General features: G+C 35.1%; 2 protein-coding genes and 1 long non-coding RNA gene across 5 annotated transcripts; 1 reads left to right on the plus strand and 2 right to left on the minus strand.

The window, feature by feature from the left end:
- Nucleotides 1-9959: 9959 nt before the first annotated feature.
- CHODL (chondrolectin) lies at nt 9960-37585 on the plus strand. 3 transcript variants are annotated; one of them, XM_087895047.1, is made up of 8 exons: nt 10000-10500; nt 28279-28591; nt 29320-29477; nt 30278-30325; nt 30673-30759; nt 34230-34332; nt 35658-35736; nt 36994-37585. In XM_087895047.1, exons 1-8 carry the CDS (start codon nt 10401-10403, stop codon nt 36994-36996), a joined length of 891 nt encoding a protein of 296 aa, XP_087751173.1. In that variant the 5' UTR covers nt 10000-10400; the 3' UTR covers nt 36997-37585. The 3 variants fall into 3 exon arrangements, with proteins under 3 accessions (XP_034280080.1, XP_087751172.1, XP_087751173.1); XM_034424189.2 differs by lacking the exon at nt 35658-35736 and having other exon boundaries at nt 9960-10500; XM_087895046.1 differs by lacking the exon at nt 36994-37585 and having other exon boundaries at nt 9999-10500; nt 35658-35847.
- Nucleotides 37586-39709: 2124 nt separating this feature from the next.
- Nucleotides 39710-108070, minus strand: TMPRSS15 (transmembrane serine protease 15). Its single transcript, XM_034418667.2, has 27 exons — nt 108061-108070; nt 106919-107040; nt 104688-104755; nt 99539-99690; nt 97903-97944; nt 97752-97790; nt 96078-96191; nt 92675-92783; nt 89484-89593; nt 88096-88233; nt 86968-87117; nt 81982-82087; nt 80238-80388; nt 76806-76947; nt 67491-67580; nt 64413-64538; nt 63497-63637; nt 62395-62505; nt 59484-59616; nt 58011-58106; nt 51239-51288; nt 49314-49488; nt 45836-46017; nt 45516-45611; nt 44888-44890; nt 43200-43339; nt 39710-40286 (listed from the first exon to the last, which is right to left on the minus strand). Exons 1-27 carry the CDS (start codon nt 108068-108070, stop codon nt 40128-40130), a joined length of 2955 nt encoding a protein of 984 aa, XP_034274558.1. The 3' UTR covers nt 39710-40127.
- A 75891-nt stretch (nt 108071-183961) lies between these two features.
- On the minus strand, nt 183962-186400 carry LOC117656531 (uncharacterized). The gene is made up of 3 exons (XR_004588969.1): nt 186342-186400; nt 185385-185538; nt 183962-184142 (listed from the first exon to the last, which is right to left on the minus strand). It is a non-coding gene; the product is annotated as an uncharacterized LOC117656531 (long non-coding RNA).
- Between the last annotated feature and the right edge of the window lie 101958 nt (nt 186401-288358).

Below are 288358 nucleotides of genomic sequence, written 5' to 3' on the forward strand. Positions count from 1 at the left end.
AAATGACTACAGGTAGTCCTCAAATTATGACAATTGAGCCCAGAATTTTTATTATAAGCCATTGTGATTGTATATCTTGACTTGATTTTATGACCATTTTTACCACAGTTTTTACCATAGTTGTTATGTGAGTTACCACTGTTGTTAAACATAATGCATAAATCCAAATCCAATTTATCCAATGGGCATTTTTTTCTGGTTTTTGCCATATTATAAAACATGATCACATAACCAAGGGATGCTTGCTCAACTGGTTATAAATACGAGTCAGTTGCCACGTGAATGAAATGCAATCACATGGCTACAAGGTTGATGCAGCAGTCATAACTTCGAGGATGGGACAAAGTAGCTTTTTTGAGTCTGTTGTAAGTTTAAACCAATGTTACGTGACTGTTCATAAGCTGAGGACTACCTGTATTGGCCATTTTCCCATTATTTAATTTATATTAATAAAAATACCAAATGTGTTGCTTTTGCTTCCTTGTGGAAAAACCCCAGAAGCTTGGTGAATCTAAAGAGATATTTAGATTTGAGGGTAATCATAGTGAAGGCTTGTTATTATCTACCCATATAAATTAATCGAAAGCAGGCATTTAAAAAATATACAGTGAATTATTATACAACAGGACTTTAAAGACACGTTTTGAAAATCTAAGTTCTTATAAAAAGCAAGAATATTTAACTAATGCGTAGTATTTAAATCATTCACCTGCCAGAACCAAGACAACATCAAAATAAATGTTGTCCAAACAGAAGGCAAACCAACATTGAAAGTTTAGCTGAAATCAGACCTGAAATAACCAGCATATCAATGATATCAGGCTAATAGATATTAATCTAGATATTAATCTAATCTAAAAGCCATAATTGGTCAACATTTCAAGTTAACACGAATCACAAAGTTGTAAATTTTCTTGTTTCCCTGGGATCAAACAATTGAATCAAGTCAGAGCAAATTTGGTTTAGCAGTTATAGTTATAGTGCTAGACTAGATATGCAGAGTTCCAATCTTTTAGGCATAGAAATAATCTGGGTAACTTTAAAGCAGTCACTTTTTTCAGCCTAACTCATTTCAAAGACTAGGTTTTGTAGGGAGCATAGGTGGAAGCATTTATGTTTGCTTAAGTTATACAAAACATAGGATATAAATATAATAAATAAAATGACATGCTATTAATAATATTCAAGCTTGAACATACAAAAAAAAAGTTTCAAGTATTTTTAACATATGGAAGACAAAACAAAACTGGTGCATTCTTGAAAGTCAAAGGCTTTCACAAATGTCCAGGATTGCCTCTTCCATAAATTAGTAGCAAAATAATTTTCTCTAACTGCATGCTTATACTGTAAAGTGTTCCAGAAGAATGTAATTTTAAAAGTATCAAAAATTGATGAGATAGTCAGAAAGATCGGCAAGGATCAATTTCTTCATTCAATTCTATGCCTAGGTCATCTACCAGGCACATGAAAACTGAGTTCACATACCACACCATGACACAGGATTTTTTTTTTTAACCAGCCACAAATTTTGAGTTTAAACTACAACTATATACCATCCATACCACATTCTAGTTTGCCAGCAAAATGTATGAAGTCATCAACACTCAAAACATCAGAACTTTATATCTGACAATTGTCTACACATTTTTAAACAGCGAAATTTAAGATTAATTCTTGCCTTCTTTAAAGTTACACAAAGGATAATAATCCCTTGCTTCTCCTAGGGCAGTTTTTGCAAACTCTACCTGGTGAATTTTCCACTTCAGTCTTGAATCTTCACCTGAAATCTGGTTACTGCTTTTCAGTAACAGTAACAGAGTTGGAAGGGATCTTGGAGGTAATTTAGTCCAACCCCCTGCTCACACAGGAGACCTGTACTAGGGATTCGAACCGCTGAACTACCGACCTTTCTAATCGACAAGCTGTGTCTTAGCTGCCTGCCTATTTATAAGTTTTTATAAGTGTTTTATTGCTACAAAACAGTTACTAGAAGTAATTGTTCAGTAGCATTATCTCTAACAGCTTTTCAGAACTATATCTACCTTTTCCTGTATCGTCTACATTTCCCACAGCTATCACATTATTAGTTTAAGGATGTGAGGTCAAACAAAGCAATTACTGTATGCTAGTGAATTTTTCATATCTTTTCTTTACCAAGCTAATATGAACAAGCTGAGCTATTTGTTCCATACACTAAGGTATGCTTCCTTCTACATTGTTCTTTATGGAAAAGGCTACAGTTTTCAGCAGCAGGGTTAAAGATATAAGGCCAATGTTAACTTATCTCAGAAGTGCAGAATTTATTATTTGTTTTAGATTTTATTTCAGTATATAGAAAACTGCCAGAAGCCGTAAAACTAGATTTTATCTCAAACCTGATATTGAATTTTGAGACTATTAAAACTGGGAAATCAGCCTGGCAGACTCCCAAGCTGAAATTTGGAAGGTTAAGAATTTTCCATGTCTGTATTTTCATAAATCAACATTATAGTTTAACATAGCTAGGATTTAACCATTCTAATGGTTTATTTAATTAATCTTAGTTCAAAGATATGCTGCTATAAATGGACACAATTGCTATGACTTCCTATTTGTTCTACAATTAAAAAAACCTATCAATCTTTGGTTCAAAATAATCCTAAAAAAGCATTCTTACCTCTTCATCTGAAACTAAGTAGCCAGAATCTTCCATTTCTGCCATGGTGCAAAATAAAACTCTGAGAAAGGAATACAAATTAAGATGAAAAAATAAATTTCAATTCAAAGTATAAATATAACATTCAGACATCTATTTTCCCATTCATGCTTGCTAAAACTTCCTAATGTAAGGTGGTATAAGAAAGACCTGAAATTAAAGTAGAATTTAGGAGGGAGAATTACAAAATTGTACAAAGTTACAGGTTATTTATTGATAAAAATATATCTTCCTATTTTTACTTAGCCTGTTCGACCATATGACTACCAAAGTACAGTTCCCCACTTAGCACTAATATAAATTTACTGCTCTAGGGCTGGCAAATTTTACCATCAGAAACCAAGCCAAATAAACCCTAGTAAATCATACTTTAGCCACCTCCCCAAGAAATATAATTTCCTACTGGCTTGTAGCTATTTTACATGTTTAATTCTTGCAGGTGAATCAAATAAAATAATCACCTACCAGTCATTCATCCCATTGAAACTTATAAATGATTCAAAACAACTGAGTTCCCTTAAGCAAGGCCATGTTTGTGTTAGCCATGGCTTTAATGAATAAATTGCAGTTCAAAATAGTTACTCAAACCTTTCGTTAGAGTAGTTCTTCTAATTCAACTAGACCAGAGGTCTCCAAACTTGGCAACTTTAAGACTTGAGGACTTCAACTCTCAAAATTCTTAGAACTCTGGGAGTTGAGTCCACAAGTCTTAAAGTTGCCAAGTTTGGAGACCCCTGAACTAGACTATTGTCAAAATATAATTATTTTATCAAAATATAATTATTTAAAAGACCCAGATGGCCTTTTGGTACTTCTTGCAGTATTTATAAGGGGGAAAATATTTCAAGTATTAACATTCTAATTTCTTTTAACTTCCAATGTGCAGATTGTTAATGTCAGATATTATGTTTAAGAGGGGTTTTTTTTTAATCTGCAGGAGAAACAGGTTATATTATATACCTAAATGTCCTAGATTTGGTATATGCACCTTGTTAGTCTTATTTAAAGACTATGGGGAAGCATTCATTGCAATATTCAGAGAAGATCATGGTAGCAAATGATTTAACCCCTCCCTTTACTTAAAAACATTCTATCCATAAACAGGTTAAAGGTGTTGCTTTCCTCCCCTATGGCCCAGATAGTGACACATAAATATCACATATAGACAAAAATATTTTCTCCAGCCTTTCCTTGATAAAAGCACATTGAAAGATGGGGGAAAAGTTCTGTTTGGAGAACCTTGGGTCACCTCAAGATGGGACTGGGGAAAAATAGGCACCCCCCCATGAGTCCCCCCACCCCCATTCTTGGTAAATAGCACTGTGTCCTGAGGCAAAACAGAAAGGGGGGGGGGAATGAGAAAGATATTGACAGAACAAGTGATTGAAATAAGCAGCTGCAGAAAATGAATGAAGCAGGCTAGAAAACCTGTACTTTTGGAGAAAGGCAAAGCTTGACAAAAAGTGGAGGGGAGTACTCCAGATTTATGGAAATGTAAGAGTTAAATTGCTTTCTATGGGAAATTGTGATAAGACATGAAACAAGTGCAGGACTAGAACTTGGAAACATAACCTTTCTAGATAGGACGATTATGTTAATTGCTCCTAAAAGACTATTACTCTATGGGAATAAGGTTGTTCCAAAGCCACCATTGAATCAAGGGCTGAAATCATATAAATTATATATATATAAATTATATATATATATTTACTCAAAACTAAAAGGAATGCATAAAGACAGAATTTTGTAATATTTCTAATTCAGGTCTTGCTTCTTAAAATAAGTAGTTTCGCTAAGTTTCCAAGCTTTTTTTTTAAGCATTAAAAACATTTAAACTCATCATTTAGATAGATAGAGATAAAAATAGGAAAATGTCTGACAGTTTGTGAATTGCATGGTAATCCAGAATTATGCCTAGGTCAGGAACATATAACAGTTTTTCAGAATCCAGCTCTGCATGGTTCACAGATATAATTGACTTATTTAATATATCACAACAAATAAATTGAATTTTGCAAGTTCAATGAAGCTTTAATATTGTGTGATCTTGCAGATTATCTGAAACATGATATTTTATAGCTGTATGTGTCAATTAGGAAGGATACTGGGAGATATACTGTATTGAACAGCCATGCTCCAAGCCATAGTTTCTGAATCTCAGCAACTTTAAGCTGTATAATCTTCAATTCCCAAAATTCCCCAGCCAAAATGCTGAAGACCCCATACATTAAAGCTGCTAAGGTTGAGTAATACTGCTTTAACTAAGCAGTAGTAGAGACTTAGAAATTCAGAAGAAATTACTGTCATGGAATAGAATATTTTCAGGAAAAAGGAGAGAAATAATTGTTTTCATTTTTTTCTTCTGTACTTCAAACTGTGGGAAAGAGGATATTGACCTAGAACAGTAGAACAACAATCTATATCACCCTTTTGCCCTTCTTATATATAAAATTGCAATTCTATATTTTCATTACTAACTTGGGCAGGCAACATTAGAGTTACTGTCCAGCATATCTGGGGGCTACAAAGTTGTTAAAAATAAATGAGTTGGGGTTTTCGTCTAAACCAAATTTTAGTCAAAGGTTAGCCCTTTTTGATATGCTCCCAGTTGACCTTTGAGTGATAGTTGGGACTACATTTTAAATATGTAGATGGTGCCAAAACCCTAAAAAAAGAAAGATGAAGTTAGGACGAAAACTATATTGAAATCCAAAGCACATTTTCCTACAATTAAACCTGAACAAATAGCTCTGCATATTGTTAACTATTTCCATTTTCCATTATATTACAGATTATACAACTTTTGGTGGTGTCTGTAAGACTGCACCAAAACTTTGTGGGAACTTCATGATACTGTGAACCATCAGGCTATACATCCTTGGTGTAATTCTTTTAGCCACTTCTTATGTTTCACCTACCTGTAAAACTGTAGACTCATGAGGGAGATAAATTTATATTGGGGCTCATGTGCTTACAGAGCTTTTGCTTTGCTTTTTTTCTTTTCTTTTTTAGGCTGCCTACTCTATCCTCTCTGTCATAAGAGGAGCTGTTTTTGGAAAATAGAGTAGAAATGTAGTACTTTGTTTCCAGATTGTTAATCATACAATGAGTGCCAAAGAGCCAGCAGCTTCCTTTTAATTACTTGGTTGGATTCTTGCTTTATCTTGAAAGCACCATCCTGGGTATTCAGACATGGCAATGAGGTTGATGAAGATTTCATTCTCCAAATGGTTTGATTAGTTCTGTTGATTTTCTATAGCTGCTCATTATCTCAATCTACCCATGGAACTATAAAGAACAAGCTAGCATTTAATTTTTTTTCCCCAAAGTATTTTTTGAAAGATTGTTAATATGAATTTGAGATAGAAAATGTATCTGAACTGTGCAAATTATACTCATATGTTGAACAATTCGGTTTGTTGCTTCAGTCCCATTTAGTTTGGTTATATTTTTGTTGTTCTTGGCTGTATAAATCAGGGGTGTCAAACTCACATCATCATGTTGTTGTCATGTGACATATTGTGATTCCCCCCCCCCTTTGCTAAACCAGGCATGGGTGAGGACAGCATGTGATGCATCCGGCCTGTGGGCCATGAGTTTAACACCCCTGATATAAATTTTATTAAACTTTATGAGCTTGTCCCCTGTGCTATCTTTCATTCAAATCCAGAGATGAAATTCAATGAACATGTGTATATGAACATGGGAAGAAAGAACTCCCTGAGAACTTGTGGCACATACATCAGATTCATTATACTGTAATTCACTTAGATGCTCACACAGCTATTTTGCCATTTTCCTCTTGGAGCAGTAGGAAATCAAGATCTTTCAAATCTGGCTGCTCAGCCAGTGTGCCTTACTGTACACGTGGAACAGTGTGCATATGTTTCTGCTCATACAGCTTTAATGTAAGTGTCATGACTGGTGATTTCTTCTGCAAAAATTCCAGGTCCATCCAATATTGTCCTGTACAGGAAAACCCACCTCCAAATGGCACGAACAATGCTCTAGTTATTGTAGGCATCAGAACGATTTTTTTTCTTGTTCCACACATGATTGACTGATTGAACAGTTTATTTATTTTTCACATGTTTGAACTGGCCTCCCTCAAAAAATAACATTATTTTTATTCCTCCTGAAAACTATTGGTCAACCAGTCAACTATTCAAACTATCAGCCAACAGATGCTGTGAGATTTCTTGATTGCCATCTAGGCATCATCCAGAACTGTGCAGTCAAGATGAAGCCAGTGGATATGTGCTGCTAAGAGCTAGAGTTTGAAAAAGAGTGTCAGGCCTGAAAGCCATCTTTTGCATTGGGCCTTCAGGCCTGCCACATTTATTGCTGTGGGAAACTGGGAGGGGGGATTGTATGGAGCATGGGTGATATGTAGTCATAATAACATTCCTTTCTCAGAGAGTCAAGGACATCTTGCCCTGCACCTAGAGGGGTGTGACTCCGACGCATCTCCAGTTGGCACAGTGCTTTGATTGAACCATGTGATGGACATGTGAGTGCTGGGCTTTCTTTTGGGTGGGGAAAACCTGGAAGCTTTCAGATTCGGGTTTTCCCAGATGTGCCAATATTACATCTCTAATAAAATGGAACTTTGAGGAACTTCAACCCTCAGAGTCTTCTTTCATTGGAGGTGTTACTTGGAACCCTGACAAAGAGGTTTGCTGTAAACTAATAGAATCTATTTCAGATTCATCTAAACTATGAATCCCTACAGCCAACTCCTGCTGGAAGTAACAGGTACTGGGAGTGAATTTTCTATCAAGCAGACTGCCAAGTTCCTTTCAGTTACACTTTCAATTATGGCATACATGACCTGTTCACTTTCCTGGCTTTTACTTTCAGGGTTTATCACTGGATTAGTGAATCAATCAAGCCATTTTTAAGAAAAGCCATTGCAGAATTGGATTTCCTTTGCAGGCAGGAAAAGAACTAAAAGATGGGTGAAGAGATCAGGAAGCAGAGCAAAAGGTTTGTAGCCACAGGCAAGTGGCTGAACAACTGGAACCAAAAGATTGCTGGCATGGAACATTGCTGGCATGGAACAGGCCAACTCCTCAATCCACTTCAACTCACTATATATTCCTAAACACAGCATTTATATCAGGATATTAGGGGAGAAAAGCCAACACTTAAAAATAGAGAATCTTAAACTGTCCGCAGACATCTCAGCCTGAGGGAGAATGTTGAATAATAGGTGGAAGCATGCAAACGTGCTTGCGAAATTGTTAGTAGGCCATTTTTGTGCTAGGCAAAAGAGATGATTTAGCCTTAGAAAGAAATAGATAATTCTAGATAATAATTAGATCAAACAACTGATTTTAAGAGTTAGATTTTTATGTAAAATTTCCAGTCTGCTATTACAGAAATCTGGATTCATATAGAATCCACCCTGCAATACTGATGTATTGCTGTTCTTAAGCACATGCCATTCTTACATACAATCCAGTGGTGAAATCTAAAATTTGTTACTACCAGTTCTATGGGCGTGGCTTGATGGGGGAGTAATGTGACTGGGTGGGCGTGGCCAATTTTTTTTTTTACTTTTAAAAGCATTTTTTCTACAACCTCTTCGGTGAAGAGGTTGTAAAAAAATGCTTTCAAACCGCTCTGACGATCCCAGCTAAATTGCCTGATCAGCAGAGGCTTTTTTTTCTTTTAAAAGACTTTGACGATCCCAGCTGAGCCACACGATCATCAAAGGCTTTTTTTTTTTTTTTTTACTTTTAAAAGCATTTTTTGGCCTAAGAGGTTGTAGAAAAAATGCTTTTAAAAGTTTTTTAAAAAAAGCCTCTGATGATTGTGCAGCTCAGCTGGGCATGGGGGGGGCAGGGATTTTTGCTACCGGTTCTCCGAACCACCCGCCTCCATCGCTACCGGATCGGGTGATCCGGTCTGAATTGAGAGCATTTCACCCCTGATACAATCACATCTAACCCAGGGGTGCTTCAGCAGGTTCTGATAGGTTCTAGAGAACCGGTAGTGGAAATTTTGAGTAGTTCAGAGAACCAGCAAATACCACCTCTGACTGACCCCAGAGTGGGGTGGGAATGGGGATTTTGCAGAATCCTTCCCCTGGAGTGGGGTGGGAATGGAGACTCTGCAGTATCCTTCCCCTGCCACGCCCACCAAGCCACATCCACCAAGGGGGGGATACTGCAACGGTCATAACTGTGAAAAACGGTCATAAGTCACTTTTCTCAGGACTATTATATAGTCCTATTATATATAAATCAAATTAAAAAAAACTATTGTAGCTTTGAACAGTCATTAAACAAACTGTTGTAAGTCAAGGACTATCTGTACTACATATAACGTAAGGGATTAAAATGCCCATTTAAAATAATATAATATAATCCCCAGCAGAAGACAGTATTGGCTGCCTCTGTACATTATGCAAGCCATAATGTGAAATTTGGGGATTTTGGCTTAACCTGAGGTGTGAATCCAACCATGGAGTGAGTCTTATACAGAAGGCAATAGTTCAAACAACCATGTCTTAGGGCAACGTGGGAATCCGATTTCTCACATTATACTCAGCCAGTTACCAATTACATGGCAGTTTAGTGTAACTTGCTTTTGATCTGCAACAGTAAAACTGACCTTTGTAACAAAATGTTGTAATATATGTGATCATTTATACTTTAAAAATGTAATGCAGTGTGTTGCCTTATAGTTCACCTGGGTCACTAATCTGACAAGATTCGTTATTTGACCCTTTGCCACTTGTGATTCAATGGGGTAAAAAGAAAGAGCTGCTTGCTCTAAATTACCTCACATTAAGGGGGGTGGGGTGGTGTTGTGCGCGCTGTATGTCTTTATTCACTCATTGCTATGGCACTCTGTGCATGCCCATTAATTAGTTTTTAAGCCTCAACACCAAATACGAAATTTGCAAACATATCTGGATTATGGTAGAGGTTGTCAGACTGAAATGTGTATGCAGATAAAAGAAGGGGAGTTTAACAACCCAGAAGAATAAAACCACATACTGTATGTTTTCTCAGAACAGAGCCCCACTTGGGAGGGGGGGCGGGCAGAGTGGGAGCCCTCAATGAAACCTGAACGCTAAGAAAGATCGATGATGACGGCTTGGCTTTGCCAGATGAATTTTGGCCACCGCTTTAATAGCCCCTGCAAAAACCAGCTCAGGAGAAGAGGGGGGGGGGGAAGAGAAGGGGGGCTGCTGAATTTGCTGTTTTTCGAGTGCCCCCACCTCCCTCCTCTGAAAGCTCCACTGCTTCAATTCAGACTAGAAATCAATAGGATGGGGGCGGCGAGGCTCCCGGTTGGCAAAAGGCCTATATAACCAGCAGAGAGTAGCTAAAGCTTTCCCACTCCCCGGCTTCCAGCATTAGCAGGCAGGGCAAAGCCGCTCTGGGGGGGCTCCGCAGCAAGCCTCTTCGTCCCTACGGACAAGTCTGCCTGGGGCTGGAGTTGACCAGCGAAGGCGTTGCGTTTCTTGGAGCAGGAGATGAGTGGAAGGGTCACAGCCAGACCGGAGGCGGGGTCTCGGGAAGCCTTGGCTGCTGCAGCTGCCGCGGCTTAGTGCTTTTACTACGCCCCCAGCGCAGAGACCCTTCGGTGACTTGTTCCCTGGGAGGTGTCGGCGCTGCTGCTGCTGCTGCTGCAGGCTGTCTTCTGCTATTCTTGAAGCTTTGGTAAGACGTTCCCTCAGCCGCTCGCTGCTATGCTCCCTTCCCAGGGTCGAGCTCCCATCCCGCTGCTGGTGGTAGCGGTCGCCTGGTTGCTGTGGGCGAAGAGCTGCTTCTCCCAGCGCCTCTTGAGCGGTGAGTAAAGGGAAGACGCGTCCAATTTATTCCAGTTTGGGAGAAAAGTTCATCCGTGGATTCAGCTGCTCCAGGACGTCCCGTTTTAATCTCTAGGGTTGTTCTTTTATTGTCCTCCTCTTGTTTCCTGCTGCAGCTGACCAAAAGCTGTTAGCGGTCCTTTGAACAATGGCTAAAAGTTTCTAAAGAGAAGATTCTCCGGAACTTCTCTTAATCCCACATTCATTGTAATTATTTAGTTATAAAATAGATGGGATCTTATTCTAAGGCTATCTAGAAGTAATCTGTGTCTAGTTTTGTACACCCCAGGAGATGAGCAATGCCCGTTGAAACAGTTTAGATGACATTATGTGAGAGAATTAAACGCTTAGATTTAGACGTGAACACTGCTGAGATGCTACATCTGTATCCTTCAGTCTTCTGATTTTTACGAGCATGTTTGCCTTCTCACTCTATCTCCTCCTATACTACTTACTTTGAAATATTTTTGCTTTTTCTGCTAATAATGGTACGTCCATTAAATATCACAATATGTTACCCTCACAGCGAAAAAATTATATAACAGTTATGATGGAATGACTCTCTTTAACAATACAACTAATAGTAATTTTGGTATAATGTAATGTATTTTCCAAATTTTTAGCTTATGTTCCAAGTAATTATTCTAATCTGTAGTTAGTCTTTTTGTTCCCAGAGCATCCACCAGACTTTAATTTCAATTAATGTCAAGAAAAGTATTCACCCTTCCTCCACCAAGGCTGTATAATATATTCTGCAATCATTTCCCCATCCTACTCTGCCCCCAGAGCACAAAAGAGTAAATTGTATGAAGCATCCTTTCAATACATCTAAGGTTTCAAATATGATTACAGCCTCTGATTGATAGTGTGGTTGAGAAAGCTCAGGTTTTGAGAACAGCTGTCAATTAGAGTCAGTGTCTCTATAAACAGAGTATAAGCCTTTCTTTTTATATTATGAATACCTAAAGGTAAATACACCAACAATTGACCAAATGAAGATGTTTTTCTATCCTGAAATATTCTCATATGTCCAAACCACATAATCTTTGAAGCAGACTGTATCACTATCAGAAGTTGTCTTACAACTATTTGCTACATATTACTAGTTACTTGTATGAAAATGGTTTGCTAAAATAGAAAATGGGCAACCAATTTCAAGTTAGTCATTTTGGAATATATCTTTAGAGAATAATAGCACTGGGGGTTGGCTTGGTTTACCTAAATATCTATTTCCTTGTAAACTAATGTCTAACAACATCATAGACTGTGTATTTGTTTATAAGAAAAGATATGTCCATATTTTCTAAGGATATTCGTTAAACCTTTAAAAACAAAACAAAAAACACCTCACTTTTTTTCAACAAGAAGTTCTTGTTACACATTTGAGTTACATTTTCTTTGTTATGCAATAAAGTTCAATCTACTGTCTCCATTAATGCTATAACTGGCCAGTTCTGGATACAGAATTGTTACAAAGTAGAGCAGGCATTTTTCTGATACCAATAAAGGAGAATATTTGTATCTCGGTTGAAATGAAGAGTCCTGATGATGTTACCTAGTTTGGATAATGAAACATTGCAAGAAAAGAGCACCAAGGATCCTACATTTTTCTGAGACATTACATAATGGATTTTCTCATCCATGTCATGCCACTGCAAATAATTATAATGGGGAAGCTCTTGGGAGGGCCAAGAATTCACAATAGAGATACTGAACTTGATGTGACTATGTGCTGCGTTCAACTTGAAAAAAAGTTTAAATCGAGTATAGTTGTATGTAAAGTTGCAGAGTACATAAGTAATCTCTTTCCCTCCAGTTGTTCCTTGTTGTCCCAGAAGATTGGGTTGGAACAAACTCAATATCAGGAAGGTCACAAGTATTTTATTCATGGCATATAGAAACAAATTAATGACATAAAAAAGACTAGGTTAGACAGGACAAATATGATTCACTATGTGGAAGTACTTTGTGTCACAGAAGCAACATGCTTCAGTCTATGAAGGCCAAGAATGTCATTTGTCTTTTGATGTGAATTTTGTGACAAAACATGACAATTTTAAACATGATATGGCATCCATCAGCAGGAATAGATATTAAAATCTAATATTCAAAGGAGACACATTTTACTTTTTTATGGATACTTGTTAGCAGAGAGGTAGTTCTTATACAGGAGAGCAAATTAGACAGCCCTTTAACAGCTGGTCCGATACATGAGAACCAGCTGTCTTTTTAAAGGGCTGCCAATTTTTAACACACCCTAGATATTGCTGTTGATTTACCTAATTATGTTCCCTCATCTTCCCTTACTGAAGGTACACAATGAAAGATGTTTACCATTAATAAGTACCCATGTGATTCCCTTGACTACAGAATATGCATAGCATACCTTTCTATTATAAATTTTATGACTGTAAATGCTCTGTGTTAGTTAGATCCCAATGAAAGGCCTGGCTGATCCAGATGATGAATGAAGACTGCCTGGTTCTTCTGGCAGACTGAATAGTCATTATTAACTACAGTGTTGCCAAATTTTCCCCATTAGTTATGAAGCTGAAGCAGCAAATATTATCCAATAAGGTGGAACCATGTTATACCTACAATTTTTAATCATCCTGTGTATCACTTTGTTATTCATGAATTATGATAGCTCTATGTTTCTTACTTCATAAATGGATGCCACCATTGAGAAAGCTCTGGTATGAATTCTGGGTGGATGGAACACTTTCAGAGATGGGATACTCAACAGGCCCTTTCCAAGTGAGCAGATTCATTCTGATAATCTCATAGTGAAAGAAGTATGCAGATACACACATCTTTGTCAGAGGAAAATACTCCTTGAAAGATTTGTTCAGCCTTGTTAAAGGTGAATACAATTTCTTTGACATCAGCCTTTATTTCACATACTGAAATATTATACTGAAATATATAGATATTTCCTTTTCCTATATTGAGAATACCTGTAGACTTACATTTAAACAGATGGTGAGAAGCACATTACATGGCTTCCAGTTCTAAGCAGTATGCTTTAATAGGCCTGTGCAAATTAGATCCAATCCATTTAAAATTGTTGATTCAATTTTGAAAAATTAAGTGAATTCAAAAAGCCATTATCACATTGTCCAACTGAGGTTATTGGATTAAGATGGTTAATTCATTAGGAAAAAAAAGGGGGGCTATGCAAATACCCATTAAGACATCCAGTTAATCGATGAAGATCTGATTTGATTTGATAATTGAATTAGAAAGTCAATTTATCTTCAAATCAATTGTACTGCCCCCATTTTTGGATTTAGTTCTCATGAGGTTACAGGTAAAAGAAAGGTTAAAAAACTGGATACAAGAAAAACACAAGAAAAAAAACATTTTAATGGATTCTGTTAGGTATGATACATCTCAACTGATATATAACAAACCCTTATCCCTTTCAACTACTGATGTGATGGAATGTTTCTATAGGAACTAGCACTTCTGATCAATCTACGTGTTATTTACTGCTGCCTTTTAATCTTCTGAATGAGAAGAAATGGCATTTCAATCTAGACAGAAGTGTTGGTTTTGTCATGAGCAGAAAAGAAATCAGTGGTCACGGTCATAGTGGAAAGGAAATACATTCACTTATGGAAAAGGGCTGAGGAAAACACTTTAGTCCCCAGATATCTCACAGTAGCTTGAACTAAACTTAACACAACTGAAACAGTAAAAAGAATTTCCTGGTGACATTTCTGCCAGAAAAGAATTGTTTCTGTGGAGGATTAATAAGGTAATCATAATTCATATTCCACATCCTCTTTTGTAAATGCAGATTGTTAAGGCATCATTTGTCCCTAATGTAAGGTTTTGAAATATTCCACAGAACTGAGACACTAGACAATGGTGGCATTAGTTGATTTATTATTGTATTGATCCATTAGTCTCTATGCCTACCTGTAGTTAATGTTGCTCCAATAAATGTGAAAGGGAAGAAATAGATCTTATTGGAGTGCAGGAGGTACAACCATGGAGTCTTGATTCTGTAAAAGCATTTCAAGAGACACAGATAAATAACAGTACTATTGGAAACTGATACATTGTCTGGACAAATACATGGCAATATCCTTTGGGTGAATAAGATGATTTCAAGATTTGGACAAGATATTATTCATGTTTGCTGACATCCATCTGTAGTCATTGCCATCTGATTTAGATGAATGGAATACTAAACTGATGTCTGGATTAGTAAATAACTAGATGAATGCCAACAAAATTCAATCCAGATAAGATGAAAATTCATTCTGCTTTTACCTTGTGGATCCAAAATGATCTACATAGCATTCAGATTTGTTAGATATGCTTGCTTTTGAAACATCTTGAAAACTCTGTTGTGCTGCTCATGGGTTAGATTTAGGAACATAGGTTGTCATTTATAAAAATATTAATTATCTCTCATTAATGTTTGGCTTTATTTGTGGTTTGGGATTGGGTACTTTATGTATCTTCTTTATCATAGTCTATCAAAAAACCACTGGCTCCCAGTCCTTACATTTTAGGAATACTAAACAAATGCCAAGGCAAACAACATAAACTGAAATGCATTTTTATCTATGATTCTGATTTTAAGTTAAAAAGTTAAAATTATATGAAACACAAAGACAAAGAGACAGATAGCATGGAAATGAGGTCCTCTTACTCTGTCAGCCACCTCCAGTGGTGACTGTCCCTCTGGCAAAGCAAGCCAACTGACAAAGACAAGTTTTAATACTGTTCTGGAAGACCAATGGGTTTGGAAGAATTCTCACCTCTGGTGGTAAAGTATTCCACATGGACAGAGCCACAGTGGAAAAGGCTCCTCTTGACCGCTCCTGCCAGAATTCCTTAGCAGCTGGGATTTGTAGTAGGTCTCGTCCATTGGCATGAATTGGTGAGCTAGTTTCATTGGAAAGAGATGGCTCCTTGGATATCTTGGTCTTAGCAATTACATATCACATTTCTATCCTATCTACCGGTAGTTTTTCTATTAGCAATCTAAAGGAATTCTTCCTATTATTATTGGTAATTATCTAGTGACTTCAGTAGTGTTATATCAGTAATCAGAGGTAGCAGAAATAACATCATTTTTTTTTAAAAAAAGTTATGGTTCCATAAAAGGCATAGCCCCTTAAGCAAATGCTAGCTTTTAATATTAATAGTTTGTCAATTCAGAGACAAAGTATGCTATTTAGGCCCACTTTATACAAAAGAGTTCTCTTTGGAAGAATGATCAGGGGATGGAACTCTAGATTCCTTATGCTTTAAAAGAAATTAAATCTATACACATTTAAAATGAAAGAACAGATCTATAACGGTTATTTGAAGGAAGAAGCAAGCAATATCACCCTGTATTCACTTTTACTAGATAAGTGATTTATGTATACAATAGTCAGTTGTGATTTTAACATATTGTTTTCTCATGTCATCTTGACTTCTCTGTTTGATGGAGTGCTTTACCTCCTTATACTGTGAATTTATAAGCAGGTCAGAAATTACTTGGTAGAGGAAGAAATGCAAGCAAAGCTGGGTCTATAGCTGCCCTTCCTCATCTCTAACCACTTTTAGAGCTTTTTTTTTTAAAAAAGAAACAAAAAACAAAGGACTGAAATTTTATTTATTTATTTATTTTATTAAACTTGTATGCCGCCCTCTCTCCCAAAGGACTCAGGGCGGCTCAGAACGATAAAAACACATAAAATTCAATATACAAATATAAAAACCAATAAAATCCCTTTAAAAAACCCTTCAGTCCAATCCGGCCAGGCCAAATAGCCATGTTTTGAGGTCACGGCGGAAAGAGCGAAGGTCAGGGGCCATCCGGAGCCCAGGGGGAGCTGATTCCACAAAGTAGGCGTGCCCACAGAGAAGGCCCACTCCCTGGGAGTCTCCAGTCGACACTGTCTGGACAACGGGGCCCCAAGGAGGCCCTCCCTGTGATAGCGCACCAGGCGATGGGGAGCTGTCGCTGGCTGCAGATGGTCCACCAAATAGAAGAGTTGCTATTACCTTCATTTAGCAAACTGAATATATTTGGTTTGAAATCTGGCAAAACATTTTTAATTAATACTTTTCTTTTCCTGAGCTACCTAATTTTTCTCCTAGGCTTTTCTACGGGAACTAAAAAAAAATGCCCTCAAGAGACTGGAAAATCAATGAAATGATGCATTCCTATTTCAATTCTACTTTGCCCTAGAAGACAGTAGAGTACAACAGGATGTCAAGAAAAGATTTTTCTTCTGAAAGATGGTCTTTATGTTTGAATAGATAGCAATATCTTGTAGACTTATATACCACTCCTTAGGGTTTTATAGCAGTCTCAGCATATTGCCACCAACAATCTGAGTTCTCGTTTTACTAATTGAAGAATGGAAGGGTGAATTAAGGTGAACGGGTCAGGATCAAACTCCTGACTGTGGGCAGAGTTTGTAGCTGAGGGTTGACATGTGGGGTCCTTGTTGCTCTCTGAGCTTGCTTGTTTTCTTGCAGACCTTTCATTACCCAAACTAGGTAACATCATCACTAGCACTGATGATGTTACCTAGTTTGGGTAATGAAAAATCTGCAAGAAAAAAAAGCAAGCTCAGAGAGAGTGAGCTTGCAATACTGCATTCTAACCATTGTGTCATCATGGGTCATATATATGCCTTAACTTTGTATATATAAATTTAATGGAACTTTGCAAGTGTTTTTATATACATATATTTCTCTGCATATATGTAATTTTTCTCTATAGGAAGAAAAATGATTGGCAGAAGTTTTCCAGGAAAAAGGAAGTTGGAGGGCACAGTAGCAAGGCAGTTGTCTAGTGGAGGAGGACATAGTAGCATGTAGTCACAACTCTTGCCAAACTGTCAAGCCAGGATTTTCTTATCTATGAGTACAGGAGAGGAGTAGATTAAGGGTTCAGTTTAGATGTGCACTCAATCTGATCTGAGTGGTTACTTTCCCCTCTTTCCCCTTTTTAAATACAATCAAACATTGAAGGCAAATTGTTTTGCATTATCAAAGACAATGGGCAATTCTATCATTTATTCAGTTTCACCTCTAAAATGAACTTCAAAAAAAGATACCTTGAGTTTTCAGAATTTTCATCATGAGTTTCATAAACTAGTCCTGATCTTTATTACTTAGTCCACCTCTTACTGTTCTGACTCTTTCATAACATGAAGTTTATTGAACTTTACAGGTTGTCCTGTTTTATCTCATCTGCTCCTAAGTGCCTTATGCCTATTTTCCACATTGCAGTGACGTTCTGAATCATGATTTGAAATAATACTGTTGTAAGCAGGGTATAGATTCATATAATTACCATATAATTATATTCATATAATTAGTGGTAATTAATTATTGTTTATGCTCTGTGCTTATTGTTAAAAACCCAATAGATTAGAATGTCTTCAGTTGGCAGAAGCGTTGGACTTTAAAAAGTTGTGATGACAAAGTCAGGAACATTTGCTGAGTGGTACATGACCCACACTATTGTTTCTATGACATCACATAGCACAAAATGATGATAATACAGTTTTCCAAAAATGCAATTACTTTAAGTAACTGCTGGGCAAGAGAGAAGAGAGTTAATCTTATTAGTTGCTACTTAACAACCAATATATTAATCAAAGCCATTATTCCTTAAGGACTGTTGTTTGCTGTCAGTTTATTTTTGTTTTTCATTTTGTTTTTATTGTAGATTTTTTTTCTGCAGTGTCAATGTACATGACTGCATTTACATACTGAAGTAGGAGAGTGGAATATTGAAATCTATTCAGTAATGAAACAGACATAAAATGAAGACAATTGATATTCAGTAACTGTACTAAAGAATGGCACAATCCAGGGCAGAATTTCAATAAAGCTAATAATGTTCAACTAATAAGTACACTTCTACATTATACAAGCAGAAAATAAAAGAGCATATATCAATCTATATCACAGGGAATTTAGAATACAGTAATAGTTATCTTCCTGCTCTGTCTGGAAACTAAACAATGCAATAATGCCTCTCTTCATATTATTTTAGCTTTGTGAGTTTTACTTTTCCATGAATGGCTACTATGAGGCCAGACATTCTGACACTGATATCACAGAAATTTCTAGAGAAGATAATAAGGACAGTGATATATAAGCCCCTGGAAAACAATGTGATAATTATCAGAAAGCAGCATAGTTTTATTATGAACAAATGTTGCCAGACTATCTCATTTTTTGATCAAGTAACTTCCAGAATAGATGTTGTAGCTTTAATATATTTTGAGTTCAGCCAAATATTTGACAGAATACCCTATGGCATGCTGATTAGCTAGCTAGCTGAATGTGGGCTGGGTAGCATGACAATTAAGTGGATATATAGCTGTCTTGAAGATTAGGCTCAAAGAGTACTCTTTAATAATCCTGCATCAATCAATCAACCTTTATTACGGTCAAAGAGCAGCATAAATCCTCCGTCATATTGGAGAGAGATTCAGAGGGATGCCACAAGGGTAAGACCTAGGTATTTTATTCCTCAATATTTTAATTAATACTTTAGTTATGAGTTGGTGAGAATGGCCACTATATTTGCAGATGCCACAAAACTGAATGAGGTAGTTAATACCTTAGAAGATAGAAATAGCATTTTGTTATTTATGTGTTTAAATGCGACGCCTCGAGGGGTTAGGAGTGGGAGGCACTGTTTTGTGGTGGTTCTCCTCTTACCTCTCGGGTCGTATGCAAGCGGTATTGATGGGGGGGCAAAGGTTGGCCATGAGGCTCCTCACTTGTGGGGTGCCCCAGGGGTTGGTCCTCTCACTTCTTCTGTTCAACATTTATATGAAGTCGCTGGGAGAGATCATCTGTGGTTTCGGGGTGAGGTATCATCAGTATGCTGATGATACCCAGCTTTTTATATCCACCCTGAACCAGCCCAGTGATGCCCTCGACGTGATGTCCCGGTGCCTGGAAGCGGTATGGGTCTGGATGAGGAGGAACAGGCTTTGGCTCAACCCTGCCAAGACTGAGTGGCTGTGGGTACCGGCATCCCGGTCTGATCAAGGGGTTCCATCTTTGGCTATAGGGGGCGAGGTGTTACCCCCTGTAGACAGGGCACGCAACTTGGGTGTCCTCCTGGACTCATGGTTGACCTTAGAAAATCATATAACAACTGTGACCAGGGGGGCGTTTGTCCAGGTTCGTCTGGTGCACCAGTTGTGCCCCTATTTGGACCGGGATGCCCTATGCACAGTTACTCATGCACTAGTCACCTCCCGTATTGACTATTGCAATGCTCTCTACTTGGGGCTGCCCTTGAGGATCACTCGGAGGCTTCAGCTGGTACAGAATGCGGCCGCGTGGGTTGTGATGGGAGGGTCCTGATACTCCCATGTTACACCTCTCCTGCGCGACTTGCATTGGCTGCTGGTTGCCCTCCGGGTGAGATTCAAGGTGAGATTCATAGTGATGACCTATAAAGCCCTACATGGCTTAGGCCCAGGATATCTGTCGGACCATCTGCAACCAGCAACAGCTTCCCATCGCCCGGTGTGTTCTCACAGGGAGGGCCTACTCAGGGTGCCTTCGGCTAGACACTGTTGGCTGGCGACCCCAGAGGTAGAGCTTTCTCTGTGGGCACAATCACCCTTTGAAATCAGCTCCCCCTGGGGCTCCGGTTGGCCCTGACCTTTGCACTTTCTGCTGCAAACTAAAAACATGGCTGTTCAAATTGCCCAGCCTGGACTGATGAGGTTTTGATTATTTTTAATGTGTTTTATGTGTTTAATATGTATTTTTAACATGGTTTTATTTGGATTGGGACTGTATTTCTTAATTGTTGTGAGCCGCCCTGAGTCCTATGGAGATAGGGCGGCATACAAATCAAATTAAATAAAAATAAATAAATAACATAAATGTTGTGGATAACATTTTAAATATTTTGATTAAGAGAAATAAACTGAAACAATTAAATTTAAGAATTCTGGCATCAATAGCTACTTCCAATGTGTATCACACACACACACACACACACACACACACACACACACACACACACACACACACACACAAATGATATAACATTGTGAAATCCCAGTAAGGCTACACATGCTTAGATGACATCTTTCATCATCATCATCATCATCAAAGATTTTTCAGAAGAGAGGCCTTGCAGTTGTGCTAAATGAATGGCACAGGTAGCCATCTGAGCTATACTTAAAATAATTAATTAAAGATGTGATCTGTGGTCTAATGGTCTTTGGGAAGATTTTCAATTTGAAATTAAAATTGAAACATGTTTATAATAAGCCAGCAAAGAATTGTTTTTCTTTTTTACAATCCTAAGTGCTGTCTGACCAAGTACTCAGTTGGATTTTATCCGACTTAACATTCCCCCTGTCTCTCTTCAAGATTTATTTGTTTATTTACTTAGTTTGTCAAACATGTACAAGATAACAGGAATAAGTATAAACATGGATATGATAGGAAATGGAAAACAACAACAATCACCTTTCAGCTGATTTCATTGCATGGTATATTACATCCACATTTTTTTGAAAGGTTCAGTTGAAAGTCAGACATTTCCCCAAGGCCACATAGTAACTTTTTACTAGAATATAGCTCAGTGTATCTGTCATACACTAAGTACTGTCTGTTGCTGTCAAATTTTAATTTGTTAGTTTTCTGAGGGATAAGCTGATATGGCTCAAATTCTTAAGGCAAAATAAGATTGGTGGTGTTAAATATGTTTATAAAATTATACATATGCAAAATGAGGGTTGCCAAACAAAGCAGTGCTTGCAATATTTCATGTCTTTTATGTGCTGTTTGAATCCCTTGAGAAGCTAAACAGTGTAATCTGAGTAACACTCTTAAGTCTTTGGCTAGAGTTGCATGATGTATTGAACCATAGATTAGGTAACCACATTGATACTACAATGTTATGTGAACCCAGTCAGTATAATTAGCTTATGGTTTAGTGCATTGTGCAAGTCTCAGAAATTAGGTAATCCCATAAAACCCATATTTTGGTCTATTGTTCAGCATTCAGATATAGTGTATTTCAATGTCTTCAGTTTAGATATTGCAGATAAAATTGATGAGTAAGACTAGGTTTTGTAAGATAAATATTTTTCAGCCTCCGTTTTCAAAATTGCACTGCTTCTGTCAACTGAAAATACCCGTTCCTTTGTGATTTCTCAAAGTAGTATTTTGGGTGTCCACCTCAGAGAAAATAATGCACATCTATACCCAGATAGCTCAATGGACATGGAGGCTACCATAGATCTCTGCAAGACACTGGTATTGTCATTTTGCGATGAGCAAACTCTTGGCGTATTCTTGAGAGATATCTTCACATTGGTTGCCAGCATAATTTAAAATTATTATTATTATTATTATTATTATTATTATTATTATTATTATTATTATTATTATTATTATTTAATTTGATTTATATGCTGCCCTTCTCCGGAGACTCAGGGCAGCTTACAATGCGCTAAGCAATAGCCTTCATTCTTTTGTATATTTATACAAAGTCAGCTTATTGTCCCCAGAACTGGGTCCACAATTTACCTACCTTAGAAAGGATGGAAGGCTGAGTCAACCTTGAGCCTTGGCGAGATTCGAACCTGCAGTAATTGCAGGGAGCTGGTCTTAATAACCAGCTTAGTAACAGGGTGCCTTAGACCACTGTACTATCAAGGCTCTTGGTTTAAAAACATAATTTAAATTACATTATTTAAAATTGAAGTTCTATATGGTCAAGGAATAGCAAAGAAGGCTTGGTTAGGTAAATAATAAATGTATTTCATCCTTTTGTTGTATATTGTCTTAAATTTATGGATGAGAACTAATGCCAATATTGATACATTTGCCACATATAGAAAATAGTAATACTGTTATAATTAATAATTTGGTGCACAAATGCCATCAGAAAATAATATACAGGTAGTCCTCAATGTACGACCACAATTGAGCCCAAAATTTATGTTGCTAAGTAAGAAATTTTAAAGTGAGTTTAACCCAATTTTATGACTTTTCTTGCTACATTTATTAAGTGAATCACCGCGGTTGTTAAATTAATATCATAGTTGTTCAATGAATCTGGTTTCTTTATTAACTTTGTTTGTCCAAAGGTTGCAAAAGGTGATTAAATGATCCCAGGACACTGCCACCATCATAAATGTGACTCAGTTGCCAAGCATCCAAATTTTGATCATATAATTATGGGGATGCAGCAATGGTCATAAGTGTGAAAAATGGTCATAAGTCACTTTTTTCAGTGCCATTGTAACTTTGAATGATCACTAAATGAACTATTGTAAGTGAAAGACTACCTGTATTTTCTGTTCTTAAGACATGTCTAAACATCTAAAAATAGTTTCACTTTCTGTCTTAAACATATTTATTTAGTAATTGAAAAAACATTTCCTTTGTATAACGAGACCTGTATATTTTTTGGAAATCTATGGATACTAAAACATTGCTGAGTAAGATATACATACAAATTTTGGTCTTACACATGCTCTTTCCACTTCAAAGGTGTATTATTGCAAATACAGAACAGTCCTTAATTATTCCATTCATAGTACATATTAAATATTTTAAACTACCCAGGACCCCTTAAGGGGTTTTTTTTGGATGGGTATATCCAGAATTTTTCATCACGATCAAGTTAAAATTACGATATTGCTTTACATTAAACCTAGTAAATGCATACAGTATACGGATGTACATCACTTGATTTCCATATATATGACTAGTGGTCATGTACCAGAAAGAATTGGGGAAATACCTGAAACATTACAAGCTACAAATAACAATACTTTTTAATATATCTCCACACAATCATCATCACAAACATCATATGTTATACTGATTCCTAAGCCACTTTTCAAAGGTCTTGGGTGATACATTTATTTAAAGGCCTTGTTCTTTGACAAGAAGCTATGAAAGTATTGACAGAGAAAATAGTGAAGTCATAAAAATGGAAAATGCTTCCAAAGCAACAGTAAGGTAAAAGAAAGTGGAACACTTCCATACCACTTCTTGTATCGACTCTAAGTGATATTGGAAGATCTATAGCCTCACCACCAAATGGTGGTGAGATAAGAAGTCTATGTGGGAAACTTTTTTGGGTGCAGTTACAGTGTCATCTAGAATCATAATACAATATTTTCCAGAATAAACAGGAATTGTTGTGAGATAAGAGGAGATTGGAGAAGAGGAAGATCTTTTTGATGGTTCTCTTGCACTATGGAATATACTGCTGGCCTCTCCATCCTAATTGCCCTTTAAGAAAGATAAGAGATCTTTATTTTTAAATAGATATTCAATATTTTTATCTTGGAATATTTGTTTTACTTGTGTTTTAATCTTTAATGTAATTAATTAGACAGCTCTTCTATTATTGCTGAACACTTATTTAGAATCACAAGGTATCAGTAACTAATGACTAGTTTTGTGGATTGTATTTATGAGAACCCGACATAAAATAACTTCTAAATAGAAAAATAAAAGATTACTTGGAATATTAAATCAGGAAAATGTGCTTTGCCAGCAAAAACAAGTACTTAAATTGTATATGTTTCTGTTTCTAATGATATACAGAGTACAGTTATGAAATTATGCCCCTGCAGCTGCTTTTGAAGCGTCATAATATAATATGATTCTATTTCTAATTAAGTTACACTGACAGTACAAAAGAAAACACTGCAGTAAAACATTTGTAATGCTTAATTTAATTAATCAACCAACACATTAACGTTCTTACAAAATGGTAAGATAGGATGATTGATAATCATATGATAGGTTATGGATGGACCACTCTTTGCTGTGATTCCAGGAGACCTAATTTAAGTGGTAAAATAATACGCCAAAGACCATATTAGAGGAGCAGATATATTACAAACTAAATAAATTACTGCAAATGAGAACAGGAGACATGAGAAATAATTTAAGAGAAAACAGGCATTATCTTGTGAGCCACCCACATTTATCTTTAAGATGGGTAGCCATACAAATATTTTAAATAAAAACTCCTTTTTATCCATGCAATAATCTTTTATCCTTATTCTTTCTTATTCTCTATAAACAATTGAATGGCAAGAATCTCGTGGTGACTTCCATGCTTTGTTAGTTACTTCCAATTTTAGTGTGAGAAAATTAATATGCCATAGAAAATTACTATGCTATGCTATTACTATGCCATACAAAGCTTTTGTGGAAAGCAGGCACATGAAATATTATTCTGAATTGGTGCTTGCATCTCCAATTTTCTATAAATTTATATAAATGCATGAAGATTGGAAATCATTCTAAATGCAATAAAATATAAAAGTACAAATTCATAACATCTGTAATTGGTGGCAATCTCAGTTTTGCTATGTTAATCAACACCTGTAGAGTAACTGAGAAGCATTTGTATTTATTCAAGCAAAAATGAATGGAATAAAGCCTTCATTAGTTCTGATTCATCTGGAGTTTCTCAATGAAATTTCTATTTTGGAGAATGTAACCTGGGGGTCAGCAATATACTATCTTTGAATATTGAAATATTTTGTCATTTCTTCCTGAATGTTGCAGTTCTTGGTATGAGATCAGTTGTTTGTTTATTTAGTTTTCTACATAGACTGATCTGCTTCTCCTCTGGAAAGGCAAAATAAACATTGGTTAGCTAGCATGTATTATGTTATAGGTTGAGAAGATAAATGAACAAGTTTAAAATATGTGGAATTAATTATTTTCATAGTGAATTAAATATTTTTAAAAACTAAATTAATAAAATAGCTTCAATGGGTCAGGTTCATTATGTTTCTTGTTATTCCTCAGTTTAAATTAGCTTTTAAGTCTACATTTTAGTCTGCATTTCCTTTTCAATTTCTTAGTTGATGAAGAAGAGATTAGAGATTAGATCCTAATCTTTTATGCCAATAGCCTACTACTATTCTGATTTCCAGGATATTTCCAAGATTAGTTGCTGAAGTTCTTCCAGGGACATTAATTCCTGGAAGTCTTCTGGACTTTGCTCCCTACTTGGATTTTCAGTAGAGTTGCACAATATGAAGAGCCAGTTCTATCATCAAGTTTGACCTTCAGGTATTTTCTAGGAGGTTGTTATGAAATACAAAGTCTTGGTCCTTCATCAAATCTTATTTCTTCACAATCAGTCATAACCTCTGATTTTTCTCCAACTGTTTGTTTGTTTGTTTGTTTGTCAAACGTGTACAAGATAACAGGTATGAATATGAACATGGATATGAACAAAGAAAATGAATACAAATAAATGGGGACAGTAGGACAGGGATGGTAGGCACCCTGATGCGTTTATGCACGCCCCCTTTATGGACCTCTTAGTAAAGTAGACTGATGGGATTAAGTCCTTGCTCGCAATGCCTACGTGTCTATGTGACATTGTGGAATGAGAGGATTGATGGGATTAAGCCTCCGCTCATGGTATACGTGATATCTCACCTGTGCTGAGCCATCCCGGCAGGACCAAGGAAGTGGTCATATCATACCCATATATGGTAATCATGTGTACATCCAGAAATGAATATACTGACTGAAAATAATATATAAACTTGTATGTAACAACCCTTTGGGGTTCAGACTTTGCTGAGCTATCGCTGCTGAACCTTGCGCAATAAACCTTTCCTTTTGATAAAGAGCTGGAGCTCTTTTCTGTAACATTAGGAATGGGGTGAGATCCACAGTAGACAGTTTAAGGTTGAAGCTGTGAGGGTTAGATGATGTAACAATGGAGTCAGATAGAACATTCCAGGCATTGACCACTCTGTTGCTGAAGTTGTATTTTCTGCAATCGAGTTTCGAGCGGTTTACCCTGAGTTTGTATCGATTGTTTGCCCGTGTATTATTGAGGTTGAAGCTGAAGAAGTTGTTGACAGGTAAGACATTGTAGCAGAAAATTTTGTGTACTATGTTTAGATCAAACCACAAGCGGCACAGTTCCAGATTGTCCAAGCCCAAAATTTCAAGCCTGATGGCATAAGGAATTCTATTGTGAGTAGAGGAGTGGAGTACTCTTCTTGTGAAATACCTCTGGAAGAGTTGTTGCCAGCTTGCTTCAGCATAACAGCCCCTCTTATGGCATTGGAAATTAAAGGCTTCACAGCACAGTAGTTAATAAGCAATTTGTCTCTGCCCATATCTAGTGAAATTATAACTTCATTGAGAGGTTATGCAAAGAAAAGAAATAAAATTCTTCTTTATAGAACATTTGATATTGTGTGTAATCATTGGTGTTTGATATAAATTGCAAAGAGAGAAAAAAGAAACATACAGCACAAATCAGTTATATGTGTATATGAGGCAGGAATAGATTATTTAATTTCTCTGGGCCTAGTATTGATTCAGTACTAGAGACCATTCAATCTTTAGAAACCATTGCTCTTTATTTTGCCTCATTTATTCACACCAGACTTTGATATCTATCTTAAGGTAGATAATTTTTAAGAGATAAAAGTTATTCCCAATTAACCAAGTACTCTAGACATTTAGGTGAGCTAGGCTTGTGTGGGAACAATTTAAAAATGGGTTATAAGTCATCGCTGCACATTCTGCTAGCTAGAATGCCTTTCCAGTCTTGCATTTCTACTATCTCACATAATAACTTATTAAATATCCACAAACAAAAAAACCTGTTTCTCCAGGAGATATCCATTCCCCCTGTTGAGACAGAAAGAAAGCCTTTAGAAGTAATGACATGTAACATATTCAGTGGTAGAGCAAGTATATTGAATGGTTCAAACCAAGATTTAAATTTGAATATTTTTGCTAGAAAAATTATGAAGTAAGCACAAACTCATGTTTTTGGCTACATTATAATCCAACCAGTAGTGGGTTCCATTTATCTTCGCTACCAGTTTGGACTCAGGAGCATGTGCGGGTGCACGGGGCGCTTCTGTGCATGTGCAGAACCTTCTGCGGCAGGGGTGGGTTCTACTTACCTTTACTACCGGTTCACAACAGGAGTGTGCGTGGATGCCTGCTTCGCTTGCGGGAGCACGTGTGCTTCTGCGCATGCGCAGATAATCAATTATGATGTCTGGGTGGGTGGGCGGAGCCTCCCGCCACTTTTATTACTGATTCTAAAGAACCAGATAGAACCAGGAGCAACCCAGCATTGTTTTGCACATGCGCAGGGCATCCATGATGACGTCCATGCAGTTGGGCAGAGCCTCCTGCTGCTGCCACTACCAGTTCACCCAAACTGGGGTGAACTGGTAGAAACCCACTACTGAACCCAACCCATGCTCAAATTGTAAGAATGAATAAGCTGAAACATTTCTAGAAAGCCACCTCCTGGAAATAAAACACCTTTTCATGTATGTTGTTTCAAGAACTTTCCATGACTACAAGGGAAATATATAATAGCTTTCCAACACAGCCCAAAATGGGCAATAATACAGTATGGAATGAAACTATAACATGTGAACAACATGCTAGCTTTTTTAGTGGATTCCTAATAGTTTAAATCTCATGTACGCAGAAAGAAGCAAGTGGACCTATGTTTTCTTTACCTTTTTCATGTCATATATGTTGGGTGAAATAAAAGTGTTTCCAAATGAATAATTCCAAACGTACCAAGTAAGTACATTATGCATGCATTGTGTCTTTCCTTTTAAAATTTTAATTGTAATAATAAAGCGGGGAAAGCAATATTGTCTGAGCATAAATGAGTTATAATATAATACAAGATGTGCTGAAATCTATGGATATGAATAAAAAATTTATTCAGTGTTATTTTGTGGGATTTTTTTTTTAGGTCAAAAGATATGCTACGGTGATTCAGCACATCTCTGCTACAAGATTGCCTATTTCCAAGACATGTCTCGGCGTGTGGGTTTTCAGGAGGCTCGCCAAGCTTGTGAAATGGGTGGTGGAGTACTTCTCAGTCTTGAAAGTGAAACAGAACAGAAACTGATAGAAAATATGCTGCAGAATCTCACAAAATCAGGTCCAGGGATTTCTGATGGAGACTTCTGGATTGGTCTATGGAGAAATGGAGAGGGACAAACCACATCCAGTGCCTGTCCCGATCTTTACAAATGGACAGATGGAAGCAGTTCCCTCTTCAGGTAAATGCTCTTAATATTTTATTCCAAAACTCCTAGCATTAGAAGACCAAGATGTATATGGAGCTAGTAGCAAAAAAATCCCCTCCAACTTGGAGATTGTGTTGAGAGGTCATGTGTTTTGTCATTCTTGCATCATCTTGGTTTTATTAGATAGTTGTGAGTTTCATACTGTATTTTTCTATTGCCTCCCCACATCAGTATGGATTTTTATCATTATTCTTGTACCATTCTTTTCCATTGTGCCTTGTTCAAATATAATTCATAACTGTGTTAGTGAGATGATAGGTAGTATCTACCAAGAATTGCCTGTCAAATATAATGGAATATGTCTTTTGGTCTCACTTGTTCCTGAATCTTGAAGAAAGAATATTTCTTTCTTCCCATATTCTGCACTGTTATTCAAAGACATATTTTTGACAAACATATTTTTACTGACCACTACATATAATAGTTTTTCCTTCCATTATGGGTTTGGATGCCAACAATGTCCATTTAGGGTTGTTGTGTTTTTTGTTTTTTTTGTATAACTTTAGTATAAATTCTGCAATAGATCTTTGCCCCAACTTATGCTTATTTGGCATGGGAAAATGTAATGAAGGAATTGCACAAAGCCCAACGTCTTAGCTAACTTGGAAATATGGGAAAACTGAAAGGAAGAAAAAACTATTTAACAGAATAATAAAGATTCAAAAGTTATATTTTGCATTTGTTATATTTCTGCTTTATAGAAATTGGTATACTGATGAGCCTTCCTGTGGGAGTGAAGCTTGTGTTGTGATGTATCACCAGCCAACAGCAAATCCAGGTTTAGGAGGGCCTTATCTTTATCAATGGAATGACGACAGATGTAACATGAAGCACAATTTCATCTGCAAGTATAAGTCAGGTAGGCCATGATAAACCAAGTTCTTGATGCAATCTTTTACTTTTGAAGCACAGATAAATCAGCAGTGGCACTTTTTGTAAACTAGACTCAGAAATAAGGAAGAAACGCCTGAATAATGTAGTTTACTGTTAAATAATGTTTCTGCCTTTGTGTTTGTCTTCTGAATTTTTCATACTGATGACATGTAGGCTGCTAAATCATTCAGTGCAATAGCAATCTAATAGATTTTATAGGTCTGATATTGAGCTATAGAAGCTCAGTTAAGCTCACCTAAGTAGTCTCATAACTAGGTCAGATAATGTGTTCAAAATAATAACCAAGTAAGATCAATGTGCTTCATAAAATAGTTGTGTAAAAGAATGTATTAGTTATGATCTGTTCTATTATATATAGTTCATATATACATCCTTCACTGTTTTTATTTTTGGATATTCTGTGAAAACAGGACAGATATATATCACATGATCTTTGAAATAAGAATGGGATAAAAATAGAATGTTTAAAAAAAGTTCTGGGCCTTGTTTTTTCCTAAATATCATTCCATGAAATACAGTGCTTCATATTCATGTTTCTATAAGTCTTCCACAATTTAGTGCCTCTTGAGGCTTGGAAGTTACAGCAACAAGTCCAATTCACTTGAAAAATGAACTGAATGAGTATTCAATTTGTTTTCCCAGATGAAAGTAGACTGGGGGAGGGTAGGTATAAAGGCTGAAAAATCTTATTAAAGTTATTTTTGATGTTGCGTACAAAACAGTAAAAATAATATACTTTTTAAATGTTTCTTATTGATTTAACAGAAGACCTTGTAGAAAAAGAATCAGGACACAAAACAGATTCACATCATGGTAAGAACATTTTGGACCGAATTGCGGTGTTGAGAAATAAAATCTGAATTATTTTTGAAATCGAAACAGATTAAAAAAGCAGGCTAAGTTGGAACATTTGAACTATCATAGCAATTCAGAAAAATATCCAACTGTGCGTTTTATAGCATATTTTGATAACTTTTATTCCAGATGTGATTCCAATGTTGCAATAAAACCTGTAGCCAGAATTTATCACCCACACTTGATTTTAAAAATGATTAGCTGTAGAATGTTGTTACCTTGTCTAAGTATAATCACCCAAGCAGATGCAGACATAGAAAACAATTTTACTGTTCTTTTCCCCCCAAAAACCTGTTTTTTTTCAGAAATTCAAGCAACAGTGCCAGCTGTGAAGCCTAATGATCCAAGCAAGTCAGAAGATGATTTTCCATTGGTCGTTACTGAAACTGGTGGTAATTGATATATTTAGTTTTTAGATCACATTTCAGAATGCTATTTCGAAAGTCCAATTAGATGCACTTAGCATTTTGAAGGAAAAATGATATAAATTTGGGATAGACATCCTGGGATTCAACAGAAAGTAAATTGCAGAAAGGAATTTCAAGTATAATTTTCTGGAAATGCCAATTGAACATAAATGAATGCAGGCAAAATGGACAGCAATAAAAACAAAATCCAATAAAATGTTGGCAAGTGAACAAATACTTGAAATTTGCATTTTTGAAATTAACATTTTTCTTAATTCAGTTTTTACAAATGGCAGGTCATGAAATAAAAAAAATAAAAAAATAAAGTGGTCCTATTGGCCATGACAACAAGAACATGCTGTTGTACCAAGTTTGCTCTTATACATGTGTGGAAACTTGGAAATCCCAAATCTAGCATCTTGGAAATATAGACAGTTGCAGATTAATCACATGATAACTTTTATGCTTTGTGCCATATGCTTGCATGGTGAATGTTTTGCTTCCCTAAATCCTATTGCATTTTCAAGGTCAATAAAGAAGTAGAAAGATGTTGTGTCCAGGAAGGCCTTAGTACAGCTCCAACCGGTATACCAGCTATATTTCTTTCTGGATAAGGAGCACAGACAATCATTCATGTGTTTATTATCTCAGGCTTGACTGTTGCCATATTTGCTCTTAAGTACTACTTGGAGCTTCAATTAGTCCAGAATGCAGTGGAAAGGACTGCTATAGGCATGCCTTGGTATGCCTATGTGATACTATGTGATACAATCAACAAGACTGAAGATTCAAGTTGCTGTTTATGACATATAAGTGTTGTTAGGATGAGGATAGCTCTAATCCTAGCTCCTGTAGTATGGGATGGGTTCAGGTTTTTGACCACTCTTCTTTAATATCTATGTGAAACTCCTGGAGGAGATCATTCATGCTGTGCAGCATCATCAGTATGCCAATAATATCATGTTATACATCTCTACTCTGGGTGATGTGCTGCAGTGACACAATGCATTGAAACTGAAGAAACTGGCTCCAATTTAATCCTGGCAAGATAGAATGGCTTTGGATTTTAAGCACTGCAGGTTCTGGTGACATATCATTTTTGGCTCTAGATAGAGTGGCACAGAGCAGGTGCACAGTTTGGGGGTCTTTCTAGACTCACAGCTCCTGTTGAAGGTGGGGGCCTTTGCACAGATTCGTCTTTTGTACCAATTGTTTCTGTTATTTCTACTATTGTTTCTGTTCTGGACTTGGAGGCTTTTCTTGGGTTGGAATTTTCATAAATCCTTCAATTAAAGTTTGTTATCTGTTAGGATGCAAGATCACATCTCTGTGATGGGATTTGCCATATGGATTAGGGTTTCTCCAATATTCATATGGCACCCATCCTGATAGCATTCCAGAAAGTCTTAAAACCCTGGCTGTTCACCCAGGCCTTAGGCTAGGGAAATCCTATTAGATATGTTTGGGAGCATGAATGTTATTAGTGGACTCACAATCTGTTCTTCTTCTATATTCATTTTCTTATCCCTTCTCATCCCTTCTTTTTTAAATAACATTTTTTATATTTTCTATTTCATTTGGTTTTATTGTATGTTGCCAGATTCAATTTGGATTTGGTTGGTGTCTAAATTGAATATATTGAATTAGATACATTGAATTCAGCTCCTTGTTTAATAGGCGCTACATAATGGAAGTCAATTCTGGCCCATTTCTAGTGAACTGCTTCACCAGTCTACTCCACCCATGTTAAAAAAGTTCAATTCAAATTCAATTCCCCTTCAAAATGAAGGGGAAATTTGCCTTACACTCTTATGTGTGTATTGTTTAAGAAAATAATGATAGACCTTTTGCTTTTCTTCTCCCTCTGTTGGAAATATGGAAGTCTGAAGGTGGTTTTTAGTTGTTTTAGTTGTCAGCAATGATCTTTCATTAAACTAAAGAGAGTAAAGTGATTATAAATTTTAAATGACGTTATGATAATTAACAGTGAGAAGACTTAGGAAACCTATAATGAATGAATTCTGTAGGTAAGGTAGTCAGAAGGAAGGAAATTATTTAGGACAGATGAAGATTTTAAATTTTGCATATAAATATATTCATGAATAAGTAAAGAAATAAGATATTTGGGAAATAAAGAGTCTTTCCAAGTTTGTTAATGTACGGAACATAGCATTTAAGGAATATTATTTAATAAACTGAATTCAGGTTGGCTCTGTTTGTAGCTGTACCATACATAACAATTAAAACTATAGATTGGTTTCTACACTATCTTTAAAATGTGTTCTCTGGCTGAAATGTTCAGATTAAAAAATATGAATTTTAATATACTGTACATTGAAACAAATTTCATGTAAACCTTGGAACTCTGTTCATTAAAAAATATATTGTTTCATATGTTCTAAAACAGGTGCGTCCAAGCAGCGGCCCATGGGCTGTATGTGGTCTGGACAGCTGTAATGTGGCCCCACAAAATTGTAAACCTTTAACAAGATTATGTAATCTATACACATTATTTCAAGGTTCTGAGTAATGAACCCAACCAATCCATCAATTATGAGACTTTCAGCCTTCTCAAATAACTGCTTTATTGAGAACATCATATCGACACTTTTGAAATGCAAAACCAGCTCTGGTTATTTCCCATGCTTTCAGTATAGTAAAATAATAGACAGCCCCTTCCCGCCTTGTCACAGGTCACATTGTTATATAGGTGCTCTGACATCTCCTTGGTAACTTCTTTCAGTCTCTGGCCAGCACCTATTGGAATGACCTTGGTTCCCACAAGATAGTAAGTTGTTGATGTCTGGTCTGACATTCCAGAGCTCCAGAAAATGGCTGCAACAGACCTGATCCGTTTCAAAGTTGACACATTAAATATATATTTTATATGTGGGCCAAGACAATTTCTCTTCACAATGAAGCCCAGGTAAACCAAAAAGTTGGACATCTGTACTCTGCTTTATTCAGATCTTTTGTTATACTTTTTGTATAACCAAAGGAGCCATAGTGGTGGAGTGCTTAGAATGCAGCTTTGCAGGCTAACTCTGTTCACTGTCAGGAGTTTGATCCTGACTGGGAGAAGGTTGATTCAGACTTCCATCCTTTTGAGGTTAGTAAAATGAGTGCCTAGGTTGTTGAGGGCAATATGAAGCGGTATATAAGTCTATGCTATTGCTATCCCATTGGTGGATAAATTACTAGAGTAAGCAACTTTAAAATACATTTTGAAACTTTCTCTTGGTTGTATATTATAGGGGAAAATTATTTTTGCCATTAGTGCTTTGAAGAAATTTCAGGATTAAAATATTTAGTTACCTTTAATCACTGTTTTCAGAGTCCTTGGTTTGCATGGTGTCAACACCAAGCAAAGTAAAATATTTATATATTTATTATTTTGCTATACAAATTAGTCCTCCTATATTTTAAAGTGTAATAACACTCTTTTTTTCTTGTAGGTCTAATTCCTAATTTAATTTATGTTGTTATACCAACCATACCACTGTTGTTGTTGATATTAGTGGCTTTTGGGACTTGCTGTTTCCAGATGCTGCATAAAAGGTAATTCAGTGTTTTATCAATCATAACAATTTGTATCTGTGATTTTGTGTACTTTGGAATATATGTTTACATCAGTCACTTACTCATATTCAAATCCAGTGTACATAAAATGCAAAACTAGTCATCCTGAATGACATCCATAATATTGCATGTATTGTAAAAGAAGAATGTGTTTAAAAATGTAGCCACCTACTCAAAGATAAAATGTGCAACGTAAATAGACGGAATTAGTTGTGGCCCTGTCATAGATCAAATAGTATTGTTAAACCAATATAGATTAGCTTGTTGCTTATGTATAACATCATTAGAAAAGTAGCATTTCAGTCTAACATCAAAATAAAGCATATTAGCTTTACAGTATGAATATTCTATTATATATTCTGCTTTAAGCAGAAGTAATTATGCTCAAAAGTATTTCCTGCTTTGGAAATATTCAAACGAAACATTTTCCAAAGATGGATCATTTCATTTTCCATCCCCTCTTAGAATATTATGGCCACTGTTCATTTTGTTTTGTGAAGTGGGAATGCTGTTGCATAAGAAAAGTTAAACAATGCTCCGGTGTGGAACTTTCTATCCACTTATTTTCATAATATTTAATATTTAATCTTACTTTAATGTATAATTTCCCAATTTTCTTGGCAATGCAAGACCTGTCAAATATAGTATAAGCGGCTGTGTCCTAAAAAAAACAAACAAACAAAAAATCAAGGCCATCTACTCAGTCCAAAGAACTCACAAGATGTCTTGTTAGAGCTTTCTTGCACAATCTTCTGAAGTATTTATGTAATCAATTTGCAAACTGTTTCCCAAAACTTCAATGGTGATTGGGAAGGATGCATGTAAATAACTATATGGCAATTATGACATTCGGTTTCCAACAAGGTAACAGGCTTACTCTCTGCCACTGAGCAGGGGTGTGTGACATACACTCAGAAACATGGGTAAGAAACACAGGAGGATTAATTAAATGTTTCAAGAGGAAAGAGTTGATACAAAGTTGCAATTTTAGTAGCAATTCCAAATATAAATATTTATATTTATGAGCTCCAGGGGAAAAAAAAGTTGGTTTTATTTTCTCCAGAAAATGCAGCAAATAATTTTTTTTTGCCTCCTAAACATGTGATATGTTAGTGAGGAATTATGGAAGTTAAATCTAATATTTAGAGAATGTAGGTTAGCAATACTGAATAAATATTTGGTTATAAAAAAGAAAACAATATTGGACATGCAGATATTAACCCATCATATTAGGAACCAAGCATTTCTCCTGTGCTTTATGGCAAATCATTCATGCTTAGAGGCTTTCCCTTTCTTTCTTCTAGGGAAGCAAGGAGAAACTGCTTCAATGATTCATCTCCATTATCATCTGAATCCCTTACAGAACATTTAGATTCTAACTTGGTACATTGCTCAGTTTCTAAGGTCATCTTTTGATTCTGTTTTGAAGGCAGAATGTCAGTGCCTAAGCTACCCAGTATTCTTCTAAAAAATTAAAAACGCTGATTACTTTGAGCTTTGACAATCTTGAAATTATGATAAACTCTTATAAACTCATGGAAAGTTAGCAGTGTTCCTACTGAACAATAGTTTGGGGAATATGTTCTTGCCACATTTGTTCAGAGGAAATCCTTTAAAATCAGCAGCAACATTAATAGCTTTATTTGGCTTCCTTCCATGCTGCTGTAATATTTAAAACAACCATTTTGAATGCCCTTTCAGAAGAAAAATGGGAAGCAAATCAAATGAATCATCATCACCACCATCGTCATCCAAAAGCTATATGATTGCAGCCTATCAAAAATTTTTGCCACTGAGTTGCAATTGTTAATGTGAAAGAAGTAAAAGTTTTCAAAATACAAAGAATAATAAAATGTTACTTTCTATCCTGCCCTCCTTTGGGGAACATAGTTCATGGCACAGCACTCCAAAAGCAGCCCTCGCTGTCCAACAGCTCACAATTTTTGTTCAGAAGTTGGCATTAAAAGAGTAATTTCATTCAATATGGACTGCTACATTGATATTGCCTTGTCTTACAGCAATATTACCCAAACTGGGTAATCACAACCAGGTGTATACATTTACACTCCCAAAATTCCCCAGCTAGCTTTAGGAGTAGAATTTCACAATCTGGAGAATTCTCCAAATTGGGAAACACTGTTCTATGCCAATAGAATTTGAAGCCACTGGCTACGAAGGTCTTCAAGTACTCACCTGGCCAGGTGCTTGTTTCACTGGAAGATTTCCCACATTTATATAATCATTAGCCTTTTCTTCAGATTTCCTCAGTTTTGTTGCGGTTTTCTTCTTGCTAATACTTTGCTTTATGCTTTAACTATACTAATGCAGAAGTTATTTATAAAAACTCAGTTGGCACTAAGTCATTGATAAGCTAATTGGTACAGGCCTTGTGTGTTAAATATTGCACAAGACCTATAGGCTGTTCAGATATCTTCCTTACGTCTAAGATTAGTTTTAAGCTATATGTATGTAGTGCTTTTGAACCAGGGTAAATGAAGCAATATTCCTAATACAAACATTCAGATATTTTTTTTATAATTTATTCCTTACCACCTTCCTTTATTGCAGAGTTCCTAGTTGAATATGTGAAATTATGTGAACCAAATGTATAGCCATGGATTTGTGTTTTTAATTTTCCAGTAAAGGAAGAACAAAAACCAGTCCTGATCAGTCAACACTGTGGATTTCTAAGAACCCAAGAAAGGACAGTAACCTGGAAGTATAGAAAACTGGCTGAAAAGAAAGCAGGAATGATACTTTTCAGGATTTCTTAGATTGTCTTGTTAAATATTAGTTTGGAATGGCTTGAAATTGCAACAGATCAACAGAATGAAGTGGAAGCTCCCCCTTGAAATGATTGCTTGGATCATTTTTTAATATATGATTTTTGGTTTTTAATCCCATAGCAAACATAGCCAGCTAAAAGAAAATAAGAATATGATTATTTTGCTAAAGAAAGTAATTTGGCTACGAATACTAATGAGATAGACCGAACATTTTGAATTCATTCCATGTGACAGTTGTAGTACAAATATTTCTAATTTAACCTTTAACATTTATTTCCATTATTAATTTCATATATATTGTATTGTTTCTCGCTAATGGATGGACTGTAATTCCAGCTAATATGAATTTACGATGTATTAAGATAATTTATCTTTGCATAAAAAATTCTACACTAGAATATGAGTTATTGTAATCTCATATATGTAAAAATATTTATCAGTGTTAATTTGAGTGATGAGATTCTTTTTTAAGGCAAAGAAAATGATGCACAGTACTTGATTATTCTTTGCTACCATCTATTTTTGATAATGCTTGTCCAATGTTAGCACAAATTATTCTACTCAGGTCATATTAATTAGTACAAAATAATACAATTAGTACATTCAATTCCCTGAAAACAAGCTGAAAGAGAAAGTAGCTTTTCCTATGTATGCTTTACTGTTGGAACAAGCAATGGCAGAAATGTATGGTTGACAACTTATTCCATACTGGTATCTTGTTCTGTTTTTGTTTTTGTTGTTTTGCTTTTAAATCATGAGAAAGAGAAATTGCCCTGATGCCACTTAGAAATGCTATCTTTTAATCACTTAAAAATCATGAAATGTACACACTGTCATGGAGTTTCCTTCCTTCCTTCCTTCCTTCCTTCCTTCCTTCCTTCCTTCCTTCCTTCCTTCCTTCCTCCTTCCTTCCTTCCTTCCTTCCTTCCATCCTTCCTTCCTTCCTCCCTCCCCCCCTCCCTCCCCCTCCCTCCTGTGTTCCTGTCCCTGACTGACAGAATTTGACACCCCTTATATAGAACATCACTTTATGCATACTTGAATATATAAAGAAGTTGTGTACAGTTTTTTTAATAGATTCAAGATGAGAAAACAATGAAAGTAGAATTCAAAGGCTAGAATATCTTTCTTGTAATATTTCCTTTGACACAAATAACAGTTTGCAAATATTTCCTGCAGACAGCTAAGAGTCTTTTTATTCTTTTGGAAATTTTGTTCCTATTTGCAAAAGTCTAGATTTGAAGACCAAGAAAAATATTTGTGAAACTGCCTTAGAACTGCTCAGATCTGCAAAATAGATCCTTAGTATGGCATTGTTTATATGACAGTGATAAGTATGAAAAGGTTGCTAGAGAATATATACAAAAGTGTGTTTGTGTATGTGTATACATACATACATACCAGTACATACACACTTTGTATTTGTAAATAACTGCACACAATTCTATATTAAGATTCTGTAAACAACTGTACACATTCAGGTTTGTTAAGATGCCATTTTCAACTTCCATCATACAGACGTTTTATCAATTTGATCTAATATGCCTCCCTTATGCATGTTGGGTTATTGAAAGATATTCCTTATCCTAATGATTGTGTTATATCAAAGACTTCCAGGAAATATCATGGCTGTAGGATAGACTTGGATGTAAACAAGTATGCCCTTGCCTCCCTTCTTCCCTCAAAAAATAAAAGACAATAACAATATTGCTTCCATATTGCTGCCAAGAAAATGACACAGTGATATCTATGAAATCACCAAAAGTTGAGTTTGATGCTATTGTGCTGGTCATTTCCTAAAAATAAGAAAATGATGCTGGGATTTTTCTGTCTCTTGGCCAACATGGAAGCATGTATTAATAGCAGTTGTACTTGTACATTAGCTGCAATGGAACTGAAGTTTGGCTCTTCTTTCTGAATTTGTAATATTTCTTATTTAAATTTAGATTAATGTTATTTCATTTAAAATACAGAAATGTCTTGAACACATTCTGACAGTATGATTTAAAACGAATGAAATATATGCATATGTGATTTCACAGAAATAGCATATCCCATTGATTTCAATAGAAAGCTGGTCTTTATAGCTATGAGTTATTTTTCAAAGATTTCCATCTTATAGTAAGTGCAGTAGTTGTTTGGTTATCCCATTATGCACTGCACGAAAAAATCTAATTTTTTTAAAAAAAATTGATTTATATGCTGCCCTTCTCTGGAGACTCAGGGTGGCTTACAATGCATTAAGCAATATTAAAATTTAAATTATTTAAAATTAATTAAATTGAGAATAAAAAATTATCTACTTGATTTGAATGATTAGATCCATAGTATTTTCTAGTTAATTTGACTAGACATGAGTATTTCATGAGTACTGCTAATCAATACTATATCCTGAATTTTTGCATAAACTATACATACACTTTGCATTGACTACTTTCTTAATAAACTGAGTTAATGGGAACTGATTGGAGAGGTATATCACTGAGGTTTTCTGATTGGAGCCTTAGTAATGACATATATACTGAAATATCATTACTGATTGAAAAAAGCAGTCATTTGTAAAACTCTTACAAAATAATTTTTTTTATTATTATTTAAATGTATTCACAGCCTATTGTCTTTTGCCTATCTGCAAAAGACTCTTATACAGAGTTTAATTCATGGTGTCATCAACTGCTCTTCTCAGTAAGTGTAAAGGCACAGTTTTACTGAGGGTTGTACTTTCAACAAATCAGTATGTTATCTGAGCTACCCTTCTCTTCTCTTGTTCAAGCATTAAGAGAGTAGCCGGAAGAAAAATATTGCAACTTGTGGATAAATGTCAGTGAAACTTTCAAGTACTTGTTCAGATCACTTCTAACACAAACTTGGCCATAATTTGAATTATTATTTTTTGCTTGATTCTGCCAAACTTTATTTGGCAGAATGTGATGCTCTAATCACATTCTTTTTCAATCCTATATTCTTTCTAGTTTTTTTTTTAAAGTGCTAATAATTAATGGTACGTTTTATCCAGTCTACAAATTTGAAAACGTTTACATAAATTCCAGGGCGATTTGGAAGTGCACACTTGTAGCCAAAGGATGTTACACCAGCTAGAAACCATTTTTTATTCTCTTGACACATCAGAGGCCCACCGGAATCTCCCTGAAATGACAAAGAAAAATTAAAATATTATTATTGTTGACAACACTATTACTATGAATGTAACTGTTTAATAAGACAACTGTCAGTTTTATGTAATAGTTCTGCAAGCTTCTCTGTAAGTCGTAAGTTTAAATGAAACATACTTGGCCTGTGTAAAAGTTATGTCATGATGCTCATATAAGTATTGAAGAAAGAAATGCCTTTCATAAAGATCCTTTACCCAACTTGTTAACCATGGGCAGGAAATGCTTCAGTGAGATAAATTCACTGAAATGAATTTATCTATCACCCTGATCCTGTCTTGGCATTGAGGCAACCTTCAACCATATTTTGATGCTCTGCTCCAAAAGTTATGTCTATTACTTGTGTCTATATGGACCTGGCCATGCTGTTTCTTTGCTGTTATGTCAACTCAATCTCTGCAATTTATGTATTTTTATGTAAGAACTGTGAAGGCAAAGTGGTTAGAATGCAATACTACAGGCTACTTCTGCTGACTGCCAGATGCCAGCAGTTTGGCAGTTTGGTCTCACCAGCTCAAGGTTGACTTAGCCTTCCATCCTTCTGAGGTCAGTAAAATGAGGACCCAGATTGTTGGGGGCAAAATGCTGACTCTGTAAACAGCTTAGAGAGAGCTGTAAAGCACTGTGAAATGGTATATAAGTCTAAGTGCTATTGCTATTTCTGTTAATTGCTTGCAGTCACTGTTACTGCTGTCTGTAGCTTTTTTGGGGGATTCTACATATGAGGAAAAGAACACATCCACAGAAGCCTTAATCCCTTGGTGCTTTATAATATTTTATAATGATAAAAACAGAGATTATATATATGATTTATTTTTCTGATAATTTCTGAAGTACTAATTATAGCTGGTCAAGGAGAACTAGTGATCTATTGGATTTCAATAGTTAGAATAGGCTTTTTTGAATAGGTTCTTTGATGGACTAGTGAAATTTTGAATGAAACTTCATTCCTTCTCTACCTCTTTCCCTTGTTAAGTTGATAATAGTATTACTATTTTTTTCCTTTCAGCCAAAATGGTAAGAAAAAAGGTAATATTTTTTTGCTGCCATACTTGGAGATATGCCAGATGTAAAAGACTTAAGCATAAGGAGGCAAGGGGAAAGGAATCAATGTAACAAGACTGATGCAAGAAGTCTACCAGTGAAAACTACATGACCTCAAAGATGCACCTCCCTGTCCCAAGGAAAGGAATGTGATGGCTTCCTTTCTAAAACATATGCAGAATGGGGAATCCATCAATTGATAACCATTAGCCAGAACACCTAGCCAGCAGCATTGCCAAGCTTGAATAATGGATTTGAATCTGGTCAGAAATAGCAATAGCACTTAGACTTATATACCGCTTCACAGTGCTCTATAGCCCTCTCTAAGAGGTTTACAGAGTCAGCATATTGCCCCCAACAGTCTGGGTCCTCATTTTACCGACCTCGGAAGGATGGAAGCAGTGGTGGGTTGCCCCCGGTTTGCACCGGTTCTATAGAACCGGTAGTAAAACCGGTAGGAAGCTCTGCCCACTGACCCTGACATCATCAAAACGCTTCTGTGCATGCGCACGAGCTTCTGCGCTTGTATAGAAGAGCGCGCATGCGCACAAAGCAAACATGCATGCACGGCCCCGTTGTGAACCGGTAGTAAAGGTAAGTAGAACCCACCCCTGGATGGAAGGCTGAGTCAACCTTGAACCTGGTGAGATTCGATTTGCCAGTGATTTATTTATTTATTTTATTTTATTTTTATTTTATTAGATTTATATACTGCCCTACTCCCGCAGGACTCAGGACGGTGAACAGCCAGATAAAACACACAAATTACAAAATTTAAAAACCATATAAAATCTGATTAAATAATTTGGCCCGTGACAATTTAAACAACCCCAATGTTTTTAAGACAAATTTAAAATTCATCATTAGAATTAAAAAGGAAAAGAAAAAGTTAGGCCAGGCCGGCCTGTTGAAATAGGAAAGTCTTGAGAGCACGGCGAAAGGTGCATAGATCCGGGATCCTCTGTATCTCTGGAGCTCATTCCAGATATCAGGTGCTCCCACAGAGAAGGGTCTCCCCCTAGGGGCCGCCAGTCAACACTGTTTGGCCGACAGCACCCGGAGGAGCCCCTCTCTATGAGAGCGTACTGGCCGGTGGGAGGCTATTGGTGTCAGCAGGCGGTCCCGTAAATAATCAGCAGAAGTAGCCTGCAATACTGCACTCTAACCACTGTGATACCGCAGCTATTAAATGTATTAAATGTATTAAACTAGCTTCATTTCCTAGTTTCAGTACAGGAGAAAATAGTTTATGATTGCCATGTGAAAAGCCTTTTGCTGAATGTAGTGCACAGTACACTGGCTTTGATAACAGTACATCACATGTAATAATAACAAGGATTATTTTATTATTTCCTTGATGGATGGAGTTCTAAATGTTCAAAATACTTTCTTCAAACTAATTCAAAGTAACAAAATGGTAAATGAAAGCAGAATGTAATAGCAGTGATGTAATTATGATAAAAGTAAAATTATAAGGGATTTTTTAAATCTCATTTTAATCTCATTTTAAAATTTATATAATGTAATATAAATTTTACATTATTTATTACTTTAAGAGCCATGGTGGCACAGTGGTTAGAATGCAAGATACTTCTGAGGACTGCTGGCTGACAGCAATTTGGCAGTTCGAATCTCATGAGGCTCAAGGTTGACTCAGCCTTCCATCCTTCCCAAGGGGGTAAAATGAGGACCCAAATTGTTTGGGGGCAATATGCTGACTCTGTAAACCACTTAGAGCTGTAAAAGCACTGTGAAGCAGTGCTTTTGCTATTATAAAAAAGAATCAGAAAAACTGATGAATTATTTATTGACTGTACAATGACTGCAAAACACTGTTACTATTTACCTTACAAGAATCAACTCCACCTTTGTCATACCCAGCACATATCATGTTTTCAGTAATATTGTACTCTGGCATCAGTTCCTTGCATTTCTGATGTGTTACAAGAGGGACTTCTGCTTCTTGCAATATACTTGAGATTGAATCTATTTGAAAACCAGAAATACATATATTGTTTAACTGATAAAATGATACATATCACGTAAGTCAAATAATATACAGTATTCAGTCATTCCTCTACTCTATGACTTATCTCCAGAGCAGGCCCATGCAAGCCCCATTGGAATTTCATTCCCCAAAAGCTACATCATGTAAGTAATGTAGCTCTCTTACCACTTTGATCTTCACCTTCCAGCTCAAGCTTCCATTTGCAAGAGATGGAAAAGGTTTCTGTGCAGTTCTCCATGTTGCACAGAAACCAGATGGAGCTTCTATTCATGCACAGCACAGTTGTAATACTGCAGTACACAATTCAGTACAAATGTAAACAAAATCCATAGTGGATTATAGGAGCAGATTAGTGCGAGCTCACAGAATGGCACAGATAAGAAGCTCTTACAGTTTTCTAGTTTTCAACTTGCTCTAGCAACTGCTCCTCCCTCCCTTATCTATTTTCACTTGTCAAGTTCAAAAAGTATTAGTTCTAAAAAAGTGCTTGATTAGGTGGTGTGACATTCCATCCCTGATTTACAGGGTTGACCTTTGGATTTGTAATTGCAGAGAATCGGGTGGGTTCTACTTACCTTTGCTACCGGTTCGCAACGGGGCCGCGCGGGTGTGCTCGCTTTGCTCCCGTGCGCGTGCACTCTTCTGTGCATGCACTGAAGCTTCTGTGCATGTGCAGAAGCATTCTGATGATGTCGGGGTCAGTGGGTGGAGCCTCCTGCCGGTTCTACTACCGGTTCTATAGAACCCGTGCGAACCGGGGGCAACCCACCACTGCAGAGAATCATAATATTAATACAATACATATAGAAGGCAGAAGTAAATATCTCTCACTTTTCACTTCTGCTTTTTTAATTCACTGTCATTCAGTGTTTCTGACATAAGTACACTCCAGCTGGAAGAATAAAATAGCTGATTGTTGTGGCATCTTAAAGTGAAACAGATTGATTATGGCATAGATACATTGTTTATTATTTTTATTCTCTGCACCCATGTGTGTAGTAACAATGGAGCACAACATTTCGTGCATCACTGTATTCCTTTAATGAGGTAGGCTTTAGTCCATTACCATTTATGCCATAATAAATCTGGTCTCGAAAGCGCTGCATGATGCTTGTTCTTTCCTTATTTATTAGTACCTTTAAATATTGTTCTGCAAAAGACATTTATTGTGCATGGTCAGCTTGAGGGCTTGGGACCTAGGTGACATTATGTGTATTTTTCATATTATGTTGTAGTTTGAGTTCATTGATCCCAATTTAGAAAAGTTTCTGTGCTTTGCAATTGCAAAATAAGTATATGCGTTATTAACTGCAAATCCTACTAGGGGGCCAAGGAATATGCTATAGGGAAGATCTATGCATAACTGAAAAACAACCATTCTGAGGCATTGCACTATTAAGCAAACTAGTTTTAGCTGTTTAGCTGCATTCTTTGTTAGATATTTTATTGGGGGGGGCTAAATTTAAAGCCACTTGGGGGTACCAAGGATCGCCTTTCTATATGTTTCTATGTTTCCTGCAATCTACTTGCTAATTTGAGGCCATATTCCATGTTCCTTGGCTATGTGTGGTATGAGTTGCAATTATGAATAATGAATAAGGACTTCTCAGTGGTGGCTTCCATTGTTTGAAATGTATTTCTAGTCTAAATCTAATTTATTGTCAATAATATGTATCCTTTATGTAGTTCACTTACTATCTGGTTATTCAAGATGCCTTTATTAAAATAAAATAAAAAATTTTCTATGGTAATATCTGTTTTAATCCTATTTATCTTTATTTCCTGTTTAATCATTAAAAATTGCTTTTGTGTGGGAATCTGTACCTCTTTATGATTAGTTTATCATTTTATATGAGAGGCCAACAATTTTAGTGGTTTCTTTTTCTACTTTTAATGTAACATCTACACAATATTTTTTAAAAAATCAAAGTTTGTTTGTTTTTGGGAAAAAAACACTTATGTACATTTTCCCAATCATTACTTTGGATGGAAAATTAATATAAAACTTCAACGGATCTGTTTCATAAAATGTAGTCTAATATTATGACAGTTGATACATCTGAAAGAGAAATGTTTTTATACTCTAAGTTATAGTGATTGCATCAGGAAAATATAATAAAATGAAGAAAAAGATTTAACACTACTACGACATACCTTCCTGTGTGGTTCTTCCCCAGCCAGCAATAGAGCACTTAGTGCCTGGCAAAAATTGTTTATTTTTTTCTGGTAAGCAAATGGGTTGAATATAATCTGTATAAAAGAAATGAACAATTATACCTGCACTCTCCAATCTTCAATAACGCATTGCACACATTGTTTCACTGAAAAATAAGCCTCAAAGAAATTTAGCTGGATTACCACTTTTATTATGTTGATTATTGGAAAATACAGTTAATTTTTAAAAATATCTCTTAGATTTAGACCTTAATCTGTTAATAACCCAAAGGCAAAGCTGCAGCAGAAAATCATTTTACCTGTGTAATTCACTCTAAATTGGAGATGCATCAAAGCAATATCACTGTCTTTTGTTCGCTTATTATAGTGAGGATTGATAATAATCTGATCAATCTCTCGGCTCACTGTTTGAGGATATGATAGATTGAGATTTGTGTGCAGGCCAAGGACTGCTTTCCACCGAGATGGTTTTAAATTCCTCCTAAGTCAAAATAACACATGCTTAAATTATGGCTTGAAATAGCTTGTGAGATGTAATTTTTGTATATTTTAACATTTGAACCACATTGACACAATATGTTCAAACACAACTTTTACTGATTTCAGTACTACTGGGAGTCAGGGATAGGCTTAAACCTCCAGATATTTTGGATACCAGTTCCACAAACTCTTTCCACTGGTCATGTATGTCGGGGATCAAACTTTTCAGAGTCCTCAAATTACTTATTCCTGTTTTACATCTGATGTTCCCAAATTTCTGGCAACTAAAGAATAGGTTTTTGTAAATGACTTAAAATTAGAAATTATTTTCGATCAGTTCTCACAAAAATGGGTGAGGAGCCTATCCTTTCAATTGTGTGAATATTATGTCCAATATTAGCAATATTCTATTTTATTTTCTCTTTTGTCAATTATCAATGTCACTAGTATAATATATTTAAGACAATATATATTGATCATAGGAATATAATATAATATGCATTAATATATTAAAATAGATATATGCTGACTCAATATTAAGAACAGCAGTTTATCAATATTGAATTCTATCCATTTCATATATTCCTTTTTATAAATGTTAAAATAGGCCAAACTCAAATTATATGTGGAATTGCTTAGACATGCTACCAACATTAGTAAGCCAAACACTCCTTTGAGTCAAGCTTCATTCCCAAAGATTTTATTGTCACTTCCATCTATATTACTTATCAGCAATATGGAAGTTCATGATTTTTTAAAATGTCTCAGTGTAGCCTATAACTCTTGAATTTCTTAAAGATCACTTCTCCATCTGTTTATTAGATCTGAACAATTTCTCAAATTAGCCAATGTTGCTTAGATGGTACTACTTTCTGTGAAATCAATATATTTACCACATTTAATAAAGGACTCACATTTTTACACAAAATCTATCATGTTTGTAATATACTGTAGAATTTAATAAAATATAGATTAAAGAACCCACATTAATTTGTCGGCATAGGCAACACAAATTTGAATATTGTTTCCAAATTTATTGCTTCATGTCCATGTATATTACTGTGTTGAATCACATTGCATCCTTAGGGAGATAATGTCTCACAATGTGGTGAGTAAGTATAAGATGAACTGTTTGATTATGAAAAATGTGTCTTGTGATTGAGCAATGATATGCCAGCAGTGATGTAGCTGAGACAGTGCAGAAATCTAATACATATGCAACAAGATAGCTCTGAAGAGAGAGGAGCTAATGGCCTTTATTAGGACAGGAGCAGCTCAGATTATGATAGAGAATCATACAGGCATCATAAAATATGCTAGCGCAAGCCTGAGTACCACTGTTACTGATAACAAATATTGCAAATTCTTATGAGACAAATATGAACATTATTCATATTTACTTAGATGTGTTTCATATGGATGGTTAAGATGCATTTCCTATAAGACATTCTTTAATCACATATCTGGCAAAACTTCAGAGGAATACAATTGATTGCATTTAAAATGGAAAACTTAGGCTAGTATAGCCTTTAAAATGCAGATAACTACATTAAATCATTCTTGATTTACTTATAACTGTATTGTAACTAATGAGATGTAAGGTTGAAAGTAATTGAAGAATCACCACCCTTGGATTCCATTTTTAGTAATGAAATGCTTTGAATGTCTTAGTAACATTACGAGAAAAAGTTCACATTTTAATATGCTATAAACAGCTTTTGCAATGCATAATGTGAACAGTGCTGATGGAGCCAGGAAAAATTTCCAACTAACTCCCAATTAATGTTTTAAAAGCATTAGGAGTAATAGTTCTTATAGCTCTTATAGCATTCCTTAAAATATGGGTATACATATTTTAATATTCAGAGGTGGGCCTCTTTTTTTTATTCAGAACCAGTTAATAAATTCTGTCCTGTTTGCCTTTCTATAAACCAAATATTTACAAGAAACTGCTTCTTCTTCTGGAATAAGAGTGTTCATTACATTCCTCTCAGGTATTTGCCATAGTTCATTGTCTCCTATGACAAATATTAGATATATGAAGATAAATAAGTTCCTTGAAACTGTTCTAATTTAGATATCTTGTTCTTATAAATTTTAAATATTCTATCAGTCCAACACATTCGCATGTACCAGAATTGATATAAGATAATCACATAGGGTTGTTACTGTGAGGAAAATAGAAGTAAGAAGAAGGAGTATGGTATGTGTTCACCACTTTGAGTTACCTATAAACAAGGGTGAAATGCTACCAGTTCGGACCGGTTCGCCTGAACAGGTAGTAATAAAAGCTACTGGTTTGGGCAAACTGGTAGTAAAAAAATGCTACCGGTTTGGGCGAATCGGTATTTCCAATGATCAGCTGTGCCGCACGATTTATCCTGCTTTCTAGCAAATCTAAAACACGCGGCACAGCTGTTCCCCCCCTCTCGCTGTTCTACTTAAGCTTCCTTTTTCAACACTGCGCGGTAATGCCTGCGGTGCACATGTGTGCAAAGCGCGCATTTGGCACGAACCTGCATATACACTCGCACCAAACCAGTAGCAAAGTGAACCGGTAGCAGACCTCAGAGCATTTCACCCCTTCCTATAAAGCAATAAAGGCAGGATGAAAATATAATTAATATAAGATTATACGATTGTTTTTATCAGAATCCAAGACCTGATAATTAGATTCAAGCAAATAAGGCCATTGGCTCAATTTGAAATGTGAGCTAGATTATTTAAGGAAAGGACTGGTGCAAATGTTCCATTTCATGTAGTGGTACCTCATCTAGTTTGCAAAAACCAGTACTATCAGATGACAGAAAAGAGATATATAATATTCCAATTCTTTCCTGTCTTTTTCATAGTGCTTCATATTTTTGCAGCCTAGTAATGGATTTTATTGAATGAGTATCACTCATAGTACTGGTGCTTTTCTTAAGCACTTTTTTAAGGTAAAAACTTTTTTATGAACGGTGTTTTTTATTCATTTTTGTATATTTTGGGAAAATTTTTATTACATTTATTAATAATTATAGTAAGTATTCAAGTGAACTCTATGCGGAATTGATTGATATAAGAAGTTTAAATTCTTGTGCATCCCTGTCGCTGATCTTCTCTTTACTGTAATATGAGATATGATGCTGTATTTATATTATTAGAAAGGCAAGGGCTATATGTACCTTGTCTCTACTTTATCTTTTACCTCTCCATGAAAGTCAGGTAAATAATGACATCCACATTTTTTTAAAAAAAGAAGAATACATGAAGATATAGAATGTAAGAACTGTTGAATTCTGGAAATAAAGTTACCCATAGACACAATGTGCAGCTGAGAGTATCCATTCATTGTTGATAAGAGAAGCTCCACAGGAGGGATTGTAATTGAAATACAGTGAGACTATCCAAGGCCAAGCACCTTCTTGAGCATCAGAACCACCAACAATTTTTGGTTGAGATTTCTGGGTAATCATCCTTTTCCCACAAGCTATGGGTAAGGAAAATAAAAAGTGAAAAGTATGCATTCTGAGAAATACAGAATTTTTCGCTCCATAAGACACACATTTTTTCCTCCCGAAAGTGGGTGAAAATATGAATATGGGTGACAGGTAGTAGCAGCGAACGGTGGCAGCGATACCTGCTGCCTGGAACATCTGATTGGCAGTATTCCGGGAAGCCGATCCAACCGCCGATCAGCTGCTCAGAGTCGAAGACTCCAGAGTTCCCTGGTGGAGGCAGCATACATGGAGGAGGCAGGCTGTTTGCTGTTTGCTGCAAGGATGCTAGCCAGATAAATATTGGATGGATCAGTGGTGAAATGTAAAATTTATTACTACCGGTTCTGTTGGGGTGGCTTGGTGGTGGTGGGAGGTAATGTGACTGGGTGGGCATGGCCAACTCTTTTTTTTTTACTTTTAAAAGCATTTTTTCTACAACCTCTTCAGCCAAAGACGTTGTAAAAAATGCTTTTAAAAGGCTCTGATGATCCCAGATGAGTTGCCTGATCGTCAGAGCCTTTTGTTTTCTTTTAAAAGCATTTTCTAAACAACTGCAGTGAATCACTTAACAACTGTGGGAAAAAAGGTTGAAAAATGGGGCAAAATTCACTTAACAAATGTCACACTTAACAATATAAATTTTGGGCTCGGTTGTCATAAATTGAGGACTATACAAAACTTTTTCTTAGATCAATATAGAAATATACGGAGATCTTAAACATATTTAAGCACTGATCCAGATATGTGTACACACATATCTGGATCAGTGGTGGGTTTCAACCTGTGTTACCACCGGTTCTCTTAGTGCACACACTTTGTGCACAATCGCTGCATGCATGCTCACTTCGCTTGCACGCACACCAAACTTGCACTTCACTCAAGTGCGTTAGGTTTCTGCCCAGCTGAGGTGGGCAATCCAATCTATCAGGTGGGCTAAAAACAAAGAAATAAAGGGAGGAATAAAGCGGGGGCAGGTGGGCCCAGCTCCCAATCACAGAGAATCGGTTTGGTGACATCACATCATCACCACTACCGGCACGGTCAAACTGGGTTGAACCGGGAACAACCCACCACTGATCTGGATAGATATAATGCTCAAAGTAACATTTTTATTAAATATTTATGACAGTTAATCCTTAATGTTGAAGGCTTCTCATAATTCAACATTATCATCTAATTTTTGGAAATATTTTAAGATGATATATTTACTGTGTATTATTTTTTGTGAAAACTATTACTGGGTAAATAATATTTTTGTTATAAATTGTTTCTGTTGTTATTGCAATTCCTATTCACTAATGGAAAAGGAATTGCTGTAGAAATTCAAGGTATTAGAAGTATTAGAAAAGTGAAAATTATCACGGTTAGGTGAAAAATTAGTATACTTTTTGTCTAATTGAGAAATGGCCAACTATTATAACAGCAACAGCAAAAAATACAACAAAATCTGTTTCGTTCTTCTTCTCCTGTCCCCTCCTGATGCTAAATGCTACCTGTATTTTTTTTATCATGTTAATACATTTAGAAATACATAAAGTGATGGAACAAAATAGTGAAAAAATATTATACTCTTAAAAACATAAATACATGAATGAATTCTAAAGGATCCTAAAAATGACATGAAAAATATTTTTTTGAGCATGAAAGAAGCCAACAATGTAAACAGAAAATGTAATGTATTGGGGAAAAACATAAACAATTACCCTTTTATGTTGAATTTTTGATTTTTCGTAAACTTACCTTTACCGCTGCATTGCAAATGAACCACCAAATTATTCAAACACTTTACTCTAGAAAGAGAGCATATTTAATACAAATCAGGTAATAAAGTCCAAGACATAGAGAATGTATATTTTTTTAAATCAAAGACAATATTGCATTTATCAACGGAAATTGTAAAGCTCTGTAAATACTCTAAAATATCATTTGACTTCTCTAGGCTGATGAATGACTATGTTTTTAAAAAGCCAATTATTTCCAATATAGTTATCCATAGTAATTAATCCTAGAAAAGGATAAATTTTAGAATTATCTGGCTGATAATTATCTATCACTTTATATGCTTGTTGCTATGACCCATTTTTTAAACAGCTTGATGGAAAACAATACTACTTTTACATATATAATATTCTCCATAAAAGTTCAAAAACTGACCAAAGGAAACACAATGTTGGGTGTAAAGAAAGGTAAAAATTAAAAGACACAGTAGGCCCGAGTGAATCAACTGACCTTTTACAATCACTACAAGCTTTCAAATATAGAATATTTCATCAGTCAAGAAGATTAAAGTCCAAGAGAGAAAGAAAAAGAGGGAGGACTAGCAGAGCTTTGAGCTAACTTCACCTATACTAGCTGGAGTTAGAACATGGTTATCAGTAGCAAACAACTATGTCAAAATGCTGACATATGCACAACTGCATAATGAGAATACGACAACTGACAAATGAATGTAAATTTCATGATTTGTGCTATGATGTCATGAGAGGCATTGCACTTTGCCTCGCCATAGATGTCATCTCATAGTAGAGAAATCAATCAGAAGCATTTAAATCAGGGGTGTCCAACCTTGGCAACCTTAAGACTTGTGAACTCCCAGAATTCCCAGCCGACATGAAAGTCTTAAAGTTGCCAAGACTGGACACCCATGATTTAGGTAATCCAGAGGAGGAAATCTTTCACCCTTTAGATCAGGTTTTCTCAACCACAGCAACTTTAAGATATGTGGACTTCAATTCAGTTGCAATATATGCTATGTTCTAGAGCAGCGGTTCTCAACCTGGGGGTCGCGACCCCTTTGGGGGTCGAATGGCCATTTCACAGGGGTCGCCAAAGCCCTCTCTTGCTCCCCCCCACGCCTTCACTCACCCTCACTCTCTGCTCTGTTGGATCGCCGGCCGTTTGCTTACCCTGCCCACTCCCAATCTATTGCTGCCTCCAGAGTCCCAGCTGATGGCTAGAGGAAAAAAACCTGTTCAAATTCTTGCCGCGGGGCTTCAAAGGGCCGCCCTATAGCCAATGGTGCAGCCGAACCATTTGTTAAATTGCTGGCTTGCCCCACCCCTCCGCACCAATATTTATTGCCAATAAATAGTGGTGGGTGAGGGGTGGGCGAACCAGCAATTTAACAAATGGTTCGGTGTTTTTTTGTAATTTTATTGGCCCGTGGAGCTTCAGCATAGGCTAATTAGCCCTTGATTAGATCGGCTCCCGACTCTCAGCTGATTTGCTCTCAGCTGTTTTGCTCAGGGCTCTGCTGCTTGCTCAAGCAGATTTTTTTTCCCCTAGCTATGCTGAAAAACGAAACTGAAACTGCTTTGCTGTTGCTGCAACGTTGGAAAATTAGGCAGGCAGAATTCTTTTCTTTTTCCTCACCAAAAAAGGTAGGTGCAAACAATGGGAAATTTAAGGAAAAAGAGGAGAGTTCAAGATTTTAAAACACGAAAGAAAAAAAGCTCTATTTAATTAGGGAATTGTAATAAGTGAGATACTATTAATTGTATATTTCTGAAAGCAGAAATGGTTAAGTTGTGGTTTGGAGGAATATATGGGGGAAATTATTTGGTTTATTATTATTGGTAAATATAATTAATTGATTTGTAAGAAATTGGATTGCATGGAAATAATTGGAATATTCATGTTCATATTGATTAATATACAAAAAAGGTAGTTATATAACTAATTGATTTATATTAAAATGTTGAATTTATATTAAACAACTGTAATATTACATAATTAACCAATGTGAGAATGGATATAAAAATAGATGACAATGGGAAGGGGTATAATATAGAATAGAAGGGAAAAATTGAATTTGATTAAGATTAGAGATGAGGATGAAGGGTAATATTGTTTTTTTACAAAAATAGATGAGGAATAAATATGGCAAATAGGAAATATAGAAATTGTAAATTTAATTGAAATGACTAAACACTGTTTAAATTTGTGAATCAGCCAAATACTCTGTTCAAAGAAAATACATTGTATGTTCATATGTGTGTTTCTAATTATTGTTATTTATTCATATTTGTTCTCTTTTATTCTTTAAAGTTTAACAATTCATTCTTTATTTTAATATCTTTATATTTGTTAGGGGTTGCCTTTCTTCCCTTTCATCTTTTTTATTGTACAGCAATCTTTCTCCTCAAACCTACCACCGCTCTCTTTTCTTTCCTTCTTACTTTCTCTTCCTCCCCCTCTTCTTCTCCTCCCTACTTCCTCTTCCTTTCTCCTTCTCCTCCTCTCTTCCTCCCTCTCTTACCCTCCCTCCTACCCTAATTTCCCTTCCCTTCCTTCATCCCTCTCTATTGCTGTATCCTTTTATGCATATGGACTACTCAGAGGGCTGAAAAAGTTATTTCTGACTGGTCCTCGCACTTTTGACCAGTCCTCGAACTTACGACTGTCCTCACATTTTACGTTTTTGCCCTATCTTGTCACCATGGTGAAGAGAAGCAGTTGTGAAATGAGTGACACGGTTGTTAAGAATGCTGCATGGCATAAATGTGAGGATGGTCATAAGTGTGAGGACCAGTCAAAAGTGCGAGGACCTGTCAGAAATGACTTTTTTCAGCCCTCTGAGTAGTCCCTATACACATAGCCATGGCCATCCGGTCACATGACCAGCTAGCCATGCCCACCCAGTCACATGACTTCCAAGCCATGCCCACAAAATAAGCCACGCCTACAGAACCGGTAGTAAAAAAATTTAGAACCCACCCCTTGTTGGGGCTCACCACAACATGAGGAACTGTATTAAAGGGTCGCGGCATTAGGAAGGTTGAGAACCACTGTTCTAGAGCTTGTTGGGATAAACAAACATGAAAATGATTATAAAAATATGACTTGGTAAGAAATACAGATCCCTTGGGTCAGACTGACTCCAGCATTCCTGAGATACAATTGCTTAAACAAAGATTTTTAAAAGAACTACAGAGACTCTGCTAACAATTAATACCTCATAGATTTGCTCTGTATCCTTGTATTCCATGGATAAAAAAAAATTCAGATCAAGTCCTTGTGTTGCATAGATGACTTCATGGATGTAATTTTTATGATTGCAATTCAAAATGGTTTGCCACTGTTCTTCTCTTGAGAAGGATTTTTTTTTTTTACTCTTTAATCTAGCCTAGGGTCCTGGCATCCTATTAAATTTCCCACCCATGTACTGATCAGGCACTGCACTTTTTAGCTTCTTGTTCAGTCAAGGTCAGTCACAGTGTCACTAAGACACCATATATTAACCTCAATTAGATATTAAGTTCATTTATTTTTTAACATATAAAGCTTTAATCCCAGGATATGTTCTATATGACCTTCTGTTATAGATACAATATTGCTATGATTAAGCAATGAGCTCCTATTGCAGGACTATGAATCGTGATCTCACAATTCTTGGGGATGGAACCTCCACGTTGGAATAATCTTCCACATTTAAGGGTCACCTACTGCTATACTATTTAGGCACCTAGGAACTATTGTTTTCACTGTTCCTGTGTAAACAATAGCTTTTTTTTACATCCAACCATTTTAATATGTTTTATATTAACTATTGTTGTTTTATTGTTCTTTTAAATTTGATTATAAGCAATATATGTTTTTAAACAAATAACATTCTTATACAGTAAATACAATGATTGAAATAAACACAGTTGCAAAATGAATTATTGATGTATATAATGTATTGTTTAATACAAGCACAAATGCGGCTAGCACTAACTTGTGCTCCTTTTCTTACAAGTAAAATATAAGTCTGTTTATTTCTTTATGAGATGTACTAACTTAATACTAAATATTAAGTTAGTACATCTCACTATCCAATCTTTAAGTCTGAGGCACCTTTAATTCACTTTTAACTGTTCAATACCAATAAACATGCCTAGCATCAAAACTTTTATTTTACCATATTGATTATAAAACTAATTTTTTTAGTTTCTATTAGATTTCTGGGATGACTAAAAGAACAAAAACAAAATAAAGTTGCATATAGGGACATACTGTAAAGGTAATCTGTAACAATTTTTTTCCCTTGAGTTTATCAAAATGATTTTTCTCTATGGGAATGAAATGAATTGGCAGTTCTATTGTTTGTAAGAAATGTCCTTGATTGAAATGCCTTTTCCAATCAAGTGCTATCTTCTTTTTCAAATATTCTCCCATTTTTTTTCCTTTCAAAATCTATATTGGATGGAAAATTGAAAAAAATATATATGCAAAGCTCTTTGATGAATTGAATTTTTTAAAAATATGCCCTACTACTATTGCTTTAATAACATAACAATTAAAAATTATACTCCTATATACTGTATACCAAATCCTATATTAGTACAACATAGAACAGTAGAGTTGAAGGTGATCTTGGAGGTCTTCTCCAGTCTTGCTCAACAAAAAACTTAAAGCTGGCAAGTCTTCATATGTTAAGATACATGGCAACACATAACTGATTTGGCTGACCTAAAAAATCTAAGCAGGATTTACTCTGGTAATGATTGTTAGGAAATGCAAGGGTTGGTGTTTAGATAGAGAATTGCGTATGGGGTAAACTAAAGCCTTTGCAGAAGAAGGAAAGTGGCAAACGGATTCCACATTGTTGCCATATCCATAGTTACTTGTTGTAAATTCTATTACAAAACTGATTATTAATATCAGAATATTAAGTGGTTACAAAAAATCATTATTTTGACTGATATCAGTTGATGTTAGTGAGGGGACTGTTTGTCCTAAATACTTCTACTTAAGAAGCTATTGCTGGACTCCACCTGGTTGGATAATTTCTGACCTGTCTCCAATCTTCCCTTTTTGGGGAAGGTTGTTGAGAAGGTGGTTGTGCGGCAGCTCCAGAAGTTTCTGGATGAAAAGGATTATCTCGACCTCTACCAGTCAGGATTCAGTCCTGGCTTTGGGACAGAAATGGCATTGGTCGCACTTTTGGATGATCTCTGGTGGGAACGGGATGGGGGTAGTCCATCCATCCTTGCTCTACTTGACCTCTCACTGGTTTTCAATACTCCAGTATTCTCCTGGGGTGGCTTTGGGGGATGGAAGTGGGAGGCCTTGTGCTATCCTGGTTCACTTCCTTCCTCTGCGGCTGCTCTCAGTCAGTTTTTATAGGAGGGGAGAGATCCAGCCCTCGTCCACTGCTTTATGGGGTTCCGCAGGGCTCAGTTCTCTCTGCTCCTATTCAACATTTATATGAAGCCACTGGATGAGATTATCCATCACCATGGACTGAGGAATTACCAATATGGTTATACTCGGCTGTATGTCTCGGCCCATGGTGATTTAAGTGATGCTGTGTCCTCTCTTTCACAGTGCCTAGAGGCTGTTAGGGGCTGGATGGGGAGCAACGGGTTGAAACTAAATCCTTGCAAGACCGAGTGGCTCTGGGTTTGGGGTTTGTTGGCTCAACGAGAATTGCCACCTTTGGTCTTGGATGGAGTGGCACTACCCCAAACAGATCCTGTCCATAATTTAGCGGTTTTCCTGGACTCATGACTCCTGCTCAAAGAGGAGGTGGTGGTCGTGGCCAGGAGGGCCCTTGTGCAACTGTGGGTTGTGCACCAGTTATGCCCTTTCCTGGACCAACAGTCCCTACTCACAGTCACTCATGCACTAGTCACTTCCTGTCTTGACTATTGCAATGAGCTCTACATGGGACTGCCCTTGAAGAGCATCCGGAAGCTCCACTTGGTGCAAAATGCAGCGGCCCACATGGTTTTGTGCAAACCCCGGTGTGCACATGTATCACCTCTCCTGCAGGAGCTGCATTGGTTGCCGATTTGCTTCTGGATGCAATTCAAGGTTCTCATTGTCACCTTTAAAGCTTTTCATGGCTTGGAACCAGGTTATCTGAGGGGCCATCTCTTGCCGGTCACATCTACCCAGCCCATCAGAGTGGGGAGGCAGGGAATATTGCGGGTCCCATTCCCAAGGGAGATACACATGGTGGGACCCAAAAGAAGGGCCTTCTCTCTGTGGTGGCTCCCTCTCATTCCTCCAAAGACTAGAATGCCCCCCCCCACTCTAATACTTTTCCGGAAGGCGCTGAAGACTTGGTTCTGCCAGTGGGCCTGGTGAACCCAGAGCAGGATGGAGCCCATTAAATGGCTCGTGTGATCTGCTGTCACCAGGGTGGGAGGTGTGGGGTGAGTTTGTTATATTGTACTATATTAATTTATCTGATTCTTTTTGTTAGTTTTTATTGTTTTAAATGTGGTCTTATATTCTGTAAGCTGCCTTGAGTCATCATGGATGAATAGGCAGCAATATAAATTCAATAAATAAATAAATAATAATCAAACAAACAAACAAACAAATAAATGTTATTTATTCTGTAAATGTTTGTTAGTTTGTATGGAAATCTCCATACCTTTTGACAATTTTTATTCATAAATAATAAGAGTATTAAGGAGCAAAAAAAGAAAAGGGAAAAAAATAGAAATTCCCACTTAGCATATTTTCAATGATTTACTTATACTTACTTTGCCATTTTTAACTGTCATTTATAAAACCTTACCTTGGTGTTAGTGTGAAGTTGCTGTTAGTTACTTTTTTAACTTCTACAAATGGACCTGGCCCAGTAAACACGACAGGAGATGACTCGTTCCCACTTCTAAAAGGAAAAGCTTTGCTTAAAAGATATCCTTTTAATTATAATAACAATATAGAAATTATTGTGCTGTATTATTTGTGGTTTAATAAGATAAAGAAATTACTTATTAAACATATTTTATAGCACATTTGGAAACGATTACTCTTATGAAGAAATATGCTAAACTGAACAATCAAAATATGCCAATACTTCTACCATCTACACAAGGAATTAGAAAGAGAAACCTGGCATTTACTTTGGACTTGGGCTACAAATTTCCCAAACTGATGGCCAAAATAGAGTTAGTTATTTGTTGATATTGTTCTCCCTATATCAAATTAAGAACTTGCATTTGTGAATCCATCTATTTGATCTAGACATGGAAATATTGTAGTCATTTAAATGTGATTAAGAAGTCTGCATAATAATAAAACTCTATATGTGTTTATAAGTGAACAAAAACATAATCTGCAGGCTGGGTTCCAATATAACAATGCTGGTATGGTGGTAGGGGAGAAAGTTATAGGAGAGAGAAGGTAAATTGTTACAATTTAGCTCTTCAGTTACCACTGTAATTATTCAATGTTAATATACAATGTTATAGTAGTACATAGAGAGCTTCATGTTTTACTCTTGCATATTGAGGAAATGAAAATATAGACTAAATTCTGTACTGAATGTCAGAATAAATTTAATAGAAGTCATTAAAAATTGATGAGATATACTGGGAACTAGATAAAGCAACTATGAAAATACTAATGGCTAATAAACCAGTATTTGGAAGCTATTAGTTTCCTTCTTTTTCCTTCTCTTATTTTCTACAGGGATTTTTTTTTTTGGGGGTGTATGAGTTTGTTCTTAAAAATATCATTGCTAGCATTATTGTCATTGTTGTTATTTTTAAAAGAGATCTTTTAAATAGTAGAAGGAAGGGAGATTTCTAAGTTTTCAAAGCTATTCTGGATTTGGCAGGTAAATTTCAATTATGTGTAATATACCTTCACTTATTATATAAAATCTGTATTTCCAGTGAATGGCAGTTATAGATTTAATATTAAAGGACTAACAAAAGAATAACTAAATGCATAATTTAATATATCTTATACTACTACAATAATAATAATAATATTCGGCATGTGCTGCTAAACATCTAAATTGTCTTCCATATAAACATTTTTTTCCTGACTAAAGTGTAATCAAATTGACATTAAGCAGACATGCCTTAGTCCTTGAAGAAAGTTTCTGCTGCTGAAAATGCCACTGGGAAAGCCAGGTACATTATACATTATGCAGAACATTAGAGCTTTATACCTGCTCTTTCTTCCAAACTTCCAAGCCAATATTATATCTGTCATATAAAGTATTAGTGGAAAAAATATAATCAAAAACTTTACTTACCCTAGTTTTAACCGATTGCAGATACTGGTTGATGATTCTTCTGTCCACTCATTAGCACAAGCTGTAAACCATAGTGTCTCAATTTTGAATTGGACTAGCCCATTGGAGCTGAGAGAACCATTGATCAAGCGCACTGTCATAAAAATAAGTTTTAATATTATAACACAGATGGAGGATTAGTTTTATTCATAGCAAACTACGTATGATCAAGTTCAAATTTAGCAGTTGTGAAAAGGTATGATTTGAACATGTTCCTGTTTTCCCCATCCAAATCGAAATCAAATGCTGTAATAAAACTAGATTTTGAAATGAACATTGTTTTTTAAAAAAGTGCACCATTTTCCTGGCTCACATTGATGTATTTAGTACTGATTGTTCCATAGTTGTTCTTCAATTACTTGGGATCCATATAAATAGTGTATTTACCAATTGAGGACCCATGGGCCTTTGGATGATAAACACCTTATATAGTACACTTAGAAACACTTAGATCAGGGGTGCCAAACTCAAGGCAGGATCTGGCTTGTAGAGTGCTGAGATCTGGCCCACAGGGCTGCAATGGAAACAGCAAAGGAACACCCCGTGGTGCCTCTGCCAGTGAAAACGCATTTTCTGAGGGCCACATGTGGCCCTCCCAGGCTCCCTTTTTGGCACAACTCCCTCCTACAACCCTCTGCCAGTGAAAACAGAGCTTAGGGAGGCAGCTTGCCTCCCTGAGCTGCAGGAGGTTGTTGCGGCTGAAAATGGAGCCTGGGAGGGCCATGTGTGGCCCTCTGAGTTTTATTTTTTCTGGCAGAGGGCTGCAGGAGGCCCATTGCGGCTGAAAACAGAGCTCACAAGGGCAGTACATGGCCTTCCCAAGTTCCGTTTTCACTGGCAGTGGGTTGCAGGAGACTGCCGCAACAGAAAACAGACCTTGAAAGCCTGTTTTCGCTGACAGAGTGCTCAGGCTATCATAGGAGCCTCCAACACAAGTGATGTCAAGATGGCTATGGCCGTGATCACCTTGCCCCCCCCCCAGATCAAACACAACCCTGAAGTGGCTCTCAATGAAATTGAGTTTGACACCCCTGACTTGGATAATCCATAGGAAGAAGTCTTTAGCCCTATAGATTAGTGCTTCTCAACCTCAGCAACTTTAAGTTATATGGACTTCAACTCCCACAATTCCTCAGTTAGCATGAGGTTAAGAAGCAATGCCCTAGATCAGGACTGTCAAACTCGCAGCCTGCGGGCCGGATGTATCATGTGCTGGCCACACGCACACACAGTTTAGCCAAGGGAAGAAAATTCTTGATATGTCATGTGACACTGCTGTGATGACCTAAGTTTGACACCCTTACTGTAGATGTTCCTAACCTATAATTTATGGTACCCCTGTAAGTATGGTGATATAGCCAGAAATTGCATTAAGTAACTTGCAGATATCCACAAATAGGACCAATAAGGAACACTTAGAAAAGCTTGCATGATTAGACATATGACCATATGTTTAAATGAGGATTATATCTTTAACTTGGGTCTGAATGTTAGAAACACTACTATTCAACCATAAGCCTATTGGATCTGTATTTACTCCATGTACTGCAATTCATGTACTTAACCTGCTAAGAAAATTTTGCAAAATGTTCCCATTTTTTATACAGCATATGCTTGGTGTGTTTTGATTAAGCATCTGTTATGAAAAGCAATAATAAAGTTTTCTCCCTCTTCAACAAACACAGTGGGAGACAAAATAACAAGTGAAGATAAGATACCTGACAAGAAATGTCTTAAGATTTTTATACTAAGACTTAAGATATATCCAATGTGAGGCAAAGAACTATGTCTACAAATTTAAGCATCTATTCACACAAACCATTGTCAGTTCTTACAGATGATTAACTGTTACTGCTATCACTTTTTTAAAAACCAGCCCTCAGCATCATTTTATCATTGGATCTGCATATAAAACGCTGTGGAGAGTCTATTATTTTTAGTTTATGTAAAGCAGAGCTGTGCACGGAACATTTAATATTGTAAATAACTACCTTCACAGATGGTGCTGTGACAACAGCTGTCATTGTTGTCAAAGTAACTTGCATCTGTGTTGTGAAACAGTTGAAATGTGGCTCGTCACAGCTGTTTTATACTCCTGTCAAGCACTTTTACTGGGCTTACATTTGGTCCTAAATTTCCTTGAAAAGAAGATTAAGGATGCTTTTTTGGACATGCTGAGCAGAATATGTATAAGTCTGCACTAGCAGAAGCACCCCTACTCTTATGTGCAAAAAGAGGCCCTAAAACAAAATAATTATATTTTGGTTTCAAAGTATCAGGCTGAAGTCCTCACTTACTAATACTTTCTATTTTCACTGCATGGAACAAGAGAGGGGTCCTTGGTGCTGATGATGTTACTTAGTTTGGATAACAAAATGTTTGCAAGAAAATAACCAAGCTCAGAGAGCACCAAGGACCCCACATTTCAACTGAGCTACAAATATTCTCCTTTATTAGAAAAGGAGAGGCACACAAGCAGGTGAAAGATAACTCTGTACAGATTTTTTTTTTTTTTTTTAGTGAGATGGTTGGGTTGGGTAGCCTCTTTTCTAAAAGAATAGGCTCCTCTCTAAAAGGGATAGGTGAAAAATCTGCCCAAGAATAGCAGCTTCCCAGTACCTGGTTGCTAGAATGTGTGGGTTTTTCTTTTTTTCTTTTACATTCCTATTCTTTTATTCAGAATTTCACCATTCATTCACATCAAAGAACATGTCTTCCTTTTCTTCTTTTACATACTGAACCCAAGGTACATTTGAGATTTTACTTTACTGTACAGCGGGCTTTAAAAGGGCTCCCTTTGAAAATAGTTACCTTCCCTGAATTTTGGATTAGAAATGTTTTTTTTTATTATTATTTATTTATAAATATTTACCACAATCTGCTTCATCAGAATTATCTTTACAGTGCTGGAATTGATCACAAATGTGAGCCTGGGGTATACATTCTCCACTTCCACACTGATAATAATTCAGTCCGCATGCAGCTGTTAATAAAGAAGACAAAGAGACTGTGGTCCATGAAAATTTGTTAATAAATCAGTAGTTTTAATGTTTTTTATAACACAGAGCACATTTCTCATTTCTCATGTACAAGGTAAAATATTTCACATATATTATATATTACTTCTGATACACAATAGCCAAGTAATTTCAAGAGATGAACACTGAGAATAAATATGAACTGCAATTAATATAGAAAGCTTTTAGAGGGACCAAGCTAAAGGCCAATAATATTTACAATAACCCCAAAGTTTAATGTCTTTGTTCTTCTTACTTCATAGTTAATTTGTAATGAAGAAAAGTAGCCAGAAAGATGTTTGAATTCCACCCTGCCCTCATGCTCTTTTGTCTTTGAAAAGCTACTTCCAAGAAATTTTGGAATTAGAAAAACACATTTATGAAGTAAAGATAGACAGACTTCTTCGATTGCTCTAAGCCATGATTCATTTAATCATGAAAAACTGAAAAACCATGACTGTCTCAATTGCACAATGCAGTACGCAGAATTGAAGAACTGTTCCACAGCTATTGCACAGCCTATTTCATGGAGGAATTTAGTGGGATCTAAAGCCAGGAAAGAAATTATTAATCTACTGCTTCCTGGTTGCTAATCATACTACTCCATAAAATAGTAGTGGGCTCCATATTTTTCATTGTTTTTAATAAGTTTATTTTGTACATAGCTTCTTTAAAATGTTTGGTATATTATTTTCTGCTTTCTCTTTTTAATTTATACAAATATGCTTTGATTAGAGAGGTATAATGTAGTAAAATCAACAAATTAATCAATAAGTAATCAAGATTATATTGCAGGTGAAAATTTATCACTGACCTAGACTGCTGATGTATAATTTATAATGTAAAACAAGAATGAATCAAAGAGAAGTCATAAGAATTGAACATATTGAATTGAATTGAATATATTTTCTCTCTGTTCTTGGTTCCCTATGCTTTTGTGTGGTATGGGATACTCACCTGGCATGCCAAGATGGTAACCTGTAGTAAAATTGGCTACAAATCCTTTTCTGGTTACAGATTTGTCCGAAATGAAGAGCACGGTCATTTGGTGAGTTGTAGAGAATATATCTGGCAATGGGGATTTTCCAGTATATACCGCTTCATAGCAAGGAAAAGTATATCATTACTCCAAAAACTAATATAATTTTGTTACACATCAGAATGATAGAAAATAAAACACATATAGGACAGAAAAAGGTCTACTTCTACTTTTTTCATCCATATTTAGATGGATGATCTTTGAAGCTTAATCTAGGAAAAACCCTGAATTTTCAAAATACTGATTAAGTCTTGAAATATTTTGACAAATGCTAAACCTTAAATGTTCTTTATTCATAGATGATATTGAATGTAGTGTAACTTAAAATATGCACTTCCTTTATAGTTTGGGATGGAAAATTTATCTGGACTAGATCCAGGCTGTATAATATATCAGAAAAATTGATTTTCTATTAGAGTTCTCTCTGCGAATTTATCACAACTTCCAGTAATCTTTGCCATATCATATGGCAAATGACACATTGATGCAACAATAGACGATAAAGAAAATATTCACACCAGAATCTTCTTAATTTCTCCAATACTCCAATTTTGTTAAATTAAATTATATTATATTAATCAACATAAAAGTTTAATTCTATGTATGAAAGTATATCACATTTTATCTGCAATACTACTGCTATTGAACATTTTTATGAATGAAAATGATATTGTCACATTCAACTCATGGAATTTACAGATTTCTGGAATTATTAAAAACACTGTATACTGTATATCTTTCACTGTGTACTCTTTTTAAAAGTACAGCATAATTAGAGAAGTATTTTAATTCAGTACAATTTTTCACACATATTGATATATTTTATATACTTGCCTAAAAATAAAGACTCAGCTCCTTTACCATCTCTGACTTCTACAACATCATTAATATCCTCTAAATTAAAATACTGGAAATGAAGTTGAATATTTTTTCCTTTTTCTGCATTCAAATAAAATACACCTAGAATTATAAAATTTAAGAAGGAAACAAAACCAAAAATACTGATTTGTCAATAGTTTCCATAAAAAAGCAGGTTGCATAGTTAGCCATCATCATCATTTTTTATTAAGATCAAATTTTAATATGTTAAAACACTTCCAATACAACCCCAAAGTATAATGGCATTACAATAGTTTAATACTTCTGTTAACAATTCTCAATATGACATGGCCTTATAGGTAAGGCACAGAACTTAGTATTTAAAAAGGGAATTTCAGGAAGATAACCATAATAATTTAACCATTGATGGGTGGTTGACCAATGAGTTAGTTGAGATTCTTCTTAGCATTTGCACCTTAAAAAACATATTCTGGGATTCCAAGTTCACCAGAGGCACAATGGCCGCAACTAGCCGAAGTTATTATCACTATTATTATGTTACTACTATTATTATTTCTCACTAGTGTTTATTCAAATCAGACTTCTTTAATATATTCTGATAATTATAAATTAACTTTTATTAATATATTATTAATACATTCTACAGGTTTTGAGCAAATTCAGGGGAGGTTGATTCATGTTAGGTGTGCAATAGGCTTCTTGAAAAACAAACAAACCAAATACCCCATTACACAGAAGTATAAAAGAATATATAACAAGTTCATAGAAAGAGACAAATTTGGATCACACTAAAGACTTATTTACTCCTTTCCTAGCTACCTTTCTTATATGTTTACTCTCAGATTTTCAGCCTCCTTCCCCACTCCAAGTTTTTAACTCTGCTACTGTGAAAACTAAAAGTATGGGATGAAATATGTGAGAATGAGAAATGAGAAGGACTGAGAGACTGTGTAGTACTTGATGATGCTTGATGGGAAAAGGATGCAGAATGATGTAATTTTGGTGAGCAGTCTGATAATCAAGGGACCAAGATTGGAGACAGGTGATACATGAGAGATGACACAGGTTGTTTTTCTGCTCACTAGTTTGGAATAGTTGTAGCTGTGTACCTGCTCTATACCAGAAACAATAAGTGAAGTGAACAGATTTTTAAAAAAGACTGGAAACTAGAGAAACCAGAAGCATTGCAGCAATACTGGTTGGGAAATAGCGATGCTCCATTGAGCTTCGTGAAAACCCAAACTGACAAACCACTGTTGGGGAGTCTTTGGACCGGATCCATCTTGTAGGAACGGGGGAGAGAGAAAGGTGCCTTGGAAGACCAAGAGGAACAGGCAAGTTCCTCAAAAGGTCGGAGGCAGCTCTTTGACCCAGCGGTGGGGCGGCAGCCATTGAAATGGCCATTACAAGCTGGGGCAACTGGACTAAGAATTGAGCAAGAGTGGTGATGAAATGGAGTATTGTTAACAAGTGAGTGATTGGCCAACTCACAGGTAAGAAGGAAATTTTTTAAAACTTTAAAAGAGATCCCAATCTGAATAAGTGGCTAATTGGCATTTGGGAATTCAAAGTGAAGGGGAAAAAAATAAAGAGAAACTTTAAAAATGAAAGCCTAAAAGGAGAACTAACCACCTGGATTTAGAATTGGACTTGGAAGAAATTAAGAATGATATAAGGAAAAGGAAATTAAGAGAAAGCATTTTTTAACAACAAAAGGAATTAATCGAAGAACAGGAAGTACTACTTTTGTGGATTTAGAATTGATACTTTTGCCTGGGAATTGGAGAGAGACATCTGCTGGTGGAAAATAAATATTGCACTCAAGCATGAGAAGCCTTTTAAGGCTTCTGAATCTTACTCCAACTGTTTGTTTAAACAGTTGGAGTAAGATTATAAAGAGAATTTGAAAGAATACAATTTCAAACTGGAAAGGCTCAAATGACTATATGAATTGGACACTACTTGGAAAGAAAAAGTAAGAAGAAGAAAAGACATCAAGTGGACTTGAATTGGAACTATATATAAGCCAAAAGAATAATAAATTTAAAAATTATTTCTTCTTAAATTGAAAATATGGAGAATTGGGAGCACAAGTATGAGGAGTTGAGGGAGATGTTGCAAAAGGTGCAAGAAGCTTTTAAGGGAAACAAAGAAGCAGAAGATTGGATAGAATACAAAAAAAAAGAAAGAAAGAGAAAAGATAAGTGAGATGCTGGAAAGAAAATAATTGAAGGAAAAATGTATGTATAATTCTAATCAACAATTTTTTTAAAAAAGAAGTAAGATCATATATGCTGCAGTAGAATATACAAAGTCTGATGAACCAAGATTGTAGTAGCAGTAAAGCTTTATAGGAGTGGTGTCCAATGGAGATTGACCAGTGGTTATTGATAGTTAGTGTTTGCATGATCGAATGAAGTAAACAGGAGTGGGATTCCAGTGGATTTCATGGTATAGGGTGGGGTTGTTGCTCCTACTGTGATTAGGTCAGAGGAGGGTATGGACTATGGAGTCTAATAAAACTATTGGCTGTAATTGCCAAGGAAATGGGTGGACTACCTAGAAAAAGGGGTACCTATAGTTCTGTAAGATTCTCTCCTGGTCGAATTGCCTCTTTCTGGAGCTAGATCACTGAATCATTTTGCTTTTTAATGCCAGATATGTGGATAAAAAGAGCACATCCATTTCCCATTTGTTGGTGGACATGATGAGCTGCCTGTATCATTGAATCCTAGTTAGATGAGAATGGGATCTAGATTTCTCCAAAGTTTGCTTTTTTAGGCTCTAGCTATTACAACAGCTACAACACCAGATCAGAAAATGAGACACAATGACATTTTTCTTACATTTTTACAATAGCATGTGTTCCCTTAAAAAGATAATAAAAAAGTATAATCTCTATTTTTTTTAAAAAAAAAAGTTTTATTAAAAATTTATTGAAGCTGAAGTCAAAAGCTTCTAATGAGCCTCAGTAAGATCTTCATTAATTCTGTTCATGGCCATACAGTGTGTCATATTTTCACACTTGTCTAAAGGTTTGAAGACATGTAACTTACAAGACATGTAACTTACAAAATGCTTTATTGGGGTAGTTGTTTGGGTAGTTCATTGAAGTAAATGAATTGTTTGGTTCCCACAAGGAATATGGACCTCCACAATCAGCTAGAAGAAACAAAGTATATCAGAGATGGCAAACCATTGATTTTTGGATAGCCAGAGATCTGCATAGGTCGGTTGCTTATTGAATTAAAAATTAAGAAGCAATGTTTTAACCCAAATCTGCATCCTCATATCTACATATATATTTCTTATCTCATCTTTTGAATGTTTCTAGTATAGGTAATAGCCGTTATGTATCATTTCACTATAGGTATTTAAAATGTATACACTCATGTTTATGAGGACTTTCCTGATTTTCTGTTAAATATTTCCAAATTCAACAATATATGAATTCTGTTTGAGGAGGTAATGAATCACCAGATCAGCTTGTTGGTATAAGATAAAGAAATAAAGGGAGACTAGTATAGATCTATTTCAAGCTATTTAGCTCTCATCAGCTAGCCATACACTTACTTGGATTTAAACTTGGGCTTTAATATATTAATATATTTAATATATTACTAATATTAGCATTTTAAAGTAGTTTTTATTCTTACTATGTTATTGATGATTATGCTGTTTTGGAATGCTTTTGCTTTTGATATCATTTGATGTTTCATGTCAAAAAAGAAATGAACTGATCTGTACACTGATGGTGGATGTATGAGAATGCAGAAACAAAGCATTAGATGAGAGACCAATTATCATTGTATTCTTTGTATGGCTATAAAGAAAAGCTTTGCTTCCTTATGGTTCCTTACACTTCCTTACGATTAAATCTTTTTCACAGCATTGGTAATATAGGTACCTTACTGGTATAGCTGGATATATACTAGGTTTCTAGTTTCATTTAATGTCTTTCACATGCCCATTATAACTGTAGCATAGTTTCAAATAAAATATTGCGAACTGTAAAATTAGACTTTCTGATTGCAGCTCCTTGCTTTTGAAGCTTGTATTTGCTCTTTGAAGGTACTATGATATGTTTTGATATGCAGCTGCTTTAGAACAGATAACCCTTCAACTTAGTAGACATTTTGTAATTAATTAAACATTTTGCTAAGGCATTTTGTAATTAATGCGTACAACATGCTTTATGAATTCGAAAAGTGTCCACATGTCCCAAAAAAATTGGAAATCCAAATTAAACAAATGAACAGTTTTATAGAAAGCATGATGACTGTTGACTGTTCATGGAAAAATAACAAATTAAAATTGGGTTTTTTAAAAAAAAAAACTAGGGAAAAAACTAGTATGTATAATGCTAAAAGGTTATTGTTAGCATTTCAGAATTCATAGCAACATGGAAGCATCAAATCACATCTTTTTAAAATATACAAGCAGAAACTGGGTTTCTGCAAAAGAAAGTTAGTTATCTTAAGAGGGTTAGAACGGTTCTAGAGAAAAAATGAACCAGGGTCACAACAGTAATGAGCCAAGCAAAATTACTAGACTTTCTGCTATCTATATACCAAATAGAATAGCTTATCATTATCTTAAAAATGAACTATGTTTTAAGATAATTTTAAAGTATAATTTTACATTAAACAGCTCACTGAGCATGGCATCTTTTTATTCTTGCTCTAACAAAATATATTAGCAGCAATTGAGATACAGATGGGCTGAAAGAAGTACTTACAGGATCTGTCATTACACTTATAATGCTGCCATTAAATCTAATGATAATTTGATGAGACCGGGTGGAAAAGATTTTCTGTTATAATAGTGCTTCGTACAGCCTGTTATATTCTTTTATTAGGCAATGTTGTCTCAGCTGCACAACATCATGTAATGAAGAAAGATTGAGAAGCAATTTGGGTATCCTTCTAGACTCACAGCTGAGATTGGAACAACATCTGACAGCTGTAGCTATGGGGACCTTTGCACAGGTTCATCTGATGCACCAATTGCGACCCTACTTGAATCAGGAGGCTCTCCTCACAGTCACTCATGCCCTTGTCACCTCACGGTTGGACTATTGCAACACGCTCTACATGGGGCTACCCTTGAAAAGTGTTCGGAGACTACAGTTGGTCCAGAATGCAGCCGTGCAAGTTATAGTGGGTGCACCTAGATACACCCACATTACACCAATTCTCCGCAAGCTGCACTGGCTCCCTATTGGTCTCCGGGCGCAATTCAAAGTGTTGGTTATTACCTTTAAAGCCATACATAGCTCAGGACCAGGCTATCTTCGAGACCGCTTTCTACCACATAGTTCCCAGCGACCGGTAAGATCCCACAGAGTCAGTCTCCTCCGGGTCCCATCAGCTAAACAATGTTGCTGGCGGGCCCGCGGGGGAGGGCCTTCTCTGTGGCTGCCCCGGCTGTCTGGAACCAATTACCTCGTGAAGTCCAGACCGCTCCCACCCTATTGGCCTTCCGGAAAGCGGTGAAGACCTGGCTCTTCCAGCAGGCCTGGGGCCGTTGATCTCGTTATAGTGATCTTGCAAGACCCGGCCACAAATTGGAGGGTATGCGTTTAACGTTTTAATGTTTTAATGTCTTTTTTTAACTTTTGTATGGGATATTGATGCATTGTTTTATTCTCTGTTGTAAGCTGCCCAGAGTTGGGCGGAATAGAAATATGACTGACTAACTAACTAACTAACTAACTAACTAACTAACTAACTAACTAAATAAATAAATAAATAAATAAATTGCTTATTCACTTCTACATTGAAGAGCATTCAGCTTTACAAACTCTGATGTGACAAGCCAGAAGTGGGTGGAAGAACTTCAAGTTTTAGTGCTTTTGGAGAAGGTGTTGTTTCTGTATGTCTCAAGGTAATTTGCTGATAGATGTGTATGTTATTAACATTTCAATTTTCTTTTTTTAAAAAAAACTGATTAAAAATAAAGAGTGACAAAGATATAATAATAATAATAATAATAATAATAATAATAATAATAATAATAATAATAATAATAATAATAATTTTATTTCTATACCGCCCTTCTCCCGAAGGACTCAGGGCGGTGTACAGCCTATTTAAAAACACAAGACAAAACATCGATTAAAAATTTAAAATAATTAAATAAATTTGGCTCAATTTAAAACCCCACAAATTTAAAATATCCCAATTTAAAATTATTATGTTGATAGCCCAGCCTGGTGGAACAACAGGGTCTCAACCCTTTTGAGTTCAAAATCAACCTTGTTCAATATCAACCTTGTTCAGTATTTTGTATTACAGATAACAAACGTGGTGTATCAAAGAATCGTCAGTTATAAGATATATTGTTTACATTGCAAAAGTCTTTATTTTTGTTTGGTTTTAGTTTGTGATCCTATACAAAGAACAGAGCAAGGATCATCATGCTTTTTTTGTTTGTTCTTCTATAATACTATTATTTTTACCTTCAAAAAATATCAACGTAATTAGTTACTAATATATATTTGAGATTCAGTTTGGTCTATTGAGTGAGGCATCAGACTAGAAACCAGGAACTCTGATTTCTAGTTCTTCCTAAGGCACAAACCAACTGGGTTACCTTGGGCCAGTCACTCTTTCTCAGGTCTAAGAAACAGAAAATGGCAAGCAACTTCTGAAAACTCTTGCCAAGAAACTGCAGAGTCTTGTCCAGGGAGGCACTAGAAATCAACACTGACTAGAAGGCGTGCAGACACAGAAATGCTATATGTATAAGAAAGAAATGGCCTCTGAACTCTTGGATACTGTGTAGTTTGGGAATTGTCACACTGCAAAAACAGAGACTAAGAGTATGACATGCTGCAAGGCAAAGCTGCATGTTCTAGCCTCATATTTTTGTACAAGGGGGGGGGGCACAAAGAAATATTTCTGAGGAATTAGTTTATTTTTCTAGAAACTGTAGATGAGACTGAATGCATCCACCTTAGCCATGGTGACCATACATGTTATGTTATAAAAGACAGTTCTTGTTCAGAAAGCTGTCCCTTAGTTTTATTTTTTGGTTTTGCTTCTGCAAAGCAGTTATAAACCATTTTTTTAAAAAAAAAACATTATTAACTTCCTTCAGATTTGACCTTTCTTAAATTCATCTTTTATTTTTTCCAAGAAAATATTGTTACTATCACCACAGCAGCCATTTTGTGAAGAAACATATTTCCTAATGAAGCTATTTTTTATATTTTATGTGATTGTTAGAACTTCTCTTTTTTCTCGTGTCTGTCTGTCTCTGTCTCTGTCTCTATCTCTATCTCTGTCTCTATCTCTATCATCTCTATCCACATCCACATCCACACCCACACCCATCCATCCATCCATCTATCCATCCATCCATCTATCTTACTATATCCAGACACCGAGCCAGTTTTTACGGCTAAAGGAGGCTTAGAGTATCCTGGTTTCTACTCCAGCACTATAACAACTGTAACAACTGACTTAAGTTCAACAAACTTAAAAGGAATAAATTATGAAAATATATCCATGAACTGAGTATTTCCATTTCATTTATATACTATTAACCTGTATTAAAAGCCAATAAAACTAAAATAGAAAGTGAAAAAGGACATAGTTTTGATGAATATTAATATTAATGTGCGGAAAAATATGGCAATTTTTTCAGATGCCTATATTACAAGATTAACACAAGTTAATTAAGTTTTTGGTAAGCAAGTATTGGCAGTTAGTAGATTACCATCAATATCTATTCAGGTAGTCTAGATTGAATTCAGATTGTTTTTATTGGCTGCTTTTATTGAGACAGACTTAATATCATCGCTTTATAAAATATGAGAAGTTAGTTATTCAGTTTAATGATACACTAGATTTCTAATATTTTAATATGAGAAAAATGTTTAGCTGCAGAAAGAAGATAATAAATCTAGATATAGTCAATCTTTGCAGCATATAAATTAGGGTTAGCAAAGAATATAAAGAAGTTGATCTGCTTCTGAACTTCATTAGCAGTTTCATGACCATACAGGCCTGAACTTTTGCCCTTTTGTGCTTTCTAACCTTACTCCTATTTGCCAATTGACTGTGCATTTATTAGATAAGTTTAATATCCTCTCCTAAGAGCCTTGGTACTACAGGGGTTTAAGGCACCCTGTTATTAAGCTGCTTAAGACCAGCTGCCTGCAATTACTGCAGGGTTCGAATCTCGCCAAGGCTCAAGGTTGACTCAGCCTTCCATCCTTTCTAAGGTAGGTGAAATGAGGACCCAGTTTGTGGGGGCAATAAGCTGACTTTGTATAAATATACAAAAGGATGAAGGCTATTGCTGAGCACATTGTAAGCCGCCCTGAGTCTCCGGAGAAGGGCGGCATATAAATCAAATTAAAAAAAAAAAAAAAAAAAAATTGATAGCATTAGATCTATGCATCATCGGCTATGTGTCTTTCAACATTAAGTACTGCAGTAGTCAAATCTGGAAATGAATGAATTTAATTAAAGCTCCTTAGTTCTTTGCTTAAATCATCTGCTGTGTGTCATAATATTTACATCAGTGATCTACATCTACAAAATAATGCAATATATGGATTTTTGTCAGTATGTATGTTAGTTGGGTATCTGAATATTAATAGCGCCGGTGGATTCAAGGCTTATTTAACATTTTATGAAATTGGGATAAGGACTATTGTGTTATGAATTGTTTTCTGGATAACTTAATTATTGTTTAGATGGAAGAATACTATTCATGGCCTGGGACATAAACTACAACTGCAAGAATTCCTATAAAAAACATCTAGCTGCTGCCACATATTGATGAAAAAATAGTTCTGACACCAAACTACTACTGACAGTAGCATAACATTTTGCATATCACCCTGAATGCAAAAAGATAGAATAAAGCAATACATTCAAAATATGAAATGAAGCTAAGCATTAAAACCTGGGCAAAAATATCATTCAAAATTTAGAGTCAAGAATACTTTTATAATCTTTAATATAAATGGCAACTGGTAATAAATAGTACAGATAGTCATCGACTGATGGCCAAAATTGGAATTGGAACTTTCATTGCTAAGCAGTGCAGTAATTGAGTAAGTAGTGCCTGATTTTACAATGCTTTTTGCCACAGCCATAAATTAAGATCGCCATAAAATTAGAATCACCATGATTGTTAGGCAGTTCATGCAGACATTAAGCAAATCTCGGCTCACCATTGATTTTGGTTTGAGGAAGCCCCCTGAACAAGTCATAAATAGAGATCATGCAACTCTGGGTCACTGCAACCATTGTAAATACAGTATATGCCAGTTGCCAAGTGCCCAAATTTTGATCACGTGACCACAGAAATGTTGCTAAGTGCAAACTTCATTATAACTTCAAATAATGTTAAATGGTAACTTATGTTACATACTTGTACCATACTTATGTTACCATACTGGTAATGCTAATGAGACTCATGTTTGCTTACTGATTAATAAAATGAATCATTTTCTTGTCACAAATATGAAAGACTCAAAACAGATTAGAATAGAATAGAATTTTTTATTGGCTAAGTGTGATTGGACACACAAGGAATTTGTCTTGGTGCATATGCTCTCAGTGTACATAAAGGAAAAGATACGTTCATCAAGAATCATAAGGTACAACACTTAATGATAGTCACAGGGTACAAAACAGAACAGGATAACATAGGAATATGTCCGGCATGCATATGTATGGCATGCTGGTCTGACAGTCATGGATAGAAAAACATTACAGAGGGTGGTGAGGACAGCATAAAACATTGTGGGCTGTCCCCTGATACCACTAGATGAGATTGCTAGGGCTCGTTGCCTTAGAAGAGTAAGGAAAATTCTCAGGGACGACTCTCACCATGGCCATCACTTCTTTACTCTCCTACCATCGGGGAGGAGATATAGAAGTATAGCCAGCTGCACAAATAGGCTGAAGAACAGTTTTTATCCGTGGGCTGTCAGACTCCTGAATGAGAAAAAACATCATAACTACGTAGTATGATGGACTTCAGTGCCTGCGCAATGTGTAACCTGTTCACACTGGTGCAATAGGACCAGGTGTTTTGTTAATATGATTTATTGGGTTAGAGATTTTCTTTCTTCACTGTGAGTTGTATTGTGTTGGGGGGAGCACTGAGGGAGCTCAACCAATCTCATTGTACATATGTTGTGCATTGACAAATATTTGAATATATGAAGAACAAATACTAAATGTTGCTTTTTCCCTTTACTGGAAGTCTGTTTATGCAGTAAGTGATTAGCCATTAGACTAGACTAGACTAGACTAGACTAGAGCAGAGCAGAGCAGAGCAGAGCAGAGCAGAGCAGAGCAGAGCAGAGCAGAGCAGAGCAGAGCAGAGCAGAATTCTTTATTGGCCAAGTGTGATTGGACACACAAGGAATTTGTCTTGGTGCATATGCTCTCAGTGTACATAAAGGAAAAGATACGTTCATCAAGAATCATAAGGTACAACACTTAATGATAGTCATAGGGTACAAAACAGAACAGGATAACATAGGAATATGTCCGGCATGCATATGTATGGCATGCTGGTCTGACAGTCATGGATAGAAAAACATTACAGAGGGTGGTGAGGACAGCACAAAACATTGTGGGCTGTCCCCTGATACCACTAGATGAGATTGCTAGGGCTCGTTGCCTTAGAAGAGTAAGGAAAATTCTCAGGGACGACTCTCACCATGGCCATCACTTCTTTACTCTCCTACCATCGGGGAGGAGATATAGAAGTATAGCCAGCTGCACAAATAGGCTGAAGAACAGTTTTTATCCGTGGGCTGTCAGACTCCTGAATGAGAAAAAACATCATAACTACGTAGTATGATGGACTTCAGTGCCTGCGCAATGTGTAACCTGTTCACACTGGTGCAATTGGACCAGGTGTTTTGTTAATATGATTTATTGGGTTAGAGATTTTCTTTCTTCACTGTGAGTTGTATTGTGTTGGGGGGAGCACTGAGGGAGCTCAACCAATCTCATTGTACATATGTTGTGCATTGACAAATATTTGAATATATGAAGAACAAATACTAAATGTTGCTTTTTCCCTTTACTGGAAGTCTGTTTATGCAGTAAGTGATTAGCCATTAGACTAGACTAGACTAGACTAGACTAGACTAGAGCAGAGCAGAGCAGAGCAGAGCAGAGCAGAGCAGAGCAGAGCAGAGCAGAGCAGAGCAGAGCAGAATTCTTTATTGGCCAAGTGTGATTGGACACACAAGGAATTTGTCTTGGTGCATATGCTCTCAGTGTACATAAAGGAAAAGATACGTTCATCAAGAATCATAAGGTACAACACTTAATGATAGTCATAGGGTACAAAACAGAACAGGATAACATAGGAATATGTCCGGCATGCATATGTATGGCATGCTGGTCTGACAGTCATGGATAGAAAAACATTACAGAGGGTGGTGAGGACAGCACAAAACATTGTGGGCTGTCCCCTGATACCACTAGATGAGATTGCTAGGGCTCGTTGCCTTAGAAGAGTAAGGAAAATTCTCAGGGACGACTCTCACCATGGCCATCACTTCTTTACTCTCCTACCATCGGGGAGGAGATATAGAAGTATAGCCAGCTGCACAAATAGGCTGAAGAACAGTTTTTATCCGTGGGCTGTCAGACTCCTGAATGAGAAAAAACATCATAACTACGTAGTATGATGGACTTCAGTGCCTGCGCAATGTGTAACCTGTTCACACTGGTGCAATTGGACCAGGTGTTTTGTTAATATGATTTATTGGGTTAAAGATTTTCTTTCTTCACTGTGAGTTGTATTGTGTTGGGGGGAGCACTGAGGGAGCTCAACCAATCTCATTGTACATATGTTGTGCATTGACAAATATTTGAATATATGAAGAACAAATACTAAATGTTGCTTTTTCCCTTTACTGGAAGTCTGTTTATGCAGTAAGTGATTAGCCATTAGACTAGACTAGACTAGACTAGACTAGACTAGACTAGAGAAGAGCAGAGCAGAGCAGAGCAGAGCAGAGCAGAGAAGAGCAGAGCAGAGCAGAGCAGAGCAGAATTCTTTATTGGCCAAGTGTGATTGGACACACAAGGAATTTGTCTTTGGTGCATATGCTGTCAGTGTATATAAAAATACATTCATCAAAAATCATAATATACAACACTTAGTGATATTCATAGAATACTAAATAAGCAATCAAATCATACTAGGAAACTAAATAAAACAAAATAAATCCTAAAGATACAAGCAACAAAGTTATAGTCATAAGTGGGAGGAGATAGGTAATAGGAAGGATAAGAAGAATAATAGTAATATTATTTTAGTAAATAGTTTGATAGGAATCTTAATGTTGACTTCAATATACATTGATAATATAATTAAGAAATAATAATGACTTACTTGGTAGCAAAGGTGTTGTAGGAATTGTAGGGACCAAAGTGGGTTCTGGATAAATGCTTTCAGCACAGGCTCCATTTAAAAGCCCTATATCATCAATGGCAATATCATACCAACCTGGTCTTTTAAAGGCTTCAAAAGCAACCTATAAACAAATGTTATGGAATGAGAAAACAATAATGAATGGATATTTTTATTATGGCCACTGACATTAAAAATCAAAATGAAGTAAAAAACAAAACAAGATAAAATATTACAATTGGTGGTGGGTTCATCAATGGATGAAAAAAAGCCTGCCTAATTTTCAGGCAGTGTAAAGAGATTGAATCATACTGATCTGTATGATTCTGTACAGGTGTTTCCCAAGTGTTTTACCAGGTGAGAAATTATAAGGCAAGCCCTTGATTCCTTAAATTGGGAAAAGTATAGCAGTATATGAGCCTCAATAGCATACTGAGTCTCAATAGCATCTTGTTCATAGGGCTAAAATTGCAACCCATAGGGATCTTTTAATATTGGCTTACCAAAACTGGTGTGTGGATTGCAGTGAAGTTTGATAAGTTAGTGCTCTTTGGAATTTAGAAACAGTTAAAAGGTAAAGGTAAAGGTTCCCCTTGCACATATGTGCTAGTTGTTCCCAACTCTAGGGGGCAGTGCTCATGTCCGTTTCAAAGCTGAAAAGCCAGTGCTGTCCAAAGACGTCTCCAAGGTCATGTGGCCGGCATGACTAAATGTCAAAGATACATGGAATGCTGTTACCTTCTCACCAAAAGTGGTTCCTATTTTTCTACTTGCATTTTTTATGTGCTTTCAAACTCCTAGGTTGGCAGAAACTGGAACAAGTAACGGGAACTCATCCTGTTATGTGGCACTAGAGATTTGAACTGCTGAACTGCCAACCTTTTGATTGACAAGCTCAGCGTCTTAGCCACTGAGCCACGGCATCCCTTTTTAGAAACAGTTAGGTGGTATAAATATTGGCTTATAAAAGGGGGCTTGACTACTGAGAAAAGCATTTGCTTGCTCTATTTTAAGTTTAGTGATAAATTCAGATACATAATTAGGAAGAAAATTGAGAGAAGCATTAATTAATCAAATTTGTATTACCGCCTATTTCATGATAAGTTCATCCAGTATCTTAATTAGACATATTTTTATTTTTTCAAGCATTTAAAAACATGTTTATAATTTATAGAAGTAATTATTTTATTAATATTATTAATATTAGCACTTTTAAATAGCTTTTATTTCTACTATGCTATCGATGATTATGCTGTTTTGGAATGCTTTTGCTATTGATATCATTTGATGTTTCATGTTGAAAAAGAAATGAAGTGATCTGTACACTATTTGGAACTGTTGGAGGATGTATGAGAATGCAGAAACAAAGCATTAATATCTATTGCCCATTGATTGATCCTGCATATTTTTATTCAGTTGCTATTTCAATATCAACTCAATCATGCTATGAAGGAGATTGATTCGATTCCTTTTCAATGATGGTTATTTTGTATAACTTATTTTCTAGGAAAAAAATCCATTTAAAAATGGCACATGGAAATATTTTGCACTTACCCATTTTTGGTGTTTTGAATTCATTTCCTAACCACTAAAATCTGAAATATTAAACCTATAAAAATGCATAACAAGAAAGAATAATTCTTTATATTTCTAACACCTTTTATGAGAAAGGGCACTTAGTTCAGCCCAATAGCTTTTTTAAAATCCAATATCCTGCATGATTAATGATGTGGGGAATAGAAGGTGGATTGAATATGTACATCCTACATTATCTGTAGATATCTGATATATGAATATCTCCTACGTTGTTTCATTATCTGTAGGTTTGCCCAGGAACATAGATCTTGATCTTTGTATATTTGCTGATCAGTGTTTTTTTCACTTATGCAAACATTTTGCGCTCTTATGATGATTTACACAATCTGCTAAATATTCTGCATCAAAACAGGTTTTGGGACTCTCGCCAGTCATGTATACTTTAAATATTCATGCTAGATGAGTTATGTGAAAAAGATTGAGATTATTAAGAAATAAATAATCATTCTATATTTTTGCAGCTATTAGAACAAGGTTGGGATTCTGTTTATTTAGAATCTACCTATTAAATGACAATGAAAACATGTCTTAAATTGGAATTAAGTATTATAAAGAGAATGGACTATTAATATTGCATTATTATTTTATATATGGAACCTAAGGTATCTTTGTAAAATATGAATGCATATAAGTAAAATTGATGGTGTATATTATGAGAGCATTACCAACTTATTTTTATTACTAAGCAACAATATTTTATATCAAGTAATATGTTTCACCGAATTCAAGAAAGCTTATGTTTGAATTAAGATATTTTAGATTATATTTCTAAATGAAATTCAGGTTTAGGCAATTTCTTATTTTATTTTAATTAAAATAAATGTGTTTGGCATATTATAAAACAGAATATCACCCTTTGTTGATATCTTAATTCTTTTATAAATAGACTTCTTAGCATTCATAGAAAATAAAGATGCTAGGTGATCAAAAATTCCTGATCTATATGAATTTTTTAAAAAAAAGATCAAAGAAAGAATGGGCAGAAAGTCTGAGTATGTGCCATTTTATCAACTCGCCAAAATGGATGTTTGCAACTGGTTCTTTGCACTCTGACTCCTATTATGTTGAATTATTTTGATATGGTTATAAAATTCTAATTATTGGGCCAGAACATTTGCCTTTCTGATACTAATGCAAATAGCCATAAGTTACTAATTTTAGAATTGCTTTGTAAGGGATTCTACTTCCCTTAAACAAATCTAATAAAAATTCAGATTCAGATATTATTTGGAATTATTTTTTTCTTGCTGACAGCACTGTTACCAGAAATGTTGGGAAGATGAGATACACGTTCTGAAAACATTTGAGCCAACTCAATTGTTCAGTACACAGAAGATGAAGAAAAAAAATTCTCCTGTAGAGGATTCTGATGATTTATCAGTCACATTTGGGCAATAATTTATAAACCACACATTCCCTTTAGAAGCCAAGTTTGACAAGGCAAGTATCAAGTGGTAGAAGTATTAGTTGGGGATATAAAATCCCTCTATGACACCAAAAACCTAGGAGGCAGAGGAAATTATTGAATGCACATCAAATTATTTTCAATTGTATGTTTATTTCATTACTCTGCTAATTACTCCACCTAATTCTCAATTAGTGAGACAACTGCCAAAGGCAGGAAAAAAACATTCCAATAATAATTTTAATTGCCCAAAATACAGCATAATATATATGCATGCTATCTGATATTGTTATTTCAGCACTATAACTGTGAATGCATGTTTGTGTATGAATGCTGAAAGAAGAAGAGAAATGATAACAAAATGAAGACAATCATAATTACAAACTCTACTGAACATGAATATATTAACATACTTTAAATTTAGATGTTTCATTTAATGTTATTTGTCCATAATTCCAATTATTTCCATAATTTCCTTCTTTGTGGAAGACGATCTTTTGACTGTTATCATCATATATAATTTTAATATTTAGACGGTACACCTTAATACCATACATGTGATACCTAAATGAAAAGCAAATTTCATAAATCATATAATATCTTATTAAAGTGAAGTCTACCCAGTGACTATTAGTCTAACTTCAGAAGAACATGCTCTATCAGTAGTAGATGGAATTGGGAAAAAATGGCTTTTATGAGTGAATTCATCTAGGCAGACATGATTTTCGTTCTAAATTGCACCCCAGTCTGGACAAATGGTAGAACACTTAATGTCCTTATTATATCTAGGTCTATCCTGCTTTCCTTGACCAAACCAGGCTCTTCCACCATTTATTTATTTAATTGGTTAGTTGGTCAGACCTTTTCTTATTTCCGCTTCAGATATTATTATTTTTTTTTTTTAATTTGATTTATATGCCGCCCTTCTCCGGAGACTCAGGGCGGCTTACAGTGCATTCAGCAATAGCCTTCATACTTTTGTATATTTATACAAAGTCAGCTTATTGCCCCCACAAACTGGGTCCTCATTTAACCTACCTTAGAAAGGATGGAAGGCTGAGTCAACCTTGAGCCTTGGAGAGATTCGAACCAGCAGTAAATTGCAGGCAGCTGTGTTAATAACAGGGTGCTTTAAACCACTGTAGTACCAAGGCTCTTGGTATATTAGATAGATATTAGAAAGATTTTTGCTCAGAAATGACTATTAGGGTTCTGTAAACTCTATCTTCAAACAAACAAACAAACTTTTGTTTACCTTGTCTCAGAAATGTTTAAGATTCTTTCATAATTTATTTATTTATTTATTTTATTTATTTATTTATTTAATTTTTTATACCGCCCTTCTCCCGAAGGACTCAGGGCAGTGAACAGTCAAAATAAACATATATATATAAAATGTGAATAGAAGCAATAAATAGTAATTAAGTCAATTTGGCTTATCAGTTAAGTTAAGATCTTCAGAATAAAATTTACACAATTAGGAAAAGGAAAGAAAAAAATAATTATAATGTAGAACTATAGCCACTACATGAGTCTTTATTCACATAATATAAAAAATGCTTGTATATTAAATTTAGGGATTGGTTTTCAAATACATCATTTTCTATAAGTAACCAAGTTGCACATCTTGTTTTCTAAAAGTTACCAAGATGCAGATACACAGGTAGTATTCAGCAGGTTCTGACAAGTTCTGGAGAACTGGTAGTGGAAATTTTGAGTAGTTCAGAGAACCAGTAAATATCACCTCTGACTGGCCCTGCCCCCATTTATTCTCTGACTCCCGAGTCCCAGCTGATCGGGAGGAAATGGGGATTTTGCAGTAACCTTCCCTTGAAATGGGGAGGGAATGGAGATTTTACAGTATCCTTCCCCTGCCATTCCCACCAAGCCATGCTATGCCCACCAAGCCATGCCCACAGAACCGGTAGTAAAAAAATTTGAATCCCACCACTGTGCAGATAGGATATTCTTGTTCAGCAATCCATCCATTTATTTAGGCAGGGATACTTCTTCCCCTTCCACAGAATCTTTCTATGGGCTTTGGGTATCCTCAGTACTCATTTGTAAAAACATTTTCTTCTTCCCCAAGCTTTAAATAATGTCTATTTCTACAAATCATAATAATTTATTATTATATAAACAAAATATTTACTATACCAGAAATTTAGGCAGTATGCATCTGAAATAGGGTCTAAGGGTAAGCTAAACATTTGAGCTCTCAATATTCTGCTTACACGAATTATTGGTGTCGAAATATAGTAGCCTGGGGAAAAAAAATCAAAGTAAAAATATATAAGTGTATATGCACTTATTGAGAGATATAGTATGGATTTCTGATTCTTTATGAGTTAAGAAAGCATCCTTTTAATTTAGACATGAGTCAGTGATGGTAATGCTGCTGCTGATTTTATTTTTATCCCACCTCTTTTTATATTCGGTCAGCTTATTTTTTAAGCCTACTGTTAACAGGAAGGAAAGCAATTAAATAAAGAGAGAAAGAAAGTGAGAAAGTATATGCATTTATAAATACACACATACACTTAAGCAATATCTTTATGAAGTACATGTTTGCCAGGATTGCTAGAGAAGTCACTATAGATAAATGTCAATTTTAAACAGCCTTTGCCAACAGGACCAAAGGTGAGAACTTTATTTTTATTTTTATTTTTTATTATTGTCAATTCAGTGTTGTTCTACTCTGAAATGGTTCCAAGCCTAAATATGTATTTATGTATTTAACCAATTTTTCATCCTGAATTATAGCCTAGTTCAGGATCCTATGCAACAAAATGTGGTCTAGAAAAATGTGTTGCAATAGAAATAAAGTGAGGAGGGAAAAATCCCAATTACCGTATTTTCCGGCGTATAAGACGACTTTTTAACACATGAAAATCTTCTCAAAAGTCGGGGGTCGTCTTATACGCCGGGTGTCGTTCTCCTGTAACCAGGCAGACCAGCCCGAAAAGCTCTGACGAGCCTTAAATGGCTCTGGCGATCCCAGCTCTGACGATCCCAGCTCTGACGATCCCAGCTGAGTTCCCTGAAACTCAGCTGGGATCGCCAGAAACCACGTAAAAGGAAAAAAGTTTTTTCCCTTTTACTCTGAGGATCCCAGCTCTGACGATCCCAGCTGAGTTCCCTGCAACTCAGCTGGGATTGCAGAACCATGGCTCTGATGGTCCCAGTTCTGACGGTCGATCCCATCCCAGCTGAGTTCCCTGCAACTCAGCTGGGATGGCCAGAGCCATGTAAAAGGGAAAAAGTTTTCCCCCTCCAGCTTGCTTACCTCAGCTGCTAGTCGCAACGCTTGCCTTGCTTTGCTTGCCTGAATCTATTCAGGCAAGCAAGCAACTCCCTGCCTGCAATCAAGCAAGGAGTTAGTTGTGGACTTCAACTCCCAGAATTCCTCAGCCAGCAAAGCAAAGCTGGCTGAGGAATTCTGGGAGTTGAAGTCTACAAGTCTTAAAGTTGCCAAGGTTGGAGACCCCTGTTCTATTGGGTAAGTTTTTCCCCCCTTTGGGAGCTTTAAAAAAAATAGTCAATTGGGGTTTTTTTAGTTGTTCTTTTTTAGACCTAGCCATTTAAAGTTTAGGAAGTTTTAAATTTAGCTTTCATATAAAAATAAAAATAAAATAAAATAAAACAATATTTGTGCAGCTTTCTGAGATTTAGTGTGTTTCTGTAGTGTTTCACTCCAACTACACAAACACACAAAATCTTACAAAGCTGTATGTGGAATTTTGTGTGTGTAAAGTGTGAAAGTTGGTTTTTTGGACTTTTTGTGGCTGTGTGAGGTTCCTGCTTGTTGCAGGGGCCATTTTGGGTCTAGCACAGCTGCTTTTACATTGTGGGTGAGCCAGTTGATGTTTTTTAATTTTTATTTGGTGTGCATTGGAAGAGGGGCAGTCTTATATGGCGAGTATAGCCCAAACCCTATATTTTAACAGGAAAAGTTGGGGGTCGTCTTATACGCCCAGTCGTCTTATACGCCGGAAAATACGGTAGTAATGGAATTGAAATGCTGAATGGTCAAACCATGAGAGGCTGTCAGGATGTAGCCTACAAGAGTCTGGATATTTTACAGTTGGAATACATCAAGCATCATTAAATTAAAACTATGCTTAATAAAAAAAATACCCATTCTGCAAAAGATGGATGGCCATACAAATTAAATCAAGTGAAATAAATAGCTATTACTGTATTTTTCGGAGTATAAGACGCAGCGGAGTATAAGAGTTTTTTGGGAGGAAAATAAGAAAAAAGGTGATTGGCGAGTGGATCGGCCTCCCGGAATACTCCCAATCAGCTGTTCCCAGGGGTGAATTTTAGCAACAGGTTCGTTGGTTTTGAGTTCTGTGCCTTGCTTTATTTTCAGCCTCTGAAACTTCTGAAACTCTGTTTCAGAAAAAACTTTTTTTCTGCCTCTCAAAGCCTACAAGACAGAGCTTCAGAAAAAAAAGCTTTTTTTTTCTGAAGCTCTGTTTTGGAGGCTTTTTTTCTGAAGCTTCTTTCAGAGGCTTTTTTTCTGAAGCTCTGTTTGGAGGTTTTTTTCCTGAAGCTTCTTTCAGAAGCTTTTTTTTCTGAAGCTTCTTTCAGAGGCTTTTTTCAGCCTCTGAAATCTCTGTTTGAGAGCCTGGGCGGGGCTATATTTGAAGTATATGTAGATTTTCACCCTCTTTTTTGAGGAAAAAAGGTGCGTTTTATACTCCAAAAAATATGGTAATTGAATAATTAGTGAATTTCTATACTGAATTTCTGTACTGAAATTTCTGTAAGAGACATGTGTTTTTCTAAACCTACCACAATAGTAATGGAAGACTTTGACCATGTCCTACTGGAATTCAATAAAATGCAAATACAAGCATAGAATATAATACAACTACTGTCTTAAATTTTAAAAGATCTGATTTTAACAAACTCAGAGAGAGCCTAAAACAAATCTCATGGATTAAAAATCCTAAAGGCCAAAACAACTCAAGAAGCATGGGAAACACTGAAAAATATGATCATAAAAGCCCAGTCCAACACAATACCACCAAAAAAAACCCCCAATAAATCCAAGAAGAAACAAGCATGGTTACATAAATATATCTCTGATACACTGAAAGACAAAAAGGATAAGAACAAAAAAGGGAAAGAGGGACACATAACTAAGACAGAATATCAGAAGATAGCCTGAATCTGCAAAGATGAAGTCAGGAAAGCAAAGACTCAGAATGAACATAGACTTGCAACAAAAGTCAAAGACAAAAATCAAAGACAAAAAGGTTTCTTTCAATATATAAATAACAAGAAAAAAGTCCAGGAAACAGTCAGTCCACTAAAGAGTGAAAATAGCAAGGAAGTAACAGGCAGTAGAACGAAAGCAGAACTGTTTAACTCATTATTTGCATCAGTCTTCACACAAAAGGAAACTATTGCCCAACCTACCAAAAACATAACTGTAAAAGACAGACTAGAAATAAAAATTAAAATAAGTAAGAAAATGGTAAGAGAACACCTGTCTGACTTTGATGAATATAAATCACTGGGACCTGATGGATTTCATCCTAGAGTTCTGAAAGAACTGGCAGATGTTATCTCAGAACCATTATATCATATCTTTAAAAAATCTTGGAGCACTGGGGAACTACCAGAGGACTGGAAAAGAGCTGATGTGGTTCCCATCCTCAAAAAAGGAAAAAACAAACAAACCCAGGAAGCTGCAGACAAATCAGCCTAACATCAATATCTGGGAAAATACTGAAAAAAATAAGCCAAAAATAGATCTGTGAACATCTAGAACAAATAAAGTTATAACTAGTAGCCAGCACAAGTTTGTTAAAAACAGATCATGTCAAGCCAATCTTATTTCATTCTTTGATAAAGTCACTAAATTAGTAGACCAGAGAAATGCTGTGGACATAGTATATTTAGACTTCAGCAAGGCATTTAACAAAGTAGACCACAACCTAGCTAAGCTAGAAAAATGTGGCATAGACAGCATCACCACCAGATGGATTTGTAACTGGCTGCCAAACCATATTCAATGAGTAGTCCTTAATGGTACCACATCCTCATGGAGGGAGGTAAGCAGTGGAGTACCACAAGGTTCTGCCTTAGGCCCAGTACTCTGCAATATCTTCATAAATGACTTAGATGTGGGAATACAAAAAGAACTCATCAAATTTTCAGATGACACTAAACTGGCAAGAACAGCCAACACACCAGAAGACAAGCTCAAGATCAAAAAAGATCTTGACAGACTTGAACAATGGGCCCTATCCAACAAAATGAAATTTAATGTGGAAAAATGCAAAGTTTTACACCTGGCAGAAAAATCCAAAGGTACAAGTACAGATTAGGTGAAACCTGGCTCTAAAACAGTAACTGTGAGAGGGACCTTGGAGTCTTAGTGGATCACTTAGACATGAGTCAGCAGTGTGCAGCAGCAACCAAAAAAGCTAAAACAATCCTTGGTTGTATAAACAGAAGCATATAATCAAAATCATGTAAAGTATTAGTACCACTTTATAAAGCCTTTGTAAGACCACACTGGAATACTGCATCCAGTTTTGGTCACCACATTACAAAAAGGATGTTGAGACTTTGGAAAAAGTGCAAAGACCAACTAAAATGATTAAAGGTCTGGAGGCTAAAACATATGAAAAACAGTTGGAGGATTTCGGTTTGGCTAGTCTAGAGAAAAGAAGGACGAGTAAGGACATAATAGCAGTATTTCAGTATTTGAGAGGCTGCCACAAACAAGAGGGGGTTAATTTATTTTCCAAAGCAGCAAAAGGCAGAACAAGAAACAATGGATGGAAACTAATCAAGGAGAAAAGCAACCTGGAATTGAGGAGAAACAGTGAGGACAATTAACTAATGGAACAGCTTGCCTTCAGACTTTGTGGGTGCTTCATCACTAGAGGTTTTAAAGAAGAGATTGGACAGTCACTTGACTGAAATGGTATAGGATCTCCTGCTTAAGCAGGGGGCTGGACTAGAAGACCTCTAAGGTTCCTTCCAGCTCTATTCTGATTCTGATTCTTTGATATGTTCAATTTAAGCAGAAGAAAGAATATAAAATACTTCTATTGTCTCCAAAATACATTAAAATGGAAACCAACAACAATAATTGCTTTTGCACACAGTATTTCTTACCTGATATATTGTTAAAGGTATGATCAATATCTGGACCAGTTGTAGTAGGAAAGTTAGGGCCCTTAGCTCTCTCCCATTCATTGTAATCCATTATATGTTGAATCCAGTAACAAAATCCATCTTCAAAAGTACAGTTGATTTTTTCATTGTCTTCAAACAAAGTTGGAGTAAAAATAATAAAGTAAACAAACTGAAATTCTATAATGCATATCCTAATTATACCCAGAATCAAGGGATTACAGCATCATAAAAAGAAAAAAAATCCTGATTATTATATTTTGATACTGTTCACAAAATAATTTTACTTATGGTGCTTTCTCTGTGAAAAGTCCCACTTTGAAATTAGTTTAAATGATATTTTGAAAAAAACAAAATTACTTGGATATACTATAGAAAACATATATGTATGATAAATTGTTAGGTTTCCATATCCATGGCATTTATGTAACAACTGGTACAGACAGAATGACAGCATTTAGTACCATTGTTACAATGAGTTGGACATCCTTCTGAAGCAATGGCTGTTCCACATAAAACAACTAGCCATGCACTCTGCCCTTGTAAGATGTGCATAGTGATATTTGCTTGTCTTATTTATTTACTTTTGTCACAGCCAACACTGCTGGAAAAAGACTTGTCAGGCGAACAAAAGACAGAGCGCTTAAGCCATGAAGTATAGCAAGCATCACATAAACTGCATGCATCTACAGCTGACTTTCCTCTCAGAAGTCAAGATGATGCATCTTTATTTTTTAAAGTAGCAACCCTGTGAGTCTGAGGCACATTAATAACTAGCCTAATTGCCCAATATATTACCTCATTGAAAGGAACATGATCCAGGACTCCAGAATACCATATTGGTTTTCATGTGATATTATCACCAATGAGCTGAAGCATTTGATTAAGAAGAAAATTACAGAAACCAGATAGCAATAAGAAAGTGATGGTAGAGATCTCAATGGGTAGTTGTATGGGATAAAAAAGGATCTGTTCCTTTGTAATTTTAAATTACACAGTTGACTAGCTGTTGCACACCAAGGAAGCTGTATGCTATAATTATATTTTTCAAACAGTAGCCATAGCTCTATTTTGCTGTAGTGCTGAAATATAAATTACAAGGATACTTACCAGTTAGCTCACTTGTATTGAATGCAGTGTAGATTGCATTAAAACCATTAAAGTTTTCATGTAAACTTGTGACAAATTCTACAGTAGCTTTATCAGAAAAAATATAAACTGTTACAGGATTAGAACCTGAGATGTGAGCTAAGAACAAAAAACATAATGGAAAAAAAATATCAGAATGGAATAATATTATACCGATTCAAGTAAAAGTGAATCAATTGATTTTGTTCTGTGGAAAGTTGATACAATACTATATTTCTTTCAATATATAAACATCCTTTCATTAATGCTCGTGCTTTTTAGTAACAATTTAAATCAAGCGTATCTGAACTTTCAATAGGATTCTAGTCACAACAGTCAATTGCAGCTAATTTAATGAATTTAAAAGTAAACAAATCATTATATAAATATAAGTAAACTCTGCCATCTTCACACAAAAGACTGAGGCCTTATTATGTCTACTGGTTTTCCATAGCTATCATTCCGTGCAAAGAAAATATTTCAGAAAGTGTGTGGGATGGATTTTGTCTATGAAGGTTTAGATGGTGTGATGGACTACAGTGAAGTATCATTTTTTAAGGACAGAGGGAGCAGAAGTGGGCAACACAGTGCTGGACTTGAGTCAGAGGAAGAGATTTAGGATAGTCACTCTCTAGAATTTTCCTAGGTGTATCTGTTAGGATAAGAGTGGTATAGGTTTCATCTGGCAAGATTTGGTCTACGGGGTGTAAGCAAATAAAGAATTGAAATTTGGTTGACTTGTTTTATGTCATTCTGTGCTGGGCCTGACAGTAATTATTATTTTTCTAAAAAAATCTTGAAATATGTAAAAAAAGAAAAAGAAAATGTTAAATCCCCCCCACCCCAAAAAACCCCTTATGCTTCAATACTTGCATTTGTCATATAGGGCAATAAAAACTGAATGTATTTTGTCCTACATTCAGTTGAATGGGTAAGTACACAAAAATCTTAGAAGAGTATAAACACATTGCAAAGCCTGAATGAACATCTGATTAATAATTATGTCCCATCAGTCAATGATAACATGGACGAAAAATTTTGGTGCACTTTTCTAATTAGTCCAGTGATCTTGATGCTGGTGATCCTACTCTATTTTCTTCCAAGGTTTCCATTATAAACTTTTCAGGAGAACTAGGTTTTCATATAATGTTGCCATAATATGATAGCTTAAGCCTAGCCATTTCTACTTTGATTAAGAACTCTGGATTGATCTTCCAATATTTGTTTTCTTGACTATTCATGATATTCTCAGACCTGACCAACACCAAATATTCTTTCTATCCCGCTTCTTCAAAGTCCTTAGAATACCTATTTCTATTCAAATCATAGGGTTCATTTATTTTTAACATTTAATTAAAAAGACATCTTACCTCTTAATATCTTTGTTGGACCTATACCTTCATAAATACTTAGAATATCCACAAACTCTTCTGTCTCAAAAGCAGTGAAGTTAATTTTGATAGATAGGTGCTTCTCCATACTAAAAGAAAAACATCATGAAAGATGCCATATTAATGATTAGAAAATCATAGCTGTATTGCAGACTTGCGACAATGTGAAGTGAAATTTTTGTTACTACTGGTCGTTTTTAGTTAGGTACCTGCAACAGAAAGTAGGGAAAAATCACTTTCCTGAAAAAAAATCTCACCACACATACTCAGCCCTATCTGAAAATGCTTCTGAAAGTCAGAGTGCTCTGCTGAATAGAACTGGTTAGGAAGCATGTCAACTAAGAAGGAAAAACCCTTTCCCTGTTCTTGTCTATCTATTCAGTCAAGTCCTTTAATTCTTCCTGGAACATTTTTAGAATGAATGGAGGAGGAATCATCATCATCATCATCATCATCATCATCATCATCATCATCATCATCAGGATCCAAATTGTTGAGGATAATATGCTGACTCTGTAAACTGCTTAGAGAGGGCTGTAAAGTACTGTAAAGCAGTATATAAGTCTAAGTGCTATTGCTATCAATTACCACACCACCACCAGTTTCAGATTGCTTCGTTAAGATTCAAAGGAAAAGGAAAAATTCCACAGCAATGGTTGGTGAAAGTAGGCATTGGTGCACAATTTGATTCAGAGCCTATTCAGTTTACATCAAATGTCTGTGCTAGGTTTAAATTTGAGAATAAGTATGTCATCATTAGGAACCCAGACAGTTGAATGATGCAGGTATTTGATGCAGGTATATTCAGGACTAGATGAATAGCTTCCAGATGTAATCATAAACATTTTAATTTTATATACTTGCTAAGTTTCTTGCTTGATACTGCTGTTTATGATACTTGGACAAACTTTTGTGTGGCTTATTTTGGGTAGTGAATTGATTACCATTCTCTAAACTTGGTTGTATATGACTACTGCTTCTGGATTTCCAGCCAGAATAGTATGTCACATCTAGAAATACACTCCAAGGAGACAGTCTCTTTTCCCCCAATTAACCAGTAATTTTGTAGGTTTGCTAAGGATTATTATATTCAGTGCAGCAATTACTTAGGAGGGATAGAAGCTTTTATCAGAATATAATAATGGTTCCAAATCCAAACAGTGGGGGTAGCAATAAGACCTGAATCTGATATAAATTTATATGAATTTCAGTGTGTGGTAAAAAGCTCTCTATATAACATTTTTGGGGTAATTTTCTAAGGTCATAGATTTCTAATTTTCAAAAGAACTATCTATGGTTATCTTCTATAGAAGGCAAAACATACTTCATATTTTCTTTATTTAGGCTCTGTCTAAGATAATTTGGACAAAGAAACAGAAATATTCTATAATTTTAGGACTTTACCCCTACCCCACAGACCATAGGATTGATCACAAACCATAATAATAATTGATCACAAACCATAATAATTATTAAACATTGCAGTTGCATTATATTACAAACAGAGCTTATTTACACTGCTATGTTATAGTTTCTGTTATACTGTATAAGCACAATGATTTTAAATACTCAGGAGGCAAGCATGAAAATGCGAAATCGCAAACTGTTTTAATTTTAGTAACAGTTACAGTTCCCAAAAGACATGAAAAATATATGTTTGACCACAATAATTTCAACATGCTTCTCAGAGTCAGTCTGAAAACAGATACAGAGCATTGATCTATGTGATCTATAATTTTTTCTGTTCATTCCTTCATAGTACTTATGCAGATTGGAAAATAATCTTAAAATTATATTTGACAAAAAAACCATAAGAAAACTTTGGAAAATGCAACTTAGTAAAGCACATTTGTTAAGTTTCATAATATGTCATTAGACAAAATAAGTCAAATTTTTATCAGTATATTAAAAGAATATTACATGGTTCAGAAAGAAATTTAAAATTTAATGAAGAAACAGTAATGTTCAAATGTTTAATGTTTAAATGTTTAAATGTTTAAATAATAAAAGCAATGTTAATATAAATAGCAAGGATATTTTTTTTCCTCAGCTTCAGCTGAAATGCTGGTTTGTTTTGTTTTGTTTTGTTATTTATTCCTCCAGAAGCAGATGATGATAATATTATGTGCAATTTGACATATTTGTTTATATCACCATGGGAGGACTGTAAAATACCAGTCCTCTCATGTATCGTTTGTGTATCGTTTGTACCAAACAATACAAAAATATTCAATTAATATTTCATTAATATCCACACAAGCATGTGGACAGTTTCTTACCAGATGAATTGGAATAATTTCTTTCTTATGCATTGGAATCTCAAGGCCATTAAAAGATATTCTGTTAAAATCTTTAGGCAATCAATTAATATTAAGAGCCGAGGTGGCGCAGTGGTTAGGGTGCAGTACTGCAGCTATTTCAGCTGACTGCTAGTTCAGCAGATCAGCAGATCAAATCTCACCGGCTCAAGGTTGACTCAGCCTTCCATCCTTCCGAGGTGGGTAAAATGAGGACCCAGATTGTTAGGGGGCAATATGCTATTTAGTATACTGTCTTTGATGTAAGCCGCCAAGAGTCCTCGGAGAGTGGGCGGCATAGAAATATGACTAATAAAATAAATAAATAAATAAATAAATAAATAAATAAATAAATAAATAAATAAATATGGACCAGGTAGACGAATAGATTAAAAAACTGCATAGCTTCAATCCTGTTGTCAAACCCTATGGTACATTGATTGGGACCCCACACTGATGTTAGTATTTTGTTCTTTGATCACATGTTGTGTATATAATAATAATAGATATTATCTCTGATGTTACTATTTTTCAATTTTTTTTGTTATATTTTTGCCTGTAATCATTTGGAAGTAGCTTAAAAATGAAATAATTAAATAAATAAGGAAATGGCTCACATGAGCTAGCTGGAAGGACTTTTAGGCAACAGCTACCAGGATAGGAGTTTAAAATTATAGTAGAGAATGGTTTGTTATGTCTTAAAATTAGATAGGCATTTCAATATTAGGAAAACATAGATTTATAAGGTGCATCGTAATAAATATTGATTAGATTGCATAAATTAAACAGTTAAAGTATTAATATAAGGGGAAAAGGTAATTTTGATTGCAGAAAGTGTCCAATTAAGATTTAGAATGTTATGAAGCGCCTTACTTTATTATCCATCGACAAACAAGATTTGAGCTATAGGGTTCTGGATAATGAATAGAATGGAAAGATCCAGAGAAGCCATCTAGAATGAATTTTCCATCACAGGGTGTAGCTGTAAATGCAGGATGATAAAAAATGATTTCAGCATATGATGAAAATAAAACAATCTGATTGTATTTCAAAGTATTTTGTTTTTGATTGAGTAAACATTGACAATGGTAAAAACATGTCCACTTAAAAAATAATGTCACTGATTAGAAAACAGAATTTAGGAGCTTTAATTTATTTGTATTATCTAAAGATAGATTCTGCATTGCTCACATGAAATCTTAAGCTTAAAAAAAACATTTAAAAATAACAAAAATTATTAAACAATTGTCATCATCAACAACAAAAAATACCATTCCAAAATAATACTTCAAAACAATACGTGAAACTACAAAGATTGTTCAAAGAGTTGAATCATTCTGAGCCAATATCTTTTTTTAAAAAAAAATTACACTCTATGCTTAAATAAATAAATAAAAGTATCTGCTTAATAAAATTATGTTCTACATAACATAGATACATAATACATAGATAGATACATAGATACATAACATAGAAACTGCTATTATTCATATTTCAGTACATCAGTAGTACTTACAGTATTTTGAAAGCTGAATTAAGATATTGAAGAGTTGCTTAATTTTATGAAAGGGCGGCTTCTTAGATTATTCATTATCTATATTTTAGCTGAGATGTGCACTGATTTATTGAAACTATTGAATTCATATCTTTCCTGTGTTGTGTCCTTTAAATAATTAATTAATTTGTATCTCACCGTTATTATTATTACAAATAACTCAAGGCAGCAAACATATATAAAACATCTTCTCCCTCCTATTTTCTCCACAACAATAATTCTGTGGGGTGGACTGAGCTGAGAGAGACTGCCTGGCCCAAATAACTAAGCTAGCTTTTATGATTAAGGTAGGACTTGAAATCATGGTCTCCTACTTTCTAGCCCGGTGCCTTAACCACTAAACCAAACTGGCTCCTGGCTTTATATCCATATCATATACTGAACTCTACTGATATATTATTTTGTGGGCAAAATATTAGTGCAATGTACTTAACTAATATACACACATCCATTCTGTACACAATTCCACGTGCTATAGAAGTGATTTTGTCATTTGGGGAATGGGAAAAAAAGTAACACCGAAAAGCTGCAAAATATAATGCACCATGATTTTGCAAATATCTTATTTCAGCTCTTTGTGAATTCTCTATATAGAGTTCTTCTAGGCCCTTCAATTTTTCTATTTATAGCTCTGAATATCATGAATAATAATCAAAACATTAAATTGCTTTCTTGCCAGAAATCTATCATCCTGCACTTTATGGACACTAAGTGGTATGAGAAAATGGAACTTAACATCTTGACTACATACAATTATTATTGGAACCTCAATATAAGGACATTAATGTTAACTGTATATTTAGTAATTGAAGTGATCTTCTCTAAGTAAGTAATAAGTTGTTCTTGGTAGAAATTTTTGAGTTAATTTAACTAGAAAAAAAATGAAGCCTGCAACTCATAGTTTGTTAAACAGACAATGAGAATAATCAGCTAAACGTAATTTCTCAGTTAGCTGGATTTTTCAGTGAGTCTCATTAGCGGATAAGTTAATGAATTTCGTGACTAGAAAACTGAAAAGAGGGACCTTTGTATCTCTCTAAAATATTTCTACAATTTGCATATATTCATTGTGGTTTCCTTGTTATTATCTGCTTGATGACCAGTGAAGAAGGACCACCGTCCCTTCTACTTTTTGTTTGAATGGCTTTAAATGTCACCAATAAGGTGGTTAAAAAAATATTTTATAGACAACCAGAAGACCACTTTCAAATATCTATAATTCTTTTGTTATACTAATATATTGAAACCTGAACTTTGAGATAACCTTAATTATAAGAAAATGATATTAAATTTTAAAAAATACTATGTTGTGTAGACAAATACTTGATGAACATAGAGTAAAATATGAATACAACGAAGGTGACAAATGCATTGCATATGCATGCACTCGTATAGCTACATTCTCTTTATATGTCTTTCTCAGGAAACTTTTCAGATCAAAAACTGCTTACATTTTCAGAGTGAGTGCAACCTTTCTGTCTTTTTTGCTAGATGGGAAAATGGAATTTTTCAAGGATAAGGGAGGTAAACAAAGGAAAAGTAATCAAAAACATATCATTTCCATTAATGAGAAAGGAAGATTTACACGAGCAAATAATAGATACAAACTCAAGGTAAATAGCTCCAAACTCGATTAAAGAAAATATGACTTCAGTAGCAGAGTGGTCAATGCCTGGAATGCACTACCTGATTCTGTAGTTTCTATCCCAAACCCCCAAAACTTTAACCTTAAACTGTCTACTGTTGACCTCACCCCATTCCTAAGAGGTCTGTAAGGGGCATGCATAAGTGCACCAGGGTGCCTACTGTTCCTGTCCTAATATTCCTTTTTTACTTACTCTTTTCATGTATTCAAATTATGTTTATAAACATAATTTGAATACATGAAAAGAGTACATGAAAAGGAGACAGGTACTTCCAATCTGGATCATGCATGGTCTTCATATCATCATAATCATAAGTTTATTTGTCATATATAAGATAACAGGTAAGAGTATAACCTGTTATCTTATATATGACAAATAAACTTATGATTATGATGATATGAAGACCATGCATGATCCAGATTGGAAGTACCTGTCTCCTTTTTATCACATGGGATTACGTAGAACGGAATATATTGACAGTAGCTTCAAATTATGCACAAAGTCTTCTAGAGGTTCAGTTCAGATTGCTTTTTATAAGCATTTCCTTTCACATGGGGGAACCAAAGAATCAGCTTGAAGACTCTCAATTTCGTTTAGGATTTAGCCAGATCCAGTGCATAAGTGTAAGTATTACCATAAACATAAGTGAAGGCAATATCAATATACATGTTGTTTAGCATAAAAGTTAAATATGTACATAATAATATAAGACTCCTTTGTAGTCTATAATTATTTTTATGGTGTGTGTGTGAGAAAGAAAGAGGCAGACAGAGACAGACAGAGACAGAGTGAGTGAGAGAGTGAGAGAGAGAGAGAGAGAGAGAGACAGACAGACAGACAGACAGACAGACAGACAGACAGACAGACAGACAGAGACAGAATGTCAGTCTCCTGGTGACTACCTGGACCAGTCTGTCCAGTTTTGTCCAATAAAAGTTTGAAGAATATATATCTGAAAAGTAAAACAAAACAAATGGCAATCCTGCTTGACTTAATTTATTTTTATATTTTAAACATTCATATTAAACATTCCTCTGGAAATTCAAAGGCTAATTTCAGACGTTTAAATTCTTACCACATTTGTTTTCATCCGAGCCATCTGGGCAGTGTGGTATTCCATCACAAAATAATTCCTTTCTGATGCAGCTTTCATCATCAGCACAAAGATCATCTGAAGGCAAACATTTACCTAACATATGTTTCAAAAAAACAAACAAACATAGAATACATGGTTAATTTTTCTGTTCCAGAATAGAAATCATTCCACCCATGGAATATAATCAAGAAGCTATCCAATTATCTTATATTCAAAAGACATATTTTCAGAAATAGTGAATTCAAGGGACTTCTTAAAATATAACAAAAAATTTCATAATTCATTTGTCTAAGAAAGTTCTATTTCACATTGACATATACTGTACTCTGTGAATACGCAATGAAGATTGATGTAATATAAAGTAAGACAGCTACTCATCTGAAATAAAACTTTGGAAGTGGCTTTAGATTGGATTCTCTCTCTGTTGTTATCTAGCTCCTGACTATAAAAACCGGCTTGTTTTCTAGTGTCTTTTTACTGAGATTTTTGTATTGAAGATGAATTATAAATGCACTCAGTAAACTGACATAAAGAATAATAATGTTAAATAATAGTGGAGGCATTACTATGAGCACAATAAATGTTTAGAATATTTAGAAATAGATAAAATAGCTGAGCTACACCTTTCTTTAACGGGGTGTTTTCACATTATTCTGGAAACTTAATTTTGCTATTAAGTTAAGTGAAAAAGTTCAGCCGTGATTATTTCTAATGGCAAAAAATATCAAACTCCAGAACAATTTTTTGCTGATGTCAACAACAGAGTTATTTCTTTATTTTATTTTCTTTATTTCTTATTTGTTCTTCTGAAAACTAAACAACAATGCCACCTACTGGAGAAGGAAAATGAACCCACTGGAAATGTTTTCTTTGGTCACTGATTTTCTTTCCAAGTTAGAGTGATACACATACACAAAGACACACACACACACACACACACACACAGGGGGAGGGAGGGAGAGAGAGAGAGAGAGAAACTTAAATGTAAATTTAAAAATGAGGCTTATTTATCTAAATATTTGCCAATTGTTATATGTTCCAATTATTAAAAGAGATGGAAATCAATTCACTATTAAAGAAAAAGAGTAATATTCTTGAATACAGTATTTGAATGTGATTCAAATAATTAAAATAAATTGTTTGTAATTACACGCAGAAATAGATATATTCTAGAAGAAACACAGATTATTTTTGTTATAAAAAATAGAAGAATATTGGTATACTTTAAACAAAATTAACCATGAATGTTTGAGTTGGAAAATTAAATAAAATACAATTTGTTTACCAAGAATTTTTAATGTGTTTTATTTTTTTATCATGTCACAATCCATATACCCTGTTTTCCCCAAAATAATACATCCCCTGATAATAAGCCCAATCGGCTTTTGAGCGCATGGCAATAAGGCCAAGTGCTTATTTCAGGGTTCAAAAAAATATAAGACAGGGTCTTATTTTCAGGGAAACATGGTATTAACTTAAATGAAATCAGAACTTGTATTTATTGTGCTTAGTCCTGGAAAGTGAAAATTTCAATTACAAAACTAAAATTAATATGAAAATTGTTTCACAAAGCAATTTTATTTTAAAAAGTTGGGGGATTCCATATACCGTATCTAAGTTTTTGTGTACTTAATCAAATATGTATTTACTAACCAGGTGTTGTTGAAATAGTTGTACTAGTTATTTCCAATCCTGGAAAGTGAATAAAAAAAAAATACAAAAAGTTAATTTTTTAAAAGCTGTTTTTATTAATTAATAGAATGAAAAGTTATTCTATGCAGTGATACATTCTATATTTACTAACCAGAAGTTGTTGAAGGACTGCTTGTACTAAATATTTCCAAATCTGCAAAATAAATCAAACAAAATAAAGAAAAAAAGGATAATTTTCTCAAGGGGGTTTCATTAATTAATAAAACAATAATATAAATTTTGTATTGACTAACTGGATGTTGTCGAAGAATTGCTTTTATAGGTATTCCCAAATCTGCAAAATGGACCAAACAGATATCTTCTCTCTCGGAAGAGAGAGAGAGAGAGAACCGAGCCAGAAAATAGACTGAGAGCTCAACAAGCAATCAGCGGTGTTGTGATGCCTACCAGAATCCTTCCTTCTTTGCAATTGACAGTTAGCAATAGGGAACCAGAGTAAGCTGGACCTTTAACACACAGTCAGGCTGCAGCTAGGATAATGAAGCAGGAGAAAAAACTGCTGCCCTCCAATCAGGACACAGAGTTGCAAGCTAACCAGCATACGTCAGCAGCAGAGAACATAGAAAAGTGACAACTCCGATCTCACATACCCACAGCTTCTAAACTGAAAGTAGGGGCCCGATGATGACAAGTTAGAGAGCTTGTCGAAATGTTGCCAAAAGAAAACTTTTAAAGTGTTGGTTAGGTTTTTAGTCAGAGTTTCAAAAAACCTTACAAAGTGTTTTGTTGGGAATTTGTAGGATTTTAAGCTGGGATTTTAGCCAAGATTTTAAGTATTTCAACTAACAGACTTTTAATGATGCAAGAAAACACCCAAGATTTTAACTTTTCACACATATATGTGTGTGTGTGTGTGTGTGTGTGTGTGTGTGTTTTCTGAGGTTTTCGTGGGTGTTTGTATGTAGGTCTTTGGTTGTTCGGGTTTTCTCCCACGTAAAATTGGAAGTGTCTTGGCGACGTTTCGAGGAAGTCTCATTCGTCATCTTCAGGCTGGAGTTTTTGGCTTGGTGCTTCTAGGAGCAATGTGTGATCGCAGCTGTTTCTTCCTTTTAACTGCCAGTGAGGGTGTGAACTGATTGGGTGGGAGCTTGGCTGTGTTCTGATTGGGTGGAGGTGTGTTCTGATTGGTTGGGGGCTTGGCTGTGCTCTGATTGGCTGGGGGTGTGTTCTGTTTGGGTGGGGGCTTGGTTGTGCTCAGCTTAGTCTGAGTTGCAGGGGGTTTTGAGCTGGTGAACTGTGTTGCTGTTGTTTGGCTTTGTGTTCGTGGTTGTGCCACATCTTCATGGTGGGTGTCAGTTTGCTTCATGTATGGGGTTTAAAGTAGCTAATGATGCAGCTATGGTCTGGCTTCTGGTTTGTGGTCATGCCTCATCATCGGTGTGGCTCAGAAGGTTATTCAACTGCCTAACATGCAAGAAATCCAAGTTTGAATCCGAGTAAGGGTATGGCTAGCTGATGAAAGCTAAAAAGTTTGAAATAGATCTATACTAGTCTCCCTTTATTTCTTTATCAGCAAAATATAAATTTGGTATAAAATGGTTTGTCGTGAATGCGACTGCTTGAAGGCTCCTGGATTGGAGCTGAAAGGTGAAAGGAAGCAGAATGCCCCTCCCACATGTTGGGGTTCTTGATAAATACAGTGATGAAGATACCAGTATCAAAGCAAGAATCATCAGAAAATAACCAATTAAATAACGCTTACCTGTATTTTAAAAAATGTTAATTACCTGTTATTTCTATGCTGTTCACATCAATGTTAAAAGTCTGTAAGAGTTCACTTGTATTCTCTTTGATGCCATAGACCAACGCACTCTTTATCTTTTCTTCAGACACCCACCGTACAAAGAAAAGTTTGAAGAGCACAATTACACTACCCTTTCTGGCCAGAGGTAAACAACAACAAAAATTAGTATGCAAACATACATTAATTTGTATTGAACAAAAGAAGAATAACCAGAATCTTGACACTAAACTAACTTGATTCTTAATGGCTTGAATTTTCTTCCTTTTTTATAACATCATAGACACCTAACTTTATAACACTGAAATTGTTTGTAAAAAATGTGAATATTTAAAGGCTAAAAAGGCAAAAAACAAAATAAAACACAAAACAAAACAAAACTAAACCGGGGAGGGGGGGTATTTTTATGTGAAATCTTAAAATATTTTATTGTTTAAAATATGCTTGCTTGCCACCCATTTTGATTAACTTGGACAGCCAGTTTGTATATAGGGCCCTTCCAATTGGCAAAGCCATGTTTTAATACTGTTCCAGAAGACTAAAATGATGGGAGTAGTCCTTGCTTCCAGTGATAGAGTATTCCACAGGCATGGGGTCACAACAGAAAAGGCTCTTCTCCTAGAACCCGCCTGCTGGAATTCCTCAGCAGACGGGACCCATAGCAAGCCTCTTCGGTTGGAATGAGTGAGGCGAGTTACTTCCAATTGGGAGATCTCAGGGAGATAAATAGGATAATGGGTCATATCAATATAATAGCTTCCTATTTTCTTAAATATATTAATTAAAAAGACATGAAATCAGACATCTGTTTTACATAGGTAGCAAATCATGTTTGCAATCAGACAATGATATTAATAAGTGGACTGATTAATATTGAAAAATATTGTAAGTTTAACAATTTGCTTAACCAGTTTAACACCAATGAGGAAATTATGATCATAAGTAAAAAAATAAATTTAAAATTTAGATACATCCACAGAATCCAGAATGATGATCAGTTATTACTTGCCCAGTTTCCTATATACATTCATGTAGAACTCAGTAAGGAATAAAGGAATACAAATTATAAATAATTGTAATGCAATGGTTGAAAGTAATTAACATGATATACTTTTTAAATTTAACTTTAAAATAATTTAAATCACACTTTACAATTTAAACTTGAATTTTAATTTTTTTAAAAATAAAATTTTAAAATTTATGTCCATTGATAAATTAACATTAACAAAATCAATTTTCCTAAAGATATGTGGGGTTTTAATGTAAGAATAATTAACTGCTCAATACCTCACCTTTATGAGAGGAGAGGGAGAGAGAGAAGAAAGGGAAAAGGAGAGGAAGAAAAGGGAAGGGAAAGAGAAGTAGGAAGAGAAGGTTAGAAGGGGGAGGAGAAGAGAGGAGTCGGGGAAGGGAAGGGGAAGTAGGAAAGAGAAGGAGAGGAAGAACGAAGAAAGTAGGAAGTGATAGAGGAAGGAAGGGAAGGGGAGGCGAAGAAGAAAGTTGTGGCAAAATAAAGAAGGGTAAATGGTAAAAGAGCAGCCCCGAACAATTAAAAATTAAAAATGAATGTTAAAAGATAAGATGAATGAAAAATGGTGGATACATAAACATATTTACATATGTTTATGTATCCACCATTTTTCATTCATCTTATTTTTGTTTCTCATAAACATATTTACATATGTTTATGAGAAACAAAAATAAAAACTTTTTTGAAAAAACAACAAAAAAAATACCTCACCTTTATTTTCATTGGAAATACATTTTCTGAAGGAGTTGTGCCATAGAACTATAAAATAACTTTTTTTAATCATGCTGCCACTCGACAGAAATTCATGAGAGCACCAGGTAAATTATATATGATATCCTTGAAGACTGTTACGTTAACATGCTATTTGTGACCACACATGGTTGGACTCTCCTGGCTTATAGCATTATCTTGACTATGTGGCATCGTTTTAAGTGAAATAAATTGTTTTGTATTTCATTTTATTGTATCTTATTAATCTTTAAAAATATTATCCAGTTCAGCCAAGAAATAAAACGGTCAAAGGATGCTTTTAAAATATGATTTATTGATGTTGCCAAAAGAGTTAATTATCCTGAGATAAATCCACTTAGTCTCTGAGAATCCAAAAAATATAGTAAATTTTATCTTAGTTTCTCTCCCTATATATTATTATTGATGTGACATAATTTTTTTCTTTCTTCTATCCTTTAACTGGAACATAGGCATTTTCCACAAATGAGGGGTCCTTGGTAACCTCTGAGCTTCGTTTTTTTCTTGCAGACTATCCAAATTATCTAGCATTTTGCAGATTATCTAAACTAGCTAACACCATCGCTGGACCCAACCCCTTTTCAACCTTGAGCTACAAATATTCTCCTTTAGTGATTTTCCACAGTGATTTTTGTTTTTATTCTATGGGAAATTTAGTTTGATTTTCTTATTGTCAGTTATTCTCTGTATCAATTTCTCTAGCAAGATTAGGACTGAGGATAGTGGTGACTATATAATTTTTTCTGTTGATGTAAAGAAACATTAGTTTTAGTTACAGAGCAAGTGACCTTTAGTCTTTTTAAAGACCTAGATCAGCATTTTGTCACTGAAGCAGCAATGACTAAGAGATGATTAATTCTTTTAAGGTCAAAGGGAAGGCTACAGTATATTCAAAGACTTTCCCTCTAATTTCTTAAATGATTCATATACTGTAATGCTTTAGGCAATTATTTTTATGCTATTTTTTTGACTTATCAGAATTTCAAATATGAAATCAGATTGCAACAAAGAACATTGTAATACATTGCATGTCTTTTATAGAAAAATTGCAAGGAAATGTTCTTTGAATTAAAAGGATACATGTTACTCTGCAGAAAAAAGCAATGAAATCAGTTTTACAAGTTGGGCAAGTTACTAGAAAGTGTAATTTTCTGTATTAAAATTAACTTGATTTTAGTACTTTGCTCTGTATCAGTGTTTACACATTTAATAAAGCTAAAATTGAAACCTGAACTAAACTACACAGAATTATATGTTAAGTATATGAGGGTACACTACTTTTTTTAAAATTTTATCACTTTTAAGTACTATGTATGAAGAAAGATTTCATAAATATCATAACTTGAGGGGTGAAAGATAAAAACCTCTACAAATTGTATGCATAATAGGATTTCTACTCTCATATTTAAAATCGTGTTTTTGGTCTATGATGAATTACATGGATTTAGAGCATTATCACAATAATCCATCTGTTAATTGAAATGAGGAATATAAAACCAGGCTGAGATTGTCTAACCTTAAAAGCTAAACAGACTTGAGAGTAGTTATGATTTGGACAAGATTCCATTAGAAATGCCAGCATTCTGGACTAGACTATGAATGCGAGCTTTGGAATATTAAAATGGAGATTGGTGTAGAGATGTTTGCCTGTATACAGTATATCTTCATTCTTATTCAAGTAAAAGATTTCCCCTCTTATTTAACTTTTTGTTAATATAATGTGGTAACTAATGCTATTGTATTCTAGAATGATGATCTTGGTTGGTGAAACATTAACAAATACACCTTTCATTTTTATTAAAGCCAAACATTTCGCCTCTTATTTAACTTATAGTATATGTAATATAACTTGACAGTTAAAACTACTGAACTTGAGAATGGTGATTCTATATTTCAATATCATTAGCAAAGGTATTCAACAATTGTTAACATTAATTTGAGGAAATCCATTTTATTTCTTAACAGATCTGATTAGGATATGGACTAAAGAAAATGATTCCTGGACCAATTCCTCCTCCATAGTTTTGCGATAGGTAAAAAGAGTGGTTATGAACTGAGATAACCAGTTCTCTGTTATGGAGGACAAAGCTGATTAGGTTGGGAGATTTGGGATCAGTCACTCTTTCTTTCGCCTCTAGAGTGGAAAGTAATAAAATATCTTTTTACCAAATTGTACCTGACCAGTATGGTTCTGTGGATAGTTCTTAAATTATGATCATTCATTCAATGACTGTTTGAAGTTACACCATGCTAAACATTGTCTTATGAGCACCTCCCATTTAGTTTAGTTTAGTTTAGTTTATTCAGACTTATATGCCGCCGTTCTCCCGAAAGACTCGGGGCGGCTCACAACAATAAAACAACAGAACAATAAAAATTAGCACTAAAATAATCCAATTAAAATCCCCAACAGATTAAAACTAGCAGATCCCAGCAGATCAGGAGATTTGTTGGAAAAGCCATGTCTTCAGGTCACCGCAGAAAGAGCGGATGTTGGGGGCCGTCCAGAGTCCAGTGGGTAATTCGTTCCAGAGGATCGGTGCGCCCACAGAGAACGCCCTCATCCTGGGCACCACCAGATGACATTGTCTGGCCGATGGCACTCGGAGGAGGGCAGTCCTATGTGAGCGCACTGGGCGGTGGGAGGCCGGTAGGACGTGGTCCTGCAAGTACCCCGGGCCCATGTCATTGCAAAAAATATGGTCATTGCACAAAATGCATGTGATCAAAATTTGGATGCTTGCAATTGGCATGTATTTATGATAGTTGCAGAGTCCCGTGGTCTCGTGATCACCATTGATGACCTTTCCAGAGGCTTCTGACAAGCAAATTCAAAGGCAGAAACTGCATTCATTTAATGATGACATAATTTATTTAATGAGTTAACAACCATGGCAAAATCATGGCATAAAATCAAGTGCATCTTAATGACCACATCACTTAGTGATGGAGTTCCAGTCTCAATTATAGGTTGAGGATCACTTGTATTATAGCCCATAATTTATAAGTATGCTTCATCCAGGACTGTATTACTTGGGCTGATAAATGGAAAGCAAAGGAATTTTCTCTGCACTTTTGATTTCTTTCCTTCATTTTCATTTAATTTTACTACTACTCTTTCATTAAGACCTTCAAGAAGGAAATTTTACTCCAATTTTCCTATAGAGCATAGAACAGGATCTATGCTGAAGATAAGATAGCCATGTAGGAATTTTAAAATTGTAGCGTTAGAAGCAGATGAAGAGGAATAAACATGTATAATTCTAGTGTGAAAAATCCTATGATTTCAGTAATATTTCAAGCATGAGTACATAATGTCCATCCTAATATTAATTTTTATTAAAAATTAACTTACCTAAACTGCGAAACTTTACTTCCCTTATATTCATTTTGAAGTTCACTTGCATGTAAGATATCATCTACCTAGATATATAAAGATGAACAATATAAAACATATGTAGAATATATTTTCTAATATAGAAAATGTAACAACTAGAACAACTAGACACAAGGATAGTTTTTCCCAAATGCCATCACTCTGTTAACAATTAATTCCCACAACACTGTCAAATAATTTACTAAGACTGTATTACTATTATTCTCTTTCTTACTAGTATCTATCGCCTCCCACTTATTACTATAACCATGTCTGCTTGTATCTTTCAATTATAGTGTTTTTATTTGTTTCCTAGTATGATTTGATAGCTTATTAGTAACCTTGACTATCACTAAATACATTCTTGATGAATGTATTTTATTCTCCTTATGTACACTGAGAGCATATACACCAAAGACAAATTCCTTGTGTGTCCAATCACACTTGGCCAATAAAGAATTCTATTCTAAAAAGTGATATCATCTGAAATAAAAAATCCTAAACCTTTTTTCCTATAAAGGAAAGAAATATTCAGTTTTTTTCTCTTACAAACTAATAACTTTTAAAATAATACCATGGCTTTTTTGATGTAGAGATATAGAAAGAGAAAAGAAAGCTGATCCGACAGACAGACAGACAAACTTCAGTTGATTCAGCAGTTACATCTTTCTGCTCAAAAATAATGACCACGAAGGAAAAGGATACACACACACAGATGCATACACAAACTGATTTACATCAATTGACTGTCAGGGGCAAAGAATCAGGACTATTTGTAAAGTTTCAACATAGAAGGTTTATTCAAGCCTATGTGTAAGAATCTATTCAATGGTCAGCACTAAACTGGCAGTAGATAAGCGTCAATGGAATTCAACAGGACTGGATTTGGATCTCTTGTGGCAATGCAATGATGTCCCTCATCGTGACTCTGTTTAAAAAAAATGTTTGAAAACCTGGCTTTCCCTTCAGGCATTGAATTAGGTGGGTGGAAAATCTCTTATAGGAATGTTCTTTGGTTAGCTCGCATGGTTTCCTTCTCTAGACAGACATGGCTATTTTCTACATTTTATTTGTTCTTAGCATTGTAATATTGTATAATATATAGTAGAGGAATGCAGTGGCTCGGTGGCTAAGATGCTGAGCTTGTCGATCGAAAGGTTGACAATTCAGAGGTTCGAATCCCTAGTGCCGCGTAATGGGGTGAGCTCTGATTACTTGTCCCAGCTTCTGCCAACTTAGCAGTTCTAAAGCACGTAAAAAATGCAAATAGAAAAATAGGGACCACCTTTGGTGGGAAGGTAACAGTGTTCCGTGCGCCTTTAGTCATGCCAGCCACATGACCACGACGACATCTTCAGACAGCGCTGGCTCTTCGGCTTTGAAACAGAGATGAGCACCGCCCCCTAGAGTCAGGAACGACTAGCACATATGTGCGAGGGGAACCTTTACCTTTACCTTTTAATAATGTATAGTATTTTTGAATTTTTTTTCTTTCTAAACTTCTCTATCTATACAGTAGTTCTGTGTAACTATTTAACATGCAGTATATTGCCATTCTCTTGTAGAGAGATTTTGAACTACTAAAAGAATTTAAAAATCAAAATATATAATAAAAAAATAAAATACATACCATGTCAGCAACATTATATATTTATATTTAAAGTGAGTTTATATGTCAATCTAATTCAATACCTATAGGAACATCTAGATATTTAAAACCTTTTTAAAAGATGTCATGTTTGCGTCCATGGGTGTGACATTGGGGGCAAATAGAGAAATTACTACAACAGGGAAGAGATTACCTTTAATTGATGGAATACAGAAAATGCCATTTCTTATGGACATACTTATGCATGCACATATATAACCACTGCATGGTGGCACAGTGGTTAGAATACACTATTGCAGGCTAATTATGCTGACTGTCAGCAGTTTGATTGTCATTGGCTCAAGGTTGACTCAGCTTTCCATTCTTCCGAGGTCAGTAAAATGAGGACCTAGATTGTTGGGGGCAATATGCTGACTCTGTAAACCTCTTAGAGAGGGCTGTAAAGCACTGTGAAGTGGTATATAAGTCTAAGTGCTATTGCTTTTATATTCTTCTCTCTCGCACACTCATTCACATATATTGATAGGAGATTGACTTGTTTAAGCAAAAAAGGGATTGTGGAAATACAGAAATAATGCAGTAAAAATCAATTTATCTTTACCATTTGCTGAACATCAAAGGCAAGAACTTTGAAGTCTACTGATGATTTATTTTGCAAAGCAGGGGTGAACAATGCTCCTGATTTTATTGTAAATATTCCCTTTGCTTCATGGTATTTTTCTCCTGATTAAAAAAAAAAAAAGTATAGAAGTGAGAAAGCAAATTGTTTCTCTCATTCTGTTGGTTTAGACTTTTTGCATTTTTTAAATCTATGAATATGGATTCATGTAAGTAGAGATGGAATAAATATTCAATTGTATATATTTTCATTATAAACAGTTTTCATTCTATTTCTAGCACTGAAGTAATGCAAGTGTACTTTTCCAAACTTGTATAGAAACTAAAAGCATGCCCATTGGAAGATGTAAGAGTTAAATGATGAGCCTTTAGAAAGAGTGAGAAAATCTAAGTCAGGGAAAGTTCATTGAATTAATAAACAATCACTGGAACAACTGTAAATAAAATCATTAAAAAAAAGCAGAGAACATAGGATCCTGGTTGGCCAGACTGAAATGGCGACACAGATTAATGATCAGCTACAGGAGGTAAGGGGACTTTGGCAAATGCTGTGGTCAATCAGATAGATTCTTGCTAGATCAAAACCCTATGCTTAAAAGGACTTAAGACAACATAGAACACAAAACAATTAAAAACAGCTGATAGGGAATGGCATCATATTTTTCTGTACTCAGGAAACAATGGATGGTTCATTTTGACAACAGGGCAAGCAGAAATTCCAGAACTATCCTTAGTTGAGACAGAACATAAATAACAACTGAACTATTCTGTATTAATGATGCTACAGTTGAAGAACAGATGTGGTTGTGGGGGAGTATGTATTTTTTTGAAAAGCAAGACTGATGTTTGGAACTTCACTTGGATTTGATACAAATTGGGAAAGCTTAGATCCACGTTTCTGGAAAATAGTGTTGTATTATCTTTTACAGATCTAAAGATATGGTCATCCAACCTTATTCACATACTGAGCCTTATATTTGTGCTTTATTGTAAAATAAAAGGCCTTCTTTATATTAGACTCCTTTATAATACAGTGCTGATGCATATATGATGTAAGTTATAATGAGTTATTAATTTAGATTTCATCAATCTTGCTCTATTGTTTTATTTTCTTTAATGAATTACGTAGACCCATCTTGGACCTAAGAAGAGGCTTAGAGTTGTTATTCAATTAGTTATTCAGACTAATAAAAACATAGAAAACTGATGTAATACTTATAAAAACAGATGTAGGTGGCTTTAGTCATAGAAATCAGTAGTTTCAAGTTGGATTAAAATTGCTGAGGTACTGAGTACTTAGTACTGCTGGTACTAAGAATACTTTCAGAGTATTATAAGAATAAAAGATTAATACTTCTCTTGAGCATGAAACAGTTTTCTTATAAATAGTTTTGGAAAAAGACTCTTGCAGTTCATCATCGATTGGTATACAGGGTCAACATTACAAAAACTGATAATTAGAACGTAGATTTAAAGTTTGTTTAAAATAAATTAAATGTAGCATTCATTTCTCAGGTATATAGTTAATAAATATCTCATGTTATAAATATATCATGCTATTACATAGTACTGTTTGATAACTTTTGGAATTCTATAATTGTGACAGCTGTGAAATTCAGGAATAATACTTTTGTTCTAAATTTAATCTACATTCCCCCCCCCATAGAACACTCTTCTAGATCAATGAGTTATTAGCAGAAATATAGAAATCCCCAATGGAATGACAGCCAAGACAAGTTTATGCATAAAGAACCATACTCATTATAATAAATGAGCAATAAAGGTAAAGCCAGTGTAATTATGCTCAATTTCTTATAGGAAAAAATAATAAATTCTAATCAGCCGTATTTCTTAATCAGCGTATATCTTTATATTTATATTGTATTGTTTTCCAAATATAAATAACCTTGACAACAATTTTTCAATAATAGAATTTTTACTTTATCCATTTAAGAATTTATGCGCACACTTTTCCAAAATGTATGACTGTTTACTTTTCGGCTCCAGAAACTGCATCAGAAAATTTGAAACTGTTTGAGTTACAAGAAATTATTGCATTTGTGGGGAAAGTTTTATTTTTATTGTCTTTATTAATTCCACCAAATTTCGGTAAGAAATTTTGGAAAATGTATAATGCAATAGTGTAGAGATCTTATAAATCTCATAACCATAGATTGTATCCATTGAATCATCTATTAATTGTCTGGACTTTTGAGTGAAGATTTGCTTTGTACTTTATTGTTAAAGTATAAAGAAAACAAAGGAAGAATACTTAGTAGTTTCCTGTATTTTTTAAAAAAATACATTTTTAATTCATGGAGCCACTATGACAAGGAAAAAATGAATTGTTTGGGTATATTTTAAAATAATGTAACCATGGAAAACTTTGTATAACCTTGCCAGCTAACTTTAAATAAAAATATACTTTTAAGAAGAAATAAAACAAAAGTAAAGTGACCAACAGCACAACATTGGGAAATGCTCACTCACAAAATAACTAAAATGAAAGAACCTATGCAAATTTAACATAAAAGAAATAATGTGCTACAATTCAATTCTGATGAAAAATTGTTTTACTTTCTTAAGAACTTTAATATCCATTTACACCACCAGTTCTCACAACAGTGAGAATATATCACAGCAATACTAATGGTGGGAGCAGTGAGTTCTTTTTATTTCTATTTGTCATTTCATTCTATGTAACAATAACATTTGATTACATGATTTGATTATAACAATTTCTCAAACATTTAAATGAAAGGAATTTTCACAAAGATACAAGAGTACAAAATCATTTTCACATAAACTTTCAATTGAGTCAGTTCCTTGCTGCCTTTATTTCATAGAACATATAGTTTAGAGACTAGAATGCTTCCAGGGTAGAATGTCTGCTTTTAAAAATGCATTTTTCCGCAAAGAAGCAGTAGTCATTACAACACTACAACATTGCAACACCAAACAAACCAAACAACACCAAACAAAACAAGCAATTAAATACTGTGTACTCAGCAATTTAAGACTGTTCAGTTTTAACAGTTTAACATAGAAGTAATTGCAAAGTTTGTAGTTTCTTACCTTGTTCAGTTGTCTGGTTGAACAGCCATAGAAATGTTAATAAAACAGTACAAATACATAGGGAGATTATAAATATAACAGTGAGCAAAAGTTCATAGCTGTTAAAAGGGATGTTTGTCTTCTTGAATCCTTTTTTTTTATTCATTTTGATCTGGGAACTGAAACTGCTGCCAGATCCCTGTAACTTTGAGAATAATAGTGATAATTTGAGCACAGGTATATAGTTGAGATGATTCTAGTTAATTATTTATTTTTATATACCGCTGGACTCAATAGAGGTTTTCATCATAAGACATAAAAAAAACCAAAAGGCTTTAATTATAATGCATTAATAATTTCATTTCTAGTCTCCATCATATAGTAGACTTTACACCCAAAGAAAAAGTACTAATGATAGGATTGTATACTCCTGTTCAGAAGGTAATATCTTTCAAGATAACATATGTACATATTCAACAACCAGGGCTGTAAATGTTAATCTTCAACTTCACATTATTTTTTGATGTGCTACTAGCGAAATTGCAATGATATTGCACGTTGATACTTTCAGTTGCTTGGTTTATAGTTACTTGCAAGTTCTGGAAATTATGGATCAATTTACCTTTGCATCTGACAAGAGTTAAATCAAAATGTAAATCTGCAATGGAGAATCTGCTGGACAAGAAACACACCTAACATATTTTGGGAGCCTGTGAGATGCAAAGTGGCTAGAGGACCTTCACACACGAGAACAAGGAAATTTTAAGGATAATTTATTATAAAGTTGGAATTTTTTTAGACATTTCTTTTTTTTTTTTTTTTTTTTTGCTTTAATTTATATGCCGCCCTTCTCCGGAGACTCAGGGCGGCTTACAATGAGTTAAGCAATAGCCTTCATACTTTTGTATATTTATACAAAGTCAGCTTATTGCCCCCACAATTTGGGTCCTCATTTCACCTACCTTTGAAAGGATGGAAGGCTGAGTCAACCTTGAGCCTGGTGAGATTTGAACTTGCAGTAATTGCAAGCAGCAGATGTTAATAACAGTGCATTAGTCCACTGTACTACAGGCTCTATGTGTAATGCAGTTATGTGTTTCACAACTCAAAATGGAATTAAAATAAGCTTTTATTTTAAAATTTTCAGTTTTTACAAATTATGATTGAAGTTCTAAGGTATGCAAAAGTAGAACTGAGGATCACCTGTTTCCATGAGGTGAAAACCTGCCCTTTTATGTAGCTGGAAAAAATGGCATTTAGACATGAAAAATGTACACGTAAGAGGGAACAGTGAATATGAATATACTATACTGGTTCATTACTATGTTTTTTCATAGTCAGTCCTACCAAAAAATACCTTAAGACAACTGCCTTAGCTGGCAAACTCTGGACGTTCATAGTGACTTTGACTGTTCCTTCTAAAGAGAGCTATAGTAGATACAGTATATCATATAACTTATTCTGATCATTAAAATCTTCTGCTGGTTTCAGGTGTAGCAGAAATGGTATTTCAACAATGTGGGAGATCACAGCTGCGATATAAGGATATCTGCAAGAGGGACCTAAAGGCCCTGGGAACGGACATTAACAACTGGGAAACCTTGACCTCTGATAGTTCAGCTTGGAGGCCAAAGACGCAGCATGGCCTTCTCCAATTCGAAGAGACACTTGTTTGGCAGGCTGAGGCAAAGAGGCAGCTCTGGAACCAGCGAAATCTGGGGGCTGGGCAAAGAGATTGCCACTCTAGAATTGGTCTTTTTAGTCACACTAGATGCTATTTTAGGACCTCTTTCCAGAGCATGATACCATAGTCTTTTGAGACTGAAGGATGCCAATGAATCTCAACAACAATATTAAAGACATATTTATATGTATTTCTGTATGAAGCATGAGGAATTAATGCCACATTATTTTTCATTGCGATCAAAAACATACTTGGAGAAACATCTCATTTTATTCCACAAGGTGTAAACAATAGTTTGCAACAGGGAGTCTTTTTACACTCCTATAGTTCCACATGTAGAGTCTTCAGTTGGCTGAAGAGATAAACACATAATGCCTCCTGCCTCACATATTTTTCCTACATTTTAGGGACAACAGCAAATATGGTGACAGAGGTTAGAACTAACACGCCATTCCATTTTGAAAAAGCTATAATAATATTACCAGTAAAACCACTCATCAACCCTAATAGGGCAGCACTATAGCATATGAAATAAACTGAGCATGCAGTTCTATAAAGTATAAATAAATCATGGGGAAGGTTGTTACTATTTGTCTTGCTTACACAGCAAAATGAAGTTTCAAACAGAAAATACAACCTGCCCTTTTGTTTCAACCATTTCTACATTATTTGCTTATTGAGAAATAACTTTTAAAAAAGAACACATTTTATTCTACATTTTCACCAAATTCTAGGGTGTGAACTTTTTCATGATGTGGGAAAATCATAACAACCAATATAATTGGAGCATTTCCTTTCTTTTCTAGAACTGCTGAGCATCTGCAAAGTAAAACTGTAAAGGGCTAAATTAGAAATCATGGTAAACTTTATAAAGTACATATATCAATCTAGGGGAACTTGAAAATCCAAAGTTATCTCCCTGTATTAAATTGTCAATATTCTGCATACTGTTTTCTCCAGATAGATAGATATAGAAATACTTTGCTATGTAGTGTACAAATGTTATATTTTATAATTAAAGGGAATATTTGTATAATTCAAAATAATTCAGTATATATTTAAAAATAAATTCAAATTGCTTTCAGAATTACTAAGTCAAGTATGTCAATCTTCTTTCATAAATGGAGAATGCCTCGTATGCCTCTTATACAAGTAGAATGGACAAATTCCTATAATTTGGTATAGCTCAACTGTGATCTATTGGAACTTAAGAACCATATAATAAAGTTTCTGGAAAACATATCCACAAGTAAAAAAAATATTTTTTTTTAATAGTCATGTCTATGTAGAATTTGTAGAGACTCATTAAGTGGATTGGTACAGCCTCAAAATAAAATTTTTGACTTACTAGGTAGACACCTGATATCAAACACTGAATTTATCCTCCCAGTGATAAAATAATAATTCCTCTTCTTTAGGGTTTGTATTTTACTGATCTCACATTTATTTCAGGTATATACTATTTTATTTAAAGATTTCTGATTTATTTTTAAAACATCCTGAAATGCAAAGGTGCTTTTTCCAAAAGGCAACTGGGATTTCTTGTTTTTTTTCTTTTGAAAACATTTTTTTTTAATTTGATTTATATGCCGCCCTTCTCCGAAGACTCAAGGTGGCTTACAATGTGCTCAGCAATAGCCTTCATCCTTTTGTATATTTATACAAAGTCAGCTTATTGCCCCCACAACTGGGTCCTCAATTTACCTACCTTAGAAAGGATGGAAGGCTGAGTCAACCTTGAGCCTTGGCGAGATTCGAACCCTGCAGTAATTGCAGGCAGCTGGTCTTAATAACCAGCTTAATAACAGGGTGCCTTAAACCCCTGTACTACCAAGGCTCTTTTGCTTCTCATCCAAGAAGCTTCTTCAGTTCTAACTGAGTCCAGTTAGACAGCTATGGGACCACCATGATCTGAATGAAAGAGAATAATTCTAGACATTCCAAAATGCAGTTTTCAATTACAGTAGTACCTCAGTACTCATTCCTAATTGGTTCGGGGAGGCACAACAATTGCAAAAAGGATGAGTACCAAACAAACTATATAACTTATCACTTGACCCTTTGTTTTGGCCAGGAAGAAATTCCTATCATAGGAATCTTTTCCTATGTTAACAACCTTCCTAGTTATGGGCAGAAAGGAAATCTCACTTTAACTTACTTTTCTTTAAATATAGTATTTTTATTTAACATTATCTAAATGTTTTCTCTAAGTATTAGCCAGGCCAGGGTGCTGATTTGCTTCTTTCCAAGGCACCAGTTTGATATCTGATGCAGTAACCCTGGAGATCTCTAGTGTAATGAAATAACTGCTATATCAGCACTATGTGCGGTTTTGCTGTGGTGTTTTTGGCTCATTGTGTTTGTATTTCTTTAAGAAGCATTCTAGGGTTAAATGGAAAAAAAGAAGGCAGGACTTGGCATTTTTCTAAGTTATTTGTGAGAAAATGATTTGGTTATGTGCACAGGATTGCCCTTCATTAGCAAGATGAAATCAGAGTCAGCTTTTCTGTGGCAGCTATGTTAAATAATTGGTCCATTCTGCAATGCTGGCTGCTGCAAAAGTAAGTGGATAAAGTACACTGACAGATCTGCAATAAAAACCTAGAAAAAGATGTTGCTGATGCTACATTAAGAGAAGCTATCCATATTTGGATCATTTATATGCAGGAAACCTGGAAAAAAAATGTTAGCACTTGACAACAACCTAAATCAGCATGATGTCCTGTTAAAATGTCAAAAGAGATATTCCTGGATTGTGATCGGATTTTACCCCTTATTTCTTTGTTACCTAATAATCATCTGAGTTTTGAACCCCTACTTCTTACCATGATCATCTCTTTCAGCAAAAATATGCAAACGATCAGTCAGCCTTCTGCTTGAAAGAATGCCTGACACAAATTCTCCAATATATAGTATTCCCTTCCATTACCCTTCTTTTGAATAAGACAATTGGATCAGCTAACATAGCTAGCTATCATCTTGTAGTGAGATGGGAAAGGCATGTTAAATTTAATAATTATAACACAATAAACAAATAAGTAGCATTGTCAAGATACTCTCCATAGTTTTATTTAGGAGTTTTCAAGTGCTACGTTGTGATGTTAATAATTGATCACTAAGCTTCCTATAGAGAACGCATAAATTATGAAGCAGAGTAGTTTCATTGTAATAACTTATAAAAATATATGGTGTAAACTCAAATGAAGAACAACATTCATGTTACAAAATAATTTGTAATTTAAAAACTGTACCAAGAGCCTTGGTAGTACAGTGGTCTAAGGCACCCTGTTATTAAGCTGGTTATTAAGACCAGCTGCCTGCAATTACTGCAGGTTCGAATCTCACCAAGGCTCAAGGTTGACTCAGCCTTCCATCCTTTTTAAGGTAGGTAAATTGAGGACCCAGTTGTGGGGGCAATAAGCTGACTTTGTATAAATATACAAAAGGATGAAGGCTATTGCTGAGCACATTGTAAGCCGCCCTGAGTCTCCGGAGAAGGGCGGCATATAAATCAAATAAAAAAAAAAATCAACTATAATTCAAATAAATTTTTGATGTATACTTTATGAGTTGTGTGATGTAAATAGCGGAGCTGGAGCATAAAGAGCTGTGGTGATTCAGAGATTAGAATGCAGTATTGCAGACTAACTCTGCCCACAGCCTGGAGTTTGATCCTGATGGGAGTCAAGGTTGAATCAGCCTTCAATCCTTCTGAGGTTGGTAAAATCAGGACTCAGATTACTGAGGGAAATATGTTGACATTATAAACTGTCCAGAAAGTGTTGTAAATCATTATGGGGTGGTATATAAGTCTAAGTGGTATTGCTATTAAAATGTCAAAGTTCAAAACACTTAGATTTTTCCCCCCAATTCATTTATATTTTAAAGATCATAAAAGAGAAGTTTAAGAATAGTTTGTAACATGAAAGAACATATGGATGTTAAGTCTTAGACATCCATATGTCAAGGTCATATAAACAAAAAAGAGCAGGGATGTGATAGCAACATTGCTCCCACTATTTTACAGATTTTTTTATCCTCACATATCTTTACTTAATTAATTAATCTTTAATTAATTATTTTGCTATGTATTTAATTCATTAATTTTCTTTGCTATAACTAGCGATTGTAATCTCCCATTCATAAAATATAAAAAGGAAAAATACTTTAGAATAGATATATGGTACCACACTTAATAAATCTGTTGTTGCTATATAAATAGCAAAGGTAGTTTCTTAATGTTATAATTATTAAAACATGATATTGGGGCAAGAAAAATGATACTGTTATCCTGTTAGACAGTATCCAATTCATCAATATTTTTTTTTTGAAAGATGGAATAGTAAAATATATTAAATATATAAATAATTGAATATATATAATTATAGTCTTTTGCCTGGAGTAGCACAAATATTACATTTTGACCAGTTTTCTATAATCTTTAGCTTGTTGTCATTTCTAAAATACAAATCACAGCATTGAAGATTACTTTGGCACTGTTCTTTTAGATAAATGAAATAGGGGCAGACATGGAGAATTAATGGCTTAATTTTAATTGTGTTGAGTTAAATTGTGTTTAGAAAATGAGTATCATATGTTGTATAACTATACATCAGATGTGCCAAAGTCCTTTCTGCCAAAGGTAAACTTTTGTGATACAACTGGAATTGGATCAGTTTTGTATCTGTACTGATAATATTAGTAGCAGCAAAGGCGAGCACTTCAGGAAAATAAAAAAGGCAGTGAAGTAACACTGGTGCCACTGTGCATGTTTATGAATAATGAGAAGATCAATGAGTTAATTATAAGTTGGTGATGGGCAAAGTCTTATACCTGCCATTAAAAAAAGATCACCTGCATTTTTTAACATATGTTTATGTCATTACGAAGTTTGCTCTATGTGCTGTATAATTAAAACACATTTAATGTATGTTAATAGGTATAATTATTAATAAGCTATTTATGTAACAGGTTAATATGTAAGCCACCTTAAGTATTTCTTGGGTAGAAACTGTATAATCAACTAAGTAATTAAGATAATACATAATACAGCACATAAGAAACATAAAAAATACATTTCATAAATATATTCACCAAAAGAGAACATTGATATAGCCTTTCCTCCAGAACAACATGATTCTTACCTTAAATATATTCTATTCTCAATTTCAACCAGCCGGATATTCCAATTTATTACTATTGTACCTATATAAAATGATGAAGTCTCCTCTCATTGCAGAATTAATGCCATGAATATTCCTTTTCCTTTAGAAAAGTATAGAGCTAAAGCTAAATGGATACATTGTTATTTGTATATGCTAGTTTTTAGTTTTAGTTTTCTTTTTTTTATAATATATCATTTATTTGTAAGAAGTTTGGTCTATTTTTAAGTGAAAGCTTTCTGGGTGGTATAAACTAAATTATAAAACAATGATACCCTGTACATAAAAGGTTACAAGAATATCACAGCAGAAACAGTAATTAAAGCAGTCATCAAATTCAGCCGAGCAAGTAAAACTAAACCCAAGGCAAATTAAATGACATGCTAAAATGCCTTGGCAAATAAAAAGTTATTCACTTGCTACAGAAATAACAAAGATTCTGTTGGATCAAATTCTCTGGGGTGATAGGCAACAGATAGTTTGCAGAAGCAACAAAAGTTCTTGCTGCCAGTGGCTGCTCATCAAACATCAGTTGTCGGGAAACATGGAGAAGAACTTTAGATGAAAACTTCACATCTCAGTTGTATTATTTGGTTCAAGGCAATGTTTCAGATATTATAGTCCCTTCAGGCTTTATAGATTACATTAGGTCTTTTTTTAAAGTTACATTTGTAATTGGCAGTAAGTGGTTCAGGGGAAGATAAATTTCATCTCTCTCTCTCTCTCTCTCTCTCTCTCTCTCTCTCTCTCTCTCTCTGTGTGTGTATATATAATCCTTTTTTATACACAATCAACAAGGAGAAAGGGAAAACAACTCTCATGAAAAAAAAATACAGTATGTTCTTCTTTACCTATTGATCTGTTACATTATTTTTTTTTACTGATGAATGGATAACAATATTGCTTACAAACTGTGTTATGTCCCTTGATAATTGAGTGAACAATTTTACAGAAGAAAATTTTTTGGATTCAAATTGCTCTATCACATTTACTATTTTCTTAATAATTTATTAATTATTAATTTATTATTTTCTTATTAAATCTATAGTCATCAGGGAAACAGTTGAAGGAAAGATACCTTTTAAGAATCTCATGGGAAATGGTATTCCAGATATACTTCCTTGATAATCCAATTAATTTCTTGCTCCTAATTAGCACTTCACAGTGCTATAATTGACAAGAGAAATGAGAAATAAATATGAAGAAAGGACTGGCACGATGAGTCTTTTGATCATAGGAAATTCTGAGTTTTCATGTTAATCAAATCATTGAGTTGCATTTAGAAAACTAGGTAAGAGAATTTCCCTAAAGTTACTACATGATGTATTTGTCTGCTCTTGCCAGAAGCAGCTAATGGTGAACCAGAGAGGGTTTTTTAAAAAAAATTAAGGCATATTGTAGAAAGTCAACGTCCTGCAGTAGAATGAAATATTTTGGGAAATATTAAAAAAAATAGAATATTATATTTCCATAAAGGAGAAATGGAGAAACATGTTTTAGAGGCAGGAAGCAGCCCACACTTTTTTTTAATAGCCCACAGTAGATGCCAGCAATTAAGGAAATAAAAAGCTTATTGAAAGAAGAAGCTGACTATCTAGATGGCTCTATTCATAAGCAAAGCAAATACTGCAGGTAGAAATCCATTCAAGACAGGATATTTCAAAACTGCTTGCGGTAAAGTTTGACACCTAACAAATGTCAAGTGATAGGATTAGCAGCAGTCCCTCACCCAAGAACCAACACAGGAAGAAAGCCATTAGGCACAATAGGAATTGCCCAACACCCTTTAGAACACAAGCCCATTCATTACACACACACCCCGAGCAGTCCAAACTTCAAACTTGCAGAAACCTGGGAGCTCAGATAAACAATAAGACAGAGGTTGATTAGCTCAGATTAGCTCAGACAAGCACCTAGAATGTGCATTTCTTCTTTTGCCTATAGTGCCAGCTATGACTCCTACATGACCCCTACATGACCCCATAGGAATCTGACAACAGCCAGTAGAATATTAAAAGACGTGTTCTTGCACAGGAACAGAAAGCTCAAAAACAAAGCCCAAAGAAGGTATAAAAACCCACCCACTCTCAACTCCATTTTGTCAGCTGCTCAGAATGTGGTTCTGCTTCATCAATAAACCATCTTTCCAATCAGCCTCCATGTTTTCAGTGTCTTTCTCCCAGCTTGGAATGAACTAGATGGATATTTCCTCCAACAATATACTAATGTGAAAATGTTATAGGGTAGAAAAGACAGTTGTTAATGCTGCTTAACTGCTTGTATCTATATACAGAACATGGGTAATGCATGCTTTTTAAAAAAGATTCTATGAGCTGAGAATGGTATTGGATTCTTTGTAGTTCAGAAGTTCTATTTATTAATGAACTATTAATAAACTACCCATTTATGTTCACATATCATAAATCTGAATCGAAAAACATTAAGTGGATTATTTGTTATATTTTATATGTTATATTTTACGGGACAAATCATAGCTACTTGACATTCTCTGATATTATAAGTCATTGCTTATCCCTCTAATATCTCTAGTTAATTAGACTGATAGATTCTAAAAGGAATTTGATATCAGTGGAATCAGAGTATTTCACTGTACTATATGCTAGTATGGCAAATTAAATCAACACACTGTAATTCATATTAATTCCTATTAGATCAAAACAAAATGAGATCAAAACAATGAGGTAAAGACAAAAACCAAAATAAGATATTATGCAAAAACAATTATAACTCTATATAATTAAAATACAAGGCAGACAGAGGCAGAAGATCTAAAATTTAGGGAGAATGAATCCCTATCTGTGAAACCACAGCAGCAGCAGCAGCAGCAGAATCTGTAGTGGGTAACAAAGAAGCAAAGAAACTGCAGTAAAAGCTGACGTGACATCATAATATATATGCCAACATATTGGCATTATCCTGGCTAGTAATAAATGCCTGTGATAAAGTACAGATAAAGCCTTGGTGTCTTTTATCATCCTCTGCACTATATATAGCAGGATACTTCAGATGAAATAAAAATGTGCATTTCATTTCCTTCTTCATTCAAAGCCAATAAATGTATTGAAATATTCATTATTTAGTATTTATCAAATTTTAAAAACCACCCATTTCCCTCACAGAGAGATTCCGGGAGAGTATACAAATAAAAATTAAAAACATAAAAACTGTATATTAATTTTAAATAAGAGACAAAGATGGTTAAAATTCAATGTTACAAGTTAATTTAAAGGCAAGGAAGGGACTTCAGGACACATAAGCCCCATGGCTGCGTGCTCCTTAGTGAACCCCAAGTAAAAGGCTGTAAACAGATATTTTTCCCACATAAAAATTGTTAATTGTTAATTTTTATTAAAATCCATTATGGCAAATAATTTTGAGCACGCAAGCCATTTGCAAACCTGAAAATGCAGTTCTTTTGTCTGATATATTTTAAGCAGAACACTCCTGTTTAATTCTAAAATACAGAAATCTGCTATTGCTGAACTGGGAAAGATAACCCAGGAAAATAAACCACTATAAATTTTTTACTGGCCTTTTCTGTTCTCTGTTCTTCTGAATTCTTTCAGAGTCTTAAATCAAACGATCTTTTACTATTTGTAAGTACTTGACTTTGGATAGTTGGAAAGTTTTACTTTGTACTTTATCTTTATGATTTTGACAAGGTCTAACGTTTGTGCCACAAAACCTTTTTAAATAATATTACACTATTATCCAAACCTTGAGCAGTTTCATAGAAGCTTGGGTGTTTAAAATAATGTCTCTTTCAAATGCCACAAGTTATATTGCCCTAATTATTATCACTAAATATTATTGCATACATGCAAGTTTCAAAAATGGCCCAGTAGATAGTCTGTGAAGGAAGCCTATCATGAATTCTCAACAGACTAGCTTACAACCCACTGTGATTTGCAAACCAAGTTTATGGCTGAGCAAACACCATAAAACACTATGAATTGCTCAACATAAATTATGGAGTCAGGAAATATAGGCTCTCTCCTATTTATTTAAAAATAAGTTGGTTTGCTGCAAGGAATACTTTTCATGTTGATTTGTCTGTCTACACCAAACTCCTCTGTAATTTATATAGTTTAGATAATTCTGCTGAAGTTTACAAACATTGTCATTAATTCAGGTTCTTGAAATGGTCATTATAATCAAGCATAATATCAGGTTTTTAAGAATGAAAAACACTTGCTTACTACTGCAGTTCAGAAGAATAGTAACGATCAGTCTATATTTTTAAGGAACATCTTTTTAAGGTATTCTGATACCTTTTACTGGCATGACCACTGGATGTGTTCTCCTATTTGGAAAGCTTAGTTGACTTAAGATTTCAACAATAAGCTTCTGGAAGCTAAAAAAAAGAAAAGAAAAAAAGACAACCAATGCTGCTCAGCAACAACAATAGAACAATGATTTCCCTTCTAGAAAGAAAATTTTCATTTCTGTTTTTGATCTCCAGCATTGCTTCATTGTGCTTGTCCTAGTTTTATGGTTCATGTTCAAGTATAATGCAGGAAAAAAGTTGCATTGTAAATGTTCAATTTAGGGTTATATTCTCTTTTGAATGCATAATTCCCATTAGTGCTAATGAGAATTATATGCACGCACCTAGGGAAGAGCCATATCCCTAAGCTATTTTAATAATGGAAAAAAGAAGTAAAGATAAAAGAACTGCAGTCATGCTGTTTAAAATCTTTGCTCTTGTGGCCTACTCTTTTACTTGAATTCCTGGGTGGCCAAGCCTTGCTGCATACCAATGACTATACTTTATTCCACAGCAGTGTCCTTTGGGGAAAAGGGGAATAATCATTTCAATTTGTTTACTGCAAAAAGAAATGTCTAAATCTTTTGCAGTATACAAGCTCCTTGATTTTTTTTTTTTGCCCTTTCTTCCTCTGATTCAGATTTGAATCAGCTTTATTTTACCTACTTATTATTTATAATATTGTTTAGTTAAATGACCGGAGGCAATTTGTACTATACCTGAATGAAAACACTATCAAAATCAATAGATTAAAACCTTAAAATTGTATTTCTTGTAGTGTTCGGTGAACGTCTCTCTCACCAAATTCCCTGAGGAAGTGGATTGCTTTTACCAACTTCCCAAAGGATAATGTGTGAGGACTAACCTGCCCTCAGGAGGCAAATATTCCAGAAGTAGCAGCAGAAAGCTATGCTATTGGCCCAACTTTTATAATTTTTCTAACAGTGGTGATGTCAGCTTCCTTTCCTGGCTTTTGAGTAATGTTCAGAACCTTCAGTGTGGCAAGCTTTCTTCTGGACTAAATCTTTTTCAACTTACAAACATGGCACTGAGTTTCCTAAATTTATATGACTCTTTTGGATGAGGCAGAGCCCCAAAATTAACCTACAAAATCCTCCATATAGCAGTGATCTGCTAGGGACTCTGGAGCAGGATTCTGAATTAGCTGGGTGACTTGTCCATAAGCTGTTTTGGAATTTAAATGAACAACAGCATTCACTTCTTAAACATCTTATTAGATTATGATCTTTACTAAGCTAAAAGAAGTTCTTTTCGTCACAGTGTTATTCCTTTTTGAAGTTCTGTGCGCTTATGAGGATATCATTATTTTTGAACAGCAAGGAGGAGAGTTGCTGGAGGTGGAGTTAAAATAAGGAAGTGTGGAGTATGGTTTTTTCCCTCCTAATTTTTTTGAAGAAACATAAATTTTCAATGTTGGGATTTTACTTTGTTAATTCCACAAATTTGCTATATTTATTTGATATTGGGAGTTATACCAGTAATTTGCTATTTGGATTGTTTGTTGTGAGAGGCTGAAATCTTCCAATTTTAATAGTATATACCAGCTGATTTACAAAAGGTTTATTTTTTTTTAAAAAAAAAAGTTACCACAAGAGAGCACTAAGAACAGAAGAAAATGAAAATGAAACAACATCCAAGGCATCCAAGCAAGACAGAGATTGCAAAAATTAGTTTGGGTAATATTTAAACAAAACAATTAATTTTATAGATCAACTATGTTCCAAAGATATCATGAAAGAGAGCAAAGTAAGAAAGTATTCAAGTAATTGGAGGAAAGATAAGTAAATCAGCGATGCAACCAAATGCAGACAATTGTCAAACCATTGAGGCTACTGCAGAAGTATTTGACATTGAGGCTACTACAGAAGTATTTGACAATACATAGGATTTAATTGTAATTTTGAAATATACAGTAAATCTGATATACACAATACTTATTACAAAGATGTTTTAATTACAAATGCTCCAGTGCAACTGAAAGAAGAGTTGCAAGTAAGTCTACAATCCTCAAGAGAGCAAATTTAGGATCACTACTTCAAAATTGAAATAAAAATTGACAATGTTGATGTATTTGTTCTAAAGAAACAAAATCAGGTGATCCTCAAGGGTCCATGCTCACAGAGAGTCTGCAGATGAAATCAGATCCAAGATCCCTATCACCTGCTCATTCCAAACAGTAATAAAAACATTGGTTGAGTTGTGAAACAAAGCTTCAGGAATGACTGCAAGTATCCTTTTGGCTGGGTCCCTCAGATACCTGGAGTGAACCAGTTTAATAGGTCCTTCCTCCCTGCAGTGAAGAGTTTACATGGAGAATTTCAAGGCTAACATGAGTTTTTTATCCATGACAAGGGACTGATCTGTTGACATCAGATCACTTCACCACTGTTCTGAAATAAAGAACAGAGCCTGCAATACTGCAGTCTAACTACTGTGCCACCCAGTTCATGAGCCTTTATCCTGACCACTGAGACATCCACAACCCTTTCCAACATACCACACTTATCAATTCTGGTTCTGCCAGCGGGCCTGAGGAACGCAGAATGGGATTGAGCCCATTAAATGGCTCATGTGATATGTTGCTGGGGCGGGGGGGGTGCGCGGGGGGTTATTTTATTATTTTATTATATTAATTTATTGTATTTTACAGTTTACATTCCAATTCCAAAGAAGGCAATGCCGAAGAATGTCCAAACTATCGCACCATTGCACTCATTTCACATGCTAGTAAAGTTATGCTTAAATCCTACAAGCTAGGCTCCAGCAGCATGTGGATTGAGAACTACCAGAAGTACAGGCAGGATTTCGAAGAGGCAGGGGAACTAGGGATCAAATTGCCAATGTATGCTGGATCATGGAGAAAGCTAGGGAGTTCCAGAAAAAACATTTACTTCTGCTTCATTGACTATGCTAAAGCCTTTGATTATGTGGATCACAACAAATTGTGGCAAGTTCTTAAAGAGATAGGAGTACCAGACTATCTTATTTGTCTCTTGAGAAACCTATATGTGGGTCAAGAAGCAACAGTGAGAACTGGACATGGAACCACTGATTGGTTCAAAATTGGGAAAGGAGTACGGCAAGGCTGTATACTGTCGCCCTGCCTATTTAACTTATATGCAGAGCACATCATGAGAAAGGCAGGGCTAGATAATCAAAAGTTGGAATTAAGTTGCCGGGAGAAATATCAACAATCTCAGATATGCAGATGATACCACTCTAATGGCAGAAAGCAAAGAGGAACGAACTAAAAAGCCTCTTGATGCGGGTGAAGGAGCACAGTGCAAAAGTTGGCTTGAAACTCAACATTAAGAAAACTAAGATCATGGCATCTGGCCCTCTCAATTCCTGGCAGATAGATGGGGAAGAAATGGAGGTAGTGACAGATTTGATTTTCTTGGGCTCCAAGATCACAGCAGATGGGGACTGCAGCCAAGAAATTAAAAGACGCTTGCTCCTGGGGAGGAAAGCTATGGCAAACCTAGACAGCATTCTAAAAAGCAGAGCATCACCCTCCCAACCAAAGTGTGTGTAGTAAAGGCTATTGTTTTCCCAATTGCAATATATGGCTGTGAAAGTTTGTCCTTAAGAAAGGCTGAGCGCCCAAGAATTGAGGCCTTTGAACTATGGTGCTGGAGAAGACTCCTGTGAGTCCCTTAGACTGCAAGGCAATCAAACCAGTCAATCCTAGAGGAGATCAACCCTGACTGCTCTTTAGGAGGCCAGATCCTGAAGATGAAACTCAAATACTTTGGCCACCTAATGAGAAGGAAGGACTCCCTGGAGAAGAGCCTAATGCTGGGAAAAATTGAGGGCAAAAGAAGAAGGGGACAATAGAGAATGAGGTGGCTGGATGGAGTCACTGAAGCAGTGGGCGTGAGCTTGAGTGGACTCCGGGGGATGGTAGAAGCCAGGAGAGCCTGGAGAAACACTGTCCATGGGGTCATGATGGATTGAATACGACTTTGCAACTAACAACAACAATTCATTTATTATTGAGTCTCTCTTTTATTAGTTTTATTGTTTTTATATTGTTTTTATATTTAATACAACACACACACACACACACACACACATTCTTGTAAACCGCCTTGAGTCGCCACGTGTGAATAGGCAGAAATATAAATTTCCAAAATAAAATAAGCTAAACTCCCAAGAACTCATTACCAGGAGTCTCAGCAATATTATGAAATCACCTTTGCTAGCGACCTGATGTTATTCAGTGTTACATTTTAATTTATTATCTTTAATACCATTCTCTGTTTTGGAACTTTGAGTATTATAAAATAACACACAATGACTTTTTGAAAATACAGCACATAAAACTGAACATCTTGAACAGCATGATCTCTTAATCAGCTTAGTCTAACTTTTATTTTATGCTATTCAATGACTCAACAGGTTAATTAGCAGTCACTTGTTACTGCTCATTAAGATCAGAAGGCCAGCTTCTTGCAACAATATTTTTCAATGTGTTGTTTATTATCATAGAATTGTTACTTTATTACACAGCTTCAAAGAGAAATCTGGTAAGAGCATATCTTTATTTAAGCTATATTGGTGGGTGGGAGGTGGGGTAAGAAAGGAAAAAGAACATTTTCTGGCTAGTGGCCTGAACAAAACATTATCATAACTAAACCTAGTTTATCTCCATGTGTCTAATGGATCATTTGGCAATCTTATAATAAACTTTAGGCAATTATCTGCCTGTCAATTATTCTGAATTTCATTTTCTTTCATAGAATCTGTACAATCAATACCCAATTTGTATTTTACAATGTATTAATTGAAATCCAACTATTAATATTATAGTAATAAATAAATAATAAAAATTTAGTCAGGCTTTGATTTCAAACTTTGCTTTTGTTTTAGGAAGCTTTTAATCTACCATATTGATAAATTTTTAAGACATTAATTCTAAATGGTAATTTTTTTATATTTAGTACAGTTTTTCTATATATGTATACATACAGAACAGTATCTTTCTCCCTCTCTCTCTCTCTCTCTCTCCCCCCTCCCCTTCTCTCTGTAGACAGACAGACAGACAGACAGACAGACAGACAGACAGACAGACAGACAGTTCAGTCAATGCAGACCAATGAAAAATATAGGAGGATCTATACCAGTTTGCTGGAAATAAGATATTTTTCCTGTGTGAAATAATTTTAATGTGTATTAATTTGAATGTCTTATTTAAATTAATAAATATACATTTATTAAAAAGCATATTAAACAGCTAAAGGTCATGCATCATAAATTTGAATAGTAACTGTTAAGCTGGTATTTACTGCATGCTTTTTATTCTTGAAGTGTATGAAGTTTTGATATTGGTACATAAATATATTTTACACTATAGAAGAAAAGTTACTGATGGATTTTCCATATGCTGAACAAATAAGTTATCTTTTAAACTGCAAAGCAAAACAAATTTAGAAAAATGCCAAATTCTTAAAATGAATAGGTAACTCACCACTGGGGTGCACTGCTGCTCTGCATCAAAAATTTTCTTTTTCTTTTTTTTCTGGATGCTTTGCTAAGAAGAAATATAAACATCTGCAGTCTTGTATTTCATCTTCTATAGCATAATATGCAGTGCCAATATTTTAATTTCTTCTACAATTCTGTTTAGGAAAGCTTAGAATAGTACTTGAAGTTAACAAGGAAAACATGCTTTGTTTAGGAATGGGTGAGTGTCTCAATTATGGTTTTCTGACTTTCTGTTTCTCAGTTCATTTCATCTTTGCATCTACAACAGTTATTTTTTAAAAAAATAAAATCAGCATGAAGGTTTATTTAAGGATTATTTAATAAATGAATTTTCCTTAATAGCGGTAACAATAAAGATAAAGTCTTCTGCATGTTAATTCCTGATGCTTTCATAGATGCAGTAGTTTTCTTGTCAGAAATACAGACAGAAAAATACAGTGTTTGTCATTACTCTTTACTTATTCCATAATGTCTTTTAGTCTCCCAGTTTGGTCCATAGCTCAGGTATTTTTTGGAAGTTTCCAAATATTAACTAGATCTGACCCTGCTTGGCTTTCAGTTCTGGACAAGGTTGGTTAAGTGCTCCTGTGAAGAGTATAGAGTTAAGTTAACCTTAGCAGAAAATGTAGATCCATTATCAAGGCATCAAAGAGATAAGGATGGCTTAAACCGATAGGCAAAAATAAATCCATGAAAAGGACTCCACAGTTCAACCATGAGCTACTTATTTTGGCTTCTATTAGAAAACATTTCAGGCAGATACACCACCACCACCCCTACTGAAGAAGCTTTTTGGATGAGATACAAAATATTTTCAAAGAAAAAAAAAACCCCAAGAAAGTTCACTTGCCTTTTGTAAAAAACACCTTTGGAACAACCATGACTTGGATGATTGAGAATCTCCATAGAAATCCCCCCCACTAATTCTCAAGAAGATAAAAGAGAGAAGAGGAGCAGATTTCCAAGATTCTTTGACTATTTGTTGTTGTTGTTAGTTGCGAAGTCATGTCCGGCCGATCCTAATCCCATGGACAATGTTCCTCCAGTCTTTCCTGTCCTCTACCATCCTCTGGAGTCCATTTAAGCTCACATCTACTGCTTCAGTGACTCCATCCAGCCACCTCATTCTCTGTCATCCCATTCTTCTTTTGCCCTCAATCTTTCCCAGCATTAGGCTCTTCTCCAGTGAGTCCTTCCTTCTCATTAGGTGGCCAAAGTATTTGAGTTTCTTTGACTATAGCCATTCTAATAAAAATAGTTTTAGACCTATATGGTGTCTGTTTCTTGGTTTGGTTGACCTTCTAGAGTTAACAGTTGTTACCTGTTAATGTAAAGACATAAAGGACAGATGTGTTATGGTAGATATTTTTGGAATAGTAAAAATAGGATGTCATATACTATAGGTGTCTATAAAGGTATGACAAAAAGTTACCTATGTCATCTTTCCTTTGAGTTACAAAGGAAACTTGGTAGCAAACTTCCAGGCTAGGTACCTCAATAACAACTAAGGGAAGTCCTCTAGCTTAGTCAGAAGAAAAGCTCTGTAGAAGGTAGGGCTAAAAAGAAATGAACAGTAATTGGTGAGGCTGGATTGAGTTAGTACTATAAAAACCCTCTGCAGTTTGATCTATGACTGATTGCATATTCCCACTCTACCCAAATATCTGTTTTATGCCCTTGTTAGCAACAAACAAACATAGAACAATAAACTTACATAAGGCTATTGTGCCAGATGGTTTCTTACTGCTGAACCAGAGATAATTTTTAATGTGAGGTCTCATAAAATGAAATTATACATTGATTAGTCAATATAATATCTAGAGTTCAATAGCATGTAGTTCTGGGTACACAGGTATGCTGTTAGGTTAAAGCTTAACCTTAATGAAACCCTAAGTTATGTGTCAAGAAACATCATAACTGATACTCATCTGAAGCTAATACAAGCAGGACTGTGATTTAAATTATTACATTTCTTTTGACCATCTTTATCATACAGATAATCACAATCTAATTAAAAGTAATAATTAATAGATAACCTAATAAGAAAGCAGAAAATTTGAAACCGAGGCATTTGATGCAAAAAGTATATGTGATACATGGGTCTGCATACACACACACACATTCTCTTATGGATATACCACAGACATGAATGCACAGAAATTCTGAATGCAGGTGAGAAAGGCCATGCTAAATCTATTTTAAATAAATGTAGTTAACAATGGGGTACTAAAATAAAAGAAGCAATTCAAACTAAAGATTTTAATTTTATGATGTGCTGTAATGAGTTATAATTGTAGCTTCATTCTTCCATTCTCTATCTTTATATATTTTGCTAATCAAATGATGTATGAGAGTTTAAAAATGCTCTTCTTTTCTCCACTATCTTCTTAGGATGGCCCATTTAATTCACAATTTACTCCCCATTCTCTAGAGTATTTTTTTTTTCCATAGAATTCTTAGGACCTTTGAGAATTTATTCTGAATTTTCAAATAGTTCTAGAAATTAAGTGCTTATTCTTATTACAAAGATGCTAAACTGATAAATTGTGTGTTACAACAGCATGACAAAAGTTCCATACTTTCATATTTGCATCATGATATTCCACACAAGTATTTCAGGCAAGGAATTTGTGCTATGACATCACAACACTATGGATATCAATGGAAAGTATTTTGTTAGAATTTATGTAAAACACAAAAAGTAAGCATACCAATTGCCACAATTTACAATATGTATTAAACAATATTATAATATGTTTGGTTTCTATGTTCCATGAAGCCAGTTGAACATGATGTATAACTATCCTACTAAATGGAAATTTAATCCACATAATTTTTAAAGTAAAGTAAAAATAAAGATGTTTACAATGGTTTTTTTTCCTGCCAGCTTCATAAATAGGTTAAAGATTTTGATAGAAAAGATTAAAACAATGAGTTGTGTGAAAAAAGAATATGGGAATATCTGGATAAGTTGAGCGAATCAAATAAATATATAATGTTAAAAAAGTAACAATGAAAAAGAGAGCCATTACCGTGTGAAGTGAATTTATTTACCCTACAAGTTCAGAACCATTGCCTACCTCTACTAATTGAATCAGTGGCATTTTTTAATGTATGTTCATGTCATTGTGCATTAATAGTAGCTTTTAGCGGTTTACGGGTCATGCCATTTCAGAAAGGTGTTGGTCAGAGTTTTGTCAGGAAGCTTAATTGTTTGTTCATACAAATGGTTGGTTTGAACCCACGTGTGCTATTTCTGTTCCTGATACACAATTCTAAGTTTGAGGAATGGAAGTAGGATTTACTGAAAGCCAAAAACCAGCAGGAAGGGGATTTAGCGTTCAATTGCAGTCAAAACTAATCTTTAATTGGAAGTCTGAAGAGACACTGACTATGGAAAAAAGTCTTTAGGACACACTGACATATTTGATATTCATCAGACTGCTTCCTGGGATTCATATGCAGAGCGGTTTCTCTTTTATCAAAAGGGAAACAAATTATCTAGCCCTGATCAGAAAAGAGTTAACATACTGACTATATGTGAGGTCCAGACAGTATTCACTGCTCCTGCCTTATCAGAGTCCAAATCATCTGATAAACTATGAGATTACTGAAATGTTATTTCTCACCTACCTCATCACTTATTGTACATATATTTAAATTTCTCAACTGAATCCAGCAACATGGGGAAGGCATGACTATTTACTGAAAATTTGAAATACAAGAATAAAATGAATATAAATTAAAATAAAGCAAAGAAGAAATGAGGAAAAGAGAAAAAATGAAAGAAAAAACTAAAGATCCAAAAAGAAAAAGAGTAAGAGAAAAATAGAAAAGAAAAAAAAGATGCAAAGAAGTAAATTCCAATCTTCTTTACAGCAGTTATAAAAACAATTATAAATATATCTCTTTCCATAAATTCACATCATGACCCTCTACTTTCTATAATCTATCCTATTTAATCACTAAAACCATACATCATAACTTCATGTTTTCTTTCTTTTTTACACAAAAAGTCCAAAAGAGAGAGGTGAATAATTTTTCTCAACATTGCAATTTTGGAGTTTGGAGTAACAAATCACCTTCAACATGAAGTTTATGAGGAAATGCTCCAATGGAGGCTCTTACCTGGATTGAAATTGACATTTACAGTAGATCAAATAAAGAGCATTATCCATTAAAAACTGCATTACTAGAAGTCACAGAAAAACCTTGAAGAGAGAACAACTAATGCAAATACCATTCAGACCAAAAAGCCTGAGAATTTTGAACACTTCAAACTAAGTAAATAAATTCTCTACAATGTCAGTATGCACTGTTGTATAATTTTTTGTTTAAGGTATCACAGATACCAATCACAGATATGGAGTACAGGCAGGGGTGAAATCCAGCAGGTTCTGACAGGTTCTGGAGAACCGGTAGCGGAAATTTTGAGCAGTTCGGAGAACCGGTAGCAGAAATTTTCAGTAGTTTGGAGAACTGGCAAATACCACCTCTGGCTGGCCCCAGGAATAGGGAGGGAATGGGGATTTTGCAGTATTCGTCCCTGGAGTGGGGTGAGAATGGAGATTTTGAAGTATTCTTCCCCTGCCACGTCCACCAAGCCATGCCCACAGAACCGGTAGTAAAAAAAATTGGATTTCACCACTGAGTACAGGTGTTGTACAAAAATGAGTGAGTATGTTGTTTAAATATGATTAGAATTAAATCAAGGAACTGTAAAACAGTCAAATCATCTAACTTCACATGAAAGTGACTGTTCATAAGATAACAGCATGATATAATGATATATATATATGTGCAGCTCTGAGTCTTCGGAGAGGGGCGGCATATAAATTTAATTAATTAAATTAATTAAATAACACTGCTAGTTAAGGTCAGGATTATGACATGGAATTAGGTTCCAGGTCTGGATCATCAATTGCATAACTTCATAGGAGTTTCTTCCCAAATAGTTTTTTCTCTGTTGCTCATTGATCATTGCTCAAGTATTCATTGCTAGTTAGAAAAATTGAAGTAAATATATTTCAGGAAAGAAGTGATGAATCATTATCCAAGGACAAAAAACCATTGATATTGGTCAACTAAAAAAGTAAACTAAGTAAAAACCATTGATATTGGTCAACTAAAAAAGTAAACTAAGTAATGAGTAAGATTTCCAGTTCAGCTGGGCAACATGGTAGCCAAGGCTTTTGGACTTTCCCACTGTGAAGCCATGGAGAAAATATTTTCAGCTTGAGACAGCCTGCCTGGTTTATTAAATGGTAAGCAGAATCTTATCTATACTATTTTAAATTAGTTTTTACAATTGAGGTATATTTTGGAAGTGAAATAATGTCTACTCCACATAAAAAGCAATTTGTTCAACTCTAATGCCCTCTCCTGTTGTCTTCCCCTATTGAAGATGAGAATTCACCTTAATAAAATCATTTTTGTAGAGATGATAGAAAAAACTATACACATCAGTATAATTATTGATGCTTCTGGAAAGGAAACTGCTGAGATTTTCTCCAGGTTTCTGCAGCTTGAGTTGATTAAAAAGGGTGATTTTAATTCTAGATAAGAAACCTACTGTTGTTGATAATTGAAGCTTCTCTACATGGTGGTGTTGCATATTGTTAAATGGTCCAGAGGCACTACTTGCTTCCTATTATAGGACAATATCTTCTATGAAAGGAACTAAACACCAGTTGACAAAGAGACCCTTGATATTATAACAGAGGAAACAAGTTACATAACTTTCTCTATGGCAATGTTTTTGAAATTATATTGAATGTGAGTTTATTTTTGGGGACAATTTTTATAATATGAAGTATATACTTTTTTCTCCTTTTTTTCTTTCTGCCTTCTCTATTGACTTTCTGTTTTGTTTTTATACAGCCAATATGAAGCTTTAATATCAGCTCTCTAAAAGTATACTGAAATTTCTTGTTTAATGCTTATGATACTTATGATGCTTGCTTATAAACCAGGATAAATAATAGCTGTTTTGGATGCTCTGATTTGTGTACCATATCAAACCATTTACTATCACATGAAATATTAATACTGGAAGCTTTTCCAGATCCATCCACTGAAATTGGATGTTGGTATCCCAAACTGGCATGCAAATAAAACTGATTATTGAAGGGAAGTCAGCTGACAGTTTTCTGGAAGAAGTTAAGACATTTAAGAGCTGCCAACGTGGAGAGCTCTTGTTATATAGAAATCTTATTTCTTCCCCCGCCTCCCCAGAAAGGAAATGTTGAATTATTTTAATAACATTGAATGAAGCATCTGCCAGAATAATTCACACAATAGCTCTGGCTAAAAGTTATGTTGGTAACTTGGGTGGAAGTACAGTCCAGGCTACTCAAAAGAAAACAATAACCTAAAAACTCTCAACAGCTTCTATGTCCTCCTGCAAAGTGACCAAGAAGCCATATTACCTGTACAGGACTTTATAGAACTTCCTGTTTTGGAATCTTGATCAAAATGGATGGAAATGATATCTACTGTCATGATAAGAGCAATGTGCCAATTATTCAAGCCATCACAATTGCCCCATATCTTTGGAATTATCTATGATCCAAGAATCAAGTAGGTCCCCTTAAATATTATTGAGAATTTGGAACCAGAGGCATCTCAATGTGAGATAGACCAGAATGTTATTACCTTTTTGTTCAAATGAAAATACATTCTTGTAGTGAGTTGACAACAACAAAAAATCATTGGAAGCAGTGTTTAAAAAGCATTGTGGAATGATATGCCTGCTATATACAATAAACAATACAATACAATACAATACAATACAATTCTTTATTGGTCAAGTGTGATTGGACACACAGGGAATTTGTCTTTGGTGCATATGCTCTCTGTGTACATAAAAAGAAAAGATATATTTGTTAAGAATCATAAGGTACAACCCTTAATGATAGTCATTGGATACAAATAAGCAATCAAATCCTACTAGGAAACAATCAATATAAATCATAAGGATACAGCGACAAGTTACAGTCATACAGTCATAAGTGGGAGGAGATGGGTGGTAGGAACGATGAGAAGATTAATAGTAATAGTAATGCAGACTTAGTGAATAGTTTGACAGTGTTGAGTGTTATTTGTTTAGCAGAGTGATGGCATTTGGAAAAAAACTGTTCTTGTGTCTAGTTGTTCTAGTGTGCAGTGCTCTATAGCATTGTTTTGAGGGTAGGAGTTGAAACTGTTTATGTCCAGGATGTGATGGGTCTATAGAAATTTTCACAGCCCTCTTTTTGACTTGTGCAGTATACAGGTCCTCAATGGAAAGCAGGTTGATAGCAATTGTTTTTTCTGCAGTTCAGTCATATCTTTTCAAGCAACAGAAGAAATTTTACTAATTGTTTTGCTGAGCAAGGAATCCAAAACTCCAAAACTTTTCCTAAAGATCCCACAGCCTGGTTTTACTGACCTTCTGAAATATAGAAGGCTTGGTGGATAATCTAATCTCCTGGTGCTCTTCCAGAGAAAGGAGCAAAAACAGAAAAGGCTTGCCTCCATGGTCCCACAGTGAGGATACTTGGAATAAGGAGCCAAAATGAGCACAGATTATACCAAAAGAGGGATTGTGGCAATGGATTGTCATGTATGCTAGGAATTTCTCCATGTTAGTAATAGATTTTGCTCCATATCTTCTTACATAGGATCAGACAGCTATAGCTATCAGATTGAGGATTGTCAGCAGAACTCAGGGTTTATTCATAAAAAATAGCTGGTTTGTGTGACTGCAGATTAGTTCAATTCTTCCTATTATAGCAGGATTGTCACTCTAAAACTTTGTTTTTAATGATTAAACAATTGTGAGAATGTAAGGGGAAAAAAGTATCTTTAGCAAAACATTTTCGACATGAGGAAAGTTATAGAATATGCTTTCAGTATTAGGAAGAACTCGGACTGGGTTTTTTTTTTTTTTTTTTTGGTGGCTTTTAGTCATGCACTTCTAAACAGAGCATATTACAAATAGCGCTGAATGTGGATGTTTTTTCCTGCTGGCATGCAGTCTGCTAATGGGATTTCAGAAAAGAGCATGAACTCTCATCATATTAATATTTAACCAGGCAATAAACATGACTTGCTCAAAAGCTCAAGGCTGACAGAACCTTCAGTGGCTATGTCCTCTCTTTTCAACTGACAGTGATTTTATGCTACGTACTGTTGGCTCAGGATGATGAGGTTGTATATCCGTGTATACATTCCTTGTGTGCAAGTGTGTGTATTAAATGTATGCCGAGGATATTTATAGCTGATTAAAATGCATAGAACCATTGTAATTGCCTCTCCTTGAATTTTCAATATTGTAAAATGCATTCAGTTGTGTCTATACCAAGCTATTGAAAACATATACTGGTACCACTTTTGCTCTTCAGCAAACTTGAGGAAGAGGGACGAGGAGGGGAAATGTAAGATACAAAGCATCTTGAAAAAAGGGTATATATTGCTAACATTTCACAGGGTTGAATGGGTTGTTGAAAACAATGCAAAGCTTCAGATATCTCATTACTGGAAACATGCCACGATTAGAAAAAGTTCACATCTTTTGTGTTTGTTGATGTCAGTTGTTGTAATGACTGGAGAAAAGTAGTATCATAGTTCAAGCAGTCAAGCAGAGCTGTTAACTTATCTGACACTCAGTCAGTCAAATGCTTCTTAAAAGACGCAGTTCATACCTTATTACTAAATTACTACTATTTACCAAATAGCAAGCTTCTGGCTGTCACAAGTAATATTTGTGCATATATGGCTAAACCTCTATATTACAAACCTTCTCAATATTGCATTTATTGACGAAAGAATCAATGTAGGCAATTAATGCACACTTCACTAGTTTAGCTGTTGTCATTTTAGAAATATTTTCAGGTTTTGTTTACTTTGCTTTATTCTGTCTCGAGTAGAAGAAAATAAAACATAAAAATATGAAGTTTAAAACATTTTTACATTTTCTTTATATCTGTTTTGCTTTTTTTTCCATTTTTCTTCTATCTCCTTTTTTCTTCTTGATGTTTAGTGTTATTTTTTGCACCATTTTTCTTTTTTCCTTTTTATGTTAGCTTGTATTATTTTTTACCTTTGTTTCTTACAATTTTAAATAAAAGTATATCAAATTAACTGTTTTGAATTTAATTTTGTTAAACACTAAATGATAAATCTGTGCCAATACAGATGAAACATGACATCTTGTTTTGCAACAAGCTGATAAAGACCATCATGATTTTGCATCACATTTCTGATTATACATGATATGAAATATATTAATGTAAAATATAAATAAATAAATATATTTAAATAAAGAATATGAATATTACTTGGTGAATTCCAGGTATGCAAATTATTCATGGCATAAGGTCACAATGAAACGGCTATTTCTTTTTGTAAAATATTTCACATATGTCAAAAACTCCAAAAGATGTATTATAATGCTGGCTCTTGAGTCTTGAGTCTCCATTTATTCTATTCTTCAATAGAATATTCTTCCAATTCTTCCAATTTTCATCTGCTGCATTTATGAATATAGTTTTATTGCAACATCCATTATTTTAAGTGTAGAAGACCTGACCTAAAGATCTCTTCCCATATGCTTGTTTATATTAATATCAAATCAATATTTTCTATAGTTTTTAAAAATATCCTGTGTGGGTAATTTATGAGATTACAAACAATGCAGGGTTTATACCAGTGGTGGGTTCCTCCCGGTTCCGCCTGGTTCCACCGAGCCGGTAGCAGTAATGATATGACATCACTGAACCAGTTCTGTCCCCCCGCCCCCCTGCCCCCCCTGCATTATTCTTACCTTTTATTTGGCCCCACTCCCAATCTATTGCTGCCTCCTGAGTCCCAGCTGATCAGCTAGAGGGAAAAAAACTGTTTAAACTATTGCCGCAGGACTTCAAAGGGCCGCCCTACAGCTGATCAGTGTTAAAAGAAAACAAATGAGTAGACCGGTGCCTGCAAAAATAAATGGGTAGACCAGTGCCTGCAAAAATTAATGAGTAGACCAGTGCCTCCAAAAACAAATGAGTAAACTGGTGCCTCCAAAAACAAATGGGTAGACCGGTGCCTCCAAAAACAAATGAGTAAACCGGTACAGCTCTGCAAGCAGTTAAAAGCCTGGTAGACCAGTATCTCTGCTAAATTCTAAAGAATTGTCACATGACCATCAAGCCATGCCCACAAAATAAGCCATGCCCACAGAACCAGTAGTAAAAAAATTTAGAACCCACCCCTAGTTTATACATAAATTGTTGTCTCATATCTAGAATATCATATCAATTTGGGACAAATTGCATCAGCTTTTTCAATCATTCAGTCCTGTCTGATTCTCGGCCATTCTATGGATCAGCCTTCTCCATGTGATATTTTTAGTGGTGTTGATCTAGGACTTCTTTGTTATTTTTGCAGTGCATGGGGTGCATAATAGTCAGTGGTGGGATTCAAAAAAAATTACTACCAGTTCTGTGGGCATGGCTTGGTGGACATGACTTGGTGGGTGTGACAGGGGAAGGACACTGTAAAATCTCCATTCCCTCCCAACTCCAGGGGAATGATACTGCAAAATCCCCATTTCCTCCCAATCATCTGGGACTTGGGAGGCAGAGAATAGATGAGGGCGGGGCTAGTCAGAGGTGGTATTTACTGGTTCTCTAAACTATTCAAAATTTCTGCTACCAGTTCTCCAGAACTGGTCAGAACCTGCTAAATACCACCTCTGATAATAATCATCACCAGCACCTTAGTTCAAAGGCATCCACCCTTCTCTTAATTGCCTCTTTCAGAGTCCAAATTTTGCAGCCAGAAGTACTAATTGGAAAACTATTTTGTTTACTAATCTGCATTTGGTTGGGAGGCCTATATCTTTACTCTTCCAGATGTAATTCATGCCAGACATTACAGTTCTTCCAAGATCTCAGGGCTGAAATCACCATGTTGGTCGATTTTGGAGTCCAGAAAGATAAAATCCTTTACTGTTTTGATGGTCTCATTATCAATCTGAACTTTAACCTTTGTGTCCTCAATTGCAGAATGTGCAAATATGCAAATTCAGGAGATTGGTTGTATATTTTACTTCCAAGCACACAATTAAGTAACAGGTCATTAGGTCTCTTTCAAGCTGCAGAAGAACCATGATATTGCTTGCGGCAGAAAAAGACTGTAAAATCTGTTCAGCCCAGATCAGAAGAAATATGTTGAAAATACTTTTTGCTGGTATTTCACTCCATTAAAGCTGAATTGCACCAGTAATTTAATGAAATGAGACCAGACTGCTGAAGAAAAATTAAAGGAAAAGATGGTATGACAGCAATATAAAATAGTAAAAAAGGCTTGATAGAAAGATTTTAACAAAGATACAAAATTTTAAGACACTATAGGTCTCCTGAGTCAATATTAACTATAGTTTTGGTATTTGATTTGTTCTGTAGAATGATACGCTTTCTAAAATATTTATCAGTTTCTTATCAGTAGCACCTATTTTAGATACATCCACATTTCAAGAAACAGTAAAGATAGGTGATAGATTATTGATAGATGATAGATAGATAGATAGATAGATAGATAGATAGATAGATAGATAGATGATAGATAGATAGATAGTATAGTGCTATCTTGGTATTCATAATTAATTGGTTTTGGGAATTGTGATGAATACAAAAAATGAAGAGTATTTTTCTCATAAGGAATAATGAAGTGAGTCACAAGGTAGCCAATACTGACAAGTCTACCTTGTGCATTGAGTACCAAACAAATGAGGAGCACTGGGACAAAATTTTTGTGTCAAAATAAGTTCAGTACCAAATTTGATGAGTTTCAAAGCAGTCAAATACCAAGGTACCATGGTACATTGATTTGTGAATAGTTTAAGTGCCTTTAAGTGTTCAGAATGAAAAAAGAGAGGTGATAATATAACAGCATTTCTGAATTGGCTAAGGTGCTCAAAGAGATTAAAGTAGTGAAACAAACCATGTCATAGCTATTGTTAAAATCTCCCAAAGGTGACTCAAGATGTTTTAGAGCTGATTGAATAGTTTTTTTCTTAGATATACTAGCATAATTATTATTTACCTGCATTCTCAGAAAGCTAAGAATAAGAAATATGGACCACTTTGAAAAATATATAAAATCTACATAGTTTATTAATGATTAGGGTAGAACAAAATTTCTAGTCATTAAGTACCACTATAGACTACCATATTTCATATAACCTGCTGAAATTCCAAAGATTACTTTGAAAGTTGTTTTCTATTTTGGAAATGATTTGTGAACTTCTTCTAGCTTAAAAAAAAAAGAGCCACACAATTATATCAAAGATTGGGAAGACAAAAAAAAAATAAAATAAATAAAAGTCATAAAATGCAGCATTCTCTCAGATCTCAGAAGCTATGAGTCTCCTGAAAGAAGCTAAATGAATAAAACTGTATTTTCAGAGTATCATTTAAAGAACCTGATTGATTATCTGTACTTCAACAGAAAGGGACACAAAAGAAGACATTTGAATTTATAGCAACTATATATAAAGCATTTCTTTTCTTTAAGAAAGATGAATCTTACTGGCATTGGGTGTCCACATTCATTTTAAAGATTCTGTCAACTATTTCAACCACAATTTCTACTTTTTAATTTTTTATAGTGATAGAACTCAATAGATAAGGGGCAGGTATCTGTATAGAATTAGCAATAAAGGGCTCAGGGTTAATCTTGATTTTATCCTTGATTTCAAATTATTTAAGCAATCAATATATCTAAGGACCAGTTCTAATACAAATAAGTAAAGAAGAGACAGGCTTGTATAATGGTTACAATGTTAGTTAAGGTGCCCAGAAACCAAACCACTGTAGGTTTTATTCCCACACCAGGCATGAAAAAAAATTGCCTGATTTTGGCTCAATCACCCTCTCTTAGCCCAACTCACCTCAAGGGCTGTTGTGGGGAAAATAGGAGGTGGAGGAAGTATCAATATGTTTGCCATGTTGAGTTGAGTATGAAAAAAAGCAGTATAAAAATATAAAACAAAAAAATCATGAAAATCACTTTGATACCACTCTTATGTACTTAATTCCCAAATGGTTAGTGTTTTGGCAAATTTTCACAAATTTGCTGGTGGTGGTGGAGAATTCTGGAAGTAGAGAAGAAATACATCTAGGGTTGCAAAACTGTTCAACTTCTTTGTTTTTTTCTCTCTTTCTATCCTCCCTTTCTTAAATGAAATTTTATAGTAAATTTTATCTCAAGGACTCTGTGCAATTTAAAGTAATGAAATACATAATACCCAAACACAATATTCTAAAAAAAACCCCTAGTTTTCTTCCTTTAAAAAAATAGTTCTTTTCTAGGGGAAGGTTTGGAGGGAAATTACTTAGAGGAAAATGAGATATAAATCTGAGAATGTTATGTTGAAGAATGATTTGATTTCACAATAAATGAGCTTCTAAAATGATTTATTTAAAAAGTCATTAGCTATTCTTTATTCCAAACTGGCAGCAATAAAACATTGAATCTCTTTCTCTCTTTTTCTCTCTCTCTGTCTCCCTCCCTCTCTCAGAGCAAGACCAGAATAAAAAGTAAGAGTGAGAGAGTCAGCATAATGTTTTCAGATTACATCACATAATTCAATTTCATTATAAAGTAAGTTTTCTTGTACAAATTTGTTAGCATCAGAAGTATTTTAAATCTTTAGAATGCCCTGTTGGTGGCACCACTGCTCTGTTATTAAAAATATGTATGCATGTATATATACATGTATACATGTGTGTGTGTGTGTGTATTTAAAATAACAACACCTACTTAAATTCTATTTGATGCAATCTTTAAAAATAAATTCAGAATTGGCAAGTACAAAAAAGGTTTTCCTCCCTCCTTCCCTTTTGTTCTGGCATTTATAACATGTTACCATTCAGAAGAATTACAAATCATTCATAAATACATACATTTTAATCACTCATGTATTGCATTTATATTAGATAAATGTAGCAATATTAGATATTATTTCAAAGAGATTAAAGACTCTTTCAAGGTGGGTTTGATTTTTGGTAATTTCTTGGACACATCCATGTAGCTTTCTTGGCGATAATACAAACTGATTTGCCATTGCCTTCTTCTATCTAATGACAGACAATTTCCATTGCAGTCTCTTAATAGAATGACAGATACTTGCTTGCATTATACAATGTCATTTAATAGTAACCATGGTTGCACAATGGTTAGAATGCAGTATTGCAGGCTAACTCTGCTCACAGCCTTCGGAGGTCTGTTAAATGAAGACCCAGATTGTTGGGGGTAATATGGTCACACTGTAAACCACTCAGCAGTAGTAAATAAGTCTATGTTCTATTGCTATTATTATTGCTAAAAACGTATCATATTTTCATTCCTATTTTTTACCATTTTATTAATATTTTCTTAATATAGAAGCTAAATTCCATTGAATATATGGAATACATGAAAGAATACAGAGACGAACATCATTGCTTGAGTATTTCTCTGGAATTTCAACATTTTGCCTGGATTTGTTTCACACTTTCTTGATTTGAAAAGCAGAAGAAAATGTATTCCTTTGCTTAGCAAGATGCTGAGAATAAGCAGTGTTTCAGAAATTATTCTCAATAATTCCTAAATATTTCTACAGCAACACACACTCTAAAACAAAAATCACTGCATGGTATCTGCATGGTTACCTCTTCTTTAATTCCTACAGAACTTGGTAAACAAATCAGTCCTGACAAATGATGGCTCTTAATTGTAATTGTGATACAGTGGGAAAAGAAACAGAAGATCCTCCCTTAACAGCTTTCACTGTTCCACAAGTAGTGAAGAAAGAGAGAATTGCTGCATTCCTAAGCAACTCCAGTGTTGATAAACAAAAACTGAGGCACCAGCAAAAGTAGGCAAATAGCTTTAAAGGTATGTTGTTCTGCACAGAATAAAAACTTCTATCTTTCCAGAAATGACCAAAAACAAACAGAGACAACAGGATTTCATTCTAGCTGAACTTGAAAAAAGAAAAAAGGTCAGTCAAGCTGATTTTAGTTGAATTTGTAAGGAAAGGCTCCCATCAGCAGACCTAAGCAAGATGCTAAGAACTTTGGAACTGTTGTCTAAAAGATTTCTGGTCAGATAATGAAATCTTCGATTTAATTGCATCTAATGGTAATGTGAATATATCACTGCTGCTAGACTTTACAAATGTTCATCATTAAATTATCTCAAAGGGCAGGCAATGAAAGGTTTGATTTTCCCTTCATGACCCTTGAGTTTTGCTTTGTTTTTTTGAAAAGGAGACAAAGATTATTAGCCTAGTAGTGCAAATAATTCACTCACATACAAACTTGCTAGCATCCCTGATAACAACAATCAGTTTAACAAAGAATTTCTACAAAGATTAGAAAAGAACCAAAATTGGAACAAGTAAATTTCTGTACATAGTAAAAACAATCTTCCCTTTGCAATCCATTGACACAGCAAAAGAATACATACAATAAAAATTGTTATTTCTAATAATCAAACATAGTGTGTGAATCTTGCATAATTTTTTTTTGATTGTTATACAAAAATGGGGAAAGTACATATGGTATTCACCAACTGAACACCCATTTAGTGAAAAATTGTTGGGTTTCAGTAGGTTATTTTCAGAAAAGTATGGTACACACAAAAATTATAATGTTCTAGTGAAGTCAAACTCTAATGACTAATAAGATAATAAAATAAATGACCACAGCCATTTGTTGCTACATCTGAATCAGGGGTGGGTTCTACTTACCTTTACTACTAGTTCATAACGGGATCACGCGCATGTGCTCGCTTCGCTCACACACACACCTTTCTTCTGCACACGCGCCTTACTTCTGCACATGCGCAGATCGCCAATGATGACATCCGGGGCAGTGGGCAGGCCTCCCACCAATTTTACTACCGGTTCTTGCGAACCAGTCCAAACCAGGGGCAATCCACCACTGATCTGAATGGTGAATTTTAATTTGTTGTATAAACCCAAACAACCATATACACCTTTGGAAACTACAGGCAAATAACATTTCTATTAATTTTATAAAAAAATCTAGAGAATTAAAGAAGCAATAAGAATGACAATCAGCATAATATAAGGAAGGTATAATATAAATCATTTTCAAAATTAGGATCTCAGATTCAGGCTACGAATATTTATATCAAGGTATCTATCAGAAAACTGCACTTATGTCTATTAATCAATTACCTTTGCTTCATGTATAAAATATTTTTAAAATAACTTGGTAGATAGAGCAATGATGAAATCCTACATTACACACAGTTGAACATTAAATGAGCCTAATGTACATTGTTTCCCCCCAATTCATAGATGCATTTCCCCAAAGGACACATATCTATTTATTCTGGCTTTCCTTTCTTTGAGAAAAATAATAATGTTGAGCAGAAATACGATTCAATCAAAAAATATATTAAATATTCCATAGTTAGGACTTTCGTATAAGTACTGTTCATTTTGAAAATGTATTATGGTTCATATATTTTTAATGTGATTTTCAATAATTTTTATTTTAGAATCAATTTAAATTCCTATTATCTATCTATCTATCATCTATCTATCTATTTCTACCGTCTTCTGCTTGTGTTCCCTTTATTTTTTTGAGCAGTATATATAGAAAGGTATCATGAAAGTATTCTTCAAATGGGCAATTTTAGATTAAGAAACATGAGCAGTTCTGGAGGTTTGAAACTCTTACTATAACCACAACAGATTATTCAGATATTTTTCTATATGAATTTATAAGCCTACACTGTAGCAAATCAGAACTTATTGACTCCATCCAGTGTTAATTCGACTTTTATATAGAAAACTGCAACCTGAAATACTTTCACTGGAGAAAACAATACTGCAATCATTGCTAGCTCTTTCCCCTGACTAAGATAACCCTCCTGTGATAAAGCAATTGAACCATGCATAATATTATGTATTTAATTTAGTTGTCTGAATGACCTCAGACTACCACCACCACCAAGAAAATGAATTGGATAAGGAACGTTTCATACTTAATAAGATATTTCCCCGAAATGATATAACTTTATTCTCATGATTATTGGAAATCTGGCACCATTCCTAATAAAATGAGCATTATAAGAAGAAAATTATGAACTACTATATCTATTTAAGTTGCCATGTCTCCAGGGAAACTAGTGCAGATTCTATAAAATAAAGTTAATGGAAATAATATATTTGGCCAAATAGAATGATGTGCATTTAAGCCCCTGTGACTGTGAAAATAATCTTTCAAAGAATAGAACTATGATTGAAATTGAGATGCAAGAAAATTGCTTCAGAGAATACATACTTCAAAATAAAAACATAATAATGGCTTTCAAACTGATAGATTATTTGTCTTATTCTTATAATGCAATTCTCTGCTGTGTATTGTGTAATCTAAGGGCCACCAAAATGGCCATGATTTTTATATACTTACACAGTCATGTCAATTGCCATCAAAAGGAGAGGTAAAATAGTGTTTTAAATATAGATGCAATTGTCCACTGTTTTCAGAACATTTATGTAAAGGAAGCATATGCACCACACAAACTCATAGGTATAAGGCTGGCTGAGCATATGATGAGAGAAATGCAAAGCATTTTTCTTTGCATTTTAATTTTCAGAAGCAGAAAAGATATAATAAACAATCTAGGAGATCATCAGTCTCAAATGTTTCAGGATAGCTCACCTGGAAAACAAAAGCAGATGGAAAATGGAAGCAATGTTTTAATGTCCATACACTTTTTATGAAGAATAAGAGTTGTGGCAGTTTTGGGAAGTTAGAAAAGACAACTGTAAAGCAATTTAGTGGGCTCAATAAAAGCAGTGAATGAGTAAAAAGAGGCAGTATTCACACAAAGCCGATTCTGGAAAGTAATAACACATAGAAAGTATCAAAGTTGGAGGAAGATAATTCTAATTAAGTCTGTCAGGAAGTCCATCATGGAACATGTGAAATCATTTTCTAAGGAAGATGGCAAACTACTTTTATGTTTAGAGCAGTTTTTTTCTTTTTTTCTTTGCTTTAATTTATATGCTGCCCTTCTCCGGAGACTCAGGGCGGCTTACAATGCGTTAAGCAATAGCCTTCATACTTTTGTATATTTATACAAACTCAGCTTATTGCCCCCACAATCTGGGTCCTCATTTCATCTACCTTTGAAAGGATGGAAGGCTGAATCAACCTTGAGCCTGGTAAGATTTGAACTTGCAGTAATTGCAAGCAGCAGATGTTAATCTGTTAATAACAGTGCTTTAGTCCACTGTACTACAGGCTCTTAAGTTGAGCCTGTAGTACAGTGTTTGGGCATTGAGTTGAACTCAATGCCCAAACACTGGAAAGAAGATGCTGAAAGTAGCAAAGAAGTGAATTTGGGAAGAAAGAGGGAGAATGATAGGAAGAGATAATAAAATGTGTCAGAGTTAAGTAGAACAACTGCAAAAGGATATAGAAAGAGTTTACAAGAAAAAGATAATAAAGAAAGAGTTAGAACAAAAGTGACTGGAGGAATTCATTGTTTGACTAGGTGCAAATTCAGAAAGAGAGAGATTCAAGGTCAAAAGTGGAAGTCTAACTATAAAAATTAAGATATATTAGAAAAAAAATGTCTAGAAATAAAGCAGAACAAGTTTTAAAACTGTTAGGGTTTTAAATACAGTTAGACTGATACAGAGTTTAAATAGCGAGGATGTGAGTGAGAGAAAAATGTGACATTTTGCAGAAGTGAATTTAATATAAAACAGATTATAAAAACCTTGTCAATTAACAATTGTAATGTGCTTAAGACCATTGTTGAGACCTTATGAAATTGCCTGAAACCATTTGATGTATGTGAGTTCAGCAATTTCTTGCTCAATTATGCTGTTTTCCAAAATGGTCACTGAGATCTGCCATAGAGTATCATGGAGGTTAAAAGTCTCTGGTATTACTTTGTCTTTGAGTCCTGAAATAAAATTTGTAGGTTAATATTCCACTAAAACAAACAAAACGTAGTCAAGTAGACTCTCTGCATTTTCAGATATTCATTTTTCTTTTTCTTTGGAAAAGTAAATCACACATTGCTGAGTAACTGCTGAATTTAGAACATTTTAATTAGTTAATCTAATTAGAGATGTTCATAATTCTGACAGCAATAGAAATAACCGAACCCATAGAATATTTGCAATGTGACTGATCTATATGCATTTCCTAGTACCCATTTTCTGTAACCTGAAACTAAGCGTAAAACTTAGGCCTTAAAAAGGCTTGAAAAAAAAAAGCTTAGTCTTCAGTGGCCCAGTTTCATATCATTCATATCATATCAACAGATAGCAGTGGTGGCTAGGAGAGCCTTTACACAGCTTTGTCTTGTTTGCTAGTTGCACCTGTTCCTGGATTGGAGAATTTACTCATTCCCTAGTCACCTCCTGTATGGATTACTGTAATGTACTCTACATGGGCTGTCCTTGAAGGGTATCCAGAAGCTAGTGCAGAATGATGCTACGCTCACAGTTATGTGTGCCTCTAGAATGGCACATGTTATCCCTCTGTTCTGTGAACTTCCTTAACTGTCAGTTTGCTTTCTATTGCAATTCAAGGTGCTGGTTTTGATTTTTAAAGCCTTACATGGTGTAGCTCCAGATTATTTGACTTTTCCTGTTCCTGATCACACTTATCTATTCCATCAGATCCAGGTTGAGAGATATGTTGCAGACCCATCGACTAAACAGCTTCATCTGATAGTGGCAAAATGACTTGCCTTTTCTACTGTGACTCTCACCTTCTAAAACATTATTCCACCATAGATGTGAAGTTAGCCTTTCAAAAGGCTCTGAAAATGTAGTTCTTCCAGCGTCCTTGGTGATCTGGAAGGTGATTACATTGTGTTTAGATGAGTGTTCTCCTGAAATCTATTATCTTATTTATTTTGTTTTATTTTTAAAGAGTTTTAATAGCTGTAAACCTCCTAGTCCTAGAGTCACATTAGTGAAATGGGTGGCTAATGCAGGGGTGAAATGCTCCCGGTTCGGACCGGATCGCCTGATCTGGTAGCAATGGTGGCAGGTGGTTTGGAGAACCGATAGCAAAAATCCCTGCCCCCCCATGCCCAGCTGAGCCGCGCATTCATCAGAAGCTTTTTTTTTTAATTTTTAAAAGCACTTTTTCTACAACCTATTCGGCTGAAAAAATGCTTTTAAAAGTAAAAAAAAAGCCTCTGATGATCGTGCGGCTCAGCTGGGATCGTCAGAGGCTTTTAAAAGCATTTTTTCTACAATCTCTTCAACCGAAGAGGTTGTATAAAAAATGCTTTTAAAAGCCTCTGACGATCCCAGCTGAGTTGCCTGATCGTCAGAGGCTTTTAAAAGCATTTTTATTTTACAACCTCTTCGGCCATGCCCACCCAGTCACATTAACCCCCCTACCAAGCCACACCCACAGAACCGGTAGTAACAAATTTTATATTTCACCACTGGGCTAATGCTTAATGTTTAATAACTAACTAACTAACTAACTAACTGACTGACTGACTGACTGACTGACTGACTAATTAACTAACTAACTAACTAACTAACTAACTAACTAACTAACTAACTAACTAACTAACTAACTAAATAGTGCAGCCTTCACAGAGCAGTTAGCATACTTCTTTTTCTTATCTATTCATAATGACAATATGTAAAGAAAATTATGTTTATTCTTAGCCTCCCTCACCAACTTCAGCCATTCAGGTTCTCTCTTTGTTAACATCAACAATGCAGTTCTGTGCCTGATTTGAGACTTGTCCACATCTATTACATGTATCTTTGTTTTAGATCTCCAAAAACCATTTTTACTGTCCTATTTCTATGCTTCTATGAATTTATTGAAATGCATTTTTTCTTGTCTAAGATACCCATGAGAAAATGAGAAAATCCTAAATGAGCCCAGGCCTACCTAGCCAGAGTTCTCTCTTACTTTATCACCAGATGGAGCATCTAGAAAACCCATCCTTTTCCATTATTGCTTCCATTTACCTAGTATGGTAAGATGGACTGTCTCAATGCCTGAAAAATGTTCAGTTAAATAGCCTTAAATTGAAGTATAGCCCAACCTTTCCATTAAATCTCTTCATTTCTCCATATTTTAACCTGGCTTTGAAAACTCTGAACTCACCCAGGACTATGGCCACTATTGATTTATTTTGATAAATTGTCATTTGTAGGATATGCAGTTAAAATGCAGGTAAGGATATTTAGTTTAGATTACTTCCAAGTGATCTAATATTCCCACACATCAGTTTGTTGATTTATCTGGGTTAGTGAAGAATTTCTTTTTATGAATCTGAAGAGTAAGTTATTTGTAGTACTGTATACTAGTCATATATGTCTATCTAACAATACAGAGAATGTGATAAGTTAAAATATTAAATACCAAAAACAAATTTGGTAATATCTTTTCATAAACTGCTATATTATAGCTGTGAACAATATTGAAATAAATGAACAATAATGGTTCATTAGTATTTTGATTAAGCTGGATTGTATTCAAGGTAATTTAGTAATAAAGGTAATTTAGCAATAATTATGACAGTCAATCATTTACTAAAATAACAAAATGATAGATGAAATCTATTGGTAACGTAATGAAATGAGATAGGAATGTGTTTGACCCAAATTTTATTGACAGCTAGGTTATACTTCAAAATTTACCAGGTTTACCTGCCAAATAGTCAATGCCAAATAGTCAATGCCAAATAGTAAATGAATCTCAGTAATAGCAAGATGTCATAGCAAGAACATTATCTGTCTATCATATACATTTGAATATAGGTTTACCTATAAACAATATCAACGTTGACCATTTGCTTCTTGGATTTTTCCAAGAACAGATTTTATGATGCTTAGGAACATGGGTCAGGAAAAAAGTTCCATAAAAGCTGCATACACTGTACCATCATGCCAGCAAGATTTAAAAGTTTATTTTCTATACAGAAGCTCTCAAAAACCTCTTAAAACCAGAAGGACAAAACAGTAAGAGCAGACACAACATCCTGATTTTATATGGACTCAAGAAAAATGCCATTTAGAACCTTAGCCATCTGCTTTTGAGTTTATGTCATATAAACAGCAGGAGTGACACATGTAGATTTAGTAAGAGAAACTAAAATGCTTTTTACTTAACTTATTGAAAATAAATAAACTGTAATACCATATGCTTTTCTTCAATTTTTATGCAAAAAGTCTTTTTTTTTCAAATCTTCCTAAAGTCTCTAGCCAAAATACCAGTCTGTCAGCATCACCAGGTAGACCTGATATGAAATACGATCAGATCATCTAATTCTGCTTTATTGTTAGATTACATTAATAGAAGCTTACAAGTCTGAAAGTACTATTCTCCTCCCATTTCCTTTACCCTGAACTTCTTGCGTCAACCATTATCAGAATGTGATCTCATATTTGACCATTCCCTAGAGCGCCTCCCTGGGCCCAGTCTCTAAGATTATTCCTACATAGCTTTATACAGCACCTACATATGTGAGCAAGTTCAATGCCATTTGTACATTCATTTAACATCTGATTGGTGGAAAGTAAGCTAAGAAATATAGCCTCCCTCTTGACTTAATTGGGTTTCACCCATGAAATTTGGAGTAATTCTCATTATTTCATGGCAGAACAGGCATTTTTTTAAAGGAGAAAAAGTGAAAAGATACTGCCAAAGATAAATAAACAGAAGAAAGCCAACTGTATTTTAGAACAAACTAAAAATAACTAAAAAGTGAAGAGAAAGAAAAGTCATTAAAGACAAAAATAGATTAATAGAGCAAAAAAGCAATATTACAACATCATAAAGACACTAGGACTAGTTCTAGAAAAACATGGAAAGTGTTCTAAAGGAATTCTGAATTCAGAAGGAAGTTCCAACCTCAATTTGGTGTGCTAAAGAACAATAATCAACAGATATTTACTAATTCAATGAAGATTAAACAAGAGGAATCAACTGAAACATCACACATTACACATTTCTACATCTAAGGTACATTAGATGATATTACTTACTTAACAAAATAACAGAATAACGGAGTTGGAAAGGGCCTTGAAGTTTTCTGGTCCAATCTCTTACTCAAGCAGGAAAACCTATAACCTATATACCATTTACGGGACCGCCTGCTACCACCAATAGCCTTCCACCGATCAATACGCTCCCATAGAGAGGGGCTCCTCCGGGTGTCGTCAGCCAAACAAGAGCCTTGGTAGTACAGTGGTCTAAGGCACCCTGTTATTAAGCTGGTTATTAAGACCAGCTGCCTGCAATTACTGCAGGTTCGAATCTCGCCAAGGCTCAAGGTTGACTCAGCCTTCCATCCTTTCTAAGGTAGGTAAATTGAGGACCCAGTTGTGGGGGCAATAAGCTGACTTTGTATAAATATACAAAAGGATGAAGGCTATTGCTGAGCACATTGTAAGCTGCCCTGAGTCTCCGGAGAAGGGCGGCATATAAATCAATTTTTTTTAAAAAAATGTCGACTGGCGGCCCCCAGGGGGAGAGCCTTCTCTGTGGGGGCACCTATTGCCCCCACTACCAAGAGCCCCCACTACCAAGAGCCCCCACTACCAAGAGCCTTGGTAGTACAGGGGTTTAAGGCACCCTGTTATTAAGCTTATTAAGACCAGCTGCCTGCAATTACTGCAGGGTTCGAATCTCGCCAAGGCTCAAGGTTGACTCAGCCTTCCATCCTTTCTAAGGTAGGTGAAATGAGGACCCAGTTGTGGGGGCAATAAGCTGACTTTGTATAAATATACAAAAGGATGAAGGCTATTGCTGAGCACATTGTAAGCCGCCCTGAGTCTTCGGAGAAGGGCGGCATATAAATCAAATTAAAATTTAAAAAATTAAAAATTATCTGGAACGAGCTCCCCCCGGAGATACGGAAGATCCCGGATCTGCGTACCTTCCATCGCGCGCTCAAGACTTTTTTATTTCATCAAGCTGGCCTGACCTATGTCTTTCCCCTTTTTAAATGGAAATTTTAAATTTGTTCAGCCAAATTATTTAATTCGTTTTATTTTATTTTAAATTTTGTATTTATATGTTTTATTCTATGGCTGTTCACCGCCATGAGTCCTTCGGGAGTAGAGCGGTATATAAATTCAATAAAATAAATAAAAATTTCAGAAAAATGGTTGTCCAATTTCTTCTTAAAAACCTCCAGTGCTGGAGCACTCACAACTTCTGGAGGCAAATTGTTTCACTGATTAATTGTTCTGTCAGGAAACGTGTCCTTAGTTCTAGGTTGGTTCTCTCCTTTGGTTGTCTCCGTTTCCCTGCATTGCTTCTTGTTTTGAACAGCAAATTGCTGTTATAGTCAGTCCATGCTCTGACAATACTAGTGTATTTTTTATTGTGCAAGAAGAGGGTTTCCTTATTTTTATAAAAACTATTAAAATATCAATTGTAATAATAATAATAAACTTTTTTTAAAAAAGGAACCAAATGTCCAAAATTTATAATGTAGTATTTTCAGGATTAAATTTATGTGTCTTTAAGGTATGTATATAAAATATACCAGCTCTATGTTGTGTATGAAAATAATTGTAATTAACCAGGCATATCTGGTCCTTGACTGGGCTGATCAAAAAAGAAATAATCCCTTTTTTAGACAAAAGACTGCATTTTGGATGATCAAAAGAATAATTTAGCCAGCATGTGAAATTCACAGTTAATACACCAGACGTTAATGTTAAGACAGAATGATGCACAAGCAATGACTTTGGCTAGACCTAACTGACACTCTTCATTGAAGTCCTGCTGTTGAAGCATCTGCTGCTTATTATTCTATTGCTAAATAGTCACTTGGGAAGCAGTGACTTAGTCAGAAGAATCAAATTACTCATTCAATTATACATGAACCCTAATGTTCTGTGGCAATATTGTAATAGTTCACTCAAGGCCCAGGAAATGGTATTTACATTATTCAGAATAGTTACAAATTCCTAGAAATTTAATCATATGTGGTCCACAATTATTTAGATTTCTAGCATTTGAATTGAAATTGTTAGTTTCCACCAAATATGCATTTACATTAATATGATATCTCGATGGAAGTGTTCCTAAACTATGAGGCTGAAATTAAGGATAATCATTAATGAAATATATTTATGTATATACCACTAACAAAATGAAATTCAGTGTAGATTAAAGTTTTACACTCAGGTAAAAATAAACAATATACTGTAGGTATAGACTAGATGAAACTTGGCTTAATGCCAGTAACTATAAGTGAGATCTTGGAGTTCTAGTGGACAATCACTTAAATATGAACCAACAGTGTGCAGCAGCTGCCTAGAAAGTTAATACAATCCGAAACTGCATAAATAGAGGGATAGAATCAAAATCACATGAAGTTGTAATGCCACTTTACAAAGCCTTAGTAAGACCATACTTGGAATACTGCATCTAATTCTGGTCACCACAATACAAAAAAGATGTTGAGGCTCTAGAAAGAGTGCAGAGAAGAGCAACAAAAATGATTAGGAAGCTGGTGGGTAAAAGATATGAAGAATGGTTACAGGAATTGGGTATGTCTATTCTAATGAAAAGAAGGACTGTGGGGGAAGGGGGGGACATGATAGCACTGTTCCAATATTTGAAGGGATCTACAAAGATTAAGAGGTTAAACTATTTGCAAAGCAGCAAAAGGCAAGACAAGAGGCTAAGGTTGGAAACTCACCAAGGAGAGAAGCAACCTAGAACTAAACAGATATTTCCTAATGGCAAGAGCAATTAACCAATAGAATAGCTTACCTTCAGAAGTTGTGGGTGCTCCATCACTAAAGGCTTTCAAAAAGAGACTGGACAACCATTTGTCTGAAATAATATATGTCTCCTTCTCAAACAGGGGGTTGGATTAGAAGACCTCCAAGGTCCCTTCCAACTCTGTTATTCTATGTTCTTATAAATTATTGTCTAGTAACACCAGCTCTTAAACTATGAACTACATTGTTTCTAAAAACATTTACTCATTTACTCATGAAAGATTGGTATAAAGAATATCTATAATGAGTTACGAATTAGTATTAGCAATAGGAGGAGAAAAAGTTCAGTAGATCTAAAATTGCGTTGCTACTTCTACAAAATCTGGCTGGTTCATATAGAAGGGGAAAAGTGATTTAGTGATTAAGAAATTAGTATCTCCAAAATGATGTCCATCTTCAGTAGTCACATAGAGGCTCTCCAGAATGATTTGTCTTTAATTTGCCTTTTGTTCTAAGGCTATGCAAGAATTCTATTTCCAAGATAAAATATATCATTATCCCCACAAATATATCAAGACTTGTATTGTTGTTTTAAGCAAAATATAGATATTCACTATCCTAGTTAAAATATTTTTCAACTTTGCATGGCTCTCCCTACAACTATCATCCAGTAAAGATCCACATTTTGAATCAGTATAAGTTCTTGGACTAAATAAATAATAAGCCATGTCGCATTAAAATTCAAAACTTTATCAACAATTTCCTGCAACTTCACATTTTTTATTGTTTGCTCCCACTATGTTCTTTGGAGAAAAAACTTTTCCTCATGAAATACAAAAGTTAGAAGATTGTGAAAACAAGGAAATACGTCATTTTTATTAGCATTAGCTGAATTATGAAATACTTGAATGTTAATAAAATCTTTTTCCTTACTGTTACATAGAACTATCATAATACAGTGAATATGAAATGTTGATAAGAAGGATTACCCCAAAGGATTGTCACTAGCTTTTCTAGTTAGTCAATATTTTAATTCTGTTGAATGGTTGCATACCTGATTAATTTTAAATTGCAAGTGTGATCTACATTATCCATTCTCTTTATATGAGAGTTCGTTATCAATGGCTCAATCTGAAGTTTTTCTAGTATCTTAAACATTTGACTGCCTGGTAACTTTGTTTTATTTTGAAGTAATTTATCTGTTTCTTAACAAATGTATTTTGTTAATGAATGTTGTTAATTGGCTGAAAGCAGTGATTAAAATCTGCTGTCCTGAAAGGTGTGAGTTAGCTATACAATTATATAGTCTTGTCTGAAGACAATAATCATGTAACATCATGTAATGTATTGTGGAGTATAGTGTGCCACAAATGTAGAACCATCTAAAGAAAATTCATGTAATTAGTTTATTTCTGTCAAAAGAACAATAAAAGAAATCAACTCACAAAAATGTTTTTCATCTTTCTATAGCAAAAATGATAAAAATAGTCTAAGTCTTGGAACAACAAATTGACAATCTTTGTCCTAATTAATGTTTTCTAGATGTGTCTCATTACAAGTCCCTAACCAATAGATTCACTGGCCATAGTTATTTCTATTTAGTGGCAGTGACTTTTTAATTAACTTGGAATGTAATAGATTGTGGAAAACTGATTTAAGTGATTTTATTTTTTCCCCTCAAGAAACTCATAGCAGTTTATATGGAATCTCATGTTATTTAGGAATCCCCAAATCACAGTAAAGTCTAAGCCTATGATCCTTTCTAAATTTTAAAATGAAAGTAATGGGGTGTGGTGAGGATTAGGATATCACAAACTTCATTATTTATACTTTTATACATTATTATACTTATTAGTCTGCCTATGCTGTATTAATCTATACCAACATTAAGTCCTTTATCATCAACAACTGGTTTTGCTGATGGCTGCTCCATTCCATTGACTGAAAATTTCTCCTTTTTGCTCATCTAATATAATAAAAACTTCCTCTAACATATCCATGCTGTGGTTCTGTTAGCTTTTTCTTTCATAATGGGAAACCAGGTGTGGTGCGATGCTGTACAGCATGGTTATACATCCTTTTGCATGCCTGGGCCACATTGACTGAAGAGGATTGCTTGGGCGCATGTGGGCCATGAGCAGCAGGTTGGACATGCTCTATAGGTTACTTTAAAATCCAAGGAGAGAAAATGAAAGGAATGGAAAGCTCATATTGGCCACTGCAAGGCTATGTATTTAAATACATCTCAGAATAGTTCTTTGTAAGTTAATACTATAACTTTTCATGTTGAAATCTGAAGTAATGTCATGTATCATTCTGAACAGCTACTGTGTGTATGTGTGGGTGTTTACATATATATTTCTACATAGCTTAGTGGGTTTTGGTATGAAAAATATATAATGTTGAAGTGTTGAATATTCAAGCTCTGTTGAGCACTTCATTAGAAGTAAGTAATGCAAAGGAGCAAAAATAGACTTGTATAATTAAAACTCAAAGCGTCACCAGCAAAATTAGCTCATGCATCCAGATGTCAGTGTGACAGTGGTTTTTCCTCCAATCTAATGAACTTTAATGATTATTGCTAAATTGTGCAAAATAAATCATATAAATTACTGCAGATCAACAGCAGGATGAAAGTCCACAGTGGCACTGCACTGTGTTCCTGTAAAAAGAATCAAACTCCATGTATATATGGATATGGTTTATTATTAATCACTATTAATTCTAGCAAGTAAGAACTGAAAGTAAAGCAATATTTTCATCTCTGCCTATTTTTTATTTAAGTTTGTTTTTTACACTCTTCCCCATTGACTGAAATAGGATGAAATAATATTTTCACCAGGGAGCTGGTAGCTGTTGGATGGAATATTATTTATTCTCCATTGACTGCAATAGGATGTAAATATTATTTACATCTGAGAACTAGTGAAAGTAGAAGACCAGAGGATTTTAAGCTCCTGCATCCTTGACCTCAGTCTTTCTGGGGTAGAGTACCTAATTTGAAAGCAACCAGCAACAAATACAAAGGGGAAAGAAAAGTAAGGGTAAAGCTCTTGTGCCACATTTTATTTTCCTTTTTTAGAAGTGGCCCTCTAGTTTCAGAAGAAAATCTGAGTGATGCTATGGAAATTTCTGCACCACCAGGCCTAGGATTGTAGTCTATTCAGTAAAGTATAATTTTTAAAACAAGTGTTTATTAGATAAAGTCTTTCGTAGCAGTTCATTCATTGGATTGATATTTATCATCTGCAGCCTTGTGTTTTTTCAGTTATAATAGCAGGGCTGTTCACTTTCTACCTTACTATTTTATTTGATTCTTAAACTTTTGGCCACCACAATAAGGTAATCTTTAGATGTTAAGGTATTACATTGACATGGTGTGAGTATGAATTATTTGTCTACGCTGATGATATTTTGGCAATTTTAGATCAGTGTCCTATTTCTTTGCCTAATGATATAAACATTGTATGGTAGATTTTTAAAAAATATTCTGATATATTTTTCCTAAAAAAAAAGTTAATATTTAACCCATAGCTGTGTTAAAACATATTTACTTATTTGCTTCTGTAGGCCTTAATATATCGATACATATCAATATTATGTAAAGAAATAGTTTTTGATTCTGTTAAATATTTGGGGCTTTATGCAGTATATCCAAATATATTTCTAAACATTTTGAAACCTTTAAAAAGGTTTGAATTGGATTGAATTGGTAGATGGCTTAAGATTCTTTTAAATTTCTGGGGCAAATCCTCCATGTCCTCTGTTTGCATCCTTTCTGCTAGCTTCCCCACTGAGTTTCTGTTGAACTTGCAGAGTAGATTGCAAATGGTGATCACCTGATTGCAGGGCCTTTGCAAACAGGTTGTGAATGTTTTGGCCAAGCATCCCAAATGCAGAGTGATCTTTTACAATGTCAGTAAGGGCTTTTATGGGCTAATGGCAGCATCCTTTCTGAGGCTATCATAACTTTGAATGGTCATTAAACAACTGATTATAGGTCTAGGACTATGTCACTGAGCAATTATTCATATAATTTGCATCTGAAAGAACTCTGGGCTTTTAAGTGGGTCACCTTGAAATGACAGAGCCTTCCAAGAACATTCCAAGACACGCCGCAGTCCCCGAGGAGCTTCTCCAGGGTTCCCCTCCACAAAGAAACAGCCAATCAACTGACTGGCTGCGTAAGAAATTTTTTAAAAGCAACAAGAAATGTGGAGTTGACCCTGTGTCCATGTATCCCCCCTCCCCGAATTTATAATGTTTTACCCATGTACAAAATTTAACTTCCTTATACATTTCTGTAGGCTTTTTCTTGGTTTGGTATTCAGCTATTATAAGAAATGCTATAAGTGTGCTGTTCTAGGAAAGTAAATAATATATTTTATTCCGGACTTGCGAAAGGAAGAATTTATTTCTCACTATTAAATATAACACAAAATATAACACATAGTATATCCCAGAACATTTCTGTATTTAACTACCATAGAAATGTTTCCCTAAATTTACAAATTATTCTCACTGATTCACAATGAATTTTTTTTTCTTCATTGATTAATGTTAAGATTTTAACAAGACAACAATATATAAGATATATCCCCACCCTAAGATATCTTCTGAATATATTTTTCATTACGATTAGATTAATAGGTTATATACCATATGTTATCTAAATATACAGAGTTAATTGAAGAAATGTCTTTCTGTTGGGAAATTTGATCTCATAACAGTGTGTTTAATATTGCTTTGGAGTTTTAATCCTGCAATAACAAAAGTTATTGTTTATTGAAAAAACAGTAAATAAAGACTTTCATTTGAGAAGAGTTATTATGAATAGTAAACAATTCTCTACTGATTTATTTTGTCATCATGCATTTCTGAAGATGAGAAACAGCTAAATAAACATGGTTTTGAAGTTATTTTGAATGCTTCAAATTATTTCTAATAAGACAATATTAAACTTTCTGCCAGTAAGAATGAAAGTCCTGTCTGTCTCCAGCATAGGACAATAAATTGGAACAAACTTGTTAGAAGAGCAGGAAGTATTTAGTCAAACTTTTTTTCCCCCTATAGGGTGTGTAGAGAGTCATTGATGGTTGGCAGTCACATAAAAATAATCAACCAGAATAATTATTCTCTGTATAGTATCAGTCAAATAAACTTGAGATAATTAGATTGTGTTGTTGTTCTCAAGTGACTGAAAAAATAAGTTTAAAAATGCCCAGGGAAAAGTAGCTCAAAATAAGAAAATCCATAATTTTTGAAGGTTTCTGCTGGGTTTTTCAAAGAATAACCCTTAACTTCAGAAAGCAATGCTATTTTAGAATTAAAGGTAAATATAGCTCTTAAAGATGGTTATGATCTATGCATGAATTGTACATATATAAATATAATTTTTCCTGTATATTTATATTTCACATCCTGTTCTATACATACTTATATATTAAACACAAATAAAGGCATATACTGTGTTGGAAGAAATATCCTTCTGGGTTCAGTTCCAAGTGAGGAGAAAGACACTGGAAATGTTGTAGCTGTTTGGAAATATGGTTTTAATGGTGGACAGGATCACATGCCTTGATGATGTTGGGTGAAATAGAAAAAATGGGCAGAGATGCTGAGAGTGCCTGGGTTTTATGCCCTCTCTGGGCTTTTGAATTTCAGCTTGTATTCTGATTGGTTGTCAGACTTCCATGGGGCCATGCAGGGGCAACTCTGTAGGCTGTGTTTTTGAGTACCAAGCTTGGTTGAGCTTTGTTGGGAGATGTAATCTTCCCAGGTGCCATGTGGTGAGTTCTGTTGTTAGATAGGTAGAGGGCTAATCCTACCTTTGTTGGATCTTGGGTGAGGGCATTTGCCTATGAATAGACCTAGCTATCTCTTTATCTCTTAAATGCGGACATCTGCTGTGGGCTATTGAAGAGGGTGGGGGCTATTAAGAATGAGTCTGCTTCCTGCCTAAAAAACATGTTTCTCTATTTCATATCCAGGGAAATGTAATATTCTGCCTTTTTAATATTTCCTAAAATATTTCATTCTTCTAGGAGAGGGGTGGGTGCTAACTTCCTTCAACTGTATATCCAGGAAAACTCTCCCATAGGAAGGAGTAGTTATTAGCTATTGGTTTCCGAAAATGGAAAGATGGTAGGCCAGCAGTATCAGAATTGTTGAACAGTATGATAGCTGCAATCCAAACTTTGCCAAAATATTAGAAAAAAAGTTCACAGTCTGGACATTCTGGATAATCTATATTTTCTTAAGCCTCTATATAAGCAAGGATAAGCATGTTCATAGGATAGGAACAACTTTAGGATGTTGAGCAGATTTGCCCTTAGAATGCAGGAGTTGCTTGGTTTGACTGAGAATAGAATCCCATGGAGTGTTAGTTCTTTCTGTGAAAGAAATAAAACTTCAATGATGGATGTGAAAGAAGTAAGATGAATCATTAACCTATCTGAAACCAATCACAGTCCTTACCTTCTCTTCCTAAAAATGCTAAATTATTCCAATCTGAACAGCATCACGCAGCTTAATGTCAAAGACCTTTTGAAGAATATATTTATACTTTGTCACAAATCATAACAGCACAGTAAGGTTTGTACGGTACAATTATTTTCTAGATGTTTTTCCCAGTGCTTCTGGTATTACGCATGGAGTATTTTATGTCAGGATGACAATGTTTCACATATCTAATAGTAATATATGAGAAATTACACAATAATAATTTACATTAATGTTTAAAGCCCATGGAAAAAATAAAGTCAATGACTGAAGATTATTAATGGAGCAAAGTATGCCACTGTGAGTAAAGATATGTTTAGGGTTATTTTAAAAACAGTTAAAACAAACTTTAATAGACAAATATGCTTATATTTTTTAACTTGGTCACTTGTATTCCATAAAGAAATTGAAGCAAAAATACATCCGTAATGATAAAGTTAAAAGTCAGTAAAGTGAAAATATATTATGTTAATATACATAAATAAACGTTCTTTAAAATAATTATTTACAAGGGCATAAAAGAATTCAAATAAGAGAAATCCCAATTTTTGCAAATACCTATGGAAAGGATATTTCTGTTGGTGTTCTAACTGGAACAAAAACTCACAAAGCTGGAAAAAACTTTGGGGTTCATTCTTTGTTCTTAACCATGTAATTAACCATAAGGATTTATCATATTGAAATCATGACATTGACTCTTATTGTCATCTGCAATGTCAGTAGAAGACTTTACCATTCAATGATACTAGTAAAATGAACTGTTAATAACTATTTTATTGTATTTTTTTTAAAAAAAATAAACTTTTTTTAAAAAACAAAAAGAGAACTTTTAACAATTTTTCATTTTCAACAGTTTCGCATCAGTAAAAAATTTCGTACTCATACATTTTTTCTCCCTTATTCTAATGTATCTTTTATACATATACTTCTAATATTAATTTAGTTATTTACATATATACATATAAATACCCGTGTACACAATTTCATTTCTACAGTTTTTGTTTCCTCATATTTCTTATTGTACTTCAACTCCTATTTCAACCATTATTTATTATTTCCTTGCCTTTTATCTCTCTCCTCCAACCATTCATACCATTTCTTCCATACTAAGTAATATTCTGTTTCCTCTTTTTCTTGTATCTCCTTTGTAAATTTATCCATTTCCACACATTCCAAAACTTTTCTGATCAAATTATCTTCGGTTGGTATATTATTGTTTTTCCAATTCTGAGCATAGATTATTCTTGTGTTGTGATAATATGAATAATTAAATATTGTATTTCTTTTTCATATGACCCTGGGAGTAAGAATATTTCTGGCCTCATCTCTATATGTTGTTTGGTTATTTCTTCTAATTGTGATCTGATTTTACTCCAATATGGTTTCACTTTATGACAGGACCACCACATGTGATATGTTCTCTTTTGCTGTTTGCATTTCCAGCACGTTGGTGAAGTATTGGGAATCTTTGCCAATCTGGCTGGTGGCAAGTGCCACCTGTAAAACATTTTGTACATGTTTTCTTTATAGAATACAGACATTGTCAGTTTATCATTTTTGTTTCATAATTTTTCCCATTTATTCAATTCAATGTTATATCCGAAATTTTTCACCCAAATTATCATATTTTCCTTAACTACCTCCTCTTCCAATTTGTACCTTAATAGATAGTTATAATTTTTTTTATCAATTTATCTTCTGTGCCTTGAAGGATTTTATCTAATTCGTGTACTTCTCTTTGGAATCCATATTGTATCAAATCTGTCTTATATCTAGATTTTATTTGCATGTAAGGCCACCAATCAATGTCTTTATCCTGTTCTTTTAATTCCTGCCTTGTTTTCAATTTCCCTTGACTATTTAACAAATCTTTATATCTTTTCATTTTCTCAATGTCTAATTCATTTGGGTAAATTTGTGCATCCATTGTGGATAACCATTCTGGAATTTTATCATAGTGATTCTTTTTTATCCCTTGCCATGTTTGTAGTAGTGCATCTCTAATTAAATGTCGTTGAAAATAGTTATGTTGTCTATTTTTTCCCTCCCATAAAAAGGCATGCCACCCTCTCTGTAAATTGTATCCTTCTAATGTTAAAATTCTTTTGTTTCGTAATTACATCCAGTCTTTGATCCATATAAGTGATGTTGCTTTATAGTAAATTTTCCAATCTGGGAGTCCAAATCCTCCTCTTTCTCTACTGTCTTGCAGTGATTGTATTTTGATTCTTGATTTTTTTCCCCTGCCAAATATAGTTCGCTATTAATTTATTTAAGTCTTTAAAAAAGACTTACTTGGATAAGAATAGAATTCATGGTAAGACGTTCATTTTAATCGATGCTATTTTTCTTAAAAAGGATAGTTGTAGTTTGCTCCAAATTTCCAAGTCTTTTGTTTCTTTATCTGTAGTATTAATTTATTATAGTTGTCTTCTTTGATCGATGAACCTTTATTTGTTAGCCATATTCCTAAATATTTTATTTTTTTTGTCATTTGGATACCCATTTTGTCTTCTAATTCTTTTTCCTGCTGCTTGGTGAGGTTCCTGCTACTTTTCCATATTCGTCTATTTGCGTTGTTAATTTGGGTCCTGACAGTATTGGTTGTTCTAAAACTGGTCATCAGCAAAGGCTTGGATTTTATATTCCTTCTTTTTTATTTTCAGTCCTTTTATTTCGCTTTCACTTCTGATTTTATTTTATTTAACAATATCTCTAATGTTAAGATAAATAATAAGGGGGATAGATGACATCCCTATCTCACTCCTTTTGCTATTGTGAATTGTTCCGTAGTATCCCCATTTATTGCTATCTTTGTGATTGTGTTGAGTATATTTTTTCTACCATCTTTACAGATTTATCTCTGAATTTCATATTTTCTAATTATAAAATAAGGACTCTCCCATTTAAATTATCGAAGGCTTTTTGTGCGTCCAAAAATATTAATGCCATTTGTTTGTCTGGATTTGCTTCATAATATTCTAATACATCTATTATAATTCTCATATTGTTTTTTATTTGCCTTTTTGGCAGAAACCCATTTTGGTCAGGGTAGATATATTCATTTATTACTTTTTTTAATCTTTCCAAAATTATCAATATGAATAGTTTGTAATCTGCATTTAACAGTGAAATGGGACAATAGTTTTTGATTTGTTGTTCGTCTGTATCTTCTTTTGGGATAAGCATTATAGTGGCTTCCGTCCATGAGTTACGTATTCTGGTCTTCAGGAGTGCTTCATTAAAAATTTCTAGCAGTATTTCATCTAATGATTGTTGACATGTCTTATATAATTCTGCCGGAAGTCCGTCTGGGCCTGGTGTTTTGTTGTTTTTCTGTTTTTTCCTTGCCTCCATTAATTCTGTCATACTAATTGTCCCATTTAATATTTCCCTCTGTGCCTCCTCCAATTTGATTATATTCATCTTATCTAAATATCTTTTAATATCTTCTTCAGATATATTCTCTTGTGTGTATAGGTTTTGGAAAAAAAATTCTGCTATATTTTTCTTTTCTTTTCTGTAGCGTATCTCTCCTTTCTCATCTTGTAACTGGTGTATCATTTTTTTCTCTTTTTCTTTTTTCAATTTGTATGCAAGACATCGTCCCATTTTCTTGGCATGTTCAAAGTAGTTTTGCTTTGCTGATTTAATTTTCCGTGCCATCTCTGCTTGTGTGGTCAGATTAATCTAGTGTTTTATCAAATCTATTTTTCCTTTAATTCTTTTGTTCTGGGGTTCCTTCTGTAAATCTAGGTTCCATTTTTTAAGTTCTTTTAACAAATTATCTTGTTCTTGTTTTTTTATTTTTGTTTTTCTTCACTGTGTAAGCAATTGTTCGACCTCTTATATATGCTTTTGCAGTGTTCCATAGGTTTTGGAGGGATGTTTCTTCTTTTGTATTTATCCTAAAAATATATATTCATTTCTTTTTCAATCATTTGAATATATTCTTTATCTTTCAATATTTCTTTGTTCAACATCCACCTTTTTCTTTTCTTCTGGCCTTTCCATGTTACTCTTAATGGATTATGATCCGCCCATGTATTAGTCATCATTTCCACTTCTTCTATTTCCTTTCTGAGCTCTGTCGTCATCCATACCATATCTATCCTAGACCACAATTGATGTGGACTAGAATAGAATGTATATTGTTTTTTTTCTTTGTTTATCCATCCATGTATCTTGTAGACATAATTCGTGTGTCATCTTGTGAAATGTGCCAGGTAGTGTCTTTTTCTTTGTTTTATTTTTCTTATTGCTTCAATAGTCTTTTTTCACATCCATAATCGCATTGAAGTCTCCAATTAGGCATATGTTTTCATATTCTAATTCTTTTGCTTTATTGTGTATCTTTCTATAAAATTCATTTTTGTTGTTATTTGGTGTGTAAATTGAGATCAATAATGTTTTTTGTTCTGTTTTTATTTCAATCATTAAAATTCTTTCCTCCTTATGTGTGTGTATTTGTTTTGATTCTAGTTGTTTATAATGTATATCGCTATTTATTTTATGTATTTATTTATTTATTTAATGTATATCTTTTTTTGTTCTGCTAATGATGTATACAGTTTATTGTATTTTATTTATTGTATACCACTAAGAGTTAATATGAGATGGCAATGTAGAAATAATGTAAATAGGTAAATAAGTAAGCAACCAATCAAATAAATAAATTGGAGTAAAACCCTATTTTAAAACATTTTACAAGCACAAATGTCTAATAGTTATATCTGAAGGTCAACCATAAAAAAGAACAACATGACTTACATCACCAGACAGTTTTTAGAAGAAATCCAGAATTTATAGATATAAATTTCTGACAAAAAATATTTCTTGCAGTAAATTAAAGCAGTGGTGAGGAACCTTTTAAAGTTATGTCCATAACATAGAGAAGAGAAATATAGCACAGATGCGAGTATCTCCACATGGTTTCATGAACATGCTACATCATTGGTAAATGTATGAACACTTTGGGATCAGTGAATAGGTTAGTGTCTCCTTGATGATAATGTCTTTAGCATGTCTTCTGAGACTGTCTATAAAAGAACAATTTGGTATTATCGTTGCATGGACATCTGTATAAAAGTTGGAACTAAGCCAAATGTTCATTAAACTATGACTTTCAGGTGTTATCCAAAGCTCTATATGGGATCAAATCTTATTTCAATGATTATCCATCCTAAATATTATTAATATTTTCCAGATAAGGTGAGGCACATTATATATTCAATTGTCAATGTTGTCAAATTAAAATACAAATACATGTGCGCTCTCTCTCTCTCCCCCTCTCCTCCCTCCTTCCCTCCTCTCTCTCTGTTTTATACCCCCGAAAAAATTCACATAACCACATTCAATATAGCAGGACATGACTGTACAAAAAAGACCTTTCTATAGTGAGCAAAATGAGGGCTCAATTTAGAAACCCCAGCTAACAGTTTGCAAATGTGCAATTAAAATTCTAGCTCTTGTCTAATTATAGAACACTTAAGTTAAATGATCTTAATAGACACATAATGATAGCTTTATAAACCTACTGTTACTTATAATCCAAAGTAATTTGTAGTTCACTTTAAAAAGCATCCATTAAATGCCTATTATGATCTTTATGTAATTTAAGTAGACATTTAATGAATGCTTTATAAACCTAAATAGCAATTATTTCCAAAGACAACTGGTAACCATCTAGAGTTACACAGCCATCAATGTAAATTGGCCATTCTGATGAAATTGGGGAACTAATACTTAAAGTCCAATGAACTGTATGTAAAACTAGACTGCACGTATTTTTCTTAATAAAATACTATGAATACTCTTGTTCTTAATAAGCAAAAATATTGAAATCCAAATGGGAGCATATTGCCAATTACAAATATGGTCTGTTCAACTTTTAATTATTCAGAAATTCAACAGCATACAAGAGGTATTTATATCTTAACAAATTCTACTGCCTATTAACATTTGGTACATATAGGAAGTTTAAGTTCACTCATTCGCCTTAATATCAAGCAACTGCAAAAAGTTTTTGAATTATTACCATAATAGCCAAAAGTAAAGTAAGCCTTCAATATTATTAAATATAACTGACATACAGCTAATATCCAATCCTGTAGTGTAAGTCAGAAGCTCTATTTGGTTATCTGGATTATTGGTTATTCTAAAGCTCCCACTGCAATTTGGAACTAATCATCTCTAGGAATTAACATTAAACTAAACTGACCTAATGTAAATGTAAAAATCTCATTATACCTTAACAATATTTTGAACTAGCCATTAAGCTAAAAGCCTTCTGCTAGCAAGTCTGTGGTTTCATGATGATTCATAGTGAATAGGTAGTCCATTAAAGACTGAGAAATGGTTGAAATGAGAGGGTTTCAGACAGTAACTTAGAAAGAGCTATTCCAATTGCAGCTTTGTTTAAAGAGCTCTTTGTCCTTCCTAAATTCTCATGTATAACCAAATTTCTCTGCATTCATGATTATACTAAAAGAACCATACAATAGCTAATGTGCGAGTATGTCTTCAGTGAGGCAGTGATTATTAGGCAATGATTCAGATTTAACTCAGGATTATAAATTGGAATGGAACATTTACCATGGTAAGAAACGTATAGTATCTGAACATCCAAGTCATCAGAGTTTAAATCATCACACAGAAGAACTTTTTTTTAATCTAGTTTTTGCAATTATGGATTGAAGAATTCCTTATTCATAACTCTTAGTTGAATCTGGACAAAAACAATTTTAATTAACCAGATTCATCAAGAGAAACATGTTTTCTCTTTACTGGTACTCTGCAGTTGTGGCACTTACGGGGTTTTGACCAGTTTATTGATATATCCCAATAGCTTGGTATATTGGCTACTACTATGGAGTATAGAAAAATAGAATACAAATAAATGTTGAAAGGGAAAACAAAGCTAAAATAAACTACTTAGAATACTTGGGTCATTTTAGCTTAGCTACATTTATATGAAAATCATAAGGGCTCTAGAGAAACATATCTGCAGTTCTATATTCTTTCAAGAACCATGGTGTCACATATAACAAATAAATAAAAGCAAAAGAGCAAAGAAACCATATTTTTCAACATCAATTGGTTGAACTGACATTTAAGTTCAAAATATCATGTCAAAATTTTGTATTTTTAAATATAATAATTTTTGGCTCAGAGAAGAGACCATAAAATTACATATTGTCAACTGTGAGCTATGAAATCAACTAAATTTTGTTGTAAGTGTATTGCTGGTAGCATTTCTATTTAGCTACAGTTTCCCCATTTTTGGTTGATGAATAGGAAATAGCTGTAATAAAAAATTAAATCTTCTGGATTCCAGGCAAGAAGGCCCATAATAATGTTCTTCTTTCAAAACAGCAAATATCTGCACAAACATTCAAATGAATGCAACAATAAATGAAGGAAAAAATGAAAACAAATTAAAGGAAGAAACCATATAAAATGTTACTTCTTATTTCTATGGGTGGTATATGTCTTCCTCAATCTTGGGTCCTCTATCAGACGCCTGGAGTTTGAGGGTTCTAGTCAGTGGTGGGTTGTCCCCGGTTCGCACATGTTCTATACAACCGGTAGTAAAACTGGTGGGAGGCTCCACTGACCCCGACATCATCAAAACACTTCTGTGCATGTGCAGAAGAGCATGTGCGCGGCCCGCTGCAAACTGGTAGTAAAGGTAAGTAGAACCCACCCCTGGTTCTACTCAGTATCTTAACTATTTCTAGCACTGCATTTGTGCTAGGACATTGTTCCTGTAATCTGTTGGAGCCACTCTCTTAGTTTAGGAGTTAAAGCTGTGCAACCACTAGTAGGACCACTTTGGAATTCACTTTCCACATCCTTTCTAGTTCCTCTTTCAGGCCTTGATACTTCTCCAGTTTCTCATACTTCTTCCTGACATTGTTGTCACTTGGCACCACCACATTTATCACCACCACTGACTCCTGGTCCATGTCAATTACTATCTGGTTGATATCTGGTTTCCTGTCCACTTAAATCAGGAAGTCCCACAGGATTTTAGGATCTATATAATATCTTGCTCTAAAGTATATTCAGGTCTTAGGAGAATTTGCTTATTTGACTACTTGCCATATTCATTTCAGTTCAATGTCCTGCATTATCTTTCAAATAATAAGTTCAGAAATTATGGCTGGCCTCCGTTCTCCATAATGAGAGTGAATAATAAAGAGATAAGCATGGATAAAAAATGGATTGTGATCAATTTATTAACATTGCAATAGCTTACATTTGTTGGACATAACTGATAAACAGTTCCATGAATATATTACTACACCTTTTTATTAATCTAATGATCACCGTATTTTTTGGAGTATAAGATGCACCGGAGTATAAGATGCACCTTAATTTTTGGGGAGGAAAATAAGAAAAAAGCTGATTGGCAGGTAGATCAGCCTCCTGGAATACCCCCAATCAGCTGTTCCCAGAGATGAATTTTAGCAACAGGTCCCTTGGTTGTGAGCTCTGTGCCTTGCTTTCTTTTTGCTTTTTTTTCTGCCTCTGAAACTTCTAAAACTTTGTTTCAGAAAAAAATTTCTTTTCTGCCTCTGAAACCCTCCAAAACAGTTTCAGGAAAAAGCCTCTGAAGCTTTGTTTGGGGGCTGTTTTTCTGAAACTCTGTTTGGGGGCTTCTTTTCTGAAGCTCTGTTTGGGGGCTTCTTTTCTGAAGCTTCTTTTCTGATGCTTTTTTCAGCCTCTGAAACCTCCATTTGAGAAGTTGGGCGGGGCTACATTTGGAGTATAAAACGACCCAGATTTTCACCCTCTTTTTTTGGGGAAAAAGGTGCGTCTTATATGCCAAAAAATACAGTATATTACTTTCTATGCATTTCAAAATAATTGAAATACCCTGCAATAAACTCTTAATGCAAATGGTAGCTTATCTTGATTTTATTATAAAAAATAACATATTTTACTTTGTGATTTATATAGGGAAGATAAGTTGTATAAGCAGGTAGATTGTCATTTCATAGGAAACATTTATTGTATGTCCAAAATCAATTAAAAATATGTAGAATATGGAAGTATGTCACTTTTAAGTGATGCCCTTGCAACAATCATTGTTATAAAAGAACAACATAGGAAAAGGGGGTAATGTTCTGTTTAAACTGACAACATACTCATTACATTCCTAAATTGCTTGTTCAAAATAATTCAAATATCTGTAAAATATTAAATCTTGATATTTAATCAAGACAAACAACTTGACAATGATGTCTTAAGGTAAGTAAATAGGTAATTTACAAATAATTCTCTATTTGTATGCTTTGCATTCCATATAAGGTAAATTTTAAGTTAGACAACTTTCTGTTGGCAAATAATAATAATTGTGCTGGAAGAAATATCCTTCTGGGTTCAGTTCCAAGTGGGGAAAAAGACACTGGATTCATGGAAGTTGCTTGGAAAGTTTATTGATGAACAGGGTCACATGGCTTGAGTTCCTGATCAGATGGCTTGAGTTCCTGAGCAGAATCACATGGCTTGAATTGCTGAGCAGAAAAAAGGGCTGAGATGCTGAGAGTGCCTTGGTTTTATGTTGTCTCTGGGCCTCACCTCAGAGCTTCTTGTTCCTGTGTAAGAAATGTATTCTGATTGGTGGTCAGACTTCCAGGGGGCGGGGGTCTTAGCTAACTTTGTAGGCTGTCCTGAGTCCCAAGCTTGGTTGAGCCTTGCTCAGGTGTCATGTGGTGAGTTCTGTTGCTAGATGGGTAGAGGGCTAATCCTACCTTTGCTGCATCTTGGGTGAGGGCATTTGCCTATGAATAGACCTAGCTATCTCTATCTCTTAAGTGTGGACATCTGCTATGGGCTATTGAGGAGGGTGGGGGCTATTAAAAGTGAGTCTGCTTCCTGCTTAAAAAAACATGTTTCTCCATTTCTCATCCAGGAAAATATAATATTCTGCCTTTTTAATATTTCCTAGAATATTTCATTTTCCTAGGGTGGGTGCTAACTTCCTACATGTAAGGGCATAACTAAGAAGATCCTACTCTGTACAGTTTTCCTGAACTGACATACAGAATTGCTAAATTAAAGTATAAGAGATGATTCTCCCAAATTCTTAGTGGCTTGATAGGTAGCCCTTGTTGATATAATGTGTCAGACATATTAAAATATTGCAGTCCAGATGGTAACTTTAACTTGCTCGTATTACCTAAACAAATCTGTGCGTCATCTTGCCAAGTGCTACATGAGATCATTCTCAAGAAACTTTTTGCTGCAAGCCAATTCTGATTGTATCCTTGGTTTATTGAAGATCTTTGGAAATGAAGCAACAGCAATTGTGCCTAAAGTGCTGGTGAAGATATATTATAAGTGATTTGGACTGAGCACTGGGTATACTTGGGTGATAACAAAGGAATAACAACTTTGGTTTTGTTCCCTCATTGCATTAGTGATAACGTCTTGTTTAGGTAACTAATTTTCTTTTATGGAAAAGTTAATACTTAGGTTTCCCACCGTGATACTATGACCAATTTGCATGGCATTTACCCAATAAATTTACTCAGATTCACCAAAACCTTGATTCCTAATAGACAGATTCTGTTTGTGACAAAAGTATCATCTTATTATATTACTTATGAGTCATTCTGCCCTTTATATGCCAAATAAATGAATATACTGATTTCAATTTTTTACAACTTGTGTGGTTGATACATGCCTAATCTAGCAATACGGTAATATTTGTATCCAAGAAATTGTGAATGTTTCTCTTCTGTTCTTCTTTAAAAAAAATTGTGGTCCTGCTTGTTAGAAGAAATCATTTGAGTCCAATCTTTATTTCTGGAAAGGTTGTTGAGATAGTGGTGGCAGATCAACTACAGAGCATCTATTATTTGGATCCCTTTCAATCACCATTAAAGATAAAATAGAGAATAGAGAAGGAATTAGTTGTTTTCATTGATGACCTGTTTAGGGAACATAATTCCCTTCGTTTGTTAAATCTCTCAATGTATTTTGATTTATTAGGGGAAAGTGATACTAGTGCCCACGTATTGTGAGGTAAAAGAAGCTGAGACCAGGAACCATTGTTTTTCAGCACAGAAGTGCTAGATTTGTCTCTCTGCAGGCCTATCAAACTGGCAGCCCTATGTCATGCATAGGCCACACATGACAAGGCAAAAAAACATCGTGATATGTTACGGTTAGGCCTGTGACATGATCAAGTATGGCACCTGTGCTGTATGGAAGAGTCCTTCTCTGGCTACTTTGAAAAAATATTGAAAAGGGAAGGGTTCTACAGGCTTTCAAATTAGATAGTGCCATCTCTATTTTATCTTTTAAAAGATTTTTCTTCTTGAGTTCTAATTTTATTGTTACATTATTTTTATTTTAAGGTGAACTTATTCCTACTATAATATTTCAACCTGAGGTTTTTATATCCAACATTGTATTAACCGCAGGCTATCATTTGATTCAGTAAGAAATTAATGTAATGAAAAACAAATACATACATGGGAAAAATCAGAGAAACTCTGTAAGAGTACTTCACACTATGACTGCTTCCCCCCTATTCCTTCAAACATTTCAACATGATTCATAATTCTACTCTTCACTTCTACTAACCTCAGATCCCTGAGAACAAGGAGCAAAGTGTGTCTTTTTATCAGTAGATAGTTTCAAGCTACAATGCATTTTGAACTATTCCTTGTATTTCTTTCAAAAGGGACTGGGAAAGCAGAAATGAGGAGAGTATAGCACAGCACTTTGTAAAGTGCTTAGCAACCTAGCAAGTGATTACTGTGAGGTTATTGGCTTCTCAGGCTGGCAGGCTCCTTGGAGCAGCTGACTGAGAAGGGAAACCCTTATTGGGATTGACTGGCAAAAAGTATTTATTGACAAGCCTTGGCATGATGCAGATAATGACCTGGCACTGTGAGACAGTAGTTTGGCATAGCTCATTGGGAAGGACATCCAGGTTTTATAGTGTGCAAATTGTTGCAGTGCTGTGACCTCATGTTTTAGAGTGAAATAAGGATGAAAAGGATGAGGGGAAAAAGGAAACTATTTTAGGGTTCATTTTTGCACATGGCTACTGATTAAATTAGCTTATTGTTCTGACATTATGTTGTATTTTTGTGTATATATATATATATATATATATATATATATATATATATATATATATATATATATATATATATATAAAGTGTTTGGTATATATAGGACAGGCCAGCCAATTGGTGTTACAGAAATATTATATAAGGCATGTTCTCATACTAGTATTGCAATAAAGTTCAAAGAATTGATCATTAACAAATACATGAAAATATTTCCCTACATATTGGCTTTAAAAGAAATATTTGATGCAAGAATAGACTATATTTGTATTATTTTCAACCTACTTTTTAATTAAATGAATGCTATTTTGAACTGCAGCAATTGTGCAAGCTCTTTGGAAAGGGCTATTAGGTCATATGTTATAAGATTAATTAGCAAAGTGTTCAGCCAACTCCTTTATGTAAAAAGATATAATTAAAGTGGCAGGGAATAATACAATTTATCAGCTGAATCATACTGGATGATTGCGATCTGCATAATTTATACATAATCATAGGAACTGCTGCTCACTGCTGAAACTGGAACAGAAGCACTACTTTGAGATGTGTTTTCATCACATTCTGATCCAAATATATTATTGGGTGATTTGAAACAATATTTATTGCATGAAAATATATTAAAATTCCTTTAATTAAGGGATTATGCTGAAAGGCATAATTATGCTGATTATGTTGAAAAGCAAGTGATGGGAAGGGTCAATGTAGATGATCCACTATATTCTCTCAACAAAACAGCAGGTATTCTTATTTATATTTTCCCTCGGTCAATAAAGGCTTTTGGGGGAAGGAGCTTTAGTTTGCTATTTAAGAGGGCATTTGTATGCCAATTCCAAATGACCTAAATGAAGATCCATTTTGTAAGGTCATCTTGAGTCAGAAAAAAATTGTTTCAAATCAAATCACCAAGTTAAAGCTTTACACAACCCTGAGAATATAGCTCTGTTCTCCAAAGCACCTGAAGGCAGAACAAGAACCACTGGATGAATACTAATCAAGGAGAGAACTAACCTAGAACTAAGGAGATTTTTTCTGACAATGAGAACAATTAACTTTGCTTCCAGAAGTTATGGGTGCTACATCACTGGAAGTTTTTAAGAAGAGATTGGACAATCATTTATCGGGAATGGTATAGAGTCTCTACTTGAACAGGGTGTTGGACTAGAGATATCCAAGGTCCCTTCCAACTCTGTTACTCTGTTATACCTCTTTATTGACTTGAGATGTTTTTGATCTGCCAAATCCAAGGTTATTTCATCTTACCTATCCTCACTACCTTCTAGGGCAGGGGTCTTCAAATTTGTCAGCTTTAAGACTTGTGGACTTCAACTCCCAGAATTCTCCAGCCAGCATGGCTGGCTGGAGAATTCTGGTGGTTGAAATCCACAAGTCTTAAAGCTGACAAGTTTAAAGACCTCTATTCTAGGGTTTCCCAACTATTTTAACTAAGGTACAGTACAGTTGAAGTGTTAATTATTTCCAAGGATCTTGCCCAATAACTACAAGTACGAAATGATTTTAATTCAAAGGCATTTATTTAGGCTTTGCCCTTCTCTTTCTGGTGAACATCTGGAATACCACAATCAGTCCCTGGGCATGGGCTTATGTACCAAGGAGGCAGAGTCAAGGTAAGGAGGGGTCATGGGAAGGGCTAGGTGGGAAAGGTGGGGTTAACCCATGCACTGCCATGTACATACAAAGTTAGGCATTTATACATAACAAATCCCCCTCTAAATGTCTAACGTTTGGAGATGATTCTGTACAATGCATAGCCACTCTTAGCTTTGAGGTCAGATATGCGTGTTGTTTATTGTATAATGGTTTTGTCAGAATATCTGCAATTTGCTCAGTAGTCTCACAATGTATGGCTCTGATGAAACCAATGTTTGATAACTGTCTGACGTGCTTGTGCTTGATATCGATGTGTCTGGATCTTTGGCCCACTGCGTCCGCGTTGGAAATGTCTATGGCCGCTTTATTGTCCTCATGAATAGTTATTGGATAAGCTGGTTCAGTCCATATGTTGGAAAGCAGGTCGTCGAACCATGTCAAATTGTTGGCTGCTTTTGACAGACAGATGTACTCTGCTTCTGCTGTGGATGTGGCAACCAAGTTCTGTTTTCCGGTATACCAGTGCACTGGGCAGTTGTTGATGAGGAATATATAACCAGAGGTGCTTTTCCTGCTCTTTGTGTCACCTGCCCAGTCAGCGTCCACATAACAGGTCAATATGGGTTCTTTGGAACTTATCGGTTCTAGACATAAGTATGCATCTATGCTATATTTCAGATACCTGATTATCCGTTTTACACCTTCCCAGGTACATTTTTGGGTCACTGAATGCCTAGATAACAGTTTTACTGGTAAGCTAATATCTGGCCTTGTCCAGTTGGCTATGTATAGAAGGGATCCAATGACGGATCTGTATAGAATGTTGTCCTTAAATGACTCCCCTCTTCGTGCATATGTTTCAGGAAATCTGTTTGCATGGGTGTCTCACATGGCTTGGTGTCCTTCATGTTACATTTGTGTATGAGTTCTAATATTTTTTCTTTCTGTGAGACCCTGAACCCATTCTTTGTTTTGTCGATTTGTACTTCTAAATATTTGTTGACTCTTCCTAGGGTCTTGAGTGTGAAATGTTTCCCCAGTTTCTCGGCAAATTCATCACATTTCCGTTTGTGTTGGCCTAAGTATAGAATGTCGTCTACATAAATGAGTGCGTACTCGATGGATGTGCCCTCCCTCTTGATGAAGAAACAGAGGTCTGCTGAGGTGGCGGTGAAACCCATGTCCCTGAGTGTTTTGGCTAGACACTCATACCATCTTTTTCCCGACTGCTTTAATCCGTACAGGCTTTTGTTCAATAACCAAGTGTCCCCCTTTTGTGTGTCCTTCCCCGGGGGTGCCTTGACATAAATTTCTTTGTCTAATTTCGCATGGAGGTAGGCAGTCTGAATGTCAAATTGGTAAACTTCTAGGCCTAGGATGGATGCTATTACCAGGGCGCTTTTGACACTTTCTGCCCTAAATGTTGGTGAATAGGTATCTGTGTAATCGTCTGGATACCTCTGTGCAAATCCCTGAGCTACAAGTCTAGCCTTATAGAGAGTCTTGTTGTCTTCGAGTTCCTTAATTTTGAAAACCCATTTCATACCTATGAGTGTTTTGTCAGCTGGGGCCTTAGAGTGGGGGGTACACATTTAGTTCCCTTAGGCTAGCCATCTCCTTTTCCATAGCCTGTTCCCATCTAATTCTCTCTTCCTGTGGCAATCTGAATACTTCCTCGTATGAGTTGGGGGTTGTTTTGTTTATGTGTATGGACAGAACGTAATCCTCAAATCTCCTTGGGATTCTATTCCTGTTGTGTCTTATGGGTCTGTTTGGTTGTGTATCCGTGTTGTGCATGTATTTGGCTTCCTTTTCTGTGATTGCATCTATCTTAATGATGGGGTGATCTTCTTTCCACCCTTTGGTGGCTATTTCTTGGTGCCTAGGTTTGTGCCTCTCTTGTGTTTTTGTTTCTATTGTGGTCTGTTTGCCCTTGTCCCTCATGTTGTCTGTGTCTTCCTATTTGATGAGTATCTCATTGAGATGTATCTTTGACCAGTTGGTGTTCTCATGGAACACCGCTGTTCTGGATATGATGAATCTATTGTCCCTGTCAATGAATCTATACCCTTTTGTGCCGGACTCATACCCCATGAACCTTAATCTTTTTGAGACCTTGTCTCCTTTTCGCCTTAGCTGGCTGGGGATATGTACATCCGCCGTGACCCCAAATATGTGCAGGTGGGTAATTTGTGGCTTTCTGTTGTACATCACCTCATAAGGTGTTTTCTCTACTACACTAGACCAGAGTCTATTCAGTGTGTAATTTGAGTAGGTGAGTGCTTCTTCCCAGAATGATTGTCCTAACCCTGCGTCCTCTAGAGCGCATCTCACCATTGTTTGTAGGATTCCGTTCCTCCTCTCTATGACTCCGTTCTGGAATGTGGAAAAAGGAGAAGATGTGTAATGTACTATCCCGCGCATCTTTAACCAATTCGAGAAGTCCCTTGATAGGAACTCAGACCCCCTATCTGTCATTATTTGCCTTATTTTTGTATTGTGTTGTGTTTCCACCTCTTGTAGAATTCTCTAAATTTTTGAAATACCTCATTCTTATGTTTAATGGTATACACAAAGCCATAGCGGCTGAAGTCATCTGCTATTGTTAGGAAAAATCTCTTTTTGTACTTTATAGAGGGCTTCATGAGACCCCTAGGTCCATATGTACTAGGTGGAAGATGGAATTGGTGGTGCGGGTGGCCTTCCTAGGTCTAGGTTTGGTCTTTAGTTTTGAGGATTTACATACAGAGCACTCTAAGTAGTTTTTACAACCTTTTATTTTTAAACCATTGGTACAGTCTGTCATTTTTTGGATGACTGGGAAGCTGGCATGGCCCAACTTTCTATGTAGTAAGTGGGCACAGTCATCATGAATGGGCTTGCCAATTTGTGTGTTGTATCGTGATTGTGTCTATCTTCAGTGGTGTCATCATCCTTGTCCTCCTCTGTCTCGTCATGGGTGTCGGCCTTGTTTTCTGTGTTTTCTAGTTGAGCATTTATACTGGGCTGGCTATTTCCTTTAGGTTGAAGGTATGTTAGCCATCCATTAATGACAATCTTACCAATACTCCTATTGCCCTTGGTCATGTAGGCCTTTCCTCCCTTAAAAGTGGTCTCTATATTCATGTCTCTGCTAAGTTTGAGTGTAGCCAATTTATTGTGAGGTATTTCGGGTTTGAGCAATACCCCCTCTATCTTGCCTATCCCACTTATGAATGTATCTCCTTTCCCTGTTACTAGAACTTTGTTCTGATTGGCTACCTTGATGTGGTAGTTCTCTTCTGTAAAGGAAGTGAGGATCTTTCTGTCATAAGTTGTGTGGTTGGTGGCTCCTGAATCAATGAGCCACACGTCTCCTTCCCTTGTCTGTGGGAGTATGTGTGTGTTTTCCCCGATCCCATACATAGATCCTGATCGGCTCTCTCTGGAACTGTCTCTATTTCCCCTTCTGTCCCTTGGTTGGGGGAGTCTCTGCGTCTATATCTGTTTTCAGGTGGGGACCTATCTGGGAACCTTGACCTCCGGCCTTGTCTGTCCCTACGATAGGTGTAGTCCCTCTCCCTCAAATTTTTGGGGCAATCCCTCTTATAGTGGTTCTTGGAACCACAGGTGAAGCATTCTGGGGTGTTGTGGTTCCTGGTTTGGAACTCAACCTTCTTTGTGGGTTTACTGTCCCTGCGACTGATGGAGCGGTCCCTCCTTAAACTGTCTTCTGCAATTATTCTGTTTGTTAGTGTCTCAAGTGTGAGGTGGTCTAGACTTAGACTATCCAGCTGCATTATGAAGTTATCCCAGCTAGAATCCAGGGAATTAATTATAATGCTTTTCATACTCTCCTCTGAGATGTCCTCCCCCTTTGTATCAATTCAGCCCTGGTGGCATTCAGGTTTAATATTTTCTGTAGTATTTCTGACACAGTTAGATAATGACTAAGACTGGGATATATGCTTGGTGAAATACTTGCTATAACTATATAATAAGCCCTGTGGTGCAAGCAGTCTATTTCTAGAGTCCAAGGTTTCCTGGGTGGATCATTGATTAAAAACAACATGTTCTCCCTTAAAAAAAATTCTGAAGCTGATGATTCCACTGCATAAGGTTTGTTCCATCTAGTTTAAGAATGTGGAAATCAGCTGGTAAAGTCACTGAGCTGTGTGGCAAATTACTCACAGTCTGTTGCTGTCCATGGTATTTCTGGTGAGGGAACTCACAATATGGCATGGGGATGCTGTTCGCGACTCTGAATGGACTTATCTCTACGTTTCTTTCCTCTCTTCTTACAGGTGCTGATTGAGCATGCGCGAAGCCCATTTCGCGTCTGTAGTCGGTGGGTAAGTAGCTTGTTGCTGTTGCTCTCAGGCCTCGGCCTAGGCCTGCAGTTGGGGGTTCGGACTCACCCCTGGGGTATCCGGCTTCGTCACTGAAGGCAGGCATCCATCGATGGGCAGCTGGATCCCTGCTGAAGGCTGGAGAGAGGTGAGGAGGCGAAGCAGTTGTACATCAAGGACTTCTGGGATTTGGTGGTACGGCGGCGGCGGCAGCGGTGAGGGGTCCCGATCCCTGGTCGCTGGTCCTTGGATGGGCGAAGAGGCCTGGCGGAGGTCGCGGGAAGGGTGAGTAGCTGGCGTGCCTTTCTTCCCTCAGGTCTCATGTTGTTGGTGCGGTGGGTGGTGAGTTCGAGTTCTGCCATCGGCATGTCTCGTGTGCGATCGGTGCTTGGCGATCGCTCTCGCGGTGTGCGTTTCTCGGGTAGAAGAGCTGGGGCGATGCTTCGACATCGATGGCCCCCTTCTTCTTGGCTTGCGGTTGTCCTTCTGTGGTTTGTGGCTGGCGCGGGAGGCTCGTATGCAGAGCCGATTGTTGCTGCTAGAGTCTCACATGTTTTTTTGGCTTCGAGCTCGGTAGGCGAGCTTCTGGTGGCTTGCTTTCTCCTTTCTGGGTTGTCTTTGGTTGGTCCCCCATTTGTTTTGGGGTTCTCTTTGTTTTGCGCCATCAAATTTGAATCTCGGCTCCCTATTGGTTGGTGGCCATTCCAAGATGGCTGCTGGGAGCATGGCGCGAAACTGGAGCAGTTTAAGTCTTGGGTTTGTGCTAGGGAGTGTCTTTCCCTTACCGGGATGGCAGTCTCGTGGTCTTGCTCTTGGGTGCTCATCACTGCCCCGTGGTCATCTAGTAGGTCCCGGAGTTTCGCGATGAGTTCCCTTTTGCTGATGGAGGCCTCCATCATTCTCTGTATGGTCTCTTTCAGCTCATCTCTCTCGGGCGATTCATCCCTTTCGTACCTGGCTGCATTTCTTCGTGGCTTCACGCTCATGTTTGGCTGGTCCAGGTCTCTTACGTTCATGGCTGTTGGAATTCTTGCTGTGGTGCCTTCGGATTCCTGCAGCTCTACCATTAGTTTGGTGATGGACCTCGTGTTCACTCTATCTTCCATTTCAGGGTGAGTTGTATTTCTGTTATTATTCTTAGGTTATTGGGCATAACCATCCTCTGCTACCATTTTGTTAATTATTTCCAAGGATCTTGCCCAATAACTACAAGTACGAAATGATTTTAATTCAAAGGCATTTATTTAGGCTTTGCCCTTCTCTTTCAGGTGAACATCTGGAATACCACAATCAGTCCCTGGGCATGGGCTTATGTACCAAGGAGGTGGAGTCAAGGTAAGGAGAGGTCATGGGAAGGGCTAGGTGGGAAAGGTGGGGTTAACCCATGCACTGCCATGTACATACAAAGTTAGACATTTACACATAACATAAAGCCATGCAGATTTCCATGATGACCGATTGCAGTTCTTTCTACTAAGTCCTAATATTATTTGGAAATTTTTAAATGTTTCAGCATATCTATGTTCAGTGCAATAATTTTAGGCATTAAAATACTGCACTATTTACTTTATTAGGGAAAATGTAAGAAGTTATAATTGCCTTTCCCTCATCTCCATTACAGCTTCCTTGGCTTTGTCATAGGAGTAGCAGAGGAGGAAAAATGGTCCCATATTAGATGAACCTGCCTAATTATGCATGTGGGTAAAACAGTTATTCTGAAAAGAAAAAAATACCATAATTTAATAATTTCTGGATGATACAAATTGTAGATGATTTGTACATGAATTCATAGCAGATAGCAGTTTTAAAGAGTCATCTTTCTCTGTGATATAGAGCTAGTATGTTTTAAAAAGAATAGAGCCTCTCCTTATACAAACTTCTTGATATAACTTTATTTATTATGGTTGGCCATGCTGGATATGACATGTTTATTCACCTATTGAATTCTTCCCAAGGACCTGGGGGGATAGGCAGATGTTATTATTTGATAGTTTTAAAGATATCTTTACAGGATGTTCCAAGTACAGCTGCCTTTTGCAATTGACTGAAAGAGATTTTGTTGATGCCAATGACGTTCAAGTGGTACTCCAGTTGTTTTGAGATTGGTCCCAGGAGCCTATTACGATTGGTACTATCTTTGCTTTCTTTTGCCACAGTCATTCTACTTCTATGTAGTGATCTTTATAATTTGTTATTTTTCTCGAGTTCTTTCTCTTCTCTTCTGCTGTCTCCAGATATTGCAGAACCTACTGTCCAGACCTCTTATCAACAATTGTTAAATCTAGGGTGTTATGTGGCAAGTGTTTGTCTGTTTAAATCCTAGAGTACCACTTGATACTTTAAGTCAAGATTTTCTTCCCTTAAACCATCTCTTTTGCAAAACAATGTTTTATGCATCTTATTTTATAGGATACATAGAACATTTATGTTGAATGTTGACATCAATTTTTGTATTTGGGGAAAATACAATGTAGGTGGTCAGAAAATCATTTAATATATCTGAGTTTATTTTGCAGAATAATGCCCAATCAACAGGGGGATATGTCTAAATCTTCTGCTGAGAAATAGCTAACTCTGTCATTAAATTTAATCCATTGTACTGCAAATGTCAGTCCCTCAAGTATACCTTCAAATCAATATCTTTTACTTTCTGCTACTGTGCCAGATAAGATACAGTTTACACACACTATACAGATTCCACTTCCATTAGAAGATAATAGGACACAGACCAAAATCCTCAGGGATCTTTCTGTAGAATAAAAAATTCCATCTGGCAGTTACTAAGATCTACTTTTTTAAAAAAGTATAGTACTCATTTGAAGGAAAAAATCCATGCCACAGTTCTCAGCACAAAATATAGAACAAAATATTTTGTCTTGCTAATCTCTGTTGCACAGCATGATTTTATATCTATATAATGAGTACAAAAAAGTAGTAATGTTGGAAACATTGGCTTCATATTTAAATAAACATGCTAATAGTTCAAGTGGCACTGAACTAGAAGAAAAGATCCAAAACCTGATGTGTTAAAGTTTAAGTAAAAAAAAATGATAATGATCACATTGAAAAACAGTTTCATGAAGCACAAACGCTTCTGGAATTTTACCTTTAGAGTTTTAAGGGGTGAGACTTTCACTGCAGTGATGTTATTTTGTTTTAGCAATGATTTGAAGTATTTCTGCTTTAGTTTCAGATATATATCTACAGTTATGAAGCTATTTTAGGGTAAGGTGAACAATACATTATTGAATCATTTGTAGGAGTATAATTATGACGCTAATTTGTTTCTATAAGAGTATATTTACAATTTATTGGTGTCAAATTCTTTAATTTCCAGACATCCAGTTTCTCAAAAATAATATCTCTGGGAAATAAATCAGTGGTGGGATTCAATTTTTTTTACTACCGGTTCTGTGGGCATGGCTTGGTGGCTGTGGCATGGCTTGGTTGCCGTGGCATGGCTTGATAGGTATGGCAGGGCAAGATTACTGCAAAATCCCCATTTCCTCCCAATCAGGTAGGATTTGGGAGGCAGAGAATAGATGGGGCAGGGCCAGTCAGAGGTGGTATTTACTGGTTCTCCAGACTACTCAAAATTTCTGCTAATGGTTCTCCAGAACTGGTCAGAACCTGCTGAATACCACCTCTGGAATAAATATATTGAAGTCCAATGCCTCTAAACATCAGATTAGGGAAGAAGTATATTAATGATAATAGGTGTTTAGATATTAAAAAAATCTTAATCCTCAGTGACAATGAATTTGGAGGTAAAAGTGAGAAATTAAACAAAGTTAGACAAATATATTTTAATTAGCCATGATTGTCAGAGAGTAGGGGAAAAGCTAGGCAACCAAATTCTGTTTTCTCTTTAAAAATTGGATTGAAATTAAATCACTCTGATAGCCCAAATTACTTTATGCTCTATCGACAGAGCTAATTCCTTTCAAGCAGGTGTATGCCCTTTTACTGAAGAAAAGACCCACTGAATTAATGTTTCCCAAAATATACATTATGCTGTTGAACCTTAAATTTTCTAATTTCTGGACAAAATGCCAAAACTTCTCAATTTTCTCCCACAATACCATTTTTAAAATAGAGAGTTTTGAAGTGCTGTGTGGGGGAAAAGATTAATAGGTATTCTTGGCATATTATGTATTGGGAGTTGAGAAGAATAGCAAACACACAAAGGCTAAACACTGTTCCTTTTTGAATAAATATCACTGATTGCTATTTGCTGTGGTCAGCCAGGTATATAAAACATGATTAAGTCTGGCATACTATTGATATATTGTAGATGGACAGAATGTTAATGACACAGTTAGCCTGGGCCAGGCTGCCTTTCTTTTCTCATTTTTTAAGTGACAGTGGCATTGCCTTTAACCAATAACAGCAGCTCCCACTGAGCCTACATTAAACTGAACAGATGAATGGCAGCTTTTTAGAACAGATTTGATACCCAAAACATCCCTGGGTGGGTTTAAAGAGATTCAGCAGAGAAAGCAATTGGGCATTTTAGGGCTACCATGTTTTTGGGGGGCAGGGATGACAAAATGTTTCACATCAATTGCATAATTTATATTAATTAAGAAGTATGATTTGAATCAGAATTTTGATATAATGCTGAACGAAGATATCTGTGCTATCATAACTCTAAAGAATGACTATAACATTTCTCTACTTTGCTGCAGCAGCTATGTGAACAAAAAGGATTTATTTTGTACCTGTTACAATGTTACAATGACATAACTTTGAATCATTAAAATCAGCATTTGTTGGTGAAAATGTATTCTCAACAGAAAATGAATCAAAGGAACAGGGATAGATGAACAACGCTTTGTATTAATCTTTCAGCTTCTGTTTTGTACCTGTCCATGAACTTTCTTTCCTAGAAAGTTAAAAGTTGCAATACATATGTGGGTTTTGTTTAGTCTATGGAAGGCTAGCATTGTAATCAGTGGTGGGTTTCTACCTGTTCGCCCCTGTTTGACCGAACCGGTAGTGGTGATGGCGGGAGGCTCTGCTCACCTGACAGGATGTCATCACGGACGCTCTGTGCATATGCAGAAGGTTCTGTGCATGCACAGAACCGCCGTGCACGCTCACAGTCCCGAACAGGTAGCGAAGGTAAGTGGAGCCCACTACTGATTGTAATTAACTTGTTGATGAAGATTGTTCAGATGACATATGGCAAAATGTATAAAAGTCTTGTGGAGGACAAGATCGAGATATGGAAATCCAATAGATCAGGGCTTTCAAACTCCCAGCTTTCAGGCTGGATGCATCATGTGCTGGCCATGCCCACATCCGGTTTAGCGAAGGGGAAAAAAGTTCTGATATGTCACGTGACACAGCCATGCCAACATGAGTTTGACACCCCTGCTATAGATGATAAAAATCCAATATTTATCTTTATATTATTAAGGAGAACAGCATGATTAGTTTTTAAATAATCAATAATGGCAGACATGAGGCCCCGATATTGATCAAAATTCTTCTTTCCCACTAAGAACCTAATCCAAATTAACTGCTTAGGGTTGCTGACACTGTCCAGAATCATTGGTAGTTGGCAATGCCTTTTGGAACCTTAACAAAGAGATTAGTTTCCTTAAGTATACAGGGAACATATTCCAGAGATTTACGCTTCATATACATAAAAAAGATCTTATTGTGTGCAAAGAGTAGATAATTCACAAAATACATGAAAATGAAACATTCCCAGTTAAATATAGAACTGGTTGCACAGTGGTTAAAGTGCAGTATTGCAGGCAAACTCAACCGACAGCCTGGATTTCAATCCTGAAGAGGCTGAAAGTTGACTCAGCCTTCCATCCTTTTGTGATCAGTGAAATGAGGCCCAGAATGTTGGGGGGGGGGGGCAATATGCAAATAATGCTTCTACGTTGTAAACTACCAAAAGAGGGCTGTAAAGCACTATAGGGTGGTATATAAGACTAAATACTATTGCTATTGCTAAATTGAAACCGTATGTATGCTCATTGAGTCTCATATTACTAAATGCAGGCAGCTACCCTCAAAAACATTTCCTTACTACATATGTATTATTTTACTAACTGCACGGGTTTTTCTTATTTTCACTGCAGGAAACTAGACTTTATCCTACAAATGATTATGGCAAATATAATCACTGAGATGAAAAAAATCAAAATATTTTCTAGCTAGGGTCTTGCTACAAACTTGGTTTTTAATTTTTCCTCTCCATTTAGTGTTAAATTCAGATAATGAGATAATTCATGACAAATAGAAAAACACAGACAGGACATATTCATCAGGGTAAAAGGAGAAAGAGACAGAACATTTATTTTTTTGCCAGATTCCCCCCCCCTCCTGTTTTAGGGGATGTATATTATGACAAGAAAAACAAAATAAGAACAGACAGATAGACAGCTAAAAAGATATACAAGTAGGCATCAAATTATTGTTTATAGTACCCACTCAGTCACAAAATGTGAGCTAGGGCAGCTAATATTGGATTAAACAATAATAGTAACATAAAAAACAGATTCTAAAAGAACAAAAAAAATAATTCATTTGAGGCAGTTCTTAAATAAATCCATAATACAGTTTTATCTAGCACCTTGGCCCAATGACTGAGAGGAAAAACACATTTTAAACACCTTAAGAAAGACCAGGATGATCCGTCTTTCAAATTTTGAGAGTCTACCATTTTATCATGACAGAGAAAGCATATCTCCAGGTTCCCATCAGATGCCATTATTTCATAGAAGAAATCTTGAGCATACCTGATTTTTGGATCTTGTGGCATGGGCAGAAATAATAGGAGATGGGCTGCCCTGCAAATGACCCTGATCTGTGTCATGAACAATAACTAGCACCTTTAAATTCACTCAGAAGATGAACATTCAATGGTCAAAGCAACAGTGTATATCTACTATGTTAGCTATTTTAAAAATAAACAAATAGCTCTTTTTGAATGCGTTTCTTTCTTAGAAAGGACATTTATTACTAATTCTCAGGATTTTTTATTTACCAATGCTCCTCTTATTTAAAAAAAAAAACATGCCAAAAAGATTCTAAGACGTTTGAAATAAGGCAAATTTTACTCATTTACTTTTAAGATGCTGTTGACATGATTATTTCTTCTGTTCAAGTCAGTTTACTTTTAGATACAACAGAGTTAATTGCTTTACCCATTATCATGTTCCACTTTGTCCTTCTTGTTCAGCATGCTGTCTTCCACATAGGAGATTAATTTACAGTCTTTTAGTCTATGAAGAAATTAAAATGTGGTGTGATTACTCTCTAGATTCCACTTGAATATAACTTAACAAGGGAATACTGCCACTTCTCTGAGTAATTGGTTCCATTATCTTGTCCTTCTACAGAATATTACATCATATTCTGACTTTATTATTTTTTAAAAAAGCAAATACAGTTGTTTGTTTACATTCAGACATTACATTACATTTAATTTTTAAAATCAAGAACTCCAACATTATTTATTCATTTTCCCTAAATTTATGATACTTCCAGCATTATAATAACAAATTAACTATTTCTCTCAACTCTTTCTCCATCCTCTGAAGGAGGGTGAAAAAAAAATCAATTCGAGACCGCCTTCTGCCACCAATAGCCTCCCACCGGTCAGTACGCTCGCACAGAGTGGGCCTCCTCAGGGTGCCGTCCGCCAGACAATGTTGGCTGGCGACCCCCAGGGGGAGAGCCTTCTCTGTGACGGTGCCCACCCTCTGGAACAACCTTCCCCCACAGTTACGTACAATAACAGACCTCCGGATTTTTCGTCGGGCCCTGAAAACCTATTTATTTCAACTAGCTGGGCTGGCTTGAGTTAAATTTTAAATTGATTTTAAATTGGGTTGTTTTAATTCACGGCCAAAATATTTAATTATTTTAATACTGTTTTTAAATTTTATATGCTCTGTTTTTTACTTTGGCTGTTCACCGCCCTGAGTCCTATTTGGAGAAGGGCGGTATAGAAATGGAAACAAACAAATAAATAAAATAAAATAAATTCTCAGAAATCATTTCTGACAAAAAAAATGGTCTTTTTCTGTTCTCACTAGCTTTTTGTGGACATGTTCCCTTAGAATTAAATAAATGAATCTATTTATACTTAACCTTATTATATATATTCTTTATTGTTCAGGAAATGTATGATGACCTAACATGCATTGGAAAAAAATGTAAAGGATAGGAAATGTAATCCTGATTTTAAGACTTCCTTTCATATGAAAATTGATCTTCCTGTGAAACTACAGAGGGATGTTAAAACAGTATAATAGACTTATAATTTTCCTGCTTTGTTTGAATGTGGGTGGGTGTGGGAAAATATATGTTTTTTAGAAACAGTGGGTCTACAGGAAATGATTAAATTTACACCAGAATGCATTTAAATTTCATAATAATTCAGAAACCACTATGGGAAACAATTATGAAAAATAAGAGAAAGCAAGAGATGTCCAAGGAAAGGCATTGCAAGTATGACTTACTTTCAAGTATAAAACAACTGGCACTTTTTCTGACAAGTTTCAGTCTCTTAAACTGATCAACTAAAATTATGTTTTATATCCCAATGTTATTGAATTCTTCAAGCATCCATACAGTAGCTGGCACAATACATCACAGATCACTGAAAAGGGTCACCTAGAAAAATACAATGGAGGAGTCCATTTTAAAATAGTTTTTTTTTAAAAATTACAACAGTCAGGGTTTAAGTAAGTTTCATCTGAAATATTTCTTTTCTGATTTTAATTCATTCTAGATCTTGTTTCTTAGGAGAAAAATAACTTTAATTTCTATGCTTTCTTATTCTGTTTCAAAATTATTTATACATCAGAACAACAAACATGATAACAAACCAAGATTTTTTCCAATTTTGTTCATGAATAGCAAAAATAATATGACATTGCTGAATAATTAAGAGTAACATTGAAGTCCTTGAATAAATGGCAAGTGGTACATTCACTAGGTGGTGCTAAAAAACAGCAACAAATTATAAAGGTGGCTTTCAATATAAGCATTTCAGTGGACTGAATGAAAAGGTTGATTATAGAAGGATTTAGTTTCCAGGGCATTTTTGGAGAGGCTGTTTGATAACATCGGCAACCATAACATTTAATGGGATACACTTTTTTTTATTCAATAGAATTTATTTTTTTACATGGGATTACAGATAAGCTTTAGGGCTCTATTTTCTGTTTACATATCATGACCTTTATTACATTCTAGGGAATGAGGCAAGAAGGAGATATAAACTCAATACATCAACAATGTTTTGCATCTTTGAATTTAATAAGTGCATAAAATTGATGATTTCTGGCTTCTACATTATTCAGAAAAAAATTCATTTCAAAAGAGGTAGGATATTTGCCCAATTTTTATTTTATTTCTAACTTATAAAATAAAATGTCACAATGATTCTTATTGTATGTGTGTTACTTTCATACCTTATTCTGTGTATATAATATTATCAGGCAGCTGGACCAGATGAACTGTTTGTCAAGGTAAAAGTTCTTCTGCAACAGACTTCTAGAAAGAAATGGAGAACAAAATCATATCTGATAAGGGGGACTTGACATTGAGAAGAAATCAGTTAGTAAAAGAGAAACAGTTGTTAAAGTTTCTTTTCTCACAAATATAATTGCATTATGGATGGATGGATAGATGGATTTTATAATATGCATTTTATTTAGGAGCTCTAGTGATATACTCAGGAGCGTCTCTTTATTTTATTCCCTGAATTCAAGTTGAGGATAAAAAGAGAGTTCCCCAGTGAATTTGATTTTTGAATGGATTTGATTTTTAACGTTCTTAGTCCAAGTTCAATATTTTAATTGCTACACTATACAAATGATCCTACACATAGGGATATTCTAATTAAAATCTCTTGTTTCTTCTCAGCTTGAATTTGTGTGTTGCTTTACACTTTTGATCACTAGGCATACTAAACTACATTTGAGGAATGAAGTGAATTCCTTGATATGAAATGTTTCTCTTGAGGTTTAATACTTACCCTACTTACCCTCATCTGTCACTCCGATTTTGAAATGTACCAAGTATATGAAGATACCTACAGCAAAAGAAGAAGAAGAAGAAGAAGAAGAAGGAGAAGGAGAAGGAGAAGGAGAAGGAGAAGGAGAAGGAGAAGGAGAAGGAGAAGGAGAAGGAGAAGGAGAAGGAGAAGGAGAAGGAGAAGGAGAAGGAATGGCAGAGAAATTGGCTGAATTATATTTCTCAACACTGGACAATATTTTAGATCAAGTATTAGGCATTACTAAAATAGATATGAAAACCATTTGGTGCAGTAGTGGGTTTCACTTACCTTTGCTACCGGTTTGGAACTGTGAGTGTGTGTGTGTGTGTGTGTGTGCAATGCTTCTGTTCATGTGCAGAATCTTCTGCGCATGCGCAGAGCGTCCCTGATGACATCTGGGTGGGTGGGCGAACCGGTAGAAACCCACCACTGATTTGTAGTGATTAAAGGAATCAGGCTAGACACCTGAACATTCTAAGTTCTAGTGCCACTTTAGGCATGAAATCAGCTGGATGATCTTAGGCCAGTTTCTCTCTTACATTCCTAGAAAGTAGGCAATAGCAAATCCTTTCTAAAATATTGCCAGGAAAATTGCAGAACATGTCCAGGTGGTCACCAGGTAGTCACCATTATAGAAGTGTTTAGTTTTCCGGGCATTTTCGGAGAAGCTGCTTGATAACATCGGCAAGCATAACATTTAATGGGATACACATTTTTTATTCAATACAATTTATTTTTTACATGGGATTACAAAGGCATCAAAAACAAAAAAAATAAACAAAAAAATGCAGATATGATGTAGGAGAGAATATGTAATAAAAGAGATAGCTACTTGAAATATATAGTAGTCAATTATGACTGGGAACCAATCTCTTATACCAAATCCTAACTTAAAATTTATTTGTTTCTTTATAAAATTGATAGGCCAATTTCAGGATAATTTATATCCCAATGCCTCCATAGAACTATGCATTAAGCTAAACTTCATCATACTTTAAGATATTCAATTTATCAGAGTAAATACCATCCAGCAAACAAACAAACTAACAAATACATACATACATAAATACATACCAACACACAAACACATACACACACACACATACATATATTGCAATACATATGTGTGTGTGTATGTATATATGTATATGTATATATGTATACACACACACACACACACACACACACACACACACACACACCAGGGGTGAAATGCTACCAGTTCGGACCGGTTCTGCCATCCGGGTAGGGAAAATTTTGACTGGTTTGGAGAACCGGTAAGGATAAATTTGATTGGCTCTGCCAACCTGTCCTCCCCCTCCTCTCACCTCTCCTATATTCTGTTGTTTATTAGCTCAGCTGATTCGCGCGGCAGAACAATTGTCGCCTCAGCTGAGCTAAGAAACAGCAAATGAGTCTTAGTCTCCTTTGCCCTCAGCTAGAATAATAAAGGGACAGTTTCTGTGCTTTTTTTTCCTGTCCTCCACCCCACCGCCAAGCAGGGAAAGGAATATTAGCTTTAATGAGATGCCTGGGCATTCAGCCAAGAGCAATTATCACCTCCTTAAAATGTTGTGAAACTACAAACCACCTTGCCTGAATTAAGAAACTGCCTCAAAAGAAACTGCCTTTTGCTTCCTGTGGAGCAAAAGCAGAGCGCCTCTTCCAGGGTAGATTTCTCTGTGTCTTCTATTTTTCTTCCACAGCAGAACAAAAAAGCCTCTTCCTGTGAAGGCTTTCCCAGTTCTTTATTCTGATTTTCTCCTGGAGCAAAAGAAAGCCCTTTCTAGTGAAGCTGTTCCACTGGTTAATTGTTCTCATTGTCAGGAAACTACTTCTTAGTTTTAGGTTGCTTCTCTGTTTATTTTTTTATTTTATTTTTTATTTTATATTGGATTTCTATACCGCCCTTCTCCCTGAGGACTCAGGGTGGTGTACAGCCAGATTAAAAAACATGCAGAACAAATATTAAAAACAATTAAAAGATATATAAATTTGGCCCAATTAAAACTCATTTACCAATTAAAAACGTTTAAAACATTTAAAAACAGTTAAAAATTTCATCTTAAGCCAGCCCGGCTTGTTTAAATAAATGGGTTTTAAGGGCGCGACGGAAGGCACTGAGGTCTTGGATTCTCCTTATCTCTGGGGGGAGCTGATTCCAGAGGGTAGGTGCCCCCACAGAGAAGGCTCTCCCCCTGGGGGTCACCAGCCTACATTGTCTGGCTGATGGCACCCCGAGGAGGCCCTCTCTGTGGGAGCGCACGGGTCGATGGGAGGTCGTTGGTAGCAGCAGGCGGTCTCGAAGATAGCTAGGCCCTATGCCATGGAGCGCTTTAAAGGTGATAACCAACACCTTGAAGCGCACCCGGAAGACAACTGGGAGCCAGTGCAGCTCGCGCAGGAGCGGTGTTACATGGGAGCGCCATGCTGCTCCCGTCACTACCCGCGCTGCTGCGTTCTGGACCAGCTGGAGCCTCCGGGTGCTCCTCAAGGGGAGCCCCATGTAGAGAGCGTTGCAATAGTCAAGGCGAGAGGTGACGAGGGCGTGAGTGACTGTGCACAGGGAATCCCGATCAAGAAAGGGCCGCAACTGGCGAATCAGGCGAACCTGACAAAAGGTCCCCCTGGTTACAGCCGTCAGATGTTCCTCCAAGGACAGCTGCATATCCAGGAGGACTCCCAGATTGCGAGCCCTCTCTGTGGGGGCCAAAGACTCGCCCCCAATAGTCAGTGATGGAGTCAACTGACTATATCGGGATGCCGGGAGCCACAGCCACTCAGTCTTGGAAGGGTTGAGCTTGAGCCTGTTCCTCCCCATCCAGACCCGTACAGCCTCCAGGCACTCTGTTTCTTCAGTTTCCATCTATTGCTTCTTGTTTTGCCTTCTGGTGCTTTGGAAAATACATTGCCCCCCTTCTTTCTGGCAGCCCCTTAAAAGCCTATTGCCTATCACACTCTTGGGCAAAGCATGTGAGCCATTTCCTCCTTTCAATGATCCATGAAAGTACATCTATAGTATGTAGTTAATAAAGTTGAAAAAAGGTGAACAACATTTTTACAAAACTATAGATATGTTGATGCTGGGTGTGACAAGGAAAGGCTGGGAGGGGAGGGGCCAGACGAGGCATCCCTTGACCTGAGTGACATTGAGTTGGCCACGCCCACCCAGTCACATGACCACCAAGCCACACCCATCAAGCCACGCTCACAGAACCAGTAGGGAAAATTTTTAGATTTCACCATTGACATACACACATACATGCACACATACACACACTGCAATGTAAATTAATATTGCTTTCTTTATTTTAAGCCTTTTTATTTTTTTACAACTATGGATTTTAGCAAAATTAAATCTTTCCTTTAAATCAGAATACAGCTTGAGATAGATTTAAATGCATACATGGAAGCTTTATGCATTCAGAAATGTTTCTTTTTCGTTTGCACTATTGTTTTTATATCATCAGGTTATTATACAAACTTTCATAGAACGTTGGCAAGGTATGAATTTTTTATTTCCTTTAAAAAAGAGAAGTAGTAAACTGACAGCTTCTGTATTTATTTTACTGAGTTCTATTTACAGAGCCTTTTTCAGTACAATCTGGTAACATAGAATAGTCATGCCAGTGAGGAAGTTTGTAATGTTGGGAAAAAGGTAGAAAAGCAATAAACTTTGCACTTATTATAAATTTTTAACCTTGAATTGGAATGAGTTCTTTAGAATAAGATAAAAGGAGGGAGCTTGCTTGTAGCTCTCAAAAACAATGTTAAAATAAATGTTAAAATAAAACTGAACAAAGCTGATTCTTTTTGTTTCCTTTTCTAGTCCTTTAAGCTCTGATCTTCTTTGTTACCAATGTGTCTGCATATGCTCTTTGGTTTTCAGAACAAAGAAACTTTGCTTTTTCATCCCCTCACTCTAAAAAGTTTAGCATTTCATTGAATTTCCTTAGATGGTGATTTTTGAGCTAACATTATGGATGTACATTGGAAGAAATACTAAAGTTTTGCTTCCCCCCCACACACATTTCAGATCCCCCATCTCCATCTTTACTTTTGTTTGCCTGCTTCCCTTCTCCATCACTCTGTAGCCTCTGTGACAGTTTTTCCTTTCTAATACTAAATCTCTCCTTGGAGATTTGAAACCTAAAGATTTATGCTGGAAAATACTTGAGAAGATACTTCTAATTAAAAAGCAAGACACTCACATTTCATAACGAAAATAAGAGCCAGAATTTAGTACTTTATTAATCACATTCATATAGCCTCTCATTTCACCAAAGCTGACTCTGGAGAGTGAATAAATAAAAACAAAAAAATAAAAACAAAACATGTACAGTGTAAAAACCTTCTTAATAAATATCATAAAAGCAAAGATACAAACTACAGAAAGGGATATAAAATGGCCACTTCAACCTGGATATATCTAAACAGGTGTAGAAACCTGAAGCCTAACAACATAACCAAAACTTGAAGGTTTTTCATAATACCAAAAAGGATGGATCTAGGCTGTGTTACTTTCATCATTATCACAAAGAGGCACCTTTAATCTCCAGCTTCATTATAAACTCTAATAAGTTACCATTGTGCTCAATGGTCTCAAAAGCTTCACACAGATACAAGAATATAATATGATCACTCTATCCCATCTCTTCCTTGATATTAGATCATTGGTCAAGACTATGCAAAATCCAGTTCTAAATCTTGACTGAAAAGGATCAAGATAATCTAGTTCAGATGAGAACTCCTGCAGCTGCAGCACCAATGTCTTAATTTTCACCTGGATAAATATGGATTATTTTATACTAGCCAGGAATTTATTTTTTTAATAAAAAACTTTTTATTAATGAAACATTAAAAACATTGGACACAGTGCGATCTCCTAGCTTAGTCATTTCCATACATATTTTGACATAACAACAAATACAATTCCTACTTATCGTACATTGCTGCTATGATATTATAAACATATCCCTTGTCCTCATTTGCATATTTATCTAAATATTGTCCAATTTCAGTTCTACAAACCCGCTAGGAATTTATTCTGAGTACCAAGAGGAGTGAAAGTGCAGTGTGATTAAAATAGCCCTGATCACATGATGGCAAGAGAGGTGACAGAAACACTGAGTTCCCCTGACCTCCAAGAATGGCAGCTGGACTATTAGTGTGGAGAATGGTAGGCTGCTGTTTGGATTTTTTATTTGTTCCTGAGGTTTGGAAGCCCTGGATTCTTGTAGGTGGTGGAGATAGTGGAAATGGTAAATATATACCATGTGGTAACTTGCCAGTGACTCCAGCAGTATATTGTGAATGGTGTTTGCCTTTTTGTCTATTGAAGACTTTGCATGGCCACTTCATCCTGCCAATCTCTTATAAATCTGCTTCCAGACTATCCTGTGTTAGATTAAGTATTTTTGTATTATGAAGAGGTTTTTATTGTGATCTAAGGGTTGTGTGATGGAGGGTTGAGAGTGAGGGAGATATAACCATCTCAGTGAAATGATGAAATCTTTATAGGTCGTTTTCATCCAAGCTAGAAAAAAAAAAGGATTTATTCATTTCCTTGATTTTTGTCCCTCCACTTTTTGTCCCTTCTGAGCTCACAATGTCAGAAATGGTGTTACTTCTTCTCATTTCCTTATGCAACAATAACTTTATATTTGTTTGGAATGGCCAATATCATCCAGTGAGTCTTCAAGGGTGATGTTGTCTTTGATCAAAGTTTCTCCAGTATAATTACACAATCTTAATATCATGAATGATGATGCAAATTACTTAGCTACTTCTTCATGTGACAAAGCAGCATTATCCATTGTACATTGCCCAGAGTCACTTGTTTATGAGATAATATTAATAATAGTAATTAGATGGTTCAGTGACTATCTACAAACAGTATTGAAATCTACCAGAATAGGAATGAAAGGGAAATTATATTTATTCATTATTTATCTTTTTTAGTTATTTATCCTCAATATATCTGAATGGATATGCTTGATTTGTACCTTAGAACACTTTCAATCCAATCTAATTAGGCAAGCTGCAACTTAATTTGGTTGATATCAAAGGGTTCCCCTGCTCCAAGGGTCAATAGGTTGAAACATTAAACATATAATTTAAACTTGGTAAACATATAATTTAAATTTCAAATCTGAGGTTTAGAAATACTACTGTGATACCAACAGAAATGTGTTAGTAATGCAAAATCAGTAAAATATACAGTTTTGGACTGAGCAAGGGACTAGACATATACCTAGACACTTTATTTGACAATCTTTCTAGCTTTTGAGATTTCACACATGATGTATAACTTTTATGAATTTATGCATAAAGCCATGGAAACTAGATGCAACAACAGTAGTCCCCGGAGAGGACATTCTGCATTTAATATTAATTTCTTTGCATTTCTACGGGGATTTCTATAAGAGATAGAAAGCTGGTTGTAATAAGATTATTTCGTAGAAAGAATAGTGGAAGCTTGGAACCAACTTCAAATGGGGGTAGTGGGTCATTCATCAGTACCTGAGTTTAAACATGATTGGGATAAACACATGTCCATCATTCAACAAAAATTTTAAAAAAAATAAAAAAAAATAAAAAGAATAATGAAAATAATGATAATGCAATAAATAAATACAATTGACAAATTCACAATCAGTCAATTGCAAAAGGTAGCTTTACTTGGAACATTTTACATCCTGCGATGATATTTGTATCTCAAGTCTTCAAAAGGTAGACAAAAATGACAAACTCAGTCTGAACATCTGCCTGATTGTGTGACAAACCAGTAAATAAATAAATTAATTAAAAAGAAAACAAAAAATAAAAACAAAATAAAAGATTCAAAAGGCAGACTCAATGGACCATTAGATTTTTTTCTGTTATCAATTTTCTATATTTCTATGCTTCTAAGATACAGTACAGTGACACTATTCTAGAGTTAGAGGATGCTAAACAATACATGCTATGACAACATAAATGTATTTTTAATTCATTTTGCAGAGATTTTCCTTCTCTTCATCCTGTACTAATTTCACAGTTTCATAGCTTTCAGGTCAATTGAAATAATGAGCTTCTAGTCTTCTTACTACATGGATTTTCAAAATTGCTCAAGCAAAGTATATGGTGCATTTTATAAGCATTATTAGGAATGTAAACTTGCCATTGTTGTGTCAATACAATATTGAAATTATGCTATTGGGGGTACATAATGTTTGGAACAGAAGGATTGCTTCCCATTTCCTACCTCCAAGCATTTATAAAAGAATGAATCAATAAAAACAAATGTTTTCCAAAATTGGCATAGTATTTTTATGTTCTTTTGAATCTTCCTACACATATGTGCTTTTTTGCTTGATGAGAGAAATTACAGTGCAGCTACTAGAGATTGACTTTCATAATCATTGTTTCTAAATATATGTTTACTCAGAAGTTAAAAATTTCAGGGTCAAGGATAATCTGAAGAATAAATATGCTAAATAAAGCAGTCTTTAAAAAAAGCGGGGTGGGGGGGGAACAGTTGGAGTAGAACATTGTATCATTGTATTGTAATAAATTGGCACAAGAGATAATATTGCAGCATCAGTTACCTGCCAAATGCATATCCAGAAAAAATAATGAGAGGAAAAAATATTAGTAGGCTAGGGCTGCACCTGTTGTTTTGCCCTGGAGCAAATAGTAGCCACTACATCATAAAAATAAAAGAGAAGTTGTTGCTCCCCATGAGAGTTGAATGTCAATCAAACTGGTCTCTTTATGGTTTAATCCAGAAAGTTCATAAAGCTGTATGTTTTCCATCTGTTCCTAAGAAGTTAGGGTATAATATTTAAAATATCATCTTAAAAAGTATGTCTTTGACCCAAGAAACACTGGTAATAGCTTATTATCTTGGGAAAATCATATTTTTGGTGTCTGAAAGTAAACATAATGTCAACGTGACAAATGATACAGATTGTTTTCATTAAAATTGAGATTTTAGTTGACAAATGGCTATCAAGTTGCAAAAAGGCAAAACAAGATTACCCAATAAACATGGAATTCAGCAAAACAATGAGTTGAATTTAATATTCCGGAATCAAAGTCCAAAGTACCTAGTCACTGAATATAATGTTGCCTTGGATGCTTCCAATATTGGTGAACTCACATGTAGCACAGAAAAAAGAAATACTGTGCTCTGCACACAAAAGTAACGAGAAGATTAAAACATATGTTAAACCAGATGATTATTTTTCAAAATTATGTAATTTGTATAGTTAAATTCATTATATATAGTTAAATTCATTATATAGTTATAATTCATTATAGCTGCGTGAGTTCAAAGAAAGTAAATTCATTATATATAGTTAAATTCATTATATAGTTATAATTCATTATAGCTGCATGAGTTCAAAGAAAGTACCATATAAAAGCATCACCCCTTTTCTTTTTGTTGATCAAATTTTAAAACTGTATTATGTATACAAATGCTTTACAAACAGCAGATAGACCATAGATATTTGATTGGATGATTCATAAGTTTTTTCACAACATATTATAAAAATACACTTTTGTATACCCTCAATTTTCATAGACATTTTCCTGTAATTTAGATGCTGGTGAATGCAGAGAATAAATGTATGTGAAATTGTATAGTTTAAAAGAATAACTGTTAGCAAATGCACTAGAACAGAATATTGACCTATCATAGATATTCAAATAGAGAAGATTAATGAAAGCCAGTATGGAAAAATGGTTGAGATGCTGCAGTGGTTCAAGGAGACTCAGACTGAACTCTCTTTCAGGCATGGAGGTGAGATGTGTGACCTTGGCCTAGTAATATGATGTCAGCTCTAAGAAACATGAAGGTCAGTGTCAAGCCAACTGATAAGCAAAAACCATAAACCAGCATTGATAGCTTTGCTGCAAGAACCAGGTAACCATAGTACAAAAAAAGCCCCATAGTGCTAACAATAAGAGGGAAAGGATTTTCATGATTTTCATGCTACATTAGCTGAAGCATAATCATTCTTCAAATATCCAGGATGTTACAACAAAAATCTGCAAAGTTCTGTTCATAGGCTCCCCTCCCACATTATTCTTAGTTGCAGAAGAAAAAGATACTTTCTTTTGTCACAGTGACTAAAAGCAGTGTGAAAAAGGTTTTCTTAACTACTATGTCAAAAGAATATTATTTATCAGTACATATAAATGAATATTTTTTAAAAAAATCATTTAAAAACTTTAATGTCATCTCCATCTCTTATAGTAGCTGTCTTCTGCTATTTATTGTTTTAGTTAATATTATATGCAAGTTTTAATACTTGTGCTAGCTGTTTCTTTGTAACAAGCTTCAATACAGGAAACCTTATTTTTGTGTTGATCTGGATACTTACTTTTTGTTCCAATTCTTTTTGTTTTCTAGTTAGAGGAATTCATTCTTTTGGGAGAAAAAATTGTGGAGAAAGTGCCTGGCTTGGGAATGAAAATGGTTCAATAGTGACACTGGCATTCTTTACTACCGATTCCCCCCTGCTATGTTTCTATTGTCTGAGCTACTTCTGTAAGGCTTCGATTTCTTTGCCCTGGATAGACCTTTGCAGTTTCTCCAATTCTCCTTCTCTGAATACTTTATTTCATATTAAAAATTGACATTGACCTGAGCCTTTGTTCTATTGTTTCTCATTCTGAATGTTGTTCTTTCCAGAACGGATATATTCTTTTGACATATCCTGTTCGGCTTGATTTGTAATAACAGATAATTATTTATTTGTTTTCAGTCTTTGTATATTTGCGATGAGTAAATATTTTCAATATTTCAATACTTCCAATATTTCTGAAGCTGGTGGTCCTGGTTGCTCAGCCAACAGTCCTGAGTCGTGTAGCCCACTTGTCATCAGATATCTAATACATTCATTGTTGACTATGGCAACAACCAATTTGGTATAGGTTTCTACATCTCACAATATATTTATGGGAGATGCACTCTTCATCTGGCTCTTCTGATGAGTCTTGTCCATTATGGTTTAATCTCTAGCATAGCTCTCATCTTCCTCAGAACATACAACTCCACAACCATGTCAAGTTAGTGTCATACTAGAATGATGATGATTAACTAACAAGCTTTTTATGCATATGATGACAAGTATCACATAATGTGTTTGATGTTATTCTAGTATATAGTGAAAATATGCTGATGAAAAGTTGGATTGCTATGCTGCTCTAAATGGGTTGGTATTCCTTTTTAATTTTTTGGGCTATCATGCTATGTGATTCCATATGTGCTATACTAAAAACTCAGTGTTTAACAGTGCTTATGAGAAGATCACTATCGCTGGAGGGCATAGATTAGAAGGGACTATATTACAACATTCACATTTTGGAAGCAAATAGAAGTTTGTTCTTAGGTGGAACTCACACATTTCTTCACTATTTTATAGCAATAACAATCACATTTAAGCTTATATACCACTTGATAGTGTTTTACAGTACTTTCTGAATGGTTTACAAAGTCAGTCTATTGCCCCCAACAATCTGGGTCCTCATTTTACCAATCTCGGAAAGATGGAAAGTTGAGTCAACCTTGAACTGGTCAGGATCGGACTCTTGGCTGTGGGCAGAGTTAGCCTGAATACTTCTAACCACTGTGTCACCATGGCTTATCCAGATTAGGAATGTATGGTTCAGTCTAAAAATAGTACATCTTTGACAATTTATTGGGTATTAATTACAAAAAGTACATAATTTATTTAAAAATATTTTAAATTATAATTTAATGTAAATTTTAAACCCTTCATCCATATTCCCCCATTAACCAAGCATTATTTTATACCCAAAATTCTTTGCCCATTGAATTATGCAAAACTTCCACATATTAACTCTTCAAATTAATTTTTAATAATAATTTATAAACCTTGGCCATACCATTATGTGGTATTCCTTATTACCATACATTGTAGTTTCAAATTAATTTTTTACAGAATCAAACATGTTTCCAATTTTCCTCTAATTTAACTTCCTTTTCAATTGTAAATATGTAAACCAATCTTTCTGACTCTAATTCTTCTTTGGACTTGAGGGTAGGTTCACTTTAATTAAAGCATATTATTTGACCATAAGCCCACCATTCTGTCCTTGCCATCATTTCTTTTCTAAAAAATTCTTCCTGAGGAGACATTTCAAGACATACTTATGTCTTGTTTTATACCCTTAGAATGGCCTTAGATTTTAAGTGATTCTTAAAATCAACATTTATTTTAATTTTGTCATACCATAAATGACAAAAGATTGGAGTGCCATCCAAATCTTAGTTCATGGGCCTCTAATTCAAGTAATTTCTTGTTTTGGTCTTTGGTCTTTCATCCAAACCAAACAGCAGGCATAAAAATACAATTTCAAATCTGATAAACACAAACCTTGTCTTTATTTAGCATCTTGAAATAATTCATATCCAATTCTTGGTTTTTTCCTCCATATAAATTTAGAAATGTTATTTTGCCATTGTTTAAGTGAAATGTTAGTTGTCAATATTGGTAAATTCTGAAATAAAAATAACATCTGTGGTAAAACATTCATCTTAATTACAGAGATTCTATCCAGTAAGTATAATTGCAAATTCTCCCATCTTTTTTAATATAATTCCACACAGATACAAAATCATTTTGAAACAATTTAGAGTTTGTATTTGTCAATGTAACCCCAAGATATTTAACCATTTTTCTACTTTGAAACCCAACCTGGTTGTCAGTAGTTCATAATCTTGAAAAGCCATAGTCTTAACAAGCATTGTTGTTTTCTATTTGTTTATTTTGTAGCCAGCTAAAGCTCCAAAGTCATTTAACTTCATCAAGTATTCTGTAGCAGTTTTGGATCATGTAGAAATATAACTAAGTCCTCAGCAATGCTTTCAATTTACAAACTTCCTTTTAAATAACTTATATCTGTTATTTTCTCAACATGTCTAGTATGTCTGTTCAAAACTTCCAGCACCAATATAAACAGGAAAGGAGATAAAGGACATCCTTGTCTTGTGCCCTTTTGAATTTCACATGGTTTAATTAAGTCACCTTTAATAATAATATTTGCTTGCTGTGAAGTTTAAATCACTTTAACCCCTTGAATAAATTTTTTCCAAAGTTTATGAACAGAAACCAATGTTGGTGACAACAGCAGATAGTTGGGAAGCAAAAATGGAAAATATAACTACTATAGAAATTGATTGGCCCAAAGCACCATACCAGGTAGTATTGAATTTCAGCTGCCAATGAAGAAGCAATAAAGGGGCAAATTGTGAAGGACTCATTTTCTTAAGGGGCTTGTCAAGATAAATGTAGCTAGCCAGTTTGAAGCTCTATTTCCCTTAACAATCAATTATGCAGTATATAGCAGTAGCAACGACACCTTGTGGATAACAAATTGATTAGAGAAGTTGGCCAGGCAGGTTGATCATTGTTTCTACTGGATAAGTTCACAACATGACCCACTAAAGAATAAAATAAACAAGACTTTATTACATAAACAAGAATTTAGAAGAATCAAGACTTGTTCTCAGATAAAAAAAAGAATGGTGTTATTAAGAAATAAATGTGAAATATCAAGTTAAAAATTAGAAATTAAGGATGGAAATGATTGTGTTTAAATTAAAGGATTTAAATGGAAAAAGGAGACATTGAGAAATATATGTGATAAACGGAGAAATAAGAGAATGGAATCAAATAAGATTAAGATTAGGGGTTAGGGCAGATGGCAACATTGACTATATATTAAATATTAAATAGAGATGAAAAATAAAAAAGTAGAAAAGGAACAGGATGGCAGAAATGGAAATATATAAATTAAATTTGGGGAAAATAAACTGTATAAAGGTTGACTCGGTCAATACTCTATCCAGAAAAAATGTACTGTTTGTTTGTGTGTTTTAAAAAAATAAAAAACTTTTTTAAAAAAAGACTTGTTCTCAGATATATGAAGAAACCATAGCCCTGAAGGGAACAAATGAAATGGATTTGAGGTTTACTTTTTTAAAAAAATACCATATATAGTTTTGAAATTGTAAGAGTAATTTTGTAATTTTCATTACAAAAAGATCAGTGAAATGGAGTCTACTAAATCAAAGATTTAGATTATCTATCTATCTATCTATCTATCTCTCTATCTATCTATCTATCTATCTATCTATCTATCTATCTATCTATCTATCTATCTATCTATCTATCTATCTATGCATGTCTCCTATGGCTACTGAAAATAAAACTCCTGGAAAGTGTTTCAGGCTTACCCTTCCTTGTTATCGTAGACATTTTGCAAATTGATATACTTAAGATCCAAATTAGAGATAACATGCTTGCTTAGAAACAAGTGTATTGCTTAATTTTGTTAGTTAAAAATACCATATAGCTACTTTGTAAATTATGGATGTTTGAAACAGGAAACCATACTTAAACCAGTCCTTGTAGAAAGTTGACTTGTTCATAACTCTGCTTTTCTTTTCTAAACAACTATATTAAGTTTTATTTTCAAATGAGAATTTTTTCTGTGCTTTCTTTTGACAAGCTCTTTTGCACAATATAGATAGAACAGTTCTTTACAAGTTTCTGTTCATGTTGTAAGTTCTTATATGTGACGAAAGATGCAAATAAGATTTATTTTCTGAAGCATAGCAATTCCAAAATAATTTTAAGATCTAGATTAGAAAAGGAAAAGCTTAATTTTAGAAGAAATTTGACTAGAGATGCAGTAATTTTGATAAACTATTAAATTCAGTAGAATATGTGTTTACTTAACATAGGTAACCATGACCATTGTCTGCACTGGTCAAAGTGCATGGATATAAGGGAATGAAAAAAATGGTTGTGAAACAATGACTTTTATTTCAAAAAAGATTTAATTAATGCATTGTCAACAGCTTTTTGTTATTTCAGTGGTAGTTTTGATATCAGTATGCTGTAAAAATGTTTATTAATCAGTTTGAATTTGTGAGATGAAAAGACTGAAGCTTGAATCATTTTAATCTTCACTACAATTCCCTCTGAAATCATTTTATCCTTTCTTTTCAGCACTTGGAAGCATGCCTTTTGGTTCATTTCTCAGTTACAAAATTTGAAATTTATCTTCCAGGAAGAATTGTTCTATTAATTAAGGAACACATTTCAAATACTTCAACATATTTGTGGGTGTCTTGGAAGTACATTAGCTCCATAGGCAGCTTTCTGAGCTGTTATCTGACTTTCACACCATGGTCCTATCTTCCTTATCACACACATGATTCTTTGGCTTTTATTTTTGTCTGTTTTTCTGTTCTGTGATGGATTAAAACTTATCTCTTTTAAACAAAGATTCAAGATCACTTCAGCAGCCCAGTATCCTTTTTTCCTTTTTCCTATCACCAAGATAGAGACAATGTTATCAGCATTGTATGGGGATTTATATTCTCCATAATTTAATGTGTAGATGAATGCCTATTTTAAACAAAAATATAGGATCTTATTTTACTTCTCACAAAACAACCAAATCGAATTACACAGCTCTTACTTTCAGTATTTATATTTATTATTTAGTATAATAATCACAAATATATGGGATTTATGATTAACTAAATACTGTCTACTAATTTGATTTTCAATACTGGTTTGCACCCACATAAACACAAAAACATAGATGAGCATTAAAGCACACCAAGTACTTTGCTAAATGGTGAGTTCACTTGGGCTTCTTTCAGTGACAGATTGTATGGTGAACTAAATCAAAATAAAATAATGCACTGAATAAACCTGAGAAAATTGTTAGGAGGTGGCCTCTGAAGTTGATCCAAAATCTGCAACTAATGCAAAATCACTTCAGTTATCATAAATGCAGATTTTCTGAAGTAAATAAATAAGGATGCCACCAAGTTGTGTAGTAATTTCAATCAATCAGAATAGAGCTGGAAGGGTCCTTGGAGGTGTTCTAATCCAACCCACTGCTCAAGCAGGGGACCCTATATAATTTCAGATAGGTGGTGGTTGTCCAGTCTTTTCTTAAAACTTACAGTGATGAAGCACCTATAACTTCTGAAGCAGTGATGGGTTTCAAAAATTTTTCCTACTGGTTCTGTGGGGGTGGCTTGGTGGGGGTGGCAAGGGAAGGATATTGTAAAATTTCAATTCCCACCCCACTCCACGGGAAGGTTCCTGAAAAATCCCCATTTCCTCCTGATCAGCTGAGGCAGAGATAGAGGCAGAGATAGATGGGGGCGGGGCCAGTCAGAGGTGGTATTTACTAGTTCTCCGAACTAAAAAATTCTGCTACCAGTTCTCCAGAACTGGTCAGAACCTGCTGAACCCAACTCTGTTATGAAGGCAAACTATTCCACTAGTTAATTGTCCTCACTGTTAGGAAGTTTCTCCTTAATTCCAGATTGCTTCTTTCCTTGATTAGTTTCCATTGTTTCTTGTCTTGTCTTGCTTCTTGGTGCTTTGGAAAATCTTCTTTGTGGCAGCCCCTTAAATGCTGGAATACTGCTATCATGCCATCCCTAGTCCTTCTTTTCTTTAGATTGGCCATGCCCAATTCCTGCAACTGTTCTTCATATGTTTTTGTCTCCAGGCCCTTAATCATTTTAGTTGCTCTTCTTTGCACTTTTTCCAAAATCTCAAATCTTTTTTGTAACGTGGGGACCAAAACTGGATGCAGTATTCCAGGTGTGGTCTTACTAAGTATTTATAAAGTGGTACTAATACTTCACATGATTTTGATTCTATACTTCTGTTTATACAACCAAGGATTGCATTAATTTTTTTGGCTGCTGACGCATACTGTTTACGGATCATGTTTAAGTGATTGTCCACTAGAACTCCAAGGTTCCTCTCACAGTTACTGTTTTTGACCCAGGTTTTGCCTAATCTGTACTTGTACCTTTGGATTTTCCTGCCTAGGTGTTTTTCTCCACACTACATTTCATGTTGTTGGATAAGGCCCATTGTTCAAGTCTGTCAAGATCTTTTTGAATACTGAGCTTGTCTTCTCGGGTATTGCCTATTCGTGCCAGCTTAGTGTCATCTGCAAATTTGATAAGTTCCCCTTCTATTCCCTCATCTAAGTATTTATGAAGAATATTGAACAATATTAGGCCTAGGACGGAACCTTGTGGTACTGCAGTTTCCTGGGTCTGTTTTTTTCTCCATTTTTTTGAAGATAGAAGCCACATCATCTCTTTTTCAATCCTCTGGTAGTTCCCTGGTGCTCCAAGATTTTTTAAAGATATAGTACAATGGCTCTGAGATAACATCTGCCAGCTCCTTTTGAACCCTGGGATAAAGTTCATCAGGTCCTGGTAATTTATATTCATCAAGCTCAGACAGATCTTTTCTTATCATTTTCTTGCTTATTTTAATTTTTATTTCTAGTCTGTCTTTTACAGTTATGTTTTTTGATAGGTTTTTGTGTTTTGATAGGTTGGGCTATAGTTTCTTTTTATGTGAAGGTTGATGCGAAGAATGAGTTAACCCAGGATGACCCTCTTCCCCCTCCTCCTCTTAGGATGCCCCGGACAGCTATGGCTGAGCTGGGAACATGTGCACACATGGGGACAAGCAAGTGCCAAAGCTCAGGAAAGGCGCACACAGGGCAGGAAGCAGCTTGCTTAAGGAGGGTCTTCCTGCACATGCACACGCTCCTGGCTCAGCCACAGCTGGCTAGGGGGTCATGAGAGGAGGAGGGGGGAGGAGAGTGCAGGAGTGAAGCGGCCCTCTACCTGCCTTCGAACCACATTTGCGCATAAGGCAGCCTTCACTTCCTGCTATTTCGGGCTGGAGTCCAAAAACGAAATAAGAGGGATGAGGGGCTGGGCCAACCAGTGATGGAACAGGGAGCCATGGCAGAGAGCCCAAAGAGCCGCTTGTAGCTCCGGAGCCATGGGTTGCCGACCCCTGGGTTAAGCAGTTCTGCTTTCCCTATATTGCCTTACTTCCTTGCTATCTTCTCTCTTTAGTGGACCAATTGTTTCCTTGATTTTTTTTCTTGTTATTTATATGTTCAAAGAAACTTTTTAAAATTATCTTTGACTTTTGTTGCAAGCCTTTGTTCATTCTGAGCCTTTGCTTTCCTGACTTCATCTTTGCAGATTCGAGCTATCTGCTAATATTCTGTCTTAGTTGTTTGTGACTCTTTCCATTTTTTGTACTTATCCTTTTGTTTATCAGAGAGATCTTTATGCTGGTTTCTTCTTGGATTTCTTGTTTTTCTTTTTCAGTGGTATTTTGTTGGACTGGACTTTTATGATCATATTTTCAGTGTTTCCCATGCTTCTTGAGTTGTTTTTCCCATTTAGGATTTTTAATTCATGGGATTTGTTTTAGGCTCTTTCTGAATTTGTTAAAATCGGATCTTTTAAAATGTAAGACAGTGGTTGGATTATATTCTATTGCTTGTGTTTGCATTATATTGAATTTCAGTCACCCTTGCTCAAGGTTCTGGCAAATTCAACTTCCTCTATCACTTCTTCTCTATTAGTAAGAATTAGGTCCAATATAGCTTTTCCTCTAGTTCCGTCCTTTACCTTTTGGATGACAAAGTTGTAGCTAAGTTGGTTAGGCATCTGTTTGATCTCCCAATTGCTGCAGAGTTTGTCTCCCAGTTGATAACATGGTTGTTAAAGTCTCCTAGTACCACTACTGTGGTATGTTTACTACATACATTTGTTAATTGATTAGTAAAGAGTTCATCAATTTCTGTGCTTAGTTGAGTGGCCTTTAGTATATGCCTATAGCAATATCATTTTCTTAAACTTTTATATTGACCCATATGGATTCTAGGAGGTTTTCATCCTTGGTTTTGTGTATTTCTGTAAATATAGTGATATGGTGATCTTTTATATATAATGTACCTCCTTGTTATTTATGATTATTTATGAGCTGTCAGTCAGTGAAACAAGCTCCTACAGGAAGGTAATTTCTTCAGTAAAGCACTTTAATTAGAGTCTTGATGGACATGTGTCAGATCTGTTGTAATGATTTCTATACAGAATATTATATACACAGAATATTATTTCTAAAGTTCCTTCCATCTTTTAACATCTAGGATTCTAAGGTAAGTTTCTACTACATTGAAAGCAGGGGTGGGTTTCACTAACCTTTACTATTGGTTTGCAGCGGGAGTGCGCACCCACTTCTGTGCATGCGCAGATTATCCAGGATGATGTTGTGGCAGGTGAGTGGAGCCTCCTGCGGTTTTACTACCGGTTCAATAGAACCGGACAGAACCGGGAGCAACCCACCACTGATTGAAAGTATAAAATAGAAGCTGCTGTAATTACACTTCTTGTTCAAATTTGTTCAGTTCAGAATACAATTGGAAGCAAAATTAGCTGTAATTCTCCAGTCATCAGAAAACAATTCAATAATGTAAAAATAATAATAATCCAGTTCTTTTAGTTCAGTTCCTTGCTTGTTTATTCTCTTCTGCTTTTGTTATTTCCATCTTTATTGTGTTTCAAGAACTAATGCTTATTCCAATTAAAGGAATCAGAACATCATTCACAAAGTATGCAAATTAGTGACCTTTTAGACAGCATCAATTGAAAATATTTTTTCTCCTTTACTTTTTGCAGAAATAAATAGTTCTTTCAATCTTATTTACTTTTTGAAGACAGCAGGAGTTGTCTTCTATCCTGATGTTTCGTTATCTGTGTTCAGAATGATTAGACCAAACAAAACAAAAAACAAAAGACATTTCTGTTGCTTTTTAATGTCCCAGCTTTCTAAAATAACTGTCTTTTTTTTTGCAATCAGTGCAATCAGATATCAGTTAAGATAGTTCACATCACTTTTACATTAAGATAGTGCATCAGTAATTCATGGCTTATCAGTGGCATGCTCTATCAATGTTATGCTTGTAGAAAGTAACTTGGGATGAAAGGCAAGTACCTTAAGTGCTAAGAAATATTGGAATATCTCATGAAGTATAGCCTCCAGCTTTATGTGTGTATGTATGTGTATATACATATATTCATATATACATATACTGTACCTATATATACATGCAGAGCCTTGTGTAATGTACTGCATGTGCAGCAAGGCTTGGAGTGGCTGCTGAAGGAGAGAGAGGGTATGTGATGGTACATGACTGAAGGTATGTGATGGTACAGTGCTGAACTGTGGAAGTGCAGCAAGGTTTTGGACAGCTGTTGTCAGGCTAAGAGACTTATTTGAGTAACTTGTGACCATTCCTGCAGGCTTCCCCTCTGATTTTGTTTGTGGGAAGCTGGGAGGTGAAGTTGCAATTAGCAACCATGTGACCCTGGGATGCTACAACTATCATAGATGGGAGTTACTGACTGGATTAACAGAGAATTTCTGCTAGTTATTCAGTATAAAATGGGTGTGAATTGTTAATTTAAATAAAGTGATTTCTATTTGAAAAAGTTCTGTCAGAAGCCATATCACTAGAATGATTCTAACCTGAGAATATATTGGAATAAAGGACTGTAATCATCTTGAAATAAAATATATTGAATATCCACATTTGTACAGAATGTTTTCAAGAAAAAAGATGTAACCTATAGAAAGTAAGCTTGAACTGTTTTGAAGAGCATATCTTGAACTTAAAGATAAACTATCATAGATTATTCTTGAGATACTGTGGTCTGGATGAGTTCCTCAATCAGAAGCAGATCTGCAAAAAACAAACTTCTCTATTGTCTAATTGAAGAAGATATATATTTATTATATATACTGAAATTAAATTGAATTCATTGAAGTTTCTCCTAGGTAAAGTACCAGACTTTGCAAAACATTTTTTAAAAAATCAATTCTTTTTCCAGTTTCCTTTCACAGGCAGTTTACTGTGTTGACTGATCACTGAAAAATCCTATAAATGTTTGAAATTTACCTAAAATATCAAGAGCAGTGAAATTACACCAACAAACTGATGGTCAGCTGAATCAATAGTGAATGGAAGATATACTGGGCTAGAATTAATAATAAGAGAGCTGATTTTACATAGACATATTGCATTTTTTAAGTGTCTAACTTTATAAAAACGATAATATTCCTGTATGTTCCCATGAGACAAAACATGATTTATAGCTTTAAAAGTTTAAATGGATTTTTTGCAGCAGGGCTCGTGAAAGACATTTGAATGACAGCAAACCAGATTCTCTTATTTTTTAAAAGAGAACTTTAGCTCAGGCAAGAGTTACATAAGCTTCCTTTCACAATTTTTCTTATTATTATCCAAGGGTCACTGATCATACATATGTCATATATTCACAAAATATTCACTTTTCAAACGATAAAGAAGGAAGATTAGCATATACATTACAGTATATTATTTCCTATTTCCTAAAAGACAAACCATTCAAGAATTGCATGAAGTATTTGTATTTTTATTCTGTTACTTTATAAAAGAAATACACTGCCTTCAAAAATGCCCAAGAATAAATCTTTTAACAGATTAAAAAGTACAAAACTTATTAACATATAAGATTTTTACATCAGTAAAACGTACTTGCATCTATCACACAATGATGATTATCAATCTTCCGCAAAGCCAGAGAATCAGCATCAGCTTCCTATTTGTTCTTATGTTAACTCCTACATAACTGAGTCAATATGTATTATCATTATTATTTTGGATTAGGCTTGTATTTTTATTAATATTATCGGAGTAATGAGTGTGAAAGAATTCCTTGTTTGATTATGAATGATAATTTTATTATTGTACTTATCCCCACCAATATTTGCACATGTTTTTGCTTACTATTAAACACTATATAGACAATCATGTCATTAGTTCTGAATGATCACCTATAACTGAAGGATCATCTCCAATACTTACTAACAAGTGCATGAATTATATTTGACACATCTGGAAGCTCCCAAATGAAGAAGATTAAATCAAACCAAAACCATTTCTTCTTTATCAAGTTATAACTTTATATGCAGTTCAGGGGTGAGTTCTACTTATCTTTACTACCAGTTCGCAATGGGATCGTGCGCATGCACTTTATTAGTCATATTTATTTTATTTATTAGTCATATTTCTATGCCACCCACTCTCCAAGGACTCTGGGCGGCTTACACCAAAGACAGTATACTAAATAGCATATTGCCCCCAACAATCTGGGTCCTCATTTTACCTGCCTCGGAAGGATGGAAGGCTGAGTCAACCTTGAGCCAGTGAGATTTGATCCGTTGATCTGCTGAACTAGCAGTCAGCTGAAGTAGCTGCAGTACTGCACTCTAACCACTGCGCCACCTGAGCTCTCTGCTTTGCGCGTGCACATGCACTTGCTTTGCACATGCACAGATTGCCGATGATGACATCTGGGGTGGTAGGTGGGGCCTCCCACTGGTTTTACTACCAGTTCTTGTGAACCGGTCCGAACCAGGGGTAGCCCACCACTGATGCAGTTGGACTTTGCTCAATTTTCAAATGGTTGACTCCTCTTGACTCTAATGTCAGTGAATCTGAGTAAGAAAGATACAATGCATATCCATACTATTTCAATACCATTTCTCTGACTTTAAGTTCTTTGGCTTGAGTAGTCAAATTTCTACCCTGGAATCAGAATATATGTTCAGAGACAGGATCTAAGGGGATTTCTTTTGCATAATTCTAGTACCAGCACCCATTATACTAGAGTTTGAACTCTTGAAGGCTTGCATTTTGTTCAGTGTCTGATCTTCTTTTTCTCATGTGAAAAACGTTTTCAGAATATGAAAAAAATCAATTACATGATAGGGATATTTATTCATAGCGATATTTAATAATATAGACTGGAGAAATGAATTTGAGTACTGTTCTCTTATGATCAGTGTTAGAAGCACTAGCTCAAATATGAAAGGAACCACTGTAAAATAGTGCCTCTGATTTCCAAACCTTGCAGTTAGAATAGAATAGAATAGATTTCTTTATTGGCCAAGTGTGATTTGGTGCATATGCTCTCAGTGTACATAAAAAGACAAGATACACTCGCCAAGAATCACAAGGCACAACATCCGGTGACAGTCATATGATACAATAAGCAATCAAATCATACTAGGAAACAATCAACATCAATATAAATTGCAAGGATATAAGCAACAAGTTACAGTCATGCAGTCACAAGTGGGAGGAGATGGGCTATAGGAACTATGAGAAGACGAATAGCAATAGTAATGCAGCCTTAGTGAATAGTTTGAGGGAATTATTTGTTTAACAGAGTGATGGTGTTTGGGAAAAACTGTTCTTGTATCTAGTTGTCTTGGTGTACAGTGCTCTATAACATCGTTTTGAGGGTAGGAGTTGAAACAATTTATGGCGAGGGGTCTGTAAGTATTTTCACAGCCCTCTTTTTGACTAGTGCAGTATACAGGTCCTCAATGGAAGGCAGGTTGGTAGTAATTGTTTTTTTCTGCAGTTCTAATTATCCTCTGAAGTCTGTGTCTGTCTTGTTGGGTTGCAGAACCAAACCAGACATTTATAGAGTCTGCAGATGACAGACTCAATAGTTCTTCTGTAGAACTGAATCAGCAGCTCCTTGGGCAGTTTTGAGCTTCCTGAGTTGGTGCAGAAAGAACATTCTTTGTTGTGCTTTTTTGATGAAGTTTTTGATGTTAGGTGTCCATTTTAGGTCTTGAGATATGATAGAATCTAGAAATTTGAAGGTCTCTACTGTTGATACTGTGTTGTCTAGTATTGCTAGAGGAGGGTTTCTCTTAAAGTCTACCATCATTTCTATGGTTTTGAGTGTGTTCAGTTCCAGATTGTTCCAGTCGCACCATAGGCTAGTTGTTCAACCTCCCGTCTGCATGCAGATTCTTTGTTGTCTCGAATGAGACCAATCAATGTTGTATCATCTGCAAACTTCAGTAGTTTAAAGATGGATCGTTTGAGATGGAGTCATTGGTATATAAAGAGAAGAGAAATGGAGAAAGCACACATCCTTGATGGGGCCCTGTGCTAATTGTACAGGTATCTGATGTGATTTTGTTTAGCTTCACCTGCTGCTTCCTGTCTGTTAGGAAGCTTGTGATCCACTTACAAGTGTGTTTAGGTACCACTAGCTGATTTACTTTAGTTAGAAGAATGTCCAGTATGATGGTATTGAATGCTGAACTAAAGTCTACAAAGAGGACCCTTGCGTAGGTCTTTGGAGATTCAAGATGTTGTAGGATGTAGTGCAGAGCCATATTAACAGCATCATCTGTCAATCTATTTGCTTGGTATGCAAATTGCAGGGCGTCTAACAATGGATCCGTGATGGTTTTCAGGTGGGACATCACTAGCCTTTCAAAGGTTTTCATAACTACAGATGTTAGAGTAACTGGTCTGTAGTCATTCAGTTCCTTGATGGAGGGCTTCTTCGGCACTGGGATGATAGTGGAGCGTTTGAAGCAAGAAGGAACATGGCACATCTCTAGTGATTTATTGAAGATTTGGTTGAAGATGGGGGCCAATTGGCCAGCACAGACTTTTAAGCAAGAAGGAGTTATCTTGTCTGGGCCTGGTGCTTTTCCTGGCTTTTGTCTGTGAAATAGGTCTTGCACTTCCTTTTCTGGGATCACCAGGGGTTGTGAACCCAATGGGATGGGATCAGTTGTAGGAGGTTTGGCTGTCGTTGGTGTGTCTGAGATGGGGTCAGTTGCAGGAGGTTTGGCTATTATTGGTGTGTCTGAGATAGGAGTTGTGGAGAAAAGTGGATGTAGTTTCCTTTCAAACCTGCAGTAAAACATGTTCAGGTTCTCTGCCAGTTGTTGATTTCCTTCAGCCTGGGAAGGAGGCTTGCCGTAACCAGTGATATTTTTAAGAGTTTTCCACATGTTTGCTGGTTTGTTTGTTAAGAACTGATTTCTTAGCTTTTCAGAGTACCTTCTTTTTGCTGCTCTGATCTCCCTTGTTAATACGTTTCTGGCCTGATTGTACAGCATTCTATCACCTTTTCTGTAGGCTTCCTCTTTGGTATGACATAGCTGCTTAAGTTTAGCTGTGAACCAAGGTTTATTGTTACTGTATATTTGCAAGTTCCTGGTCGGTACACAGTTAATCCAGAAAAATACATAATCAACAGTTTAAGAGGTCTAAAGCCACAGAGAGATCAAATAGGACCAAAAGTGTGCACTTTCATTGGCAAACTGATGTTTTAAAAAGGCTGGTTAGGTTATGATTCCATGCTGAAAATGCAATAAATATACACTTGATTTAGAGTTCCTATTTGCTTGTCCAAAGAGATATGGTCAATAAGGCTTTAGCAAGAAAGATTAGATTTAAAGACATAATATTCCCTAAATTTGGAATATATGTATGAATAATTTTGGATGCAATAGAAGTATTGGAAAAAATTCTACTTGCTTAAAGTACAATATGTTATTTAAACCCAGGCTATATTACCTTTAAATATATATATGATAATTATTTGTTGGATTATATTGAGAGAATTTTTTTTTTATAGTAGTTTACAATTGTAGGGAGGGGAAGAAAGGGAATTCCACAATGTCCCTATGGTTCAAAATGGCCAGGTTTCAGTTTTGTTTTTATGAAAAGACAGTTAAACAGAAATTACAAGATTCCCATGTTTCTAGACATTATGAAATATATTTTTCAAAACTTTGCAGTGTTGACTTGCAATGGCACATTAAGAATAGACAAGAATCATAACAATACGCTCAAAAGGGCTGCAGTGACAGAATGTGAAAGCATATTAACTTCTTAAGGTGTCTGAAAAAAGAATCCTATTCTTCTCAGAATCAAATAACTGAATGTATGTATCACAAACATTTGGGCACAGCTCAGGTAAATGATTTTGAACAGTTCTTTGCCTTTGAAAAATGAGTTAACCTAACTAAACATATTAAATGCTAGACATTAATCCTGAACATAATTTATATTCTATTATCATGAACTAAAGGTATAATTAGTGTAATACAGAAGAAAGATTTATGGTCATAACTGCCATCTCTACCTTACATAATTTATATATAATTAGCAATTAAAATAGCTATTGCAATGATGAAGCTAAACAATGTTTTGAAAAAGTCAAGGTGAAATAACTGCTAGTAATAGGAAATAGATTCTTCAACCACAAATAATAAGTATTATTACATTAACTATTTAACAGAATAAAAAGTAATATGTACAAAAAACTGTAAAGAATAAAAAAAAATTAAAATTAAAATGCAACAAAGAAATAAGAAAAAAAGACATGTGAAAAGATGTGACAAAGTAAACAACAAGCAAAAATTGTAACTATATTGTTTGAACTTTTTCTTTTTTCCCCATTTAGTTCCTAAAAAAATAAATAAATCAGGCATTGATTTTTGAAAATCAGTTATTTTAGCTCTCTGTCTTGCCCCAAAATAATATTGTTCCTTAAGAAATGCTCTGAGAATTAATTAATTAATTACAACTATAACTATACATTTCTGAAAGATTAATTATGTGAGGACACAGAATATGTAATTTTTCATTAACTATTCATTCTTCAATTATTATTATAAATGTTAATGTGATACTTGCAACATTCTAGAGTTTTGAATTTACATATTTATTCAATCAACAATAATAAGCAAAGCAATGACTTTAGAAATTCATCACCATTTTTATTTTGGTAGCATTTTTTATTTGTAATGTTCTCTCTTCCTGTGTAACATACATCTTCAGTTTCTATAATCATAAAATTGAACCATTAACATCACTGGGACAGTTAGTCATCAATAACTTAAATTCCTTATTTCAAGAAATACTAAAGAGATTTGCTCCATGTGAAACCATCTTTGTAACCAGTGGGCTGAATGCAGTGTAGTGGAACACTTTGACTGAAAAATCAATCTCTTTAATTATTCCACTATAAAACAAAGAAGTGCTTGATTCTTACTAAAGTTTGGCAGGACAAAGTCACTTGGATATAGTCATTTGACAGAATTCTGGTAAAGTATCTGAGTGAAAAAAACATGACTTTTTTTTAACTAATGGAACTGAAATGGAGTGCCTTATTTTTTCCATTCAAGGACCTGCTTTAGAACTGAATCGCTCCTTCAATCAACCTCAACATGCTTCTGGGAGACAAAGTGACACAAGTTCACACAAGGCTACTTGTTAGTGCCTGCATTTTCCATGTCCATAGCTCATTAATCATGATGGACAAAATATTGTAGCAGGTTTATGTTGTGTATGTACATTTTGGGCGGGCAGTTTGAATTAACTGACCGTCAGCTGATTGGCTGACCACCACAGCTGCAAGGTATATAAAGGGAGCTGTTTCCCCTGGTCAGTTGCTGGGTTCTCACCCTACAATAAAGAGCTGTAGTCACTCACTGCCTGGCTTGCTGCGTCTTCATTCAGCCAATTTAACAGTTTACAATATTTTTATGAACCATCTTTCTCTTTCTCTCTCTTCATATATGCAGTGATACTGCAGCATAAAGTGATTGTTTGCAATTTTATTTTTTTAAAAAAAATATGTTTTAACTAAAATGTTTTTTTGTCAAACAGCAAAATAATACAATTGTTTGGATTTGTGGTGATTATTTAATATGGCCATACAAGGATTGCTTATGTGACCTTGGATGCCTTCTAACTCATTGTTTCCCTAGTAAGAAGTGATGTTTCAAGGAATTCCCATGGATTGATATACAGACTTAAGTTTTTAAGAAGAAATCTTGTCAACACTTTCATTACCTTTGTCTTACAGTGTTTTCTCTACAGTTGACACAGTTTTTTTCCCAAATTGCTTTGCTGTAAAATGGATTTCATATGATACCCAGGATAACCTTCTGAATTCATCAAATTTGCAGATGACACCAAGCTGGCAGGAATAGCTAACACTCCAGAAGATAGGCTTAAGATACAGAAGGATCTTGACAAACTTGAACATTGGGTGCTATCTAACAAAATGAAATTAAATGATGAAAAAAGTAAGGTTCTACATTTAGGCAAGAAAAACAAAATGCACAGGTACAGTATATGTGATACCTCGCTCAATAGTAGTAATTATGAGAGGGATCTTGGAGTCTAGTGGACAACCATTTAAATATGAGCCAGCAGTGTGCTGCAGCTGCCAAAAAAGCCAACACAGTTCTAGGCTGCATAAACAGAGGGATAGACTCAAGATCACATGAAGTGTTGATACCACTTTATCATGCCTTGGTAAGGCCATATTTGGAATACTGCATTCAGTTTTGGTTACCACGAAGTAAAAAAGATGTTGAGACTCTAGAAAGAGTGCAGGGAAGACCAACAAAGATGATTAGGGGACTGGAGGCTAAAACATATGAAGAACGGTTGCAGGAACTGTGTATGTCTAGTTTAATGAAAAGAAGGACTAGGGGAAACATGATAGCAGTGTTACAATATCTCAGCGGCTCCCACAAAGAAGAAGAAGTCAAACTATTTTCCAAAGCACCTGAGGGTAGGACAAGAAGCAATGGGTGGAAACTAATCAAGGAGAGAAACAACTTAGAACTAAGGAGGACAGTTAGAACAATTAATCAGTGGAACAACTTGTTTCCAGAAATTGTGAATGTTCCAGCACTGGAAGTTTTTAAGATGTTGGATAACCATTTATTTGAAGTGGTGTAGGGTTTCTTGCTTAAGCAGGGGGGTGGACTAGAAGACCTTCAAGGCCCCTTTCAACTCTGTTATTCTAATTAGTCCCTCTCTTTTGTTAAGAGTTTATGGTAGCAATCAAAATCATAATGACCATCCATTGTTCAGTCCATGATGGACTGATCAACAGGTCAGGGGTGGGTTCTAAATTTTTTTACTACTGGTTCTGTGGGCATGGCTTATATTGTGGGCGTGGCTTGATGGCCATGTGACAATTATTTAGGATTTAGCAGAGGTACTGGTCTACCAGGCTTTTATCTGCTTGCAGAGCTGTACCGATCTACCCATTTATTTTTGCAGGCACTAGTCTACCCATTTATTTTTGCAGGCACTGATCTATTCATATATTTTTGCAGGCACTGATCTACTCATGTATTTTTGCAGGCAGCAGTCTACTCATGTATTTTTGCAGGCACTGGTCTACCCATTTATTTTTGCAGGCACTGGTCTATTCATTTGTTTTCTTTTAACACTGATCAGCTGTAGGGCGGCCCTTTGAAGCCCCGCGGCAAGAGTTTAAACAGTTTTTCCCCCTCTAGCCATCAGCTGGGATTCAGGAGGCAGCAATAGATTGGGGGTGGGTCCAAATAAAAGGTAAGAATAACACAGGGGCGGGGGGTGCAGAACTGGTTTGGTGACATCATATTGTCACTGCTACTGGCTCGGCAGAACCGGGCGGAACCGGAAGGAACCCACCACTGCAACAGATCACATGGCAGCTGGTCCAAGTTGAAAACTGGATTGACATTACGACTTTTTGTGTGCATCAGACCAATAATAACTTTGGCTATATTTGTGGTTATAATAAAAGCAACAAAATCCCAAGCTGTCACTGATTCCAATTCTAAAGTAAAGAGCACTATCAGCTAGGGTGAATCAGTCACAGAATGGAGATAAAATTGATTAATTTTAGCAGGGAATGCTGCTGGGCAGAGGATAGGCAATATGCCAACAGCCCCACCAATTTATTTTTGCCATCAGCTTAATGTACCTCATATATATAGTAGCTGCTTACAGAATTTTTTTGTGTGTAACTCCAAGTTAATGTAGACTGGTGACTGCCTAGACAAATCTTGGCAATATTTTAGAAGTGGCTTGATATTGCCTGCTCCTAGGGTTGAGAGACAGTAACTGGCATAACCCAGCTGACTTTGTGCCTAAGGTTGCACTAGAACTCAGTCTCTTGGTTTCTAGCCTGATGCCTCAACCACAACACCAAACTAGCTCTCTTACAGGACAAGTTCAGCCAAAGAATGAGTGCTATTGAAGCTTTTGTAATAATGGCTTATGAGGCACTTAAACATCTCAATCAGGAAGATCTCACACGGATGGATCTTCTATACTTACCTAACCACATTTCAGTGATCACCTTATCCACAACATACTAAGGCCATGGCTTGAATTGTCAGAATTTTTGAAAATCCTGATATATTTTTATACATAAAATGCTGTTAGTGGTTAGTTTCCTTGGATGAATTATAACTATGAATTATAACTATGTTTTAATGATTTTCCAGTTTTGGTACAAAAACACAGGAACCACTTTAACATTAATAAACATTATGCATATTTTTACCCGTTCTGTTGTTATCAAAGCAGATGGTCAGAATAAATCTGAAACACATTCACAGTCAAAGCTCGGCTCAGTTACTTGAAGATTTTTCCAAAAAAGCATTACTAGTAGCTGGCTACCATCTCCATTAAGAAACAGTCATTTCTATTAAAAATCATGAAGCTTGAATAACCTCCCTAAGGAACCATCTTCCTCATAAGCAGATTTTCTAATTAAACATGCTTTAATTGGCATGTACTATGCTTGGAACAATAGATCTGTAGGATTAATTCAATTTCTATGGCTAAATGTCATTCAAAACTTAACTTTTAAATAAATAAATACACTTAGTTTGTCAGATAAAATGAACTGTACTTGGTCTAAAATCTGTTTTCTACCAACAACATTCTTTTTTTCTCCAAAACAGTTAACTATCTTCAACTGAGAATCAGATTAAAACCAGTGTTTATCCTTTTATGTAAATTAACACCAGCATCATTATAATTACAAAGCAAGTTGGTCTTTTTCTTTTTTTTTTTTTACTAATCCTTAAAGCAACAGTACTACAATTTCCTTCTTTCATTTTTATAACTTAATTTTATATCTCAGAGCACTGATTAACTACAATTAACTTACAGTAGCTTTGGTTTAACACAAATAGAGGGCATTAGGAATGAGAGTATAATTATTATTTTCCATTACATATTAGATATTGAACTACAGTCAGAAGGAATAAAGATAATTCAGAAACCAGTATATGTACTATATGATTAATGCCCCACTGGCTTTGAAAATAGGCCTACAAGCTTTCAGTCTGATCAGTGGCTGTGAACTCCTTTCTAAGTAGATAATAAGCATGGGCAGAAAAAGCAAAGATCTATCAAGGGAAAGATAAATAAGTGTTTATGTCAATTTTTTCTGGATATTTGACATTTTAAGAGTGCAAATTAAATTTGATAGAAATTGGTACAAAAGTATTTGAATGCTGTGTCTAAAGTACCTTTTTTTTTCTTTTAGCCATATTGCGTGGAATAGACAAGAATTATACAGTTAAGAGAGATGAAGCATTCCAGATATGTTAGATATTGATGCATGTGTTTTCAAATTATACCTGGAATTTAAATGAGTTCTTAAATGTCCTTAAATGAGTCCTTTTTAGCAAAATATAAGGAAATAAAGAGGACAAAGTGATCCTATATAAGCAACATTAGACTAGATCTGAACCCAATATTTCCCTTTTCTTTTACAAGCTAGTTTTATGAGAGTAAACATGCCTTCAGGCTGAAGTATCTGGAGAACTGCCTTCCTTAGCTGGAAGCAACCTGTCTGGCTCTTGTTCTGGAAAAAAATATTCCCAATCATCTATTTCCTTAAGATAAATACCATGGAGGCTTAGAAATAGCATATTAAGGTGTGTCAGCTTTTTCAACTTTCAATTTCAAAACATTAGGGGTGCTCAAAAGTTGTGAGATGCTTTGGGGATTGTTCAGATATTTACTGTTACTTTAATGTAATTTAGACGTGCTTGGTAAGTAACTACATAAATATCATAACTTTCAGACCAGCAATTCCCCAGCAAACAATTCAGACCAGCATTTCCCCAGTACCATCGAAGAACATTTTTCTGTGTGCAGTGAGTCAGGTGGAAGTTATCTTTATCATTTCACTCCAGCTAAAGGCTCAAAAACAGGAAAACCTGCTCAAGAGATTGCAGATAATCCTCTGTATTTCATGAATAAAGGCATTGACAAAAGCTTGAAGACCATTGAAGGAGATTCTACAAATGTTAATACTGTCTGTGAAGGTGGTGCCGTGCACTGGGTAGAGGTCAAGCCAGGGCATCCACTCTGCTGGAGCTGATTGACTGGTCTGAAGGCAGTGGTGGTATTCAGCCAGTTCGCACCACTTCGGGAGAACCGGTTGTTAACTTTCTGAGCAGCTTGGCAAACTGGTTGTTGGAAGAAATCATTAGGGCAGAGAACCGGTTGTTAAATTACTTGAATCCCACCACTGTCTGAATGTATATATAAGCCACTTTTGATGTGCAAAATGACTACTGCGGAAATAAAGAAGTTCATTGATGAACCAATGCAAGTACCACAGTGGGCCTATCATGCCCAATCAATACCCAATCTGTGAAACAGGTCACAGAGGCAGAGTGCATACACACAAGAAATGTTAGGGTTATATCAGAAGCCAAGAAGCAAGTGGGCAACTGATGTCGAACAACGAATCAAAACAAGACTTGATGAAACATTTTTGTAACTCAGATAATTGTTTTCTGATGTTAATTTATGATTGCATGGATTATTTTTTTCTTAACTAGATAAGATTCATGAAGAAACAAACTTTAATTTTTGTAGCACAAGGTGTGATTTTGAGAAGATAAAGTTAACAGTATTTTGGGATATATGATCAGATGTGGATTTACCATCTGATCATATATAACATTGTATGATATATATATGATAACATATATCATTGTACAGTTGTAAAATTAATGGCAAATTTGAACTCTTGGTGTAACACCACATATTTTTAGAACCCCTCATTGAAAAAGATTGTAAAAAATTATTTTTCACCCCATTAAATGACATGCCCTAATAGCATATTCACTGTGGCACTGTAAATATTGTTGGCCCCCATAGTGCTGACTTCTGAAAATGACTGAAATTGTTGTCTCATGATGGTAATCCAAAATACCAAAGATGATGGTAATTATAACTATGTTTTTCATGATGTAAATAAATGTTTTATTCCATTATCAATATTTTTAAATTATTGTAAAGGATCCCCCCCAAAGATCCCCAAAGAAACATAAATAAAAAGTATAGCTCTTTTATTTGCTAAACTAACAAAATTATGTTTTGTAGATAGGATTTTGTGCATGAATTTGAATTGACGCAAGGGTAAAAGTAGGATTGTCTGCCTTGCTTCAAATAAGTTAAAAAGCTACATTAACTTTTCTCTGGATTCACAGATTATGCTATTAGAATACAGTTCTACATAAATGCAAAGTAACATGGTTCATTTAGCTTTAGAAATGTATGTGTGCTTTCACTGTACTGTGCACTTGATTTTACATCGTAGTAATTATTTTTTTGTTTGTTCATTCGTTCAGTTTATAATCAATCATTGTATTCCAGGCAATCAAGAAGGCTGGTGGTGTGAAATTTAATATAAAGAATTGAAGGAAAAAAAACCAGTAAAGCTATTGGAATGAGTACAAAAATGATTACTATATCAGTTCAAAACTTCTGTTGAGCATTACGGTTCTCCTTCTTTTCCTAAACAAAATTAAAGATGCTTTTTACTGGAGTAAAGGCAAGTCCCAAGTAACTTGTAAATAGACATTCAGATATTCCGGCTTTAATCTATTTAGAAGTTTAGCAATCAAAGCTAAACAGTGTTCAGAATACAATTGTCAAAGAATATTCTGTGAACACAATATTGTCTATCAGCAAAGGGCTGAATAGTTGCAATTTCTAATGACATGTTTCAAAAGTACACTATGTGGAATACACTGCAATACAAGTAATATTTAATTTATGACCATTTGTTTAATGACCATCTGAAGTTACAACGGAGCTGAAAACAATGATTTATGACCAGTTCTCACACTTAGGACAGTTGAAGCATTCCTGCAATCACATAGTAAAAATTCAGGCAGTCGTCAATGGCATGTATTTATGAGGGTTGCAGCATCCTGAAGTCATGTGATTACTATTTGCAACCTTCTCAGACAGCTTCTGACAAGCATAATGAATGGGGGAAGTTGTATTCACTTAACAACCATGTGATTCACTTAAAAACCACAGCAAAAAATGCTGTGATTTAGTCACTATCTCCATATCACTTTGTGATAGAAGTTCCAGTGTCAATCCAGCATAAGTTGAGGAGTACCTATAGTCCAACTGTAATTTAATAGAGGCATGGCTAAACATTGACAGATCTGATTGGCTCAAGTATGTTCACAATTGATACATTAGACATAGTTGTGAACTACAAATGACATGAAATGAGATTTTCTCCAACATGTTATGAAAGCAGAATACTGTATGAAATGAGTATGAATTTTCCCACATGTTGATATGGAAAATTCTGATAAACTCTGAATCTTTGTTTTTTTTTTTACAAATAAGTATTTTACAATAAGCCAAGTTGTTTAGGTTCTCCCTTATGAAGAGATGAATCAGATAGAGATTTTCTTTATTTCACAACTGAACTAGTTCTCAATTCCAAGGAATGATAAAAATTGTGTAGAAGAATAGGAGATAGAGGCAATAAATAAAAAAGAGTAAACTAATGTAAAATTAAATATATTTTAAATCAGAATGTCACAATTGCCTTATTTTTTAGTATTTTTTACTAGTGAAAGTTAATCTGAGCTAGAGTAGAATCTTGGCCACTAATCTCAAGGAAGTGAAAGTTTCAGGTCAATTTTCTCCTCACCATGCTTTCTTTTAAATGTAATGCTTTTGTAGTTTGTTCATTTTTTTGTTTTTTTTTAAGCTGCTCACAATAATTTTATGAGTGGGTGGCCTTAGAAGTCATCTACTAAGTGGTCATCATCATCATCATCATTTGCATCATCATCATCATCATCATCATCATCATCACCATCATCACATTCCTTTGGAAGGAATTACATTGTAATAGATATAAAATGCAACAGCCTGACAGAGATCTGTGGTTAAATACACCCTGAACATTTACTGCATAATTGGGAATGAGTGCAGATATTTCAGTACAGACTTCTTATGAATCCTACATTCGTAGTCATACAGGAAGGAACTCAGTTGCTGCATTGTATACTAAGAATAAATTTCAGACAATGTTTGTAAGAAAATTTCAGAATACAAGTCAAGAAATGTAAATGTCCAAGTAGCAGTGAGAAATTATAGGAAAAAAATCAGTTACAAATGGGTTGGTATATGGGTAGTTTATGTTTCTGTAAGCTACCCTTACAAAAGATGGGTGGCTGAGACTTCCGGTTGGCGCCGCAAGGACACAGACGGGGAAATGGCGAGCTCCACAGAGCTTCACCAAAACCCCGTCTGCTAAGCTGCCGCCGACAGGTCTGCAGACCTCCCCTGTCCCCCTCCCCTGCAGGGACAGGGGACAAGAAGGGACCTCTTGGGCGGCTGAGAGGAACAGGCAGGTTTCTCGGAGCCAGAGGCTTTCCCTTCACGCCGACGGCAGTGGAACGACAGCCATGGCGACTGTCCCGAAACTGCGGCAACCGGGAACAAAGATCGTGCTGGAGGAGAGGAGGAGAAGTGGAGAAGAATAGAGAGCGAGTATCTTGAAGCCGGGTGAGTGACACCAACTCAGGCAAAACAACACATATATTTGGATTTTTTTTTTAAAAAAAACCCAAACTTCAAATAGTGGCTACAGAGCCATGGGGCTTGAAGATTGAAAAGGAAAAAAAATGGAAATGAAGACCCGAAATAGACTTTGCTTTATTAAATTTGGCTTAATTGGCTTTTAACAACTCAGTAAATTGACTTTGCTTTTATTTGGAATGGATTGGAGAAATGTCTCTTTGGGAGTTTACACCTTTGAAAGTTAATGAAGCTAATGAAGACAGACAAACGGATGGCTACATAATTGCCATGGAGTCTGTGGTGACTAAGCAGGAAAGTGGATTGAAGATATTTTTCTTTCCATTTGAAAAATAAACATTTTAAATGGCTTTTTACTTTGGATTACTTTGAAATTAACATTAGATCTATGGACTTTGGAGATTTCCATTCTGTCCCAGATGATTTTAAGAAGAAAGAAGGAATATTTTGGACATTTGACAATGGAAATTAACAAGCTTAGCAAAAAAAATTAGGTGTGGCGCAGGAAAAAAAAAGACAGGAAGTTGATGCATCACACATGGAACAGACATTATAAAAGCATTAAAGGAACATACAGAATTTTTTAATTTGAACAGATGAACTTTGAAATGGAACATTTATGGACAGATAGAAAAAGGAAGAAAAGGAGGAAATAAAGTAATAAATTTTAAATGTAACTAAACTGAAATGTAAAGATTAAAAGCCTAAAGGTATACATGAGTTTTGGATAAAAACAGAAAGGCTTCTGACGTAATAAAAATAGAAAATAAGAGATAGCAATTAAAATAGAGGATGATATACAGGTGGTTAAAACAATAAAGAAGAGTATATATTACTGTGAGACAACTTTAAGAAAAATTTACTGCTTGATGTAATATGTTTTAATTTTAATTTGCAAACAAATGTTAGATTGATGATTATGCTGAATTAAGGTTTTATTGAACAAACTATCAGACATACAGATATTAGTAACAAATTGTGATTTAATTTAATATATGCTGGAAATGATGATTATTATGAAATATATTGAGAATTAATTTGAAAGACTGTGCTGGAAACTGACATAAAATAGATAATTATATGTTAAGGGGAAGTTAAAATAAGAGGGATGGATACCAACTAGATAAGAGTTTGAGACTCGGAGGAAATATGTTGGAAACTAGTTAAAATGCTGGAAATCAGCCAAACAATTATAGGAGAGTTGGAGGAAACTATGCTGGAAATCAGCCAAACAAGAGTGGGAGTCCTGGAGGAGACTATGCTGGAAATCAGCCAAACATAATATGCTGGAAATCAGCCAATAAAATGCTGGAAATCAGCCAAACAAACAGGAGGAGAGTTGGAAGAGAATATGCTGGAAATCAGCCAAACAATGGAGGGAGTATAGGAGGAGACTATGCTGGAAATCAGCCAAACATAATATGCTGGAAATCAGCCAATAAAATGCTGGAAATCAGCCAAACAAACAGGAGGAAGGTTGGAAGAGAATATGCTGGAAATCAGCCAAACAATGGAGGGAGTATAGGAGGAGACTATGCTGGAAATCAGCCAAACAAAATATGCTGGAAATCAGCCAACAATGGTGGTAGGCTTGGAGGGGACTATATTGAAATTAGCTAAAAATAGTTGGTGCTCTGGAGAAGAATATGCTGGGAATCAGCCAAACAGAATATGTTGGATAATAGCCAAATAATAGAGGGAGGTATAGAAGAAAATATGCTGGAAATTAGACTAAATAAAACATGTTTTTGTGATAAATCTGTGTAACATGAAAAGTGTAATAGATGATAAGTAGGATAAAATCAAAGATAAATTGATAAAGTTTAAGATATTAAGAATCGAGGAAAGGGTCAAGAGATTAAGAATTAGATAGAACTTTGTCTTATAAAGTGTAATAAAATGGAGTGGTATGGAATTTGAAATTAAGATTTGTGATGATAAAATTGTAGGGTAAATAATTAGAATAAGAGGTTAGAATATTGTTAAAAAAATTTTTTGATGCTGATGGTAAAAGATATAAGGTGAAGAAGAACAAGATATAATTAAGATTGATATATAGATATAAAAATGAGTGAAAGTTAATTTGAAATTAAAATTATATTGATATAATGGATTTGTTTAGATGAAGATGTTAGATTTATGTTAAAACTTGTTCTTTTATGTTTTGAATTTTTATTTGTAAAAGATGTAATGGGAAATTGTGAATGGAGCTTGTTAAACAAATGTAAGTGTGGTAACCATCTATGGACCGGATCGAGACTCTGCTCTTGAAAGTTATATTTTATGTTTAAGTTTGAAAATTTTTTTTTAAAAAATTTACAAAAAAAAAAGATGGGTGGCTATGTAAACCTGTTAAATGAATAAAATAAATAAATATCTATTGTGAAGATATTGATGTGAAGAATATGTGATGAAGTCAGTACAACATAAAGTCTTACTGAATGCCAAAGAAAGCAAACTGGCCTACAAGAAAGACCACATTATCAGTAGAAAAGAGACATGGCAAGCTAAAGTATTACATGTCCAATATTGTGTGTGTGTGTGTGTGTGTGTGTGTGTGTGTGTGTGTATTCTGTGTGTGCATGTGTGCATCTCCCTCTCTCCCTCCTCCCCCTCTCTCCTCCCCCCTCTGTCTGTCTCTCTCTCTCTCTCCCTCCCTCCCTCCTTTTCTCCGTCCCCTAGCAGGCAAAGCAGATAACAATAAGACCTTGCAATAACTAAGAGCAGGAGAGCTGAAGAAAAAGACAGAGAGGCTAATTCTGGCTGCATAAAATCAAGCTTTGAGAACAAATGCACATAAAAGCAGAACTGAGGCAATAGCAACAAAAGCTGAAGAAACAGTGGACTATCTAATTAGTTGTTGCAAAGGGATTATACAAATGATAAAGATCATACAGACTGACAACAAATAATGATATAATGAAGTAGCAACAATGCTGCATTGGGATATCTGCAAGAAGTAGCTTTTGCCTGAAAGCAAGAACTGGTGAGGCGACAAAGCAGACAAAGTAACAGAAAATGAAGATGCTAAAGTGCTCTAGAACTTTAGAATTCAAACATACAAGTGTCTGCCATGCAACACCCTAGACTTAACAATTGTTGATAAGAAGGACAAAAACATCTGGATGGTGAGCAAGGTAATACCCAGAGACAGCTGAACATAAAAGAATGGAGAAAAACACAAAATGTACAATCTTCAAATAGAAGTAGAATGAATATGGCAAAGGAGCAAAGGTAGTATAAATAACAATATATGCCTTGGAAGCAATTATAAAACATCTGGAACACCATTAGAACACCCTTGGCATTGACAAAACCACCATATGTCAATTGCAAAAAGTAACATTATTTGTAAATAACTTGACATTCTGTGATAATACCCTTAATATTATTAAACAATAACATCTGCCTTTCCCAGATCCTCAGGAATCAATAATAAATGCCAAACCCAGGCTAAACATCTGGTTTACTTGGCCACAAACTGGGATAACTCTGATACATACATAAAGGTAAAGTAAAGGTTCCCCTCGCACATATGTGCTAGTCGTTCCCGACTCTAGGAGGCTGTGCTCATCTCCATTTCAAAGCCAAAGAGCCAGCACTGTCCGAAGACGTCTCCGTGCTCATGTGGCCGGCATAACTCAACACAAAGGGCACACGGAATGCTGTTACCTTCCCACCAAAGGTGGTCCCTATTTTTCTACTTGCATTTTTTACATGCTTTCGAACTGCTAGGTTGGCAGAAGCTGGGACAAGTAACTGGAGCTCATCCCGTTACGCAGCACTAGGGATTCGAACCGCTGAATTTCTGACCTTTCTGATCAACAAGCTCAGCATCTTAGCCACTGAGCCACCACATCCCTGCGATACATACATACCCTCACACATACTTCTGGTGACGATCACGATTAAGGAAGAAAATGAAGCTAGTAAGGTGTCTAAGTGGTAAAATGATACAATCAGTCACTTTCAGAACAAATGCTTGGGTGGGATGAGTGGGTAGATGGGTGAGAGGTTAATGCTTATTTTGTACTAAAGTGAATGTTTTGAACCTGTCAAGATCTTATTCCCACTTTTCTTAAATAATTTTTGGCAGGATCACTATTCCACACTATTTATATAATTGTTACACTTGACACTGTGATTAGAACACATTAAAATTTCTTCTCAAAGTATAGAAGATGTCATTGGTAAAGTAATATTTAAAGGCAATAATATAATATATGCAAAAGAAAAATATACTTTCTAATCAGTCACAACTTTCACGTTCATTGGAAGAAGAATTTAAGAGTGTCATTGTTTTTAGATGACTAATGTTTCTTTCTGTCATAGGTACACATGTTGATTTTTTTCTAAAGCACAATGTTGACAAAAGATCCCTGCTGGAATATGTCACTCTCAGAAAAATGTTGTTCGACATTTTTCTGAGAATTTTTCTTCTTAAAAAACTCTATGGCAGTGATGGCTAACCTTTTTGCCATCACGTGCCGGGGGCCGGGGGGGTCGCACACATGCGTGCCCACACCCATAATTCTATGTGCCCTGCCCCCTCACATGCGCATGCAACCCCCCTGCTCCTGGCACGCGATGGCCCGGTAGGCCCACTTTTCTCTCTCACCTGGTTCCAGAGCCTCTCTATGATTCTGGAGAGGATGAAAACAGCCTTCCCCACACCCCCGGAGGCACTTCCTGTCCAACCGGAAGTTGGGAAACGGGCCGTTTCTGGCCTCCAGAGGGCCTGGGGGTGGGGAAGGCCATTTTTGATCTCCCCAGACTCATAGAGGCTCTAGAGTCAGGTCTGAGAGAAAAACAGGTCTACTCCATCACCTCCGAGGCCCTCCGGAGGCAGGAAACCTGCCTGTTTTCCTACTTCTGGTGGGCCCAAAAGGCCCGAAAATCAGCTGGCCAGCGTACATGCCCACTGATATGGCTACGCGTGCCACCTGTGGCACGTGTGCCATAGGTTCGCCATCACAGCTCTATGGGATTAACTGTAAATTCAGTGTAATTTGTGAGGACAAGCATAAATTTCTAATTTGGTGATCGCAGGCAGATTTTTTTCATTCTTAATTACATACACAAATGAAAGTTTATTCAATATTAATGTCATATTAATATTATTGATATATAATTTTTAAGTCATTCAAATCAGAATATAATTCTCCTAATACACTCTTTTTTAAAACAGCAAAAGAAAATCTAATAGAGTATAATTTTAGATAAAGAATAAAGTGTAATCTGAATAATTCCATTTCTAAACTTCAAACTATTTTATCACTATAAAACTATTAATGCAGTTACATCTTATTCATTTAAACTGTATTAGAAAAAGTTTCAGTCAATCTTAATTATGTATCACAAATTAAGCAGAACATACTGGAGGAATGGAGTAGATGTGTCCAGGAGTTTTTTTAATGAACTATTAATAAAACACAACAACATAAAAAAGTAGTAGAATTCTTGTTAAAGAAGAATATATAAGTGCCAGTGACTGTGCTATCTTTCTCTAGAATTTCTATAGAAAGAAAGCTCACTAGAGAGTTAGTAAGATATATTTTTTGTAAATATATTTCCTGTGAATTAGCAATTTTAAATTGAACCTATTGTGAATTAAAAATATATAATTAATTTCCTTAACAAGATTTCTGTTACTATTGTATAACTTTACTCATTTCAAGTGCTAGATGAAAACCCTTAACCTTAACAGTATTTTTAGATTTACCACTGTCAGTTTTATTGGATACTGCTGAACCTGATGTATTATCTCAGAGGCAAAAGTTATTGGATTTGTTGAATGGATGCAACGTATTGGAAAAGAATAACATTTACAAAAATGTTCACTGTGATATTAAAAATATTAATATCCACTTTATGTGGACATATTTGATGGTTCTTCTTCAATAGTCTACACAAATTAAATGAGGTAGTCTAGTAATGAACGTCAATTTGTATTAGTGTCTATTTTTAGATACCATCCATCTAACAATATAGAAATATGAAATTATTGTTCATGTATACTATTGAAAGGATTGTTTGATGGAAAGATGCTGCTACATCTGAACTCTGATTGGAAGGCACAGCTTTTTATTGAGATTCCAGAAAGTCTGATCAATATTATTTTGTTTGCTATTAAACAGCTTAATCTGCTGTTTAAGAACTGAGGTTATTATTTTTTATTCATCTGTTTCAAAATGCATCTTTTCTTTGTTTTTAATTTTCCTTTCTTTTCTGCCCATTTGTGTTTATGTTTTCCCCTGCATTTTCTTAATGTTTATTTTCTGTTTGTTCATACATTTAAAACCAATAAAAAGGTCAAAAATGTCTTAATTTATTTCATAGTTTTGTCATTTTGTTCCCTTTTATATGATTAATATTAATACTCACTCAACTTACTTGAATATCCTTACATGATGGCCCTTCCTTAATAACTGTCTATTCAACAATTGTTTAAACTTATGATGGCACTGAAGAAATGGTACTTGTGACCTGTCCTTCCAATTATGGTGTGGAAGAGTCCCATGGTCATATGATTGCCATTTGCAACCCTTTTTGCTTTCTTCCTTTAAACAATATCAGTGGAGGAACTGGCAGGCGTTGCAATGACCTCTACATGACAACTTCACTTAATGACCAGCAATGATTTGTTTAATAACATAACTAGAAGTGCTGGAATGTCTATGGTTTAGTGGCACGGTAACATGTCATTGTGTTTTTCTGATCATATCACTTAAATGTTGCAGTATTTTTTGATTTTTCCATCATACTTAGCAATTTCTGATTCTAAAACCAAGCATTCCATATTCCTGCCTACCAGGAATGTGTGATTCCTACCCCGCCCACCCCCATTTTATAAAGGATGAGTTTCCTGTAGCAAATTATCTGCTTTCTTTTTGTGGTAGGTCTTCTCACTCCTAGCCTTCATTGTCCACCATGCTCTACTATCAGAGGAATATGGCCCTCCTACCCTCTTTGTATTTCAGTGGCTCTCCAACCAGAGTTGATTTGGTGTATTATTATAGCTTATATATTTCTTCATGATTTAACATACTCATTTTCACTTGGGATTTAATATTAATTTTGGGTGCTCTTCATTTAGAGTCCTTTAGGAATAGAAAAAGTATAAACAAGCAATAAAACAAAAAATTGTAATACAACAAAATGTACAATACCTAGTATATACTTGAACAGAATGCCTAGTATATACTTGTTATTCCTAACACAATACAGGTAGTCCTCAACTTGCAACAATTCATTTAGTGAACTGTTCAAAGTTGTGATATTTTAGTACTCACTTTTCACTGAACAGGGTTCCTGATTGTAACTTTTAGTTGCTTTCTCTTCAATTATTATCTGCCACCCGCACAGTCAGATGCCATAAAGTAACTGGGAGTTGAAAGCTATGCACAGGTCAAGCAATTTTCACACACTTTGACAGGCTTTCACCTTGTTACCTCTGCCTAGATAATAAATACCACTTGATGCTAAAGGAAGTAAAAGTTTCTAGGTTATGTTTAAGATTATATAAATGCAATATCATTTTGACATTTCTTAGCATATGTGCTCCCCTCCCCTAACCTCTGAAAATGAATATAAGTATAAAAACAGCTAGCTTTGTAAAGAAGTTACTGCCTTAGTTTCTATATTTAATCAACTTTTGAAACAGAAATGATTGATAGTGTCCTTCAATGAAGCTATCATTTGGGATCAAAAGAATGTAATTCAGCACTATTGCAGTTCGTTTTATCTTTCTTTGAAGGTAATCTTCTATCTTATTTTGCTCCAGAAGTACACAGTTGATTAATACACAAGCCGACAATGGTAACCTTAGAAACAGAGAATATGAATTCTTGACATGTAAGTCCACCAGAGCTGAAAATTAAAACTATTCCCTTTGTTCTTCTGTAATGAAAGAAATCTAAAGTGCCAGCCAGTTGCATAAGTAAGTTAAGTTAATAGGATTCAAAATATATCTTCATGTTCTCTCCCCGCCCCCCCTTCTCTCATTGCAATCAGTTCGACATAATGAGTGATCTTCCAGGGAAATAGAGGTTTGTGAGTCACAGACAGTGTAGCAGTACAGGAATGTGATGATAACTGTCATGTGGATTTCAAGATCCAATCATAATGAAATGGGAACTGCTTCTTTTTAACTTCTTTCTGTACATTATTTGTAATCTTTGAAAATTGTTTCAAAATTTTGCTATTTGTAATGCAGTATTCTGTATGTATGTGTGTGCATATATGCTTGAGCACACACACGTGCTTCTATGGAGACAATTTCAATTCTCCTTCCATCTCAAGAAATTCAGAAACCTATTTTCTTTCATTTTTATTTATCATTATCATGTTTAGAATTATCATTGCTATCCTTTTTATTCTACTTGTAACTTAACTTGTAACTTGTACATTACTGAAAATGTGATTAAGAATCACAAAATAGAAAATATTCAAACAAAGATTTAATCATATATATATATATGGATGGATGTTTGTATGTATGTTTGTATGTTTAAGCATAACTCTGGAACGCCTCGAGCAATTCCAACCAAACTTGGTACACAGATGACTTACCCTCTGGAGACAAGCACTGTGGGGGTAAGATGCCTCTGGTGTGTGTGTATGTGTGTTCCAGCCTAACTCTGGAAAGCCTGGGCCTTTAAGGACAGTGAATGCAGCGTCCTAGAGCGACATTTGTTCATGATGTCATGGGAGAGGGAAGGGAGTCTGATTAGGCCAGTACAGAGGCCTTTGATTGAGCGTGCTCCCTCACACAGTGGGCCTTTAAGGCCTAGGCCTCCCTCACACAGTAGGTCTATGAAGCTAAGGGAGCCTGATTAGGCCAGTACAGAGGACTTTGACTGAGCATGCCATGGCGTAACCGGATCGTCCACCCCCTCCTCACAACTTTGGCCTGTTTTCCCAGGATCGTCCTTCACCCCAACTTATTGCACAAAGGATGGGACCACATCAACCAACGTGAAATAGGTATGGAGGCCACAGCCTATTTCAGTACAGGTGGAGGAGGTGCAGTATGGCCCAGCTCAGGGATTTATGTTCCAGTCCCAGTCCCAGTTTGAGGAAATGGTAAAATGGATGGTGGCACAAGTAGGAGGTGGAAGGGGGAAGGGAGAGGACAGGGATGATGGGCATGGGAGTAGGGGGAAGAAAGGCCCCTCTCAATGGATCCAACCTCCAATCAGCTGCTAGTGCTAAATCAGGCTGTACTGAAGCTGACCAGGCTCTTTGCTGTTTGCTGCAAGGAGGTACAAATTGCTTGGAGGCAGAGGCCGAAGGATGGGGGCCGGCGGGTGAATGGGGGAAAAGTGTGTCTTACACACCAAAAAATATGGTACATAAGCAGAAATAATGTGGGCAAAAGTTATAAATTATAATAAGCAATGAAACTTAAATGATGAACATAATCATTTCCTATTTTGAAAAAGTTCAAGAAAAAAACCTGAAAGGACAAAATGGCTGACCATTTTACAAAACAGACTGAAGATGAATTAACTGGCTAATTGACAGAAAGCTCCATAAGTGAAAAATGACACCTTTATGATAATATCTGGCAGATTTTTTGAATTATGCTGTTGCAGAGTGTGGCATACGTAGCCACGCCTCTGCCCAGCAACACAGAAGTGTTGCCTATTGGCTGCGAAGTGACAGCTCAGCTGGCGGGAGTAATGAGTGTGTGTGATTGGCCACCTGTTTGGCAGCTGCTGTATAAATAGCAGCCATGACAGAAATTATTGCCTTGTTCATTTGTTCCTACTGTAATGGGTGTTTGCTGTTGTTATGGCCTGAGGCCTTGCCTAATAAAGGGCATTGTTATTTAACACCATCTTGCCTCTTCTCACCTCGCTTCAAACAAAGCACAGAATGGGTTATACTAACTAGATCTGGCATAGTAATAGATCTAGAACAATGCTATTTTTCTATTTTTCACTTGAGACATTTGAGTAAAAGGACTACAAATATAACAGAAGATTCACTACTCTGCTCTTCCATTTTACAATTCTATAAGAATAATTAAAGAAAGGTGTTAGTGTTCTTTAATGCTATGAACTATATGCAAAAAACAAATCAAAGTATAAAATGTCCTTTTATCCCTAGTTTAAGAAATAGAACAGAAGAATAAAATTAATTAATTATTTTTCTTATTATCTTGGCATTCATGCATACAAAATTATACCACATCCAGTAAGAATACTTCTTTTAGACATAATACCAGTGTTAAATACTGGTAGTTGACAATCTAATTATCCATTGTTGGTAAAATGATAACTAAGGCTATTTTTGCACTTCTGAACATATGCCTAGTAAATTATCATTCCAGTTTTTATTTTGTACATTTAGGTGCTCTTTTATTTTCAACTTGCTAAATTATCCTACTTCCTTTGCTCTTCTTGTCTTCTCCTACTCTATTAATGTAAGAATCTAATTGTCCTTTTTATTCCCTGCTTTATAATAGCTGTCATTTGATAATGGAAGAATCAATCAAACATATTTTCTTCATGTCCTCCCAGAAACCAATGTTTATTAGCTTTTACTCCACTGACACTGAGAAAGCTGAATCAATATTGACAAAACATCATCTCTTTTTGAAAAGTTAGACTGTGATAGTTCTCAAAGCCTACCAATTTCAAATTTGACCTAAATGTGAAAATAAATCTTGCCTTCTTTTCAGATAGTTTACACCTAAAATATATAACATAGCTCGGGATTTATTTTATCTTCTTAACTTTCCCATATTCAGGGAGCCAGAAATTAACAGGCAAAGGACACTGATGATTAGAATTTGATAAGACAAAGATAAGTGATATATCCTAGTATGAAATCATAAACTCCTGAAATCTGTGCTATAAGATATAGTAGTGCAGAGCATTAAGGTTATGCAATCATTAAATGAGTTGGAAAAAATGTTTTGTATTCCCCCTGAGTATAGCACTTCTCTGCTATTTATTAAATTTTATTAGCTTTTTTCAGCATCCAAATGACCTCAGGGCAAAAATATTACTGTATTAAGGAGTTCTATTTTCCTTTCCCCACCCACCCCAAACTCATGCAGAAGATGGAAAAAAATAAGTCCAATTAAAAGTATAAACAGATGTTGCATTCCGATGAGTCCGAAGCACTTCTGCTGAATAATTTTGCAAGTATGGACTGTCCTTGTTCTGTATATCTCAAATTCCAAGATGGACATACCAGTAGTGGGATTCAGCTGGTTCTCTCCAGATCATGCGAACTGGTAGCGGTGACTACAGGAAGCTCTGCCCACCCACCCAGACATAATGCATGACTACTGTGCATGCGCATAAGGCTATATGCATGCGCAGAGGTGGTGCATGTGCTCACATTTGTGAATCGGTAGGGAAGGGAAGGGAATCCCAGCTCTGGGACATACCCATGTGTAATGTAGCCAGTTTATTTAAATTTGCTTTGTTAAAACTAAACAAAATATTATAAAGAATTAAGCCGTACAAAATATTATATACATAACCAAAATGATCTAGGCCATTAACAGAAATACATGCCCCTATCTAGCGTGCTATATAGTAATCTTTCAATGCAGTGGTGTTATATTGACAGTTATTGATTTTGTTTATTTGTTTTATTATAGACCCTAATGACATTAATGCCATAGTGGATAGAGCAGCCATTGACATAGATGGATCTTTTTTTCAATGTGTTATTTACGCTGACTCAGTAAACTGATTTACTGAGATCATTGTAGATTGTAGATTTTAGAAAAAGTCAGCAGTCATTCTCCACTCAGTTCAAGGATGCAGCTGTAGAGGTGGTCAACAGTATTAACTGTTGCAATTAACTGATGCAGCTGTAGAGGTGAGAGTACAGATAACTAACAATCTGAATTGGTCTCTCCACATGACATTCTTAGTGAAGCGTGCAAACCAGCTTCTGCATTTCCTGCATCAGATGAGGACACTTTTTACAGAGGGACAATTGAGAGCGTTTTAAGAAACTGCATCACTGTTTGGAAGATTATAGGAAGCTTGCTTCCTGTTATTCTGGATATTTATTATAAACACTTACAGTTCAAAACATTGTTAGAGACCCCACACACCCACTTTATGGGGTCTGTTTCTCTTGCTCCCCTCTGGGAGGAGGTTTCAAAGTATTTCTAGGAGGACTACCAGATTCTGCAACAGCTTTGTTCCCTATGCCATCCATCTGGTAAACTTGCAAGATTCGTTTTTCTCGCCATGTACATGTATACATCCTAACTAGACTGTGTTGTTTCTCTGTGACATATAATATATGGGGGTATATGCATAATTTTGTAGGTATTGATTTATTTTGTTGTGTTTATGTAGTGTATATTGGCAGTGGTGACCCTTTGAGAGCTGTATGCAATGAAATTTCATTTTAATGTATGCTGATTAGTGTACACTCAAAGTGACAATAAAATTATTCTAAGTCTAAATCTTGCCTCACACTTGTACCATGATCAAAGGCATGACTATGATTAAGATGATACAGAATCTGCTATCCCTGGGTGCTTCTGGAAAAATGATTAAACCTCTAAGGTGGAAGAGATAAATCAAATCTTATTTTTCTACATCCCCTTTAAAGTTTCACATTCTAGTCCCACCTTCTGCTTTGTGTTAGTGAGTTGGTAGTTACCTCTATCTTGATTAAGGTCATCAATTAAGGGTAAAATGAATGTGACAAAAGATAGGGCTTATCTAGAACAAAATACAAAACCAAAAGCTTGTCTCTAAGGCAGGCCTGTCAAACTGGTGGCCCACAGGCTGCATATGGCCCACCCAGCTCCGCAAAGGCAAAAACCATCCCGATATGTCACAATGCAGCTTGCGATGCGATCAGGTTTGACACCTCTGCTCTAAGGAAACTAAACAGAAACAAATTTATCAGTTCAGAATACAAAAGTCTACAGAAATATAATTTCACCATCCAGTCAGAGCTGAAGAAGCTTCTTGGATGAGAAGCGAAACGTCTTCAAAGAAAAAAACAGGAAGTCCAGTTGCCTCTTGAAAAAAAAAAAGCAGTTTTGGGACTACCATGACCTGGCTGACTGAGAATTTCCATAGACATATAATTTCATCAATACACAATTCATTATGATATTCAGAGAAATTTAAAAAAATATTTTGCATCGCCTAATAAAATATTAAACTTATCATAATTCCTAGCTAAGCATTTTTGCCTCTGTTTCCTGTTTATTGAACAAGCACTTCCTCAGTCTCAATTGTGCTTGGACATATTAGGGATTCTAATATGTAGGCTAATTCTGAAGGTGCTAAGAAAATAGTCAGAACCCCAGTTTCTTGCTTACTTTGGCATTCACCATTTTCCTAAGATTTCTTTTCCAGTTCTGTTTTCTCCCTTTGTTTTGTTAAAAACTCATTTTTAAAAAATCACTAAGATATAGGGGATGAGGTATTTCTCTATGATCACACCTCTCCATCAAAATATTGATTCTATGTCTATGCCTTTCTTTCAGGTGTATTGGCCAACTGTGACTTGAGAAACCATAGTGTTTTTCATCATATTCATATCTGCAGCTCATTTTAATTTCCTTTCTTTCAGTGTGTCAATATACCACTATTATGAAAACAATATATCATTACATTAAAAAAACTACTACTAAATATAATAGCATTTCATTCAATGTATCTCAAATTCTTTATTGAACTATAGGGCTATCACATTTTAATAAGCCAAAACAGACACAATATTGAATGTTTATTCCAACAGTAATTCTTATCCATACCAATGGCTATGGTTTTCTGAAAAACAAAAGTGCAATGCACATTATGAGTTCTAGAGCACTGTTCCTCACAGTAGTCCAATTCTAACATGCACTACTATAGAGATGCTACTGAGCATCATTTTCTTTTGAAAAAGTATTGTGGTTTACAATATACTGTACACAAAGGTTACCCTAATGTTATTGCTTAACATTAATATTATTAAGTCAGTGGACATTCATACATGATGGAAAATAATGTCATGAAAACAGCCTGATCCATCTGGAATTATTCAGATATGTTTGCACTTACAAGATTTAAAATTTTCTGATAGCATGATCTCAACTATAATGGTTGAAATCTCTGGGAATATATATACATCTAAATGTATTGAAAAGTTTATTAATATATAGCAGAAAAACATGTTCATTTACTTGATTATTTCATTCTTTTGTTCTTCCCCTTGACCCCCAAGTTATGGTAACTGTAAATATTAATTCTTTGAGCAATGTTAATCTGTTAATCTACTGTCTAACTGACAATCCTTTCAATAAAAATCACTAACAAAAAAGTGGTATTGAATATTATAAATCCATTATGCTTTGTGTGTGTGTGTATGTGTAAAATAAGTTGTCTTCTCTGAATAATTTTAAAGGAATGATGCTGACGTTCAATTTGTGTTTCAGAGACAGAAAATTACCTTTCTATTCTGATACCTCACCACCACACCTAACTCAGGAAGGAAAACACAACTGTTATTATGGGCAATGAGTCACAGGTTTGTTTATTTATTTATTTATTTATTTATTTATTTATTTATTTATTTATTTATTTATTTATTATTTATTTATTTATTTATTGGTTCGATTTATATGCCGCCCTTTTCTGGAAACTCAGGGTGGCTTACAAACTGGGTCCTCATTTTACCTACCTCAAAAGGATGGAAGGCTGAGTCAACCTTGAGCCTGGTGAGATTTGAATTTGCAGTAATTGCAGGCAGCTGGTGTTACTTAACAGTGCTTTAGTCTGCTATGCCACCAAGGCTCTATCAAAAACCTGCATTGATCAAAGACCAAAAGAAAGGCAAGGCACAGGCATCCATTATATAACTAGACTCTGACTCTCTAACTATTAGATAAAAGGGTCTTAAGTTTTAAATTTGTAAAATATTAATGAGTGTCCCTGATGCTTTACTCAGTACAGCATTTGAAGAACTAAATAATTATGATCAGACTCAAATTCAATCATTTAAATACCCCTGGACATTCACCAGCAAGAACAGTGGCTCAGTTCACTCCCAAACTTTTAAGGTAAAAACCCTCTGTTATTTTCTTGCTGCTTTTCTTAGCTGCATCCCATTTGCATACACATTTCTAAAGCTTCTTTGAATTACTTGCTCCAGGTGCCCTATAGGACCAACTGGGTATGAATGGGTCCTCTTCAAAGATGACAATCTCTCCTTACCTTCTCAATGCAATGCTTAATCCTCTTTCCTTTAAGGGAAATATGAAAACTGTAGACAGTTTTTGCAGACATAACCCACATAGTAAGCCAATATTGCTTTGATCCCTAACAAGAATAAAATATGTGAACAGAATCCTAATCCAATTAAAAAGTTTTTGTCTATATTTAGCGGCAATTAGCATTGATATTTATAGGTGTCAACTGAAAATCCATACAATAACAGATACAGTGTTCAAAGAGAAGCCTTGTTCCTTTTATATATTCAGCATCATTGCATACATGTATAACATGAATGTGGCCTCCTTTACAATGCAGATTTTTGAACCCTCCTGTGAATGCTTATGGTAACTAGTTTTTTTTTTAAAAAGAAGTGAGTATGAAATATAACAGTATTGCAATACACATATTCTCAAAAGGAGTATCTGAAAAATATTGGATACATCTGAAAATGTATCCAATACTTTAATCAGGACACGTGTCTTTGAGGCTGCATAAAAAGATTTGCCTAGAAAATCATTCATTTATTTGGGATTACAAAAATCCACAGTTACACTGTACAGCTCCAAGTATCTAATCATACTGTTGATACAGATAAGAGTTTGAAAGAAATAAAACCATAATCTTCAAATGAATGTAACTACAATGAAACATCAAATGAAACAATGTTATCAACAAAGAACATGCAAAAAGTAATATCACAATTAACAGATTGTGGTATTATTACATTTTCATGGTGTAAAGTTCCCCTGTCCCCCCCCCATAAATAGAAAAAGTAGCATGATTTAAATATCTTTAAACTAGAAAATTAATTTAACTATTTTATGAGATAGGTTAAGTATTGCTAAAGATGTTTGAAGGCCATGTGAAAGGCTGGACACAAATGGCAGATTTTAAAACTTATATATACTGTTTGGTAGTTTTATTTAAAACCATTTAAAATATTGTGTGCATGTGAAAATTAAGATGTTTCTATTTTATTCAACATAAACCTGGAATGTGTTTCTGTTATTTCTTTTTACTTCACTTACAGTAAAATTTCATCTTGGAACAGTTTGGAATATAAGAAAATGAAATGCTTAAATTATGAGTATTTCAAATTTATTAAAACTCATGTGATATTTTGAGCTTACAGAAAACTTGAATCCCATAAAGTAAGACTGTGGGATGTTCCAGCAGAAATATCACATTCCATGGGCTGACTTTAGAAGATCTGGCTATTTGCTAAACAGGAAGCGACAGGAACTGGAAACATTTCTGATAAATCTGGACTGTGATCTTTCCTTATTAATAATGGGATTCAGGGTAATGAATAGGCCTGCTACCATAATTGCAAGTGTATTCCGTACCACTCCTTACATGGACAGTTCTATAAAATAGTAGTGTATGTCACTATATCTGGTTCAAAACTAATACGAAGCTAAGAGTAATAAGTAATTTTTGGAAGGAAGGAAGGAAGGAAGGAAGGAAGGAAGGAAGGAAGGAAGGAAGGAAGGAAGGAAGGAAGGAAGGAGGGAGGGAGGGAGGGAGGGAGGGAGGGAGGGAGGGAGGGAGGGAAGGGGGTATTGTTTTAGTGGAGAAAGTCACTGCAATTCTCTTCAAAATATCTTTTACATTTTCACTACCAGTTGATTGACCCTGATTCATGTTCTCCAGATGTTCTATTAACATGCAGAAATATTTTTTAAAAGAATAGACATATGCAAGATAGTTGTAAAACACAACCTTTTCAACAACATAAGCATTAGTTTGATGAAAGATGCAGAAAAGCATACCGTATGGTTAGGAATCTGGCAAGCAAAGTGAAAGAAATTCACTTTCCAAAGTGATGTCAGAATTAAGCTTTAATGAAGAAAAAGAAATAGAAATTCTCCTTGAAGAAAAATGAATATTGGAACAACCTTTGGCACTTCCTACTGAGTGCGTTAATTTAAAAAAAATGTAAAAAAATAATTAAATTAATTATTATAATAGATATTCTATATACCTACAAACAATCTGTTTCTCATGCTGAAGTTTGATTCAGCTGGTAATCAGAAAAATAAGATCTCCCTCAAGGTGGGACTCTAGGTGGTGTAATTTATTTTCCTGATTACTAACTGAATCAAACATCAGCATGAGCAGAAGAGCACAATCCTAATAGTAATTGTAAACCAGTAGAAAATAACTTATGTGACATTCTTTTTTTAGCACAAAAACTGCAAGATTCAGAAGAAAAGAATTGTCATTGATACCATCATTCAACTCTTGACAACTGAGGTTGTTATTTTATGGGTAGTAAGCTCAGAAGACCAAATAAGACTCGTTTTGACCTAATTTCTGAAATTGACAAATTTCTTACGTGCTGCCATAAAACATGATTATTGTTGAATAATGGTCAGTGATTTGTAATGGATTTTTAGTGAAAACTAATGAATTCATAAATATATACCTATTGATAAATATTATTCAAGATGTAAGGAATCAAATATCACTTGTTCAAAGCATTGAAGTTGGCAGTAAAATACAATATTGTGGTCATTCTCCTTCTGAAGTTGGCTGCAATCAGAGCTAATGCAATAAAAAGTTCAATTCAAGGTGCTTCAGCACTCTATGAAACTATGTCACCTAATGAGTCCTAAAAGGTCCACTTCTTTGCCATGGCGACTTCCTGCACCAATCTTTGTTGGCCTTCCTTTTTTTAAGGATGTTTATCTTATTTTGTTTTTCCATCCTACATTAGCAATTCTGAGTTTTTGTGAGTTGGGTTACCTTATAATCATTGAGATAAATACAATCAGTAGAAGAGTAGGTTTTCCTTTAATTCCTGACAACTTGCTTAATTATTAAATGCTCTTTTCCTGTTTTGATATTAACCCAGGAATTATGGGTATAGTTTTATATATATAATAACTCAGCAGCAATCCTGAATTACAAATGCATTTATTACAAGGACAGCTATTACGGAAATAACTGATGGCCATATAAACCTAATGAAGATGGTAGCAGATTAAGTTTTAAGATGTTTGTGATAGTCTTGCCCCATGCATGCAGCTGCCTTAGTGGGCTTATAATCATATAGTGGGTTTATATTCATATAATGTTACAGTGATCTGCAATGATTTAATAGGGCTTATAGTTCTACATTGAGAAATAGTAGCTGTTTTATAACACATCCCTACTATCTATACCAGAACAATATCTATAAATTTTATATAATAAAATTTTATATTTTATATGACAATGTGGAACATGATTTATTTTGTTGATCAGGCATTAGGTTAAGCACCAAAAACCACTCAGCACCTGTGGCCTGTTTGAGTTCCCTTTTTCACTGTTCTTATGGGACAGGCAATTTAACATAAAAACATGGTTTAGGATGATGCTTTATGACATAGATATAGCTGTAGTTTATGAGACAGAAGTAAATAACACTACTGAACTGTATATTTCTTTAGCAAACTGATCAAGCAAGAAAGGGAACAATGCAGTAAAATATGACTACCATTGCATTTTATGCATGGTTGACTAAGCTCTTTTAAATCACAAGTGAAGTACTTGAATAAAAAGTAGGGTTAAGCAGTTATTCTTCCTCTGATGGGTTACAAAAATGCCACTAGTATATTCTTATATAGTGGCATCAACTTTTAAATTATTGATGCATTGAATTGATGATCTATGGATATGAGAATTGGGTTATCTTGAAGCCTTAAAAATGAAAGTTGCCTTCAATCAAACTCAGTTGCTGGTGATTCATGGACATGTCTATTTAGCTTACCTGGCAATAATACGAAAATGGTTTTCTATTAACTTTTCTAGCATATTTTTTTTTCAACTTCTAGCCTTATATATATACTCCTCTGTTTGCTAGAAAAGATGTTCTCAAAATTTGGGTCTTGAGGTGTGTATGTATGTGTGCATATATGTGTGTATATATATGTATCATTTTTTAAAAAAAATGTTAATCTGGTTTTCTCAGGCAAAGTGGTATGTTATCAAAATCATTCTTGCTTTTCCTGGACCAGCCTGCAATAGAACCTAAGTTTCTAGGAATTTTTCTTAAAGTTTTGTTAAGATTGTTAAACCCATGAGTCCATCCATTGCTCAGTATCTTCTGCTAATCACAACAATTTTTCTTATTTTATTCATTTTTAGTATTATTCATATGTAACGTACACAAATCTCTATAATAAATGTTATATAAATGAAATTGCAAATATACATATTATTAAACAAGTTGAATATGGGGATGGGACTTCCATTTGAGAAGCTTTTCTATCTGCAATCTGCAATCTGTGATTAATAAGGATAAGAATTTGCTAGTTTTTGGAGATAACCCTAAAATTTACAATTGAAATAGTCTGTCTTTTCCCAGCCTGGCACCATCCAAATATGTTAGGCTAAAAATTTAGAACTAGCAGCACTTAAGAAGATTGGCCATATCTCTGGAGAAAATCTGGTTGCATAAACTTGGAAGAAATAATAAGTAGCTGTATATTTGTATTATATCACGAATAATATTATTTTTCATTCAGAGAAATGGTTCAGACTAACAGTAATTTTCCCCCTTGTGTTGGTATTTTTTTTAAATTAATAGAGTTTAATATCCACTGAAATAAATGGAACTATTTCTCATGATTTTACCTAAATGCCATTAATTTCAAATATGTCTAAATCCAATTATTTTACTCGGAATCCAAAATGTTTTGATCATGAGTAATTTAACCTGTTAGTTTTGATGGGATATAATTAATCCTGCTTTGATTTAGGCTAAAATCTTCCTTATTCACAAATTTTATTCAAAAATATAACTAAATATACAATGAAGTCTTCAACAGAATATATCCACAACAGACTACAAATTTTCTGAAATATCCACTGACCTTTTTTCAAGATGGAAGTAGTATTTTGTGTAGTAATAATTTGCAATCATTGTTTTTATTTTTTATCAGATTAAATATAGCTGCATAATTTAGTTTTTAACTATTAGTTTATCTATTTAGTTTTCAATTATTCTGATTTGTTGAATATTGTTATTCCCTAATAAATAGTAAACAATAAAAATGTATATTTTTATTTTAAATGAAAAATAGATTGGGCAAGATTTATTTTGTCAGTGAAACCACTGAAAAATAATAAAAGATGAATGAAAGTGTGATACAAGATGTATTTATGTTAATTGACATGCTTTGGAGAGTTTCTTCTGATGTAAAAATTTGTTTTGCAAAAGAAGAGAAATATTTAAGTTAAAGACAAATTATGCAAATGTTATAAAATAAATGCCTGATTCAAACCTGAATCTAAACCAGAAAGGCTAGTAACATCAAAAGCCCAGTATATTTGTTTATTTATTTGAATTTATTGACCTCTCAACTCCAGTGGATTATGTATTATTCTGAAAGCTAAAATATAGAATAAAATTATTTTACGTAGCTGGTATACGGCAGATGAGGAACTTTTGACTAGAATGTTAGTGCAACCCCAGTTTTATTGTCTACGCATGCTCTTGTTCATATTTCAATATGCTTATCTCAAGAAAGGTTCTCAGGGAGAGAACATAGGCACAAATTAATACACATAGCACAATACAGACAACTGCAGTGAATACGCATCACCCAGAAGCCATACAACAGTTCATTTAGTGACCATTCGAAGTTACAACAGCACTGAAAAAGTGACTTATGACCATTTTTCACACATATGACTTTTGTGACATCCCCATGGTCATGTGATCAAAATTCAGATTCTTGGCAATTGACTCATGAGTCAATGAGTTCCCAGGAACTTGTGATCACCTTTTGTAACCTTCTGAAAAGCAAAGTCAGTGCAGAACACATTTAACAATTGTGTTGCCAACTTAATAATTGCAGTGATTCACTTAACAACTGTGGCAAGAAAAATTGTAGAATGAGGCAAAACTAACTTAACAAATGTCTTAGCAACAGAAATTTTGGGCTCAATTGTGGCCAGAAGTCAAGGACTCCCTGTACATTAAATTAATCTATCTCATAGGTTGTGATTTTGAAAGTTAAAGGACTCCATAACTGTTGGATCACATTACTCAGATTTCATACATGAATAGGTCTTAATTTTTCATGAGGAATCTTTTGAGAGATCGCAATAGAGAGCTTATCAAGGTATCTGCCACAAGAACTCCTTCCCCATGACCTATGTTTTCAATATTTTTAGATAATCTATTTACCTAACAATGAAATTATTTTTACATAATTAGTGAGCTTGTGAATACAGTCATTCATTTATATATTGTTTTAAATTCTTTAATCTAAAAAGACACTATTCCTGAATCTATCTTCATAGTTCAAGAAAAAAAATCCTTAGATTTTGAATATTTCTACATGCTTCTTAAGTGCAACACTCTTCCTGAGAGTATTATAATGCTATTTCATTTAATTAAACTGATTAAATTCAAGCAAATGGTGGTTAACCCAAGGGGAAAATATATTTAATTTATGAAACCAGCTATATTGTATGTACAGTTACAGCACTTTATTTCTTAAGCAGAATATTCCTATAACAATTCACATGAGTGGCCAAATTTAAAGTGAAATTTAAGTCTTTCCATTATATATGTTTCTCAGATGCTTACCACAAATATACCCAGTAGAAGTGATGAATATTATCTTTTTCTTAAAAAAAAAATAAAAAGCAATACTACTTTGAAAGTCTTCAGACAATTTGTCAGGTTACATGTATATGCATTTTAAAGACTTTTGATAAACCTACACAAATCTTCAAATTGTCTGACATATATTCCTTAATCTACAGCAGGGTTGCAGCCCACAGGCCGGATGCATCACGTGCAGGCCACGCCCACCCCAGCTCCGTGAATAGGAAAAATGTCATGAAATGTTACATGACAGCAATGTGATGCGGTGAGTTTGATACCGGTGATCTACGGGAAGACTGAACAGATATGGCTTTGTCCATGGATTGCTTGAACTAAAAAGAAATATGGAAAAAGAGATGAACCATCTCACATGCTAAAATGTTAGCGATTCTAGAGATTGGCTTATGTCTTCTCCCACTTTCACAATCAGTCTATGACAAGATTCATTTAGGCTCCCTTTTCACATGCATTAAATTTTTAAATCTATTTTCTACTCAGAATTAAGATATGTCCATCTAACTCTTTCATTAAACCTGGCTTTGATTCATTGTCTGAATAATACTTAGGTGATGCAAATGTTCCTTGTAGTTCAAAAATCTCAATGCATATAGAATATTTGATACAATCCACCACAAGCATTAGGAACTAGAAGATGGGCTTTCTTTGCTGTAGCCCCTTATATTCTCCCCTAAGAAATTAGATTGGCTCTAACCAGGGTGAAATGCTCCTGATTCGGACCGGCTCGGGCAAGTAGGTAGCGATGGCGGCAAGCAATTCAGAGAATCGGTAGCAAAAATCCCTGCCCCCACCCCCCATGCCCAGCTGAGCCGCGCAATCATCAGAGGCTTTTTTTCTTTTAAATGGCTCTGATGATCCAAGCTCTGATGATCCCAGCTGAGTTGCCTGCTGATCAGGCAACTCAGCTTGGATCATCAGAGCCATTTAAAAGAAAAAAAGTTTTTTTCTTTTAAATGGGTCTGATGATCCAAGCTCTGACAATCCCAGCTGAGTTGCCTGATCGGCAGAGGGTTTTGAAAGCATTTTTTTTACATGGTTTTACATGTAAAAAATGGTTTTAAAAGTAAAAAAAAATTGGCCACACCCACAGAACCGGTAGTAACAAATTTTAGATTTCACCACTGGCTCTAAGCCTGTTGGCCTTTTGCAAAGCTTTGAAACCCTGGCTATATACCTAGGCCTGGGTCTCAGAATGTATTACGGGCCCCATTACTTGGCTTTATTATTAGATGATTAATCATCATAGCAGTTGTTTGTATTTATTTATTTTGTAGTTGTTTTTATTTTAACGTTTTTATTGTTTTACAGTTTTAGGATTATAAAATATCCAGTCACCTGGTTGAGTTTGCTGGCTGTAGAAAAGGAAGGAAGGAAGGAAGGAAGGAAGGAAGGAAGGAAGGAAGGAAGGAAGGAAGGGAGGAAGGAAGGAAGGAAGGAAGGACTCACATCACCATTTCCTCTGCCTTTTCCCATTCTATATATTCACTTCATTTTGCAATAGAGAAAAGATGCTAACTTCTGGAATGTAATGTCAAAAATTGAATATTGGCTGTAGAAACTGTCAGTGCCAGCACAGGGAGTTAGACACATCTTTATTGTTAATTATGTAGTATTTTAAATATTGTAATCATTGCTTCCTTTTATAGGAACTGAAAATAATTGATGAATTTTCTCTTGGGTTAAATACCATGAGATTTCTTTGAAATGTATTTCATAGTTCATCTTATGGGTTTCCTCTATAGTATTTATGCCTCTGCATGAGGCCTAATGCTTGGTTGTCTAAGCACATTTTAAAGTTGGCAGCTATCATTACATTTTCTGGAAGTAAAGAAGGAAGAAATATTTCCTTTTATTTGTCCTAAAACTTTCATAATTTTTCCATTGGAATGCAATTAGTATATTTGCTGGACACAAGTTAACTTTTAGTATATAATCATTTCTTGATTAAACAGTTGGCATTGAAAGAAATCTATATATTGAATGGCAACAGGTTTGTCATTCTAAAATAGCCATCATGTTGAATTGCTTAAAGATATATATTGTGGTTCCATATATGAGAATTTTTGGATGGCTCAGCTGGGACTTTCTGTTCTTAAGATTACAAAATTATATCTGTAAGGCTAAAGCTGATGAGGTTGTAACCTATGCTTCTTATGTCAGAGAAAGACATTTGGTAAACAGATGGTAAAAACCTCAGAAGTCCTCAGAATAATCAGCCACATAGCTATTGATGCAAAAAAAGCAGGAGGAAGGAGCCCAGGATTTCATCTCAAAGACTAGATGTCACATAGATGTCAGCTTCTAGAGCTCAATTAGGCTGAGAATGTATTTCATGTATGGCTTCATAATTCTTTGCAGTAAATTTGCTAATCTAATGTCTATGGAGATTCTCTGTCTCAGTTCCAAGAAGGCTCTACACCCATTTGCACTACTCAGGGTGACGCATATAAACCTCCAGGCGGCTTCAACAACTCTCTAAAACAGGGTTGTCAAACTCGCGGCCCACTGGCTGGCTGCGTCACATGCTGGCCATGCCCATACCTGGTTTAGCAAAGGTAGAAAAAGTTCCTATACGTCATGTGACGATGCTGTGATGACGTGAGTTTGACACCCCTGGTCTAAAAGAATGCAAATGACCAGCTGTCTGCAAGGGGTATAAATCCTTCCATTCATCACCATCAAATTAAAATTGAAGAAGCTTCTTGGAAAAGAAGTGAAACATCTTCAAAGGAAAACTAGAAAGTCCAGTTGCCTCTTGAAAAAGCACTTCTGGGATTGCTAATCTAATCTTCTAATGTCTTTCTGGAAATGCTTTGTCATACTTGGTACAAAGCCATGATCTCTCCCAGTAGCTTCATATAGATATTTAAAAAAGCAAGGGAGAGAGAACCAAGTCCCAATGAGAGAGTTCAGAGGTCACTGCACTTCAGAATGCTGAAAGTTCTAATATGGCACACAAGAGTTTATTATTTCCACTGAAGTTCCAACAAAGGCCATCCATTAGAAAAAAACGTTGTCACTGTCCATATTCTGATTGAAAAGACCAGATAATTCACATCCTTTAGAATGTCCTGCAAATTGTGCACCATCATACATTTGACAAACATCCCTAAACTGAGAAAATGTAAGACTGGACTAAAGCTATACACTATGGGTTTCAGACAGGGCTTCATAAAGTTGATGGCACTTCCTGCAATAATCTTTTTCAATAAAACCAAAAGGGACATGGTTCAAGCTTGCAACTGAAATGAACCATACTAAAAATATTCTATCAATTCCCTTGTAGCTCACTGACTAAAAGAAGATCAGCCAAAACAGATTTTTAAAGCATTCAGCCAATCAGATTAAATTTGTTGATCAAATAAAATGGCCAGGCAGGTGATTTTATTTATGCTTCTGTTGGGAAACATTTAGCCAGGCAAGGAGGAGAAGTCAAGTGGAGAACTAACTATGAGTCCTGGGTGGGACTTTCCAAAAAGCTTCCCTAAGAAGTAATTATCAGGACTCTAGCTATAAGCCTGCCAGTGTAATAAAGCAGTAGTGATAATTTGCTTTCCTTATTTTTGAGATGTAACCTCAAACTTTAGCTTGTATCTCTGGTCATCCTCTGTCAGAGCTCTAGGGATTGTTTTTGATGATTTGTCTCCTGGAGCCCTTCACTAAAACAAGTCACACTCTGGCATTTTTACATAGAAAGAGGCCTCTCAGGTACAATTTCCTTGACAGTCCAAGTCAACTTGTATTCTGGATGCTGCTTGTCAAGTCAGCTGGAAATTTCCCAAACATCCTCTGGGAACCCCTGAGATACATCAGGTAAGTTGGGCAAATTCTTCTAACAGGCTCTGCATTACACAGATCCTAGGATAAATGGGACAACACTTTTGCCTCTGGCCAAATAATCAACTGGACCTTTTTTCAGTTTTACTCTAGTACCATTACAAGAACCAATGCTATTAACATTTTTCTTTTATTCTTAATATTCCCTTTTGGATATCCTCCAACTTGGGCGACTGTTTTCCAAATAACATGTTGACACTGTCCTAATTGTGCATGTCCAGATGGTTTTCTTGGCAGAATATCAGAATAGATTATCATTTCTTTATCCAATGGATAGTATTTAGTCTGATCCCCCATCTTCTAAATCTTGAATGACCTTTCTGATGATGAACACTTCTCCAGGATGACTCATAGCATCATCTGGATGTTTAAATCTCTTTGTGAATGAAAGAGAGTTTCTAGCCAATTTTTCAGTTCAGCAAAACAAAATAAAAGAACATAAGCATCCAGCTTGATGTTCTCTGCTTATATGATGCAGCATGCACTAAACATTTACCCATTTTACTCTATAGATTCTGGACTCATCCAAGCCATGCTCATGGGCATTCTACATTGCAATATACAACCATGCATAACACTATTGTGAAAAGTATTTGATAAAAAAATCGAAAAGAAAAACAAAACAAAACCATGAAAGCATCCTTGTACCATTATAATGCAAGTCCTACCTTTTTATGTATGCATAATATTATTGCTTTCATACATCAATGTAATGTTTCTTTTCATCATTATTGCCAAAATAAATAAGATTCTGCTGACATTGCTGAATCAAAACATCTACTAATTGCTCTGTTATGATTAAAGTGAAAGAAATAAAACCCTTAAGAAGGGGCATGTCACAAGACAGCAAAGCCACAATATTGACAATATAAACAATATACTTATATCAATAGTGAGTTTCAAAATTTTTTACTATTGGTTCTATGGGTGTGGCTTGGTGGGCATGGCTTGGTGGACATGGCAGGGGAAGAATCCTGTAAAATCCCCATTTCCTCCTGATCAGCTGGGACTTGAGAGACAGAGAATAGATGGGGGTGGGGCCAGTCAGAATTTTTACTACCGGTTCTCTGAACTACTCAAAATTTCCACTATCAGTTCTCCAGAACTGGTCAGAACCTGCTGAAACCCACCTCTGAGTTATATGTATCTAAATAAAGGGTGAGCTGAAATTTATTTCCTCTATCAGTTGTCTAATTCTGCATTGTTCAGAATGGGTCCCACATGCCTTAGAAAATAACCTTTCAGTTTCCAACAACACTTCCTTTCCTATTAGCAGCTTTAATGAAAAAAAAAGTCTTCAAATAATAGCATTCAAGTGAAAGGTCAGTCACTATTTCTGCTCTGTGGAATATATTTCATCACAGTCAGACTAGAACAGACGTGTTGGTTCCTTATACTTAGTATTTTAAGGTAATGTAAAAGATCCACTGGAATCAATGTTTATTAGAAAAGATAAAGAACTGTGTGAAGAGCTGAGCCTGTCAAAATTGATTAAAATACAGGCACATACATACACACACGAACGCCATTCTGAGAAGGTGTTCAAAGAGTGAATTCTACCAAAATAAGGAGAACTTGTGGTTTGTTCCAAAATTTGTAAGAATTTATATTATGTTTTTCATAATTTATATTTACTTTTTCAAAACTGCTTAGCATGGACTGAAGTATTTATAAATGTTAACAGTTTCACAGTTATGGCAAAGTTTGTTTCTGGGAAGGGGAATAAAATAAGGTGAATACTGACATTAGAGGTATCCGCATTGTGGTCTTGTGGCTGCCATGGAAACCAGCTTTGTCTTTGCCTTATGACAAGATATTATTTTCAAGATCTATTCAGCTCAGAGCTCTAATTCCATTTCTAATATTAGTGTCAAAGAATGATAGACAGCTATAGTCTATTATCTGGTATACAGCCAAATAATTTGCTTTCTGATGTGACTTATCAAAATATCAAACGAATTTGAAGGTGCAGATGCTTTAATGGTCACATTAATACTAATTTATTGACTTTCCAGAGCAGCTGCACTTTTGTGTGTGTGATTTTTTGTTGTTGTTGTTGCCTGAAGAAAGAAAAGCTGCTTTAATAAATAGCAGAAAGATACTTCGGTCACTAGACAAGATTCAAGCATTTTCTCATTTTTTAAAATGCACATCACTCTACTAAAAATGTGTTGATATGAACTGCAGTGAAAATATAGATCAAAACAAGGACAGTACAATATATGAATGAGGACACTATTATCTTTTTTTTCTTTATTGCTATCAGCTATCTCAATATTTTACACAGTTCCCTAGAAAAAAAATGCGGCAGAATTTTTTTTTTTTTTTTTTTTGCAGGTTACTAAAGCTATAGGGCAGAAGTACATAGGAATAATATGAAAAAAATAGCTTATAGTTTTTTTGCCATTGTTTCCTTATTGTCTGAAGAAATTTCATTTTTTTTTCTAAATTGAAAATATCCACATTGAAAAGCATAAATACTTCAAACTTGAATTAGAAACATTCAAACTCTTCAGAAATATTCAGAGTCCCTCTATGAGGGAGATAGATGTTAAGAAATCTGACATATCTATCTCTCTATATAAAAGCCAAATACCAGTCACTCATCATGAAATCTCCAGAACAGTAAAGGCTACAAACTTGACATTTGGCACATATGTTCCTCTTGGCTTCTACAGGTAGGTGCTCGTTAAGAAAGGTTTTTTTCGAAATGACCATCAGATCATTAGTATTTCATATACAGTATTATATTCACACACTCTGATGCTAAGGAGTTAGATGTTTTACTCCACCTCCCCACCTGAAAGGAAAACTCTGTCCAACTGCCAGTTGCCTTATATTAACACACTCTGATGCTAAGGAGCTAGACATTCTACTCCCTCTCCCCACCGGAAAAGAATTCTGTTTCAACTGCCAATTGCCTTATATTAACCCTTCCCCACCTGAAAATAACTCTATTCCAACTGCCAGTTGCCTCACATTCCGTTACCTCAGTTCAAACTGGCAGACGTTCCACTCTTTCACTCAGGAGTGGTCTGGAGCTCCTTACAGTACTAAACATAGCTATTTCACCAAAATGTCTACGCCTTCTACCTATGGAACTGCTCCTGAACTCAAGGCAGCAGGAGAGATATTCCCTTATGAGTTTCAGTCACTGACCACCACTGAGCCAATGGATTGTGAACCGAATTTCTCCTGTATAGTGTCCCAGCCCCAAATCACTTCTTACACTGACCTTCTCAGTTCAGATAACTCTGTTCTTTCTACTGTAACACCAGTTAAAGGGAAAAGAGGGAAAAATGCAGGAAAAGATTTACAGATGGGATTAGGAAAACACAAGTAAGGGAAGCTGCAAAAAAGTATTGGCAAAGTCATCCCGAAGTCAATAGAGAGGCTGTAAAAAAAGTATGCATCTAATAACCCCTATGTTAATCAGGCAACTACAGCTAAATACAATGAAAAGATGTCACAAATCAGATCAAAGCCTTGGACTAATAAGTATTGTCTGGTTTTAAATATGAACCTCAGATTGATTACTCCAGAGAAAAGGTTGTTGATCTTGGACCTTGGTTACCCTGTGCCTGGTGCCATGCCCTGAAGTGGCAGGATGAGACTCCTGGGATGTGCTGCAGTGGCAGTAAAGTCCAGCTCCCTCCCCTTGAGCCCTACCCTGAACCCTTACACAGTCTTCTCACCCACCAGCATCCAATGGCAGAATACTTTATTTCTGCTGCCTGGAAGTACAATGGATGCTTCCAAATGATGTATTTTGGAGTCAGAGAGGTGAAGAAGGGTAATTGTATGCCAACATTCAAGTGCAGGGGTAAGGCTGCCACAGGATAAGGAGTATCATGGTGGGGCCTCAGCAGCAGCTTTATTTTCTCCAGATATATTTTGTTGGTGATGATGACAATGAGAGGGACATCTGTTGTTGAATCTATCCAGGTTAATCCAGAACTGGTTAGTTCAATTTATCAAGCCCAATCACATAGTTTTATAGTGAAGCACGGGATTCAGCTAGTAAATAAATAAAATAAATATAATGAAGGCAGTAGCCTATGGAGAAGAAGAATATTCATACATGTTTTAAACTTACTTCTGTGTTGTTTATGAGATATAAAACATTCAAGTGAAGAGTATACTGCATGCAATGTGTTCCACACACTTGGGAGATTTTATTTATTTCAAGGGTATAAAGGGTATAAAGACAACACTTTGTCATTATGATATGTGGGCTTCATTAGCTACAATTTACAATTTTGTCTTAATATCATGGACATAGATAATATGTGGCAATGAATGGCCATCACAATTCTAATTTGTAATAGTGTCTGCTCTTCAGATGTCTGTAAAAAATTGTAGGAATTTAGTTATATCTGCAAAATCAACTTTTAAAATAATAATTCAAGGAAAAACAATCAATGATTTCTTACCTGAATCACAAATAGTAATGAATTAAACAAAGAGGGCTTCAATATATTTGTTTTCTTGCAAAGTAAAAAAAAATGCAATTTATGGTTGCATAAATACATATTATTTGGGAATTCACAAACAATTTTAATGTATTTTATTATTTGCAGAGCAACTAAAATAAACTGTCTGCATGAAACTCACCAAATCTGATTGTGATACATCGAAGTCTCCCAGTTGAGACATTTAAATAATTTATCAAGATGGTATCTAATTTCTTATTTTAAATGTTCTGTACTGAATCTTATGAACAAAAGACATAACTTATTCTATATTACATAATTAGTACAACAGAAATGAGGCTGTCTGAATGAAACACTGCCTGGATTGTCAATACTCAACTGCTATTTTCTTGTAGAGAAAACCCTCTTTTATATTAACTCCCTGTGAAAGAATATCAACATGGACCATTCTCTTTTTTGAAATGTAGAAGTAGTTACCTGCTTTAAATAAACTGTGTGGATGAACTGACCCAGTTGCCTCAGGGGACAGATTCTGAGGGGCAAAAACAAGATTTTTCAGGAGAAATATGCTGTGCAAATTGTACTTGTACAAATAGTACACTCTTTAATTAGCACATTGCCTCAAGGTTCCATAACAAATCCTAAAGACACAGTGACAAGGTTCTTGAGATGGCACTATTTTGCCCTTCAATTAAGAAACACAATATCTTGGGGCTGGTTCTGATGATCAGCACTGTAAACTCTGGTCATGCTTACCCACAGATATACAGATACTGTATACTTGCAGTAAAGCAGATAAAGCAGTTTAGTGAAGTGACATTATGTGCCTATATAGTAGTGACCAAAATGGTGGAAACCTTTTGGGAAAAGTGTAGTTTTAAGGTTTGATGGCTAATAACATCACTTTTTTTATAGTACCATAAAATTATATATCAATGGAAAGATAATTTAATCAAGAATGTAATGCAATAATTTTTATAAAGGATTTGCTATTAGAATAGCAGTTATAAAGAAGAAAAGTGAAACACATAGAAAAAAATGAGATATACAAAAATTATCACCATAGAAAAAACAAGATGTGCAAAAATTATCACCATGTCAGTTAATACTTAGTTGGATAACCTTTAGCATGAATTACGGCCTTACAACATCTTCCCATGAAGTGAACCAAGTCTTTTAGTTCTGCAGCTGTTATAATATGAAACCAAGATTGAATAATTGCTTCTATTAACTGAGTTTTATTGCTGGTTCGCTTCTGACTAACAAGTTTTTTTAATCGGCTCCATAGGTTTTCAATTGGGTTAAAGTTTGGGCTATTCCCAGGCCATTCCAGCAGTGGAATATGATTATCTTGAAACCACTTTTTGCACATAGCAGCAATATGACATGGAGCTGAATCCTGTTGAAATATAAATGCTTCATTGTTTTGGAAAAGATAATGTGCGGAAGGTTTCATTTTGGGCTCAAGTATTTCATTAATGCATTTTTGTCCATTTATATTCCTATTAATCACACAAATTCTGCCCACACCTTTTGATGTCATACAACCCCAGATCATAACACTGACTGGGTGTTTCATGGTACATGTAATGCAATCAGGATGCAAATCTTCTCTGATTCTTCTCCTTATATATTTTATGCCATCACTACCAAACAGGGAGATCTTGGTCTTATCACTCCAAATAATCACTGCCTCGGTGGTGCAATGGACTAAAGTGCTGTTAAGTGCTAGCACTTAGCTGCCAGCTGCCTGCAATTAGTGCAAGTTTGAAAATCACCAGGCTCAAGGTTGACTCAGCCTTCCATCCTTTCGAGGTAGGTAAATTAAGGACCCGGATTGTGGGGGCAATAAGCCAACTTTGTATAAAACAACACCGCTTGAGGGGGGGGCAAAAGCCCTAATAAGCAGGTATATACAAAAAAGTATGCAGGCTATTGCTATAATGCATTGTAAGCCGCCCTGAGTCTACAGAGAAGGGTGGCATATAAATTGGACTAATAAATAAAATTGGACTAATCAATAACACTGTCCCATTGTTCCTCTGTCCAGGTAACATGGATTTATAGTCCAGCTTAGTCTTTTCAACCTTTGTTTGAGAAATAAAAGTGGCTTTTTCCATGGAATTCTAGATTTTAGGCCAAATTCCTGTAGTCTGCGCCGAACAGTCCTTGTACTCAACTTCACATTGCATTGCGCCATTTCATCTTGTATACACCCAGATTATTTTCTTCTGTCACGTAGGCACAGTCTCTTAATTCTTCTATCATCACTTGCTGTTGTGCACCTTTTCCTGCCTTTACCAGTGTGGTTTTGTAGTGACTGATTCTCTTTATACCTCTTCAAAAACTTAGAAATGCCACCTTTGGTTAAGTTTCCACCAATTTTTCTTCTAATTTCTTTATAAGTGTAACCTTATTCACATAATAATACTATTTTACAATGCTTTCTGGGAGACCAGTCAACTCTTTGCACCATTTCTTTAATTTTATTATGTTTTACAAGCTCACTAAATGAAAAAAAAAACACCAACTTGATAGCATAACACACTGACAAATGTCCTCTTCTCAGCTTCAATACATGACATCAATAACTGACTCCTACTGTGATCTGATTAGCTCATTGCCAAAACAAGATGACACCTGATTGGCTCTCTAAACACTCATGCTCATTCGCTATAATCAGATGAAGGAAAGGTACCTGATATCAACCTAAGCAAGTTTTGCTTCTTTTTTCTGGTTATTTGGCTATAACTTTTCATAGAATATAGATAATTGAACAAACATTGTTGCATTACATTCTAGATTAAATTATATTTCCATTGATATATAATTGTATGGTACTATTCCAAAAAAAAGTGGTGTTATTAGCCATCAACCTCAAAAATACATTTTCTCCCAAAAGGTTTCCACAATTTTGGCCACTACTGTAGGTGTTACAACCGTTTAATGTTGGAAAGTTTAAATTCATGAGGACATGAAAATAGAAGGTCATGATAGGTGTTACCTAACTGCATTGTTCATTCATGAGGATTATCTGAATAACTTAATTTTCCCAGTGCAGGGTTAATTGAAATAGAAAATAGAAACTGGCAGTTTATGAGAGAAAGATGTAATATTAACATGGAATATATAAATGAAAACCAAGATCCCAAATTTTTATATGATAAATATAGACCTTAGTCAAATGCTTTTGACATTTTTGTGGACTAAAATAAAGTTTAGTGAGAAGTGATTAACTAGCTCCCAAACATGTGGTTGCTCGTGTGTGGCAGTAAAGATATAATGAATGAAAACAACCAATAGGAATAATTTATATTATCGTATATCAACCCTTCACTCAATGTAATTAAATCATCTTAAATGCAACATATATTTCATATATTTCCATGCTGTTATTAACTCATGCACATCAAATCAGTTTATTACTGTGGAGAATTTTCTCTCACTCTTCTAGCAAAATATAATTGGTTTTTCTATGAGATGGAAACCCTTTGATAAGCCAGCAATTATTCTAAATTCCAAATGTTCAGCAAGTTCCCAATCCTTTCTTATTGAAAGTATCTGTTTCTAGAAAAAAAATGTAAAATGGATTACAGAGAAAAATGAAATAATCTTTATTCCTGATCTTATTTGTTTACTACTAAATTGATTTGTAGAATTATTTTTCATGCCTTACATTAATACAGTTGAATTGGCATATTAAAGATTTGCAAAACATATTTGTAGACATAAATTAATGCTGCAGTTAGTATTATGTAGATTAGGATTCAAATTATCTTGTTAATCAAACACTATATATTTTTTTTTCAGAATAATAAACCTTACCTAAGTAATAACTTTTGGGCAGTAACTTATTCTTAATTAGAGAAGCTATCATTATAAGAACAGAAACAATTACCAGAATGAATGCAGAAGGCACAATTCAAGTCCCAACAGTGATTCAGGAAATACCTAAGCAAATACCATTAATATCAAAAAGTGAAAGTTATTAAAACTATAATGCATAATGTATTTCTGCCACCTCAGTGCAGAAACTACAGATTTTTTTAACACTAAAATGTATTTATGCTGTTACCTTATTGTGTAGAATTAGTAAAATAAATCTTTGTTATTTAATTAAAGTTCCACATGATGGATTCTAAATACTCAAGTTACAACTTCATAAGCTTTGCAGTTTATTGTCCAACAAAATATTTTCTTGTTTGCCTTTTTGATTAGCTTTTGTAGTGATTTATTGCACATTGGCTGAAATCCAAAAATTGTCTAGGTTTCATAAGTGACTACAGATTAGATCTAAAAAGTCCACTTTATCCAATGCAGTAGAACTAAGGAATTAAGCATGAAGCACATTTTTAATTACTTTCTGTGCTTCTTCCATAACATATGAGTTGACATAGGAGAGTCTATAAAGCTATCTTCATTTGTTCCAGAGCTGTCTCAGCAAGTTGTATTAATATGTACCATTTGTATATGTTTAAGACTGATAGAAAAATCTTCATTTGACCATCTTTCCACTTTCTTCGCCTATATTTTTCTACTTTTAAGATTTTGAAAAATCTTCCAATTTTTCTACTTTTTTTCAAGTAACTGAAGTCAGTAGTCATACAAACACAGAAAACCCCGAAATATTAAATCACTGATTTATAGTGCTACCTAATAGAAGACAAGCTCAATTTGTGGGGCTTTACAGATACTATATTTTATTAAATTAGGTTTTCTGTCTTGATTCAATAACAATGCCCATTGCCAAGAGAATTTCCTTTTGGGGGTGGTTGGAAAAAATAGCTTACTGGCTATAAAATAGTTCATCTGTCTGTCATAAGACAACTGCCTCTTATGAGTATAAGTAAAACATACTCAAAATATATAAGTTTTTATTAAAAGTTTTACAAGAAACATAAAAAACTAACAAAAGAAAGAATAAAAACAGAAAATGAAAGAGAGAGAAATTAAAAAAGAATACAAAAAAATTAGAAAGAAGCTTCCAATTTTCTTTGAAGCAAATATACGGGTAAATATAATTACAAAATTATCTTTTACACTGTGATGATAAAATAAAGTTCATTTGTCCCTATTATCCAGTATTTTTTCATAGTTCTTAAAGCCAGTTTCCAGTTTTATACAAAAAATATATAAGGGATTTCCAGTTAGCAATAAATGTAGACATTATTTTTTCTCTAATCAAGAAGGTTAACAAAGCCATCTCCACAAGATCAATAGTTAGTTCATTTTATCTAACATTCTTTCACTGGTTCTTCTTCTTATTTTTATCTTTTTTTCCTCATATATGAGTCTCCTATAAGCAAAGAAATTTTGTTTATTTGTTTATCAAATTTCTACACTACTCATCTCTCCTAAGTGACAATAAAACCATTTAAAACATAGTTAAAACAATATTAAAACACAGTTAAAAAGTGTTTGAAAAGTAAAGAATTACAAAAAGGTAATATCCTACTTCAATTTTTAAGTTTTAAAACTATATTTTTTGTGCCTTCTGGCTATTTGCATTAGAACCTAAAAGATGCTGTAGTATTTCAATTAAATACAAGCCTTGAAGGTTTAGCTGAGACTATTTTATGAAAAAGATTTTAATTAAAATTTTAAGTGTACGCTGTTCTTTAAGGTAAAGAAGCAATAAATGACTTTATTGCATTTCAATAAGTCCTCCTTTAAAAAAGTTCTCTTGTGATTACTAGTTGGAATCATTTTAGAATTGTGTGTGTAAGACAGAGTTAGTAGTTAATGTTGTAAAGCTCTTAGATAGATCCTTCTTTTTCAATAGTAAGTTATATGGTTAAGTTTCTGATATTTTGCTCAAAGCTAAGTCAGACTTTGGACAATGTAAACATTGGATAATATCTTTCTGTTTTAGTATTAACATTGGAGATATCTCTTATTTAGTTTGCTATAATAAATTGGGACTCTTAAATGCAGATGAAGAATGTACCACTGAATAATGACAAATTGGCTGTGTGTAATTGTTGCTTTTGACACAAAGTTAATGTCATTCCACCTTACCTAAATCTTTCACTATCTGAAAGATTCTAGAGATATGATAAGGCCTTCAGTGTATAGTTATCATCCTTTGCTTATGCTTATTTCTGATATCCTTTCAACTGATATATGTAATCAGATTCTAGACTGTACAAACAGTCCTGTACAAAATCTTGCAGGTCAAAGATAGTAAAATGTTTCCCCAGAATCTTTCCCTATCTGTATTGTGTTTCTTATTCTTGTTTCTTATACATGATAGCAACAGTCCTATTATAAACTGAGACCTCTAGCTCTTGCAGAAAAATCTAAAAGCTTATCCTTTTTTAGGAACCAAATACATTATTATCAATTGAAACATATCTACAGTTATCTATGGGATGGGTGGAAAATTGGCTTGTAAACACAGGTAAAAAGTATTTTTTTTTTTATTTTACTTCAAATTTATATACCGCCCTTCTCCCTAGGGACTCAGGGCGGTGCACAGCCAGATAAAAACACATAATACAAACATTAAGAACAGATTAAAAGGAAATATCTCAATTTGGCCCAAAATTTAAAAGACATACGAATTTAAAATCATTTAAAAGGATTTGTTAGGCCAGCCCGGCTTGTTGAAAAGGAAAGTTTTAAGGGCACGGCGGAAGGCATGGAGGTCTTGGATTCTCCTTATCTCTGGGGGCAGCTGATTCCAGAGCGTGGGTGTCCCCACAGAGAAGGCCCTCCCCCTGGGGGTCACCAGCCTGCATTGCTTGGCTGATGGCACCCCGAGGAGGCCCTCTCTGTGGGAGCGCACGGGTCGATGGGAGGTCGTCGGTGGCAGAAGGCGGTCTCGAAGATAACTGCAGTATCACTGTACTGCAGTATCACTGTACTGCATATAATATACTGTACTGCAGTACAGTTATCACTGTACTGCAACCATAACATTCCAAAAGCATGTTACATAAATATCAATATGAATTATAAACATAATTTAGGAAAAGGAGAAGGAGGAGTCCTCCTGTTTCATTCTCATTTTTCTTTTTCTTCTCAGAAATTTTGCTTTATCTTGACAGTATTCTTGATTATTTATTTAGGTCATTAAACATCAATTTCAATTTCAATTTTAATATTACAGTCTTAGACCAGAAACAAATAAAAGCATTCAGTATATATACACTTAAGACTTCTAGTTTAAAATAATAAATGACAATTAAATCTATAATAAAATCCAGTGTCCCTTTTACATGGTCTGACTATACAATTAGTGAAATCCCTAAACTGTGTGGCTCGTTGTGGGTTTAACACTAAAGCGGAATGGCTAAGTAATGCAAGGGTTAGCCACAGTTGTTGTATATATCGCTATGGTGAAGAAGACACATATTTGCAACGAATCCCCAGTGCTGCTACACAGAATTTGACCATCTGTGCTGTAGTTTTGGTCTGTTTATCCTTAAGTAGCCACGAAGATAGGTAGTGTCAGCGCAGCGAGGATACCTTGCAGTTATTGGCAGAATATGTTTTTTCCTAATCTCATATAAAAGGAACATCTAAGGAGCATGTGTCCCACAGTCTCCACCTCTTCTGAGCCGCAGGGACAGAGTCTTTCCATGAATGGTATTCTTTTATACTTGCCATACAGAACAGCCAATGGAAGCGCATGGCACCGTGCAAGTGCAAATGCTTTTTGGTGGTTTGTTGATTCTAACTGACTAAGATAGCTGGCAGAAGCAACAACACAGCTAGTGGCATCTGGAGCCAGAAACAGCGGAGCTTTCCCTAAGTCTGCCTGCCTCTTGATGTCCTCCATCCTTTGTCGCAAGGTTTGTCTTGCTAGATCATAGTCCATCTCGAGTCTTAAAGCTGGGGAGAAACCTAATTTGGCAAGATTGGACTTGACAGCTTTGATCCATGATGAAGAGAATTTGTCTTAGAGGATTAATGGAGCAAGACCTTGCGGAAAGAAGTTAAGCTTTAGCCAGAGATTTAAAGATGCTATACAAATTCTTGCTTTGACTTTTATCAATCTTGTCTCCAGGTGCAGAAGTGCATTTGAGACACAACATGGCATCTGAAGAATTGATCTAATGAATTTGTATTGAACTATTTCTAATGATGTAAAACATGAAGCTGACGGTCCGAGCAAGGTCTCATAAAGTTGCTGAGCTAGCGACTTGGCCACAAAAAGCTTAATAGCAGCCGGGACATAGTATCCTCCCTCTGTGTGGAAAAAAATAAGAATGGTGCTCACTGATCTTTGGCCCAAGACCACTGCATATTCTCTGTGCTTTTCTTGAACCATTGGCCTGAATGACCACCCCCAGGTATTTGAAGGTAGTTACCTGCTTTATTTTGTGGCCATTTAGTTACCATGAATAAAGTTTTGGCCTTTTTGCAAAGGCCATGAACTTTGTTTTCTCATAATTTATGTCCAGTTTATTGTTATGACAGTACTGGATAAGCGTTTGCAAGGCTCTTTTAAGGCCTACTGGAGTTCTGGAAAGGATCATAGCGTCATCTGCATAAAGCAGGAGGGCTATGCTTCGGTCATCTATTTTTTGGAGCGGTGGTAATTTGATTTGTTTTGCCATTTTACCATGTCATTTATGTAAAAGTTGAAAAGCAGGAGGCCCAAAATGCACCACTGTTTAACCCCCTTTTGAGTTTTAATTGACTTTGAGAGGGACCCTTGCATATTACACCTCACCTTGAGGGATGTTTTAGTATGCAAGGCACACAATAGATGAAGAAGCCTGTGGTCAATTGAGGCAGCTTCCAGCTCCTTCCATAGCTTAGTCCTAGTAATGGTATCAAAGGCTGCCTTGAGATCTATAACATCGGCATATAATGATACGGGTCTGTTTGAGAAGCATTTTTCAATCAGGTGATGAAGAACTAAGCACTGATCGGTGGTGCCATTCCCCTCTCTAAACCCGGTTTGCTCTTCCACAATCAAATTCTCAAAATCCAGCTACTCCTTTAGTGTATCTTGGAGGTGTTTGGTGAAAAGTTTGCTGATTATGTTTAGTAGACTTATTGGTCTATAATTGGCAGGGTCATCTCTTTTTCCTTTTTAAAAAATTGGGAAACAACAATTGCCAAGCTCCAATCTTCTGAGACATAGCCAGTAGAATCGATATAAGTGAATAGTGCCGCCAGAACTGGTATCCACCACTCCAAATTGTTCTTCAGTAATTCAGTGGTAATAGAGTCAGCTCCTGGGGCCTTCTCAGTCCTGAGTTGGCCAATGAGTAATTTGATTTTGGATTCTGAAACCGGGGGTCATTGTTTTTACATTAAACATCACACATTGTCCTAAAACAAACATACAGAAAAACATGCTGTTAACATAAATTTATTAGAATAAATTCACTGAAATCCTCTTCCTGTAATATTGAATAGAGAATAAGTCATATTTGATGTATATGCTTTTGGTACAGGATTTTTATTGTGGAAAAGAATTAACAGACTTTTAAAATTAATTCTTTTACTGTTTTTTTGCTGCCAAGTCTGAGCACCGGCATCTTATTAATATAATAGCCATAAACAAATCATACAATTAAGATTGCTGTCTCTAATCAATTAATTCACAGTCAAGTAGTTAGCCAAGCTTCATTAAAATTAAGTAAAACAATATGGTGCTGCTGTAGGGGCCACATATCATTATTTGGTTAACATAATTCTAGATTGCCAATTTTCAAGGATGAGATGGAGCCATGATAAATACTTGCCTACAGAAAGGGCAAGTCTGCCTACAACAGTAACATTTTTCCATTAAAATTTTCCAGTCAAAATTTATTTATTTATTTACTGTTGTAAAACTTACATAATACATTATATTATTCCAACACAGTGAATTTATTCAATGTTGTTTTAAAAAAAGTATTAACACTAATATTTAAACAGTTTAAGCCATTGAAGATATAATAAAAGAAAGAAATATTATCAATTAATTATGGTTTAAAGTGTCAGTGTTAATGGCCCTTCCTCTCAAAACAGCTGCTTCACGGTAGGAGTTCATTTCAGAGCTGAAGAAGCTTCTTGGATGAGAAGTGAAATGTCTTCAAAGAAAAAAACCAGAAAGTCCAGTGGCCTCTTGAAAAAAGCACCTTTAGGACAACCATGACCTGGATAACTGAGAATCTCCATAGACATTTTCCTGTCAAGTAGTTTCATTTTCTAAGCATGAGTATTAATTTTCATGTTTTGAATTTATTGTTTTATTTTGCTTTTTGCTTTAAGAGTTGACTAGCAGTTGAAAATTGATTTATTTCAACCCCTTGCTGAACCTTAATTATTTTTTCTCTTTTTTTCCTTTTGATATATGTTGCTCTGGATAATCTCTGTCCCTGGAAAGCATGGTAACATTTGGGTGTGGTGAAGATCTATCAGATTCTCAACACTGGATTTTGTATTTTTTGAATTTGCAAAGTTCCCTGCCTAAATTTCACAAATTAAAATGTCTAAACAGTGTCTGAAAACTAAGAAAGGGAAGGTGGGGCTTCTAGGTGGATTTCTCCTTCAAAAACTTGATCAAATCTTAATAATTGTTCAAAAAAATATTAGGATCTGAAGTTTTATCTTTGGATAAAGGTACACAAAAGGACTTTGATCAAAGAGATCAAAGAGATAGTCTAACAGCTGGAGGATTAGTAAAGTGGATTTAATCTATCGTTCCAAATTTTAAGTCTGTATATTTCTTCAACATCACAGCTTTGACTGGAAGAGACTGATGGATTTATTACAGTTAATCGGCAACTACTTCTGCTTGCATAAAATGTTCATTCTGTTTTTGGCTTGTCCATCAATTATTATGTGATTTGTTTATCTTGGCAATTATTGATAGAGTTATATACCATCTATAATGCCAGTTTTTACACCAGTTTTCTCTTAAGTTATAGTTTGGTAAGAATTTTATAGCTTTTAGTCCATAATTAGCAATTTTATGATGTTTGTGTGTCTATATTTTTCTTGACTGTACACCACCTTGAGTCCTACGGGAGAAAGGCGGTATAGAAATATAATAAATAAATAAATAAATAATTCTCCCTATTGTTATTCTGTGACTGTTTTTCATCCATTTTTCATAAAGTTTTTTTATTGGTTCTGTATTGTATATGAGTAAGAGTTTAAATATGTGCCCTAACAAATTGTGTTGGTTTTATGAGTGCTTCAAATGCTTTTTTCTCAATATCCTTTCTTTACTTTTAAGTTGAAATTTTATCCTTCCAGCAATTTATAAGTACATCAACCATGGTATATTTTAGCCTTGACTGAGTAATTCTTGCTGTGTCTTTAATTTATTTGTGGAGACTGAATGAATCTTGTATGTATATGTTTTTCGTATTGGAAGTGTTTCCAACATGGAAAGCATTTGAAAGAGGTGAAATTGTTGAGTTTATTATTCCATTTCTAGAATTCCATAGCTTTATCAAACTTTGTCAAATAACATGTTCTTTTACATTTTTTAAAATTTGTGTTTCTCTATCATAAATATATTGAATTCCATTGACTAAGATGGCTTCTTCAAATAAATCCAGTGGACATTTTGCTCTTCAGGATTTTTATATACTTCAGTATCCATGACAAACAACTTGCTTTGTGATACAATTTTAACTTTAGGAAAGCTATACCACCACTGGATTTATTTCAGAATTCTTCCCATTTGTTGTGTTATGACTCTTTCTTTTTCATTTATTTCATCATATTTTTTTTATTTTTTCTGTCTTCATTTATATAGGTGCCTTAGTAGATGGTCTTGATTTTGTATTAGCATTTTAAATGGTCATGTGTCATTAAAGCCCTCCCTCATTTTTGAATTATTGTGTTTTTATTCTTTAGCAATCTGTAACTATACCAATCATGATGTGTTCCAACCTTTAGCAAATAGTTCTTGTGACCTGGGTTTACTTATGATACAATTACATCATAGTAATTGCAATTTACAAAGTCACTGCATATGTAATTGTAGTTATCTTACTATAATGATCTCCTGCACAGCAATATTTAAAGAATAGGCTAGCATTCTTTGTTGGACTTACTATTTTTCTGACAATAGACTATAATTTTGTCAAGCTTTGTGTTATAATATCTTCTTTTAATTTTTTGCCCAGTTTTGTTTCCCTGTACCATAATTATCTATGAAGTCCACTAATTAGACTGCCTCTGTCAGATGTAAATGCCTTATTCTCCAATGTGTAAATAATGTATATATGGAACATCAGAGGTTAACTTATTCTTTGGACTTTAATGTATTCATAACTTACCACTCCCATTCCTAGCTCCACCCCTTGTATATATAAGGAGCCACCCTCACCATTCTCGTTGCTTCTACCTTGAATATTCAGTGAATATAGAATGCCTATCATAATTAAAAAGAAATATATTTAAAGCTCTAACTCCTATTATCTTTATTGAGTCTGATCCTGAAAATATTGCAACAAGCTGGTAGCAGAGGATGGTTAATTGACTCAATAAGTAATTAAAAATGTCCAAGAAAGATAGGCCCAACACCAGGGCCTACAGCAAAGAAATAGAAACTGATCAAGAGATGATCAACGAATCCACCAATGCGATTTCGAGAGAATCCGAAGAATACACCACTGAAGAAGAAGAACTAATGAGTGAAAATAATGAACAGAAAGAAATCGAAATAGAAAATAACGAACTCAGGTCAGAGATATTAAAGATACTAAAAAGCCAAAAGAATGATGAAAGTCTCATCGCGGACCTCCAGGAGATGCTGAAGAACAGCGGAGCAGCGAGAGAGAAAAACGTCATTAAAGAAAAACCCAAAGATCAAAAAATCGTAAGTGAGATGACTACTGAGAAAATAGTTGTTAAAAAGAAAAGATGTGATCCCGCGCGAAATTTTGAATGGCAGCCATCTTGGTTTCAACGAACTTCAAAAGAGAATGGAGCAGAGCCAATCAAAACGCTCAGTTCAAAATTTCTGGCGCGAAAAACACTATCAGACGAAGAAAGTGAGAAAGAAGTCTCAAACTCTTCAGATGATCCAAAATCAGAAAGTGAAGACGATTTAACAAAATCTCAAGTAAAATCAGCAATGAAAACGCTTTTTGCTGCTTTTGGGCCAAGACTGAAAATTACCAAGACATCTACGAAGAAGCAAGAAATCAAACCGGCGACTCAAGACCTGCACGCTCCCATCCTGACTTCGAAAGCGACGACGCCCGAGCCCAGAGAGCCATGCCGATTTCGCCCTACACCACAGACAAAATCGAATACCAACGCACACAAAAAGAAGAAAAGAACCGTCACCACCACCAGAACCCCAAAAACCGAGCCAGAGACCGACTCATCTGAGGAGGAGCGGATCGAGAGAGCTGAAAGGGAGAGAACCTTCCACGACGCCACCAAAGAAGAAATGAGCAACGCGCATGTGCGAAACTACGTAGACGACCCAGAAGGACTTGAACTGGCCAGAGAACCGCGCAGACTCATTGCAAGCATCCCAATGCCGTTCTGTAATTTCCTGCACTTGAGAGATCACGGACTGCCCCAGGTTGTAAGTAATGGACAGAATAATGTAGGTAACTTACCCAGTGACTTCCCAAAACTTAGAATTGATGGCATTAATTTACAAGAGTGGTATCAACAGCTTCAGGTTATTTTCATGAAAGAAAATTTACTATTCTTTATAACTAGCCCTCCAAGAAGACCTTGGACTTTAAAAATAGATTGTTTACATCATAGAGCATTTTTCATAATAATATCTAGCGTGTCTCCTGCAATGTATCATAGCATCAAACCAAACCTAACTGTATCAGAAATAATTCAATGCATGTTTAATCTATTTCACAGCGATAGCGTAGCTACAACCACAAGAATGTCTAAGGATTTCTTTTCCTCTAGAGTAAAACCAGGGGTTTCTATAAGTGAGCATTTGATAAATCTAAACAAAATAAGAGCTGAGCTACAGTTGAGGGGGGAAGTGATTTCAGATCAAACAATGAAAAGTGTTATTATCAATTCACTTGATCCATCATGGGATAGCTTTATGTCACACTTAGATACCATTAATTTGGGATATTTATCCATAGAAAGTCTATCTAACAAATTGATAGCAGAAGACAATTCAAGAAAAAATCGATCCAGTAACCAAACAGACCACAAACCTTTTAGGAAAGTAGTCTTTCAAGATAAACATAATGAGGCCTTTAGATGCTACAATTGTGGATCCAGGGAACATAGTAGAAGAGACTGCCCCAAAGTCTCAAGAGAGAGACATAGACCAGAATATAGGAGCAAATATAATTACAGACAATCTTCCACAGATAGACACAAATATAGAAGCCCACCAAATTACAAAGAAGGTAGAGGGGGTAGAGAAAATTCAAAAGAGAGGAAATCTGGGTCACTGAATGGGCTAAATAAACAAGACAACACCAGAACACAGCAGGATGAGAATAACAATTGGCTTATTGATTCTGGTGCAACAAATCACACCACCAACAACAAAAGTATATTATCTTCATTTATAGAAGATAAGTTTGTGATAAAGGTAGCTAATCAAGAAAAGGTTCAAGTACTAGGCAAAGGAAATGTGACCTTGCCTGGTCTAGGGAAAATAGAGGGGGTATTATTAATCCCAGAAATACCTCACAACATACTAAGTGCCATAAAATTAAGCAGAGAATCTGATATCAATATAGTTTTCTCAAAGGGGAAAGCAACTATAGAAAAGAACAAAACAAATGTAGGTACTGTAATGATAAAAGGAGGTCTACCCTATCTGATAACTAAAGAAAGATGTTTACATAACATTGATTCAAATATGGAAGATTGTATTGAAGCAGATGATGAAAATGTCAGTAACAGTGACAATGATGAGTGTAGAATAACTCATGATCACAAAAATACATACAAGGAAAAGAAACCAAAAATAGGTAAACCAATTCATGATGAGTGTGCTCACATCTTACACAGGAAGTTAGGACATGCAAGCTTTCCTGTAGTACAAAAAATGACTGAACACGCAGAAGGTGTCAAAATAAAAAATTGTGAAAATTATTTGGAATGCTCAGTATGTAAGTCCACCAAACTAAAAACCAGTCCCAGACCAAAAAAATCTAACAGATCAACTAACAATATTTTTGATTTGGTACATATGGACTTAGTTGGTCCATTAAGTCCCTCAATTACCTATAGAAAACGTTACTTCCTAACAATAGTGGATGACTACAGCCGATATGGTTTTGTTTACACATTAAAGCACAAGGATGAAACATTTCAGAAATTTAAGGAATTCTACAAACGTATAGAAACACAACATAATATCAGAATAAAGCAAATTATGACAGATAGGGGATGTGAGTTCATGTCTAAAGAATTCTCCCAATGGTTAAAGGATAGAGGAATGTTACATTTCACGTCCAATCCTTTTTCTGCATTTCAAAATGGAGTTGCAGAGAGGAAAAATTCCACACTACAAACCATGATTAGGTGCACATTAGAAGATGCTGGTTTAGGCAAACAATTTTGGTCAGAGGCATTACATTATTCGAATTACACTCAAAATAGAACCTGGTCCAGTATTGTGAATAAGACACCATATGAGGTGATGTACAATAGAAAACCCAAATTATCACACATGCACATATTTGGAGTCACTGCAGACGTACACATACCTAAACAATTGAGGAGAAAGGGAGAAAACGTATCCAGGAGATTAAGATTCATGGGATACAAAACTGGAACCAAAGGGTACAGATTTATTGATAGTAATAACAAATTTATAGTATCCAGAACAGCTGTGTTCCATGAACAGGCCAATTGGTCAAAATTGCACCTTAATGAAATATTTCCTAATAAATGTAAAGATACGATATCTCGCGAGGAAGGAACAACAGAAAATCAAAATATTAACAAAAGTAAGAACAAAACCAAAACTTGGACTAATAGTCAGCATAAAATAAAGACAGACACATTAACAAAAAAGGAAGCTAGATATTTGCATGATAACCATAGCAAGCCTGAAAGAACTATTAGAAACAATAGAAACCAAATACCAAATAAATACAAAGATTACATAATGCATATGAATGGAGAACAAATAACACCTAATACATATGAAGAAGTATTGAAACTTCCACATGAAGAAAGAGAAAAATGGGAACTAGCTATGGAAAAAGAGATGGAAAGTTTACAAGGATTAAATGTATTCACACCTGCGATCGCACCTAAGGATAAAACAATTATAGGTACCAGGTGGATTTATAAAATTAAGAACTTAGAAGGAGGCAATACCTTATACAAGGCTAGACTAGTTGCACAAGGCTATGCACAAAAATATCCAGAAGACTATACTGATACATATTCACCCACAGTGAGAACAGAGAGTGTCAAAACAGCCCTTGTAGTAGCATCTGCACTCAATCTGGACGTATTCCAATATGACATACAGACCGCATACTTACATGCAAAATTAGATAAGGAAATATATGTAAGAGCACCACACAGTCAATACACTAATAAGAACGAAATTTGGTTATTAAATAAGAGTCTGTACGGATTAAAGCAATCCGGCAAAAGATGGTACGATTGCTTGGTAAAAGTACTTAAGACCATGGATTTCAACGCCACCACTGCTGATAACTGTTTCTTTGTAAAAAAGAGTAATGATCATATTGAATTTGTATTAATTTACGTGGACGATATTTTATACATTGGAAAGCATAAAGAGAGCAGGGAAATCTTTGTAAATAAGTTAAATGAACACTTCTCACTGAAATCTCTGGGTAAAGTGAATAAATACCTTGGTGTGCAAATTAACAAAACTAAAAGGGGATTCAAACTTACACAGAAAGATAAAATCATCGAACTCCTAAACAAATGTAACTTAAATAATGCTAAAACCTGTGACACCCCTATGCAAACTGATTTTCTTAGAAACACTGATGAATCTTCCCCTGAGTTTAAAGACAACACATTTTACAGATCAGTTATAGGTTCACTCCTTTATATATCTAATTGGACTAGGCCAGATATTGCATTACCTCTCAATCTATTGTCAAGATATGTTAGTAAACCAACCTTGTATCATTGGGAAGCTGTCAAAAGAATTCTAAGATATCTGAAGGGTACATTAGATTTTTGTTTAATGTTGGAACCCAATAATGACAGAGAACCAAAAATTACTTGTTATGCTGATGCAGATTGGGCTGGTGATACATCATGCAGAAAGAGTACTTCTGGTTATGTTTTTCTATTGAATGATTGTCCAGTTTACTGGTATACTGGTAAACAAGAACTAGTAGCCACTTCTACTACAGAAGCGGAATATGTTTGTTTGTCCAAGGCTGCAAATAACCTTGTATGGTTCAATGATCTGATCACTGATGTTTGGAAGAAACCCACCTTACCATTTATTATGCATGAAGACAATAAAGCGGCCATTGAAATATCCAGATCCGATGCAATTGGACAAAGGTCCAGGCATATTGATATAAAGTTTAAGCATGTGAGACAACTGTCTCAAGACGGATTCATTAAAGCAATACATTGCGATACTTCTGAACAATTAGCTGACATATTAACAAAACCCTTACCTTCTAAACAACACAAATATTTAACTTCTAAATTATATGTATTATATTGTCCTGAATCAGAATGTAATTGGTGTTGTGTAACGAACCGGCATTTAGAGGGGGATTTGTCAGATGTAAATGCCTTATTCTCCAATGTGTAAATAATGTATATATGGAACATCAGAGGTTAACTTATTCTTTGGACTTTAATGTATTCATAACTTACCACTCCCATTCCTAGCTCCACCCCTTGTATATATAAGGAGCCACCCTCACCATTCTCGTTGCTTCTACCTTGAATATTCAGTGAATATAGAATGCCTATCATAATTAAAAAGAAATATATTTAAAGCTCTAACTCCTATTATCTTTATTGAGTCTGATCCTGAAAATATTGCAACAGCCTCCTTTTAATATTTTATATTATTTTATCCATTCTTTTAATCATGATAAACAGCTTACTTTGCAACGTACTGTAGTTTGAAGTTTAGAAAGTGAGATCATCTCTGTAACAACACTATAATTTTTCTGTCAGGTGTTTCATTATATTTTGATCTGCTTTATCTTCCTAAATGCTGTTTTCTTCACTACACATTTAATCACAGAATTAATTTAATTTCTCCCCTTTTCCATTTAACCAGACATTTTCATTAGAGAAAATACATTCATTCATTCCTGATGCTGTCTACGTTGTTGGTATCATAATGCAAATTCTTAAAACATAATGCATTTTACAAATTGCAATATACTGGTAACTGGTTCTGAGAACCTGTAAAGCTTGCTCGCTCGCTCTCTCGCTTGCTCACTCTATCTATCCACCCATCCATCTATTTCTTAGAAGAAAGAAAGAAAGAAAAGAAAGAAAGAAAGAAAGAAAGAAAGAAAGAAAGAAAGAAAGAAAGAAAGAAAGAAAGAAAGAAAGGTTATATAGCCTAATCATGAGAAGTGAACATTCATAGCACAGGCAAATATTATCATTCAGACATTAGAATGTTTTTTTAAAGATAACTGAAGGCTCACATTCTAGTTATTGTCAGGAAGAAGCATATTTCTAGGTAGAATTAGAAATGAAGGGGGAAAAGTGAAGAACATTAAACTAAAAAGCAACTTGATTCTTAATAAAATGTAGAACCTACAGTGATAGAACTGTTCTGGCTTCATAAAGGCAGTTCTTTATCTATGTTATTGCCATCATAAATCAACAAAAGTAATATTTTTCTAAATCCCCTGGGAGCTAAAAATGCAAAAGAAGCCCATGTATAGAGCTGGAGAATGAATGGAGACATAGAAATGAGCAGAAGTCAAAAAGGATTTAGTTGAACCAGAATCCAAGGCTGATCTCCACTTAGCCTTTGACATGCCTTAGTTGATTCCTAAATAGTAGAAGCCTGGACTGAGTACAACTGGTTTGATTAGGTGTGTATTTTCCCCACATGTAGATTTTTCTCAAGTATTAGGTAAGATAATAAAATATTCTGTGAGTGTGTGAGTGTTAACTAGATGTTCAAGCCATGGCTATATATCATTACATATAGTCTTATATAATCTTTAATTAGCCATGCAACCGTAAAATAGCACTGGATATATCAACTCCAGATGACTCCCTAGATAAGTCACTGCAGTTTTCTTGACAAGGTTTTTGTAACAATTTGCCTTTGCCTTCTTTCTAGGGCTGAGAGAAAGTGTCTGGCCTAGTTGGTTCTGTGCATGACTAGAAATGATTTTCCAATTTTTACTCTTATGCCTTAACTACTGCACCAAACTCTATCTGTCTATCTATCTCTTATCACATCATACCCAGCATTATCCAAGTGCTGATTGGATGAAAACTGAAGCTAATAATGGTTATGTCTGAAATTTTGAAAAGTAAAAAACAGTTGTCATGCCTACAAAGCAACATATTTCCTAGTTGGTGAAAATCAAAACAAAATACAATACAAAATACAATGCAAAATTTTGTATTATAATAACAAGTTGGTTTAAAATTTGAATCACTATCTAAAAGTATTATTCTTTTGTAAAAGGAACAAACTATTCCTCTCTAATAATAGTTTTATGTGACATAATTCTCTTAATATTATGCATTAATTTTTAATAAGATTACAACAAAAAGAAGCAAAAAAATATTTTTCCAATGTAGAATCTCATAATTGAAAATTTAATGCTGCTATTCACTAAACGAGATAAGAGGCAAAATTAGTAATACAGGCTTTAAAAGAAAGAAATAAAATCCATATTAAAATAATATATTTGTCAAGTTGAGAAAACTTTCAAGTTTTGAAGAACCATTATCCAGGGGAAAAAGTGTACACTAGCAACGTAAACAGTTACAAAATTTCCAAAGGGACTGGTTTCTTTTATTCACATTGCATACTATTTCTTTGCAATAAAAGCTTAGTTAAAATTATGAAGCAAACATCACTTGAATATTAAACAAATATTAAGATGAGAAGAAGGAGACTACATGGCTTTGTATCCCACACTTTCATTGCATTGTTACTAAATCTTACCTAAGCTGTGACTATCTACAGTTTCTATTGTATATAATTTTAAATAGGTCTACTTGGGATTTTAACATTTTGAATGATTTTATGTCATACATAACCTTAAGCAATCACTGTATTTTTCATAATTCCATGTATTTATAGATGACTTGAATAACATTCTTTCTTGGAGAACTACATTACTTTCTTGTTCTATTTTAAAACGTTCTCTATTCTAATCATTTAAAAAGTTTTCATAATCTATTTACATGCATCATAAATTAGATTGCACAAGATTTCCATATTCCTTGCTGATTTCTTTAAAATGTTTGGATAGAAAAAAAATAATCAGCAAAGCTTGGACAACTTTAGAGAAGAACTGTCTTCATATTTGGCATTTGGAACAATCTAATTATAAGTCACTACTACAACAAAACAAAACAAAGCGAAATGTATCATAAAGGAGTACAGAAATTGTTCAGGATGTGAAGAAATGATTTATTGGCACATAATAATAGCTTCTTGGTTTTGTATAACTAAAATAGCCTCCAGCAAAAACAGAGCAGGAATTGAAGAGAAAAGAGAATCTCTTAACAGCAGCCTGCAATGTCCAATAATCCTGCCATAACTATTTTTTTGTTGAGCTTTACTCTTTGATCATAGAATATGGAATGTTTCCCAACCAAGAATGTTGGTTTATTGTTCAATTAATCCTGAAACATGAACTCATATAAAAGCATTTTAATAAAGAACAAAATATCTTTAATTGCCACAAAGAGAAGAGATTTACTGCTTTATCAGTATTCTAACTGGCAGATTCACATTCTCTGACTCCTGCACACTGACACACAAATACACAGATATCTTTCTCTACCATTTCAACTTCTTTCATCTTCTTTATGTCTTTCCAGGTCATCTGGTTTTAGTAGTCATTGGTAGACTACCTTAAGAGTAGCCATCCATATGCTGCCTCCTTTGGCAACAAGTTAACAACAATTTAGCAACAATGACTGGATAGTTATTGGCTATTTATTTATTTATTTTTGTATTATTTTGAAATTGTTCTACAACAGACATTTCAGGGCACTCTAGAAAGATAAATGCTGGTGAATGGTTTCTGACCTGCTGACTAAAGGACAAACAAGTGGCCGGACTAAATTGCAATCTATAATATTACTTTTCTAATAAACATAGGTAAAGGTTCCCTTGCACATATGTGCTAGCTGTTCCTGACTCTAGGAGGTGGTGCTCATCTCCGTTTCAAAGCCAAAGAGTCAGTGCTATCTGAAAACGTCTCCATGGTCATGTGGCCGGCATGACTAAATGCCAAAGACACACAGAATGCTGTTAGCTTTCCACCAAAGGTGGTCCCTATTTTTCTACTTGCATGTTTTACGTGCTTTCAAACTGCTAGATTGGCAGAAGCTAGGACAAGTAACGGGAGCTCACCCCATTATGCAGCACAAGGGATTTGAACCGCTGACTGCCAACGTTTCAATTGACAAGCTCAGCGTCTTAGCCACTGAGCCACCACATCCCTGTCTAATAAACATACAGGCTAATATATTTAAACATGATATGTAAGATTTGACCAAATATTTAATATTTTAAAAATTCTGTAAAAAAGCTTAAGAAGTATCCATGTCTATGTTAAGCAATCAAGTAACATAGTGTTGAATCCAGCTGCTGCAGTTTGTAATTTTTACTCTTATGGCATTTAACATTAAACACTATAGATTTCCATTTTAATGGTGACAAAGGAATATAGAGATGGTCTATAAATAAATTAATGATACAATGAATTTAAGATTTAAATCTGACAAAAGCATGGTTCATTCATTCCTTTCTTGAGAAAAGAGGACATCTGAAGTAACATCTTTCGCTCAGCTCTCAGGCAAATAAGAGTTGCTGTACCAAGAAGAGCAATTTTGGTCAAGTTATACCCTTATGGTAGTTGACAGTCACTGATCTGGATATATGCCACTTCAATTGAAGGAGGATTGATTAATAATAACCCCAAAATATACTTACTTCAGGTGGTCATTTTCTTAATATGCTTCATCACCTCCATCTGGCAATAAAAAATAAGGTGTTGTAAGAAATAGCTGGCACATGAGCACTTAGAGTGACAGACTTTTAACTGAGGAAAGTAGCAAGGAGGAAATTACAAAATCAAAAGGGAAACATTTCAGTCAGTAATTCTGACATAAAATGACCGTAGAGTTTTGGTCTATAAATTCAAGAAATATAAATAGTAATGGTATCATTAAACTTTCTAACCCAATAAAAGAAAGTCAGGAGATTGGAGGGGGAGCCAAATGTAGCAAATGTCATGGAAAGTTCACTGGTCCACAAAAGATAATTTGGGGTTCATGAATATTGGAATTCTTAGGGTGTTCTAAGAGATAACTCTGAGGAATCATTTTAAGGCCATAGATTCTTCTAAGGATTCATTCATGCCCTAGAACCTGAAACTAATTTTCTTTCGGTAATAAATCTTTTCATGTGGATGGGTAGATTCCTCTTAATAATTTTTTTACTATCTTACGGTGTTATTTATTTGAGGATATCTGGATTCTGTGTAATTAAGCTGTAGAATTTTGATAGCTGCATATTATCAGAAAGTCATTAGTATTCTTGGAGAAATCAATGATTGTGAGATCAACAAAAAATGCATTTGAACCCAATAAAAACTAAAACACTAAAAACTTGATCTTCTTTTTATAGCGTTTAATTTGTAAAATATTGCAATAATAACCAATTAGTGGAGGTTGAGTTGAGTGAGTATAGTGTTGAGATCATGTGATTTGAAATTGGTACTAACTTTCAGCCTTGATTGGAACTTTCTTTAACTGACTTCTACTGGGAGTGTTAGAACTTTCTACAAACTCTAGAAAAGTCATTTATGCTTTCAGAGTCCCTTTACCTTTCAGAAACTGGACAATCACCTAGAACTAGCCTTGAAAAATACGCAAAGCAAAGTAATATGGCCACTTTACTTTGTCCTCTTTCCCCTTTAATTAATTTAATTTTCCCTTTAATTAATTAATTCACAATATTGCATCTTTCAGTAAATTGGTGGTATTCTAAAATATATTCTGAAAACTATGACAATGGTTGAGCATTTAGTATTATCAAATGGACTGAATTAAACCCCTCTTGAATTCTATTAATTCTTATCTAGCATCAAAATATGTTACCCATTAGTTGAGTAAATTCCTGATTATACACATCAGCAATAAATCAGTTTGATTGGAATTTTATGCCTGGTTCTGGTCTTTTTCATCTGATGTTATAGACTTGCTGTATTTCTGTTCAACATCAATGAAAATATTGTTATGTTGTTATTACCTCTTGTACAACTCCAAATATTAGACTGATAAAGATATATGTAGTATTCCATCCCTTCAAGTTATTTCATATATGTTCCTTACTTATCTCAAAGCATAAATGACAATCATCCATACTTCAAAAATGATCATAGAAATATGTTCTTTCAATACAACAGAATCATCATTATTGTCACATTTCTGTAATAAATAAAGAGCTGTGGTAGCATAGTGGTTAGAATGCAGTATTGCAGGCTAACTCTGCCCATAGCCAGGAGTTCAGACCTGACCAGTTCAAGGTTGACTCAGCCTTCCATCCTTCCAAGGTCAGTAAAATGAAGACCCAGATTGTTGGGAGCAATATGCTGACTCCATAAATTGCCTAGCAAGTACTGTAAAGCACTATGAAGCACTATGAAATGCTATTGCTGTTTCCAGAACACCATGGGGCATGTTGTTCAGAGTCTACAGATTGCAGAGGTTGCTGTAAAGCACTATGGAGTGGTTGTATACATCTTATTGCTAGTGCTATTGGTGTTTCATTTTTCATTTTCTTGGAGCATATGCTGTACTATCTATATCCATATCCATATCCATATCCATATCCATATCCATATCCATATCCATATCCATATCCATATCCATATCCATATCCATATCCATCAGGGGTGGGTTCTACTTACCTTTACTACCGGTTCACAACAGAAGCTTCTGTGCATGCACAGATCATCAATTATGACATATGGGCGGGTGGGCAGAGCCTCCCACTACTTTTACTACTGGTTCTAAAGAACTGGACAGAACCGGGAGCAACCCACCACTGATATCCATATTCTTACTATATATTCTTACTTCAGACTAAGCATAACTTTAATTAGTGAATATTTCTTTCTAAACAGAGGCATATAAAATTACATGGTTTAGGCATACAGTTAATAATTTTATATGTGCCATGCACAAATATAGAGGTATGCTCAAAGAATGTTAAACAATTTGATATTCTGAAAGATCCTGAAGACCAGGTTATGTCAGCAAATCTGGACTCCCATGGAACTGGAAATTTCTCTTGGTGGCTCCATTGTTGGAAGGAACATAGTTATTTCTGCTTTCACCTATGGTTTGTGTTATATTTTTATGATACTTATTACTATAGCTTTTATATTAGTATTTGCTGTTTTTATATTTATTTATTTATCTTTCTATTGTGCTCCTCACTGAGTCCCCAATGGTGAGATGTCTGGCTATAGATAAATTTGATTAGTAAATAAATTAATTCATTATTATAAGGATAAAAAAGGTTTGTTCCAAATCACTTTAAAATGTTATTATTCTCAGTTTCTGAAGATACTTGAGCTCTGTTGCTCTTGGTCTTCATTACTTAAAGATGTCCGTTAAAATCTTAATCCACTGAAAACAGCTCAGAAGCGATAACAGTCCAGATTTCATTTTGGCAAGTACAGTCATTTGAAATAATTTATTTTCAGATGATACTAATAAATACTTAATTTATTTAATTATTGGCATATTTAACTATTACTAAGTTTGTAAAAATGATTTGAGGTTTAATAGAAATAAATCAAGCCTCACTTAGCATGGAATCACACTTTGCAGAGTGATTGTTCTGGAAGGAAAATAACCAAAGGGATGCATGGCTCAGTTCTCCAGCAATGGGATTCTATGGAGGATAAGGAGACCAGGAGAGAGCATTCTCAAATTTTCTTTTCAGGTATTTTTAAATCATTTATGAAAGTGTCATGTATCAAAACCTTCCTTTTTGTTGCTACATATACCAAATATTTATAAGATTTTTTATTATACTAATGTAAATATTACAAAAAGTTGTTAGAGGCTATACAGAACTTGCTATTTCATAGGCTGAAAAAGAATTTTATGCCCTTCAACTATTTTCTACTGGATAGAATTTCAACTTCATAATATGGATCAGGGAAAAAATAATTTAGTTCAACATGATTGTTAAGTTATATAATTTTATTCTTAAGCCAATACATAAATTGAAATTTTACTCATCAGACTATGGAGCTCTAATTCAATATCCCTACTATTGATCTATCCACCTATGTGAAAATCAATATTTTCATAAAAACAAGGTGGAAATACATCAAGACCAGAATACTTTAATGAATTGCAATCCAGAATTTATATATTTAGAGAAAAATGTTTTGCCAATAATATGTATTTCAACATACTTTTAAAATGATATATTGTACCAACCTTGCAAACATGAAAAACTCACTTTAACCCAATTTACACACCATGAATATATTTTCTCCTTTGACTGTTGTTTGATTTTGCCATATAAGTTGAATATTTTGGCTTGTCATAATTAAGCTAGCTCAATTTAAGAGATATATTGTTGTCTTCTACCTCACAGTATTTCAATCAGTCATTTAGGCCATCAAATTTAGCATAGTGTAGGAAACCAAATGAAAGCAATATTGATAACACCTCTCACTGTTAAAAGGACCTGAACTAGTTATTTGGTTCCACTGTCTAAGTGCTTTTATTAATTTTTTTTCTGTTTTTCTGTTATTTTAGGCTTATATTTTACTGAAACTTTAATGAACAGACATATCATGGGCTTTCTTTATTGCAAAATTAGTTCAGGTATTTTAAGATTCATACACTTTTTACTCGTGGCTATAAGGTATCCAGTTTCCTCAAACTTTCTCTGTAGTATCATAAGGCAGGGATCCCAACGCTCGGTCCATAGACCGCTACTTGTTTGCAGGCCATTGGAAACCAGCCCATGCAAAGTGGCAGGCAAGCATGCAAAGCTCCTTTTGTGCATGCATGGGATAGGTTTTGTACATAAAACCATCCCCTCCTTCTGTCACCGCCTGCCACTGCCACTGCTGATCCATGGAACCAGAAAGGTTGAAGACCACTGCCATAAGGGATCCCTTTGTATGGACTCTTAAGAGCCATACCAACTCAGGGACAGCTCCTACTTTTGAATATTGAGCAAGACAGATAGGGGTCCTGACATTGCAGGGTGTACCCAGAGAGCCTTCAAGTAAATAAATGAAATTGCTGGTAATAAAACAACTTCTGAAAAAGCAAAAAGACATTGCTAAACTATGGATAAAATTACATTTCTCAAATATTGATTGGCTGAAACACCAAGACCTATCTACAGGTGTCTGCAAATTTAAACCTTATGAACATTCTTACATTTTGATAAACAAAACATAGTAAAACAGCATGTTAACCTCTGCATTTTTTTCCTAAAAAGTCATAATATATGAATTCTTAATTAATGAAATAGTTTACCATTACCATTTACCAGACTTACCATTACCATTTAAGCAACTTCACATTAAAGTCCCATTAACACTGATCTTGGAAAAACCTTCATAAGGAGAAATTCCTTGTTTATCAATATGAATAGTTTCAGAATAATGTTAATCTTCTGAATGTCATTCAATATAACTTCTTTAAATTGGGTAACCAGCAGCCACAAATTTAGCTGGTCCTGCTGGATTTCAGATGATACGAACAATATCTCATGTGCTAATTTTATATGTTAAAAAATATTGCATCCACTGAGAGTAGTAATATTCCAGAAGAATAAAATAGCCTGTTTGATTTCTCAGAACATTATAACAATATTTTTTTTAAAAAAAATCCACTTTGTTTTATGCTATGAAAACTAAGTTGTGCATTAATTTTAGGAAGGCATCAAAGGTACAAATTCTATTTCACAAATTAAATTTTATACTTCCCTAAGTATCCTGTCTCCAGTTTTAGCTTTATCATTTGCATTATTTAATAAGTATGAGTTTTACTTTGATTTTATGTGGTGATACATGCTCAGATTTTCTCATTCTTTGAGTTTAATGATGTTTCTATAATTCTTTAGTTTACTTTGATTTGAATACACCGAATAATTGAGTCTGTTATTTGCTTAGCTAAATCAAATGTGACAATCTTAAGATATATTATAACTCCAAAACCAACAATCTGTCGCACTCAATATGAAATTTTAGATTCTAACAAAAATAGCAGCACATAACTTTGATTTTCCCCCTATATATTAAGCTCTGATTGAAATGGTAATGGATTTAAATGATACATGTATGACTTTAGGAAAAAATTTCACTGACAATCTATGATTTAGTTATAGTATTTATATCCAACTGCTGCAATATTTACATTAAAACTACCTTTCAATAATGCTAATTTTATGGTGGAAAATTACTGTGGGTAATTTTGAACTTTGTTTTCACTCAGCATAACTCAATCAATATGTATACCTATATCACAGTAAGCACATAGGCCACTCAATGTAGATAACAAATATTTATATTTATGTGTGTCTCTCTAGAGAGAGAGGGGAGAAGGGAGAGGGCGATAGGGAGAGGGAGAGAAAACGAATTTTGGTAGTTAAAGGTACAAGGTAGAAACAGTTTGTGAGTTCTAATGCTTCCTTGGGCATGAAGCCAGCTAGTTGATCTTGGGCCAGTCATTCTCTCTCACTCCTAGGAAGGAAACAATGGTAAACCAGTTCCAAGAAAACTGCAGGGACTTGTCCAGGCAATCATCATGAGTAAAAAAAAAAATTGACATAAAGATGTATACATGTGCAGCATGGAGAGAGAGAGAGAGAGAGAGAGAGAGAGAGAGAGAGAGAGAGAGAGAGAGAGAGAGAGAAAGAGAGAGAGAGAGAGAGAGAGAGAGAGAGAGAGAGAGATGTATCTTGATTTGTATTTATTAAATATAATCAAAGATTAAAAAACACTTAACTGACAAAAGAGCCACATGAAACACATGAAATATTGATAGAAGTCACAATATATGTTTCTAGTTATATAAAGGCATATAGGTTTCCAGAGGTACTGGAAATAATACTTTAGACAACAGCATACTATAGATAGGTCTAAAGGAAGTGCCTTTTATTTATTCCTTTAATTCTTTGATATACTTGGTGGCACAACAGATTAAAGCACTGTTAAGTAACACCAGTTGCCTGCAATTACTGCAAGTTCAAATCTTACCAGGCTCAAGGTTGACTCAGCCTTCCATCCTTTCGAGGTAGGTAAATTGAGGACCCGGATTGTGAGGGCAATAAGTCAACTTTGTATAGAACAACACCACTTGGGGGGGGGGCGAAAGCCCTAATAAGCAGGTATATACAAAAAAGTATGCAGGCTATTGCTTAATGCATTGTAAGCCGCCCTGAGTCTCCGGAAAAGGACAGCGTATAAATCGAACCAATAAATAAATAAATACACAGCAGCAGCATAGAAATAAATCTGACACATAGGTGATTCTCCTCTGTTCTCCACCACTAAAGAAAGAAAAATGATGGATTGGGATGATGCCTCCAAAACTGCACAAAGAAATTCAGACTAGTTTTTAATTTATTTTTCAGTTGACATCCACTTCAGAGACTTAAATATTAATATTGTCACTTTTCTTTTATTTGTTTTCTATAAATGGATGGTACATTATATTGTCTTGTGACAATGCTATTTTGGCCTGCTTTCACCCATTTCTTTATTGAGCTATTTAGCACCTCACCATAGTCTAGTGATCTTTGGTTAGATTTTTAGTCTTAAAGATACTCATTGTAAACCCAAAAGTCTAACTATTTGAAATCTAATAATTAATAATAGAATTCTATTATTAATTTACATTATTGTAATTACAATAATTACAAAATTATTGTAAAGATAATTTATAATGTTTGAAACTTTGGATTTTTTGTGTGCCTTGCAGAAAAAACAATTGCTACCAACCTGCCTTCCATTGAGGACCTGTATACTGCATGAGTCAAAAAGAGGGTTGTGAAAATATTTACAGACCCCTCACATTCTGGACATAAATTGTTTCAATTCCTACCCTCAAGACGACGCTATAGAGCACTGCACACCAGAACAACTAGACACAAGAACAGTTTTTCCCTGAACGCCATCACTTTGCTAAACAAATAATTCCGTCAACACTGTCAAACTATTTACTAAGTCTGCACTATTATTAATCTTCTCATCATTCCCATCACCCATCTCCTTCCACTTATGACTGTATGACTGTAATTTTGTTGCTTGTATCCTTATGATTTATATTGATATTGTTTCCTGATTGCTTATTTGTACTCTATGGCTATCATTAAGTATTGTACCTTATGATTCTTGATGAACGTATCTTTTCTTTTATGTACACTGAGAGCATATGCACCAAGACAAATTCCTTGTGTGTCCAATCACACTTGGCCAATAAAAATTTCTATTCTATTCTATTCTATTCTATTCTATTCTATTCTATTCTATTCTATTCTATTCTATGTATGTATGAAGGGATGCAGTGGCTCAGTGGCTAAGATGCTGAGTTTGTCGATTGAAAGGACGGCAATTCAGTGGTTTGAATTTCTAGTGCCGCATAACAGGGTGAGCTCCCTTTACTTGTTCTAGCTTCTGCCAACCTAGCAGTTTGAAAGCACGTAAAAAATGCAAGTAGAAAAATAGGGACCACCTTTGGTGAGAAGGTAACAGCATTCCGTGTGCCTTTAGTCATGCTGTCCACATGACCACAGAGACATCTTTGGACAGCGCTGGCTCTTCAGCTTTGAAACGGAGATGAGCACTGCCTCCTAGAGTTGGGAATGACTAGCACATATGTGCGAGGGGAACACACACACACACACACACACACACACCCATTTTGAATACGTAGCAGAAAGAGGAAATTTGAGAGTTCACAAAGTTGATGCTATATGAACAAAACTGTGACTGAATCTCAATGTTCTGTTTTGAAGCCTCCGCCCAGAAGGTGACAAGGAAAACAGGTTGTGAAGAGGATGTGTAGTGTCCAGACAATCCTGTTGACTCTGCTCAAGTATCGCTTATGTGCTATGTCCTGGATAGAAGGAAATAAACTACTACTTGAATGCCACTTGAATCCACATGCTTATTATAATACTTTGAAGAAGGAGATCAAAAGTAGTGGCAATTCATATATTCCGTATTATGTGAATGTTCAAGCTTCCTAGTGGTGAAAAGGATCATACAAGAATCTATTTGCTATTTATCAGAGTTATATCACAAAATAGGCTTATGTTCATTATTTTCAGGACTTAAAATAGTGTTATGCCATTTAAGTGCTACTATAATTAATAATAATAATGATAATTTATTTTATATCATTCATAAAATGACAGTAATTATAAAAATGTCTCCTAAAACATTTGATATTCATATTTCTTCATTATTAGACCTTACTAGTCTTCAAGTTAATACTAATCAAGTTAACTAGTCTTTAATAGAATGCACATATAATTATCCATATTTATATATCAGGTGATAATGTACAATGGATTGCAGTTGTTCCAAAGGATACAGACTCTGCAATTTTGTGATTTTTCAGAATTTATTCAAGGTTCAAGATAAAAAAAGTTAAGCCATCAGGAATGATTGAATAAATGTATTAATGTATAAAGGAATAAAGGAACCCACCCACCCACACAAAACTTTTCTGCTTAATAAAAGTTGAGCTGAAACTATGAGTTTTATGAGTCATCACTGGTACAAAGGCTATTGTCTCACTTGTACTTTGTATGTTGATCAAGTATAACAAAAGTGGCTAGGATCACTTTCTACAAGCCACTTACTACATGTGATTTTGATTGCTCATTCCAAAAATGGGTCAGTACAGGTTGCTCCTGCAATATCTTTTTTTAGTAAGCATGAAAATTAATGTTACAGCTCTCCCATTCATATTACATAAAGGGCATGGCCCCAATTCAAGTAGCTGAAAACGAACTCAATGCCTTTAGTAGACATTTCCCCATTTCTGAAACCATTCCCTACTCTGCTAAGAAGCTGCCCTTTAGCTTTAAAGAAATTAGCAGCTATAATGTAGTGTGAAAGCAACCTGTCTCCCATGCTAGTGATTGTGTGTGTCTCTGTGTCCTTAGTTTAATATAAGAGTATAATTCAAATATCCTCCATTTATGCTTCAAAAACTTATATAAGTCTAAACTAAATTAAAGATTTTATGTGCCATACTACAGAAACTGTTAATGCTCAGCTTCAAGGCTAGCCAAACAATGTACCAAAGGTTGTACTTCTTATTTGCCATACACAAGGGAGGAAAGTGTCCAGGTAGATATATGTTGCTTCTGCAAACACTTGCTAGCTAAAATTATGCCTCAATAAGACCTAGTGCTTAAAAATTCTACATGTAAAATTCTATGTCTGTAATATACAATCCTTCTAATAAATAATAAGAATTTATTTAGATATATCTGAAGCAGAAACCCAAACAGGGAAGCCATTAGATAATAAAGGAATGAAAGGGATCCTAAATAAGAAGGTGAGGATCACAGAGAAACTAAATGAAAGTTTTTCATTTGTATTTTCAAAAGAGATATAGAATCCGTTTGTATTAAATTTATGAAAGAGGAAAAGCAAATTAAGGTAGCAACAGAAAGACCTCCTGAGCAGTAGTGGATTACACTTATCTTCACTACCAGTTTGGAACTGTGAGCGTGCGCACATGAGTGAAGCAAGTGTGTGGAGCTTCTGCACATGTGCAGAACATTCTGCACATGTGCAGAGCATCCATGATGACATCCGGGTGGGTGGATGGAGTCTCCTGCTGCTGCCACTACCAGTTCGCGTGAACCGGGGCGAAGCGGTATAAACCCCCACTGGTCCTGAAAGATTAAACCACAGCAGATCTTTATGTCCTGATGTCATTCACCCATGAGTTCCTAAAGAACACAAATGTGAAACTGCTGATCTCTTTGCAAAATATGTAAAATTAAGATTCCATAGCTTATTGTGAATCCATTGGTAGAAATAGTAATAAAAATATTTCTTTAAAAAATGATTTTACAAAATAAAAGCTCGCTTAAAGAAAATCAGCATACTGTTTGCAAATACTGCTTCACCAACCTTTTGAGATATATCTTGAGAGAGTCAAAAAAGGAGTAGTAAAAGATAGCTCTGTTGGCAATGTCCATTTGGATTTGGATTTCAAAAAAGGCCTCAGTTTAAAAGGCCTCAGTCTATCAAGAGTCTTGATAGTACAGTGGTTTAGTGCACCCTGTTATTAACACAGCTGCCTGCAATTTCTGCTGGTTCGAATCTCTCCAAGGCTCAAGGTTGACTCAGCCTTCCATCCTTTCTAAGGTAGGTGAAATGAGGACCCAGTTTGTGGGTGCAATAAGCTGACTTTGTATAAAATATACAAAAGAATGAAGGCTATTGCTTAATGCATTGTAAGCCGCCCTGAGTCTCCAGAGAAGGGCAGCATATAAATCAAATAAAATAAATAAAATAAAAAAAAAGGCTTAAAGTTAGGAGCCTTGAGAAAAAATACGTAATGTGATGGTGCCTTATCGATATTAACATTAATGGTTAATCAGCACTAGCTGAGAGGTCCAAAAAAGCTTTCAATATGACAAACATGTATGCTTTTTGCACCTTTTGGTTTACATGCACAAATGGGATTGAAAATGGATTGCATGGACTAAAGAAATAAGGTTGAGGCACTTCTCACAATGTTTTAGAGGCAGGCTACAAAGGACTGATCTTAATAAGGAATGCTTGCAGAGATTTTACAAGAAGAGTCAATCTATAAATACACACTACTATTTTGACTGCACTTTTAGCGCATGTACAATACATTAAAAGGATAATAATTGAGCAAGCAAGAAGCAATGTTTATAACACAGATATGAAACCTAATGTCTGATATATATTTTGGATCACAACTACCTTAATCCTTATGTCTAGTCATGTTGTGTGAATCTGATGGAAGCTTAGGCCAAAACATCATCATGGCTCTAATTACTTTCTCTACATTTGACTACTGCTTAATTTAATGTATAAATAATTTGTTCAACAGCATTAGAACATACTATTTTTTAATAGCTTTTCATAACTGTTTTGTTTAAATCAAAACCTAGAGCGGCTCAGTAAATAAGAATAGCATTTTTCCTATGAGAAGTTTGTAAGGATTAAACATTTACAGTAATAAAGAGTGCACTGCTTAACCCACAACTCCTGCACTCAGTTATCACTTATCAAAAGTGACAGATTCATGGAGTAAGTTAGAAAGATGCTTAGTATGACCATGAAGATTCTGCTTATCACTCTTTATGATAGCAGGATAATTAAAAATATTTCATCACAACATTAAAAAATATTTGGACAGGACAGATCAAATCTCAAAATATGCTGCCTGTGCACTTTGGACAGACTGTCTGGCTAAAGAAGGGAACTTATCTAAACAAGTCAAGCAAAAGGTCTTCATTTGAGAAAAGTATCTAAAAGTTTTCAGAAACAGCAAATAGCTACGTGAAATTAGCAAGAATTGCAAAATAAAGAAGACATATAACATATTGTATCCATTTACTTTTATTAGTCTTCTCAGTTATAAGCTCTCATTGATGGACATTGGAGGGATATAAATTAAAATGGACAACTGAGCAGTGCCAACTCATAAGCAGGCATGTTTTGAATGTGAATTTTAATATATTGTAGTTTTAAACTCTGATTAAGTCCATAAGCTCAAGATAAAGTTCACTGCTAGCTATGCAAGTAATAACTGCTATAGCCTCTGTCCAGCTATTCATTCTACTTTAGAAAATTTATTCCACAAATGAAGATAAAACAGCATTTTATAAAGGACTTAAGGATAAATTACTGGATTTTCCATATGAAAATTGGTATCTCCTGAAAGACTAATATGGGGTGGTTTTCCCACAAAAAGATAGACCCTCTGAAAAAAATATTTAAAATGCACCAGGCAAAGCACCAAAGATTTTCTTTGATTTAATGGAAGTTTTGGAGTGTGTTGATGTATAGAGATCTAAAAATTATAACCTGGATGACTAATGTTCATAAAGTGGAGATATTACCAAATACTTTCTTAGATCACAACCAAGTGAATTTAGAAGCTCTTTCAGATAAAAATTGAATGAGATTATTCTGTAAAATGAAATAGTTATGGAGAACTACAAAAAGTTTTAAAAAGTTTAAGCTTTATAAAGGAATAAAAGTAAAAATGATTTGGGATGTGCACAAAGGTTTCATAAGAACATGCAATATAACAGTGAATTTAGCAATAACAATAGCAACAGCACTTAGACTTATATACGGTAGTTGGCTGCAAATTTTTAAACAACCAGTTCTCTCTGCACTAATGACTGGCTGGGTGTGTGTGGCTAGGTGTGCGTGGCTAGGTGGGCATGGCTGGGTGGGCATGGCCAACTCGATGTCACTTATGTTGAGGGGTGCTTCGCCTCACCCACCCTCTCATGACCGTGGGGATGCTGCAATAGTCGTAAGTGTGAAAAATGATCATAAATCACTTTTTTCAGTGCTTGTAACTTTGAATGGTCACTAAATGAACTGTTGTAAGTCAAGGATTACCTATACAAAAATACAAAAAGCTTCTTTGCTTGCAAGAAGCGGCCCTAAATAACAGTCGTTAGATTAGAAATGGGGAAGATTAATGAGTCACAGCCGTCATGGAAACCTAAACCATTCTGTCTAAATACTTTCTTTTTCCTCAGCAATACCTGCAACCCAGAGTTACAAATCAGGCAGGTTGCCAGAGCACATTGAGGAATTAAAATAGTTTAAATACAAGAATAACTTGTATTTAAGAATAACAGTAGCCAAGTTACTCTTGCTCATAAAGTGAAACCCTTTAGCAAAGAGGTCATTTAGTCTCTCCAGAAATTGCGTGGGCATATTTGGGCTACAAAATGCCGAGCTAAAGAGACAAATTAACAAATTAACATCTTGAATGAGGGCTAATCACATTCTACCTTTGTTCAGACCTTGCTGCAGGGAATTTTTGCCTATAAATATAGCTATCTATCTCTTTATCTCTTAAGTGCGGACATCTTCTGTGGGCTGACATCTTCTGTGGGGGCTGCTTTCTTCCTCTAAGAAAACATGTTTCTCCATTTCTCATTCAGGGAAATATATTCTTCCTTTTTAGTATTTCTCAAAATATTCCATTTTTCTAGGAGAAGGGTGGGTGCTAACTTTCTACAATTGGTGCCATGTTACTATGCCATATTATCTTGAGAGAAAACTAAAACAAATTGGAAGGAGGATCCACTTATTATCAGTGAGCAATCATGTGCCTTGCCCACTTCGAAGCAATGCAAGAGACTCCTGTCCCAAAAGGTGCGTTTTCAAGAGGCAACTGGACTTTCTGGAAACCAAGAAAGTGTAGTTGCCTCTTTAAAAAAGACAACCATGACCTGGATGACTGAAGAATCCCCATAGACAAGAGATTCCTATGCTCAATGAACTGACAAAGCAGTTTCCCACCCAGGAGAAGCAATCATTAGATCCATTTGTACCACTTAAAGATTCCAGCTGGTCTCACTCACCTCACAAGATATCCTTAGGTAATCATCCAGATTTAAGGAAAGATCACATGCCCCCAGAAAGGCAGTAAAAAAATCAGACAGAATGCCAAGCTTGCATCCTGTCTCTCAGCCATTTCTTCTATGGCTATGCCAACACTTCTGTAAATAGCTGTTCCATCCATGTTGGAAGTATACCCTTTAACAATCTTTAAGAAAGTCAAGCCCCAGGAATAAAAGTACCACAAAAAACTCTGGGTGGGAGGGAGGGGAGGACTCTGGAGAAGCTCAGTCTACAGACAGAAAGTCTGGGCGTAAGGCTTACAATGTAACAAGCTTAACCCAGAGGCAGTTTCTGAAAACACTTAAAGCAGCAGGGCAATTAAGATAAGGATTAGGTTAGAAATACAGGCATACCAGAATGTTTCCTTCCTGCCTCCCTTGCAGGATTAGCCTTGTAAAGTGGGAAAAGATTTCTTCCAACAACTGGTTCTCTGAACTGCTCAGAAAATTAACATCCAATTCAGGAGAACTGGTGAGAACTGGTAAAAGCCCATCTCTGCATATATACCACCCCATAGTCCTTTACAACATTCTCTGGGCAGTTTACAATGTCAGCATATCGCCCTTAACAATTTGGGATTTCATTTTTCAGAAGGATGGAAGGCTGATTCAACCTTGAGCACCATCATGATTGAACTCCAGGTTCTGGGCAGAGTTAGCCTTCAATACTGCATTCTGCATCACCTTTAATAAAAGGTAAGATAAAGTAAAAGTGATTTTAGATGAGTTTTAAAAGTCCCCAGAGAAGGCAAAAATAATTATTTTGAATGGACATATAGCAATAAGTTGAGCAATGATTTTAGGTTAACAATAATTTTACAGGATTTCCTGAAGATTAATACGGATTTTTACTTCAAAGACAATAATGAAATATTAGAAATGTATTAAATATTCTGGAGCATTTGAACAGAATGAAAAGCATGCTACATGTAGAGAAGTTCTTTGATCATTTAAACTGGATTTTCTTGCTTAGAATTATCTAAGATATAAACTTTGGATATAATTTTATTAAATAGGTAATATTGATTTATATCTCAGACAAAGCACACATCTTATTAGTGGAAAATTAACAATAATTGTGAGTTGCAAACAGGGACATGGATGCCTGCTATCTTCATGCTTGTTCATTTTAGTCCTTGGGGAATTGAACAAAGGTAA

Source organism: Pantherophis guttatus, chromosome 5 (assembly GCF_059756535.1).
Source record: "Pantherophis guttatus breed Tessera chromosome 5, ASM5975653v1, whole genome shotgun sequence".
NCBI lineage: Eukaryota > Metazoa > Chordata > Lepidosauria > Squamata > Colubridae > Pantherophis > Pantherophis guttatus.

Excerpts from the sequence above, each read along its gene's own strand:
- CHODL (XM_087895046.1), top strand. The coding sequence starts at position 10,401 with ATGCTCCCTTCCCAGGGTCGAGCTCCCATCCCGCTGCTGGTGGTAGCG. Across the intron at positions 29,478-30,277 it reads CATCTGCAAGTATAAGTCAG|AAGACCTTGTAGAAAAAGAA; the intron begins GTAGGCCATGAT and ends TTGATTTAACAG. Across the intron at positions 30,760-34,229 it reads GGTCGTTACTGAAACTGGTG|GTCTAATTCCTAATTTAATT; the intron begins GTAATTGATATA and ends TTTTTCTTGTAG.
- TMPRSS15 (XM_034418667.2), bottom strand. Across the intron at positions 99,691-104,687 it reads AGTAAAGTTTCGCAGTTTAG|AAAGGGTAGTGTAATTGTGC; the intron begins GTAAGTTAATTT and ends ACCTCTGGCCAG. Across the intron at positions 51,289-58,010 it reads AACTTCACACTAACACCAAG|AGTAAAGTGTTTGAATAATT; the intron begins GTAAGGTTTTAT and ends CTCTCTTTCTAG.